Source organism: Lonchura striata, chromosome 13, assembly GCF_046129695.1.
Source record: "Lonchura striata isolate bLonStr1 chromosome 13, bLonStr1.mat, whole genome shotgun sequence".
Taxonomy (NCBI): domain Eukaryota; kingdom Metazoa; phylum Chordata; class Aves; order Passeriformes; family Estrildidae; genus Lonchura; species Lonchura striata.
Window position 1 is genome coordinate 18,985,544 of NC_134615.1, and position 286,351 is coordinate 19,271,894.

The following is a 286,351-nucleotide window of genomic DNA, read 5'->3' on the forward strand; positions in this document are numbered from 1 at the left end:
TGGAGCTTTCACTGAAAACATTTCTGGTTTAATTTTAACTATTTAATTGGGTCCATCCAGGTATTGAAAAATAACAAAAATTATTTTAAATCACCCTTCAAAACAGCTCACAAAATACCATTTTCTTCCAAAAACAAGGGTACATACCAATTTCAAGATTGAGTATCAACAATGATTCTTACAACAAACAACATGTAATTCACTGTAGAATAGGCACCTTCTAGATACTTTGTATATTTGGCTCAACAATATTTATAGTTTTTAAAAAGTATTTTGCTGGTAGGCAGAACAGAGTCATTATTTAAAAGTAAGGCGAATCCAGCACACACAGAGAAGCAACTCCATCAGTGGACAAACCAGTGTATGTTTTGATATCAAATCTTCTGGATTCTTAAGACTTGATCTGGGCTTTCAGCAGTTTGATGGAAAATAAACACCTTTTATAGGCTAACAAGGCAACTTGGTTACACAATACACATTGACTTGCCTGAGAAAGTTACATATTTCTTCAGTGTCAGCTGTGCTTCAACCTCAATAGTCATAATGTGACTTTACTTTTGTACCAGAGAAAATGGAAGAACTTCAGCTTACATTTCTGGCAGCCCTCCTCTTGAAAAATCACTCAGCACACACTGATTGTACTCAACAAAAATCAAGGGGAAGCTTTGTAAATCTCTGGAAATGTTCCATTGTGAATTTCTAAAGCCGCTTGTTTTGGGTATGATGAACAAATTGTCTTACAACAGTCTACACAGTACATATGGTTGGCAGTGAGGATTTGTAATCTTCTCAGCTGAAGACAGTAGCTTCATCCTTTTAGCTCCAATAAAAATACTAGAACTCCAATTATTCCTTGATAGGCAATTTCCAATTTCAAGCCACATCTGTTTAAAATTTCTTTTTCCTAATCCATTTAAGAAGTGTTATAATTACAGTACAAAAAGTGATGGAAAAAGTAATTTAGTGTTCTGCAATGAAAAACAAACCAAAAAAAACCTACAAAACCCATGATATGAAAGAGAAACTTCTAAACACAAGGAAATAAATGTGACTCAGTACAGAGTGGGGAACACAGCTGCCCTGAACACATAGTACCTCACACACACCAATTCCTCATTACTTAACAATCATAAAAATGCCAGAACAGACTTGCCACCATAGTTTTCTTTTAGAGGTCAAAAATTAAGTTAGGTTGTGAGCAATGTATGGTATTTATTTTTTCACATTGTTTGCCTTGTTGGGAATGAATACATATTAGATGCATTTATTTTGTCACCATTTCACAAACCACAGGTTGGGCACTGGTGATGAAACACAAGTATTCTGTCAGCTTGCAAGTGAGTATCCCTGTGGAGCTGCAGCTGTCCAGCCACAGCACAGCTCACTTCTCTGAGGCTTTGTGAGCATTTATTATCCTCTGTCGTTTCTCCCGGTTTCTGCGCCTGTTTTCTTCAAACTGCAAGATAGATAAGGAAATTAATAGGTCAGCTGTTACCATTAAACAGATATGTCAAATTTAAAACTGTAGAAGCATTTTTACCCAGAAGCAGAAACAACATGTTTGACTGACACATTAGAAATACAGCTCTTGTTAATACCTAGATATAGGTTCATTTTTACTTTGAAATTAACATTTCAACTTTGAAATTAACATTTATTCCATTAAAATACAGGTCTTTAAGTCTGAGGTTATTAAGCTAAAGATTATTAGAACATTCTAATAAAGAATATTCAGTTAATCTTAAGGAGGAACTTAATTAGACAGTGATCTAACGTACGACAGCTACACTTCACACATGAACTAGGAAAAAAAGTTGCACTGGTGCTATTCTAGAGCACAGGTCAGGCTCTTTTCCTTTTGCAAGACACTGATTAATGTGCATCTGCCTTCTGAAACATGAATTTGTCATCACAGGCTTGGTCTATTTTTGATCTTGGACATTAATTATACGCACAGATAAAGCAGGATACCAAGATGAAAGGAACAAAGGCAAATCTGGATTGAATGAGGGTAAGGCATGTAAGGATTTTTACTGGTTTAAACAAGAACCACAACAGAGGCAGGACTCCAGTGTAAAATGGAATCAAGAAAACCTTCACAGGTAAGATACATGTACAAGACCACCACGCTTTCTAGTACGCCCCTGCACTAGCAGAAGCTTGAAGAGCCTTTCATTGCAAACAAAAAGGAAACATTTTAATGGCTCAAACAAATGGAAAATTAAAAATCAATGCATCATTTTATATGTATTTCATGAGAATAAAATCATTTTTGTCCTTAGGTTAGAGCATATATTTGTTCAATATTTCAATAATTGGTATCAAGAATAAAACCCAAGTAAGCCACAAATATTCAATTCTCCATATAATGTAATAAACTGCTAAAGAAATTGATTTTGAAAAGGATTTGAAGTTTTTCACCCATTATACTGATTGGTCTGTAACTGAAATAATGTCCCAAAACATTATTTAAGATTTACAGAAAGCTTAACTGTTTCCCTTGCCAATATTTAATTTTTCAATAACCCATCCATGTTTTTTTTTAGAATGAGAACAATGTATCTTTAAAAGCTACATCTATACCTACTCAATATTTGTGAACAACTTTCAGGGGCTTCTTAGTAATGGCATATCAATATAAGCACATTTTAAGAAAGCAGACAAATGTAATCATCAATAACTCCTTTAATGTAAAGGCTTCAGTGGAAGGAAAATAAAAATAATGAGATTATGTGGAAGGAAACTTTAGTATGGTGAAATTTATGTAAAAATTAGAAAATACAGTTTAAAGTTAAAAGGTATGCAAAATGTTCATTTATATGTTCTGTCATGCAGGCAAAACCACCATAAATGTAAAGAAAACTCTTCTGAAAATGTGCCTATTAAAACAGTTAATCCATTTAAACTCTGTCTTCATTCCTTCATATCTGCAGGTATTTTCATTTAGGGCCTAACTCAGCAACTCATTAAGTCATTTCAGTGTAACTGACTTCAGCTTTAAGTGTTATTTTTACAGAGATGACCATTACTGCTTTATATTAAATTCTGTGCAAATACCACTACTAAAAAAAATTAAGAAAAAAGTCAGAAGCAATCTGTGAAGTGTCAGTTCCTATCTGCAATATTTGTTTCATTAAAATGTGTTTGCCTATTTTTGTATATCAAAAAATACACCATGCCATTTGTTAATGCCAGATTTTACTTGACTAATTTATTTTTTAAAGTTTGGATTTGGTCTCAAGTGCCCACAGCAGAACATGCTTACATGTATTGATTCATACTACTTAGTAAAAAGCAACTCTAGTTCTCTCCCATTTTTTATTAAGTATTTAACTCAAAATATATATAATTTATTGCTTACCTCTTTTTTTAAGCATTTCCTCATCTCACGATCAATATCATTGCAATGGCCAAAAAACTTCAAAACATTGTGCTGATGAGTTAAGGAGAGAAAAAAATTACAATTCAAAGGTTTCTTCCTCTGAAGCTCTAAATTTATTTAAATTCATTTGCATTTTTCAACATATCCTGATCTTTTCCTTTCCCTTTCTTGTGAAAAGTGGTGTTTGGTAACTTTTTTCCCCAAGCAGGCAGAAGTTCAAGCTATTTCTGAAGATCACTTGAGCCACCCCTGCCTGGCTGGAAGTTGAAGGTACTCACCATGCATAACCAGACTAAAGGAGGACACCTAAGCTGAAGCTGTTGTTTAAATGCAGAACATACATTCTATTGATCTGGAAGTCAGTCTCACAATTCTTACACTAGGTTAAATAAAATACAAAAAATAAATATTCTGAACTCTAGGTTGTGCTACAGCAGCAATGTCCTCCCTGCATTAGTTTTCATTATTTCTTTGTGACCTAGAGAGGCAAAGGATTCACTGCTCCATTATCTCAGCTACATGAAGAAAGTGCTGTTGATCCAGAAGATGCAGGCACTAGGCTTAATTAACTGGCACATTAAAACCAGTATAAAAAAATCTCTGGATCTTGAGGTTAATAAATAAGATGCATTTACCATCTTTATGGCACTGCTCACCTGTGGGCCTTAGACACATTTAGGTGTTCCTTAGTTTCTAAAAAACTGCAGGCCTTGTCCTCATGAAGGCTCTCCACAGCTAACAGGATGGTATTCACCAGAAAAATCTGTCCTCTTAGCCAGGATTTCTTACAGCAATTCCGTAATAACAGACATTGAACCACTCTCAGAATGCATGGTTGCAGAGGGATTGCCTTTTCAGGGGGATGCCTGTGCCATGTTACAGAATCTCAGGGCAGAAGCTGGCAGCAGAGCATCCAAGCGATTTAGAAGAGCTGAAGGAGGAGGCTTTTAGTAAATATTTGCAGCTATACAATGAATGGAGACAACTCAGCCAATCTTACAGACAACTAAGGAATTTAAACAAAAAAGGCCAAGAAGAACAAAATAGATGCAAATTAAGTCCCTTCCACATTTCAGAGGGAAACCTATGTGTATTTCCACAGCTGACCAGCAGCTGGGTGGATTCATACAAGTGATAAATGAACACTGTTAAGGATTCAAACAATGAACAAGATCTCATCCAATAGAACACAACTGAAGTAGGAGTGGGTTAATAAAGTTTATGACAAACACTTTACTATAGCAGTGCTATAATTAGCTTGTTTATACCTCTGTGATTTATAAAGGGTATCAGATGACTGAAACAGTTGCACAGAACAAGCTGTCACTTTACCACACACTGATCTTGCTTTTACAACATTTTCATTCCAGCTAATACAGATTTAATTTTGTATTCTAGTTGCATACCTGCATGTTAAATTTCAAGGTGAACACTCACATTTTAAGCTAACTCCACTCTGAGTAGTGCATACAGTGGGTTTATTCTATGTTTATTTAGACAGATTCCTAAAATGCCAACTTCTTGGCAGAGATTATAAAGGAAACAAATAATCAGTTTCTCAAAAACAGCTATTACACCTATTACAATGATACAACTGCAAGACAATACACAAATCTTTGAGCTGCTACCTATAAAAATTTGTCTATTTATAGCACATACTTGGCACCAGAGTAGAGTTATTAAAAAAAGAAGTGACATCACATAGGAATCCCATTAACCTCTCCTCACTTGATACAAAACTTGATATACAGGGCAGGTTCTAGATTAGGGATAAAGTAAATCAAACTGACAGTTATGAAAATGGACACCAAATTAAAAAATACTGCTTTTCATCCCTCAGGAATGGCAATTTAAATTCCAGATTAAGGTTCTTAGGACATCTTGGCATTTTAAGAAAATAGCAAGTAGTCACGAATAACTCATTAATATCACTGATTTCAGATTCCAGTGAGTTCAATTTAAAAAGAATATTTCAGTATATTACCATGGAATTTCAAATGAAAAAGTATTGCTCCCTTTGAACTGAGTGGGAAAGTCATCCTCACCCCTTCTGTTCTGAAACTGCCACCACAAACATCGTCTCCCAGCTGAGCACAAGACTGACAAAAGTAATTCCTCTTCATGCAAAGATGAACTTCAAATAAAACCAAGAGAATATATTTCTGTGCATTTTTTTTCTGTGACTATTATTGCTGCTCCCAGTGCCTTCATAAGTCAGATTGACAATAGATTCCTTTAATGCCAAAGAGTTCAAGTGCAGTCTTTAGTTCCAGTTCTCAAGGCAGTCTAGTAAGCTACATCATACAAGTCCATGATACTTCTATCTTCACATTCATTAAAAAAAAAAAAAAAAATCACAAACAAAAAGCCAGTCAACCATTCATTACTTGCAAGCAGTAAATCAATACTGCTGCATTCCTACTCAAAGCACAGAAAGCCCCTCTATGTATTCAGGATAATTCTGAATGTATTTTCTTTCCTAATTGGATTTGCTTTCACAATTATGAAAAAATAATTACAACAATTTAACTTTATATTGCTTACATGCTGCCTGTTCTCCTAACTGATGGTCATTTGGCAATCCTCTTGATACTAGAGTCATTAATGCATGTGTAGTCTTCTCACTAAATTCTAGCTACAGAACATTTATCTACATTATAACATTAAAGTTGTTGCAAAAAAATCAACTAAAAATGAAAGGAAAAAAGCTTCTACAATCTCTCAAACTACCTAAAGGATTTTTAAGCAAATTAAAATTTCTGAACTTGGAAGAAAAGTGTTAACTCCTACATTTAATTCAACTTTTAGTTTTAAATCTTGGAGATGTTCTGTAGAGGAGCAGTGGAATGGGAAGTACCAACTATGAGATGCTATCAACAGACTGCAGGGTGCTTATGTTTCAAGATACTGAACTCAAAGTGCCAACAAAACAAATCACATGTTGCTGAAGAAAACCAGTACAATATACTCCCTGCAAATGAATTTTAGTATTAAAACTCTGCTCCCTTAATTGCTGTAATTTAAAAATCAAAGCATAGTGTGGTGCTGAAAATGTTTTTTAATATGTTACTTTAGCTATGTTAAAATCTTGCAAAAATGTTGTTACCCATCTTTCAGATAAAACGTCTTCTCTCACATTTTGTGAATTATCAGCCTTGTTTCTCATCCTGCAATGGCTTTTGAAAATAAATATGTACAATTCTGTTCAAAACAGTAAAGATAGTATTTGTATTGTCTCAGAATCCATCCGCATTAGAAAAAAGGATCAACATCACAACCATGGAAGTGAAAATATTGTAGATTGCATGTAGTGGTGTAAATGAAGAGTTTTTCACATTCATAGTGAATATTTAATATTCAGTAAAAACAATTAAATTTAACTTTTTTATGCATGAATACCACAAGATTATCTCTGCAGAACATCTGTTTAGAATATACTGGGAAAATAATTAACATTGCAATGATGCTGCAGAAAGTTTTCAATGCAGGGGCCAAATCTTCTACATTCAGAGATGCAGAAGATGTAGACAAAGCAAATTTTTAAAAAGGCTTTTAAACAAGTGTGATGACAATTCCATAATCTTGAAGCAATGAAGAGCATGGAGAAGCCTGAAGACAACTTAGCATTTCACATCCTTGAGTAGGTGTCTAGTAAGAAGATGGAAGTCAAGTAGGTATTCCCAATTAGCTCTCCAAGCACTGAACATCAGGCATGTGGCTGATCAACACATCTGCTTCTAACCACACTGAAGCATCTGCCCCAGGGACAGCTGGAATATGGAAATGCTGTGAGCATACAAAAAGAGGACATTTGAAGCTTATTTTATTATTGTTTTTTAAGGGGTACACAGTGCTAAGAGATGTAGAAGTTATTTCGGTTCTTAAAATAGGTCCCTAAGTGTTAAGCTGCAGCACAGAAAATTTTAAGGTATGCTGTATTTCCTAAATAAATCACTGGTATGATTTTACATACAGTCTTCAGACAGCTCTTCAGTGAAAACACACCAGCTATATTTCGTGGCTGCTCTGCCTAGAGGAGGGTTTTCTCTTCATGATCATATAATATCACCACTAATTTATCTGACACTCATTTCCCCAACCCACCCACTCTTTTCTCTGCTCAACATTTCTTACCTCCTTGTGACACTTCTTGAGCAGACTGATAATTAGGTTACACTCTTCAGTGTGCAGATGAGGAGACAGGTCTGGATGCATCTTTAGTTAGGGATGATTTTAGTAGCACAAGGACAAGAATCTGAGAAAATTTCCACCTGCCAACATTAAAATAGTATCACTAGCAAGTCTGATTTAACATGTAAGATATTATCACTGAGTTATTTTAACAATATTTGAGATCAAAACGCAGTTTAATGCATATAATTTATATTACACAGTTACAATCATTAAACACAGCACATGTCAGATTTTCTACACAACCCAATTGTTAACAATCAACTACAAGTTTATAATCTTTGCTATCATGGACATTAACACACAGCTGAGATTTTAATTTTCAGGGACTTTCTAGCAGCATTAATCTTTCTTTAACTCCAGATTATCTTTTCACCTTCTTACTTCAATTTTCTGCTTTCTTTCTTTAAAAAGTTAAGTGTATATGATTTTCTTTCTACCTTTTGCAAAGATTACAACAGGAAGCACAATGCTATTATTACAGCACTCTGAGAACTGGCATCTTTTTTAGCTTTCTACACACTTTAAAAAATCCTAATCCAGACACTGGCGATGCTTTAAAAACCAGTACTTAATCACTTCATCAAAACTGATATTTTTTTTTAATCAGTAAGAATTGAAATGTCCCTTCTTGCAACTCCTTATTGTTGCCTCTTGCTCTTTCACTGTGCTTCTTTGAAAAGCAATGGGATTGGGCTCCTACATGAATCCCCCTCTCCATCACATAGTGGAAGGAAGCACTTATGTTTCCCTCATGTTTTGTCTCCTGAAACACTAAAGGGGGACACCCCTTCCTGCAGGGTTCTGTGGGGAGGGAGCAAGTTCTTTAGTTGATATGGACTGAAAGCATCATATGACAATGGCTGAAGGAAGATGACATCTTTGTTCAGGAAGTGAACCAGGAAGGGGAGGAGAAAAGTCCAGTTCATACCGGACAAATGGGCTCATCTTGGTAAAATTTTATTTTTATGGCCAATACTGCCACTGAATTAGAGAGATGCCTGTTTGTTTGCTTAGTATTTTGTCATTTCCCCTTCTCCCAAAGGGATCACCTTCCTAGTTGCAATACACCAGCCAAACACCACAACTTGTAGTAAGCAGCCATCACTGTCTTAACATTCCTACTATACAGACTGGACAAAAACAAGTAGCCAATGGTCAGATTTTACTATTGAAAAATCCCAAAATTCATCTGCAGGGCTGACAGTTATAATCTCCACTGCTATTCCTGGAATGCTCAAGGAATATATTCAGCCTAAAGAGCCACATACACTCATATATCCAGTACTTCCCATTATGTGTTCATCTTAACAAGAGTTAGATTCCCACAAGCAAACTTAATTTTAAAAATCCAAACATTTAAAAGGCACTTGAGAACCATGAGAATATGTTCCACATAGTATTGATTTCTTCCAAAAACCTTCTCCCATACTATCTGAAAGTCTAATATTACATGACACTTAATTTTAGCACAGAAGTTGTTGGAAACAGTACAAGTTGCTTAAGCATTCTTTCCAACAAATTAACAAATGAACCTTTAGAAATATGACAGCAGGAGCATGACTGTAACAGCAAAGTGATTAAGAACCCCGCTGTGTTATTGCCACCAGCTTTTGATTGCACACCACACAAAGTCAATATGTTTTAAATTTATCAGTAGAGCTTTTTTGATAGCTCTGGTGTTAGCATTCCCCTGAGAGGGTGACCAGCTCAGTAGCTGTGTGTTACTTTAACATGTGTGAACCCAGATGATTATTAAACCTCTTCATCATTCAGCCTCTGCCTGTGCCTCTTAAAACTGTCATCTGAGCTGGCAGTCTCAGGAGAAAGCCGGAGCAGTGTCCTAATGAAACAGGGAATGCACATCAGCACAGGCCAGCAAGTCAAATGGAGCATCTCAAGGAAAGAGTCATTATTTCTAAACTAAGAACAGTAATCACTGCCATTGCTTGCAAAAGTATTCTCAGACCATGGATGAAAGCCACCAATGCCACAACCAGAGGTGATGATGCACTTTTTTAGGTGAGATTTTCTTGTAGAATAGATGCTACAAATCAAAGTCACACCAGTTCATAGATCAGTACTCCTGACATTTTCAAATAGCATTCAAGATTAGAATGTTTCAAGTTTTAGCACTCAGTTCCTGTAGGATGGGATGGACTAAGTAACAAAATATTTTTTCTGAGCCTCCCTGGAGGCTTTAAGCACTTCTGAAATTAGGACAGAGCAGTGTTCCCAGTGCTCAATATTAAACTGATGTTTAGAATGTCAGATTAGACAGTGGTCTATAAATGAGCAGGGAAGGCTGAAATCTTTTTTGCTGGAGAGGAATGACTGACAAAAGATGTTCAAGAGAAACAACAATTTGTGTGAAGGACACTGCTTTCCTTATTTTCTTTTTAACAACATTCTAATGAAAAATAAGAATTGTAAGTTGCTATCTTACTAGATTCTAACTCCAAAAGGACAGAATTTTACATAGGTGGTAGCTCAAAGGGAATTGATACATAAAAGAATACTGGGAAAACAAAACAAAAAAAATCACAGGAAAAAACTGTGAATAAGCAATATAAATTGCTCTGAGGAAACTACTAACAGAAATATGGGGTAATGAATGCCAAGGTAAACACACAATTTCTGTGCAAGAAATACTGGAAGTGAAGTAAGCGAACAATATTTAGAAAATAGAGGAATTGCTTTAGAATTGCAAAATGCTAAGCAAATGTTAATATCTGAAGTGAGTATTGGAGAGAAGTAAAGAAATTATCTCTTGACATAATGGCACTGACATATTTCGCTGGTTTGCACAGAAATGTTCTGCCCTTTAATGTGTTTGATATGAGATTCAGTGCGACTTTTTCTTTCTTGATAAAAAGTAGATTACATAGGTATCTCAATAATTTGGTTAAAATACCTTAAAAACAAACATTTCTATAAACTATTAGTCTCTGAATATAGAAGACATGGATAAAGATAATTAATCTTCCAATTTCCTAAACCAGTTTCTAGATCTATGTTATTCTTCTGGGAAAAAATAATTAAGAAATTGTCTCATTCCAGTATCATATCCTACCTGGTTTCTCCTTAAGAAAGGAAATTATAGGATATTCTAGCAGTATGGTTTCCAACATATGGTTTCAAAAGCCTAAAGCTAAAAATTCTCTGATGATACTGAACTTCTGATACTAATATTTCTGTTTAGAAAAATAATGGGGTAATTCCTTGTGTAAGCAACCCTGGGAGACTAAGCATCTCAAATTTTCTAAAAGTAATCAACATATAAATTATTGAGATGTGATACTCATCCCTAATCTGAAAATTGATCTATACATGTGTCAATACAGTAAATATTTCCTATTAATTGCAAAAGGAACCTACATGTAGTACAGAATTCAAATAAAACTGCAGACACCCAGCAAGTAGGCAGAAACCAAAAGCTGACCCAAAAAAGCAGGGAAGAACACTGTGGGCATTTCATGTTTGACACCAAAATTAAGGATAAAATGCTCATTTCTCTCCACCTGCCAATTTCTCCTCCTGACTTGCTCACACTTCCTGTGTGGAGAAACAAAGGGTTCAGCACCTTCTCATTTCTTCCCAAAATCAACTATGAGGTCAGCACGTCAGGAATCCAGGGAAGTTCATTTGTTTTCTCAGAAACTGCCATAAATACAAACTAACCAGTTGCCTGATGCAGAAGGAAAACTGAATTAGGTTCCTTTAGTTTTGCTGGTTGGCCCAATGCTTAATCTTTCCATCTTTCCTTCCAATGAAGGGAAGGTTCAGATCTAGGTAATTGTTTCCATAAGATGCTTTCTCCATATTTAATTAAAACATGTTAGAAGACTATTTTTAAAACTGTGTTTTACTATTCTTCCATTTGAAAAGAACAATTTTTTTTTAATCTAAGGTCAATGGTAAAAAAAAAAAACAAAAAAAACACTAATTCACACACCTGATGATGAAAAATTACACCTGAGCACCTACATTGCTAAGGATGAAGCTCTTTATCAAGAACACCCAGTGCCACAGAACACAAACATTTGCTGCAAACACTCAAAACAACGCCCACAAGGCGGCAGCAGGACCGTGCAAAGCACAGCAGGGATTCACAGCAGGGAGGGGAACAAACCCGCGACTCCTCCGAAGCCTCTCTACTCCCCACGTTTAACATTTCTTTTTGCAGCTCATGTCACTGCCTAACTTGACTAATACAAAGCATTTGGAGTTTCACATTCTCAGTTACGCAGTAGTGTTGTTTGGAAAAAATATTTACAAATTTCAACAAGTTTCTGCTCACTCAAATCCTGCTTTCTCTAAGATTGTACAAATTTTTAGCATACAAAATTCAGCTCCATACCTAACATGTGAGTGTTTACCTAAAGGTAACATTCGTGGCACTTCAGCAGAAATCCTGCATTCCTAGTGTTCTTTCCTACACAAAGAATTTTGACAATAGCTTTGAATACTCAGTGATCAGTGAAATGAGAAATCATAGTTGATGCACACTATTTCAAAACCCAAGGGAATTCAAAACTCAGGACTTTGTTTCTACCTTTCAATAATATCATTAGCATCTTCCAGACCAGAATATTCAAGTGTCACTCTATGCTGCTGTCCTTAAGGCACATTGACAATGACCCCACACTTTCCAGCAACTTCACAAAATTTAAAAATCCACTTTAATAAACCAAGTTTAGCTAAATCTTACAAAATTTACTCACGACCTTTTGAATTTTAGTCTCTAAACCTATGCATTGGGTTTTCAACATTACTTACTAGAATGGGAGAAAATAATTTAGAAACATATCTATGAAGACTAGAAAGGAAACAAAAAGAAATCTGAGATCTTTTTAATTATGTAGGATGCATTTACTTTTCCCAAACCTAAAGATTAATTTTTTTTCATGTTGATAAATAAGATTCATATTGATTTTCTTTTTACATGACTGTTTTTTTGCCAACAATTCAACCTCCCTCACAGCAGCAGAATGAACTCATCTGCTTTTAGTACCTGATGAAACTACACCATACCTGATTTCATACTTAGCAATAGAAATTAAGAAGATGTTAATCCTAAGGAACAGAGCAGGTGGAACACCAACTTGAATACTAATTTCTACAATTTATTTAAGGTTGAAATAGGTGATTGAGTAAGCCACTAGAAGATATTTTCACTTCCTGGCAATTATTTAAAGTTATATCCATACAAGAAACATCAGCAGAGTTTTGGCAGGATTAGTGGGATATTTTTATTATAACATAGAGCCAGTACCATTGCAAACGACAAAACTGTATCACAGCTTACTAAAGCTGTCTCTTCCTATTCCTGTTATGCCTTTGCAGAATATACAGTTAGGAATATAATGTATTATATTCCAGACAAGCATAAAACTAAAGCACTGTCCAGTGGATGGTGTCCCAGCCTATGGCAGGGGATTGGAACAGGATCATCTTTGAGGTCCCTTCCAACCCAACTCACTCTACAATTATGTAAGGACAAGATGCTGTCGCCAAATTCTTGTTTTGCCAGCTGCTCTTGTACTTCACCTGCATCCACCAGACCAGGCTTCATTCCAACTCATCTCCATTTTATTAATTTCCCAAAGAAGAATTCTATGAACCTCTCAGAATCTTCTTGCCTACTGTAAAACAGCTTTTCCCCTTCAGAGGGAAAGGAAGCAAGAGCATACGTTTCCGTGTCGGAAAAGACAGGCTCTGGCCCCTGTAGCAAACCGATCCCGTGACGGCAGGCAGGTAACACTCGGCAGAAAGTGAACATTGCTCTGCAGCACGGTTCTGCCATGGGGTGCGAGGGGCTGGGCAGCCGCTGTTACCAGGGTAAGGCAGGGGGGTCCCACTGAAGCAGCTCCGCAGCTCCCGGGAGGCCTTAAAGAAGCGACGGGACACAGAGACACAGCAAAAGCAGCTTACACAACGGAGAGACCCGTGTTCCCACTCGGACCTGCCCTTCCAAAGCCCTCCGAGAGCTCTGGAGGACGTTGCGCAGTGAGCGGAGGGTCCCAGAAGGTGGACGCGAGCTCGGCAGCGCCGCCCCCCTCCCAGCCCCCCCAGAGCCAGGCAGTTGGAACGGAAGACGGCAGGAGAGGGGAAGGCTCCCTTTACACGCTCTTTTCCCTAAATTTTCCCGCTGGCTCTGCCCGAGGCCGCCCCGCACTCACCCCGGTGGGGGCGGACGCGGAGACTCGGCGGGCCCCGGCCGGAAGCCGCCTCAGAGCGAGGCGCGCGCACGGCGCCGGCGCCGGAGCGGGGCGGGGCTGCAGGCGGGAAGCGCTGTGATTGGATGGACGGGGCACGGCGCGGGGTCTGATTGGTCGGTTCGAAAGGTGGGCGCGAGAGCGGCGTGAGGCGCCCGGGGTGGGCCAGGCCAGGTCCGGCTCGGTGGGGTGGGCTGGGGTCGGTCCGTCAATCAGTCAGTCAATCAATCAGTCATCAGTCAGTCAATCAATCAGTCAGTCAATCAGTCAGTCAGTCAGTCACGGAGTTCTGCGCGCCGAGGGACCTGGACACTCATCGGACCGGACAGACAGCAAGAGCCCTGGGCGGCACCCAGCGCCCCGTCCCTCTGCTCGCACCAGGCCTCGGTCAGTAAGGGAGACTTCGGAGGGCGCGACGAGACTTGGTCTGTTCAGCATGAAGAACAGGAGACTGAGGGGGGAACTCGTCGCAGTGCACAACTTTCTCCTGAGGGGAAGTGGAGGGGCAGGCAGTGATCTCTGACGATCAGGATCCCAGGGAAAGACATGAAGCTGTCTCAGAGGAGGTTTAGAGACTCCCCAGCACAGTGGTTACAGCACCAAGCCTGACAGAGCTCAAGAAGTGTTTGGACAACACGTTCGGGCACCTGGTGGAATTCCTGGGGTGTGCTGCACAGGGCTGGGAGTTGGACTCTGATCCTTTTGGATCCTTTCCAATTAATAATATTCTATGATTCAGTGTCTGTGTAAGTGACTGCATGTATTTTAACTTACCACTGTCTCAATCTGTAGTAGTGCTGCACTTAGGGCTGGCATCAATGTCAGCCAGTTGTGCCGAGGTGCAGCTCTGTACACCTTTGGTGTACATCCTTTGGAGGGAGCAAGTCCCCTGAGACTGGCTGTGGCTTGGTCTTACTTTCTTTAACCTTTCAGCTTTCCAGGTGTTTCCATCATGGATGAAACTGTGGCTGAATACATCCGAAGAACTGTGCTAAAAATCCCAAGGGATGAAATCAAGATGATGCTGCAGAAATGGGGCTTTCTCTCTGAGGCACAGCTGCAGACTCTAAATTTCCATCAGATAAAGGACAACATTTCCCAAGAAGTTGTTCAGCTCTGTGAGGTAAATCCTCTCCTTCAAAAAATGTCAGTGACATATAGGATGCATGAGAAGCATCATGAAAAAACACTGAAACATTAATCTTTGGCCACAACACGGCCTCACATTGCACTTTGTAGTCTGGCAAATGTAAAGCTGAGCTGGTAACACCATTGATTTTGTCTGATCTGTAGGAGTGTAGAACAGCCCTATACTAAGTCTGCAAATACATGTGTTGAGCTCTAAGTTACATATGGTAGATAAAACTCAGTATGTTAAACCTTTAAAAATGGGTGTATTTCTAAATTGTAAAATAAAGGCATTGATTGAGATGTATACTCATTACAAAGTCCTGATTTAAAGCTATTTAATATGGGTTATGATAGTACCAGTTTATATCTTTTAGACTTCTAATTTTTTTTTTAACTTTCCTGGGCCAGAATTACTTCCATTCAGCATACTGTAAGGAAAAAAAATATGATCAAGCTCTGATTTTAGTGTACCAGGACTCTTTATATGTACCAGAAGTCTCTAATCATAACCCAGATGGCTGCAATTATTACTGATCTTGAATTCTATAGCTTTTGTTATGATTCTCTTTTAATTTCATACTCAAAAATTGCTTACCTGGAGTGTAGATCAAACTACAGGAAAGAATCTCTTAAGTTTTTCTCATAAGATGGCAAATGCTATTTTAAAATAGCATTTTTTCTGAAATACTTGTATCTGTAACAAATTGTGTCATACAGTTTCTTTAAAATCTTTTCATGCTGTAGAGCATAAATAAGCAATAACCAGTATGTTAAAACTCCTGACAGTGAAATACCAGTCACTGTCGCATTGTCACAAACACCCATTAACTTTGTTTCTAATTGCTTGTACATGACACTTGTAAGGATTATGTTCCTCTTGCTGCCTCTGCAGAGGAACATTTAAACCTTGCTGAAATAGTTTTCAATATTGATTTCTCAAAACCTGGGACCAGGTATGGTGCCTTTCAAGAGAGTGTACGTGCTGTGGCCTTCAGTGCAATGTCATTTAAATTACCAGTACTGAGGTTATTTTTCACTTGATAAACAGGGTGATTGGGCCTTCTGGACCTGTAGTTCACCATGCACTTTTGTTCTTTCTAGGAAAATTGTGCAGACATAAAGCAAGCAGCAGCTCTAGACATAATATGTAAGTAAAAAGTGAATTAAAATGACATTTATTTTTTCTGAGTAAGTTGATAATGCCCTTAATTACATAGTGATGATCCTTGTGTGTTGCAGATGCATTTGAGCCAAGCACATCATATTTTAGATGAAACTTATTGGATGTAGCCTCTGTTACAAAAAGCTCAAGATCAACAAAAGTATCTAACTCCTAACCAATATCAATTCACATCTTATTTAGACAATAGTTTAAATCTCAAGGTTTTTTTCTAGCAGTCTACATATTGGGCAGTTTATGTAAAACCCTTCCGTAAACATTGAACCCTTTATTAGCTGCTCACCAAATTAGAAAAAGAATTTCACATTTCTTTTAATAAAAAAACTATTTTGCTTTTATGATTGCTATGAGTGATAGGTCAAGAATGTTAATACGTTATATTGCATTATCAGAAGTCATATGTTTTAAAGTAACTTTTCTATAAAAGTATTGTAAAATTAATTGTTCCTTTAATTCCTGTTTGGTAATACATTATATTATTAAGCAATTCCTATTTTTCCTAGACAACCACATCTACCAAAACAAAAGAATGTGGAGTGTTTACCAGATGAAAAAATCAGGTAAAATGTCTTTCCTTGCTGTAATCCCACAATTCTCAGCAACTTAATGCTGTGCTGCCTCATCTCCTACATTTTAACCACATTTTAATTTAGTCTCATCTGGATTTTTTTTGTAGAGAGATTTTTAACATTTTACCGCAACCTAGTATGGATTTTTCAATGGAGATTATCCTTAATGTTCCATTAAATTCTCAACCAATTATTACATATCAGTAATTACTAATTAAATATTAATCTTTTCTCTGTATAGCAATATTATGAGTCAGAATTAAATAAGGTTATGCAACTTTAATTTTTTCTGCTTAATTTTGTTTCAGCAAAACTAAAACATCTCTAGATTATTTTTTTTTGTTTCATGTAACAGGAGAAGAAGCGGAGTATTTTGACATAACAGATTTCAAAAAAAGGTTTAAAAGAAGACTTCGGTCAACCTTGAAAAATGTAAGAATTAATCCATTCTAAATTTGCTTCATGGCTCTGGTGTCAGTATGTTGTTTTCATAACTATTCTTCACAGTTTGAGTCAAGAATTAAATGGAATTATTCATTTGGGAATGATAGGAACTGCATGTGAAATAGGAAAAATGTATTGCATATCTGGTTTAGCGACTTCACAATTATGCTGGAAGGAAATAAAATGTAAGTTTGTCTTAAAATGTGACTGGCTTCAAGAAAGGCAGCATGTTGGGTTTTTTTATCAAATCTTTGCCCAGTTTGCAGGAGCCCTTAGTTGCTTTAGCTCACCAGCTTCATTTTGCAAGGGAATAGAAAATGCCTGTGGCTGATCCCGTGTCACTCCATGACACCGACTGGGTTCCCACCCACAACAGGAGAGGGCAACAGATCCAAATCACACTCACAGCCAGCCAGCTGCAGTTCACATCACTCTCTTACAATAAAGTTTTGCAGTATTTTGGGGGTTTTGTTTGGTTTGTTGTTTTCTTTTTAAAGTTTTTACTTGAGTCAAGGTAAACAGAAGTAAACAAGGAGCAAATCTACAAGAATAGAAAAGGGAACATTTAGACCTTTGATTGTGTATTCTTGAGCAATGATAAATATTATATTCAGGTCTGAAATTACAAGCTGATCAAAAGGTTAGTTTCTCCAAAATTTGACATATTGGAATTCTTGCCACTAGCCATCCTTCTAAACAGACATTTTTATGTTGTTTTCCCAAAAGAGAGGTCAGTGCTCTTGTAATAAGCTATTTTCTATTTTCAACCTTCAGAAAAAAATGTATATTGACAGGAAGAAAAGTAATATTAGAGTTTGAAAGGTAATTCTTCTTTTTATCCCAGTTTGTGAGGTTATTGTTTTCTGTGTAAATTTTATTTAAATACAATCCTTACACCACTTAGTTTCTTTCTTAGTTTCTTAGTCTTTTCTTAGTTTCTTTTTTTATGCTTGGATCTTGCGAACAGAGATGTTAAGAGATAAGTAAATGTTTATGGATACCTAAATGTGTTGGTAAATCAAAACTCATCTTTTCTTATCAGGTCACCATCACCTTTAAGGAATATGAGGATAATGCAATCTGGATTAGAGTTGCCTGGGGCACACCATATAAAAAACCAAACCAGTACAAACCCAGCTATGTTGTGTACCATTCACAGACTCCCTATGTCTTCATTTCTGCCTCAGTGCTGAAGAGCAACTTGCCTCTGCTGTGTCAGGTACAGATCAACATTTCTCAGACCCTGACTTCCCCACAGTCACTTAGAGCTATAATTGGGGTAGCTTTTAAGAGGATTGGTAAAGACACCTAACATAATTTGCTAAACTCTGTAATTTTTTTTCTCCTTAGGTCATGATAAAAATGGGGCAAAACCCAAACCTTTGGATTGGTGCATTGTGAATAAATTTAGTTTATTGGGATTTTTACTGCTCCTGAATTGAATTTCTTAGCCAGGTCCTGGGCAGTATTCCTTTAAATTGTCTCACAGAGGTGGAAGAATATTAGATCAACACTGTTAACTTCAAGAACTAAGCATATGAGCTCATCAGGGAATGCTGTTCATTTCTGTTAACTTGTGATGATCAGCTTTGGTGGTATTTTTTCCTCTATTTAGAAATTTCCTCACATTTCTGTAGTAGCAATTCAAATATTTTATGATTCTACTTGTTTATTTTTCATCTGATAAGACTATGGGACTTAGCTTGTTAATACTGTAAATACTTTTAAATATTAACATGAGCTGTATAACAATCTCTGCAACATTTTTTCAGATATGAAAATCCTAGTTAAAGGGCAGTTGCTTACCTTGGAACAAAAACATCACAATGTCTAGAGATGCTATTTTTTTTACATACTACAAGCACAGTGATGATTAAGACTGATGTTAAAACAGTTTCAATTTTTATTTGAAGGCCCTGATTGGTGCTACCAATTACCATGACATCCGTGAAATGGAGCTTCGAAGTCATTGTTTAAACTCCCTTAAAGATATTGTGTTTAAAAGATATAGCCAGGTGAGCAACTTCACAAGTAAATCCTAAGATAAGTCTTGCTTTTTGTTTCAGGCCTAGTTGTCACCCCCTAGCATGGGGGAAAATTCACCTTTTCCAAGAGACCATCAAGTTAAAATAATATTGAACTACTGAGGTCGACAGCCTTTCATGAAGGTAACATTGCAATGGGGATGAAATTATTTGGTATCCCATATACTCTATTATTGTAATTCCTGATGGCTAAACTCAGACTAAAAATTATATGAACAATTCAGTCCTAAGCTTTTTTTGCATCCTTTCATTAGGCTTCCTAGAACCATGAGTTGAAGGCTGTTGGAATGGGTGCTCAGTCTGCTCATCCATGCAAAACTTGTAAATAGGAAAATGTTCACAAATATCCTAAGACAGGTATTTTTTTTCAAAATTAGGATGGCTTCCAGACTTCTAGTCATGGTCAAAATTTGGAAGATCACTCTTCCAGAATGAGAAATAAAAGGAAATATATTAAAGTTCTTTCCAGCTAGAGGTTCTAAAAGTAGAACTGAAGTAAAATAATTTTTTCATCTCTCTCTCCATTTAGAACTTCCAAACTCATACTCCAAAACCTCTGCAAGGAGATAATGTAGAACCAGAAAATGGTATGTATGTTTGAAATGTAAAGGCACTTTAAATGTCATTTCTATTGGCTTGTGAAATGAGATTGATAAAAGGAAATGTACATATGCTCCATTCCCATTATGTTTATCCATCCCTGGTGCCTTAATACCAGCTGGCACTGGGAGAGGTCAGTATTTCCCATGAGTGGTACTGGACGTAGAAACCAAATCCACTCAATGCCCAGCATCTCCCATTAGCTTGTGTATTTCTCTTGGTATGGAACTGAAAATATAAATAAATTATAGAGACAAGTACCTTATCCAAAAAAATAGTGTAATGAATTAATTAAAACTATTGTTTACAAATTTTCATTGGAATAATCAGATCAGAAAAACAGGATTGCAGGAGCTGACAACGTTGTCTTTCTGTTTTCTTTTTCCTGCTCTTTTCCCCTGCAGCAGATAAAAGGATAGTTCAAGAAAACAGAAGTGAGAAAGAAAGGATCCACAGATTGAATCAGGAAGTTTTTGGTAGTGGTCCCCAACCAAAACTTGAATTTGCACAATACAAGGTAGGAAAAGCAACCAATTTGATTTGGGGTTTTCTAATTTAAATGTAGTGGTAGTTAGATTAAATTTCATATGTAAGAAATACTATAGGGTTTTTTAAACTTTAGGGAGGACATTTTAAAATAAATGCGTTAAAAGTCTCTGTAAGAAACAGATTGAAATTTGGTCAGAGTTTTAGATCTGGTTTCAGTCTTTTAGCCTTGTGAACTCAGCATTTCAGCCAGTTTTTGTAATAAAGGTAGACTTAGACTAGTACTGTATTGGAGAATGAGAAATAAGGGGTTTTTTAAGTACATACAAAGCTTATGCTATGTATGACACTATAACTGACTTCTAAATGATGCACAGGTTTTTTTGCATGAAAAGATAAATTGAAAATTCTAAGAAATACTTGATGTTTTACAGTATTGCTGAACAAGTTGCCTCTTGCTTTCAGCAGAAAACTCTGCCACATGGTGGCACTCTCAGATTTTACTACAACATTCTTCCAGCTGGAATCATGTTATCATTACAAATTGGAAACAGTCTTATTAAATGTTTAAATGTAATATGCAATAACATATGAATAAAATATATTCATTGCTTATATTCACTGGTTAAATTTTCTGTTAACAGCTTGAGACAAGTTTTAAAAGTGATCCTAAAATGGATGTTTTGCATAAAAAAGAACCATTCAGATGTTTGGTCAAGTTTTCTAGTCCACATCTTTTAGAATCACTGAAATCCTTGGCACCAGCAGGTAAGTGTTCCAACTCTGTAAAATGAATGGAAATTCCAGAGTTTTAAATATTTTTATCATCTTACATTCTGCTCATATCTTGCATAAGGGAGCAACTTCATAGTTGGTTTAGAAAAATAAATACAGTAGAATAAAAATGTTGCCACTTTAAAAACTTATGTCTAAATATATAACAATTTATTCTCAGAATTACTGGTTTGTACATGGATACTCAAGCTGTGGTTTTAGTGGTTTCATTTTGTGTTTCAGTTTTATTAACAGTTATTAAAGGTAGTAGTAGTTGAGTACAGCTGCAATTATCTGTCTCTCTCTCCCCCCAGGTATGGCTGATGCACCACTTTCACCACTCCTTACATGCATACCACATAAAGCAAGGAATTATTTTAAAATTAAAGAGAAAAAAGGTTTATATCCAGAAAGTTTTGTAAGCCCTTAATTTAAAACTGATTCATAGAGAAATACACAATGCATTTATTACTGGTATTAATCTAAATCATCATAAGGATTTTAAAAATAAGTTATTCTCTCTTAAATTCCTTAAAGTTTTTTCCAAATTATGGCTCTGCTTGAATTATTTTTCCACAGTTGTCTTTAATAAAGTTAGCCTTAAGTAATAAAAATAGCTAATTGCAAAATTAAAGCAGAGATGATAGGCATCTTAAATTTAAATGTGATGACTTCTGTTAACTGTATTTTAATAGTATTTGTGAAGTTAATAAAGACACAATTATAGCTGTAGCTATTTAGTTTGCTATTATAGCTGTAGATTGGTTGCAATATTCCAGGTGGTTTTTCATGTTTTGGACAGAACACCTGCCCAGTTTGGAACATGGGAACAATCCCTTTCAAATGGGTGGGGCTCCAGGTCTGCAGGTCAGGCATATTTTTATCTAAGTAGATAAACTGTATTCTAAGACTATTTTAGGGCATGGGGGACAATGGACTTTTGGAATTCATATGTCTGTACAAAGCTTCCATTTAGTTTTAAGAGGTATTAATAAATTCAGCTTCCAAAGTATTTCTCACCAAGTGCAACAGCCAGTAAGAAATACTTGAAAATCTGCCTGTTGCTATTAATGTCTTACAAAATTTTGTCTTGGAAGAATACAATGGAAGAGGCAATATTTTCTTTTGAGGAAGTTACATGTTTTAGAATATCTCAATATTCAATACTTCTGAAATCCCTGCCTGTTGCCACTGGATTTTTGCTTGGGAGCAAAGAATATGGAATCAAGATGGCAACAGTTACTAATGCACACAGCTTTGCAATGAAATTCTTCAGAGCTTGTAAACATTGGCTATTGTATAGGTATTCCCTGCTTTGTTTTTAGAGATTTATTTGATCTGAAGAATCATTTAAAATGTACAAGTTTTTACTTTCTGTTATCTGGATTGTTTTGTGTGTACTTGGTGTATGTAGAATTCCAATATACTTGCAATATCTCAGTGTGCAGAAGCAACCATATTTCCAGAGGTTGTATGGGCATGTTTTTGTTTTCAGACTGTAAATAAATGTGTAAATTAAGTCTTCTTGTAAAAGTTTGTTTGGCCTGACTTGAAAACATTACTTATCATATACAGATTTTTGGTATGTTTTTCAGCATCTCTATAATTCACACATGAAAACAGGTTTAGGACTATCTGGTAGTGGTATGGATTTTAGGAATTCCACCTGTGTGATTTAAATGTTGATTTGACAAAGTACTTAACATAATGTGGCAGAATTCCAGGTTTGGTGTGATAGACATTAAGAGCTGGCTCTTTACACATTTCAGCACACTTCCAGGATTCAGATCCATTAAGATTCCAGCATATATTTCATTCAATGCAACTTGTTCTTCATAATGTGCTCTCCAAAATAACCTAAATGCCTGAGAGGGCAGTGATTTACCACAAAGGTAAAGTTCCCAAGTGCTCTAGAACACTCTGAGTACCTGGCCTACTGCCTCTTGTTTCTGGGAAAGGCTGCCTCCATCCCCTTTTCAACATCCTCTTTTTAGTATCTCTGATTTTCAGAGGTGTTTTTATCTCTGACTTCCTGTAAGCAGGGATACTCCAGGAATGATGCAGCATTTCCAGGCAAGGAGGTGTGTATTTATTAATTTGTCAGGAAACAGCTGCAGCTCTGGAGTTCCTTCTTGCTGAGCAGGTTGTCCCCATGGAGGACGTAAGGAGGAGGAATATGAAGACCAATCTTGTCTTCCCAATTCCAGCTGCTCTCTTCCAGCAATTTGGAAGCTTGGGGTTAGACTAGATTATGTTTAAAGGTCTCTTTCAACCTCAACTATTCTGTGCTAACCCCAAGCAGCAGGATGCCTACAGCTGAGGGCACAGGGCCTGCAGGAACACACATCCTGGGGCTACACCTATGGCATTGCTCTTACCCAAAAACTGGTGTTCATCTTTTCCCTTAACTTGGCCAGCTATACGGGGAAAACCTCTGTATGTTGTGTTGGTGATTCCAATGTCAGGAAATCCTAGAATATTCTGAGTCGGAAAGGGACTCACAAGGCTTGTCAAGTCCAGCTCCTGGCCCTGCACAGGCCACCCCAACAATCCCACCCTGTGACTTAAAAGCGTTTTCCAGATGCTCCTGGAGCTCTGTCAGGCTGCTGCTGTGCCCGCTTCCCTGAGGGGGTCTGGATGAAGAGCCTTTTCCTGATACCCAGCCTCACCCTCCCGCCAGAGCCCAGCCCATTCCCTCGTGTCCTGTCACTGCGCGGCAGAGAAATCGGTGCCTGCCTCTCCGCTTCCCGGTGAACACAATAACCGCAGCCCCTGGGCCGTGCAGCGGAGCCGCTCGGGCGGTGTGCGCCGGAACGGGTGCCGTGGCCAGGCCGCCCCTCGCCGTTCCCCCGCCTGTCCCGGTGTTCCCGGTGTTCCCGGTGTTCCCGGTGTTCCCGGTGTTCCCGGTGTTCCCGGTGTTCCCGGTGTTCCCGGTGCGCCGTGCCCGCGCATTGTGCCGCGAGAGCGCGCACGGGCCCGCGCCCGGCCGCACCGCTCGCAGCCGCCGCCGCGGGGCGCTGGCGGGCGGGGGCGGAGCCGCGCCACGTGCTCATGAATATTCAGCAGAACCGCCACCGATTGGCCACCGTCCCCGGAAGCGGAGCGGGGGCCGAGCAGCTGACAGCAACATGGCGGCGGCGGCCGGGCGGCGTGGCGGGGGCTTGGGGCGGCCCCCCGCGCCCGTGAGGGACGTGCCGCCCGCCGGGGAGCTGGTGCGGCCCTCGGTGACAGAGCTGTCCCAAGTGCGGACCAACATCCTGTGCACCGTGCCCGGCTGCGGGAAGGTGCTGCCCAACAGCCCGGCCCTCAACATGCACCTCAGCAAGGCGCACCCGCTCCAGGTACCGCCGTGAGGCCGGGCCGGCCCCGCCGCCCCCTCCCGCTCGGCCCCTCACCGTGGCGCCGTGGCTCTGCCGTGGCGCAGCGCCGTGTTCCGCCCCGGGGCCTGCGGCCGGCTCGGGTCCGGGGGGCGGCTGCGGTGTTGGCTGTGCTGGGCTTTGGTTCGTAGTGAGACCGAGGGGCGGTGTGGTTCCCCACCCTGAGAAGAATCGGGATTCTTCCGAGAGATTCTGAGACAGTTGGGTTTGTTCAGCCTGGAAAGGAGGATGGTTTGGGGTGACCTAATTGAGGCCTTCTGGTACCTGAAGGGAGCTGACAGGAAGGATGGGGACAAAAGTCGGGAGTGACAGGACAAGGGGGAACTGGTTCAAGTGCAAAGAGAGTAGGTTTAGTTTAGATATTAGGAGGAAGTTCTTCAGTGTGAGGATGGGAAGGCCTTGGCACAGGTTGCCCCATCCCTGGAATTGTCCAAGGCCAGGTTGGACAGGGCTTGGAGCAATCTGGGATTGTGGAAGGTTTCCCTGCCCACAGTACGGGGATGGAACGAGATTATCCCCTTCAAGGATCCTCTTTAAGGTCCCCTTCCAACCCAAACCATTCTGCCATTCCAGATGGGAATACAAAGTGTTTCTTGTTGGCTCTTGTTTGAATTTCCCCTCGTAAAAGGCTCCTGCAGGTCCCTGTATAAATACACAAGTGTGTATGTAAATGGGCTGACCAGTTGTGTTGAGGTTTCCTCTAAAATTACTTACAGAAAATAACCGTTTTTGCACATTTTTGTAAACATACCACAAGCAGTTAGGAGTTCTTTGGGATTCAGCTTCTGTTGTTTTACTTGCTTATCACTAATCTTTCTGCAGTAAGACTTTAAAGCCCCACTTGTGAGGTGCTGTGCAAACATGCAGCATTTCCTAACCTCATCAGCTGGCAAACCATCTCCATCCCAATGCCGATGGCTGCTGGGGTTTTGTTTGGTTTTTTTTTAAATGTCTGAGCTAAAAAAAACCAGCAAAACAGATGGATGCCATTTTGGAAACAAGCCCTCATTTCCATAATACTCCTGAACTAAGCATGTGCTGGGGGGGAGGAGAACCACAGTTCAGCAGGCACACATTGAGAGTGAGCCTTTCGGAAAGATATCTTTGCTTTTCCCAAAATTATAATGCCAAGTGTGCAAGGACAAATTGTATTCCTGGAAAATTTCAAGTGCAGCATTCATAGCTGAAAGTGCAGCCTCAGTGGGAGAACAATAAACATCCCTGTTCTGTGAAATGGCTACAGAGTCAAGTGTGGGTCACACGTGCTCGTTGGCGAGGAACAAAAGGAAATAGTGTCAAGTGTACTTGCTGTCTTGTGTCTCTGGGATGTTTTAATTTCATTTCCTATGCATGCTAACAGCTTTATTGTGTGTTATGTGTTAGATCTCACATTCCATGTGGCGGGAGGTACAGCAGAAGTTCCAAGTGTTCTTTCAGGTCAGCAGAGTCATTTTGGTTGTGAGCTGATGCTCTGAGCGTGCAGTGCAGCTGGTGGGTTACATAACTCAGGGTATGATGGGTGAGGAGATGCTGCTTTCTCACCCAGCTTGCTGTTAGCCACCAGTGCCTTGTAGAATTAGAACATACTCCATACACCTAATTACTGAATCTGGTGATAGCTTGGAATAAATACTGAAATGTGGATGGATGCAGACTTTCAGAAACTTCTTGACTTGTTTCAAAGGCATTGTAATTAAGACTAAAATGTTATTGAGGTTTAAGGGACACTAAATATTTTAATATTGGCATTCCCTCTTAAGAGGTAGTTGATTTCCCAGGTAAAAATAATTCAGTAGATTGCATTTATTAGTGAAATTAGTGAAGAGGCAACTTGGCAAATCAGATGGTAAGAAGCTATTGGAGAAAAAGAGAACACAATACTCATGAGGAGAAGGGAGGATGACTTGGTTAATTTTCATTAATAAAAGTAGCACCAGTAGGATGTTTTTATACCAAAGCCCATAAGGGATTGCAGTGGCAAAGGAAAGACATTTACATAGAGATTATCCTATAAAAACAGAGTCAAGTGTATCAGTACCAGGTTTTAGTCTTGTGAAGTGATAACAAACTGTTTGATCAGCTCTGGTTTGTAACCAGAAATAACCTGAGATGGGAAACACAAAATAATTTGGTCATACATGAATGTGCATTTAGGGTAAAGCTGCTGTGAGAAGGGCAATCCTAAAATATGGCAGAGGGATATTCTATGTCAGTACTGTAGGGTAAGAATCTGATTCAAAGAAGTTAAAATGAACCCTGTAAGATTTGTAGAAAATAACTGCTAAGGGTGATGAATGGCAAGTGTTTCTGACATAGGGAAATTAGAAAAATCTGGCTTATTTTGCCTAACAAAGAAGATACTGAGTATTGATACATAATTTTCTTAGCTCCTTGACAGCGGATAAGCCAATTAAAAAATGAGAGCAGTGGATATAAACTTGAATTTTTTTATTTTAATTATTTGGTCTTTTGGCTATATTATGGGAAGAAGGGAAACTACATGTGTGTAGTTTAAAATGAAGCTAGAAGAGTTAATGTAAAGAAGATAATTATGTGGATTATTGTGATAACTGGGGAGTTTTAGTAAGTGTGAACTGGAAAGGGTAGCACACCCTTGGGGTAGGTTACTCAAATACTGTACTATCACAATGGTTGTTATCATAAGAATAAATGCACTTCTCTCCTTGTCCTGTTTAGTGAAGCAATGGCTGAGCATCTGCTGCAAAACCCCCATGTTTTAAATAGTTGACTACAGTCTACTGCAACATCATTTAAAACTAATCCTTTGGAGTAAGCCTTTCTGGGGCAGGAAAGCAAGACGTCACTAAGTTCACCTTGACTAAGTCTGTAGCAAGGACTGTTAATTCCTGCTTTCTGAAGTGGTGTCACAAGCCATGTCAGTATTCCTTGCAGTGCAAGTGTCTGCACTGGGAGAAGTTCATTGGACCAAATATATACCAGTAATTTTCGTGGCTGGATGTTGTAGAAACATGGGACATAAAATCAGATAGGTAAGGAAGGAAGCTGTGGGAATGTCTTAAACAGGACTGGCCAGGTGGGCTTTGAGAAGATGCAAGATTAACCATTTAGAGCCACGAGGATTTGGGATAGGTCAAAGCAAGATTGCTGTCCTTATACAATATCTTATATGTGTAAAGTATGTCTCAGCTTGTCACAAGTAATGTGTGGTGGTCGCTGCCACTGAAGCTGTTAAAAAGGCATCTTACTGGCTTAAAGCTTTTAAAAAACACTTGCTGTTATTCTATACCTTAGTATTTCAGTAATTTTAAATAATCTGACTGAGGTTAACCTGTTGAGTGGCTGAACATGTTTCCCATATTGCCCTGTCAATTGTTGGGTTGTGATGTTAAATATAACACACTTAATAACTTTTTATTTAGGAATAAGTAACTCTAACTGCCAGTTACTCAGCATATTGGTATCATCTGCAGTGGGAGAGGCCAAGCATAGCTTTGACTTAAAGGCAGATCTTATTTTCTCCTGAGGATTTTGACATGTGATGAAAGTGTTCTGTGTAAAGTCAGGGTTAAAAAGTGGAGCTGGGGCTGGAACAACTGGATTTCTTTGTGTCATGTTCGTTTAGGGCAGTGGCTCTAGGAGATACAACAATAGTCACAGTGATGATTCAGCAGAGATAGAACAGGCCTGTTTGTGAATGGGCTGTCCACAGGGAAAACTGCTGTATAAGGTGCTTAGAAGGTAAAAATGTTACATGAAAACTCCCTTTTTAGAGACTTATTCTAGGTTTTCTTGATATGGCAGGTGACCATTTTGGTCAAGAGGCTCTAAATGTTGCTTGTTTGAGTCTGGTATGCCATTAATATAAATGAACTTGTGCCAATGTCCGCAAGTAGCAGTGTTGAGTGTGTAGAAATATAACTGAAATGTTGCTTGAAGGGATTACATTTTACAGATTATTTTAGTTTAAGAGGTGATTTGAGGGAAAACAAAATCATTGAAATATCCCCCTCCCCAGCTTCCTGAGGTTTAAATGAGAGGACTTCAAAAGCAAGGCATGAGTGGCTGAGGACAGCATTGTTGGGTTGTGAGTAACTGCAGGTGGGTAAGAAGAGGGGGTGTGAGCAGTGAAGCCCTTTGGGCCCTGGCAGCTGAGGTACATATTTTATTTGCTTCACATTGGGAGGACTGTTTTGCTTTGTGCATTCTCTGTGTTTGGTGTAACCTGTGTAAACATGACCAGCTGGAGATCTGCCCAAAGAGGTAGTTAGGGAGTGACTGGTGTGAAGTCAACCTTCCATTACTGACTGTGCTCACTATCCTCATGCTAAGGAAAATCAGGTGCAGAGTTCAAACAGAGCATGGTCCCTTTCCTCCCTGAAAAATCATCTTGGTGATGCCATCTTGGGCTGCAGTAACTGGCTCTGGGGACTATGTTTGGCCTCCGATTCAGTCTCAGGATGGAAGGAGACTCTCAGCTACTCTGAGCATCAGATTTTAAATAGTTTTAATTTTTTGCTGAGATGTAGATTCCTGATACTTCCACTGAGACCCTTTCAGTTAGGGTATGTCTAGAGATACATGTCTTGTCTGGTTTCCATGCCAGTGTCCTCAGAAGGAAGGGATTCTGTGTGGTTGAACAATCTGGACAGTCTCACTGGTATGTCCTTCTTATATGTACATTTGAGGTCCTCTTTGAGCAAGTTGTGTTGCTTGCTTCTATGTACATGTGATGGTCAGTAAGACAGCTCACATGGAAAGCCTGGACAGATTGGTCACTTAGTGTTTGGAGGGTCAGAATTAGCATACCAGTTGTTTCATAGACTTAAGTGAGATTTGGTTTATGATCTAAATTAAGTGGCAGAGCATACTTGGCATTTTTCATTTTTATTACAACTCTAAACAGTGCTAACAGAATTCCAGCATCAAGGAAGTGTTGTGTTTCAGTGACTAATCTTAATGGAGCTTCACGTACTGTGCTACTAACAAGTAAAACCATTTTGAATCAGCAGTCTAGGGTAGTATCTGTATGGAATTTTTTTTGGCTCAAATAACAGGAAACAGGACAGGGAGTGTCATGGTAAAAGTAAATCATAGAGTACCACTACTCCATAGAGGTTGTAGTAACTGCACCTGGTAATTTTGGTGGGATATTTGCAAAGTGGTATCCACACAAGGTAAAAACTCCATTTAAACTTTGAAATCGCATAGGAAAGTGCCTCCAACTCATTAAGATGTGTAAACTCAGCCATAGTTGATGTGTATTTTGAATATTGTCTTGAATATGCAAACATGTAGAATTGTCAACTTCTCAACTGGTTCTTTTTCAGGATGGAAAACTTAATGCACCAATAAGGAAGGGTTTGAAAACTTCACAGAAATTCTACTGCTGTCCTATTGAAGGCTGCCCTAGAGGACCAAACAGACCATTTTCCCAATTTTCTCTTGTAAAACAGGTATTCCTGTTTCCTGAAGTATTTTCACACTGATTTAGTCCTGTCTCTACTCCAAAGAGTGTGTGCTTTTGCTTACAGATACAAGTATAACCTCTCAGCACACAGGCAGAAGTTGGAGAACTGTATGCAGCAACTCCAAGTGCACATGTGATTCATGAGTTTGCATGTTTTATTAGAGGACTTGAACTTTGATCAGACAGTTGCCAGTATGTTTTTCTAAACTAGATCAGAGCCCCTCTCCATAAATTAAGTGAATGGAGACAGATTAAAGAAGAGGGGAGGAAAAAAGTCACGGTAGCAACTGATGAAGGTTTAAACGGTGGCTGATGCTTTTAACTGCTTTTTCAAGTGGTCAAGGATTAAAAGCTTTTCTCTGCTTTAATATCAAAATGCATTTGTTTAGTAGTTAACCTTTTTAAGAAAACATATAAAACTTGTTTCTGCATTACTGAGCAGAAAGAGCACTGCTGCAGTTGGTTACCCATGCTGATCTGGGGACCCTGTAGGAGGTGAGTGGCTGGCACTTGGTGCCATAAATGAAAAGGAAAAAGTCTGGTGTTCGCTCTAGTGTTGACCTGTATGATTTGAGATTATTTGCTCAGTTGTAGATCCTCAGGAGTGTGCATATGTTGCAGCATAGACTTAATGTGCTCTTTTGGCAAGGTTGATCTATAGATTTATTGATGTCCACAGGAAACCTTTGATGGCATTAGAAAATGTGTAGATGTTTATCTGTATTTTTAAGATGCGTGTAGCATCAGCAGATTTGCAAACTTCATATTCTCCCTATTGATTTCTTTAAACTTATTTGTAATAATGCTTTAAAAAAAATAATTAATGCTACACTTCAGCGCTACTTAGCAACTAAAAATTGCAGATATTTTCTCCTCTAACCGTGATTTTCTTTTTTTAATCTTCACTGAAAGCTAATGTTTACTTTCCCTTGTGTATTCTAGCACTTTATGAAAATGCATGCCGAAAAGAAGCACAAATGTGATAAATGTAGTAACTCCTATGGCACAGAATGGTATTTGAAACGGCATATAGAGGTCTGTGGCAAGACTTTCCAGTGTACTTGTGGGTGCCCTTATGCCAGCAGAACAGCATTACTGTCCCACATTTACAGAACTGGCCATGAAATTCCTGCAGAACACAGGTAAAAGTGAAGCAGTGAAGTAATATGTTCATCACCAAGTCCCTTGTGTCTCATGTGCTGCCTTTTTGTCTCCTTTCTGTTGATTAAATAGGAAATAGGATCATGTTGCTTTAGCTGCAAAACAGTTAGCAGTTTCTTTGTTGCTTTTAGGAGTTTCTGTTTTGTTGAAGGCAGTGGTGATCATCTAATCAGTAAGATCTGGTTTCCCTACATAGAAAACAAAAAGCACTGATGACACTGCAGTGCTTGGTATAAATGGTGGTCATTCTTGTTGTATCTACTTCTACAGTTCTGTGAGAGTAGACATTTGGAGATAATTATAGCTGGTAACTGAGATGTGGAATGCGGTTCAGGTTATTTTCTTGTACAGTCTAGTCATTGTTGCAATTGTTGGTGGATGTATTTTTTACCATCTATGTTTAGATTTATAGTTTCAATATGTTCATCTATTTGAAAAAGGGTAATCTACTTTCTGAGGCCTAGCTTGTCTTTGAGGTTCAGCTGCTGCAAAATTTAAGTTTTGTGTGAAAAATTGCTAATTTTATCTTCCATTTGCATGAGAGACCATTACCCATACACATATTTTAAGAGCTCCGTCCCTTCAATGCTCAGAGTTATTTTATTGTTATTTCTGTCTGTTATTTTGACACTTCAAAATAACACGTTAAAAGTCTTCAAATCAGTGTGCTTAATGTAAGAAGGGAAGACACCATCTAAACCTGCACATCCATTTGGAAATAGGTTTCCATAACGGGTAGTGTTTATTCTTTTTTAAAATGAGAGAGCAAAGAATGACATTTAGCAAAACTGAACTTCATGGAGTCTTTTTATATTTTAATCTGGATTAATTGTTTTCTCATATCCAACCTCATCCGTGACTTCAGTTGGTATTTTCAGTGCAGTGACTGAAAAGAATGGAAGGCAGATGTTCTGTGTTGGAAAGAAGTATAAATTATTGATCTCATGTTCACAGGGATCCTCCTAGTAAGAAAAGGAAAATGGAGTCCTCCATGCATAATCAGCAGTTGGCAGAGAAAGCAAATGAAGCATTCAGCAATACCCACAGTACTGCTCCTGGCACTCAGGAATTGGAGTCCTCTGAAGTCAAAGTAGCAGCCTCTCTTGAAGGCTCCTGCAGTTCTAACTTCACAAACCAAATGCAGCCAAAATGTGCACCAAAGATGCTTTTACCCAAGCCCAAGGTGGCTTTGGTTAAACTTCCAGTGATGCAGGTTGCTCACTTGCCTGTGTATGTATCTGCAACAGACTCTTCTGTCAAACCTGCTGTAGTGGCTGTTGATAATCAAGGTTCACTTGTAAGAACTGTTCATTTATTGCCTCAGTCTATAGGAATCCTGATTCCAGCCCTGGAGGCAGAAACACTTGTATTTAAAGACAGTATGCCTGTTTCAAAAGTGATGACTTCTGGTGATTGTGAGCCAGTAAGTACTGGTGTACAAGTTGAATTGGACAAGGTTACATCAAATAACACAGGGCAAGATCTGGGGAATGTTTGTCACAAGAACAAAATTTCTTCAATAAATATACAGACTGACTTATCTTATATCTCACAGAGCTTTGTACCAGCTCCAGCCTGGACTCCCAATTCTTCTGTGTCCTCTTGTTCTCAGACAGATCTGTCATTCAGTTCCCAGGTTTCATTACCCATCAGTGTACAGACACAGACACTGCTGCCTGCTTCCAAGCTGACTTCATCCATAGCTGCTCAGACTGATGCTTTCAGTCAGGGCTGTTTTCCAACGTGTGGCATTTCCAGAGAGACTCAAACCAGCAGGACACAGGACTGTATTGATGGAAGAGTACAGATGGACCAGGCTGTAATGTGCAGTGACATTTTTGACAATGTTCCTTCATCATATAATGTTTCTACTCACATTGAACTTCCAGAAAACAATTTAATGCCTGCAAGTATAGATCAAACCTTGCTACAAAGAAGTAGCTGCAAGAGCCTGAATGAGGATACGGTTAAGTCTGAATCCCTTATCAGCTTCAATACACAGACTAATATACTTCCATCTCAAAATACAACAGATAATCAAACCCAGACAATGGATCTGCTAAGTGATCTGGAAAACATCTTTTCAGGAAACATGTCTGGCCAGACACTGGATAATCGTGGCCTTTTGTCCGAGACAAGTTCTAATGCTGACACACATCTTCCATCTGGTCCGTCACAGAGCACAGGGATAGACTTCGACATTGAAGAGTTCTTTTCAGCATCCAACATCCAAACTCAGACTGAAGAGAGTGAGCTTGGTACCCTGAACTCTGAGCCAGTTTTGGAGTCACTGGACATTGAAACTCAGACTGATTTCTTATTTTCAGATAGTGCCACTCAATCATATAACTGTCGAGGCAATTCTAACTTCTTAGGTTTGGAGATGTTTGATACACAGACACAGACAGACTTGAATTTCTTTTTGGACAGTACTACCCATCTGCCTTTAGGAAGTATTCTGAAACAGTCCAGTTTCTCGATGAGCACTGACTCATCTGATACAGAAACCCAGACAGAAGTATATATGGCTACTAAAAATACACCTGCTCAGAATATTGAAAGCAAAGTCCAGCTCAGTAGTGCTGAGACTCAGACTATGGATAGCTGCTTTGAGAATCTGGGGAGTTTATTCCTTACCAGCAATGAAACACAGACAGCAATGGATGACTTCCTTTTGGCTGACTTAGCCTGGAATACAATGGAGTCCCAGTTCAGTTCAGTAGAAACACAGACCTGTGAAGAGCTGTGCTCCTTGTTCCAGAGCTCTGACAAGCCCAGCCACTGAGTGCTGCATAATATAACTGTTTCTTGTGGTTTGAATTTAACTTATTGGGGTGGGAGAGATGGCTTTACCAAGTGATCCACTTTGCATTATTGAATGTACTTTTCACGAGCAGTTGACCTAAGAGACTTTTCATGCTGAAGGTACTCTATTGAATATGTAACTTAACATAAACTATATGTGTATAAATAGAGGGGAAGGGGGGGGCTGTAAGTGTTAATGTACATTTAAACCTTAAAAATTATGTGGTGCCTATGTTTTTTCCTCAGACTTCTTTACGAAGCTGTTCCTGCTTTCATCTAAGTGGAAGAACTTTCAAAGTTGTTCTCAATATCTCTCTCTCTATTCCTGGCTTACATGCAGGGTTCCAATGTGCTGGACCAAAACCCTGACCTGTTCAATTGAGATGCTTCCCTGAACTTATGGGGAGGATTCTATTAGTGTAAGCTACTTCTGTTTACTTTTTTTAGTAGCTTGTATTTTAAATCCGGCATGAACGTAATCAGCCGTATTGTCTTCTTTTACTTTATGCCTTCACAGCTCTTTCTCCTGCATAAGCTGACATTTTCCAAATACCTATCCAACACACTAGACACATAGAGATTCTTGAATTGTTGAAAATATTTATTATTAAAAAGGTGTGTAAAGCAGTATTTTTTTTTCCCTGAGTGGCACTGATGCTCTTTGAAGGGTAGGAAGAGAACTTGGAATTTGTAATTGTAGGGAAAATTAGTATGTCATCCTTCTAGCTAGTATAATAAATGGGACTAACATTTTTAGAGTCTTTAGAAGGGATTTGCTTAAATTATTTTTGTCTTGAACATGCAAATGTTACAATGTGTGTGCCTCAGAGACTGGAATAATTTGGTTTTGCTGAAATTCTCCTAGCTTTATTGAGATATGAGTTGAGAAATATTACAGTGGTTTACTACATTAAGAGAAATCTTTAAAAATGGATAATTAAATTCCTTAAAACTCACCTTGACTTCTGGTTTTGGACTTCTGCTTCCAAAATCAATTGGAAATCCATACAGCAGAGCTGGGAGATCAGCTCACAGAAGCCCTGCCAGAACAGCTCTATCTTGCTTTTGCACTTTGATCTGCAGCCCTCAGTTCCTGCAACTTTCACAGTTTCCCAGAGTATAGTCAAATTCACACAAACTGATTTTTCAGAGAAGAAGCATCTGACCTCTTGGCACCTTTTTTTTAATGTTTAGGTTGCCCCTCGTGCCGCTGTTTGCAGTATTTTTCATTTACATTAAGCCAGTTGTGAATGTATGGTGGAATCTGGCCTTAAGTAATTTTTATCTCTTACTATCTGTGAAATGTAGGTCTCTGGTTTTCTACTGGACAGGTTTTTGTTTCTGTAACCTTAAAAGAAAACTCTCTGTGTCAAATTCCTGGGCCTGTAACAGACTTTACTCCTCCATTGTTAGAGGAGAGGTATTGGCTGTGTATTTACTGTACAGCCCAGCAGCAAATGTATGTCCAAGCCTTAGGTTTTCAAGACTCCCTATGCTTTGTGCTGTATATTCTCAGTTCAAGGATGTGGGAGTTAAGTTACTCATCCATTGCAGCCAGCTTGTTTTTGTTGCAGATGAGCAATACCTTTCTTTTTCCCCTTTTTTTTTTATTTGTCTTTTCCTAATAGTATTTATATTGCTGTGTTGAGCCTTTACTGAAATAATCTCTTCAGATTAATCCTGAAACTCACATTTTCCTCCTGAAACCCCATCTGTATTGCCTGTTTGATTTTTCAACATTTCTAGGTATGACTTCAGACACTTCCAGTCTGGCTGAAGAAACTGTAGAACGGAATCTTGCAGTTCTTCAGGAGAAAGTAACTCTGCTATGAGGAATGCCCACAGGTTTCACAATATCTGTAGAGTTCTCATCTGAAGGGTGGGATGTATTTACAGAAGGAAGGCCTCACTTGTAATTTTGTTTCTTGTGAAGATATGACTGAGTCATATTTACCTGCCTACTTTGAAATTGAGAGATAAGATAAAGAACAAAATTAGGTTAATTTATTCTACTGCAATATCTTTGTAGTAATGTTGCAACTTCACATGTTAAAGTGTTTTTCCTTCTCCTTTCTTCTCCTGCCTGGAATACCAGAGAATGCTTCTTCATACACTGATTTCTGTGTTTCCTATGTGCAAGTTGTCTGTACTGACATGTGAAAGAGAGGCAGTTACTAGAAACCTGGTTTGGAAAAAGGGTATTTTCCAAAGCTGTAGAAGCTATTCATTACCTCTGAATTTAGAAAGTGAGTCTTTACTCTGCAAGAGAAGGAATCTGGGTGCTGAGGAGCAGAATTACTGAAACGGTTGAATTGTAGCCATCTGAGAGACCATCGAGGTTCAAAGTACTTTGAAACTAATTTACAAATTGGGGTGATAATTGCCATGTTATTGTAAGACAAAGCTTACAATAAGCTTTGTAAGCCAAAGCTCTTAGCATCAGGAACTGCTAGAAAAAGACCCAAAAGTTTGTGTGGATGAAATCCTAAAGTGTAATCATTACCCAGTTATTGTACTTCTTAATTAAAAGTCCTTCTGAGGTTTGTGTGTTTTATTAGAACATGCAAATCATAATTCTTTTACTGATTCTATTTGTTTAAAACAGTTTGGAATTTAATTAGGTGAACACAGTACTACAACATGGAGTCATATATTGAAAGTGCAGTATTAAGAAAACATTAAATGTCTGCACTGTCTTGGGAAAGACAAAATTACCTTCTGACCAAAATTAACTTCTTTCTTCACTATTTTGGTTCTCCATAAATTATTCATAACAGTGAAAAACAGATTTGGATCATGTATTTCTGGCATACGTTACTCACTTTGGATTTATTAAGTACTTTTGTGAAAATGTGAAGACTGCAGCCAGACTTCATAGTTTCATGAATCCCACAGAAAACTTCACAAAACCTGATCTGAAACACTTTGCTGAATATTCCAAATTCTTCACATTTAAACAAATTCTTAGAAAAAGTTGATTTTCCATTTTTTACTTTGTTATAAAATAAACTTCAGACACAACTATTATGGGTAGAACTAAAATGTTACTTATCTCCCTTTTTCTGCAGTTTGTCTCTGATTTGATTTTCAAGGCACTGTATTGTAAGTATTGGTCAGCAGTGACTTACTGTCTTCACTCTTTTTTGTATTCTCTATTGCCATTAGAGCTGCTATACAGAAAGTAACATCAGATTCTCTGTAGCCTCTTGGCACAATTTTTTTATCTGGAAGTGATACTAATATTATGTGTACTTATCCTTTATGTGTTTCCTGCTTAATTCTGTTAAGCTGTGATGGCTGGATCTTGATCTGGATGCCTGTGTAACACTATTATAAAATTGAATTAGTACTTCTGTAGTTTCATTTGTGCTTTTCTTTAATATATATATAAAGAGTTGAACAAAGGAAACAGCAGATTTGGGACTTACATTCTGTGAGAACATAAGCACAAATAAGCTGAAAAATTAAAAGTCTGTCTTGTTGCCTTCCATATTTGTTTGTCAGAATGCTAAAAGTTTGTCTGACAGTAAATGTTTCTTCTTCTTGTGGCTTTATTTGTATCTATTTCTGCTAATACACCTGTAAATACTTTCTGCTGTGGGTAGGGAGGGCATCCTCCCCAAAACTTTTTGTGTTGGTCTAGAAAAATTGGTAGTTTTAAGTCTGAGTTTGCTAATGCTACATATTCTTAGTTATGCGAAGCTGCTTGTGTTTAGAAAATTCTCAGTTCCAAAGGATATGAAATAATTAAAAAATGTATATATACTTGCAGCTGTAAATTAAACAGCTGCAAAAGAAACCTTGTGAAACCTCATTTAGTTTTGAACAACTTGATTCAGTGTCTGTAACTTAATGTATGTAACTAACTCCTTAGAAATTTTTATTTCAAGGCACAATACACAGTTCTTTTCTGTTGGAAACAAGAGGCTGAATTTCCCTGTTAGTCATATGGACCCCAGTCGTGTAAGGGCAACAGAACAAAGAACAATGGCTACCTTCCAGTATTCTAAATCCTTATGCTGCTAAGATGTGAATTGATTTTTTTGGTGAGGCTGGGTAGAAATGTAAGAGTTGGCAGAACTGGGGGCTAGAGGGGGTTTAAAAGCCTTTTAAATGTAATAGAACTGATACTGAATCAACATAGAGTGCTCAGCTTGCAAAAGAACATGTTCCTGAAATGGCAACTCTGAGGTGAATCAAATGTGCTTGCCTTTATCATTAAGGTTGTACAGCTTCCTTTGCTTTAATATATTTCTGACATGTGCTGATTTTTTAAACATGATTTTAATGTTGCATTCACACCAAACTGTTGGTAATGTTCTGGGCCTTGCAAGCTTTTTCATTCCTGTTTGGTTTAAGGTGCTGCTATGCTTGTGTCCTGGTAGGATGGGCCTCCAGTAACCAGGCTGCCATTGATAACAGGAACACTGTGAGGATACAGCTGTTTAATGGTAGCAAACCAGTGTGTGGTGCAATCATGCATCTCCTGTTTCTTTTGTTGTTGTTTTTTAAGAGTTGATGTGAGTTTAAATATGTGCAAGAAGGACTTGCTGCTTAGGACGTGACTGAATTCTCTTGTTTCAAGTGCCATTGCTATGCAATGAACAGAACTCAGCACTCAGCCCCAAAGTCAGGGTGAGGGAATGTTTGTGTTTGTGCGTGTGACTCTTCACTGAAAACGTAACCAGTCTGAAATGGTGGAAACGCCTCAAGGAACTGCTGAGTTAAATAACAGAAGTCCCTTTATTTGTGACCATTTTTCATATGCTGGCTTTACAATACCTGCAACAACTAGCAGTGGAATATAATAGATGACTTGTGGTGATGTCAGCTCTACACAACATCCAGTGCTTTACATGCTTCAAGCACCTGCATGCAGAGCTAGATTGACAGTACCTCTATCTACAGACCTTTGCAAGTGCATCTGTGATAAAGCTAGGTATGAAAGATGGCCATATCTTTACAGCTTAAAGACTTCAACACCTGATTACAATCTCATTTAAGTTTGTAATTATTTGGAATGAATGAGTAATAAATCTCATGGGTGAGTCTTTCCCAAAGCGTGTGTGAGTTCATCTCAGCAAGGCTGAGAAATATCCTTAAAATATTTTTGTTTTCATTACTGTGGGATTTTTTTATTTAGTGGACAAATCTAGATTTCAAAGGATCTTCATGTTTAATTCTTGCTATTTAAGCCAGTAAATTTGCAGTGACCAGACAAAATCAAGCATTCATTTCTTAGACCTATTTTACAAGTGACGATCCCAAAGAAGGAATGTTGTCCTAGTAACTGTGAAACTTGTAATTACATTATTGCATGCAGAGAAAACTTTGTGCCAAAATACTGTTTCATTTTTTCCTCTGTTGGAAACGGAAGTGTTACACAAAGCTACTAGTAAGTTATTCACAAGTATTGAAATGTTTTGTTCACAAATGAAGCACTTATTCAGTCCTGTAAATTATACATATTTTGGAATAAAGTTAACTTCAATCATTTTTTGCCTTCTGTTTTAATGACCATGACGTCTGCCTGCAGAGGCCTGGGTGGGGGATCCAGTGCCTATTGGCATGTGCCACCCATTGCTCCTGAACATCTTAGTTTTAGTTTACAGAATCTCTACCAACTGGAAAGCTTTCAAAACGTATCTTACAATGTCTGTTCGTGATCTCTGGAGGTGCAAAAAGGTTCTCTGTCTCAAACCTTTCATCAGCTCAAAATGTAATCTTTACCTTGTACATGCAGTGCATGAACCTCTGCAGTTTCAGCTCTGTGGCAGATGTCTCACCTCTACAACACTCTCAGGACAGGGCTCCTTTGCCTTCTTCCTTAACTTACCATCCACCCCTCCTGTAGGGTGGTTTAAGATCCCAAGTGTTGTAACATCCAGTAGAAATTCACCTGCAGTATCATGATTCTATTCTAATGCCTTATTATTTTGTTGTGTATTTTATTTAACTGAGAAAATATTTTTGTTACTGTAAATATTGAAAAAAAACCCAAAGCCTAGAGAAGCTTGGTTTGGGTATGTCTCATACTCTATCCTTTTTCTTCCTGTGCAGCTCCCATGCTTAGTGACGATCCCACCATTTTCTGTTAGTTGGAGGATATAAAATGCTGATTTTTCTTGTTACCTGTAAGTCTTGCTTGTGTGATTCAGAGGAGGTGAATGAGCAGAAGCCGCGTGACTGAAAGTTCTTGTGCACTGTTCCCTCAGCTGTAATCATGAATGAAGCATTCTCTGATGGACAGCAGGAGGCTGCTGTGTTCAGCCCCATCACAGTGTGAGGTAAGCATTTGCAAGCAGCAGCATTCAGGTGTTTCCAGAGGGGAAAGAGGTATTTACAGAGGGGAAGATGTCAAATATCTAGAAACTAAATTCCTGTTCAGAGTGTTTAAAATCATGCAACATTCAGATGTATAAGATCCCAGGAATAACAGCCTTATTCCCATCATAGGGATATTTCTGCTTTAGATTAGGCTGTTGAGGCTTTTCATCATTCAGAATGGATTTGACTTATAGGCAGAAGTCAGATATTTTGACAGACTGCACATCTGAAAACTTTCACAAATGGAAGACAGTCCAAAAGGCAGGAAAAACTAACTCTTGATTGAGAACAGACTAAGAAAGTGTCTGTTCAGAGATAGGGGAGCCCCATGTATTTTTAAACTACTTCCTTGCCTGCTGTTGCTCAGAATTTTGCTGGCAGTGAAATTGTTCCTGACTGGTATGAGTTTAGTTTCTGAATTTCCTTCACTTGAAGAAATTCCATGCTGGCAAGCTGATTGTTTTCCATCAGAACAATGCAGTTAGAGGCTGATTTTCTTTCTTGCTCCAGGATTTGACAGTGAAATCAGTCCTTTGGATGTTTGGACCTAAAACAATAGGAGAAAAATGTTGATTTAACTTTCAGGTGTTCCATCATTGCATTTTCACATTGTTGTCAACAATTCACTTGTTTTGTTTTGGCACCTTGAATAGAGGAAGCACTTCTGGCTGATCCAGCCTGTAACTTTATTTCCTTTCCTTGAACAGGAATGGTGTTGTTCTTAACACAAAAACAAGAAGCTGCTGTTTCCTCTGCTGGAAGAACCCACTGTGTTCAAAGGCACATAACTTGATAAAGTTTATGATGGCTGAAGTGTTGTGTATTTGTTTCTTTAATGTCCAGGTCTTTAATCAACAGCTTTTGTGGCCTTCTGCTGCAGGTCTTGTAGAATAATCCGTGAGTGTAGTCTGTGTTCTTGTATCAGGCTGTAGTAAAACCTTTGTCTAATCTGATTTGACAGTTTCAAAAAACACAGCAAAACTCTTACCTGGTATAAAACACTGGAAAATGTGGAAATAATGTTTGTTTTTCCTGCAACTTTTTTTTTTTTTTTAATATAATCCTAAAAAACTGATTGTCTGCAACTTAAACTGAATGGCTGCAACTTAAAATTAGTATAACATATTTGGCTTTACTTTTAATTGATAATGCATTCATTTTTCAGCTTTCTCACTGAACCAGCATTATTTTCAGTTGTCTGAATGGAAGAAATTATCTCCTTCTGGACTTTGAAAAATGTTTCTAGTTTCACAGCTAGATATAGGTGTGCATATATATAAGTATTGCATTTTCTATTCAATGGAAAATGCAACTGAAACAAGTATATATTAATTTCTTTATCTTGGGGCTATTTGTGAAATATGCTTGTTTTGTAGAGTTTGTATTTTGTATCTAAATATGGAAAACAGATTGGAAAATATTTTACTATACAAATACTACTTTCCAGCAAAAAGGTGTACAAAGAAGGGAAGAAAATGGTCTATTTTCTTCTAACTGTGAAAAAAAATGAAGTATGCCACAAGCTTATTTTTGGTTCTATAAAGTCATGAACTAGTGCTACAGAGACCATTTGCAGTTGATAGAAAGCCCTGTGGTTATTTTACACCATGATATGAAGACTGAGTCACAATGACTCTTACTAGAAAATGGGATTTGGGAACATCCCTAAATGCATTTTTTCAGATACTGACATGAAGAGTTGTGTTAAAAGTTCTAGGACTGAAAGAGTCCCAAACCTGCTTGCTGTGACTTAATCCTTGTTAAGAAAATTCAGTCCTTCTAAAAAGTGTATAATTATTTATATAAGAAAAATAAATGCTCTTTATAATTTTCTCCAGAAATGTGATGTTCATGTTAGGGTATTTTTTCTTTTTTACTGTCTTAACTGGGCGCTTTTTTTCTCTCCAAAAGTCTTTAGCCACTCGAAAGTCAGCAGACAGTTAATGCTTAATTAATAAAATTGTGTGTGAGCATCATCATACTCTAAGGCAGATTCACAAGGTCAGGAACATAGGTAAACTCTTAAAATTCTATTTTCTTATTAATGCCATGTCTTCATTTGGGTCCAAATACTTTTAAAAAAAAAAAAAGGCAACAACAAAACAAAACCAAAACCCTAAAAACCAATACCCAAGCACAAAACACTCTTTCCAAGTGTCACGTTTGTTTAGCAGAACTTTCAGCCTGCTGGAATTTACTCACTGATTTGACATCAAAAATTCTTGATATAACTCTATGAATCAAAGAATTTTCACCTTAATAGATAAAGACTGTATAACCTGGTTGGTAAAGATAGTATTTGACACAGAAATCAATACCATTGTTCTTTTATATACCTCAAGCACACTATCTGATTCTAATCTGGCAATTCTTGAGATGTGACTAAGATGTTTTCTTGGGGAAATAAATAAAGTCTGAGTTAATCATCAGTGTGGGAAGGTATTTTTAAAGTAGAAGCATGCAGAACAACTGTATCACGCCAGGCTTACAGACTGCCAGTGTAAATACCATTGTCACATTCATGTAGTCACATAAGATTATTAAATTTGGGGGTGATATTCTCATGTAACACCTACATAGTTCATCAGCTTCAGAGGAGCTGCACGAATGAGAGTAGAAGTTGACCTTTACAGTTCATGTACTGAGTCACAGCTTCATCTCCAAAGCTGCTGTAACCGTAATGCACTTCGCCTTTACATCCATTTTATCTGCCTGCTAAATATAAACCTGTTCTGGAAAGTTAAAGTGGACATGTGACAGGGGCCACTTTGGATAAGCCCCAGCACTCAGACACTCTGCCCTATTAATGGTTCCATCGAGGTTCTGCCTAATGCTCCCCAGCGCCGGTGTTTGCTTTCTCCTCGATTACCTGGACTCCACACAATCAATAAATGCAGCAGAAGAAAGCTCCCCGTTCACTTTCTGCTGCAGTTCTGTCTCTTTCTTTGGAAATCTTTTAACAAAACGGGACCAAACATCTCTGTTCATTTAGCTGGAAATTCTCAGGCATCAGATGGATTTTAAATGCACTTTGGCATGGCAGAAATGTCAGGGGCACTCAGCTCACACAGCAAACAAGAGGCTGTCTTTAAAAATTTTGACATCATCTGGAAGATGCAGAGACAGGTCAACAAAATGTTATTAGGACAATGTTAATTAGGACAAACCTTTATCCTGTGACAATGCTATTTAAATCTGCAGAGGGAGAGGAATCTGGAGGAATGAAAATAATGCCTGAGCACCATTTCCTAAGGCTGTCAACATTAATTGCAATGTAAGACTTTCTGTTCTTGCCCTATAATAGAGCAAACCTGCAGAGCTCTAGAATTTACAGGATGCTGTCTCCATTAGTGCTGGCACCTTCAAAATTATCTTGTCACAATAATACTACTTTCCAGCAAAAAGATAATAGATATTTTTCTTTAAAGGGGGTAGCTAGGGCAGTACTAATGATTTCTGTATCAGCTTGGTTTTGACAGTATTATTTAGAAAAGAGTTTTGAAAAACGTCCTTACCATAGTGCTATAAAAGCAGAGATAGATTAGGCTTTGAAACTTCAGTTTTCAAAATTTTGTGGACTAAATTAAGATCTAGAGGAGGTGGTGGATGGCTGCCTACTACTGCATGCATTAAACCACAGTTTCTGTGTGTGGTAGTGCTTACGTGCACTAAGGATTTCAGCATTTGCTGTGTACAAATATTTATAGTAGGCAAACCCAAAATTTCTTTTTAAATTTCCTTTTACAAACAGTGCCTGATGCTTCCCATCTTTAACTCAAACCACAGTTTCCACATCACAGAAGGATGCAAAGAGCTTCAGGCTATTTGAGGGAATGTCTGCGTGTGTATTTGTTAAATTTCAGTGCTCAAGATTTCATTTACTGCATCTGTCTTAAAATTCATCAGAGGGGGCAGACCAGCCTGGTAGTAGGGACACCCTCAGAAGTGAAAGGCGTGGGTGAGAGTCCCCACAGCACACTTGGCAAGTGAGCAAGAGTAAAAAGAAAGCAGCAGCATCCTCAGATTCAGTGAGGCTTGCTGGGAATGTTTGGACTGGGAGAAGAAAGTGAGAAATACCATAGTGAGAATTCTGGTGGTGTTTACACAGTGACAGTACTTGAGACAAGGCTGAAGTGCCCCTGCATCTCGTGCTGCCTTGACCTGGCTAGTTCAAAGTTTATTGTGTTGTCTCGGGGTTTTTTCCCTTTATTTTCACTGTGATTTCTCAGGTTTTATGCTTTTTTTGCTTACTACTTTGGAGGAATCTGTATTTTCAACTCAGTTACATGAACTACCTCACCTGCAGTCACCGGAGAAGGGAGTTGGGGTTTTTGGTTTCATGAAATACCATGGTTGTGGGAGGAAAGAGGAAACTTGAGAAAGCCAAAAAGCAATAGTATTACACAAGTTTATGATAAGAAGTTGGGCAACTAACATTACCAGAAGCGGGGAAGTGCAACTTTACAGAGGCACCCTAGTTGTGTAAAGTACAGCAGAAGCTAAATTACTCCAAAGTTGTGTTCCCAGGCATACCACAAAAACATCCAGACCTGACTGAATGGGTAATTTGGTTTAAACCCATTTAGCTTATTAGTGTTGTTAGTTTCGCAGTAGTTTAAAAATATAAAGACTTTGCATATTGATGTAAAAAATAAAGTTCTCTACTTGATTTTAAGTGAAATGAACGTCAGTAAAACCAAGTGTTAGTTCATTAGAAAATGTTCATTCTGAGAGAGAGAAATTATGGAAAAATTCATTCAAAAGGATGTAGCCTTAAAACCTGTTTGAAGAATTATTTGAGTCTGTCCTTGTCCACATTTTAACATGAGTAGACAAAAACTAGACAGGAGTTCATGTTCTTTTACTGAAATACTCATTTCTGTGAGGGAGACAGGAAAGAGACCTCAAAAAAAAAAAAATCCTTCCCATGATATGCGTTAATGGACAAGTGAGACAATATAAAGATTCTGGGCTAATGAATTCAGATGTACTTATTTATGTTGTTACTATTTGATTTTTCAAGACCTGTAATCAGGCTGCAAATGTGAGAGAGTTGCACAATGAAATATAATGGTGTCAAATTTAATAGCGATGGGCATAACTTTCTCTACTTATGAATCATCTGTCATTAAAAAGATTTGGAAGCCAGCAGTAATAATCTAGGAATTATTTTCATACTTATTAGTAAAGGAACTAAAGCTGATTGTTCTAATATGAGACAGTGGGTAACTTTTCCTGTGTTCTGGTGGCTTTTTTTTTTTTTTTTTTTTCCTCTTAGTCCTTATCAGGTTTACTTGTCCTATTCTTAATCTTATCAGCCGCATTTCCACTGTCAAAGGAACACCAAGTGCTGCAGATAAAATGCTAGAGGTGTAAAAAGCTCCTGCTCAGAAGCTAAATCAGAATCACATGTCAACACAGTTCAGGCTCAGGCTCTGGCAGGATGGTAGGATCATTGTTTTTAATGCCATTTACTAATTAAAAATGAGTCCCAGATTACGGAAAGTCTGGAATGAAGCGGCTTACTAAAGTGGTGGTTTAGCTCCTTGGACCAGCTACATCAGAGAACTGTCATTATAATGTAATTTATTTGAATATTGCTCAGCAATTTCCAGATGCTCTTCTGACAAGAGGCGGCGGTTTATGTTTCACAAAGTCATCCCCCCCTGTTTCGGCCGGAGCTCCTTTTACACCGACGAAGACGCGCGGCAGGTGTATTTTATTCGGCAGATGTACTGTAAACGCATTACAGCAGATCAACTGGATTTCTTCCTTTAAATGTACACTGTAAGATCCAACTTGCGAGCCAGCTGTTTCTTATCGGCCCGTGTAATCTTCCCAAGCCCGGCTTTGCCTCTTCCTCTCGCAGCTATTTCTGTAACGGGATCGGACGAGCCGAGAGCACCGCTATGAATTTTAATGCTTCCACTAGGGAATCCCTGCCGCCTCCTCTTTTTGGATGAGATCCTCGAGGAAAGACCCAGAACAGAGCGAGGAGAGGAGGAGGAGGAGGAGGAGGAGAGAGGGACGGCGTAGCCGCGGTACCGAGGAGAGCGGGAAGGGGGAGCCGCGGGTGTAGCTGGGCACCGCGGCGAGGCCGACACCGAGGCGGGCGCTGGGGCGGGTGGGAGCCATGGGGAAGGAAGGATGGCTCGGGGCGTGTGTCGCTGCCTGACCGCGGCGCGTCACCAGCGGCGGCAGCCAGAGCGCCGCGGTCCCGCCGCCGCCCCCGCACACATGAACCCACCGGCATCCCCCGGGGCCGGCCGCGACCTGGACAGCGCCGACGGCATCCCGCTGGGTCCGGGCGAGAGACACAGCCCGCGGGCCGGGCGCTAAAGCCGCCTTGCCATCAAGAGGAGGGGCCCCGGGTGCCGCGCCAGCCGCCGGCACCGCCGCCGCTCCCGCCGGCACCCCATGGATAAGGCGGGTTCGCTGCACAGCTCGGTGCCCGGGCCGCCACCCCGGCTCTACCTGCCGCGTAACTTCAGCTGCAGCGCCTGCCTCTATGGCAGCCTGGCCGAGCAATGCAGGGCGGGCTGCAGCCCCGACGGCGACGCCGCGCCCACGCCCGTGGTGCGGGAAGCGGCGGGCGAGAAGCCGCCGCCGAGCCGCGGCCGGGAGCCCACGCTGCCCGCGGTACCCCCCAGCCCCACGCAGCGCCGCCGCGCCAAGTCGCTGCCCACGCCCGGCGACCGCAGCCTGCGCCCCGCGCTGCAGCAGAGCCCGTCTCGCCGCAAGACCGTGCGGTTCGCCGACTCCCTGGGGCTGGAGCTCACCTCCGTGCACCTCTTCTGCGAGGCCGACCTGCCGCGGGTGCCGCTGCCCGCGCCGCCGACGCCGCGTCCCGCCGACCTCCTCAAGACCAGGAAGCCGCCGGCGCTGGGCGACCTGGAGCCGGTGCTGTTCGGGCCGCCGCCGCCGCTGCTGGAGCCGCTGTTCCCGCCGCAGCCCGGCGCCAGCCCCGGCTTCGCGGAGCGGGTGCGGCAGCACAAGGTGAGGCTGGAGTGGGTGCGGGCAGAGCCGGCGGGGCTGCGCGGGGCCGTGCGCGTCCTCAACCTCGCCTACGAGAAGGTCGTGTCGGTGCGCTACACGCTCAATGGCTGGGCCAGCTGCGCCGAGGCTGCCGCCACGTACCAGCCGCCCGCGCCGGCCGACGGCATCACCGACCGCTTCGCCTTCATGCTGCCCCTGGGCGCCGCCGCCGAGACCACACTGGAGTTCGCCGTCCGCTACCGCGTGGCCGGCGCCGAGTACTGGGACAACAACGAGGGCAAGAACTACCGGCTGCGGGGCCGGCAGCGCGTCCCGCCCGTCGCAGGGCCCCCGCAGGACCCCGACAGCTCTGCCTGGATCCACTTCATCTGACACGGGGGAGCGCGGAGCCCGCGCAGGGCCGGGGGACCCCTCCCGCGGGGCTCGGCGCGCTCCCCTCGGCGCCTGCCCCGCCAGCCGCCCGGAGGAGTTTTCCCGAGTTCTGTTTACAGAGGGGTAAATCTGTGCTTTCCGTGTCACCACCGGCGCCGGGGGGAACCCTGGCTCGCCTCCCGGGCGCTCACGGGGTGTGGGCAGGGAGGCCGGGCGCGGGTTCCCCCTCAGTGTCCCGGGCACTGTGGCTTCCACCAAAGCAGCGAGCGGCTGCCGGCCGGGCTCCGCTGACAGGGGCCGGGAATGTGCGGGATTTGCTGGTCAGGACCGGGATCCGCAGGTGAGTGCACATCCTCCCGGCCCCGGAGGTCAGGCTGAGCTGCTGTCACCTCAGCAGGTTCCACGGAAGGCACTGCCGCAGGGCATCCCTCCCTCCTATTTGCCTAATCGTGCTCAAACCGAGCCCGGCTCCGGCTCGGGCTGGACCGGCCCTCAGCGCCTCGCTGACCGCCCGTGTTCATTGTCCCGCGGGGTCAGGGGCCTGACGGTGCAGGCTGAGGCACAGATTCGTTTTGAACCCCAAAAGACAAAAGTATGGATGCCCCAAGGCGTAGCTGTGTTTCATTATGCAGTGAAAGTATCAGATTTAAAACAAAAATTTATTTCTTTTTTTCTTTCTTTTTTTTTTTTTTTTTTTTTACTTTTGAACCCTGTTTCAGGTTTTTAATCATAGTTAGAAAGCAGAAAGATAGCATCACATCCTATTTGAAACACAACTCACTGAGAGATTTTAAAAAGAAAGTGTTTTGGTTTAGAATTCGTGTGGTACGTTGATGGAAAAGTTTGTTAGGATCTGGTGTTCGTTTCAGTAGGATTGGTCCCACAGAGCTGCTTGTGTTCAGGTCAGCAGGCAAGTCGTGGAATTGCACCAAAAAAACGAGAGACGACACGAGCTGAATCCGTAATTCCAGTCTGCATCATGAGCAACACCTTCATTTTTATTCCTTTTGACAGTTTAATTAAACAGTATCAGTGCAGGAGCCTACTTTCTGAATTTCCTGCTCCAAATTCTTCATAATAATTTCAGTAAGTGGGGGATTTTACAAAACTGGTGGGGTTTAATCAGAGAAATCAAAGAAAGTTCTACCTTGCCATATAAAATTATATCAATCAAAATTACACAGCATCCTGATTGCTGCCTTCAAATAGATGTTTTAAATTATATTGGCACTAAACAAAGCCTTTTCCTTTTAAAACGTGCTTTTTCAGGAGTTCAGCTGAATACAGGTTGTGCTGGTGCCAAATCTGGGTGCTGATTTGCCAGCATTGAGGCATGCATGTATTGCCTGGAGTGGGGCCTCTGCAAATATAACTAATGACAGTGGTAAAACCATGTCAGTGGGATTTTCTGGTTGTGAAGGGCTGTAAGATCAGGCCTTTAGGTTTTGAATTTTCTGTAGGTTGTTTTGGGATTAAATGCAATTTTTTAAACTGCATTTTTGTGTTTCTTGGAAGGGTTAAGTGTCCCAGGCAGCTTGAGTGATGTCTGGAGTAATGAGTTCTTGAAGAACCTTTTGACTCTGGTGAGAATTGAGAGCAGTTTTGTCTCCTGAGGGTCTGATTTAGTCATAATAATTAAACTTATAAATTCTGGGGGGAAAAGAGTTTTGGAAACTCAATGGGAAAAGAAGATTTAATTTTATTTCTCTAGATTACTGGTTCTGATTTAATGGAAGTAACAGCAAGGCTACTTTCTGTAGTATTGGTAGCTTGGTTTTAATTTCCCAGTCAGTGTCCTAATCCCTGTGCTTTTAATGAAACTAAACTTAACAGAAATACACTGTCACTATCTATTGAGTATTTCACATTTTAGTATATTAAGGTCCCCATCTTGTAATACAGTAATCTTGTAACTTACTAGAACACATTTATAAAGCTAGAATTGCACAGCTAGGGTCTTAAAATGTTCATGATTAAAACATATTAAGTGGTGTATTTGATAAAGCAAGCCCAAGTGTCTTTTAGTTGAACTTTACTTTTTATAAGAGCCTTAATACTGGAGAGAAGGAAAAGGACTTGTCTCCATTTGAAAGCACTTTGAAATCTGATAGAAATATAGTAAACCATCATTTATTTATGTGTTGTAGCTTTCCAAATTTTGGCCTTTTTAACTGACAGAGTGAACCAACAGCAGCTATGTGGACTAATGAAAATGCTTGGAGAAAAAAGTAGTTTCTATGTATTTTAGATCAACCAATGCTGCAACTTTGCTTATGAAGTTTTAACAGGATTTTCTCTTTATTGTTTCAATGGCTTTAAAAAACACAGAGAGTGCTAAAAACCATTCTTAACACTGAGCAATTCTAGAACTCCAAAATTATTTTCCAGTGATTGGTAGTTTTCATTGTTGTTTGATTTATGTAGTTTTCATTGTAATTTGATTTATGCAGCATATGCAGGTCTGCAAAAATCTCTAAAAGTCTCTAAAAAAGTTTTAAAATCTTCTTCTAGCACCTGTGGCTTAAACACTTTTGATTTGGATTACCTAAGTGGATGTACCTGCCTCAAGTGCACAAGGAGGTTGTTGTATTTCACTTTATTTTTGATCATGATTTAGGTGAACTTATTGTTGGTTTTGGTTGGAATTTTGCAGGCAGAATTGGGCTACAGCTTTATAACACTGTTCAGATATTATTGTTCTTTTATTTATGGCCACCTTTGCCAAACACAAATCTAAATATTCAACCTTTTGAAGCATACCAGGAGAGGGTTTTGCAAAACAGTCTCTTGAGCTTTCAAGCAGTTAACCTAAATTTTGTGAGTAAGTTTCTGGGCTTGATCAGAGATTATTGGTGAGACACGTGCAAGTCCAGGAGAAGACTTGGTCTTGTAGAAGGTTTAGAGGCAGTTCCAATGTAATGCCTGGAAAGGGAAGGCTGCACTCAGCCAGCTTGGACCACAGAATGCCATTGGTGAAGTCTGTGGAAGGACACTGAGGTGTTTTCATAGAAATTATCAGTAACATATGCCAAAACCACACTACTTCAATTACACATTTGCACATCTGTCGCATGAATTTATTTCTGAGAAAGGTTTATTCACATTTCCAAATATGTGTTCAGTTCAGTGGCTGGGAGTATTTTTCCACTGGCAGCATTCTTGTAGTTTTCAATCCATTAGATTTCAATCTGAGCCCATCTAGTCCATCAAATAATTGCTAGAAGCACTGTGATAAGTGGAGATGAAACAGAAATGTCAAATTATATTTATTTAATACATAAACAATGACTTTGAGGAGAAAAACCTGTATTGAAGGGGGTAATTTTCAAGTTGGCACGACACCAATTTTTTTATTGGCAGTTTGAGCAAAGTATCATTTCAAAACTGTATTTCTAAAGAATACCGTTCAAGAAAAAATGTTCACAAAGTTAAATATTTGAAAATTCTCAAGCCAATCTGTTTCTTGAAAAAATTATTTTATATGCATGAATGGGGTCCATGCCCCCTCCCTTTCCAAGTAATACCAGGATGGTTTAAGCAAGGCAATAATCCTTAGGTTGTGCACTTCACTTCTAAGTGAATTATTCATTGCTTACGTCTCTGCAGGTGTAAAATTGTGTCTGTCATTTATGGTGCAAAGTTGTAGCTTTATGAAATGTGCCATGTTGTTTTGTGGGCATATAATGCTCATTTATCCATATAATGCTCATTTATCCATATAATGCTCATTTATCCAGCAAGTCGAGTTGTACTGTATGTCTGATAGACATGGATGTTTGCTGCTTCACACTGGAACTGGTAGGGTTTTTGCATGTGACTCTATGCCTTCTGTGGCAATTATTTTGGAGATTTACCTTAATTATTAGAAATCCCAAAACCAATGAGAACTATTAAAGTGACCCAGCTAGCTAAACATATTATTTATTAACATAAATTCAGTAACTGAAGGTGGTGTACTTACTTTAACTAAACGTACATAATTTCAGGTAAATTAATTTTTTCTCCTTTTACCACTTGCAAGTAACTTTTTGATGTGAATGTGTGTGCCTCAGTATCTCAGTAAACAACAGAGTAAGTGCACACTCAGTTGTTTCAGCAGATGTGAGGGGCAAATATATCACTTGAATGAACAAATGTCTGTTCATGCTTGAGCATCATCTCTTTACAGATATGTGAAATGTTTTACCATAATGCCAACAGGCAAGCAGCTGCTAATTTTAATGTAAAGTAACCTGCAGAATACTCAGAATCTGATTTTTTGAACATATCATATATTCAAATTTTTATGTGCCTTTCAGCATTTCCTAGAAATAAAGCTCATGTGTTCCTTAGCTCTCCCACCACAAATCCAATAATGAACTTGTCATTAAAATGAAATTTTTACAAAAACACAATAATTCTTATTCCTGACACATTTTTAGCTGTGCCAGAAATTGTGTATCTATAGCAGCCAGAAGGATTTGATAATATTTTCCCATATTACAGTGAAAGAAATGTCGGTCAGAAATATGTCTTCCTGGTACACCTCTACATTTATGTAAAAAAGAAACCAATTGTTACTACAGTTAATATAACAGAGTATGTTGGTTGTATATATTCTCTTCTTGCACAAATATTCTAAATATATATTCTATCTGAAGCCAGAAGTTCTAGTTTTCTATGAAATCTGTCCATGGAGGCCTGGCCTTTTCAACTTTTACTTATTGGATGCTGTTTAATGCATATTGTTAATTTTTTGTGATGGGTTTAATCTGTCTGCAGGGTTTATATCATTAAACAAAAGTGCTCAGGAATGCCTGAAGTAAATTACTTTTACCTTCCAGCTATTCTGCATGGCTTTTTGGCAAATCCTCAGTAATTCTGCTTCCTGTACGTACTCCACATGCACATGCTTGGAGTAAATGGAAGGATTACTAATGGAATGGAAATATTTTTGAGCACTGAAATTAAGGATTTTTCAACACAAATAGTTCAAGGCAAGAAGTAAATATAGTCAATATTGCTGGAAAACAAAGACCACTGGCCTCATGTAGAGCTGATCAGTGTTTTGTTTAAAATGGAAGACAGTGGTGTATTTCAAAATTAAACATGTTCAGGGAAACACACCTGTTTCAGTGAAGGTTTTCTCAGGTTCAGCTGATAGGAGAAAATTACCCTAAAGTAAAGAAGTGATAAAGGTATTTCTTTACGTCTGTGTATGGGCTTGAATGTAGGTCTTCCATGAGCAAAGTGGATACTGAGCTATAAAACCAATGGCTATTCCTTGGAGGTTTCCTTTATCCAAGTTACAAATACTGTTTTAATACCCTCACAGAAAGGATTTTTGACCCTGGGTTTCCCCATCTTGTATGAATATCCTCTTCATTAATCACTCTGGCTTTTGCTTGATGTCTCTGTTGTTGAAGAAAGATTTGATTTTATTTTTATGCTACATAGGAAGATAATTTTTAATTTAGATTTTTGGAGGGGGAGGCAGGGAATTTTTTTCCTTGCAATTTTCATTTTTTAGATATTAAACACTAGCATGAAGTATAAAAATTGCTTGAAATTACATATGCACTAGTGATTCCAAAGACTATAGCAAAGAATAATGTCAAGTGTGAGATGTGCTTTTTAAAAAACATATGTGCTTTGATCTAGAAAGGTAGGGAGAAAGTCCTAGTCTCCAGTGCAAGCTATTAATGCCAGGGATTTCTTTCTATGCAATTCTATGGTGCACCTGTTTTTATAGGGATTAACTTGTATCAGTCCATGTATCAGTGTGTTATGTATAGAATACTCTGTTTAAAGTGTCATTAAGGAAATTGTGTGTCTTAAATGGTGTTACAACTTTAGGCTCTTTTTTGTCTAACCTGACTTCACTAAATCATGAGAAACTCCTCTGAGTAACAATAACAAGACAATATTTCATAACATTGCATAATCAACTCTCACACGTTACACTTACCACCTTCTAGGACAAAAGCTGTGTTACTGTTGTGAGTTTCAAAATTTTTGTATTTCTGTATCTTAAAGTGCAGCCAAACTGTGCTACACTTTTAAACACAAAGAGCTAAGAAGTGTGTTTGCAAAGCTGATCAAAAGTAGTCCAACTAAAATTGGCTGGGATTACTTGTGTGTCAAGTCTCTGAACTGTGGTATAAAAGATGTTTGTGTACCTCCTGTGCCTCCTTCATGGAGGGGCACCCTGGGTGCAAAACCTGCCAACATCCAGACACGAATCCAGGTTGCACTGCAGGAAAATTGCTGTGACAGAATTGCTGTTCTTGGAGAGGTTTGAACAAACCCAACTCCTCCCTTGTAGCGTTACACAAACAGAGGTTCTGTCTGGTGAAGAGACTGTTCTTCAACATGCCGGTTTTTATTACTGTTTCTTTGATTTACTGTGACTTCATTCTGAAAAAAAAGATTGTTACTAAACTCTGTACTGGACTAGTAAATTACTTTCAGTTGTAGCATCTTCTGCAATGTTTCTATTTCACCAAATAATGTTTGTTTCTAATGTTTGTAAAAGTTAATGTAATATCACCAAAAGTCAAAATCAACATTTTCTAATAATGCCTTGTAATTTACCTAGCCTTACAGTATTTCAGAAAATTTTCCACCAAAACTGCATCTAGTCACTGCTTGTCACAATTATGAAAAAGAGATATTTATAAACCTGTAGCTTCTAGCTGCCATTAAAGATTAATGAGACAAATCATGAGCATGTGGTGACTATAAACTCTTTTTTTTATTTAACCCACAAACCATGATGACTTCTTTTGTTGAGGATCTGAAGCAACGATGTTCCAAAGCCTCTACTGTGCATTTTGGGATGTACCTGCAAATCTGAGACAAATACCTGATATTTGGGACACATTTCCCAGCCTGTCCTGAGCATGTGTCCATTGAGTGCTCTCCGTGGAGGCTGCAGGAGCAGTTCTGGTGGAGGATGGGATGGGAGTGGATGTAAATGCATATGGCAGTTTTTATTGTCTTGTTTCAGTAGCACCATTTCGGTCCCATTTCAGCATTCTGTAGTTGAGGAAGGGCTGCCTGAACTGCAGAGCTGAGGCTGTCCCTCTATCAGCTCAATGATCCCAAGCATTCTTCCAAATATTCTTTCTTTGTTCATTGCCTACTTTAAAATATTTGTTTCTGGAATTGTTATGATGTGCGGCTATTTGCTATTCAATCTTTTAGTGTATTCAGCATCTTCTCTTGCAATGCCAAGAACATTTTTCAGCTTTTCTTTAACACTTTTTAAGAATTTTTAATAATACAGATAAAAGCCATATAGCCACAAGGAGGAAAAATGTTCTGTGTTTGTTCTCATGCAATTGGTACAACTTATTTTTCTATCCTCTTTCAGAAACATCTGCCTAGCTGTCTCATTAATAATAATTTTTTTGTACATGTGTTTATTTGGAAAGGTGCAGTAATTAATATTAGCCCTAGATTTATTTCCTTCTTTTTTTTTTTTTTTTTTTCCCCAGAGGGAATTTTTCATGCTTTAACATCCATCTAATCTTTCTCTTCAAGTAAAAATGAATTCTTAGCCCACATAAATTACAGAATCCAGAACTATTTTCTTAACATACCATTACATAAATATTAGACTGCATTAGTTAGAATCACAGAATGTAATTTAGATTTCTTTTGGTAAGGAATATGCTTTGAATTTAAAACTGCTGTTATACTTGAATAGTCCTGAAGTAATGAGATTACAGTTCTGAGTGAAGATTATAATGAAGTTTAATGTAGTTTTATATTGTTCTTGGATTAATTTTTCTTTTAGTTCACTATTCCATGGGACAGTATATGACTATGGTAATTCATCTGATTATTAATCAGAATTACTTGTTGTAGATAGTCTTATTAATAACAGGAATTAAAATAATTATTCTGACAGTCCTACTACTAATGATAATAATAATAATAATCATCATTGTGGATGAAGGTGATACACTGCAGGAAAAAGGAGCTGTACAAGGGTGATATTACACCACTTTTATCACTGGCTTTGCCTTACCAGTTGTGGCACAAGTGAGGACTTCTCAGAACAGCCAGGAGTTGCCAAGAACACTTATTTCTGTCATTTTCTCTTGATCCAGACCCACACAGTAAAGAAGGGAGGCAGGTGATGGCAGAAAGCAGAAGTTGGTGTCCTGAGAAGTGCAGACTCATCCTCCTGTCCTGTGGATTGACTTTCATGGGCAGAGAAAGGTACAAGTGCTGTACCTGCATTTAAATGCTTCTCTACACAAAATACATTCAACTGCATAAATAATTAAACACTATAAACAATTAACAAATAAAACAGCCTAATAGCAAAGGATGTAGGATACTTGTACTGCATTAAAATAGATCAGGTTTGAAGTGAGTGAATTGTGCTTTGTCAGGAAGAGAGAGACATCAATATCGTGGGGCAAACTCTAAGCAATCCAGATACCACAGTCAATTCTCCTGCCAAGGACTGTTCTTGGACTGTCTCACGGTGTGGAGAGTGTGGAGAAAATTACATCAAGGACACTCGTAAGCTGGTCTCAAAATTTGTCTGTGCCATCTGCAGCATATCTTGATGGTAATTTGCAAAGGTTGGACGTTGCTCGAGGGTGTTTTAATGTTGCCTTTCAGTCATGAGGTCCTGTTCCCTGGAAATAGAATCCCCAGGGCTGCTGTTTTCCATCAGTTCAGTCACATGACGGTGGGTACAACGAAACGAGGTTTAAGTTAATATCTTTGTTACATGCAGTGCTGTGAGAAATGTGTTTGTGTGTTTCACACATTTTCAGTGGTTTCCTCATCTTTTCTGCTGCTCCTGCTGTTGCCCTGGGCCAGTGCGGAGCCCGGGGCTGCGCTGAGCCTGCGGCCCCGGGAGCTCCCGCCCCGGCTCCGAGGTTCCAAGTGCCACCGCGTGGCGAATTTCTGCGATAATTCCTATTTTTAACCGGAGTCATTTCAGTCAGAGCACCGTTTGCGACTTGAAGCATTTTTTCCACTGATGACCTGTGTTTATTAAATAATTCTGTGATATTCTTAGGCTTTCTTTCTCTTCTCCAGGATATCTAGTGCAGGTGGTGCAGTTCCCTTTGCCTCTTTGCTGTGCCCACACCACAGCAGAAAAGCCTCGTGTGCTCAGGGGTTGACTGATTGCTGCAGTTCAGTTTATTCACTCGGCTGGTCTGAAGATGGATGTCGTGTCCTTTCTGTGTCAGTTTGGCAGATTAAAACTCAGTGATGGGAACCATTTCTACAGGGAGATTTTAGATTCCCAACTAATCAGTGTGAAGGAAAAGGAAAGAGGATGCTTAGCCACAGGACATCACTGGTCTGCAGACACCAGTTCAGGCAAGCACTGGATACTGAGATCTGCTGCACTTCTATACAGAGCTGCTTAACAGATTGTCTCGATTTAATGAGAGTGAAGATGACATTGCCCTTCTTTTATGCTCATCAAAACACTTGGCAGTGTTTTGATGTATTTTAGTTCTTTTAGTTTTAAACATTGAATTTTTTTCTCTCTCCCTAGTAAGAACTAACAAAGACACTTTTATTTATATACATTACAAGCCCAAGAGTCACAGAGAGATGCAGCACCCCCCTGGCTGAAAAACAGAAGAAATGTAAGGTATTCAAGCTTTAGGGGACAGGCATTGATAAAAATATTTGAAAATAAAATATAGATTGAAAAACTTAGTTCCAAGTTTAGCTTCTATTAGTCAGATAGATAATTGGGGAGATAAAGGGGTTGGTACTTGTAGAACAGTGAGGAAGTGTTGGCCAAAGAAAGATCGTGGTATAATTAACCCCCAGGAGATACAGAGATGTAACTTTTGGTTGTGGGATTATAACTTGCTGTAAAGCAAATCTCTCAATATTGCACCTATAATGTATATAAATTACTCTGTAATTGTTAAGTTCTTAAGCTCAGGATCAAGACTTAAGAGGTCACAGATAAAGTGATTATTTTTGTAAGAAATCACCCTTTTTATTAATTTTCTGTAGGAGCGAGCACATGCTGATGAACAAGTTTGATGTTTCCCCCAACAATTCATACAAAAGCATTTAAAATTGTGTCATAGATCAAAGGTAATGCCCATTCACTCCATCCTTTTATGGTGATAAACACATTTGTTGTGGATTCATGTCAGCAAGTGCTGCATTCATGCTCTTGCAGCCTGCCTGAGGCTTCCTGCTGCTGCTGAACTTAGTGAAGTCGTGAGATGTTTGGAGCTCTGCTTGGGTAGCAAACATCCAACAAGGAAGAACACATTCTTTTAGCAGCATAATCCAGGTAGTTGAGTGAATTATAAAAAGGTATAAAAATATTTGGTCCAATAGACATAATTTGCCTTAAACTGCAGAACAACACAGCTCTTGGCATAAACCACATGAAACAAGGAAAAAAATGGGAACAATAGTATTTAGGTGCTATTGTTACCATTTTAAGAGGAATAAGTCACTTTAAAGTTGTATAAAATTGTAAAACAATTAGGGATAGAGATGTTCTTGATCCTCTTCTTTAAGCAACAGAACATCACTTTTCCACCTATACACCATGAAAGAGAGGTTGAATTCTGTTTCAGGAACTTTTCCCAGATAGTTGTCATTTCCCCACACTGATGTATGTAAACTGCTAATACAGTCTGAATTGGCAAAGTTTGAGAACAGGTTTGCCAGCTTTTATTGTTCCCCAGGTTCCCTAGGTCATTGCTGAAATTACTATTTTATTAATAAAAATAAAATAATACAAACATTTAAAGGGGAAATGGTATAAAAATGTGTTACATTTTTATAATCTCTACAGGGGAGATCAACAAGGGTAACGTTACACGGCAAAGAATGAAGGGCCTGTTACTCTCTAGCCAAGTGGGAAAAAGGATGGTGAAAGAAACAGTATCAAATAGAAACATTTTCCTGCATTCCTACCTCCATTTGCCTACACTTCATGTATTTGAAACAAACATTCCCTTTCCCTTTCAAAGTGCACAGGGCAGGGAGTTTCTAAGAGGCCAGGACCAAGCTCCCAGCTCTCTGAGCCCTGAATGTTGTCACAATAAATACTGCATGGAACTGTGAATAATAGATAAGTACTGAGAGTTTTTAAAACATTTACACTAGGTTTACAAGAGCCTTCTGTTTATCAGCCACTGCCAAGTTAGAACTCCTTTGAACAGTCAAACTCCCTCATTCCTCTTACTCATTTTGCAGTTTAACTCCTGTGGAGAAGATGAAACCATCTTAAATACAGAGTGGATTCTCTCTTGGCAGGGCTTTGATGTGTGACTTGTGCAGCAAAGGTTTCCTCCTAGGATTTAAACCCAAAAACCACCAAAGCAATTACTTTGACATCCCTTTGGATCATAAAAGAAATCCTTTTTATACATTAGAAAGGTTTCTATATTACCAGCAGTCTATTTATGCACTTTAGAAGGTCAGTGATTCACATCCCTTTAGAAAGAAGGAACTTTCAAAGCAATATGAATTTTGCTTTAGTCATCTTTCATGAATTAAGCATTCCCCTGCTTCCTCTTAGATCAACCCAAATCATTGGGGCTTGTTCCAATTTAGTGCTTAGCTGCTAATAACCATTTTAAAATTGTGGGGAAAAGCTTTAGACCAAAATTCTGCTGTACTATTGTGCTTTCCTAAACTTCAGATGTGTACAAGTCCACCTTCCCAGCTGTCACATTAACTTTGAGTTCACATTTGTGGATTATTAAATATTAAGTCTAATGGAATCAGTTGCTTTAGCTCACTGGTTTGCAAAGGGTAAGTTTTGGGTTCAGTTCTGTGATGTCATTAGAGCAGTTGGCTACTTGATCTTAAATACAGACACACACGAATACATGATATGTCAAACTGTTTCCACAAGTACCTGCTCTGCTGAAATCACCACAATTGCCAGGCAAAAGATGTAAAATTAACACCTTAATTACTTGTGACTTAGGTAGTGTTCACTAGACAAAAATACAGCCTAAATAACCCACTGTAGAACCTTGATGAACAACCACTGCAGGAGCTTTGCACACTAAGAAAGGCAGGGCCCTCATCCCTCCTGCCTCACAGGCAGGACTACTGGAATACACAGTAAAAAAAAAAATTAAAAATAAGGAAAGCAAAGGATTAATAAGTTCTGTAAAGAAATAAAAGTCATGCAGAGAGGTAGTTGACATGGCTTCTCCTTTTTTGGTAACATCTTTGTAACCCTAAGAAAGAATAACATGAGTAGGTTAGGAAGACACTGCTTTTCAGTGGTTTTGGAGCAATAGAAAAATATTTCAGAGAAAATTATAGCCCAGGTAATGAGAAGAGTCATGTGCCTATGACAAAATTAACATGTTAATGCTGTTGTTACTAAATTTGATGTCAAATTAATCTATGGAACTATATATTTCAGCAAGTGAATTTTTTTTCCCAAAATATTATAGACAACATCTGCAGTTACATGAATCAGACAACACAATAAAAAAATCCTCACAGGTACACAGATGTGAAACACATTTATCACTGTCATTATTTATAGTCTTGTATATGTGATCTTAAGTGGTATTTCTCAAGTTGCCAAAACTGGATATTCAATATTTCCTTAATTGATGACAAACTACACTGAGATATTTTATATGAATTTATTTCAATATTCCAGCTCAGTCCTCAATGGATTTTATGTATTTCTCATAGGCATCTTCAGTCATCAGTTCATCAAGTTCAGCAGGGTTTGCCACAGTCATCTTGATAAGCCAACCTGTAGTTAGGAAATTAAAAAGAATTGCTAATATCCTACAAGAACAATTAAATCATGATACTGCCTTAGGAAAGCAATCCCAGCAGGAACAACCAGCCTTGGATCACTGAAGAATCAGCCAGGCTTTTGTGCAGGCAGAACAACATTTCAGTATTTTAAAAAAATTAATAACCAACCAACTCATCATAAGAAATGACTTTTTGAGTCAGAGCAGTTGTGCAATTTAGTGACAGTGGCATAGGGAGATGCTGTCTTGAAAGAATAAAGGAGCCTGACCTCTCAGTGTCATGAACTCTTACAAGAGCCAAAATTCAGAAATGCAGTCAAGGCAAATAGATTTAAATTCAGCCACAATGTATATCTGAAAATAAGATGTAAAACGGCTGTGATAATGCTTTTATGTTAAATTTTACTGGGCTTGAACTATATTCAGTATATTCCATTTAAATCTCTACACCATTAAACTGGAAGAACAGAAATTGTAGAGACATTTGTAGTAGCAAGAATCCACACCATATTCATTATTCAAAGATAAAAGTGGCATCTTACCATCTTTATAACAGGATTTATTGACAAGCCCTGGATTATCTGCAAGAGCAGCATTAATCTCAGTCACTTCTCCTGAGAGAGGGGAGTAGAGTTCACTAGCAGCTTTCACACTTTCCAAAGCCCCAAACTCATCTGAAACAGAGAATATGATTGCATATTTCTAAGGGAAAAACTCAAAGCATTTCCATTTGTTCAGTCAAGACATCCTGGTGATGACCCAAGCAGTGAAGAAATGTTTTGATCTTGTGCAAGAAAACAGATTGAAGTCACCCACTTTATGACAAGGATCAGCATTATTAAATTTGATGTTTCTGCTCTTGAATTCTGGGGAATTTGTGCTAGCTGGCTACTACAGAAGGGACAGGAATTCCTTACATTTCATTAATCTTTTGCCTGAAGCCCACAGGAAGGAACAACACCCAACTCTTGGTGCAAGAGACTGAAATATGTCTTTTATCTATAATTTAAGCATTTTTATTTGTTATTTGGTTACAAAATCAACAAAAGTACAATTTCAGCAATCCCATTTTTCCTTCAGAAGCATTATCAAGTGTTATAATTGCACTCACTGGAAAACACACATTAGTATTCAGAAGCACCACACTGGAAGCACCCAGCAGCTCTTCCCTTTTTCCTGTTTTGTAGGGAGTTATGGAAATGGGGCCTGGAGCAAAGTTAATCCAGAGCAGCTCTCAGCCACAAGCAAACAGGACAGAGGCTGAAGGAACAGGGAGCTGTCACAAGAGTAGATAGGCACCAGGACAAGGGATCTGAGAACAACTTGTTCTGGGAAAGCCTGGAATTAGGCTGAGGCCAGAATGGGTAGAAAAGAGAACTTAAATGGAAATGAAATTCCTTCAAATAAAGCAAAACTACAAGTTGGTTAATTAAAATCCTACACAGAGAGACCTTTTGTCTAACAGTTAGTATTCAGTGTAATAGATTTGGACAAAACAGTTTGATGGGGATCTATTCCACAAGAAGGATGGCAGAAGAAAGGCCTTCTACTTTACCTCATAAACCCCCATTTCTTTTTAAAAGATTGTCTCAAAATAATAACAATTTTTTCTTCTTATACTACTGAGACAGCTCTCCACCATAATACAGGAAAAGATTTTTTTATTTCTACCTGTTAATGTTCACTTTCTTTAACAGGAAAAGTTACATAATTGAATGATGAAGAATTTAACAACTTGTACACCACCAACAAGGAAAGACTGTAATCATTTTTGATACCTCAAAATTACTGAGTCTCAATATTAATAGAAAAATTAGAGTGTGATATCAATTAGAAGGTTCACATCATGCAACTCACAAAGTGCATAACTGGAGAATTACAAATAAACACTTGAAAGTTCAGATCATATTTTAGAAACAGAATATAGATAAAATTATCACAAAAAATATTTTAATACTTTATTTTTGAATCAATATCGTCACAGTTTAAAAAGCATGTATTTTCTGCTGTTAAGCACAGTCTGACAGTGAGAATTGAAAAGTAAAGCTGCCTCTTGTAGAAATACCTGAATTTATTTTGCATCCAGGAGCTTTACAATGGTATTAGTAACCATAAATATTATTACAGAAAATTTGTCTTTGCAAGGGAAGAGTGGGATGAGTAGAATAATCACTTCAGGAGCAACTAGAACTGAAACTTACCATGTTTACTCAATTTTGTCCCAACTTCTGGAAGACTACAGTAAACAACATCTCCTAATGCTTCCTTAAAAGAAAAACAAAAGCATTAGAGCATACATTAACAAAACTACATATAGAACTGTTACAGTGACTCTAGAATCTGCTTCTAAATATTGTTCTCATTCTTTACAGATTGCATATTTTTCACTTTTTCTTAGCAAATACTTAATGTGAACAAAGTGTTGTGTTATCATGCCCCAAAAAACAAAATATTGTTTCTCTGTTGCAGTGCTAACAAGTCTCAGGCTCAGTCTATATGCAGATTTCTTCTGGCAGAATGAGGAATAACATCTGCTGATCTTCTTAGCATCAGCCACAGAGAGCTGTTAGCACACAGTTTGTCCTCACTGACTGAATTGGGACCCTTATCACCATAAAAATTGTCTCAACTCTTCCCTGACACATACACCCTTTCTCACAAAAGACCAGAGAGTATTAGAGTTATTGACACACACTAAAAGAAACGCTGCTTGTCCTGAGAAACATTAATTCCATTTATTGATACCTTGTCCCATTCTTTAAGTTTTATATACGGCCCAGAATTTGCCTGTGACTATTCCAAATCAGGTACCTGCATGAGAACAAAAAATCCAAAGGAATTCCTATCCTAGAGTAAAAACTACATGCCATGCTGTACATCTGTTCACAACTGTTCTTTAGCCAGAGGGATTTCACCATCTTTGTGTTCAAAGGAAATCTGTCTTAAGAACGTACATAATGTCCTCTTCACACAGCCATGAATGCTCAGGCTTAGATCTGAACACTGAAGTCTCTCACCAAGTCCAGCTCTTCACAGGCTCAATCTGAAGCCATTAAGACCTTATCAGAATGCTGAAGTGGCACAAATATCACAAACAATGCTCACTGTGTTGCATATGCAATTAAAACAATAAAAAAAACCCCGTAAATGTCCAAAGAACAAGGACAGAGCAGATAGGCATAAATAAATATTGCAGACCTGGGCGAGGGCAGAGGGATCAATACCTGTGCAAAATTGCTGATTCCTACTGTTCCAATGCCATTTTCCACAGATATCCACTCGTGCTTGTCTGTGAATTTGCGGGCTGAAAGGAAACAAAGCTGACATTTCAGACAGAAGTGACATCTTGCTCACTGAAATACAGTAACACATTTGCAGCCTTAAACCATGGGGCTTTTCATTGAGTTTGCTAATTTTTCTTGGAAAATATTTTAACCAGCACATGCAATTTACAGAAGCTCAGAACATGCTCAGTGACAGGGCAGAGGCTCACTGGGTGTCCTGCTCAGAGCATTATCGGTTCCTGCGCAACCATCTGGAGACTGATAAAGTACAGAAGCAAAAAGAGCAGCTCTACTTCAAACAGCAGTGCAAATCTAAAGTTTTGATGTGTGTTTTATTCATAGTTATACATTTCTATGATAGCACAGTGGCTTTTCAAACATATTTGGTGTTTATTTCGGATAACTATTTATTATGGCTGGGAAGGCCAGTGTTGCTGACTCTAGAAACATGGTGAGCATTACAGCATCTCATTCCAAATGCAAAGCTGGCACAGTTCTATGCATTATTAAGGCAAATTAACACAGGACAAATTAATTAGGCAACTCAGACAACTGCTACTTAATAGAATTGCTCTCTGTTAACATTGTCACTGTGAGAAGAACACAGTAGTTATTCTGTATCACTTTGAAATAGGTCTGTTAAAACCTTGTTAAGTCCTTTCACAGCAAGTTTACAATTCTCCTTACATTTCAGATCTGGAAGATTCAAAACAGCTTTATCAGAGGCAATTGTTTTTATAAAGACATATGGAAAAACTTTTCTTGCTAACGTTTTTCCTGGAACTTTTCTTACTCTGAGAATTTTCAGCCTGCCATGTCTGTTTCCTCATTTCTACATAATATCCCTGTAGATACCTTCATACTTTCAAAAAAAATGTAATTAATTTATTTTCCACTTTCAGCACCCATCCAGTCAGGCAAGGGATGTTGCAGAAACTGGAAAAGGTAACTTCTGAAACAGCTCCCTGAGTGATTAGCACCACAATAGTACAGCTGCACCTTCCTTTTGAGTGCAACTCTCCTCTCAAACTCATCCTGTGGCCTGAACTCTTTAAGGCAAACACCAGAGAAACTACACTTCTGCACCTGTATACTGGAATACTCCTTGTGTAATTTCTAAAATTGTACATGAAGGAAAACAGAAGCTCTCACTGTAGATCTGCTAAAATCTTTCCACACAGTCAATACTTTAAGCTTCTTCAGTTGCAGTGATCCTCTTGTGTCTGAAAAGTTCAAGAGTAGCAAATGGTTTGTCTTAGAATAGGGCCCAAATATTATAGAGCTCAGCAGAACAATATGTGGGTTTGCAAGTATAATACACAAACAAATATGAGTCAACAGTAAACATTAAGTATTTTCCCATTAATTATCAGTCAAAAATCCAAAGAATTTCATCTAGCACTACTTATAACTACAAAAAAATCTCATTACACACTCTAATGAACAGAGTCTTAAATGTCTCAAATAATTTTGGGTCCAGATGTTAAACTCATGGGGGTTCTATTGGAAATGAGTAATGAACCGTAAGAATGGAGAATGACAATTGACAAATCTCAAACTCAAGCTGAACATTAATGATGTTACGCATAGCACAAGAAAAAAAAACAAACAAAACAAAAAAAAAAAGTGAAAAATTAAAATTCTGAGCATGCAACAAAAACACTGCAAATGAAGTAAAGGTCAAGTTAAAAACAGTTAATAAGTAATCTGAAAATTTGAACTTTGAGATTATGTGGTCAGCCCATTAAATAAATCAACCTAAAGGAATATGAAATGTCAATGCATACCAAATCTCTCTTTGTATTCTTTTGCAGAAGAGCAGCTGAATTTACTCTAGCTTCATTCATTTCAACAGGACTTTGGTTTCTGTTTAACTAGCACACTCTGAACTCAGCCCTTCATTTAGTGTAACTTACCTCTATTAACTATATTCATATATACCTGAAAAGTGAACTCCCACCTCCACAAAGAGGCATACAAAACTTTTCCTCTCTGCCTCAAACAGAAGCACTGTTTGCTATTCCTTCAAGTGATGTGTATAGGAAAACAATGGGTACATTGGGCAGAATAGTGAAAAACAGCTTAGATCTTGACTCAGTTTGCAAGTAATGAACAATAAATAATATATCTTTCACTTGCAGAAGAAGACAATTAAACAGGTAGGTTTAAGATTGTCTGGAAATAAATGGATGAGCTCTTCTTAGTGGTAGTCATTACTTCTACAACCTATTTGCCTCCTCTTCTTGCCCACTTTTTAAACATTTCTGTTTGTTAGAGTACCACAGGTTCTGTTTTTCAGACTTTCCTGGGCAACTTCCAATCCAAGAGAGCTTTGACAGCAGTAGATACTTTCAGAACTCACTACAGCAAATGCAGAATCGCGGCAAGCACTGATGCACGAGTCCATGCCCTGCCGTGCCGCGGTGGCTGCACAGGAGCCAGGGCCAATTTGCAGCCCAGAGCGGCTCAGGGCCCTGCGAGCCTGGCTGGGTCTGTGTGGCTGCCCGCGCCGGTCCCTGCGGCGGCTCTGGCCTCGCCAGACACCCGCCCCTGCCCCTCTCTCGGGCTGCTGATGCTCCTCGGAGCCAGCATCAGCCTGCTTGTGAGCGGCACTCCCGGCTGGAGCCAGCCGCCCTTTCGGGCAAGCCGGGGCGCTCCCGCTCGGCCCACTCTGCCTCTTTCCCCTTCCCCAGAAGGGACGGAGCCGCTTTGCTCCGAGGCTGAAAGTTTCTGGGCAACTAACGGGGGTGAAGCCGCTCCTGTGGGAGCCCAGCAGCGCCCGGGGCAGGCGAGGGGCGCTGGGGGGCTCAGACATCTTGCGGGGCTCGCCGGACACCGGGGGCTCCGGGCGGCTGCAGCATCCGAGGGGCCGCGGCACGGCGGGAGGGACACGGGGACAGAGGGCGGCTGCCGCCAGCGGGACCCGCACTCCGGCAGCTCCGCGCACCCAGCCCCGCCTGGCGGGGGCTTCCCCCGCGGGCTGGGCCGGGGCGAGCCCCCGCAGCCCACCCTGCCGGGCGCAGCTACCGCCGGCTCCCCGCAGCACCGGGCCGCTGTCCCGCCCGCCCGCCGCGCACCTCCCTCCCCCGGGCCGCCACTCACCGGCCAGCAGCAGCGAGCCGGTGCCCAGCCGGCGGGCCGCGGGCTCCCGCGGCGGCAGCGGGAGGCGCGGGAGGCGCGGGCAGCGCGGCGCCAGCACCGGCCCGACCCGCCGCAGCGCTCGCCACGCCATCTTTGCCGGGGCGGGCGGGGGCGGCGCCGGCGGGAGGCGGCGATGGCGGTGGGGCGGGGCCGGCGGCGGCTGAGGGGACCCGCGGGCCCTGCGGAGCGGCCCGGCTCGGCTCGGCTCGGCTCGGCTCGGCTCCTCGCCCCCGGCTCCTCGCCCCGCCGGCAGCGGGCACGGGGCCCTGAGGGAGCGGAGCCGCCATGTTCCGTGCGCCGCCGCGGCGGAGACGGAGAGGATGGAGCCAGGCAGTGCAGGAGCCGCTCGGCGTTTATTAAATAAATACAAGACTACAGCAAGTGCACGTGGGACGTTTCGCCTTAGAGTTACCGCTATTTCTTAGCTGTTACTCCACAATAGCGTGCCGGCAGCACTTCAGGGGTGAACACCGCGTGGTATTCCCAGAATCGTGGGAAGGGACCCACGAGAATCGAAGTCCAACTCCTGGCCCTGCAGAGACACCCCAACAATCCCACACGTGCCTGGGAGCATTGTCCAAATGCCCTCTTGGGCTTGGGGCCGGGCCCATTCCTGGGGAGCCTGTTCAGTGCCCGAACACCCTCTGGGTGAAGAACCTTTTTCTAATACCCAACACAAACCTCCCCTGATACAGCTCCAGCTATTCCCTTGGGTAAACCCATTTTAATCAGAAGCTGTAATAACCTAAGCCTATAGCCTAACCTAACTCTAATCACTGCAGCTGATAGCAAACAAGTAAATGCTTTGCCCACAAGCAAAGTGACTTTTCTAGGTGGCCTTCATTCACTCGCTGGCAGATTGTTCCAACTGTTCACCAGCAACCGGCTTCTCTTCCTTCTTGCATTTTATCCCAAAGAAACTGAAGACTTTCATTAGCATTAGATCAACAATCTCCTCTTCTTCTGAAGCCTGAAATAATAACAAATAAGTTACTCAAGAGGTGGACACCCAGAGTGGATTCAGTCTCTGCTAAAGCCAGGGCAGGTTGCAAGACAAAATCCCTACTTGAGGTGAAATAAGCCAACTTTCAACAGAGCATTGAGTGACTGCCAAACAAAACATTGTGCCAATATTTTTATCTAGACAGAAGCCCCAGATGAGTATGGACACTACAGAAATTTTGGCTGATAATCTCTCTACAGGAGCCTGGAATGCACTTACCAGCTCCCATACAGTTCATGGTATACACAATGAGACACCCACCATTTCAAGCTGAAGTAAATGAGAAAAACTAAATATATATAGTATTCTATCAACCATATCCTTTGTTTTCATCTTCCTTGACTTTCCATAAAACATAGAGGAATTCTGGGCAGTACTGGAGTGTTAAGATGGATTTCACACCACACTATCAATAGCTTGAATGGGTTAGGCACACACAGTGAGAGTTTTACAAGAAGCTGTAAAGCCTCATGCACTTCAGTAGCAGTTTTGGCACTGATTTCAATATAGCCCAGCACAAGCCCAAGAGTTTTTTGATGGATGTAGTATGTGAACAGAAGGCTACAAATCAGATCTGAACAGGGACTCATCTGAACACGAATGGACAGTGTAAATCTGGAAAATCTGAAGTGTACTTTCTGAGCAAATGTTGCCCTCTTAAGAGTTGGACTGAATTTACATGGCTTTCATCCATGGCTGAATACCTGAGTAAGCACTGAACAAAAAATGTTAAAAGCAAGAGAGCTTAGATGAACAAACCTGGTAATGCTTCTGCTCCTCACTAAAAGCAACCAGAATCACCGAAATGAACAGATTCAGTACCACAAATGTCATAAAAATGATGCAGGATCCAATCAAGAAGGAGCCTAAAACTGGATTGTAGTCCAAGACCTGTATCATGCATAAGGTAAGATATCAAAAAAACAAACAAAAAAGCATAAATACCTATCTACATATATACATACAAGCAGTTATGACCCAATAAGAAGTCTATCACCTTGAAAATCCCGTGTCTAATCAATTATGACATATGTATTATACATATATATAAATTTTCTACTCTACTATTATCCTTTGTTGATATGATATAGTACAAAGACAGCAGAATCTTTTATATATATGCATGTGAATATGGGCAGTCTTTGGAGGTTTTTAAGTATTTGCATTTAATTGTAATGGCATGACAGTTTAGCATTAAAATTCACAAACCCAGAGATCTGTTTATCCACAGAACAGTTGAAGTTTTCTAATGTATCAATTTTCAAAATAGGTGAAATCCCTGTATGCATTTCATTTATTTTACTGTATACTTTACAAAGAAGCACAGTCAGACTGTCAGCGACACTTATAAACCAAGGGTTATGAAAAATCAAACCACTGATTTTTATATAAGCTACAACATAGAAATATATTTTCATTATTAACATGAGCGGGATGTAGAGGTGAAAATGTGCCAAATGTGCCAAATGGCTGATCTTCAGAGCCACCCAAATCCTATTGGATCCAATCTACCAAGGAGGATATTTTTCACAGTCAGAGATGTCCAAGAATTAAACCACAAAGAAATGTTCGAAGGATATTGAAATATTTGAAAGATCTTACTGAAAAAGTGGTATACAAAGAATAACAACAAAAAAAATTAACATAAAGTTCCCTTGTGGAAGGCCTTGCCTTTCTTGGGAAGAGAGAAGGGGTGTTCAGAACAAACACAGGGCTTTGTTCACAACTCTATCTGTAGCTTTCTAAGGAAATTGTTCAAAACATTTTGTAATAAATTAATAACATCTCTAGTTGAAATTTGAGCAGGATTCTTAATTAAAGGTTCATTATGAGCCTCCTCATGGTCAAAACAGAACATGAAAGATGTTTCACTTGATGTCCTTTTCTTGCTTAGGAAGGGTGATGGCTTTAGGGAGCTGTGGAGCTTGTAAAATTAGACTAATGTTTAACACTAATTGAAAGTCCTTCTATTTGTTGGGTCAAATCATATTTGATAGCTGAGATACCAATTGTATGGCTGTAAACTCCTCAAAATTAGATGTGGTACCTCCTCATAGTTGAAGATTCCCAGCTGAAGACTGACCATGGTCTCTGCCGAATCAAGGAGAGTTTTGTAAGAGCAGAGCTTCCAGCCAAATATCAGGTTTGCCTGCAGAGGACAGAAATCACGTCTTGTGTCATGATCAGAGTTCTTGCTGCAAAATGTGTTTAACTTGAAGACCTTTTATCATGGATATGAGAATGTCTTATATCCTCTACGCCTGCCACTAAATATGCAAATATTTCCCACTCATACCTAGCCAAAGAGAAAATGGCACTTCCTGAGTGCTCCACAATTTAAGCTTTATCCAGAAAGTCTTTTTTCCTGTACTTTGTTCTTTGTCACATCTATTACACATAAAGAGTCCTTATTTTTCAGCTCAGTGTTTGATTTTTCACTAAATTTCAGTTTGCAAAGAACAGATAACTGGATGTTTTAACTTCTCTTTCACTCATCTGGAAAACTTGGGTGCCAAGCTGCTAAACTGAGATTTAGACAGGCAGCTTTATTCCATTTTACATGGCAAAGATATGTTGCTTTTAGCATTCAAAAATAGTTGATTTAACTTGACAGTACCTGGCAGCAGACTGCAGACAAGAGAAAGCACTGTGGTACTCACAGCAATGGAATAGGCGAGAAACATGATTGCAATAACAGTGATGAATCCAGAGATATCACCCCATGCCCTCCTTAGTGTTGAAGTGATCATGTTCAGTTTAGGGTTGAGCCTCAACAGATGCCACAGTTTCACTGTGGAGAGAAGCACCAGGAATGCAATCAGGTAGCCAAGAACTGCATCAGCTCTCGCTGTTTCACTGAAGCTTATGGAGCTGTTAGGAAAAAAAAGAAAATACATAATATACCATGCACACAGAATCTTTTGAAGTGCATAAATGGATATGCTGGAAAAGCCAGTCACCCTGTGCTGGGGTTTCAGTGGAGACCTAATGTGCTCCTGCTTGAGTGTTTCCACCTGCACTACTATTGTGTGCACATAAAAAGCTCAATTGTGCATGGCAAACAATTTTAAGGAGAGTCAGTCTAGGCTATGGCCCAAATTCTGCTCATTATCCTGTGATTTTATCACCTCTTTCGTGTGTTACAATTTTTTAAAAGATATTATAATCTTCCATTCTGTACTAAATATTCTATTATTGTCCTCTAACCAATGCCTTTTTACAACAAAGAACAAGGTAGTTTATGTGCTTTCTGGGTGGATGTCCTGTAGCAGAAAGGCTTGTTGGTTCACAAGAGGGTGATGCAGACAGAAAAGTAGGAGCTAAAAAAGGGCACTTGGTGCTCAAGTCTGCTGGATTTTATTAGAGCAGTATCAGAAGAAAATCTTATTGCTGACACAAATCTAAGCCCTGACACACTTATAGGCTTCATGAATATAAAGCCATCTAGGATAGCAATATTTAGCACAGAAAAGGTGCTATCTGGGAAGAGGAAAAATAGATTTATTTCTGCATAAGTAGCAACAACAAAGAATGCACAAAATAGCATTAGTACTTACTCCTCCTTATGTTCCTGGTAGTAGCTGATGTCACGCGTCCCAAGGACTGTCCGTTTCACAAACACTGACAGAGCACTCCAGCTAATCAATATAATGGCTATCTCCAGGAGATTCCACTTGCTATGGAAGTATCTCCATCTCAGACTCTTCAGCAGCTTTCCCTGTGAGGAGTTTTACTGTTTCAGTCTCATGACTCCATATCACACAGTGCATCTCTGAAGATTAGGACAGTTCCCTCCACAACTAAGCAGACTGCTCTGCATTAATAAAACTACATCTTGCACTAGTTTCTCATTATCTTTCTCAAAAACAGCATCCAAGCTAAATAAAGTGTTGGTTTCCTATTATTTGATACTCACGCTGTACCTGATTCCATCTTCCACTGGTGTAGCAGCATCAGTGCTACTGAAATCAAGTACAGTCCTAAAGGTTTTGGAAGTGAAATGAACAACAGACACAAGGTACTGCTCTTAGCAAAACTTTCCAGTGGGCCTCACCTGTACTATCATGTAGTACACAATGAAGAGGAAATAAATGACTTCTGCTGCAACCACAAAGATGTGGAGGCTGTTGGTGTAGGGGTAGAGCCGGACACTTTGCAGCTCTGCACTTGTGAAGAAGGCTCCTAAAAAGCAAACAGGGGTCACCTCAGGGCTCTTTCTGCTTTCATTCAAACAACTCAGTTCACCAGTGAGACTTCTGTACTTGCTTTCACATCAGCGTGAAGCTGAATCCAACCACTGAACTAAGATTTAGACGTGGCTATGTGAGTAACCTTATAAGGGTTTGAAATTTTCCTTAAAACAGGAATTTCAGAGTCGAGGCTTTTAGAGTGGTAGTGTTTGTCTGCTTGAGTCTTGTGTGATAGCACAATAGTAATCCAGTAGGACTGAGTTTCGATTGGACTGCAAAAAAAAAAGCAGGAGGACTTGGAATTTTTAAAAAAAGCTGAATCTCATTCTAAACCCATAATGAGCTCAGTTTGGGCATTTTCTAATACTTAGACACACCCTAAGGAGACTGCTGCTCAGGCCAAATGTTTCCGTATAGCCCCTAAACCAGAATCTGCTTTCACTATTCTCTTTGTTGCATCCAGATTATATATTACATGATTACATAGCTATACATTAGAAGTCATCTAGAACAAAAAAGACAGACTGTTATTTGCATTTTTGTCCTAATATTTTATTGATTAGCTGAAATGATTAGGAAACAGGATTTTTCTTGTTCCTGTTGTGTAAATTCTCAAGATCAAGTTTCAGTGTCATGTTTTCGTCATCAGCAGATGACCACAGCATAAGCAAATATAAGATATTCCATTGTGGTCTATATTACTGTGATGCTGCATTTTTCCTAAAAGGTTTAGAAAATTTGCATTGATTCTCTCATGATTAGATTTATTAATACACTTGTCTTTCCTGAAGAAAGAACTAGGAAAATACTGATAACGTGTAAGTCTTCTTTCTGTAGGTGCATTTCTTGCTGTAATGTGTAACTTAGGAAAGGCTCTTACCTAAAGCATTGCTTTCAAACATCAGGCTTATAATGCAGAACAGGTTCACGTTGGCATTGTAGACTGTAAATTCAACAAACACTGCTCTTGTGAAGGTGTCAAGCCAGACATTGTTGAAAAGGTACTGGAGAATTCTGCCAAAAGAATGTGTAGCCAGTGATCTAATTCATACAGGAATGAGACAGTATCACATGGAGGATGCACTGATAATTTACAATACAAGTGGTACCTGGAGGCATTTTTAGGGTCAGTTCCCAGGTGAATCACATATCCCCCTCCGCTGTAGATGGCAAGTTTACCCCAGCTGGGGTGTCCTCTCAATTTGGACTGACTCTGATACTGCCATGCTGAGCTCAAGTCAGAGGAGTTATCAAGGGCTGAGGCATTCCAGTGCTCCCCATAAGCTGAGGTATCTTCTGTTTGTAGGGAGTATGGAGCGTGGCACTCCTCAACTATGTGCTGGAGTCTGGGAGAAATAGGGCAGGTGTCTCCTTTCACTCTCACTTGGCGAATTCGAGCACTTCCCACCAGCTTGGAATTGCCATCGGTAATGAATCCTAAACAGGAGATGGAAAAGAGCAGCACTGGCAATATGACAAAATTAATAATAATATTTCTTCGTTTCATTTATGATTCACTGATGCATTAATAGTTTGCCATATATTCTTTTCTCGGAAACACTGTAAGCAAAATAGTAATGAAAATGAAACCCTGATATTGATTTGAAATGAGTTCTTAAATAACATTCACAATTACAGAGTTCTGTCACCCCCGTCTGTATTTCATACAGAAGGAAAGTGAGGCCTGGAGGAGAAAAGTGACTCACCTCAAGACCCATAGAGGAGTAGCTTTATGCAGTGCTCATGTGGCCTGTCATGTCCAAAGAACAACTCTGCTAATATATTTCAAAATTTACCCTTAAATGTGAGCTGGAAAATGGGCCATATTTTACTGGATATGGCTGGATAGAAACATGCTGAGATTGCATAATTTGCCTTCACATTGACCCAAGTCATGATGCAAACAACTCTCCTGAGGAAAAGCTGTATGGTGCCACCTGTCTGCCGTTCTTTTTTTGTTTTGTTTTTAATTATGGAAAGAAAGTTGTGTAAAACTTTCTGATGTATCTGAATACCTGGAGTAATATAAGATGTGAAAAATTTAGCATTACAATGCAGAACTTTTGGGTCATATTAAATATAAGGAAAGTATCAGGGGATGTTTAACTTAGAGTCAAGATGTGGGGTTTTGTTATCCACTAGTATTCATATTATAAGATTCCTTGCTAGCCTCATAAACTCACAGTCCCTTTCTCCACTCAGTGGTTAGAGTATTAAAGTATTAAAAATAAAGTTTCAGAATCTGGAAAGCTGGAGGGAAACAATGCAACTCTTCACCTTTATAAGATCCATAAAGATTTTTGAGTAAAGTAGTGTTCGCCCATGTGAAAAAATCCTGGTAACTGTAGACATCATGGAATCCATCTGTAAAGCTGTCCTCAATGTGCTTGTTTAAATAGTAGGAATTGGGATCTCTTTGCCCATAGGCAACCAGTAACAGCATCCATAAAAACCCCAGATAGGCTGGAAAAAAACCAGAAAGAGACAGCACATGTGAGCTCTGGCTTAACAGTGCTGTTCAAAATAGATTGCATGAATGATTACTGCCACCAGCAGCCATTAGGCCAAGGAGGTGCTTTGTAGACTCTGAGTGACCAGTGCTAATTAATGCACCCAAGCTGCTTCAGTTTAAGTGTTTCACATTTGGAATATGAGTAGCTGTCAAGAAAATAAATGGGAAGGCTGAATAGAAGTAGTCAGGGTAGCTCCAAATAAAATGACTAGTCTAACTTTGTTCCAAGTGAAGTTGAGGTAATTTTTTTTTAGAGGAAAAAAAACAGGGGCATAAATCATTATCTATAGATAGTATCCACTTTTAGAAAGATGGCCTCCATCTGCTCTTTGGTTTTAGCTTCATTTAACTCTTCACATCCTCCTTTTAGCCTTTCTGCTTTTCTTTAATCTCTCACATTTGCAATGTGTTTCTTTACCATAAAATGAAGCCTTAGCCACACTTTTATCTCCAGCTAACATTCCCACCTCCCTGCAGCTCTAGCTGCCAGGGAACAGCCTGTCTCTACATCATAATGGCTGGCAGAAAGCTGAAGATATGCCAAAACTTTGTCACCCAAGAGAACAATATTTTCACTGATGTAAAATTACTGATGAGTATTACTGAATAAAACAAGATAATCTACTGATGGGTAATACCCAGGATTTCTCTGATGAGGGCAAATGCTTTCTGCTCCTTCATGTAGCTGATTTTCATTTTCTCCACATCAGCAGCAGGAGGTGGCCGGTAAATATTGCTTCTACTGTCCCTTCGGACCCCGAAGAGAGGGTGTGAATCACCTGTGAGGAAGAACAGTGAACCCTGGAATTAGTCAATTGATCATCCATGTCCTACTTTTTGTTTGTTTGGACTTTCTAAGGAAACATTTCTATCTAATGCTTTCCCTCAGGAATACAGAGGATGTGATTTAAACAATTACTATAGCAATTGTAAGGCAAACAGTGGGGAGGAAAGGAGCTCACAAAAACTGTATGTGGGGTTTAGGACCAGGTGTGTCCAGGTGTTTCTCTCTAGGCTGAGCGTCTCAGAAGGTGGTGTATTCAAAGCCTGAGGCTGAGCAGGGAGGAAGCTGTAGATCAGATAACTTTGCTATGCCCTAGGATTCCTGTCTGCTAGTGAAGGCTTTATTTAGATATGATTATGACTGCAGAAGCCACTGCTAAGTTTAGGGGAATAATACAGATAATTGTGGCTGTGGAAAAGTGTGTAACCTGAGATCGTCCATATAGGGCTTAAAGGATGTGGGAAGTATTTTGTGAGAGGTTTTAGTTATGCTTGTCAGATAAAGACCTACCAGTCTACATGAAGGGTGCATTCTTTACTGTTCACTTATTTGTTTTCACTAAGTTGTGAAATAGTTAGAGGTTTTATTGCAAGCCAGTTGAGCTTAGTCACATATTTATTCATAAAGGCCTCCAAAAGCTTGGAAAATTCTGCACTTACTTTAATAATTTTTAACTTTGCAGGTAGTTACCTGGTGCAGATAAAGGCCCATCAATAGCTGTGTTTTCTTCATCCTCATGTTCCACCTTCTTCAGAACCAGAGCAAAAAAAGCAGCAAATCCCAGCACCTGGAAAGAATCAGCCATAAACTCACCATATTCCCATTTCATATAAAGAAGCTCAGGCTTTGACTGGATCCCTTTGGATCCAGGCACTGCAGGAAAACAACTGTGCTTTGGGTTTGTTGAACCCATGCAGCTGAAGCCCATAAACAAGAGAACAGTGCTGGAGTTTGTCCAGCTAAACTGATTCTGTGACACATCCTCACTAGCCAGAAACATCATTAAACCCTGACAAAGCAAGGGAGATGAAACTAATGGAGTTAATGTCAACAAAACCCAACAGAACTCTGTAACCACCTCCTGCTCTTGTTTTAAGGGCAAAGACTTCTCATTTTATATCCTAAATCCTACAGCTCTTTAGAACATATTACATTGTCTTCCTGCAATGGCTGCAGCTGAGTTTATCTTGACCAGTGATTGTATTTCTGAGGCTCTCACCTTTAAGGGCTGTGTGATGAAAAGACTTTCCAAGAAGGAGATGACCATGGAGATGAGCCACTTGATGGAGTTCTCCTTGCCATAATGGAGTCCATAGAGCATGGTGAAGAACCCTGACACACTGCTGGTGGCTGCCACAAGGAACCAAGCAATGAACACAAACCACCAGGGCAGCCCTCTGGGAGAAGAACTTTTCTTGTCATCATTGGACAAATTCAGAGTATGAGACCACCTTGAGAGTGAACCAGAAGAGAAAATTCATTCTGTGATGGAACAGGAACCAAAATTGCAGTCATCAGGTTCACTGGGAATAGTCAACATCTTATGATATAAAATCAAAATATTATTTTAATTAATAGGATATATGGACATAGGATATATAGGATATGTGGATACTGAAAAGTACAGTGAGAAAAAATAATGAAGAAGTGTGCAGGAATCAGCTAAAATCAAAATAAATGTGATGGGCTTCTTTACTCTTCAGTTCATGCATAATTGAATCTCCAGTAGAAGTATTGACAAAGCTATGAGTGTATTAAATCTGCTAAATGAATCTCTTGTGATCACCATAATGGCCAAGTGACGTGATTAGTGCAATTGTTTTCAATACTTACAACTTAATTATCGTATTTCACAGAACTATTTTTGTCTGCTTATTAATTTTTCTTTATCCATACATTTTAAGAGACTTCTGTGACTTTGGAGCTGGGTGATTATCCCAACCCTTTACTATCATATGGCATTTATTGTAACTTTCCACTTTGGAGGCAAAAATGACAAACAGCAATGATCTGTCATTATTGCCTTTGTGTGCAGTTCACAGTGCATAGAAATTTCTTTGTAGCTCCTGCAGTGTTATAATAGTAAGACTTATTTTTACATATTTAATAATAGTCATCTACCCTATGTTAAGCAATAATTATTTGGGCTCTATCATCCTGCCCAATTTTGAATGCATGACCTGAATTTACTTTTACTTAGAGTGAGAACTGGGTTACCCCTCACTGATGGATGCTGATGAGCAGATTTGGTTCTCCAGGAGGTTCTTCATATGCTGAACCTGACAAACAGCTTGTGTGTAACTCTGAGGCATCTGAAATTTATGGGGGCCCAGTAATTCCAGCTCCATCTCTATGTGCTGGAGTTGCATGTACAAGCAGCGATGGTAATCATTGCATTTCAGCTGGTCACAAATTCTCTTCTCTGGAGTTAAGTTTCTTGTTTTTTCTGCAGAAAAATAATGAATTCTTTATTTATTGAAAAAATAAATAAATAAAACCACTGTTCAATACAAAGGGTGGTTTCTCTGGAGCTAAAGATTATTAATGTGATGAAGTGAAGACTAACATATAAGAGGACATGTAAAAACAGCTTTTGTACTAGAGCTTAAAGCTCTTCTGCTGGAATGGCCTGGAACTTTTCCCAGAAGGCAACTGAGCTAAACAGCAGTCCTAAAATCTTAATAGACAGTCAGATCAGATCAACTGTTAATTTGTTCATGGTTTACCTGCGTAATTAGTAGCTTGGAAGACTCCCTGGAAAAGTCAAATGTGAGTCTTAATGAAATCAGTGAGATTGTTTACTCATATATTCTTGTTTAACTGAAAGTCAGACTGAAAGGAGCAACAGCACAAGGCCAAGAAGAAAAATAAAAGACAGGTCAAAGAGTTTGTGAAACAAGTGGCATTTGTTAGTCTTTTCACTTGTAGATGCTGATCCAGCTCCCAGCCAGACTGGTAGCAAACATTTGATTCTACAGAGCAAGAAACAGAGATTTCTCAGTTGTCTTTACTTAGTTGGATGCTCAGTGGTGCAGTGAAAGAACAGGAGGCAATGGGCACATCTTAAAACATGGGGCATTTCTGAACATAAGAAAAAACATAGATGTTGGACACTGGAGTAGGTTGCTCCAGTTGAGAATTTGTGGAGTCTTCATCCTTGGGGACATTCAGCATCTGACTGATTTGATCTTAGGCAATCCTGCTCCCACTGACCCTGCTCTGAGCAGCGTGGTGGGATCCAGAGATCCGTCCTAACCTCAGCTATTCTGTGATTCTGTAGTTGCCTTAGAGTCAGAATGTAAGAAGTGCTTGGGTCATTACATCCAGTGCTATCATAATTTTCATTGCAAGGGTTTCAGCAGGTTATTTCACAGTGTGTTTTTTACCTTGGATATCCATAGCACCCAGTGTGACAATTATGGGGCCATCCTTCTTGATCTCATCATAAAACCCTTGCCCAGCTCTGTTCTGCTGACAGATGACATCCTCCACCAGTGACAGGAGTGTGTTGATATTAGCTGATTTTTCAAGGTCCAGTGCTGAGGTGAGAGATGGAGTCTTCAAGGCTTTAAAGAGTGAGTTGGCAATTCTTCTTATGTCCTAGGAAAGACAGCAGTAACACAGCAGTGACTCTGACTGCAGTGGCTTAAGCTGATGTGATCTGACAGTACCACTGGGAGCTGCAGCAACTGCTGAAATCTCCAGAATGGATAAGAATAGCACATCCTACAGTGCTGGATGCGACAGGCAGATTTCAGGGAGTTCAGCAAGGCAGCTTTTGGGGTTCAAAAGGGCAGCATGCCTGCCTGAGGACCTAAGCTGAGAAAGATGTGGTCCATGATACCTTTTAAATTCACTGTCTTGCTTAGTGTCTGCTCTAACTCCTGAACACAGTGATTTGGTCACACAATAATTGTGCAAGGGCTGGGATGTACAAAGGCAGACCTTAATGAAGGATTGCATTTAATGAAGGATTGCATTTAGGCGGGGACTTTGCACCAGGGGAAATTGGCTTTTCTCTTCAGACAGGCTGAAGAGCATCGGAACAGGGAAATTTGCGGAGCTGGGGAAGGCGGTAGTGTGTGGCAGCAGAGGGCAGTGCAGGACTCACTGGGACTTGCCTTTGTCACAGCCTCTGGAGTGAGAGAGGCAGCCTGGGTGGCCGCTGGGGTCGGAGGCAGGCTTGGAGACACTCGGCCATTCTTTCCCGGCTTCTTCTCTCTGCCCTGCTGGGCTGGCCGGGGTCGAACGTTCCTGAAGATCTGCACAATGAGCAGGTTGATGGGGAACATGAGGAGGGAGCTCTCAAAGCCAATCATCACTTCCTGCCATGTGAACTCAATCTTACCTGTCAAGGTCAAACAGAGCAGAGAAGGAAAAAATAACCCCAGGCAAAATAAACCATCAAGTCTCTCAAAATCTGCTTCCAGATTTTGCTGTCTCTCTATTTGCCTGCCCAAGCAATGGTGAGGATTGTTACCCAAATCCATTTTCTGCTCAGCAGGATCCTTTGGCACACCCCAGAACATGATGCTGGTCAGCATGGTGCAGAGGAGCAGTGAGAAGCAACAGGACACGCGCTGGGCTCGCGTGAAGGAGCTTCGTGGGGAGCGGCTGAAAACCGAGTACCAGATGTGCCCATCCTGGAAACCCTTGGAGGTCTCCATAAAAAACAGATTGCTGGGAAGGAGAAGAGGGCAATCAAATGGATGTGTATAAAGGAAAGGGAAGAACAAAGCCCTAGTGCAAGGTCCCAACCTGTTTATGCTTCTAGGCACTATCAGCAGAAGTAATAACTAGGAGAAATTATCAAGTATCATGGCTTGATTTGCATGGAATGCTCATGGCTACTTATGGCCTTTTCTTCTGGACATAGCATAGGGGGAAAGCAAATAGTTCCTATTTAAATTGTTAAGACAATTACACTTAAGAGAAGATGTTTGGGTTTCTGTAGGTTTGTCAGGCTATCCTTCTTTAGTACCAGTATTTTCAGTATGGTACTACTGTTAGGGTAATGATTTATGTAGCCGTTATCCCTCTCTCCCTTATTCAGAGCCCTTTAGGGACAGTGGAAAGACCTTCCTTGTTTTCATTTTTTTTTAGGACTTTGGTCTGTTTTTTTTCATGCCTGTTGTTCCAGACTGATTGCTAGCAAGAGTAAAAAAATCTATGAAATAGGAGGTACCTGAACTGCTTCATGTCCTTTTCTGTTGCTACTGGGAACACTTTATCTAGGACACATTCTCCAATATCAATGGCTAGCCAAGAGTTACAGAGGAAGTACCATTTCTGATCCCATGCCAGGTCATGGACTAATACTCGATTCACATACCTGTTGGAAAAACACACAGGGCACAGTCACATACCACTGAGTGTGTGAAATCCAGAGTTCAACAAGACTGGGGAGGACCAACTCTGGCCTCCAGCTACTTGGGGTGACTAAACTGTAACACACAAGAGATATCCCATCCTGTACTGGACATGGGATACAGGAAGCACTCCTGGTCCTGCCCTTTAGGCTATGATTTGTCTATTCAGCTGAAAAAACTAGAATCTAACACTTCTTTTCTTTCTAGAACTGAAGAAAGGATGATTTTCAAGTGCTAGAAAGGGAAAGCTGTTGTCATTATAAAAATTTATTTGTGGATTTTTACTTCCCAGCATCTCTAGACTTCCACTTACCAGGATGGACTGTCCCCTGAATTATCATGCCACAATCTAATACTCTGCAGCTCCCCAAGAGGGAAGAAGGTACAGAGGAGGAAAACATCCACTCCTCCACGTTCAAAGACTGGTGTATCAGGATCATTTAGATGGTGAGGCTCACTCTCTCCATCCAGTCCATAGAGGGTGAGAGTCACCTGGAAAATAAAAAGGCAAAATGAAGATTTGCACATCTCAATCCCAAGTGTGATTACTTCTCCTTTCATCAAACCTAAGGGCTTTCTGGCTCAGACAGTGCATTTGAGCTGTCCTGTTTAATAGCCTCGGGTGCTCTATTATTCACCCAGTTCTCTAAGCAAATAAACTCTCCTCCCACAAAGTGCCACTCATACCTTGGAGGTTGTGGCTGCGCCACGGCGGTGTCCTGTGAAAACAGTCACAAGGTAACGGTACTGAGCAAAGGGGTCATTGTCTTCCAGGACTGTGATTTTCACCTGCAGAGCCACACAACATAGGCAGTGTGTTAGCTGTCCTGTAAGTACAGATTCCTGAAAGCTGTGTGCAGGAATTTGTGATCTTGTGAACAGTGTTTACTTACCAGTAAACAGAGAGTTACAGGAAAAGAAGTAGGATTGGTTAAAGACTTCCTATTAAAACAGGCTAGGCATGGTGGGAGTTGGCCTGAATACATTGACTTTATTAGCTGGAGACTTACTTTAGCATCATCCTGGATGTCTTTCCTTCGAGCCCAAATAACCACAAGCATGTATATCAGAAAAATGCATCCTACAGTTGTCACCACCACAGGATTGTCCACGAATGTACCAAACAGCTGTGCTGTTTTGCTGACATCTATGGCATTGGGTATGACAAAGAACGAGCTCCCAAAGAAGGTCAGATGGTTGCAGAGGCACTGTGTGCTGCTAGGGTTTGTTTTTGGTCCTACCTGAAACCCAGAAAAGATTTCTGATAAAACATCTGCCTTCAAAGTATTAGATGATTTACCAAGCAAATGAAAACAGTGCTGAGATTGGTAAGTCAGTGTAGAGAGCTGCTGCACACCAAATTGTTCAAGTTCCAGTAAAGAATATTAATTCTAACACTTAACCAGTAATGGGCATTACAATATATTATGGCCTTGTCAGAATGATTCTATTTCTTCTTATACAGAAATACATCCCAAGAAATAGGAATGGTGTTTAAAGGTTAGTTCAATACGACTAAACTTCCTGAGTTTATTAAAACATCACAGAATGATCTTATTTCATGGTGTCAGTTACTAGAGATGGTGGTTATGAGGGCTGGCTTTGAAGTGTGTAACAGACACATTGTTTTGTTTTGCTCTACTTACATGGCATCCGTAGCTGTTCCAGCCTCCCTGCTGCTCATCCCAAAATACACAGCGGGATGCAAAACAAGTGGCATTTATGGTTAGCCCCTCATAGACTGTTGAATCCATTCCCATATCTTGTAACACCATGAAATAGTAGGTTCCCTCTCCAAAAATGAGTTCTTCTGGCCTGAGAACCCAGCTGTTCATCTCACCTTGAACATAAATATTTTCATTTCAGTGTAACTATAGAAAGACTAATTCAGAAGCATGCATGTAATAAATGAACTAAAGAACCAGGCATTAAATCATTCTTAGAAACTCATTGATCAAATCACCCCAATCTTTGCTCCTGTTAATGAACATTTTATTCAAGAGATTGGAACTTTGAAGCATGAGGTTTCTTTCCAGCTAGACACCTGAACTCATGGTCAAGGCTTATTCTGCAAGCTTATGCAGAATATTTATCTTACCTCCAGAAGTTTTCTTATAGAACAGATGATTTTTCATGTCATAGTTGGTTTCATTTGGGTGATAACCATACCCCAAGTAAAGTATTAGTGGAATGTTGTGTTCGGATTCCAGGTGGATCACTAGAGATGTGTTTTCTGAGGTAACATTGACTTGAAAAGTACTATAATTGCCCAGATTCAACAGAATCTTATCTTCCTGAATTGCTGAAAGCCTTGGTAACATGATCTGTTTTTAAACAAAAAGGCATAGGTTTAAATACCAAAAAGCGTTTTTCTTCTTAGCATGCAGCCACATGCTAGATTATTTTTTCCCCACAACATCAGGAAAGCATGGCCGGCAAAAATACCACTTTCAAAGTAATTTTCTTTTTAATGTCAACTAACCTGTAAAAAATTAATGTGAAATCTGTGTCGACTCATCACAAAGCCTAGGGTTAGGGTTAGTGTTAGGGTTAGTGCATTTCTGAACTGAGATCTGTGATTATGACTGAGACATTGGCTGCATAAAGTGCATGTATGAATGATTTCAATGTATACACGGGCTAGGGAGCCAAAGAGTAACACAATAAATACAGTAGTTGGTTGATGACATCAGATTTCACATTCTGCTTGGGGATGACTGTAATCTGGAATCTATTTTCACAACCATTAGCATTCTTACATTCATTTAAAGGAAGAATAAAATGCCTCCTTTTCAAGAAAAGACAAAAATACTTGGTTTTTTTTTCACCACATCACACAAATCCCTCCATCACAACTGCAGACTGCATCAGCCCATTATCTAATGTAATGAACACTACCAGAATTTGTGTTCACCTCACAAATAACACAAATGACAGTTTGTTAATGGAGGGAGGAAAAATATGGGAAAAGAGGGCGAGAGTTAGGAAATAGTGGATTTACCTCAATGTTCTCTTTGAGGTTGCTGACTGGTATGATCAAACCATCCACACCAGTTAGACTTAGACCTCCCACTGTTCCACTGATGTCAAAACTGCTGTCACTGGAGAAAAAGGGATTCATGGCAAAACTCACCATCTGTTAGAAGACATTAACAATCAGACAACTGAGCTATTGTCATTACCAGCTATTCAATATTGTCAATACTTCATTTTATTCACACCCTGAACTGCTGAATAGTGAAAGAATGAGCTCAGACCCAAATAGAAGTAAACTTCGAAGAAGTCTGTGTCCAGTTTTAATAAGACTCTACCTTATGTCTTAGGTGGATCTATAAACCTTGAAAGTGATTTTCATTCTGAAATGTGTACAGCAATCTTTATTGTTTTCATAAAGTGTGACACCTTTTTGGCAGAGCTGGCAAAGGTGCAATGAAAAAAAAAAAGTTTGCAGGTATTTTAGGGGTCTCCTGAGAGGGTCAAACCAACCAGAGAGATCTTCAGAAAATTAATTATGAAAATATGACAATTTAATGCAATCTATTGTTCTGAGAGAAAAGCACCACATCCTAATTCAGATGGGGGCCGTGCTACCATCAGCACATTTGTGTCCTGCAGGATCCGAATGCCCCACACTCAGGTATTTCTTGCTGGGATGAAAGAAGACTGCTGTAGGTTAGTCTGAATGTGATATGGACTCTGAGCTGTTGCATCCTCCTCAGAGCATAAGATGTAAACAAACAGCAAATAGATGTGTAGGTATTGATTTATTCCAGTGCCTGCTCCTGCCATGTATGTGTGAATCAAAGCATAAATAAGGGGCTGATGGGATGGGGAATTTAAAAATTCAGTTGTCCTTAAGTTGCCTAACCAACCTCATGCAATTATGATAAATTAAGGCTTCTTTGACCAGAATTTCAAATTATGTTCTTGGCATGACAGGAGGAATGATGTGTGCTCGTGTGTTCATTGTGAAAGGAGAAATGATGCTAAAACCATTTGATCAGTAATGTAAGCTGGATATCAAATAGAGTTAAATAAAAGCTGTTTACTTGCCCTTATATCCACTGTTTCACCATCAACTCCTGAAACATTGAGAGAGGAAGCAGGTGGGAGAGTAAAGCTGGCAGAGCTGGAATTGGAGATGTTAATGGATGTGCTATCCATGTTTTCTGTTTGTAATCTGTCCAGTTAGGGTTGGGCAAGAGCAGAGCAGAATAAAAGAGAAAAAAAATAAAAGGAAAAAAACACCAGAAAAAACCCCAAACATCAATAGCATGGACTTCATATCTACAGAAAAATCTTTCTCTCTTCAAGAATATAATTTAGTTGCAAAACTATTTCTAAGTCTGCCAGTAAATGCTTCATACATGGATCTGTCCCTGATGCAGTATTCCATGTAAACCTACCACAGAATCGCCAAAAAAGGGGTGGAATTGGCATATCTGGAGAGGAAATTTTACCAAGGTGTACTTATTTGAAAGAGTTGGTTTCTGTGTGAACATGCTTTTGATTTGAATGCACAGTTTGATGTGGATGAAATCCAGGCTCTTGTGGAACAATTTAGGAATGACTATAAGGAATGGAAAATGCTCATCAAGCTCCTCAGGATTGTATTTGCTTCTGCCAAGCTTCTTACAGTTCCATATAATGTCATTATTGACAACTTGGAAAATAAAAGAAACCTTAGCTGGTATGACATAATTTCAAAAGTAAGTGATTACTGCCTCATTCAGGAAATTGTAGCAAATCCTCTGCTGGTTAAAGCACACACAGCATGGGAATTTCTAAGGTGATGCTCCTGAAGTCCAAACTGGTCTTACTATCTTACTAACAACAGACTTGTTACGCTATTGAAATTGTCATTATGCTACAATATTTAGTTCCAAACATTCTATTTAAGCACAATGGAATTAACATTTGTAGCTCTCAGAAACTTCAGTGGGGGATGCTGCAGTTTTTACCTGTGCATGTACATTGTTGCAGAGGGAGAGGTGAGGACTGTTGGCTCATCACCTGGTGCCTTCCCAAACAGAAGGGCACTCTGGAGATTTTCAACTGTACTCAGGAGCTGGTGTGACACTGAACTCTGGAAAAGAATTGGAGGAGGAAACTTACAGCAAAGGTACTCAGGATTATCAAGCTGCACATTATTTGTCATTGCTTCCATTTAATTTTGGTGTCTTACTAAACTGACTAACTTGGTGATAAGCTTCCTAATCTCAGAAAAAGCTATTCTATTGCAATTCAGTTTCTGTAATTCTCACTGAAACATTGCAGATGGCAAATAAATGCCTCACATATTTTGCTTCTATATTGTTATATTCTATACATTGAAATATATTGAATTGAAGCATGACATCTATCAATATATTAATGTACTTTTGTGTATTAATGCCCTTAGCTGCACATGTTAGTGTTTTGTTACTTGGAAAAGCAAGACCTAATTACATATCAATTGTGTATTATTAGTGGGTTATTGTTGGAAAACTTGTCCAGTTGATAATCTTTTTTCTCAAAATTAATTTAATCCCTACTCCCTTGCAGTGATGAAATTAAAGTATGTTCAGCCCAGGAAACTCATAGAGTTAGCTGTGACAATTCACATATAGCTTGGAAAGGGTAGGACAAAATAGATATGTTGTGTCTTTCTCAACAGATAATCAGAGCTTTCTGCAAAAGTGTCAGCAGCAACCAGAGCTCTTTGAAGCTGTGAAGTAGTGGTGACAATCATGAATATTTAATACCTGTGGCTTCCTTGAATTATGGGGCAAAATGAGAGGATAGAAGCAAATTGAAAAAAAATTTGCAACGTTCTTGTCATCGATTAGAGGTCAGAGCTGATGCTGTGTTCTCTGTCCTGTTCAGCTTTCAATGTAACAAATCTTAAGAGGCCTCTATCTTCATTAACAGATATTCAATCTAACATGTCTATCTGGGGAGAAAACTTCTCCCCAGAAGTTTTCTCTGATGTTCAAGTCCATCATGGTTACACAATGAACTTTTCCCAGTGGCAATTTAAAAATACAAGACACAGCAGAGATTTAAAAACCTCCCAAAGCAAACAAATATTCACACACAGTACAATACAAACTGGACCAAATCTAAATTACCTGTTTTGCCTCCGGCACTGAAGTGTTCCCAGCTCTGATTTCTACAGAAGCTTTAAGAACACTGCTCACTGCATTAAACAGATAGTTGGCTGCTTCCTTTAACTCCTGACCATCTCTGCTGTGCTCTGTGCTTACAGCAAGCAAAGAGGCACTGACATGTTTCAGAGTGCTGCTGGCTTCCACCTGCAGGAAAGAAGCACAGGGAGCAGTTTATATGTGCTGGCACTACAAATGACAGAAGTGACACTTGTGTCTTTTACTGAAAATTGCAACAGCAGCAATCTTTGGGACTATTAGTGAGTAATGCCATTTTTACTATAATTATTTGTGCCAAGCTAATACTTCAAATGCTAATAAAGATGAATAATAATATTAGATGGTACACCAAAATGGAATACAGGCATGAAAAATGCAGCCTGCTTCTACAGATGTAATCCATAAAAAGATTAATAACATCTGAAAGAAGCTTGTCTGTCAAACCCTGGGCAAGGATAGCTTTTAGATTTACAGTAAAGTAGTAAATTGGGTTATAAGTTTCTATCTTATTGCCAAAGTGCTAAGTGCCAAAGGAGAATGAGTTTTACAATTTTTATTTTGTGCCTGGATGCAGCTTTGGGACTGGGAAAGCATCAGCCAGATTTTAGCCCAGCATAGTGAAGGAGCCAAGCAAATTCAGTGCAGGCTTGGACACATCCATCCCTACAGCCTGTGAACACTGAGCAGCCTTTCTGTAGGGTAAGAGCTGGATCTGAGCTTTGTTCTTGTCTTGCCTAAGTTAACCACTTCCTGCTGAAATGCTCCCAAGCCATTGTCTGGCTCCAACTCTATAATACATCAGAAATCAGGACAGCTCTTTTTATTGCCTGCATATCTGGGAAACTTCCCCCAGTAACAGTTTGTTCTGTTCTGCCATATGCTCACCCTGTAACCATAAATAGCATCACTTACTAATAATGCCTTGTTCCCAGACAAGACTCAAGAGATACTTTTGTGAGACCAACCTGCACATTTGTGCCCAGCTCCTCTGGGTGCTGACATCGTCCTTGACCATTGCCTATGTGCATTTTGTGCCAGGATTAGGGCATGAATGAATATGGGCAATTCTAGAAAAACCCTCTTGGGGCAGTACTTCTTCAAGGTTCTAAAAGTGCTTTACAAGAGAAAACATGCATCCTGATATGTTTCTGACTAAAAGTTAAGGATTCTTAATAACAAAAATGTATGATAAATGTAATGGTCATAGCCTGGATTGTAGAGATTGCTGAGATGTTATCTGAGACTTGAATTTAATACTGCTGGTCAAAATACACATACTGGTACAGTTGAAAAAATGGGTAAGAACAGATAATTATAAGGCACTGAAACTCCTCCAAGGTCAGTGGGATAATTAGAGTCTCAACTATTAGTGTGAGGAGATATAAGATGAATTGCTTCTTACCTGTGCTGAGACAGACAGCTCTTCACTCCTGTAAGTAATTTCTTTCAATACCTCTGACATCTTCAGAGCAGTCTGCATTGATGTTATGTTAACAACAGAGAGAGTTGTCAGCATCAGCCCTCGGAGCTGGGGATGAAAAGGGATAATTAGGCAAAGGAACAAGATGCTAATTAGGACTGTGAAAGTAGTGCTGTGTATTGACAGCCAGGCTTGCTGTAAGTTATGCAGTAGAGTAAGGCTCCACTACAAGGATCATTTGAACTGATATTAGCTCTACTGACAAGATGCTACTTGCCCTAGTAATTATATAATCACGAGTTTTATGTTACCTCCCAGCACAGAGAATTCATACGCTTAACATCCATTAAGAGCAAGGAGAGTTACTTGTGAGAATTTGTACTAATGTATGTGAATTACTGTGTAAATGCCACCTTCAGAGAAAGCAGAGCCATGTGTGATTGATGTTATTATAATGAATCTTAATTGAAGGATACATTCTCTAGATCTCTTCATCTGAGGCACTCAAAGCACTGTACAAATATCAGCTTATGGCTGAAACATCAGCTGGTGGCTAGAGTGGACTAAAGAAAATTACCTGCTATCTAGTGCTTTTGGGGACAATTTGATAAGATCATTATCCCACTGGAGATGCCATTTTATTGATATTTAAATTGCTTTGGAAAATCAGGTTTATATTATCTAGTTTAAATCAATGAAATAACAATTGAGAATTAAATGTTTTAGTGATGAGTGATAAAACAAATAATTTATGTAGACAAATAGTGAAAACTAGCTGAAACCTGTGCCAAACATTGTGACAGATACTTGCTAGAAACTTGAAACCTTCATTGATTTCAAGTGGTGATATGTGAGCTTTTTATTACTTAAGAGTTGTCAAAAATATGAAGAGTCCATTATATGACATTTTACTGCAAGAAAGCAAGTGTTTTGCTGACCTCTTTTCGTGTGTTTGTCGGTAAAGACATGTTAAAACTTTCCTCTTGGATCTGCTGATTAAGGACAGATGTCACTGACTTGTAGAGCTGGAAGAGACTCATGCTGTTGTTCCCATCTTTTAGGATGGTGTTTGCCTTCTCAGATACCACAGCCTGCAGGGTCAGGTTCCCATCCATCATATCTGCAGGTCCAACCTGGTGAAGGAATCAGATATGCTCTCAACATTGCCAAGGCTGTTACAATTTTCTTTCAACAGCTTCCATGATCATCTTAATAACAGCCTACATAGAGTGGGACATAAAACTTCATTGTTCTTAATTTTAAATGTTTTATTTTTAATGGCCTGATAAGAATCTCCTTACTGTGGCACTGGGGAAGAAGCAGGAGGCTTTTGGGGCCTACACGGGGTAATTCCAGACTCAGTAAATAGGTTTACACTGCTCAATCAATGTCCAAACAATTCTTTTAGACTTTTGTTCTAGAAAAAAAAGGGCAGTGGAAGATCTTTTGACCTTGAGCATTCAGAAAATAATCTCTGGATGTGCTTAAAAAAAGACTGGGCATGGTACTTGGTGCTGTAGTGTAGTTGAGGTGTTAGGGTATAAGTTGGACTTGATGATCTTAAAGGTCTCTTCCAACCTCATTATTCTGTGATTATTCTGTGAAAAATGGTGATTATGGTGCATTCAGAAGGATATCTAAAACAGGAATAAGCTCCAAAAGTCAGTTTTGGGTTAGTTATCCACTTGAGAGTTCTTGAAACTAATTACTTCTCCTGTGTACCTTCACTGAAGTATTTGTTTGAACTGTATCACCGACGTTGTTGCTAACAATAATTGTCAAATGTAAAATGAAATTATCTTCCTCTTCTCCAAGTGGAAGATAAACTGGGAAGAGTTCAGGATCCGGGCTGCAATCCAGGAGAGAATCTGGAACGGGAAAGAAGGGCTCAGGGAGCAGACACCACAGAGCCACCTCCTGCTCTCTGAGAGCAGGGGACTCAGGGCACGTTCACTCGTGAGCAGCCTCCCTGCAGAGCAGGGCAGCTTGTGCCTTTGCTCTGGTCAGGAGAAGCCAAACAGCTGCCTGGGGACTGACCTGGTGCCACATAGAAGCAGTATGTGAGCTGCCCGCTAGGACTGGCCCGGCCCGGCCCTTCCGAGCCGGGAGCGCCGCAGGAGACTCTGAAGGCGGTGAGCACGGAGCCGCGCCCGGGACTGGCGGCGCAGCCGGGGGCTTCGGGCGGGGGCACGGCGCTCACCAGGAACCGGCGCTCCCCGTAGCGCCGCCGAGTCGCGGCTGGGACGGAGGGAGCAGAGCATCAGGCAGGCCGTGCCCCGGCAGCGCCCCGCATCGCGCCCACCCTCCGGCACACCCACGGCACGCTGGGCTAACGAGCAGCGACTCCTGCTACTGCATAAACCGCAACGGGAGAAGAACTATTTCAAACATTATCAAGCAAAGCGCTATTGTTTCATCAAGCATTTAGCACAACTTTGTTTCAGGTGAGCCTTAACAAAGTTATGAACAGTTTGGAGTAAGAGAACTGAATTTCTCCTGCTGTGTGACACCCCAGAACAAATTTATCTCCTCGTTATTTTAAAGAACTAGCATATGAAGTAACACCATATTTGTCAGCGAGGCTATGCATTTGTGACATCAGTATGATGTCATGTCAGCAGAAATTATCCCAAAGGAGTCTGTAAACCCTAAAAATCCTGTTAGCCCTTACCTGTTACTTTAATCTGAAAAGCATCTCCCTGTGTCTGCAAGAAGGAGCTGCTCATTCTCAGCACGGATGAGTTGCTTTGAAGCAAATTCAAAGAGTTCTGCTGGAAATCAGTCAGGCCACAGGCTGGAGGGAGGGTTGCAGACTGGAAAATCAGACAGAAAAGAACGCATGGCAGTAGAGGCTCTTTGCTGTTCTTTCTGTTGTGATTTATCAGGAACAGGATAGCAGTTTGGTGCCCTCCATTATAACCCTTCCCAATCCAGCCACCCCCTTGTCTCGGTCTTCACTAGTATTTTCTAAGCATCCATTTGACAAAATATCCCTCTGAGGCCATATGGCTTTGTGGATATTTGCTTTTGTGTGTGCAGTATTTCTGACCAATCTGGTGCTCTCACCTTGTTTTGGAATGTGTTATCTAAATACCAGTTATAATATATGGCTTGGGAGTCCTCCTGTTCAGAGACACTCAAAACAACTTCATCACTAACATTCACTGGCTTGCAGTTTGCCTCACACCTGTAAGAAAGTAAGATGGGAGTTACACATGGTATGAGATATCTAGGAAAAACTTCACACATATGGCATTTATTCCTATTGTGTCAATGAGGTTGACACATTAAAATCTCCAACACTGCAGTGGGGTCAAAAACCATAAGTGGTTTTCAGAAGGATGTGTTTCAGTTTGTAAAAGGATTGTGTTCAGAAACATGGACTGAAAAATGCAGCAAGACTTATTTGGTCAGTAATTTTTATAATAATAAGGTGCAAATGGATTTAGAACAATCAGTTTTCTTTACTGTGAGCATGTTGAGGCCCTGGCACAGGTTGCCCAGAGAAGCTGTGGATGCCCCATCCCTGGAAGTGTTCAAGGCCAGGCTGAATGGGGCTCTAAATAACTTGACCTAGCGGAAGGTGTTCTGCCCATGACTGAGAGGTAGAACAAGATGATCTTTAAAGTTCCTTCCAACCCAAACCATTCTGTGATTCTAGGATTCTGTGATTCTAAAAGTACCATACTACTTTATTATCATTATTCTTGGAAACTGTGGTTTTGAACTATGCTTGTGCAGTAATAATATTAACCTGTGAATACCGGGGTTTAAAACCAGACCTGATTTCCAGTTGCAGTTCTTGTTTTGCAGTCACATAGAGACATTGCTCATCCTGCCTCTCTTCATTGCCATGGTTTTGGATGGTAATCCTGACAGTCACTGCTGATTTTGGAGGAGGAAGGCAGGAAGGTGGGATTTGCACCTCACTTTGGTTGATTAGGATTATCTGTTGCTTCACACATTCATTCCAGGCAGGCCAGCAAGCTCCTGCAGAAACATTTCCTTTAGAGTTAGAATAGCATCTTATAAAGGATTTTCCTGCCATAAATTTCAAAGAGCTTTATAGAAAAGTTTCTTGAACACAATTTAAAGAGTTGGTAATCTGGATTCAGAGTACAGGATTTTTCAATGTCATGTATGAGGTCAGGGATAATTATGGGGATAGAAGACAGATGGCCTGAATCCCAGTCCTGTTTTCAGCCAGAAATGTGTTTGCATCATGTTTAATGTTAATTATTGCTGTTTTATTGAGACACGTGTAGTTTGCAAATGCCTGTGTAAGTCCTTGGCTATGAGAGTGAAGCTTAGAACAGGTAGATCTTGAAAAACTAAAAAACTGAAACCTTTGGGAGAAGACAAAATGGAGTTCTATGCCATGTTATATACCATAATTAGTTTGGTCCCAAAACTAGGGTTGGGTAGAAGGACCTTTTTCACGTACATTTAAAGTGGCAAACTTTAAAGTAGTAAACTTCAAAGACAGAAAATGAAGCATCCTTAAGTCAGATTTTCAACACTGGATCTGACACAACAGTGAGTTTGTTATTCATCAAGTACAAGTTGGTGAAAAAAGTTTGGGAAATGCACAAACCACAGGTCCAGAGGAAACTGGAATTATTGTTGTTGTCTGGCCAGCCAAGTGTAACAGTTGTGAAAGGATCCACATGGCGACTTGGTTTAATATACATTTTGTGATCCTAAATAAGAAGTAAATGTATCAGTTAGAACACAAACGTATAAACACATACATATGTTGCTTCTTTATAATGAAAAAGGTCTGAAAGTTTAGACCCCAAATCCCTGGATACAGATCTGTAGTTTATATGATCTTTCCCTTAGCAGAGGTAGTATGGAATTAGAAGCTATGGGAATAGAAGAGGATGGCACAGAAAAGTTTTGTGGCAAAATTATCCCAAATGCAGAATGGGTTTAGAAGTGCAGCTCCCATTTTCAAAGCTAGGTACTTAGGAAATTAATTCCTATAAAACCTTCACATCTGGACCAAAACTTCTAACCCTTGAACAACCATTTGTCTTCTGGTGCATCCTTTTTTTTTTTTTTTTTCTGAATTGGATACATTGCAGCTATAAACAAAGAGAAGAAGGGGTAGCTGAGTTTGTCTTTCTGTGTACAAAACTGTGATAAACTTGGGTTTGGATTAGATTTATATTCCTCTGATGCAATATATTTTTACAAGGCTTCTTGTGAAGCAGTATATCTCCCATAGCAGATGTCTGTCTGCTAGTGTTACAGTTAAAAACTAGACTTTTAAGATTATAGAGTATTCTATCTGGCATTTTTATTATTTAAATTTGGACAGCTGCTAGCAATTGGTGTATCATTAACTTCTCAGTTTGCCAAAAACTGGAAGATTTTTCATTGCAAAATAATTTAAACACTCCAATACAGAAGTAGAAAACACTTGGGAACCATATAAAATATATTAACTCTACTTGAAGGATCACTTTCCAGAGAGAGGTTTGCATTAGTCAAGTAGATGAATTAAAAATTAATCTAAACACATTTTAACTTCCTAAACCGAATTGTTGTAAAAAGTTCATTTTCTTTAATCTTTTTTATGAATTGTAGATGGAATGCCTGTAAACACATTTGTCTCCAAGACTTGTGGTATAGATTTTGTGTTAAGCCATATGGGGAACAGAACATCTAGTCCATATTTTATTATGCTACAGATACTTATTTTTCCTGCCTTATACAGCACTTTCACTGGTAAGAAAAATTTCTAAGCAATTTTAAAGAAAGATCCTTAAATAATACTTACATTTTTCTTTCGGGTATTTGCTTTGTAGCTGCCTTCTTCCTTATCAGAATCTGTTTAATGCAAAAAAGAACACAATATTTTAGTGCTACCTGTAAAGCTTTCAGACATCTTCAGTGAATGTGACTTAAATCAACAGGATTTGACTTCTGACAGTGTGAAAGATGGGTCTGTAAGAATCAGACTCCAGAACTGTGACAAACAGCACAGTCAAATATGTAAAATGGTAACAAGAAGCTCATCAAAGACTACAAAGGAGATGATCCTGATTCTTCAAACATAATGGTATAAATCAAAATATATTCACAGAAGGCGATGAGTTTACTGATGTACAAAGGAAAATGGATGGAAAGCACTGGAAAACTTTCAACACAATTAGTGCTAAGGTTATTTTATTTCTGATATAATCTGCTCTTGCAAATATAAGGATGAGCCATCTAGAAGCCATTAGTGACAGCAATTTATGAGGCTGCTGGGATGCAAATATTTTCTGGTTTCAAAACTATGTCCCAAGCCATAAACTTCACTCATTATTTCTAGGACAAACAGCAAATGTGCAATGTGTTACATATATAGAGTGATGCTAATTTATGACTACATCAAAGTCAGGGAATCTGCCTTCATCAGGAAGAAGCCTCCACAAAAGTTTTCAGCACTGTTGCTGGAAGGAAAGCAATTACTACATGCAAACCATAAACACTCCATGAAATGCTCTGATTGCAAAAAGACATTTAGGTTGTCAAAACCAGCACTGTCAGATGAATGCAATTACCTTTTATATGGGAGCTGTTTGCCAACACAGTGATGAATCCAAGATCCAGACTCATGTTTGAGAAGTCATTCATGGCCACTACTTTCACTAGAAAAGTACCTAGAGAAGGCAAAGGACCAGTTAAGAGTAGCAATGGGCCCAGTCCAACAGGTTTGAGGTATAATATCCAATTTGTAAAGAAAACTTCCTTCTTTTCTGTTAACAGGTTTCAGGGGGGTTTCTGCTGAAAGGCTTTTCCTGGAATGTTCTTCCCCTTTATTTCAACTTCTGAGTAACTCAGCTGCCCTTTTCCTAGCCCTTGTCATGCCATTTTTTCTCAGCTGACTATGATATCACACAGGAAACTAGAGATGTACAAACACTGGAGGCCAAATGAGTTTAGGCATCTTAAGACAGCAGTTGTCTTGTTCAAAAATTTCTGCCTATGGGGAAGGAATGTTCAAATGGGTACAGGGAGAACAAATAAAACTTTAATATTGAATAATTTAAAAATATGAAATGAAATCATAGTTAGCTTCTTCTATTCCCACTTTGGCATGGGGTTGGAATAGCTCATTAGAGGTGGAAACTTTTTTATCTTCTGCCACTGTTAATTAACTCTAAAGCACAATCTGCCTAATTCCACATTTTAAAGGCTTTGACTATGTAATAATGGAAGAATAATATGACTAAAATGTTTATTCATAACAACTCCAACAAAAGTTATGTGTTGGAAATGGACATGCAGAAAAACACCCCTTTTCTTTATCATCTCTACTGAGAGCTCCTCAGAGTATGAGTAACTTTAGTGTAAAATGCATAGCAGTCTAAACTTGAAAGAAAATGAACAAACAGGAGGAAAACACTTTGCTATTCCAGAAAATGTCCTCATTTGTACTTCAGTCAGATGGTGCCATGAAAAAACAAACCCTATGTCTCTTTACTTTGTCTCTTCCATTGCAAGAACCAGATGAAGCCTTGCTCTGACTCTGCAGAGCAGAGCCATTTGTCAGCTCCATTTTCTAGCTCACTTACATAGGACTGTGCTGTTCATCCTGCTCTGCAGACTAAGTTTGAGCAGTCAGAAAAGCTGCCAAATTCAGCTGTGCATTACTGTCCCCTAGCCCACTTATCTGTGATGTCCTGGGGGCACAGGAGGTGTCAGGGTGCTGTACCTTCCCGGGGCAGGGGAACGCCGTACGTCCGCGGCTCCCCACGAGGGCCGTCTGCTTTGTGCCACTGGGTTTGGTTGGATCCAGTCACCTCAAACATCAGCTTCTCTGGGGCACCATGGGTCACAGAGACATTCACCTCCAAATCCTCCCCCAGCTGCAGAGTGTGGGAAGCTACTGCAGCCTGAATTCCAGATACTGGCTCAATTAAATGAACAGCAATAGTCCCAGAGATCTCCGATGCCATTGTGGTCCTGGATGCTCGGATTTCCAGCTGATGCATCCCTGGGCCTATCAGCTCTTGAGAGGCACTGCTGAGTGTCAGGTTATGGGAGACAAGACCTTCCTTTGCACTGGATTCACTCAGTGTCATGTTACCTGCTAACATACTGTAGGTTACTTCATTGCCTGCAAAAACACAGATGAAAATTTCTCACAGCTTGTGCAACAGGCCAACGGGTTCCAGCTGCTTTGTGCAGCATTCCAGTGGTTATACAGGACTCACAAGAACTGCAGCAAAGCAGTAATTTTTAATAAAGTCACTTAAGGTGTCTTAATGAAAATCTATTGTATGTTTTCTGCTGAGAATGTTTTGAGAAGAGAATTCAAATATATACTACTGAATTTTAATTTTTTCAGCACATATGTGGCTTGGCTTCCAGGAACTTGAAGTGAGAAAGAAATGTACACCAGCAAATGTGTCCAGCTCAGAGTGGAATCCTCTTACTCTAATCAGAGGAGCATTTCCATAAATTTCTAACTTCAAATACAGAAATATTCTGACTGGCATCATATAAATTTTTGTGACTAAAGGTATGCTTGTGCTGTCAGCTTTGTCAATAAGAAAAAAGAATTTATACTTATGCTTTAAGTGGTGAAATATCTCTGAGAAAGAAACCCTCCAAGGGAACTGAGAGAATTAAATTGCAGGAATACAACAATTAGAGGGAAAGCGTTGACTAGAAAGAATTCTTAATTTGCATACTGACAATCCTGCTTCTATCCTAAGGATGGTTGTAAGATTTATCCTTCCCTTTAAACCATGCAGAGAAATTCTCCTCACCTCCACTGAGCTGAACTTGGATCCACAACACCTCCCCATAGAGCGTACGGCAGCGGGAGCTATTCCCAGTTTCATAGTGGCTGTAGCACCCAGTAATGCTGAGCTGATCCACCTGATCTTGAACTGTCACCTGCCTCTGTGCCAGCACGTGCCACTCGCTGGTGGTGCACTCCACAAAAACAGTAAACTCCCCAGGAGAGGAGTACCTGTATGTGAGGTTGCTGACCAGTCTAGAATAGAAAAAGAATAGCTTGTTGCTGAAGACCATCCTGGGAAGTTCTTCACCTTACATAGTAACACATCCCCAAATTTCATTCATTCAAATGTCATTCCTGCCACTAAGACAAAATCTGATTTTTAAATCCAGCAGAAAAATGTTTGATCTATTAAAGACAGGATTTCTATGCAATTAAAAGAAAAACTACAGAATGTCCTTGTTATATTTTGTTATCAAAAAAACACTCTTTAAACTTAAGGAAATAATATTTGCTTGTAGTTTGGCAATTACTGACATGTTTTCAGTAATTTTGAGTCTTAAGATCTGAAATAAATAGTCTTGGAAATAGGAAACACTTGTTATAATAGGAGAAAGATTTTGCTTGGCAGCTTAATATAAGATTCTGTATTGATTTCAAAATAGGTTTTTGCAGAATCCAAATCCCTTGTAGGTATGTCCTATTATTGAGCTATCTAGCTTTTAACATCTCATTTATGAGATTTGACACATTCAATAAAGTGCAAGCAATGAAATGTACTGTTTGTCTGAAGAGAAATGAAGGCTGTATCTTACGTTGGAGGGTAGTAAGGATCAATGGTGTGACCATCTCCTGTGCTAATGGTACAGGAAAGGTTCCCAGAGTATGGTGAGAGCAGCCAGGTCAAAGTGACCGTGATGTTTTCAAAGACAAAACATGTGTCTGTCATAACCAGTTGCAGACCTGAAAAGCAGAATGACAATTCAGTGCCAGTGTTTGTCTACTTTTCTTTCAAAATTCAATTGATTTTCAGGCATTTGGAGCCAGCCTGCTCCAAACCACAGCTGGTACTGCTGCTAATTTGTGTGCATGAGTGGTGTGACAGCTGATTCTTTTCCACGACCAGTAATCAAAATTCTTGTTGGAACATAATTTCATCTAAATATGTTTTATGTGTCTGAATTTCTGGGCTTTGTATTCTACTCAGAACCGTCAGTTATGACAGGGAATCTACATTTTTGTGCCTATTTGCAGTGCTCACCACTATTCCAGTTTTTTTCCTGAGGATGGAACAGTGATTTTTAAGATAAATATCAGTCATCTCAGTGTTACAGCAAAGAACAGGACAGGCTTCTAGTGTGGACAGCCTTCCCTCTTACCTTCCTTGCAGTGGTATTGAATAGACAAATAGCTTCCCAAAGCTGGACAAGGATCTCCAAAGAAAGTGCCATCTGCTGCCACCTGGCAGGCCTGCAGCCCGTGACACTGGCCTGGAAAAGGAGCATTTCAGATCAGCATTTCAGATTTGCCTTCACTGCCACAGCAGCTCAGATGAAGATTGAGAAACAAAAAGGGCAGGAGGAATAGTATCATGTCTCTGATTTCTAGACAAATTTCCACATCACTTTGACTTTAGTGTGTTGCTTATTATGTGACATTTCTTGCTTATTATGTGACATTTCTTAGCAACACTTCATTTTATGGGAACAAAGTTAAATTTGAAAAGCTACAAAAAAAAAAAAAAAAAAAAAAAAAAAAAAAAAAAGCAGAGCTTTTGTGTTTTGTTTAATTTTGGCTGGAAGCCCTAAGAATCTCCCTGGGACAGGCCACAGTCACTGTTTAGTATCCAATCCCCTGGCTCCAGCAGGATGGGTGCTTGACATGTGGCAGGCGTGTCCCCGTGGGTGACAGCCTTTTCACCCCTCCTGCTTTGGAGTTAGGTTTGTTTGGATGTGTTGCCTTCCATCTCTCAAACCTTGTGTATCCCACTGAATTTGTCAAGGAATCGGTGCGCTCACATATTTTCCTCCTACACTAAGAGGAGCCAGCCACACCCCTGCCCTTCATTTGCTCCTCCTCTCCTCTGAATCTTTGCTCCTCTCCTGGCAAAACCCCTCCTTTTGCTCCTCCTCCCCTTCTCGGAATCAAACCCCTCCTTTCTATCCAGACTCCTGTAGCAGCCTCCTCCCTGTCAGAAGTTCTCTGTGATTCCCTTAATTTTAGGAATAATCCACTTTCCCATTTGCTAACTCTGCTGGAAAAAACAGAGAAAGTATTCGAGGCACAAGGACCTTCGGTACACGCTCTGTGCTTCTGACAAGCAATGCTGTAAGATACCACCTGCTACTTCATCCTTGACACTGCTCCAGCTGCAGCCCTCATCTCTTTCAAACTGCAGAGGAGTTTCTGACACACAGTAGTGAGGAGTCTTCCGCCCATAGAAGCTCTCTTCAATTTGAATCACCTCTCCTGATCCACACTGTACAGTGGCATTGTAATTATCACAAGCGATGCTCTGGCCAGATTCTAATAGGAGAAAAAACCCGAATATTACCTTTTTAGAATTTCTGAAAAATCCTGCTACAATTCTATTCCATATTCATTTTGTGTGTTTGTCTTTCTTCCCTTTTCTCCCTTTTAAGCTAAACAATTAAGAAAATTTAAGAAATTTTAAAAGAATGAAATATTTTTTATTTTTAAAAATTCAAAATGAATAGATGTATGTTTTTACTGCCTTAAAACATTAAGGGCATTTTCAATAAGCAAAAATATTATAATTATAAAAATAGATAGTATCTTGGGAAAAACTCTTAGCATTTGTTTGACCTGAAATACTGGAAGGTTTAAAGTTGCTCCTTACTTCCGAAAGAGATGTATGGATTGCATAATATTCAGGTAATTGCTTTGGAGAATAGTTTGCATATTAAGTATGGGAGGTGATCCCATTTCTGCTACAGAGACTCCTTTGTTCCTCTGTGATATTTGACTGACTTCATTCAGCAGGACTGCTCGGATGGGTAAGGTCATAGCTCTAAATACATACACCTCATTCTTTGATTAATCTGGGACAGTTAATTATCTTTCAGAATTCTTAGTATCATGTAGTAATCAGGATACTTAATACCCTGAAGAGGAGGATGTGAATAACTGCTCTCATATGGGAGTGTTGCAAAAGGATGTTTTTGTTTCAGCTGTTCCAGGTTTAAATACATTATTCTCTGTTGTTGTTTAGATCATTCCCCTCAAGTCCCTTGACTAACAGTGCCAGTGTGTGCACACACCAATAATTGTGTGCTATCGTTATTTAAAGGCTAAAGCTAAGCCTGGCTGTAACTATAGCAACATGATCAGTTTGCAGATTAGAGCCTTCTAAATAAGCTTGTAAAATAACTTGCTGGTAAATTCTAGTATGGACCATTATCTCATGCCTTTTTCTTTTGTTCTCTACATGCAGATTTCTCACAGTATTTGCTGTGTCAGAAACTTTTAAGTGGAAAGATGTACAAAACTTGATCTGTGTTTCTAGGTAGAAACCCAGCTTTGATACATATATATTTACTATAAGAAACTGCTAACCTACAGAGCACTAAATGGTAGAATTGTCTTGATCTGGTCTTGGTTTCCTGGGTAGTGGAATGATGAATGTAGTATAGGATATTGTTGCTCTTTCAATTTCATGGGCTCTCAGTCAGATCCTATGGTAACAGATGAGAGTTTCCTTACAAACAGACAGTTGTCTACTGTGGTTATAATGGATAAATAATTTTAGTCTGTTTTTGCAAGAAAAATGAGCCTAAGGGATTGTGCTGTCTGCCAGTTTCCTCTCCCCTAGTCGTTTTTAATGTTAGTCATCTTCAGCTAAATTTGATGTGTATATAAACCTCCAACACCCTAAGATTTCATTAAATGCAATATCTAGGGAGAAGAGAAAGAGCTACATCAATGCCAGGGACTTGGAATTCAAGTGGCCAGCACATACAGCTGGAGCTCTGGATCAGCTGCAGGGGAAGGAGCCGAGGAGTGAAAAGTATTTGCAGAGGTGGGACATGCTGGGGATATGGGAGTGAACTGGGAGTGCTGAGGAGAGTAGGGTGGGCATGTGGAGCAGAAAATCAGGATAGGAAACAAAACTTTATTAGCTTTGCTTATTGCAGAACAACTTGTTATTTATGTTAGTAGTAGTACTGCTGGACAGGGCAGTAGCAGTTCTAGGGCTTGTGGAAACCTGTACTTGCATACTTGATTGGAAGCCTTTTTATAATAGTCAGACAGTCAGACTGTCCTTTCGGTGCTTGTGACCACAGTTCTAGCTGCAGTTTAAAGTACTCTGGTGAAAAGTGGGAGGAACACAAATTCCCCTCATATCTATAAGTTGAAAGGGATGATATTGCCAATATTCCTGTCCAGAACTGTTTGCTCCAAGTCATAATTTGAGTGACACAATGTCTGTGGATTTTCTATCTGAGCACAGGAAGTACAGGTTCCTGTCTGCTTCCTTAACCTGGGAAAACCTTGAACTTCACATGGTGGAGGGGTCTCAGAAGAAACAAGAAAAACTTGCTCTCACTTTTACTCCTCCAAGCTGCAAGGAGTGGTGCCTCTGGAAGCCTGCCTGTATTTTTGCTTCAGTTACAAATGGAAATTATTCTGGCACACATTAATGAGTGTTTTTATGGTTCAGCCACATGGGTCCTACCTAGCCCGGGTATTATGGCATTGTGGGAGTTTATTCTTGCAGCCATGCTTTAACATAGCCAGCTCATGTCCACAGAAGATGTGGACAGCTACACCTTAGAGTCACTCTCAGATCTGTTTCTATTTTATCAACCCTCTGCTGGAACCCTGGGCTTTAATGTCTGGTTGCTGAGCACCTACACCTTCCAGTGATTTGTGGGTTCTTTCTTCTTCAGATCAGCACGCTGGAAAAAGAGCACCTACTGGGGTTATATGACTTTTTGCTTGTTCATATTTAGTAAGATTCATGAAGTTATTTCCCAGCTACTTTGAAAGCAACAAGGCAATTCATGCCCCATTGTGATAACAGCACACTCACTTCACTCTTCCAGCTGTTGTGTATCTTACCAAACTCACAAATGAAGTCAAATTCCTCGCTGCAATTTTCAGTCACACCCCACTGATACTTGGCATTCTTCAGGATGTACCCACATGTGGATGAGAAGGGAGATGGCTGATCCTTGTACCAGTTAGTGTAGATTATATTTGAAGTGTCCAGCCAAGTTATTGACCCTGTGAACAGAGAAATTGTGTCCTGAAGGTTGATTTTCCACGGTAATACTATTAAGAGTCAGAGCCTGCAGAACAGGACTGTAGCCCTGCTCCTACTGAAGCAGAGATGGTCTAGTCTGGGTAAGGAGCTTCAATAACATTTTATATTGAAACTGATACAATCGTGGAAAGAGACACTGCCATTTCCACCTGTGCTCCCAGCCTCAAGATCTCACCATTTCCCTTGCATCAGACCTTGCAGCACTTCCTAGTGGGTTGAATTGGCTTCCACTGGGGACCCAACCCAGCACATTTGTTTCACTGGGTCAGCAAGCTGGTCTCATTCACCATGTGTTCACACAAGCACAAGATCCAATGGAAAGGGTGATAACATGCAACAAGGAAGTAAAGCAGGCAATTAAACATCTTAATATAAATCTGAAGATACAACAGCAAAAGTGGCTTTTCAGCAGATATCTACAAAGGGACTTCGTGCATTTTCTACCATGTTAAGAAAGCATCATAAGCTGATACAATTTTAAAGATGTCATTTTAAAACCACTTACCATCAGTAGTTTCATTCAGCAAGGAGTTTGAGATCAGTCCTATCCACCATTCCTGATCCTCAGCAATATGTTTTTGCAAGAACTCTTGAGTTTCCTCACTGTGAATAAAGACAAGATGCCCTCCTCCTCTCTCACACCAGCTCTGAGCACCTGTGAAGGTTTGCTGGAGTCTAACAAACTCATAGCATGAATGGTTGAAAGCTTGCTGGTACTTTGAACAAGGTATTCCTCCATCAGTTGTTTCCTCCACAGCCAAACTCACAGCAAGAGAGATCAGAACTGCGAGCCCCAGCCACATTCTCAGCTCAGTGCCATGCATCCCACTGGTCTTGCTTACCAGGACAACACTCTTTTTGCTGCCTTCTTCAAAAGCTTCAGATATCATCCTTGTAATGTCACCAGCATTCTCCTTCCTCTTTGCTCCTTGCCACAACAGTGGCAATAGAGCATGGAACAGAACAGAACTTCTAATATATAATTATGATTGTGTCTATAGCCCCTGCACTGACTATTGTAAGCTCTATTGTACAAATGTCACATCCCATGTGAGATCAGTTTGAGGAGAAGACATTAAATCATTGCTTTCCTCGTGAGCACAGAAGATAAAGTTGATATATGCTCCTGTTGGACATGTGGAAAAGTGAGATAAAGCTTCTACATCAAAGGCTTCATTGTGTGAACATTGATGCTGGGAGGTCCTTACAACAGCAAAGAGATAAAATAGTGAGAATTAAAAAAATGAGAAACACAAGGAGTTATGAGATGGGAAAACACACTGCTTCTCTAGATACATTTGATTGGTCTGGTCTTTATTTTTAACAATTATTGAGGTGCTTCTTTTAGATGCTAATGCAATGTCTATAATTACTGTATCAGATCCATCCTGCCCTCCTGTTTATGCATGTGCAGTTTCATCTCATCTGTTCCAAGTAAACTTCATTTTGAACTGTTATATCTGCTTAGATGCCACACCCCAAGTGAAATGCTCCCATCATCCCTTAAAAGATAAGTTGCTCAGCTCTTTGGACCTACAGTATTTATAAATGCTGGGAGGCAGAAGAGAAGGTCATGATTTAAACCAATGGTTTAGGAAAGATGAAAATATTGCCTTAATCATCAGAACTACTTGAGAGCCCTATTAGCACATTCCAAAGGCTGATGATGGACTTTGGGAAGCAAGCCCAGCAACATTTAGGAGCTGAAATCTCTAAATGCATCTCAACTTCCTTATAAAAGATATTCCTCAGGTTTACAAAGCCACCAGCTTAGTAGAAGCACAGTACAAGTAAGGATTTTTAGCTATGGTGATCCTCCTGTCCTTGCCATTAACTCCATTGAGTTTGATGCCATTATTATTAATTTATACCACCATAACCCAAAACTGAAAGAACATGCACTTATATTTAGACATGGGTCAGTGAGAGTTACCAGAGCACAGAGGATTCAGCAGTGTTTGATGGATTCCTGCACTGCAGAAATTCCTGCACTACTGGGCTGAAGGCAGTGCCCATCTGTTCCAGTCCAGCTCCAAAGCTTTCTGCCAGAGTCAAGTGCATGCACTGCATCCAGTCAACTTCTGAGAGTGAACTTCAATCCCAAGACTTTTCTGGACCTCCCGTTTATGACTGTCTTGCTCAGCTGGAAAAAGCAGGACTGTTATCAGGGTTTTCAAGATAAAGTTAATTGGAAAGTGTTTAATGGGTAGGAAACTAATAGGGGATGAGAGGAATGGAGAAGAAAATACACTTTTCTGCGTGTCTTCCTTCCCACCATGCCTGTAAATCAAGAGTTTAGCTATGGAGCCCTTGGAGCAGATCCCACATGAATTTCTGACTGATTAATAGGGAGAGCTTATGGAGCAGCTAAGATGTGAATACTGGGACTGGATTTCCCAGCTCTGGAGAAGGCTAATCCATATTCTAATTAGCTAATTGGCCCAGACACCCATCCCCTTCCTGGATGAAACTGTGTAGCTACTATTATCAGCTGCTTCTCTTGTGGGTGTCTGCAAATTAGGAGTCCCTTTCAAGCCCCATAGAAATCTTCACAGGCTTCAGTTTGGGAGCATCCAATCCAAGTGTTTTATATTCAAGCTGTTGCAGCAGTCAGAGCTGAGGGCAGCTGCATTTAAGTTAGTTGGCTACTGTATGTTTGCATGATGCTTTCTCCAGACTCCCTGCTTCTTCCTGGGCCCTGCAGACTTGCCAGGCTTCACAGGAGCTGGCATCCAGCCCTCCCACTTTATCCTTCTAGATAAGAAAGGCACAGCCTGTTTCTGAAAGCACAGGCATGATGAAGGAGACTGTACTTAAATGTACTGGCTTGGTGATACAGACATTTCCAGTAGGAGCTCACTTTTGTGATGAATGTGTTCTGTAGCATTGTTCAGTTCTTTCTCTGCTGCTGGAAATCTGACTACATGAACATACTAAAAATGCCAGGGTTGTGCATGCCACAGGCTCTCCCCTGTGAATCTGCTCCAAAGGCATTGAAATTAATGGAAGTCTTGTCTCTGGCTTTGATGGATTTTGAAATAGGCCCTGAAAAAGAACAAATAATGTTTGGAAATGTCTACAAATAAAGCCAAGCTCTCCGAGTGAGTCTACTGTTGGCAATTTCTATAGCAATGTGCATTTTTTTCCTAATCTACGGTTGCTATAAGTTACTCTTCAGCTGTCTGCAGCAGATGGAGAGTGGAAGAAAGACAATTTCCCTCTTTGGCAGTTTGCTGACTTTTTATACTTTAGTGCCAGGAAAGCATTCTGTCAGTTTATTGTTTACCACAAGAATGAGAAAAGCATTTACATGAAAAGAAAATACTGCTTTTAAAGCATCAAAATTAGCAGCTAGAGTCTCCAGGAAGAGAGAAACTTCTGAAAACCCTTGTCACTTATAAGTGAGACTCAGTTATGTCAGGTAAACAGTGCTCCTTCAGCTTACCTTCTTGTGGGAAACATGTCTTTTGCATTCTCCTCAACAGATTATTTTTTTTTTTTAATAGCTTTCTTATGCTAAAAGTCATTGAGTTTGGAGTGGTCCTGATCTGTACCCAGATCACAGATCACAGCTGCATCATGACAGCCTGAGAATGTCCTGTGATTCAAACTGCTGCACTGCAGAATAGCTTGACAATCTATAATAGAGACCAGAAAGTGCTAGATTTGAAGAATTAAGGAAATGAAGAGCTGCCAAAGAGGAGGAATAAATCATACCCCTGTTCATTTTGGCTGTTGTTCATTTGCCTTGAGGAAGAGCAGGTAAATTTACTATCTATAGGAGGATATTACCATCTCCACATTCCTGAATATTACTATATAGATTTTTATCAGGAATGTAAACACCTCTGTGTTCTATTAATTGAATAAACATAAAAATGGAAAAGTTCTTTCTATTGCTTTGACTTTGAGGTAGAAAAAAGATTATTTCAGGTATCATGGACTTGAGACAAAATTATGAGTAGTTCATTTTACTGTGTCATGTAAACTTCTGCAGTGTGAAGAACGTTGTTACCCTGATAGGTAGGAAGTACTGAGTCCTGAGGAGACCCTACACCTACACCTATACCTACACCTTTCATCTCTTCAGTTGGCTTTAAAAATACTCATTTGCCAATGGGTTTGAGAAGGTGGATCACAACCCCACTTCCTTCCTTGCTCTCCTGCTGCTTATCCTGATGGTGGGACCCTGTTATTGCTGACTGAAATGGGTTTGGTCTTGTTGTTCCTTCTACTGTCTAATTTTCCATGAAGCAACTCACTGAACTTACCAGTGATCCCTGCCAAGTTGCAATTTTGATGTTATCTTGTTTATAAAAACAGGGAAAACAATTCTTATCTGTACAGGGTGCAATAATTAAATTAGACGTTCATACCTGCCATGATGGGGTCAGGATAAAGATAAGTAGGATTATATTGAGGAGCTGTTGGTTTGAACATAATTTCTGTTTATAAGATGTGTATAGTTACTTGGATATGTCATCACCTGGATAAGTCCCTGAGGGTCTTCTCATAGGAACTGTCCCCTGGGAAGTGCCTGGCATTGCCTTTAGGCTCACAGCTGGCCTCTCCTCATTGCCACAATTGATGCCTCAGTCCCTGCCTCTTTCTCAGCTCTTTCCCCTGTGTTATTGCTGGCAGAGCAGAACTTTGACTGCTAGGAAGAAGGGGATAAGTGGGCACCGTAAGAGTATTTATTGAGCTGGGTTTATTGAAGGCTAAATTGAGCCCCAAGCTCACTCAGAAAGGAGCAGAACTATCTCAAGAACCTGATGACACCTCATGTGTCCTTGTGATCATGTTTGACTAAGTGGCACAATTTAGATCTTCCATTGCCTTAATATCTTAATTAGAGAACTGTTCAATGTGTTAAAGGTGCCCTCTTTGGATAAAACATTAACTGGTAGACACAAATGGACTGAACTTTGCCCAGCACACACAGAGGTAAAATAAATTGCTTGGATCTGAATTTACAGCCATCATTTACAGCCACTGTCTCTGCAGTCTCTCCAGACTTCCATAAGTGTAATGCTGGCCATAATGAGAGGACTGTGGCCCAGCAGCCTCTCTGTTCAGGAACACTGTTTTGTGCTAAGCCCTCTACACTCAGTTGCCATTTACAGTTGCCATTGAAAGCAGAAAGCAGTCCTTTTGAGTTTTTCTTTATGTTCCCCCAAATATGTACAGTAGGCTACTAGGTAGGATAGAGCAGCAACATTAATTTCTGTCATTGTACTCATTTGTGACGCCATTTTTACACCTTCAGTCATGGAAGTGAGTGCCAGCCATCACATTGTCATTCTGCCCACTTGAAAACACATGACTGAACTGTATAATTTACATATTAAAACATGTAAATAGGGATGTTGAAAGATGCAAATAAGATTATAGAAGTCTTACAGCAAGGAAATTTATGTGGACACTGTGGTTGTTTATTTGTTTTAACGTCTAGTGTTTAAATATTTGGGTTTTATGATCACTGGACAGACTCAGTCTGATGGATACCAGTATGGGTAGGCCAGCAGTTCCATGCCTCAGCACTTTAAGAGTTTTGATATTAAGTTACTTTATGTATTTATTTTAATGAACAATTTGGTATTTCTCATGGTAGATATTAAAACTATAACTGTAAAAAAAAAAAGCAATACTTCTGTTTATCAAAGAAATTGTGTAATCCCACAAAAAACTCCCTCAAAGTCAAAATCTTATAAAGGAAACTAAAATCTTAGAAAACTTGTAGTAAGCAAATATACTTACTACAAAAACTAGTTATTTTTGTCCAAATAATGAGAAAAACAGTGTATGATAAAACAGTTTTGACCCAAATAATACCTGGTCAGAATAATATAGGGAAACTATTGTTATTTAAATTTGAACAAACTACATTAGTAATTTATATTTGCAATTATATCTGGACAGTGCAAGAGACCTGTTTCTAAATAGTCTGGTGGCAATTTTGTGAAATGACATCATGCCAATAAAAGAGCATTTAACAAAGATAAGAACTTGTGTTTCTAGAAAGTGAGATAGCAATAAGTTGATTTCAGCAAAAACAACTTCTAAGTTCATATCAGTTTTGCTATTGGAGTTTTATTTGTTAGTAATAGATAACTGTTGATAGCTGAAAGTTCTTAGCACAGCTTAAAGTCATATATGTCAAGTCAATTTGATCTTTGTTAATGGGCTTTAATTAGAACTCAATTTCTATAAGCAAAAGACTGAGATTAAAATAAATTAAGTACAATGAAGATAAGGAATTTTATTGGTTTCTCTGTGATTTATTAGACAATAACTTGCTCCTTGCTAAGTCAACCAGAAGTACAAAGGTAGGCACACGTCAGTGACATTATTATTGTCCTAGAAATGCAGTTAACAAGCTCTGCTGCCTTGGAAAGCTGTGTTTAGATTAACCACAGAGATCACACCCAAAATGCAGCCTCCAGCCTCCAAAAATGTCTTCATGGCCATTTTAAAGGCTGGGAGAGAAGCTCAGGGCATGCAGAGACTGGAGGGAAGTGAAAATGAGAAAGGGCCCAAGAGGAAACAGCTTGTGACCTTCACTGCAGTTGTTTGGAGCAGAGAGAAATGTAGTGAAGCAAATCTGCATGTGGTGGGGAGCTGGTGACTGCACAAATGTTGTCATGAGGGGTGAACACAGGAAACTCTGCAGAGAAATGTGAGAATTTTTTGGGAGAAAATTTATATTTGAAGGGTTTTGCAACAAGAAGAAACATTGTGAAATGATAAAATTAGAAAAATCACCTAATCCACATCCTCTACTGCTTATAATTAAACACTATAATTGTAAATCAATGCTTTGATATTTTGCCATTTCAATGTAAAAAGAGGGGAAATCACACGGTTGGCAAGAAAATTAATCTCCACACTATACTGAACTGCTTATTTGTCATAAGTGCGATGAAAACAACAAAAAAATATTTTACCGGTAAATGAAGTATTTTTTTACTGACAAGCAGGAAAAACTAACTTCATAAAGCTTCTTTATTTAAATTGTACAACATATAAGACAAAAATTTCAGTCACAGACACCTAAAATTAGCTACCAAACACATTTAGGTTGATTTCAGAAGCTGCTGGATATCTGCAGCTCCTTGTTCTTCCATTCAGACAACTTTTAACAAGATTTCCAATTATCTCATCATGGCTGAACCTTAACCTACATGAACACTTGGTCTAGAGGAGGCAAAAGAGGTTTGAATTAATCTTTTTATTGCTTGTTTGCTCCATGGAAATCTTAATAACACTACAGATTAGACATCTCACAGGTCAGATAATTAAAACTGCAGCATTAAGAGTGCAGACATAAATGGATGAGGATGCACTGAAACAAATATATTAAAGCAAAACAACATTGTGGAGAGAGAAAAAGTCCCCATGGCTTAGTGAGAGTAGACTTGAGAGCAGCTTTGGTTTATTGCCAGATCCTTTTCAGTCCCTAACATTGCTGAAAAATCCCTTACTTGGCTTTGTGTAAAAAGTGAATCAACATCTCAATGCACACACACATGCAAATACCCACGGGCATATGTATGGTGGACATGCAGGTCTCTGTGTTTGTATCTCCATATATTTGTGGATTTTGATCCTCTTCCTCTCCTGCAGCCTTCTGGCTCAATCCTGCTGTTCATTAGCATTACTAATTCAAACAAAGACCTTATATTTTCTCTTCTAATCTGGCTTTTTATTTTGTTATCATCTGCTTCTGTCAGTGCTTTCTAAAAAGAGCCCAAGGCACACTGTTGTGATGATCTCTCGGAGTGAAGATCAGCCATCAAACAGACAGGAGGTTTGGAGAAGAGGAATGATGTATAATAAATGTGTCAGAAGAGTCTGTAGAACATATTGTATTTTGAATAAAGTAACTGTTTTAGTTCTAAGAAATCAGTCAGTCTTAAGAAGTGATGTTAAACATTTCGGGAACAATGGTGATTCAGCTGAAAAAAATCGGATTTTAGGGTAACCCCATATGAAATTGCATAATATATAATTGTGCAAATACTTTCTTTATCCTTCATGGTCAATGGAGCCTAAGATTTACTCTGCAATCACATGCTTTATATTGAAATAATTCTCTTTCCAGAGGATTTTTAAATTAACAACATTGAACTTAGTTAAGTACCTTATCTAGAAACAAAAGCATGAAGTTAAAACTCTGCCTTAGTTTTATGGAATCCTGCCATACTTTCATAGGTGGATTTGGGTCACATATGGGAGAATATGGTAGAGTGAGAAGATATTTAATTCAAAGATGTGCCACTCAGTTGACTCTGGAACAGCTTGTACATAAAGAAATAGACCACATGACTGTTCCATGGTGATAATTTGCTAATTTACAGAACAGCTCCGTTTAAAATCAAAGAATGAAAAGGATGATCCCTTGCTCTGAAGTGTTTGCCATTCCCAAAGTGCCAAATCCAGAGCAGTGAGCAGAGATTTCTTTTCTTTTCCTCTTTCTTTTCCTCTTCCTACCAGACAATGGGACAAGCATCCTTAGCAATGTCTAACATTTACCTGGAAAGCTGCAGGTGATGTCTCAGCCACCCCAGCTGGGTGTGCCTGCCTCCCTCTGCCAGACTCCTAAGGAGCAAATAGAGTTAACGTGTTTCTTACATCCCCTTCGAGCTACAGGAAGAGTTAATTTTAATACGAATGTGCAAGAATTAGAGCGTATGTTCTGGGGATTAAAGATCAGCTATTATAAATAGTCAATCTATAAGCCAGCAGCTCGGGCTGCACTTTGACCTTTTCTTTATATGTAACAGGAAAGAGCCGCCCTTAGCCCAGGCTGGGGGACAGCGGCGCCGGCAGGAGCGGCCGGGCGGAGCGCGGGCACGGGGGATTCCCTCCGAGATGGACACGCTCTATGGCAGGAATAAGGAAGAGCACCCAGAGCCCATAAAAGCTGAGGTGCAGGGTAAGTGAAGGAAAATCTGTTGTAAAACCAGCCTCTCTTTTGGTGTTTTCCGATCCGTAAAAACTGCGACTCTTCTTCACCCGCGAGGGAAACTGAAAGAGGCGTAAGGGAATTTTGTTTAAAGGACTGATCTCAGATAATATTTGTGACGCTACTGGGGGATTTTTCTCGCTCCGTGAGCATCTCTGTGTACTTTTCGAAAGTCTCTTTAACAGGGCTCGTTGAAGCTGGTGATGAGGGATTCCAGCTCGGACGCCCCTCCGCCAAGGCTCTGCTCCCACTTTCGCTTTCTCCCCGCAGCCCTCCCCTGCCCTCGGCTCTCCGGAGCTCCGGGGGACGGCTCTAAAATCGGGGCTCTAAAATCGGGGCTCTAAAATCGGGGCTCTTCTCCGGTGGCACTCCTAAGTGGCAAAGCAGCAGCACAGGATGCCACAGGCTAGCGTTAAAAAGAGGAGAAACTGCGGAGGTATCCTTCGGCGACGCAGTTTAAAATGGCTCTCTAGGCTAGGGATGACACTCGACCTGTCGCAGGGATATTCTTCTTTCTTTCAGGATTTTTTCATAGAGGAGCACAGAGGAAAGAATGAGAAAACATTTTCTATTTCTGCTCGTTTTACGCATGTGGAATGTGTTTGGAGAATTTTTTTACCTGGGGTCATTGCTTGGTTGGAGTCTGGTGAGGATTGTTTGAGCCTGATGGCAAATCAGATCCACCTGTGTCTTGACTCTCACGAGAGTGTCACGAGTTGTGAGTTAGATATAGTAGTTAGAAAAAAGTAGCTATGTAGTTTTAGTATCTTTTTAAAATAATATATTAATGTATTATAGCATAGTTATATTAAAGAAATCATTCAGCCTTCTGAACTGGAGTCAGACATCATAATTTTTTCCTACTGGGTTTGCCTGCATTTTACAATACTCGACCAACACTTTATATTTCTTGATTTCTTTTACTTTACAGAAGACTTTTTCATACAGCTACAGGAGAGGTTTGTTGCTGTAAATCTTAGTAAATCTTGGCTGTGTTGCTTGTGATATGTAGTCCAAGAAATGCTAGGAATCTGCCATTCCCAAGTACAAAACTTAACATTTGCAGGGCTCTGTTGCTGTTCATTGTCATGACTGAATTGAAAAAGACTTTGTGCCAAATCAGACAAAGTGCTTTGTTTTAATGCCTTTTATTTATTTTATGCTTTTATGGATTTATTTTTTTCCTCAAGATAACAACTTATTATCAAAACATTTGAAGTTATTTGCAAATAAGCAACTTATCAAACCTGATCTCTATTATGCAATAGTTTATTTGAACAAAGACTGCGTACCTTCTGAAGAAGGTCAAGTTATACATGCAATACATTCCTTCTTTGCTAAAGGAAATAAAAGAGAACCACGACCTCTTCAAATATTTTGGTAGTCCTGAGCTCTGCTAGTATTTTGTCTCCTTGTTACTCAAGCTGTGCACTGTAAATATCTATCACACTTCTGACATCAGCTGCAATTTAACCCATTCTCTCCTACAGCCATATGATTTTCTGAGATTCTATTGTTACCATAGTTAATAAATGTTCAAATATTTGGGGATTTCACTGTGTCACTAATGTGTCATCATCCATTACAGAAAAGAATAAAGTCCACATTTTTAAAGCTGCATAAGCAGTTTTGGATGTTGATTTGGTACCCAGTGTGATTTACAGGAATGCTTAATTCCATCTAAGATGAATTATTTGAAAACCTCACTAGTTGACCTTTTGCTCCTTGTTTTTCACACTGAAATTATGTGGAATTGCACCAGAAATTTCAGAAGTTAAATTAAGTCCACAGTGCTTTAAAAAGATAATTTTCCCTTTCTTTTCTTTCCCAGCAAAACTATCATAAAAAAAAATATACTATAGTTATTGCCTTGGAGTTTCTTATGTTAAAAAGGGAAGTAAGGATAAGTTTTCCAGGCTCTTCTAGAAAATAACAGCAACAATAATGATGATGATGAAAGTTCTTCCATTGTGTCAATTTTTTATGTACCTCATGTAATCCAGAACTGTAACCCTAATAGAGTTATGCCCTAAAGATGCTGCCCCATCTCTGGAATTGCTCAGGGCCAGGCTGGATGGGATTTTGAGCAACCTGGTCTACCAGACCTGCCCAAAGCAGGGTTTAGAATGAGTTAATTTTTAAGGTGCCTAGGAGGACATTTCTAATTGTTGTAAAGGGGTTTTAACAAGAAAGTGTGTCAATATAATCAGTGTGGAATCCCAAACTAAATGATAAGGAGAATATAAGTTCTGAAGAGCTTTTTATGCAAAGGCAATACCTAGTGCAGGAATTGTGTGGAGAGCTACTAAATGTTCCCTCAAGAGTCATATGCATGAAGAAGCAAGTCAAGCTTTTTATTTAATATATGATATGCCTTTTTTAATCTCTTTAAATCTATTGACATTCTTTAATTGTTATTATTCTGTGATTCAAGTAATAGGTGATGCATTTCTCACAGGGATTTGATGAGGAACATTTATGATGCAAGTCTCAACAGCACTTATACATTTTCAGTACAATATTCCTATATTTTGTGTACAAAACACTACATTATAACTAGTGTCACAAAAGCACTTCCCAAATGACACTATATTATGCTGTGTAATCTAATTAATGAAATTTTAGTGAAATTAATTTAGCCTGAAGTCTAAACTGATGTGCTGAAAGCCAGTGCAAATCATATAACCTATACAATATGTTTATTTCTGATAAGCTTGAGCTTTTTCTGGCACAAGTAGAAGGGTTTAATTGTATCAGTGTAAAATATGAATGCAGGAAGGAAAGATCCAATTTTATTTACTTCCTGATAATTAACAAATTAAATTCCAGCAATCTCATTTTGTTATAGTAATCTCTGATAGCAATTCTGACATGCAGAATGTCATTAGTGCCACATTTTTGAGTAGGGGAAATTTTAGTTAACCCAAACTTCAATATAATTATATGGTATTACAAATCTCAACACACCTGCAGTCTGTCTGACTACCTGAAGCCTCTGCCTTTAGGAAAACTATCCTGGAACATTCTCCTTGCTTAAATGAATGGGTAATGCCCTTTTTGTTTATAGGGCAGCTGCCCACATGGTTGCAAGGGATGCTGCTCCGAAATGGCCCAGGGATGCACACTATAGGGGACAGCAAGTACAACCACTGGTTTGATGGCCTGGCTCTGCTGCACAGCTTTACATTTAAAAATGGTAAGTTGTTGCACACTGGATTGAAAGGAACCCAACAACCCACACTTTGGTGCCTTACACTGCTAATTCTGTTCTGAGTTGGGCTGGGGTGTTGTGGGTTTTGTCTGCAGAGTGCTGTGTGAGGGGGGAAATGATGTGGGGGCAGTCTCTCCACACACTCCCTGACACCTCACCCTCCACAGCAGCAGCTGGAGTGTCTGCAGGGCTGTTTGCAGGGAGATGTTACTTGTCCTTCCTTCTGCAGTGCTGAAGTTGAGAGCTGTTGTCACCCCAGCACAGCACACCCAGCTCTGAGCAGGTCACTGCAGGGCAGCTTCACCTTCCACCCGGGCCAAGAAAACCTGTGTTTTTTCCTGTGGATCAGCCACAGGGACTGTGGTGCCCAGAGGCTCTTCTGCTGTGGATGAACAGCTCAGTTTCAGGGAGGACCAGCACTCCCCTTTTGGGATTCGGTTGCAGCTCTAACAGCTGCCAGGAGAGAAACTGGGCCACTGTGTCACTGCACATGTCAAACCTCAGTATATTTGACACCCTGCAGTCTCTCCTCCTACCTGTCATCCTTACGGAGATAAAACAGGCAGCTATCTACCCTGAACAATTCAATTTCCTTTTTTTCAGTTCAAACATTTTTCACCTATTCAGCTGTCACACAGCATGAGACAGGATGGTTTACATCTGGATTCTTGTGGCAAAAAAATATGTATCTATTTTAAAAAATGGGATTTACTCCTGTTATCCTCTAATCCTAGTATTTACTTTTTAGTTCCCATTTCTGTGATTGGAAGCATTTAATGCCATTGCAGGATCTCTATCCTATCCAGCTTTACATCCTTAACAAAATAACCTATAAAGAAATAATCAGTGTTTTTTAAATTGCCACTATATCTTACTTACCTAAAGCAAACAGGGCTCAGTTAGTTCAAGTATTCATTAAACTGTTGATTCCTTCAAGCAATCCATTACTCCCATGACTAAAGTTTGCCAATACAGGAGATTTTTCACCACCCGTAAATGGATTGTATAATTAATTATTTTTGCACATATTGTTTTATTTTCTGGAACAGTTTATCCAAATTCCTCCTTTCCCCTCAAAAGTATTAGTAGTGGGAGTCAGGAAATCTTGACAAACTGTTACCAGTCTCAGCAGCCATAAAGCCTTTAAAACAGGCAGTTGGGGATATTGTTGGTTTCATTCCAAACTATTGTTGGCTGCTTGAGCAACTCTGGCTCTACCTGTGCTAATTTTTTGAAGAACTAAATATAAAATGTGATTGAGACTTGTTTGTTCTTCCTCAGGTGAAGTTTACTACAGAAGTAAATTTCTCCGAAGTGACACATACAACTGTAACATAGAAGCAAACAGAATCGTGGTGTCTGAATTTGGGACTATGGCTTATCCAGATCCATGCAAAAACATATTTGCTAAGTAAGCAATGCTTTTCCCAAGAAGATTCTTCTATCTACTTCTCTCTTCAGCACAGATGTCTTTCTGTTTACCTTTGACACATATGTACAAATACAATGTTGATTTGTAAATTTACAATTGCTAAATATTGAAAAGGCCAAGAGATATGAACTGCCCATAGGTTAGTCTAAGGCAAGTATCTTAAATTCATTTTATCACCAATATTTGCTGCTTTATTCAGTAACACAAGTAGATTATATAGAAAACAAACATTTTCTCCACTTAGTGAAACATTTTGATGCTGTGTAAGGGGAGAAGCAGCAAGAAAGGAAAACATTTAGAGATGGCAAAGGTATTAATACAAAGCCTATTCAACAAAAAAATACAGAAGCATCAATAGCTACAAAAAATTAGAAAAACATTTTGATTAAAGATGGTTTAACAGAAAGGTGAGGTGCAGGCCATCATGTTATCCTTGGTCTTGTAAAATTGGCTGTAAGGATTCACTAATAATTGCAAATAGGTCGCCCTTCTCTCTTTCTTGCCACTAAACTTCCTCTGGTGACCTTGAACCTGGTATTTGATAAGAACACATACACAGACAGTTATTGCAAAATAGCTGGTATGTTGTAAGTTGTTCCCTTGATGTGAGATTTTCTTCCCTCTTCCAATAGCAATAGAGTAACTCTAGCATTTTAAGTTCAAAAGGGTTATAGCAACTTTGTCTTGGCTTCTAGTGACTGTGATGAAATCATACACTGATAAAGAAAACTGTCAAGCCTATGTGATGTTTCATCTTCTTTGAAGTCATAATTATGATATGGAATAACACTGGTAATAAAAATATTCAATTGGGGAGTATATGAATCCATCTATTTGATGAAGCTAAAAAAACCTCTCAGCTTTTAAGTAGGAACTGGTAGGCCAAATTTTCCCAAGACAGGCAGAGGAGAGGGTGTAATTAACCCATCTTGATAAACAGGTGCATGTCTAGAGCTGGCAGGGGGAATGGACCTGGATGCCCATTTGTGTGTCAAAACCAGTTACTTGCATGTCCTTAACCCTCACCCAGGCCATGGGCATTGGAGAAGTCCATCTCCTCTGCTTTCCCACCCTTTCCAGGGAGCTGCCAGGAGTGGGCACAGCAGGGAGAGGCAGCCCCAGGTTGGTGGCACTGCAGGGTCACTTGTGCCCCACGTGGGGGAAAGGCAGCTCTGGCTTCTGTGGCTCTAATGAAATTTCCCTCTGGACAGGGCATTCTCCTATTTGTCTCACACCATTCCTGAGTTCACAGACAACTGTCTGATCAACATTATGAAAGCTGGGGATGATTTTTATGCTACTGGTGAGACTAACTTCATCAGGAAAATTAATCCACAGACTCTGGAGACATTGGAGAAGGTACAAACCACCATCTGCCATTCTGGTTCTTTGTCTGCTGATAAATAAATTTCAGGCTGACTCATAAGGATGCTTTAACATGTTCAGGACACAAAATACTCTTCTTCTACTGTTTCCTTACTTTTGAAACTGTGGTTAAGTGAAATTGTGAAGATACCAAAAGATAAAGGATATCTTTTAAGAAAGAACTCCTGAGTTAAAATGTAAATCTTTAGTTTGGGAAAAGCTGGGCTTTAAGCAATTTCACATGTACATAATCTAGGAAGGTGGCAAGAATAATAGCACAGTTACATGATTATTTTGGGTGATTGCCATTATTATGTATCTGTAGTTATAAAATTATTTACGTAATTAAAAAATCAGTAGGCCAGTTATGTGACTACTTTTCAAGGACCTTATGTAAGATTTTATTTAATTGTTAAAATGAGAACTTGAGATATTGAAATTAATTTTTACAATTAATTTTTTTTCTAGCCCACACTTTGATCAGATTTCCAAACAGATAAAATAGAAATCTTTTAGCTCCAGCAGATTGCCAGACAGCTCTGTTAAATAAAGTGCTTTCAGGGTGAAATGGGCATTTGCAGAATAACTTGCTTAGCTAATCCTCCCTGATGTTATGTGGCTTCAAGGGAGAGGTGGCTCTAATTCAGATTCTGTAACTTGATTTAGCCTTGAATAAGGAGATCATTTGACTACCTAAACAAGTATTTTGGTTCCATTATTTAAATTTCAAAGCCATTTGTAAATGGAGTGCCAATATAGGGCTGCCAGGGCTAAAAATCTGCTGTTTTTGTGGGTTAGCTGAGATCAATTTTCATTCTCTTACGCATCTCTCAGATCTCTTGTTGTATCATTTTCTAGGTTGACTACAGCAAATATGTATCTGTAAATCTGGCAACTTCTCACCCACACTATGACAGTGCTGGAAATGTTCTCAACATGGGCACTTCAATAGTTGATAAAGGGAAGACAAAATACCTTCTATTTAAGATTCCTTCCTCTGTACCAGGTAAGATATATCTGTTATTAGTATTTTCTAGAAACTTGTTTGCAATTTCTTTTCTTAAAGGGCAAGGGTGGTGATATGGCTGTTCTAGCAACCAATGGTGTTCATTTTCTTAATTTCAGCTTATTGTGAACTTTATATTAACTGCTTAGCTTGTCTGGGCATGTGCTGTTACAAAGTACTGTGTAAACAGGGTGTTTCAGTAGGAAGAACTTTACTTTTAGATGGAGATTCTAAAACAACTTTCTCTATAGGGCAGTGCACATAATTTGAAGTTGTACATTTTTATTTCTTTGTAAATGAAAATTCTCTTCAAATGCTGATACTATGATAATAGTGGAAGCATGATACCAAATAAAACCTAATATGGAGTTAATTCCTGTCTAACCTGGCCAATACTGGCCCTTGCTGAAATGCTGTCTGTTGTTCACAGAGCAAATCCCTTGCTCTTTTTCCTTCAAGATCTTTCTTCGGTGTGTGTTGTTGAAAATCAGCTGCTATTGTGTTGCCTGTCCCTTCTTGAACAATCAAGAGGCCTTCCACAGATGAAAAGGCAGTTTGCAATTTCTAGCTGGGCCTCAAATTTGGGAACATCTCCTTAGAAGTTAAAAAACACAGGGACATTTGAACCCCTTTTTAAAGCTGCTGATTTAATTAAACATATTTCTCCTCCATGCTGGAGTTTCTGAAGACAGTAGTCAGTAGAATCAAATCCCAGGACAAGGGGGCTGTGCAGGAATGGATCCAGCAGTGTGACTTCACTGCATTGCTTCCTGCATGCAAAGTTAATTTTACAGGAGTAAACAAACACTTTCTTAACAGGAAAATGCAAATACAACTGAGAGGAACCAGTTCTTCCCTGCCTGGGAGAAATCCTAGCACAAGTTTAGAATAGAATTAAGTAGAGATAGAATTTTAATTTTTATCATTAATCTTCAGAACAAGGAAAGAAGAAATCTTGTTTCAAGCAGCTGGAAGTGGTTTGCTCCATCCCTTCTCACTCTCTGCTCCACCCCAGCTACTACCACAGCTTTGGAATCACAGAGAACTACATTGTCTTCATAGAGCAGCCCTTCAAACTGGATATTCTCAAAATGGCAACTGCTTACATGCGAGGTGTCACCTGGGCTTCCTGCCTGGCCTTTAATAAGGATGATAAGGTACTTTTCCTACTGCTGAGCAATGGAATCAGGCAGGCCAGTGACCTCTTCCATCTGGTTTATTCATTTTACTAGTCACTACTTTTTTTTTTTTTTCCTCAAACCTTGACTTTCATGTTGCACATTTTTTTTTTTTTTGGAGGCTGCATGGTCTGGAATATTGTCTCCCATATCCAGAAATAATATGTGATACTGAAGCTCTTGAGTGAAAGGCTAATTGGCACTCCTAGAAATATTGTGTGCTAGCAGAGAAATTCCAATTTGTGCTAACATCTGAGACAGATCCAGTTGCTCCTGGTCCTGGTCTGGGGTGGGTGAGATCTGCTCCATGTGCATTGGATGTGCTGGAGAGCCCCACTGGTGGAAAAGCCTGCACTGAACAAGAGTATTTCACTGGAAACTGAGGGGAAATATGTTTTCTGAGTATCTTATTTCTACATGCTCTTGGCATCAACACATGGGACTTGCTGAGGTACAGGGCACCACCACCACCACAAGAACTCTCAACCAAGGCAGATTAATTTAACTTAAAAAGAGAGCAGGGGACTTTCCAGGTTTTTCTGGAAAACTTCAATCCTCAGCCTAGCCCAAATAGTAATTTGCCACAGTAAAATGAGCTTAAAGCTGTTCCACACTCATTTTACTGCTGTGTTCCCTTCAGGTTGGAACCCCTTGTCCACTAGCAGCAATCCCTGATATCTTAATATTCTTCAGTACTCATACACAGTGATTAGAATGTTGGTGGTTACCATTTGAAAACAGTTTTCTAAATAACTATTTGCTGATTCTGAATGGCTTTAAACAATTTTTTCTCTCTTTCAGACTTGGTTTCACTTTATAGACAGGAGGACTAAAAAAGAAGTGCCCACCAAGTTTTACACTGATGCTCTGGTGTTTTTTCATCATGTAAATGCTTATGAAGAGGATGGCCACATTGTTTTTGATATTATTGCCTACACAGACAATAGCTTATATGACATGTTTTATTTAAAAAACCTGAATAGAGACTTTGAAAAGAATGCCAAACTTACCTCCATACCAACCTGCAGAAGATTTGTGGTTCCTCTTCAGTATGACAAGGTAGAAAGAAATTTACTTTTTAATCTGTTTTCTGATTGATAATTTAAAATACATCAGTGTGAATAATGGGTGTATTATTAGTTGCCAGCCCTTATGTGTAAATTTCTGATTCTGTGATCCCCAAAGAGTGCAGGAGGTTTGGGTTTTATATGTCCTGTGGGAAATGGCATTGGGCAGCTGGCCATGGTTGTGTGGATTGGATCCTGGTTCTGACACCATCCACTCTGGAGAACAAGGCTGTGAAGAACTTGTTGTTTTCTTCCAAATGAGATTATTAGTTAAATGCCATCAAACAGAAGCAGATAGACCCACTTGGCTGTTAACTGCAATGGCATGCATGAGGTTTTGCACAATCTGTTTCTTACACTTCACTGGAAGCCCACATACAATTAATGCATGCTCCCAAATGGTGCAATGGTTCAATTAAAACTCGAAGATTTCATTTAAGTGTGATATATAGAGGAAGAGAAAAGATTTTATCTTTTAGTTTAATTTAAAGCATCATTTTACATCATTGTTTGCAGGGAAGATTTTATACTGCCCAGCAACTCGGGCAAGTTTCTGCCTGATACCTTTGGAATGGATATTACTTTTTCTGTCTACATCCTAGAACATTGCTGCTCTGTTCTTTTCTCAGAAACAGCTCTGCAGCAGTGACAAAGGATGTTTTGGGTCACACCAGCTGTTCAGCTGTTCTGCAATCTTAAGAATTAAGTAGTAGAACATTTAGAGTATATCACACCTATTTTTGCACTTGATTTTTAGCAGGTGCAAAAATCTAACCTTGGTGACTCTCAGTGAAAATTTGACACCTTATTCCTTGAAACTCATCTTCATTCGTTTAATTCTCAAATTTATGGTACTTCTGGACCATAGCCATGTGTATCTAAACATTTATAAGGACTCAGTTTGATTCAAAATAACTATATTATGTTACATTAAAATACTCTGAGTGCAACAAGATTTCTAATGAAAACCTCAGAATCTAAAATGCCATAAGAAGGATCTTCTTGAAGCTTATTTGTTTAATCTGCAAATTGTTAATATCAATATGAAACCTGATGAAAAATCAAACTTAGAAGCACATTTTTAGAGATCCATGACATTTCCAGCATTTTTCTTTCAGGATGCTCTAGTGGACTCTAATTTAGTCACACTTCCCTCTACTGCAACTGCTGTAAAGGAGAAAGATGGAAGCATCTATTGCCAACCTGAAATACTATGTGAAGGTCAGATAGATCCTTTAAATATCTGATGCTACACCAGTTTTGTATTAGTACAGGATTCCAAGTCTGATATTACTATGGCTTGCAAATCTACTTGCTAAAAGTGTAATTTGAATTAAATAAGTCTGTTATGAGTAGTACTTCAAGTTTAGCTGCATTTTATAAAGATTGCCTTTGAAAGAGTATTTTTAACCTTTGATCAGGGCATAATAACAGGAATATGCAAATACAAAATTACCTGAGGTAAAAGTAATTTCTTAGAATAGTAGCCTCCAATTCTATCCCAGTTATTCACATCATGTATTTATAAAGAAAGAAAAAAACCCAAACCAGAAAAACCCTCATAAATTCCAGTGTAATGAATCCCTAAGAATAAAAAATTGTTGCCTTTTAAACTAACAGCCTGGCTTACTTGTGTTAGTAACCATCTTCAGATTCTTACAAATTCAGACATTCCAAGTCTATACAACACTTTTATTAAGTAATTCCAAGTTTTTTTACAGGCAAAATGTCCTGAAGATTGGTGTGTCCATATAGATGTTAATTTGGGGTTTTCTCTTGTCTTGTTCCTAAGTCTTGAATTTTATTTTACACAGGGATAGAACTGCCTCGCATCAACTATGACTACAATGGCAAAAAATACAAGTATATCTTTGCAACACAAGTCCAGTGGAGTCCAGTTCCTACAGAGGTATGCTTAACATTTATAAAGTCAGTGTTTTCCCATTGCTGGGCCATTCACATGCAAAGGAACATGAAATGCCTAATTTATCATAAGAATAAGTTCATGTTGTACCATTTTCCTCATAAAGTTTTCATAAACTCAGGCTTCTTACTCCAGCTTTATGTTCCATGAAAGTCTCTTGAATAGCTACGAAGACCCTTACTTTTCTGCTAAATTGGGCTGAACCTTCTGTGATGTGCCAGGAACTACAAAGGAGAGAGTAGGAAAAATAAGTATTATTTACATGTATATATTTAGTATTTTTTCCCTTTAGGAAGCCTAGCAGAAAAATAAGATATTGTAATACTACCTAATAAATTTTAACTATTAAAGCAATATCTATTTTGGGGAAACTTTATATTTTGTTGGCTAGTTCTCTCTTAGAGGTAGTAAATGCTTTGTTTACATGTGCATGATGCCAGAAGACAGCCTGAAATACAAACAGATTAACAGGGAAAGTATTTAATTAAGATTTAAATATTAAATAAAATTAAGGTAATTTAAAGATTTAAATGTATGAGTATTATATGAGCAAGCTCATGCTCTACAATTCTTGTTCTGTGACTACAAGGCAGCACAAATTGCAGTCACTGTTGGTTCTTGCATATAATTACCACAACTGATTACAAAATAGAGCTGGATTTCTGCATGATGCAAGAAAATTTATTGCAGCACATCTGACAAAAACAAATCTGCAAGCTCATTTGCAGTGTAGATAATCTCTGCTTGACTCAAATATAATAAAAAATAATGGTAGGAGGATCTTTTTTCACATCAGTTGCAGTTTAATGAATGCAAGCCCAACAACCTAATCCTTAGGTAAAGTCTGTCAGTGAAAGTGCTGTCATCTTGGCTAGAGGAAAGAATTCTTTCTAATTCTTCCTCCAATCATTTGAATAGTTTCACTTTTGTGTAAACGTATTTTTTGGCTAAAGATCAAAATGGAAAAGAATAGAACTGCATCTCTATGGGTAGAGAAAAGGCCTTAATGGAATTGAACTGCAAATGCCAGGCATCCCCTCTGGCCATTGGTTTGGCCACTCAGTGGGATGAAAATCCACACTCTGTTCCTTCAGTGAACACCAGTGTCTGCCTCACTGCTTTGATATTTACACCTCACTAGGAACAGCCTTTCTTCTGCCATATGTACCCTACTGCACAATAGAAGGCCTTGAGGAATATGGAAGTAGCAATAAAAAGAGAATAATTCACAGGATTAGAAAATGGCAAGTTTAAATCCTGTTTCCTGCTCTACTACATAATCTCAGTGATTTGGAACAAGTCACTTAAATACTCAGTGTCTTGGACTCTCTGCAATGAGGGCCATTACTTATAGTGAAGGGTCTTTTGTGGCCTGTTAGCATTTATGAACTATTAAACACCTGTAAATGAAAGGTGCAATTGTAATCTAATGAAATGAAATTAAAAGAACATTGTGTGATTATGCAGCCATAAAATGTGACTCCAAAATTTAACATTTTCATTGTGTTTTTTCTTGTGATGATACCTGCCTTAACTCTTAGCATTGGTCCTCCCTGTCAGCAGTCTGTTCTTGTTGTACCTTTGGGAAAAGCCACTGTCAGGGTCACTGACATTTTTTGTTTCTTGTTACAACCATGTAGATTGCAAAATTTAATACCCAGACAAAGGAAATGGTCCAGTGGAGAGAGGATGACTGCTGGCCATCCGAGCCTGTTTTTGTTCCCAACCCCGATGGAAAAGAAGAGGACGATGGTAAAATAATGACAACCAACATTCTGAAAGCTGGGGTTACATGAGTTTTGTATTAAATCTTACAAGTTTCAAGATTCTTAGTCAAGAAGATTGGGTTGATGCTTCCTCTTTGATATGAGGTTATCTTTTCTGCTTAGTGAAATTTTTCTATGTTTCTAATTATTCATTTGTATGTCACAGGTGTTGTTCTGACCTGTGTTGTGAAGTCTGATCCAAAGGATCCACCCTTCCTACTTATCTTGGATGCTAAAACTTTCTCAGAGCTGGGTCGAGCCATAGTAAATGTGGACATGCATATGGACCTGCATGGAATATTTATACCACAGCAAGACATGAAAACTGAGACTGAGTAAAATCTATTTGTTGCATTGCACTTCTGAATGTGGGATAATGTCCTTCAGGAACAGCCTTCTCTTATGATAAGAAATTACTAATTATAACCTCCTCAATATCTACATATGGTCTCTTAAAAGAGACAAAAATTACTTTATTACAAATCATTGTGTGCACAACTGGTATATCACTATTCCAAAAGAAGAATTATCAATATGAAGTGCTAATGTTGAATACAGCTTGTGGAGCAAGGGCAATAAATGTTTTATTTGAGTAGAACAAAGCTTTCTGAGCAAAAGAAGTACTGTATTCATAGGGTGACACAGGGCATGAGTTACACATGTCTGCAGGTCATGTAACTTCCATGGGCTGTTGAAAGACTGCAGCTGACAATGAAAGTTGTCTCCTGCCAGAAAACCTCATGTTAAACTGGTAAAACCTTGGTATCATGGTGACCATGATACCAATAATTCATGGCAATATATTCTCTTGGTGCTTGATTTCTTAAACTCTGCCATAACCAAAGTATTATGCTGAGGTGCTATATTTTTCTTATCCAGAACCTAACCCTTCCCCCAGCTTTTCTAATAGTTTCATGGTGTATTTTTCACTTTTACGTTGACAAAACCAAGTAACTTTATTGAAAAAGAGTACATGGTTATATGCAGCATTCAATCATACTTTAGTGACATTCAACCTTAAGCAGTTTGTATTTAAATCAGTTTTCCTTGGGCAGAATATCTGCCATTGCATTTCATGTAATTAGATTATTATACTGTGTAAAAGAGAAGAATTGTAGTATTTGCTACTGCCACTAGTCTCTGTTAATAGCAGTATGTATGTGAATGTGAGCAGTGTATTTCTAGCAGAACTCAGACACACATGCACAACAAACAGTTTAGGAAAGAGTGAAAGATCTAATTTAGGCCTCATCTGAACCCCACAGTAGCAGAAACTAGAAGCTGTTATTGCCATTACTAAGCATTTGCTTTATGTCTGCTTAGGAGTATCCATGTTCTCACATGTGTTGATTCTTGCCTGTACCAGATGCTTCCTAATAAAATTGCACAACTTTCACTTACAGCTACAATTAAAATGAACATTTCAACATAAAGTTCAAGTGCCAAGCACAGTGTGATGGGTTCTGTTACAGAAATGGCATTTTTTACCCCCTGATTATATTCCTGATACTGACTTTTCTTTAAGTGCGAGCTTTTTTTGCTTTGAATTTTGTTTTCTCATTGTAGATATCTTTGCTGTTGGAGCATCTTTACTGATGGAGAAAACCAGGTGTATATCCATCCATTTTGGGTGTCCATCTGGTCTGTCTGTATCACCACACAGCTCAGGTACCTCTTTGGCACACATATACCCTCAGTGCCTCAGCTGCTCACAGTATTTCATAGGAAGGAAACAGAATGAAATTATTTTCATTTACTACCTCCCTACCACATGAGAATCTGTGCTTGGTGACCTGTTTGGGATTACCTAAGGTGTTTGTAGCAGAGCAGGAACTGAACCAACATCATCCACAGTTCCTGACTACTCTGTAACAACCAGATCTCTGTTGCTCTGCTTAAGTCTTTGCACTTTGTTAGGATAAAGATATGCAGACTATTTTTAATGCCAAAAAAAAAATCTAACACTGTGGTCAGATCTAGTTAAAATATGCAGGTTTGAGTGTTCAAATGCTTACACATTCCTTAAAATGGAAATAAATATTTCAATAAGGTGTGTCTGCAGAAATAGTCATTTTTAGTGTTTTCAAAGGCTATTACCATTAGTATTTAATAGAAATTTATCTTCTAAAGAAGAAATTTAATTCAATTTTTGTAAATAATATGGAACAAGTACTGGAAGAGAAGATTGACTCATGATATTGGCAAAAGACATCAGCTCTGGCATTGTTTCTTTTCATATGAAAAAGTTTGGATTTAACAAAGGTCACAAATACATTTCTAGAATTACAAGGTGGCAATGCATCAAAAGTCTAACCATTGTTACAGATTTTCTTCTAAGAGTTTGTCTCTAGAATTTCTTCTGTAGTACTCACAGGGTTGTTTTGGGATAATCATAGGTTTGGATAGGAGTTAGTTCACTTATGAGGGGATAATTTTTACTGGTAGAGATGACAGGATAGGAGATATACTCATCATAAAAACAACCTGTAGTCTCAAAAAGCAAATGTGTTATTTACAATCATGTAGAAATAATGCAGAAAATAAATTATAAGAACTTATCTTGGATGTGATTTTTAAATGAGATGTACCCTATTCCCTTGGTCAGTACTTCACAAGATTTGATTAAGTTTGTAGTTAATCTGAGGAGAAAAACAGATGCAAATCTGCATTTGCTAATCCCAGTATCCTCCTGCAGCAGAGACAATAGGAATAAAACCCTACAGCTAATCACAAATTTGTTCAAGGATGTTTTTAGTGGTTGCAATACCAATCTGATGAAACATTTACCCTGAATATGGTAACACACTATCATTTCCAGGCTGACAGAAGCAAGGGGAAATGCTGATATGCTTTACCAAGTGGCTGCAAGGCTCATAGGGGTTTTTTTTGATGTGGTAGCATGGCACGTGGTAATGAGTGTCATTTGGTTTGCTTCTGACACCCTTCACTGTGAATGAATCTAAAGGGTCAGAAAGGTCTGATGCTTCTTTTGCACTAATTTAAGTCATAAATTAGCCCAACAAAATTCATAGAATTTTTATAATAATGGCATAACACAAATCTAGATGAAGTGACTGCAAATAAAAAATAATAAAGACAAGTGTCTCCATTAAAAGAAAAATACATAGTTGAGTGAGAGAATCAGACCACGGGTATGCATATATATAATTAATTACCTCAGAGATGCTACAGATGGACCTTGATAGAGTGGTTTGGTTTGTTGTTGTTTTGGTTTGGTGAGTTTTTTTTGTTGTTAATTCATTCATTAAATGGAACAAATAACAAGGTATAACAATGAATTTGTCCTCTGTAACTGTATATTATCTGTTACACCATGTCCCATTGCCCCATATGGGCAGCAGGAGGAAGCAGAAACAGTGTTTACCAGGACGCGTTAAAAACCAGAAATGCAACAATGTTTTCCTCTGTACCAATCTGTGCAGGTGGCAGGAGAACACACCGGTGTCTTTCTTTTCAAATAACCAGGCCACTCAATGACAGCTTTCGCAATAATTTAAACCACTGCTCCCTTGGGTCTGCAATTACCTGAGTATTAATGACAAGCAAAATACATCTTTCCCCTGCAGCTAAGGAGCAGTGTGCTCTCTGCCTTCATTACCCTCAAAGAGAGCTGAGAATGTGTCCTCTGGATCCTCAGCCTACACCTGACATCCTGGATAATTACACCCAAGCAACAAAAAAGTGGCCTTCTAATATTTGTGAGTATGTATGACAGCAAGTGTTGCAGAGCTGCTGGTGTTTTATGCACATTGCTGTGGGCTTAGGCTTTCTGTCCTACATCCTCTGCTCCTAAAACTCTTGTTCAGAGCTGCACAACAAAGCTGCAGCACGGTGGTCCCCCTGTGACCCCTCTCCAGTCAGGGAGCACTTCAGCAAGGGTTCAGCTCTGAAGCCTGGCTCCAACAGGGCTGAGCACACTCTTCATCAAGGCCCTGGGTGCAGGGTTTGGACTGCTGGGTGATGTGTGAGGATGTCCCGGCTGCAGTCTCCATCTGCACAACAAAGCAGCATTGTGTCCAGCTTGGAAAGAACAAGGCATTCATTTCCTATGGGGTCGTTTCCAGGTACCCAGCTTCATTTTCCGAGTGGTAAAATTTGGAGACACCATCAAACTGAATGAATGATAGAATTTTGTTACATTTCACTGAAATGCAAGTAATAAAAGTAATGTGACCCACCACAGCGTTACTAGATCAGACCCTCTGAAAGTGTTATTTTCCCAGTGAAGGAATGGGCAGCATGACATCCATCTGAATGTTCCAGAGGCTGGGAGATCCCAGTGCTGCTGTGCCTGTCAGCACAGGGAGCACAGGGAGCTGCTGTGCTGGTCCCTCCCAGCAGCACCAGCTGGATGTCTGTTTTAGAGCAGATCACAGTTTGTGAAACACTTTCACTCAGTGCAAATAGTTTCACCACTTTAATGTTGGATGTTGTTAAGAAAGCAGATGGAATCAAGTAGTCTCTTAACGTGCAATTAAGCATGATAATAAATGGCCTAAAATTTACCATGTGAACTGTCCTAAAGATCTTTTTTGCTGGAAAAGGCCACATTTCCAGTGGGAAGTTGTGGAAAGGGACACTGCCACAATGAATCTTGCTGTATTTAATTCTCATTCTCTTACTTTTCCTTGTGTCTACACCTGTAACATTCACCCCAGCTCATATAAGGAAACAAACGAATAAATAAAAGGCCAGTTTTACAGGATCAAAGAATCAATTAGACTGGAAAAGACCTCTGGGATGATCGAGTCCAACCTATGACCAAACACCACCGTGTCACCCAGACCGGGGAGTGCCACTTCCAGTATTTCCTTAGACATCTCCACGGACAGTGGTTTTATCACATCCCTGGGCAGTCCGCTCCGATGTCTGATCACCTTTTCTGGGAAGAAATTTCTCCTAATGTCCAAAATAATCCTCCCCTGGTGCAGCTTAGGGCTATTTCCTCTTGTCCTGCCGCTCGTTGCTGGACGAGAGCCTGACCCCCCCGCGGCTCCAGGATGAGAGCGAGCAGGTCCCCCGGAGCCTTCTCCAGGCTGACCCCCCGGGCTCCCTCCAGCCCCTTCCCCAGCTCCGCTCCCTCCTCCGGACCTCCTTCAGCGCCACTGCAGAGCCGTGCGGAGAGCAAGCCGAGATTTCCGGGCCGCCCCCGCGGGGCGGCGCGGGGAGATGATGCCGGGAGATGATGTCAGCGGCGGGCGGGCGCCCAGCCATGGTGTGAGGGCAGGGACTGAGCCGGCCCGGCCCGGCCCGGCTCGGCGGCGGCGGCAGCACCATGTCGGGCCCGAGCGCCGTGTCGGACCCGCAGCACCCGGCGCGGCTGCTGCGGGCGCTCAGCTCGTTCCGGGAGGAGACGCGGTTCTGCGACGCGCACCTGGTGCTGGAGGGCGAGGAGATCCCGGTGCAGAAGAACATCCTGGCGGCCGCCAGCCCCTACATCAGGTACGGCCGGGCCCGCGGGCCCCGGGCGGCCGCTCGGCGGGGCCGGGCTTATGTAAGGAGCGAGATCGCCGCGTGTGGGCACGGACGGAGCAGCCGGGGCAGGCCGGCGGGGGCCGCGGACCCCGAGCGCAGGGAGGGCGCGGAGTTCCCTCTGCGGGTGTTCAAACCCCGGACACGCGTTCCTGTCACCTGCTCCAGGTGGGAGCTCCTGCCCTGTGCCTGCCTTGGCAGAGGAGCTGCACTGGGGGATCTGAGCTCCCTTCCGACACCAGCTATCCTGCGCTTCTGTGGGAGCAGCTGCTGGGCCCCCTCCTTCCCTCCTTCCCTCCTTCCCTGCCTCCCTCCTTCCCTCCTTCCCTCCTTCCCTCCTTCCCTGCCTCCCTCCTTCCCTCCTTCCCTCCTTCCCTCCTTCCCTCCTTCCCTCCTTCCCTCCTTCTCTCCTTCCCTCCTTCTCTCCTTCCCTCCTTCCCTGCCTCCCTCCTTCCCTCCTTCTCTCCTTCCCTCCTTCCTTCCCTCCTTCCCTCCTTCCTTCCCTCCTTCCCTCCTTCCCTCCTTCCCTGCCTCCCTCCTTCCCTCCTTCCCTCCTTCCCTCCTTCCCTGCCTCCGGCCGGTGCCGCCGGGCCCCTCCGCAGGACCCGTCGTGTTCTCGGCATCACAGCGCTGCTTTTCCAGCTCTGAGAGGCTGTGTCATCCACCAGGGAAAAAAAAATCCCCCCAACAACTTCATTGCTGCCGGGAGCCCGCTGTGAACAAGTGACCCCTGCAGAGTGAACTGTGAGGATGGCGAGGGTGGTGTCCGGCCGAGGGGCAGCATCCCGGGGGCATTGTGAGGTGCTGGGCTCTGTGTGTCCCTCGGCCGCACCGAGTCAGCACTTCAGCATCATTTTTTTCCTCCTTAATGCCTTTTAGCAAGACAGGGCTCCAGGTGGTGATCATGAGGTCTGAAGTACGTTGGCTTCTAAATTGAAAAATAAAAATACAGGTTTGTCTCCCCATCGCGTGTGCCCCCGCAACATCTAAGAACATCGCTTGGAAATTGCCAGAGTGACAAAGCCTGGCCGTGCCAGGATCGCTGGCAGCTCTTGGCAGGGGTGTCACCAGCATGTGCAGTCAGAACTGTGCCACTGACAGCGAGTGCTGGGGAGGACGAGCTGCATTAGCACAGTCATGGTTTCTGAGGTGCCTGGCAAGCAGCTGTGCAGGGAAACCCAGGTCATGGAAAGTCCTGCTGACACCAGTCTGAACCCCATCACACTCAGTGCTGTCAAGTCCAGTGACAGCAGGTGAAAAGAACATACCTCCACGAGATCTCATGGTACATGTCTGCATGTCAGAGCAGGTAAACAAAACATACAAGTGCATAATTTCAAGGTGTTTTTAAGTCCACTCATTTGCAGGTAATAAGGCATTTCTTTTGTCCTCATATGTAAAGTAGAAGCAGACCTTCTGTACCATTTAAAATCGGGATTATCATCAATTGATTGCAGACTTCTTGTACTGTTTGGACACTTCTTCCAGCTGCTGCTTCCTGTGAAGTTGACATAAAGTTTGCATTTTTTTGCTAGGTGAGGATGGGAATTCTTTATGCTACAATCTGAAAAAATGCAACCTTGTGCAGTGTCATAGCGTCTGCTTTTAAACAAGACATTATTTTGGGTGACCATTGTAGTACAACTTTAACATTCTCAAGTACAAAATTAAACTAATAATAAATACAATATGAGGCTGGTGAATAACTTTTAAATAGCAATGGTCATGCACAGACTTAAGTAAACAGTTCTCTGCACCAAGCTAGCAGAACAGATATAAAATGCACATAGAAGGATCATCAAGAATTTGCAAAAAGGACATGGTGGAGCCTATGTACTACTAATAATTTTTTGTCACTGCTTGTCTTGAGAAGCAGGTTTGGAAGACTGTGGTGAAAGAAATCAAAGATGTGAAATAGAAATGAGCCATTGATTCATACTCTTCAAAATGCCTGAAAGCTTCTTAGGTCATTGGGCATCATATTTTAGATGACCATATGCCTGACATTAGGTTTCAGAAGAGTTGCTGCAGGTGGTAAGAGGTCATGTCCTTGGAAAAACTGCTGTTCTACTGCTACAGCAGGATGTGTTTACAGAAAATGTCAATTTTTTTACTGTGAAAAAAAAAATGCTTAACTAAAAGATACTGTAGATTGCCCTATGGAGCCTTTTCACAGAATTTCATCTCTAAGTTTTGCATTTTGTTAATCTTTGAAAAATGTACTGGGGAAACATGGGTTAATTGTCTGTGAGGAATAAGAGCTCCAGACACAACTACACTAGCAACAAAACCTGTAGTCATTAGAGCTGTGGTTTTTTTAAGCTCAGAATTGTTCAGGTTCAAATCTCATGAAGGAACTCATTAACTATGTGTGAAAGTAGGTTACATGCATTAATATATAAATATGATTAAATGTGAGGTTTGTTTTTTTTTTAAGCTTACTCATGTCTTCTCCTCAAGTTTTCAAGATGTAAAGAACTAAAAATACATGTACCTAGTTCTTGTATGGCACATTAGGAAACACATTTGTATTGCCTACCTTTGCAGAGCCTAATTTTTACTTGCTGCCTGTCTCTCTTCTTTTTATCACTCCAGGATCTCTCTCTTAGTCCAGCTGGTCTTCACATTGGGTAGAATTGGTCAGGTAGGTTGCCAATGTTGAAGCATTGTGTTTCCAGCCAAAGAACACAGTGGCTTTTTTTGAAGTTGAAATTAATCTCCACCTTGTACCTAGTCTGTGCAAATCAGTTGAGGCCTCTGTATAAACAGTTATTGTAGGAGACACAAGAATTTCCTGTCACTGTATTTTAAGGGTAGCTGATTCCAAAGCTCTGGTACCACAGGCTGTTACAGTCTCCAAATGCCAATTGATTCAGATTGCTCTCATTTGAAAAATTCCAATATAAAGCTCAGAAAAATCCATTAAGTAATTTCAGAAGTAAAACTTGGAATAAAAATAAGCATGTACGTGAAACTTGAAGTGAAGCAGTGGAAGTATGAGTTGATGTGGTGTTTTCAGTGTCTGGCTGTCTCATTATGTGCTGTGGCTGTGGGCAAGTTGGTGGGCGAGTTCAGAAACTGTAGGGTTTGCATGAATGCCTAGTTTAGGGTGTGAGTAGGAAAATAAGTAGGCATGGACTTTGTGAGGGGGTGGTTGGGTGTGAGCAGTCTGTGTGTGCTGAAGGATTTGTGCAGCCACAGAGAGAGGAGCGTTACCTGTTTTTTAGTTTTGCATGGGAGCTGTTTGGCTGACTGGTTATGAGTAGGACACTTGTAAATTATAGTGATGTGTTTTCCCACTAGTTATTTGGCAACTGGATTATCCATGCAGCTCAAATATAGCAGCTTCAGTGGAGAGAGAAAAAAAGGCATGAAGGGGCACAGAAACATATTGGAAGTCTTATTGGGGTCGTTGTTATATGTCCACCTGTCTGTCTGATCCATAGGGTGGCTTCTGAAAGTACAGAAAAATAAAAAAAGCCTGGTTTATTTTCAAATTTTCAGTCTGTGGGACCAGTAAGAATTTTAATTTTTGTGGTAGTTTGATTCTTGAGGTTTTGCCTCAACTGCTTAATGCCAAGTGGTCTGTAGCTCTCTCAGGCCAGTGAGGTCTGGAGTGGTTGTGTGAATTCCTACAGAATTCTTTTATATGTACAGGTTTATCTAATCCCTCTGTGTGCCCTTGGAGCAAATCCTGCCATTTACAAAGCACAGAAGTCTCCCTGCATATCTCTAACATCTTGTGGTATGTTCCTGAGCCTGAGAAAAGGAGGGCTCCTCAGGAAGAAACCACCACAGGACAAAGTGTGGTTTGGCTCGAGGTGATGCTGCTGTGCATCCCAGAGCAGTTATATTCAAGCCAGGTGAGCTCTTGATTTTCTCTTCTGTAACAAATCAGCCAGAAACCTGCCCTTTTTTTGGTAGCACTCTTTGTCCTTAGTGTAGATCCATTGCCCTGGTTTAATTTATTTAGTTTGAGAGCTTGATGTAAATTACATTGGTGTGAGAGGGCTTTTCCCTGAACAAACCATGCTTGCACTAGTAAGTTTGGCCTGAGTTGTGGCATAGATCCACCAACCTTTTATAGGATAGACTTGGTCCAAGCATTCCTGGTATCCTGAGCAGTAGCAGCAGATGTTCCCATCTGAACAGATCTGTCACTGGCTGGCATGAGTCGTTCCTGGCCAGCTGAAACTTGCACCTCTTTATATTTTGCTCATTTACTGTCTGCTTGCCTGGATCACAGGGAGCACGTGGGAACTACCTCAGCAAAGAGGCTATTTAAGCCCATATTCTTAGACAAATTTAATGTTGTTACACGCAGGGATTGTGCTGCTGCATTACAAATTGAATTAAGACATTTTTGTTATCTCAGCAAGTTTTGTCTTTGATTTTCACGCATCTGCATGAGCAGATTACAGATGGCCGTGTGTGTTCTATACTGTTCCCCAAGGCTTTTCAAACTCAGTAATGGACCAGTAATCATATTTAAATCTTTTTTCAGAGGAGCATAATATAACTAAACAAGAATGTAAATGTGAGGTTAAGTTCACATTATTTTTACGTACTTATAAATAGCTGTACTGCTTGTAAATGGGCTTTGGTCAGAAATAACTTGACAGCCTTTGCATCTTCTCACTTGTCCTGTTCAACCTTCTGACATCTCTAAAACACTGCAGACCTTGTAAGACCCTGCACAGCCACAGCCAATGCTGAAATAGATTTCCATGGAGATGTGGGGGACGTGCCCCCCATGACTGACCTCCTGCCCTTTCCTCTGTGTGCCTGCACTTGGAGCGTTTGCAGTTGTCACGAGGGGAGCCTGCTGAGACTCCATCCCTGTGTGAGCATGTCTGGGAGCATCCATGAGTGCTGGTGTGGGAGCTGGGACAGGATGTCCCCCCTGCACCCTGGAGGTGCCACTGGGTGATTCTTGTTACACCTGTTGGACAATGAATATTGTAGAACAAGGTCAAGTAGGAGCCAACACATGCCAGGAGCTTCTGCTGCTTATTTCCTGGTACCTGTTTGGTCTTCACTGACATTTATAGAGATCTTTTATAGTGTTTTAAAACTTTTCTTCAATTTGGGATAAATATTGAAGTCAGGAACACAAATGGCAGCTGGAGCTGGGAGCTGTTTGGTTGTCAGAACGCCCTGCTCCCAAGTTCTGCTTTAGCCAAATCATGCTGTAATTGTGCCAGGGCTTGTTCCCTCTTCACTGGGTGTGCAGGGCGGTGTTGTGGTAACTGCAGTGTCAAGGAGGGCTCTAAAGCCATTGTTGTCTTCAAGGTTTCTTTTGAGAAGTTTGTTTCTGGCAGTCTCCTGGGAGCTTTGGAGGCTGCCCTGGCAGTAGGAAGTCAGGAACAGATCAGGCCAGAATTTGCTTCCAGACTTTGTTTTTTAAATTTGGCATAGTTTTGTTTTGGTTTTGATTGAAAAAAAAAAATGAACTTGAAATGCTACCTATTATGTTTTAGTGGTAGCTGAGTTGTAAAGTCTCTGTAGCTTTGAGAGGCAATAAATCAAAATAGTTGCCTTGGCCAGAAACTCTGTGCCTGGCACAATTCAGAAGTGCCTACATGCATGTTATGTTTGGATAAGCAGTTGAGGGGCAACTGTGATAAAGGAATGTTAAAAGTTTATGGTTTGAAATGGGATTTAGAAGTCACTATACCAGGCTTGAATGGGGAATTGTTAATTATATTCCTGCTCCAACAAGCCCCTAGAGATCGCCTGAAGGAAAGAAGCCATAAGGCTCTTACCCAGCCCAAAATAGTAAAAAAATACATTTGTGCTGCTGCTACATGTCAGGCAGAGGGAGAACTGGGAATCAGAGCATCTTGTTTACCCAGGAGAACTAGAGATGAAATTTCTTGTCCTTTCTTTGTATCTGGAGACGCGCAGCTCATCTGCGTGCCTGACGTAAGAGGCGAGCTGGGATGGAAGGTGTGGCAGGATGGGGCTGCTTGGGATGTCTGGGTAATTTATACTCTGTAGGTTGCCTTTACACTTGCCTTAATTGCCTTGTTTGGCAAAACTTTTATGATTAAAAGAGCCTTTTTTATTTTTTTTTTTCCCCTTGATTTGTGACTGGAACAGGGCTGATGTGTCTGGAGCTGATGAGTCAGAAATGCTTCACTCGTGTTTTGGTTTTTTTGGTGATGTTCTTTTTTAATTCTTTGAACCTGTTTTGTTTCTGTTGATCTGCAGTTACTAAAGGACCTTTTTCCTGGTGTGGACTGGCAAATATGAGCAATAATTAATGGTTTGAAAAGATTTGTTTCCTCACTCTCTTCAGACTCTTATTCTGAATATTGTACAGAAATTTCTTTCTGTGCTGGTACTGAGTACCAATATAGTGCTACCCTTTGCCTCTTCATATTTCCCATGGCTTAATATGTCCAAAAAACCAAAATAAATCACTGCTTATGCACAGCTCTGAAAGTCCTTGGCCCTATCAAGGAAGTATGTCCTTAATCCCATGAGGTTGGTGGCTGGTTTATGTCTTCAGGCATGTTGGTTTACATCCCCTGGATGATGTGGGCTGCCTGCTGCAGCTCTTGTTTATGGACATGGGGAGTGCTCTGTGTTGGAGGCTTCTGTGCTGATGAAATCCATGTTCCTGCTTTCTTCTTCCTCTTGGCTGTGGCACTGCTTTCTGTGAAAATCTTGCAGATCTGTGTTTTCCAGCTCCGGGCATATCCAGAATTCTGCTGCTTATCTCAGTTGGATTCCAAACTTCTTTCAGCTGTTCCACAACACTAATCATGCACTTAAAATTTTGTCCATTTGACTTCATACTTACCATCAATTATGAAAATCTTTCTCCAGCTCTGTTGCTTATTCCTCCCACGTGCTGTAAGGATAAATGAGGTATAAAAACCTGTTTAATCCAAGTTTTCCCAGCAGATCTATTGGTGTTCGTTATATAATAATATTTACAGGAATATAATTGAATAAAATTAAATAAAATAATATAATTATAATACAGGAATATTTGGGTTATTAGACACATGCTACAGAGCATTATGTTTCTTAAATATATTTAACAGAAAATTTAGCAGCATGGGTACTGTATAACACTGTACTTGTTTCTTCTAAAAATGCATTTTTAACAAGTTTAAAAGTAGAGTTAATCTGAAAGAAGACATATTTCAAGTAAGACAGTTTTCATTTCTTGGCTTAAAACTCTCTTTCAAAAATATCTTTCCTTGGTTTTTTTTGGAACTAGGAAGTCCTGGTTCCAAACTGCTACCTAAAAAGTGTGACACTGCTGGGAATCATCAGTTCAGTGAGTGGACTCGAGTGTCAAGTGGAGCAGAAGAAAACCAAACCCAAACCACCTTTCTAAACCCAGCAGGTGTTTCTGTCACAGATGAACAGCAACTGCTGAACCAGCTGAGCCTGAGCTGTGCTTTGTGCCATGCACAGGGTGCAGAACCACAGGTGCCCAGCAGCAGACCTGCACTGCTTGTGTTTGACTTGTTTTCAAGCTCAGCTGTTGCTGTTGCCTGTTTGATTTCTGTGTTGGCTAAAGAAACCCAAAGTGAAATGAAACATCAGGTCCTTGGTGCTGCTGAGAACTGCCAGGGTCTGTCCTTGGGCACGGTTTGTTGAGTGTGTGTTCTGTCTGCTTAGGGCTAACTCACATGTTTAGGCAAGACACTCTGGTTGAGGGTAGATTTCCAATTTAGATTGCAATCTAGCTCTGGATGAGCTCAGTGTAATCAGGGTAATTTCAGATTTTCATGGTAAACAAGCTCTTCATTGAGCAAAGCCCATGAACCCTATATATGTCCCCTGTGCTGCTGTTGAAGGAATTGCCTTGTTCCTTTTCTTATGGAAAGGGAGAAAACTACATTTTTGTCTGACTTAAACTTTTCAATAGTTGAAAAAATTAAGTTATATGTCATAGTTTTTGTTTCTCTTAAAGCACACAAAGCACCTTGTGCAAGTTTTTGTGCTGAGCTGTTAAATGGACTCCTTTGCCTTGAGATCTGGAGTTAGAGATAATCTTAAGGAGAGAGACATAGGAGAGGCATAGCCAAAATGCTCTGAGAGCTGGCACCCTTTGCAGGGTGTGGTGAAGACTGACTTTTATGTGTGGTGCTAAAGGCCAGGGTGCGACCTCAAAGGAAACCTTCTGATTTGGTTGTAAAATATCTTTTTGGAGGATGGCAGTGGGTGGAGTGAACTGCTGCATCATGTTTTTATGTTTGACCTGTTTAATAATGTGATTATTAAGGAGTTTTTTTGCACGTAGAAAGGCCAGCCTTTATGGGAGAAAATGTTGCAGGGATGAAGGCAGACAAATGAAAAACTTCACCATTAAAATGGTCAGTCCTAACTAGGACTTAATTAGATTCACCATGGAAAGCTTCTACTTGAAAGACTAAAACCTACATAAGGAAGCCCAGACCAGGAGATTAAATTGACCTTATGTTTGCGTTAAAAGCAGATTTTTTGTTTTCTCCTTAGTGATACAAAATCTCCAAGTACTTACTTGTCATTTTTGAGACTGAGTCATCCTTGTGAGCATGTTTTAGGTTGGTGCATGTCTTTGCTGGAACCATTTGTTGGAGGTCCAACTTCATTTTAAAATGCTGATGCTCTCTGGAGAAGGCCAAAACACTGGTGCAGGTAAAGGATAAATCATCAAACCCAATTTTATTGCCCTTTGGTTTTGAAGGACAGCTTTGCTACTTGAACATTAAAGTTTGCTAGTGTGGCAATACTGGCAAAGCATGTATAGACCAGCCCTTAATGGCTAATCTGGAGCAAAATCATTAATTTGGGAAGACAGCTCCTTTCCAAAAGACAAGTGTCTCCCTCTTGTCTGGTTCCTGACACCCTGCAGTGTAAATAGGTCAGTGAACTGCATTTGCACTGTGGTGATGTGAGAGCAGGTAAAAGTTTTGTGATGCAAGCATCAAACCCAAGCGTCTCTCTCTTGTTTCCCAGATTTTTTGATGGCTGTTCACTGTAAATATCAACAACCTGCTTGTGGTGAGTGTGGTCTGGAGCATTCTGGTAGGCACAGTCTTTGCAGACAGGTGTTTTCTTTATTTGTTTAGGTTCCAATATACCGGCACTCTAAGGATTAAAGCTTTCCAAGAGTTGTGCTCTTGTTCTCTGTATAACTTACGTGACCATTGTAAAAACACTTCAGTTGTCTTTTCTTAATAGTTTACAGATAAGGCAGAGATTTCAAAGATGAAAATATTCCCACAAAATTATGTCTGACTCAGGAAAGCAAGTGGTGGTGGTGGTGGCCAAGTTCTTAACTTGAATTTTCATTTTGTTTTGTCTAGTTGAGTATTTAAAAGTGATTATTCCCCTCCTATAAACTTTCAACTATAAAGTGTAAGAAAACCAAGTTTTCAGACGCATGGATTCTTTTTTTCAACCTGCTTCTTATAAATCTTAACTGTCCCACAACAGTGCTTTCACAGGGATTGACTGTAAGGTCAGAAGTATTGGTTGTGCTTTGATTTGTTCTGCTCTTTTAAAGTAACAATAAGTTGGAAGTTCCATCCTAATTTTAACAAGAACTGTGGACAGTCTTAATTTACCTGTTGGTTTGCTTTTTGCTTGCGTGTTTTTTTTTTTTTTTGTTTTTTTTTTTGTTTTTTTTTTGTTTTTTTTTTTGTTATTATTATTATTATTTGAATCTGTTTTATGTCATTAGAGGTAAATTGTTGTCCCTAGCAGTATCAACATCAGTTCCTGAGCCTGTGTTTTCATTTTGAGGATTCACCTTGCTTATACTGCTTACATATACAGAAGGGGCACTGGAATTTTTATCCTCATTCTGCCTCATGTAGAGCATTTCAGATGACTCATTAGATTGTATTCCTTAAGTGATGTGGAACAGCAGATTCTAAATTTGTCACACAGACAACATCAAAACACATCAACCCATTTGTTCTTATGCTACTGGCCCAAGGTGTTGTGTGCCAGCAGTTTTCCTGATGAGGCACAAGATGTTGGGATGGATGTTGAGCATTTATAGAATAGTTTTAGGTTACTGGAAGCAATTTCAACTTACAATCATCGTCTTAATTTAAAAATGGAAATTATTGTTTTAAAATGTGTATGGAGTCAAGTTGCTCAAAATTAAATTACTTGAGAAAACAGGATGAAGAAGTTGCCTTGTTCCATTTCCTCCTCCAGGTCTGTCTTGCCTGTGCTCTGCTGCCAACTCATGGGGGGGTTTGGTTGGCTGGGAGGGTTATTTCCTTCTAGATCTCGATGTTCTGGTCTTCCATGTGAATTAAGGACGACTGAGGCAGCCTTTTCAGCTGTGGTTTGGCAGCTTGGAGTGCTTTTAAAGTAATTAGAAATGTTGTCTGCAGTAGGAAGCTGTCACATCCCTGTGTTAGAAGCAGCTGTGCTGCAGCTGGCCCATCTCTGCACCTTGGGCTGCTGATTGCCCCTTCCAGCTCTCAGCCACGCAAATCACAGGCTGAATAAATCACCCTGAGGAGGAGCATGGCAGAAAGAAGGCATCCTCCTTCTGGAATGCTGACAGATTGGAGAGCCTCTGCTTAAACTTAGCTGGTAACTTACTTTCTAAAATGAAATTTGATAGTGGGCAAGGGTTAAATATTTCTACATGTGCTGTCCATTGTCTTTCTGAACTGGGAACAAATATGTTTGGAAACTTTCTGCTTCTGTCTCTGGTGTTATGACAGGGATGCCCAGGTCTCAGTTTGCAGGCGAGGTGTGGGTGCAGGTCACAGCTGATGCTGGGTGATGCAAGAGGAGATGTGGCTCCTTGCCCTCTGCTTGCACACCTCCTACTTTTCTCTCCTCCTTCAGCTTTCTTTCCATTTGGACCCATGATTTTTTTTTTCTTAAACTTTTTCAGCCCCAAACCTGGTTATAATATGTCCTTGCTTCATATTTTTCCTCCCCTCTTCCCAACAGCCACTAGCTGTCCTGCAGTTTTGACGTGAGTGACAAGGTGTACATCCAGCTGCTTTTGGGAGTTGCTCTCTTGGCATAGCTCAGAAGTACTTGTACTGAAATAAAAAACCTTGTATTTTATTAACCAACAAATTAAAATCATGTGACAGATGCATCACTATTGCTTCCCATGACATATGATAGGAACAAAATTTAATCTGAACTGGGAAGCGTTTGCATAAGGTGAATGTTTGCCTAGATACGAGTGTCTGTAACTTTGAAGTAATTTGATTTGTTCTCAAGGTTATTTCTCTGCTTTGCCTTCATGTTTTGGCCTTGCATTAGGGCCTAGGTCATTTCTTTACAGCTCACGAACTGTTGATGTCTGAAAAAGTACACAGTAATTAGAACATCTACCCTGATAAGACCCAAAAACTCTGAACAACACTTTCTTGTTACCAGGAGGTGTCAGCGTAAAGTCCATGCAATAAGGTGATTTAGCTTGGGTGTGTACAGGTGATGCTAAGATGAAAGTTAGTGATAAATAGCACGAGTCCTTTCCCTAATCTCCCCATTAGTGCTGGCATCAACATGCTTATTATATGCCTTGGATTTTAAGCCCCTCGATGTGTTGGACACCCCAGGTTCTCTGTAGATGCTGCTGTGTATTTGATCATAACAGCTACTTACTGACTCATGTGAGATCCAGGCATCACCCAACTATCTTTTCTGCTGAAGGAAGCCAGACACTGGGAGCCTTGAAACATTTTATGTTAAGTTAAAAGAAAACACAGTTTTTTCCTAGGAATCCAAAAAACAAAGAATCCAGAAGAAAACAAAAAACCAAGAATCCCAGAACCCAAGTGTAAATGGAAGTAGTTTGGATGGATTTGAAAATGTGTGTAAAGAAGCACGTTGCCCTGTGTGTATGTGCTCTGTGACCCATTTGGAGCTTGTAGACATGGAAAATGCACATTTCACATGGGCAAGGATGGCTCGGGCTGAGGAACATGTTGTACATTCTGCTGGAAATGTACATTTGGGGCAGGAGTTTTCAGCTGACAAGCTGTAAATCATTGCCTGCTATTGCAGCATGTGCTTTAATGGGAGTCACATAATTTTCCTAATCTCCTTGCAGGTGTTAGGAAATAAACAATTTCCTAACCCACGCCACGTTGTTGTTATTTGTATTGTAACTTGTGCCAGGTGCTGTACAGACAGCATGAAGCAGCTCCAGCCCTGGTGCATGGGCACTGCTATCTCTGGGTGTTCTGCAGAGTAGAAAAGGGATGTGAAGACAGGACCACAAATATGATGAACTAAAAGGCTAAAATTACTGCCCTTCTTCACACTTAAAAATAGCTCCTTACAGACGAAGGTTTTATTTGATGTGAGTTACAGCTTATTTTGTGAGAAACTTAATTTATTCCTATATGAGTAAGTGAGTCAGAATCTGCCCTTAGCTAAGACTTATTTATGTATTTGCTTAGCATGAGTGTGGATAGCAGGAGGCTGGACACTTTCAGCTTAGCAAAGCCACAGCTTTTCACATTAAGAATCTGATTCTATCTAAGAATATATTCAAATGAATGTTAAAAAGTTTTAAAAGCTTTTATTTTGTGTGCTGTGGTATAGATGTAGGTTACTATATATACACAGAAGTAGGGAAACAAACTTTCTTGTATTTGTATACTGTATTCTTCGTTGACCAAATTGTGGAAAAATATGTTTAAAACTGATCTTTTATTAGCTCTTGTGGCTGTTGGCACCAAACTGGTGGATGCTGCTCCCTTTTGAACACTTAAAGTTGTCTCTCCTGGAAGAAGTGTTTGCACTGACAGCTGGTGGAAGGCAAAGTGTCTGCTGTGCTATTATTACTTCCTCACCTTTTCCCCTAGCCTCCACCATTCTATTCACAGGCACATCACAGGGCTCCTGGTATGTTTAAAGAAATGGCTTGTAAGTGAAGTGTCCACTGATGTAGATGAATATTTATAGTTCTGCTGAGCAGCACATGGGCTGTTTCCTGCAACTGTGAGTGCATGGCTTGGTTACAGCCAAGCACAGCATTAGGTTGATAACATCATAAACTACACAAAATGGTAATGCAATCCAAATGTTTGTGCTGCCAGTGAATAGTCTGATCACATCTGCTAACTCTAATTATTTCTTCCTTGGTAAAAAAAGCTTTGGTTTTGTTCTGGTTTGAGTTTTTTCCTACCTTTATCAAAGCAAATTCTTGTGTTTCATCTGTCAGCAGAGCTGCTGTTCTGTTGGAAGGTCTGAGTGAAGTTTTTGAATGCTTGTGATGAATGAGCTGGGATAAAACATACTTTGGCTCTTTGATGGCCTGGGTAGTTTGCAAGGCTGGCAGATTTGTTCAGTTTGCAAATGTGATGAGCAGTATCAGAGGCCATACCTACGTGCTAATTCAAAGGATAATTTTTCCATCACATGGAAAGGTTTTAACATCTGTGTGTGGCTCAAGACATCCATATTCTGAGATCTCAGATTCCTCAGAAACTGACAGCAAGCAATGCCCAGATTTTGAACTTTGCTCTTTTCCTTTTCTCTTCTCTTAGAACAAAATTGAATTACAATCCTCCAAAGGATGATGGCTCAACATACAAGATTGAACTCGAAGGGATATCTGTTGATATCATGAAAGAGATATTAGACTACATCTTCAGTGGGCAGGTATGGTATTAAAAAAACCCTAAAACTCACCTGGACTATTTGGCAAAATAACTTGAATTTTTAACACTGCTATCCTGAGAGGTGCTTAAAATTTTGTGATAAAGCTTCTGCAGAGTGGGACTGTGCATATGAAGTAGAGGCAGTAGGCTCTGCAGTTCTCTCCTCTTCTTGTGCAGCAGGGGAGGACTTTAAAATTTAGAGTCAATGTCAAATGCTTGTATTGAAATTGGTGGCTACCTTCAGTAACCTGTTTTAAAACAGGTAGTGTTTGTCAGCTGTGACAGAGGACTGCTTTGGTAGTTACAGAGATGGAGACCCCATCAGTAAGGATTACACCTCAGTGTAATCCAGGAGTACACCAGGCACCCTCCCTCCCTGCCCCTCGTGCCCACCTCTCTGGCCTCTTGTCAGATCTGCCTGCCAGGAGCCTTAGCAGGAATTAAAGTTGGTGTGTCTAGTTTATTTGGAACCAGACTGAGATTGATGAATGAGTTTAGCTTTCAGCAGAAAAAGAAAAGGTAGATTTGGCTTAAAATTCATTCCTGCATGTGTGTTTTAAAAAATTATATATTTATTACAACAAAACACATTTTAGGTTCCTGGATGAGATGAACAATTTTATGGTTGGTTACTTCAGGAACTTATCAAAATTTCTGCTCCACACCTTCTGTCAAGCAAATGCCTTTCCAACCCTGTGTTAATTAATTAATGGTTAGCAGTCATATCAGTTTCTCCTGATTCTTACATTGGCATTAATACTCCATTTTTCAGCCACTGAGAATGAGTGTAATGAATGCAGGCATGTCATGGAACGAATGAGTGATAGTAGCTATAACTTCTAAATTAATTCTTGCAGATCAGGCTAAATGAAGAAACTATCCAAGATGTGGTACAGGCAGCTGATCTCCTGCTGCTTACAGACTTAAAAACTCTCTGCTGTGAGTTTTTAGAAGGTTGCATAGCTGCTGAGAACTGTATTGGTATTCGGGACTTTGCACTGCACTATTGTTTGCATCATGTTCACTACCTTGCCTCAGAGTATCTGGAAACTCACTTTCGAGATGTCAGCAGCACAGAGGAATTCTTGGAACTGACTCCTCAAAAACTGAAAGAAGTGCTGTCGATGGAAAAGCTCAATGTTGGAAACGAAAGATACGTCTTTGAAGCGGTGATTAGGTGGATTTCTCATGATTCAGAATCCAGAAAGGTCAGGACATCCAAATGTTTGTATTTTGAACATGGCGCAAATCGGAGTGTTCATTCTAATCAGTGGGAGCTTGAAATAGATCTGTTTCTTTCAGCACTAATCTTACAGAATTTATTGAATTTTGCCTGAAATGCAGACCATGGCATTGCAGTAAGAAGATGAAAGCTGTGTGGATGGTATATTATCTGCTGCCTTCATTATTTAATAGGCATTAAGAAAAAAAAGCACCATTTTGACATTTGATGATATAATCGTGTTTAGATGATGGGAAAGCAAGTAGCATGTTTACAAAGAAACTTTAAGGACTTGGTGCATTTTCTTACTAACACTGTCTTGTATAATTTATTACTTGCCGGTATCAAAAACCCTCAAGTATTTGCTAAGCACAGAAGCATCTGCAGTCCGTGTGCCTCCGTGCTGGGAGTGATTTTGTGTCTGTGCTGCCTCCGCAGGTCCACATGAAGGATGTGATGTCGGCAGTGTGGGTGTCGGGGCTGGACGCGGCGTATCTGCGCGAGCAGATGATGAGCGAGCCGCTGGTCCGCGAGATCGTCAAGGAGTGCAACAACATCCCCCTGACACCCCCGCAGCAGGGAGAGGCCATGCTGGCCTCCTTCAAGCCCCGGGGCTACTCCGAGTGCATCGTGACTGTTGGGGGGGAAGAGAGAGTGTAAGTGTGCAGTGCCATGATAGCCGGTCCCAGGGCCAGCACTCGTGGCTCTCTGAAAACACAGAGTGCAGAGAATGTGTGCACCTATTACTTGATACTCTATCATTTGAGTTTGTTTTACGTTGGTCAGACACACCTAAAATACCTTTGGGGGTGATTCAGCAATAAATAGTTATTTTGTTTCTGACATTCCACATGTTGTAAACTTAGAGTAGGATTGTTTGTTCAGTAAGTGTTGGCTAGTTTTTATTTTTTAAACTGAATAGACTTAAACACAGAATCATTTCTGATGATCTGAAAAGCATCTATAACAAAACTTAGAAGTAATGAACATGTGCTTTAAACAGTTTTATTTATAATAGATAGATGTGGTTTCAAAAAAAAAAAGTCATTATTGGTGCATCTGAGATAAGCTGAAACTTCCTGTTCCACACAAGGATCCCTTTTGTTTCTTAAGTACTCCCTGCAACAGAAGGGAGGATTCAGTCCTGTTTAAATAAATTTAGCATTTAGATGTTAGCTCTTTATAGAAGCGTTGTAAACCACTCAGATAACATTTTGCATGTCAGTTTGTGAATCACTTTACTCAGACATTACTAATACTCTATATCGGTTCTTCTTAGCTCGTTCAAAGTTCATAAAAAAGGTTACAGGCAGATACAGTAGGAATGAAGTCAGTCAGCTTTTTATGTCTCCAAGTGTGTACAAACTCAATTTACATGTTTGGTTTGGGGGTCTTCTCCTTACCAGGGAAATGCCACGTGATGAATATACACGAAAACAAGAACAAGCCAGCTTTGGACACGAGGTGTTAACAGTGAACTCGTAAAACTCTTGTCTTTGTCTGTTTCTGTTTGTTCCCTCCCCACCCTGTGTTCAGATCACGGAAACCAACCTCAGTGATGCGGTGTATGTGTCCTCTTTATGATCCCAATAGACAGCTCTGGATTGAACTTGCTCCTATGAGTATTCCAAGGATCAATCATGGAGTATTGTCAGCAGGTAAAGGGGAACTTCATCTTTGTGAAGTCAATGTTACGAAAACTTACCAGTGCCTCAAAATCTGAGATACAGCTTATAATAATATATTTTCTTCAAGACTGACTGCACTGGGGTTATTTCATGCTTCCCCTTTGTCTGCCCAAGACTGTACTTGACTTTGTGAAAATCCCTGTCATCTGAGTGTCTTAAAATCACTATTCCTGCAATGTTTTGTGGGAATCTGCTACATCTGTCTCTCCAGGAGTATTTCATGTTTTAAGTAAATTCTAGTTACTGCATCACTGAATATGTTGAAGGGTATCTGCAGGGGCAGACTTGAGTCAGATGTAAGTATGTGCTTTACCTTCTCCAGTCCAAAGTCTGACCTGTGACTGGTCTGGATCTCTTGGTGAATTCCAGAATACAGCTCACCAGTCATGTTGTTTTGCTCAGTGTGCAAGTGTGGGTCCTCTTCTTGAGAGTCCTGTTCTTAAGATTATGTTACATTTTGTTTTACAGAAGGATTTTTATTTGTACTTGGTGGTCAGGATGAAAACAAGGGAACGCTAAGCTCTGGAGAGAAATATGATCCAGACACCAATTCATGGAGTTCCTTACCACCAATGCATGAGGCAAGATCTCTATCTAACTGTTGGGATTTAAGTTTTTACTTTGGCAAAATGTTCCTTTTCTTCTGCAAAATTTTGTTCTGAATCTCCAGTTGCTTGCATCTTACACATTCAAAATCATGCTACAGACTGACTTCTGCTTATATCCTGTTGTTCTTGTGGTCTGATGCTGACTGCTGGATCTGGAAAAACTAAACAATTGGTGAAGAGCTAACTGTAAGATGAACTACAAAATTTCAGGAATTTCATAATGAATCAGTCCTATAGTATACTTAATGTTCTGCGTGTACTGGCCTTCTAAAACAAGAGACCTCTGAGATGGACAAAGGGATCGGACTGTGCAGAAAAGATGGACAGAGGACTGGCCAACATACAGAACTTGGCTTGCACAGACATATTTAGGTTTGGTTTGAGTTAATGCTTCCTTCTTCATAATTGCATTCCATCAAAAAGTAACAGTTTGTTATTTGTAAACATATATCCTTAATACACCCGTGTTTTTATCTTTGTAAATCAGCACAGGGTGTTTATTAAGAAGTTGTTTACCACAGGATTTTCCTCTTTGCAATCTCTGGTTGACAAAGGCATGTACATTTTAGTTATGATGCATTAAATTTCCTGCTTGTGATACGTTTGCTGTGAGACTGAGGGGTAGCTGGGCTCATACATACCAAATAGAAGAGCTGCCTTTGCACAGAGAATGGGTCCAGGCTTTGCTGCTAGAGAGACCTGAAAGCAACAGCTTCATTGTGGAGACCACCACTATGGAAACTGAACTATGGCCAAGCTCTGTTCTTAGATTTCTGTGTGGTCTCTTTGGCTTCTGCTGCTCTGCTTTTTTTTTTTTTTTTCCTTTTCTTTTGATACCCTTTGTTTTGTTTAGTTGATTAAATTAATAGTCTTATGCTGGTGTTTAGGACTTCACCATGTTAAAAAAACCCAAAAACCAAAAAACAGAACAAAAGCCAGGCATAATACTAATAGCACTGTGCAGACACTCTGAAAAATAAGATTGTGTTCATTTGTGTTCATTTATTCACAATGGCAGTTATGTTTTTCAATGTTGACTTTATTGATGTTCCTTAGGCACGGCATAATTTTGGTGTGGTAGAGATTGATGGGATTCTGTATATTCTGGGAGGTGAGGATGGTGAAAGGGAGCTGATCTCTATGGAGAGCTATGATATTTATAGCCGGACCTGGACCAAGCAGCCAGACTTGACCATGGTTAGAAAGGTAAAAACTACATCTTATATTATTGTGTTGCTTCTTGTTAAATAGTCAATGCACATATATGTATGTGTGTGTATATATATATATGTATAAAAAGATGTATTTTAATCTTTTGCTTCAAGTAGAAGCTGTAGCAAATAGTCTCAAAATGCAATGAGAGTGAGCAGCTTGCTCTGTCTTTATACACCAAAACAAAACTCTGTCTGAGTATTTTTGTGCCTCGCACGTTTGACATGGGGTATAGGCAACCCAAATGTCTGCGTGTGTGTGTATAGACAGCTTTGAGCTCTCAATACTGTGCATTTGTATGTCATTTCAGATATATTTTTCTTTTTTTTCCATAAGATTGGCTGCTATGCAGCTATGAAGAAGAAAATCTATGCAATGGGTGGAGGCTCCTATGGAAAACTGTTTGAATCTGTGGAGTGTTACGACCCCAGGACTCAGCAGTGGACAGCAATCTGTCCTCTCAAAGAGAGGAGGTGAGGGAAAATGGAAGTGAGGAACTAGATTGCTTTTCCAGCCCTCTGATGGGAGGAAAGTGTCCTTTTTCTGATGAATCTGTGAAGATGGCCTCACCAGGTCTTTGTGAGTCATGGTGCCTGTAGTTAACATGTGGTTGAGTAAAGACAAGCATCCAGGCAATAAATACAAATGTTGTAGAAACATAGCCCTGGTGTTACAAGCACTAATTCTCTGATGCAAAGTGAAAACAGGAAATTATAGTTCAATTGGAACTTTAGAATATTTTTAGACAGAAATATTTTTACTGTTTTTGGGGTTTTTTTGTGATCTGAATTAGGCACTTACAATTAATATCCATGACTCATCTTGCTGGATATTTAAGGCATCTGTGTGTATAAATAAATAAAAGAGTAAAAGATGGATAAAGTTCAGAAGGGTATGAAAAAGGGTTTTGGTACACCGCATTAATATTTTTTCCTTGTTTGAATTTTCAGATTTGGGGCAGTGGCCTGTGGAGTTGCCTCTGAGCTTTATGTATTTGGTGGGGTCAGGAGTCGTGACGACAGCCAAGCCAGCGAGATGGTGACATGCAAATCAGAATTTTATCATGATGAGTTTAAAAGGTAACTGACTGCAGCTCTAAACATAGAAAATAACTTGCTATCCAGCCACCTGCCTGCTCCCTCATCCCTTGTTCCTGCACTCTGAATCACAAGAAGTCTGTGCCATGTGTCTGTTGCTCATTTCACTTTTTGTCACCTGGTTTGGCTTTTACTGAAGGCCCATCCACTCCACTTTTCCCTCTAACATGCCAAGCCTAAAGCCCTGGAGCCACCATGTGGCTCTTGAGTGGCCCTGGACAGGAGAAGCACCTTGGTCACACAGGGAGTTTGTTGTTCTTCCCCTGCACTCTGCAATTTCCCCAAGTGCTGCCCCCACCCCTACTTGTGCCCACAGCTCCCTGTTGAGTGCTCACTACAGGTCTTTTCCAACCTAAATGATTCCATGGTTCTATGGAGGAATGTATGAATGTACAGGAATATTTCTTCATGATCCATTCCTACCTCCAAAGATTTGCAGCTTAGGGAATTCCTAGAGATAAGAAATTTCATGCATTTCTGCCCCAGGCATTTATAGCTGATAGCACCCATGTAGGCTTTTGCCATAGGAAAGACACTATGGATGCTATACATCCCACATCTCACCACACTGTATGGCTCATCTCCTTCTGTTTGTTTTGAGTTTGCTTCCAATTACTTCATTTCTTATCTTTTGGCTCTGGTAGTGGAATCCACCTTACTATATGTGGTAACCATTCAAAATGTTACCTTACATTGAAATTTTTGTTTAGGCACCCTTTTCTCCAGTCATAACTGACAAACTTGGTTCCTCTAGTGACTTTTTTCTTGCATATACCTGTAAATTGGGTTATTCTTCTTTCATAAATTAAATTTTAGAAAGACTTTGTGGTCAGATGTTTCAAGGCTTGTTGACAAGTGAAGGAAATTAGCATGTTTTATTAGAAGATCAAGACTGATTTATGACAGTGACCTGTATAAAAGGACACAAAAATAGTACAGTAGATGTAAATTCATTATATAATTTTCTTGCAAGATGTGTTTGTAAAGAGACTTTAATTTCTGTATGAAGAGGTCTTCTCTGTTGTTCAAAGTGATGTCTAAACTAGCTATAATCAAATTAAGCTGAAGAAAAACATCCTTTAAATTGGTTAAAAGAAGCAGACAGATCAGAGGGGCTGCTGCTGCTGAATCTCCCTTAGTGTTTGCTAGCCTTCTGGAGGCTGCAGAAATGGTAGAAGCTTATTAATGTTTTGCGAGAGGCCTTTGAAAGGGAAATAAGTGCTCCCCTCTATCCTACTTGCTATTTTCAGTGGATTTACTTGAAATACTTCCAGCCTGATTCTGTTCTTCAGAAGGTCATGATTCCTCAGCAGTGGCTGCAAACCTGTTTCACTGGTTGATGCAGGTTGGGCTCCCGTGCAGTGGATTTTGGGGAGCTGGGAGGGCCCAGCCTGGGCGCTGCAGGTGAGGCCGTGGTGCCACCTGCTGACTGCCACACTGGGATGGGTTTGTGGCTTTGCTCGGCGGCATGCCCCAGGCCTTGCAGGATCCCAGTGATAAAACTGCAGCTGCCCCAGCTGCTCTGAGTGCTGCCTGTGTGGTGTGAGGGCTGGCACGGGGCAGGGGAGGCAGCAGATATGACTGATGGAGCTGATGGAGGAGGCACATGGGGAGGGCGGCTGAGATACCAGACTTCGCCTTTCTGCTCTGCCACTGCCCAGTCTGAGCTTAGAAATTTAATTCAGCATGAACCTGCTGGCAGGGCACAGCTTTTGGGCATTTCTGTGGAAACTGGGGAACCAGGGAAGGCTGGGATGGTGGCAGCTGCTGCCTGGGGATGGTGCTCCCAGGGTTTGGAAGGCCCCAGCTCAGCCCAGGGGTGCTGTAGCCAGAAGAGGGTGCAGTGTCTCTGTGTTATGTTCCAGCACTCAGCTCCAGGGTCTGTCAATTATCCCAGGTTTTGGTACCCTCAGAGATCTGTGTAGCAGATCAATTCTAGCAGTCTAAACCAAAATTCACAGTGACTTTTTAAAAAGTTACTTGCCAATGTTGCATATTTTGTAATGAGCTGTGGGCTTTTCCAGCTGTTTTTAAGTGGAGAACTCCATTATGTTCCCTTTCTCTGTGGATGCAGAGAGCTCTCTGGACTGTGAGTTCAGCTGTGGGACGGTGTTGGTGCTGAGGTACGTGCAGCAGTGCACACCTGTGTCATTGCACAAATTTCCATGTGTGCCTCAGGCCTCATTGCCAGAGCACAGGGTCAAGCATCATGCCAGGCACCCAGAGCCTGAGTGTCTGAATTACAGGTTTTACTCCAGTGTCAATGTCTAAGGATGTACTCACATCAGTATATAAACATATTAATTCATGTAAGCTGCCATAATTCTGGCTTGAATTGGATTAAAGGACTGGACTTGTTTAATATTGTTTACTTTGACAGTAAATTACTCCAAAATAACTCACAGTGCAGAGTCTTTAAAAATTGTTATTCTTAGCCATGACGCAGACTTTTCAAAGACTGGGGATATGCTGAGATCTTCACACTAGCAAAAAAATAAACATTGAGACTCCTGTTAAGCTGTGCTGTATAAACAAGTAATAGAATAAATGAAGTGAGACAAAATAGTAGCATCCACATGAAATGTGAACAGGGTAATGTAGGAAATAATTCTCATACTTGAAGTGCTGCTGTATTAATAAATGTTTTGTCAGGCTGTCTTCAGAGTCATATGCATGAGTGGATTTAAGTGAACCCAAAGATAGAAAAAGCTGTATGTCAGACTGCAGGGTTTTTGCAGGATGTAGATTTTTTTTTCAAAGGCTATAGATGGAGCTTTGTGTGCATTGTATCCTGTTTTTTTTAATTATCGATCAAGCTAAAAACAGGTTTAATGAATGTGAAAATGGAAGATGGAAATGTGAAGGTATCCTTCACCCAGTGATCCAGTGTTCATCTACTCCATAAAAAGCAGGAAGTCTTAAATACATACTCAAGACATTGATGGGGCAGACTTTCTATCAGAGTTCATAATTTATAATGCACTTTTTGCACCATGTAGGTGAGTGGAGAATTGGATGATGTCTGTGCACACTTGAGTTTTTTTCTTTTCAATGTGGATGGCTGGAAATATTTAAGACAGCCCAAATTGACTTCAGGATTCTTTGCAAGATCTGCTGGTGGATGGCCATTGCTGCCTTTCCCTGGTAGTCTGTAAGTGGGGTAGGATTTCTTCCTTCTTCTCATGATTCAAAAAGGAATTATGAAAATTTGCAGGTACTAAGGGGCATAAAAGTGAGAGAGAATTTTCAGCAGCAGTACTTTGGTAAAAGATCCTTCTTTTTGCTACTGGAACATCATGGAAATAAGAAAGAACTTTCAGCAGCATATAACTAGTGAACTAAATAGTCTTGTAACATAGTATGTGTAATTAGCAACATTCTTCCAGTCAGTGTGCAGGGATTTCATTAAAAGCAAGTGCTTATGCAAATGTAATGAGAACACTGATTGATAGCACTGTCAGATGAGAGGAACCTGTATTTTCATTCATTTCCAAGCTTCGTCTCTTAGCTGGGTGATCTTGAGGTGACGTGTCTGGAATATTGGCTCTGTATCACATCTTTATTTACTTCCCACTTGGAAATAAAGCAGTTACCCCCATCCCACTCATCAGCTGCAGCAGTGTGGATGGATTTTTTGTTTGTCTCACTTTAAGACTAAAAGAAATCAAGATTCTTTCCTTTCTTTTTTTAAATTGGGTGGAAGCCTGTTCCAGTTTCAGAGCCATCACTTCTGCCCATGGTTGCAGCAGGACTTGCCTTCCCCCTGCTCCTCTTGGACTCAGTTTGAGTGGAGCCATCCCAGGGAAGTACGCAAGAGTTCTGTTCCAAGGACTGTTTTCAGATTCCTGAAGATTGTGAATTTTTGGTCATGGTGTTTTTTCCATACTGTTCAAACAGCAGGCACAACCCACATTAAGCTGGAGCTTAGTCAAATTCTGATGAAACGTGACCCCTTGCCCTTCCTGTCTTTGTTCCTTCCTAGTTTTAACTGCTAAAGCTGCTGTGAGTGTTCCTGAAAAGTGGTGCCTGTTTTTTAAAGCATACATGTTGAGAAAGCCTGAGGATGAATTTTCACAAGCAGCTACAGAAACTTTAATAATGTCCTTTGGTGGTACATAGTAGGAAAATGCTTGGGTCTCACCCTGTGGGTTTAGGTTTTTTAATTTAAACTCCAAAACCCAGAGTATCTGGTGCAGATAAACTCCTGATTTGAGTTTTTTCCCCTTCTTTAACCTGGTCCTATAGTTAGAATTAAAGAAAAAATCCAGTCTTCCTTCTGCATTTCTCTGCCACTTACTCAGTTTTCAGAATTCTAGGTCACTTGCTGCTAAAAAGCAGTGAAAATACTGTGCCCTTCTCCTTCCCTGGTAAGGGAAGGAAGCTAATGAAATATGGTGCAAGTTGTTTTGATCTGTGAGAGTTTCTGAAACAGTGTAGAGAACTCCTTTTCTCTCCTTAGTTCATCTGTCCTCCTCTGTGGCAGCTACAAACCATTTCCTTACTTTGTGCAGAACATTAATCCTTCAGTGTACAGCACAGACAAAATAATGGACAGCAAATCCTTTCATTTGCCCTTTAAAAATTGATTTCTATCTCCAAGATAATTGATATGGAGCAGTATCTCCTTCAGTGCCAGAGCAGCGGTTTACTTCTGAATTAGGAGTTCAGATGATGCAGAGTTTTCAAAGATCAGCAGTATCTGGGAGGGCATTTTCTAACGTTTTCCTTCAAATTAACCTGGTATGACCATGAAAATATATGGGATGATGTTCAAAGGTTTCTCAGACCTTCATGTTCTCTGTAAATTATTTAATGAAAAGTGTAGGAGCAGTCCCCTAAAATGGCCTTGATTTGTACATGTCAGGGTCTGTGTGTGGTAACTGTGACAGCATCTGCAAAGGTGCAGTGGCATTTTGTAGGAATTTGTTTCAGAACCACAGAGAGGATGCTGATAGCTCTTGGGACCTCTTTATAAACCAGCATCCCACGTGGGTGAGGAGTACATCCCCACCTGTTTCCCAAAGGCTTCAACAAGGAAAACTGCTCTTCACTTGGTGGAAAGATCAGGCTGATGTAGTGTTGAAATGAGCCTGTGCTTACAGTGAACACAGGGGAATTGTAAGATTACTGTAGGAGCTAGAAAGGGATTGAAAAGAGCCTGATATGAGATTGGAAAGGTCTGTGGCAATTCCAGATAGAGGACATTTCTTTTCCAAATTCCATTACCACTTTGATTTCCAGTCTTCTATCCCTTGTTTGAAGTTAAGCATTGCCAAGTGCTGCATTCTTCGTAGTAGGCAAGGATTTGTTGTTCCTGATAAAGCACTAATAAAGAAGTTGAAGAATTATATGGGGGAGACACTGCTTAATAACAAGGTTCTGCTATAGCAAGTTGTTTTTTCCCTTACTGTGGATCATTAAAACTTATATGTGTTTATTTTAAAGACAATTTAAAGACTATTTTTAAAACTGCCTAAAATTTTCTCTGTAGGGAAGATTGACGGGCATAGTTGGCTCTCTAACTTGCCTGCTCTCTTCCAGAAGGTCATATTGTGTGGCTGCAAGAATAATTTATTTTAGGTAGATTACACAGATGAGTGGAGCAATTCTGAAATTAAGTAACTTCAGGATACAGCAGTACTAGCTGCTTTTCCTGGCAGGGAGAAACCAGGACTATCCCAAACTATGCAATATTCCCTTTACATAACAAATTAATATGTACACTCTGCTTTTGAGTCAAAGATTACAGCTGCAAAAAGACTCTGGATTATTTTTTTAAATGTGCTCACTAAAAATCAAATCCTGTTTTTTAATTGTTATTTTTACAGGTGGATTTATCTAAATGACCAGAATCTATGTATCCCAACTAGCTCTTCTTTCGTGTATGGAGCTGTGCCCATCGGAGCCAGCATATACGTGATTGGAGATCTCGATACAGGTCAGAGCCAGGACTAAAAACCTCTTTATGCTCATTTCCTTCCAATATTTTGATTACCTGGCACTGGTGAGACTGAACATTTTAAGAATAAGAGGCTGGGACACTGTTCTGTCACTGTGGGTCAGGGGGATTATGGGATTATGCTGGACATACACATAGGCTGGCTTTTGGACTTCTTCAGTAACAAGTTCAGTGCTATGAGCCTTGGCTTGATTTGGTTGATTAGTTTGAAGACCACAAGTGATCAGGACTAAGAGTGTGTTACTGCTTTTATCTAAGTACAAGAAGACCTGTTAGTGCCTGAGGTTGTAGCACCTGTTTTTGCAGTGGGAAACACAATTCTGCATTCTAGGGGCATTGTCCAGTGGTTCATATGGATGTGAGAGTGACTCTTGGCTCTCAATCCCAATCAAATAGATGTGTGCTATCAAACATGCTCAGTTTGCAGCTGCCAGCGTCTGGCCATGCTCTGAAAAGAGATTTGGAAGACTTGTGGACATGTGTACGTATATGAGCGTGGAGTAGGGATTTTTCCAAAATATAAGCAAACAAAATTCCAAATTTGGTGGGTTTAAGTAGATCAGAAATGTCATAGTAGTTCCTTTTTGATGATAATTTCAACCACCCATCCAGACACTGACTTGTGTTCCTGTGCATGCTCTCTTTCACGTATTTGCCTTACTAGAGGTTAGATGTGGTGGCAGCTGCAGTGAGTTTTAAGCATTTCATCTCTTTTTTTCGTTAATTCAGGTACAAACTATGACTATGTTAGGGAATTTAAGAGAAGCACGGGCACCTGGCAGCGCACGAAGCCGCTGTTCCCCTCGGACCTGCGCCGGACGGGCTGCGCAGCGCTGCGCATCGCCAACTGCAAACTCTTCCGGCTGCAGCTGCAGCAGGGATTGTTCCGCATCCGCGTCCCTTCGCCGTGATCCGTGTGCTGCCAGGGGAGGAGACTGGAAGAGTTCTGTGCAGTCCACCATAATCTAGCTCTATTTAAAGGAAAAGCTGAGAAATTACAGCTGAAAATTACACTGTATGCTGTGCTTTGGTATGGTAACTGTTTTTGTTTTAAATGCTTACAAAGCTTGAGTCTCAGTACTTGTTTCGGGAACAAATAACTTAAGTACACATTAAAGAGGAGAGAAGGGGGAAAATAAAAGGGGAGATCAAGGAAACACCTTCAGTCGTAACCATTTGGAGTTTAAACCCTGTTATTGAAGGAGGATTTTTGTGTGTGAAACTGGTGGGAATCGGTTTCCTTTGGCAAAGCTTATTGAAAAGCAAAAAAAAAAAAAAAAAAAAAAAAAGAGGCTTTCAGGTGCATTTCCCCTGCTGGGAACTGATACAAATCCATTTGCTATCTGGAACTGGATAGCTTAATACACAGAAGCTACATGATAACCAACCTCCCTGCTGTGCTGCTGTTGGAGCCTGAGGCCACAGGAGGTGTTGGTCGTTGCACCTTTTATTTCTAGTCCTTTCTCAAAAGATAAGGTCTGTGCCTAAAAAATGGTGGAGGTGTGTACATACGGTTTTTCATTCATTTGCGACGGTTTCATTCTGACAAATATTTTTAATATATATAAAATGGACTAATCTGAAAAGGATACACTCCAGGAAATGGATACAATACACCACAAAGATGTAAACAGTTTTTTCCTACGCTGTCATTCGAGTAGCCTGATGAACTGGTCTGCAGGTGGGTGGCATGCACTTCTAGGTGGGCTTTGGTGGCTGTTTTCCTCGAAGTGAAAAGGGAAGACATGTTTGGAACAGTTAGTGATGATTGCTGCTTTTGGTAAGAGCAAAAGGACAAACTAAATAGATTGTGTTCCTTTTTACTTCACTTGCAAGCTAAGAATGGTTTTTAAGACTGAGGATTGTAAAAAGGTGTATTTTATGTCTCTTACAACAAAGGCGAAATATGACAAGGATATATTTATTTTGCAGAAAACATGGGGTTTGAACTAAGAGTTAAGGAAAATTTGTACAGTGACTTTAAATTGGGATCAAAACTTGGTTTACTAATGATTTCTGTGCTACAGTACAGTCTTGTTTACTGCTGTCTGACTTTGGAAGCTGGGTTTTATGATGTGGTTATAGTGAAGAACTTAGTATCTTGCATTTTATTTCTTACTAAGCCTTTTTCACATCAGTAGTGATATTTAATTGACTTTTGTTTGTAGTCAAGATTAGCTGATAGAACAGTTTTACCTCAATTTTTGATTTCATTGTTGTTGTGATGGGTGGGACATAACCTGTATTTATTTAAAAGGAATAAACTGGGAGAGATGAAAAATAGAAATAATACCTCCTGCCCTTCAGAAAAAGAGACTTTGTACAACCAGTATTATAACTACATACAAGACTATCCACTCTGAAACTTTGTGGACCTCAGACAAGCCAAACTCTGCCCTCAGTTAGTGTAAATCTTCGTCATCTTTATTGAAATAATTTTACATATGTTGAAATATGATCCCAAACTAGGTCAAAATATTGGTATTTCACTAAATAGTCTTTGAAGAACCATTCTGAAACTTACTTCTGCTCACTCCTTCCATAGCACTGATGTGGGGTTGGAATTACTCTTGATTCCTGAGCAGAGGAGTGTGAGAGGGTGAGGAAAAGGGCAGCAGCCAACCCATTGACTTTATTTTTATTTTTTACAATGCTGAAGTGCTGCAAAACTTGAACTATATACATCGATTTTCTGACCTATATTAGTTGGCATATTAAAAAGTTTATATATTTATGCATTGCAGTAAACTTGGTGTGTATATATATATATATGTCTTTAGGTTTTAAATTTATATATAATGCTTTACCACAGAAATGTGAACCACTATTTCCATCCTTGGCCGGCTTGTGAAATAAATCAAGTGCTGTTAGTTATGTAAAACTTCCCCTTTTTCAAAAATCTTACATGGGTCAATTTTTTTTTCCTCAGACAAAGTGCCAAGATCCCATATTCAAAAGTGATGAATGTTCCTAAGTATCAGTTTTACTTTGAGCTCAGTTTTCTAAGTAGTTTGGAAAATTTCAGAAAATGTTATTCAGAATATTACCAGCTGCTATCTCCTGAGTCCCTGTAGCTTCCCAGTACACTTGAGGGCATTCAGCATCCAGAAATGTAAGTGATAAATGCACATGATAAATCCAAGTAAATACTCTAGCAGTGTTTTGCAGTTCAAGTTACTGAACCAAATGTTTACACTTAGAGTAGGATTAACACTAGGTGTTCTTAGTTCATTTTTTTAAAGAAAAATAAAACAAATCTGGTGATTGGAGCATGTTGCAAATGCAGTCAGTGAGATTTGACCAAGAAGTTTAAGCCTCTGTACCTGAACCAGTCACAAACTGAATTTCTGAGCACATTGTACTCGTGTCACGTTCCTTGTGGCTGGGGACCAAGTGTCCAAGGATGTTCTCCAGGGGTTTTGAGTGCATGCTCAAGATTTAGGCACTCCTGAGATGTCAAAACTGGTTTCTTTGGCATTGCCTAAGGGGATGGGACCATTCCCCATCTGCATTGTCTGTGGGATTTATCCAGAAGCTGTTCTAGCCTCTGTGTGTGCAGGAGGGAAGGGATGTGTCTTCTGTCTGTCCAGCTCTGATCTGGGAGTGCATCCCTTGGATTGTGCAATAACCAGGTTTGATTTCCCTCTGAATTTGGAGCAAGGCTTTGAAGCCAAGGCTCCCCTTTCTGCAGGGATTGTACCAGTGATGGTGTAGGAGTGAAGAGGCAGAGCTCACCTCTGACTTCTCTTTCTCTTTACTGAGGGGTGGTTGATTTCAGAAGGGGAGGGAGGCTGTGATGGTACCAGAGGTGCTGAGAGGAGGGAGGTCATCATTTTGCTGAGTGTTGAATGTGCAAACAGCTGTAGATTGAACTGGGTTCACTGGTAAATGCCACCACTCAGCTGTCCCTGCTCTCCTGGCACTGTGTGCTGCTGCACATGATGGCTGAACCACACGAGAAACAACTCGGGAGTTTTTCCAAGTTGCAGCCTGGGGGTTTTAGGTGGTTTGGCAGCTTAGAAACTTGTTTAAGTTGTCCTTGCTTAGCACAGCGGCCTTAATTCCTCCCAGCTCATGATTGACACTGACATTCAGCCAGGTCCTCCACAGGTGACTGTTTGAATGTGTGTCCTGGCCAGCTGTCTGTGCAGGATGAGGACTGGCTGGGCCACCTTGAGCTTGAGGCACTTGGGCTGGGCCACTGCATCCGTTTTCCTTTCCCTAGTGAGGAATTGGACCCACCCCAGCTACTGAAATCAGAAAATCACCAAATACGGGGTAGGAATTGTGGAAGATGGAATGAGTGGTGGCTTTTTTCTCTCCTTACTCCATCTCTTCCTGCAATTCCCCCAAGAAAAGTTTCTTCTTCCTTTTTTTCCTGTGCCACAGATAATTTTGGAAAATTTTTGGAATTGTCAATTTTAGGGGAAAAGTGGGGGAAAAAGTATATATTACTGTAAGCACACAGCAGTGTCCTTTGTGCTTGTTTTACACTTGTAGCCTTGTGGTGGCTGTGCACAGCAGAGAGAGATTACAGAAGCAAAGGTGTAAAGTGCTGTTACTCTCATAAAATAAATCCCTTGAGTTTCTGAGGGAGGCACATGCCTGGCCTGGCTCCGTTCCTTACCTGGCCTTGACAGATGCTCATATTCCTAAAGAGTCAGGGTTGGATTTCAGATCCTCTCCCTTGCTGGTTTTATACTTGAAGAAGAGGCATCCTGAAGAGTTTTCGGTTTTGCTATACCATAGCAAGGTCTGGTTGTCCTTAAATATTTTGTCAGCTAATCCTTAAATTTTAGTTATTGTGAAAATGTTGTGTCAGCCCAGCTGCTTCTGGTCAAGTGGAATTTCTGTAGCTTTGAAGGTACTTCATCTTTAGATTGAAGGAAAATTAATACAAAATTACACAAAAGGACAGAGGTGAATCTGAAAGCAGAAAAAGCTCAAAATCAGCTCACTGATAGCTGTGGCAGGCTGTGTCCCTGGTGTTTGACTGCACAGCACGTGCCTAGCACACAGCCTGCCTTCAGGAGCAGAGATCTTGATGAAAATAAGAGGTTTTTATCAAAGCTACTGAACCGCCTGGCTTAGGAACTCCCCCTCCAGAGCACACTAGGCAGCTTGACTGTTTTGCAATATTTCTGGTGCCTGCATGACTCAGTAAATGCACAAGAACAGGACTGAGGGGTCTGGGGAGGTTTTCCCCTGTTTTAACTGCAGTTTCTCTGTTTGTTCCATAAATGCTGTGCACAGGCTCTGCTACCATGCATGTGCCATGCAGAGTGGAGGATGCAATAACCAATCCAAGTTGTTACAAGTGCCAAACTTTTGAGTTCTTCTGTGTATAACAATAATTCAACTGTTCTACTAAAATACAGATATGCTTAAAATTCATTGTGTTCCAAAAAAGAGCAGTGGTTCTTTTTTTTTTTAAATGAATGCTATTGAAAGCAGTGTAAATCTACTTTTTTTATACTGTTCTGCAGGTTTATGTTACTCTTCACAGCTGCCTTGCCATCACACTCCATGTGATGCATATGGACACTTTGCTCTTTATTAGAGCACTGGTGCCATGCAAGATATAATAAAAGGCAGCTGACAACAGGCTTTAGTATTTAAAATTGTAACTGTTTAGATTAAGTGCTATTTGTTTGCATTTATCGACCTGCAGAATGAAACTGTGCCTTGGGAAATGTGGCTGTGCCCAGGGACACAGGCAGACTGAGCATTGTAACTAAGGTGTGGTTTGGTGCCACTCACAGCAATGCTTTCCAAGGAATTATATTTAATTTAGTGTTAAATAGATCCTTTCTGTCTCTAATTTAGCACGGAGGATTTGAGGGTTGTGCTCTCTTTAGCTCTTTGGAGTACTTAAACGGCTACTTCAGGTGGGTGGGAGGGGTGTTAATTGCATCCGTGTTTGTAGAAGCTGCTATTTCCATCTTCCCAAAGGAGTATTTCCTTTTCCTGTTCAGGACTGAGTACAGGCTTGTGTTTCAGTCGTCACTGCTGCAGCCTTTTGACATTTGCCATTTCTGATGCTCTTCCTTGTATTTTCTTGGAGCTGTGTTTCCAGGGCACATGGTCTGCGAGAGAAAAGCACAGGGCATGGGAAGGTGAGCCAGTAAAAGCTAAAGGCAGTGGGGTTTGGGGGAAACTCTGCTCATTTTAGTGGGGGTCTCCACTGTGTGCTCTGAAGTTTATTAATAAGTTTGGCACCTGCTCTCCATCATCCCTATGGTTTTTGGTGTGGGGTATTTTTTTCTTTTTTTCCCTGGGAAATTTCCTTGCTGTAGGAAGGATTGCAGCCAGGGTTTAAGGTGACACCTCTGACCAGCCATGCCCAGTATGACTCTGCAGTCTGACTGCTGCTCTTCTCCAGCAATCAACTCTCTCAAATGTTTGATTAATAGGTTACCTAAAAACATAGACTAAAGCCATTCATCTAGATAAACACCTGCTCAAAAGCATTAAGGGTAACAAAAGAGTTAAACTATGAGCTACTACCAACAGGTGATTATGTTGAATATTTATTGATGATACAAAATCTGAATAATATTTTTAAAAATTACTTATTTTAGGTATCTGCTTTTTAGTTAAAAAAGTATTTGCAATACACAAAGTACTTATATAGAATAGTATTTGGAGGTTATTTGAAATAATCTATTGAAGTATCTTGAAAAGTGAGCTGGAAGATTGGAGCTTTTCAATGGAAAAAGGCTAAATCTTGATGCCCAGCAGTTTTGCAGGGTTTCTGTGAGCAGAGTACACCTGCCAGAGCACTTCAGGACATGAAGCTGCTCAATGCCACTGCCTACCTGTGCCCTTGAATTTGTATAATGAAATGAGGCTGTTCTGAGCCCTGGTAAAAGCTGACGGGTCTGATTACAATAATAGAAAGAAACATACCCTATGTAATTAGTGTTACTTTATTGATAAAATTGATTGAAATTGATTGATGAAATTAATTTTTTTTTTAATAATGAGTGTTTTTGAATGACCACCTTAGGCGCTTATTTAATTTTTTAAAAAATTTGTTTGACTTTCCTCCATTTCTTTTGAGTTTATGCTGAGACAACCTCAGTTTTTGTCAAGGGCAAATTTCCTTTATCTATAGTTCTAAACCCTGTCAGACCCTGACCGACCTCCTGCCACCAGCTGTGCACTTGTTTCACAAGTGTCATTTCTGTGCATTCTGTTATTGGGCTGCCACCTCTGCCAATTTCAGAACAGAAAAAAAAAGCCCTGTGGAACAAATTCATACCTGATGAAAGCAAAAGCCAATTTGGAAAGTTTAAATTTCCATCTGCAATAGGCAGCACGCTACAAAAACTTGATCCTTGGCTGGGCTTGAGGTTCTCTCCTCAATGACCTCACATGCAAAAGCTGCAGGTTTTATTAATCTGCTTTATTAATTTACAAATGGTAGCAGGAAAGCATAATCATCCCTGTCACTGGTTTCACTGTTTTTATGTCTTAAAAAGCAAAGCCTGCTTATTTGAGTGAATAAAGCAGTACACAGGGATATTTGCTGAGGTGATCAAGTTAAACACAGCTGATATTCTGTAAAGCTCTTGCTATAGTTTCTTTCTGAAGGGAAACCAGGGAGTGCCCTCCTAAGAAATACTTTCAAACCCTTTCAGAGCTGGTCTTAAACTAGTCCAAAGGACTCCTTTGGGTTGCTTAGAGAACATGAAGTCTGTTCTAGCTTTTGTTTGCTTGGGGAAACACCTGCTAAGTCAATTTTAAGCTTTTTTTTTTTTTTAATCCTTAATTTCCAAAACTTGAGTGGTTTGCTTCTTGCAATTGAAACATGTTTGTATTTAAGGGTCTGAGAGTGCATTTTGCAATGCATGGGGAGTGTTCTGTCCTATCTTGGTTACATGATGTAAACAGCAAGCTGTGTTCTGGGAGGCTCCTGGAAGCTCCTTTACAGTGCTGAGGGGTGGAGAAGGTTCAGTACCAGATTCTCCTTACACTGCACCAGTCTTGCTGTGAGTGTCAGATGGGGCAAGAGGCTGGGTTTGGTACAGAACTCATGGAATTGCCACCACTGATTGCCCTCAGTGTTTGGACCCCAAAGCCCATCAGGGGCAGGTCCTGGTTGTTCCATGCACGATGTTTCCTCTGGCCTCGGGTGTTTTCTCTTTTGCTGTTATTAACAGGATTTTGCTTTCACTCTCCCTCTGAACACATGGCCTGTGCCCACGGGCCAGGGAGCACAGCTGCTGTGGGTCAGAGGGTGGCCACACCAACTTGCTCTCTGTGGCTTTTGCACATCTCTGCACATCAGTGTGTGTGGGGACAGTGCTTAGCACACAATGAAATGACTTTTCATGGAGCTTGTAGAACTGATGCCGGCAGGTCAGACATCACCTGAACACCTGTAAGCAAACCTGCAGGTAGAGCAGGTGTAGCCCAGTCCCTCATGTGTGTCACTGTGCCTGGAAGTCTGGCACTTTGTCCTGGGGGGAAAAGCCCCTATTCCCAGCTACCTCATTTTTTCTTTCTTTGCACTTTGTCAAATATTTTTTGTTTTGTTTTAAATCACATTTTGTCCTTCAATTAAAACCTAAAAGCAGACAAGAAGCAGGACAGAATGGTACCATTGTCCAAGGACAGTTTAATTTCATTTTAAATTAATGTTTCTGTACAAAAAGACCAAGGTTGACCTGCAGCTGCTGTAAAAAGTAAATAAAAATTTCTATAACTTGATAATAACTATTATACTTGGAAATGAGAGTAGCAATTGAAAGGCTGTCCTGATGATTTTTAAATAGGAAGACATCTGTTCAAAAAAATAGAAGTCTCTGCTCTTTTAAGGACAGATCAGATAGTTTTCTCTCTGCCTCTACTCTGCTCTCACTATTTTGCCTGTGGACTTGATACAATAGAGAGATTCACTGATTTTTCTGTAATGTCTAATTAGATATTTTTCTGTGGAGTTTCCCATTTAATCACCTGCAGAGGAAAAACTGTTCAAATCAATACCCACCTTCCATACCTGAACTGTCATTGACCATTTTTTATGATCTTCAGGTATGTGGGATTTTGCGTAGATTGAAAAAGTTTTTTTTAAGTGTCTTTTCTTCTGCTCCTAAAGGTGCTATTTCGACATAGTTTTGAATTCCTTACACTGTGCTTGACTTCTAAAAGTACCAATATAAGCTGGTAATCAGCTTGTGTTTATTCTGTGGAGTTTTTCTTTGAGTATTCAATCTCTATTTTGAAAAGCATCCCTTTTCATAAAGATGGCTTCCAAACTGTCAAAAGGCCTTAATAATGCAAAATATAATGGGAAAATGCTCCCTTTTCCCTTCTTTGTAAAGGCAAAACCAAGAAATGCTTCACAGAGAATATTTTCCTCTAAAATTTTGAGGAGACGCTGATACTAACTTTGAATTCAATGTAGCAAACATTTTAGTGGCCATGCACAAATAGCAGGGGTGAAACAAGGAGCTATTCATTAACTCTGCAGACTGTACCAATTAGCTGCTAATTCCAGAGCCTTCCATTAGCATCATGGTGGCTATTCCATAAATATTAATCTTCCCAGGCTTGGTCCCAGGACATGGCTGTGTGTCTGGGACACGGTGACCCATGAGGCTGGCAGGTCACTGGGGTGTTGTGCCCAGTGTAGGGTTTGTCTCAGACCCCTCCTGCTCAGCCCCCCAGGGTTTAGTGCTCAGGAGGAGGGAGGAGGGAAGCTCCAAGTGCTGCCATTGCAGTGACATCAGCTTGGGCACTATGAGAAGAGGCTCTTGTAGGCACAAGCTCTGGAGGAGAGAGCTGAATTTTAGTCCTGCATAGGAACTTTGTTGTTGTCTTTTTTGTGCTGCCTTTATTTCTGTTTGATCCGTATCATCAGTTTGTTTTAGGCATTTGGTAACACTGCTACAGGAAGGTTTTTCTTTCTCTAAAGCACATGAAGTCCTACTCCTGCCCTGTCTGAAGCAGCAGGATCAAGGGTTGATGTTTGAATTTGTCCCATCTCCATACATCAGGTAATTTATTGTCTTCTTATAGGCTCTGCATTCCCAGTGCTGTAGCATTTTTCACTCATGTTAATCTCAGAGCTCTTTAGCCTTTTGAAAAGAGTCCAGAGACTGCCTTGTCCTTTTCCTCCTTCACACATTGGGTGCTGCCCTCTGGACCATCCAGACTCATCCAGGCTGTCACTGCAGAGGAGCCACCAGTTGGTGGCCTCACAGGAATATCTGTGTTACCTGCAGTGCTTCTGAAAAACAGCTGAAAAATGTTGAAAACAGCTGAAAATGGACAAACTACTGAGCTTGCAATTTCCTGATCCTCTCATTCTAGGGAAGGCTGAGGAGCAACATTGTTCCTTGCCTTGCAGCTGCTCCCTGCTGCACAGGTAAGGATGAGTCCACACTGTCCCTTATGATGTAAAGATTGATGGGCTGTTATAGGAGACTTGCTATTTTGCATTTGTTGTATTTAAATCTGAACTTCTGGAGCTATGGAACTGTGGGTTCTGGAACTATGTCTGCAGTGTAGAACCACAGGTACTGGCCTAAAGAGCCGGGGAGCTTCTGGCCACCTGTTTTTACACTGCACTTTCTTCTTTTCTTGAGAAACCAGAGATGTGAAACTGCATCCCAGTTTGTATGCCCACTGCTCTGTAATCCAGAGTAGGACCCTGATAACCTGGAATTGTTTTACCTTCAGAAGGAAAAACTGAAATTTCTTCACATTAGATGCTCTATCTTTCAGAGTTTTCTCTCGGTAAACCATATTTATTTGGTTCCATGAATCTTGTGGGATTGGGTTAAAGAAATGAATATGTATTATAAGAATGATAACTAGTATACTTAGTCTGACTTTGTACAGTACAAATACTCTCTTATATCTTAAGAGAATGAAAAAACTATTGAATAATCCAATTATGATATCTGTATTCCATGAACCAAGTAATAGGAGGGTGTTGGAATGTGATGTTACGTTGCTGCCACTCACGTAAAGGTTCAGTGTTCTGTCAAATCTAAGATCTTGATAATTACCAGGATATTATCAGAATATATTGCCACCTTTTCTACAAAAGGCACATTGGTGTGGTGAGGTAAAAGTACTCACCTCTTCTTTACCATCTGTGGCATGCAGCTGGACAGCAAGGGTCATCCCCATCATGCAGCTGTGGTGCTCTGACTCCTGTGTTACAGATGTGGTTACTGTTACAGCCTTTCTATGTGTGTACATGTTCTGTGGGTCCTGCTTTGTGTGGGAATGGAGTTTTAGCTTTTATGTGTCCACCTCAAAATCTTTAGAAATTAATTGATTAATCACTTGGGGGCAGGGTTTGGAATACTCTGATCAGAGTATGTTGAGTTACTTCTGTATAAAACAGGGAAAAATAAGACATAAATGCTCTTTGACCTCAATCAAACTATGCAATACAGCACACCAGAGAGCTGAATTCCTTGTGATACAGAAGTGCATCTCCTGTGTCCTTCCAAACCCAGTCCTTGGTCCAAGGTTAGGAGAGCTTGTACTCAATGGCTGCCCAAGAATCTCGTATCCAGATCAACTCTAGTTCACTGCTTTTGCTCCTGCCCCCTTGCCTGACCCAGCAGTTCAGCCAGGTCAGGTTGTTGGGTGTTTTGGCTCAGAATGATGTGATCTCCGTGTGTGTCCCTCCTGTTGTCCCATGGTGTTGTCAACTGGAGCTTGTCCTATAACCCCACCAGTGTGGCTTTACCCTCTGGGGCCACTTCAGCACGTTTGCACCTCCCTGCCCTAGAGCATGTCAGGTGTTTGGGGTTTGCTGTGCCCCCTGGGTTGGTGTTGTCTTGCTTTCCCTGTGTCAGTCACTTGTGGATCTGGTGCTTACAGTAAAGAATGCCTGTGATGTCTCCAATCAGTCCAAGTACGTTTTCATTTCTGCCACTTCTGTGCGAGTTTGGTCTTTTTGCTTCTGTGGCAATTCAGCGATAAATGCCCATGTGTCAGGACTGCTGGTAAAGGTTCTTTGTTCTCCCACTGCTTCATTTTTCTAATGAAATTTATTCCTTGTGTTCTTCTTCTTCCCCCTGTTAAAAAACGGGTACAGTTTTTCCTGGTTCTGCCTCCCGTGAGGAGCTCTCCTCTCCCAGGTGATCATGAATTCTTCATTTCCTTAAGCCTGGACCTCATACAGTTTCTGCCTCCTAATTCCCTTTACTATTTTGTCTCTCTTTAATTGAGATTGACCTCGATTTCTTTCTCTGATTCCAAACAGGGATTTTGGTGCATAGCCTGGGAGACAAGCAGGAAAGCTCTCTCTGTGTACATCCATTTCCTCCCCAGCACATGCAGTGTAAGGGGCTCAGCCTGTTCCATTCCCTCCCCCAGGTTTTTCCTAGTGCTAAGCAGACCACAGGCTGAAGCCATTTCTTATTTCTTTTGGTAACTGAAAATTTTAGGAGATTTTCTTCTTCAGAAATAGCCACTGCAGATGAGCAGCTGGCATGAGTGAGGGTTGTTATGCTTCCATATTCAGTATTTTTAATTGAGGAACAAATAATTTATTTTGGGGAAAAATGTAAATTTTTTTGTATTTGTATGTCAAAGTGGCCTTTATAGGAAAAGCACATAAAATAGTTAGATTAAAATTGCTTAGTTGTGTAATTTCAGTGGGGATTTTTGTATTGACAGGGTTTCTATGCATTTTTCAAAATATACTTGCTGGTTTGTGTTAGAATTATTGGAAATCTTTTAAAAAACATGTATTACCACATTTTCCATGGTTGATCCCTTTACTATCATTCCTTTTGAATACTAAAAAGATTTTAATTAACCCTGTAAATTAATTTTCCCCACAAATATTTGCATTAAGTCAATATAATGAGTTATAGCATGGGTATGTAGCTTTAACGAAATAAGCCTAGTAGTGCAGCTTAATTCTGGAGAGATATGTTTGCAGAAGGGTGGTACAGCAGCGTTTCAATTGCACTTAAAACACTAAATTAGGAAATTAAGTTTTTGCTGTACCTCACTAGGGTTTTATTAAACTATGTCCATCCTGTATTGTTTACACTTTAGCATTATTTAACTATGTATTGTTTGTGCAGTTTGCAGTTCTCTGTTCTGTCAGGATTATGTGAACATTAAAAGATAGGAAAAGTTTTGGAGTGTGTGGTGTCCTCGTGGGTTTGACGTGAGTTTGGGGAGGGAGGAGAGAGGAAAGTCAGATCCATTAGTGCATTTTTCCATTAAATGATGTACACGTTTTCACATTAGATGAGACTGAATAACAGAAGTTACAATTGAACTGTGGGTAAAATCAGTGGTTTGGGGGTGGGGGGAATTAAGGGGTTGCAGAACTTAAGGCAAAAACCCTTCAGTTGCACTGTGGTACAACTGCCCTGACTGCCTGTGCAAAGCATAGCCCGAGGGGACACATCAGACCTATCCATTTTTCTGGTTTTACTTTCTCTTCCCCAGGTGTTGCTGCAAGGTTTGCTAGGTAGGACCTTCCCAAGAATGTTTATCAACTGAGACTTGAGTTTTATAATTTTATGTTTGTAGTTTTAATTTTTGTTCTTGTTTGTGTTTCATAGAACATCCCTCATGTTCACAGGTTAGTGTAAGTGCAGGCTTTCAGGTGTAGCACCAAATGAGCGTTTCATGCAACCATGCATTCTGTAATTGACAAAAAATGTGCAATTCTAATGGTATTTTGACCCATTGCTGAAACACTGGGTTTTGCAATTGAACAAACTCAAAAATTGAAAACACTCTGTGTCTTCATTAGATGTCTTGAAGGTGAAGCAAAAGGCAGTTACTCCAGTTGTACCCATGATAATTTGGTAATTTTTTAATAGTTTTATGGTCTGTTTTTAGAAAAAAACACTAATTTCTTGGTTTACTTTAGTTGCCATAAATTGCCCAGTGCAGAGTCTGGTCCACCTCCATTTGTTTATTTTCATGGAGTAGTTGCACAAAAACTGGTAACAGCAAAGTAGGAAAGCTCTTTGGTTACTCACCAGTAGCTTCCCTTGCAGAATTGCTTTGTGGCTCACACATGGTATGAAAAGGGACACGGGAATTTTCCTGGATTCAGTAGCACTCGCTTTGTTTACGTGTTCAGTAGAACATTGGGTGACTAAAGGGAGGCTCCCTTTTTAAAGTATTTGACTTGTGCTTTGAGGACTTAGTTGCCACTGTGCAAATTGTGCTGTAACATTGTACCAAGGATCAGTGAAAGTGTTTTATCTTTTTTAATGTCGTTTGTATTTGACCGGGTTTTATAAATGTAAGAAAACAGAGTGTTGTATTTTGATCTGAAATTTGCGTATGGTAAAAGTAACTTTGCTTTATGTATCGGAGGTTTGTTCAGAACTTGAATCATTTTATAGAAGGGTACAGACCAAAATTAATTGTCTTAAAGGTGTTTAATAAATTAACCAAATAAAACATTGATTGTTTGAAAACTTGTTAACTGCACCTTCTGTTTTTTGGGTGGTTTTTTTTTTTAATTTTAAAAATGGTTCAAGATTTTCTCTCAAGGTCTTATAAAAAGTGAAAAAAAAAAAAGTAGATTTTATAAATATCATCTCCCATGAGTTATCTGTTTTATTATTAAACATTCCAACATGCCAGAAGTTTAATCAAAGGGGAAAACCCAAAGGAAATAAATGGAGAAGGAAAGGCAATGAGGAAATGACGGGAGGCAGGATCAGTCCCTCCCTGGCTCTGCCCAGGCAGTAAATGCTTGTTGTTGCTGGGCCGTGGATGTGGCCACCCTAGGAAAAATCTGAGTGGGGAGCAGCTTCTGCTCACCTGGAAAAGCTCTTGTGGTTGTTTCAAGGTGTCCATTCTCCCCAGCAGTCACCTTCACTCATCCCCTTCACAAATACTGCTCTTCCATGTGACCTTTCAAAGCAGAGGAGAAAAATATGTGAAGCATAACTGCTCCCAAGGGCAGGTACAAACAGCTCCTTCCAGGGCTGCCTGATATTCTGACCCTTGGCTGTGTCACAGCGTGCAGACGCAACCCCTGCAAGTTCAGAGACCTGCACATTTTTAAGATGCCAAGCAGCTGCAACTCCAGTTGAGCAATATTCTGCCTCCATGCTGTGCTGCTGCCTGCACTGGGATACCGGCACTGGGGTACCTTGCCTCTGCTGGGGCTGCCTCCCCTGGGTTTGATCTTCAGGAAAATACCCAGAGCTCTTTCTACCTTTTCCTAAACAAAAGGACTGAGGCAAGGCCAAGTGTGAGGTCAGAGTCAAGGAAAAGCTGGGGTTTGGGGCAGCTTGAGCAAGGGGAGTGAAGGGGGAAGGCAGCAATACAGCTTCAAAGCAGAGTGCAGAAACCAGATGCTGTAAATAAATGTTCTAAAAGAGGTGGTGGGAACTAAGACAGAAAAATTAATATTTGTTCCATAAATCCCTTTCCTTACTTAGTTCCACAGCCATACCAAGGTCCAGGACTGCCAGCCAGGTTGGTGCAGGGAGCCAGAGGCCTCCAGTGTAAACACAGACTGATGATAGGGAATCTCGTGTTGATTTACCCTTGTTGCTGGTGTTCCTATGGTTATGGCTGTGTAGATGGGCTCTGCCATATCTCCGCTGTCTTACTGAGTCTTGGAAACAAAGACAGGAGGGTGAACTTGGATTTATCTTTATTCCACAGCCTGGAATCCTAACAGAAAAGGAAGAGGGCTGCTGCCTGGTTTCCTTTACCTCTTATGCACAGAGGTGATGTAACTTTTGAAGTTCCCATTTCTGCCTCTTTTTAACCCCTCAAATTCTTTTTCCTTAGATCTCACAGGAGAAATCCAGAACTGGTTCCTCAAACAGGATTTTCAGCTGAAGCTCTTGATGCCTGGGAGCAAGGTCTCTCTGTGCCTCCTTAACTGCAAGATACTTGCCAAGAAGGCAAAGTATTAAGTTTACACAACCGGACTTGTGACTCTGGTGATTTCTGTTTCACAGGCAGTCACAGTTGTTCACCAGCTTCTACCTCAGCCTGAGAGAGGAGTGTCCCATCAGCTTTCTCCTGGCAAGAATATTCTAGGAGAGGCATGCAGTTGGCAAAGGATCCCTGCAGGTTGGAGCTGCTGTAGAGGCATCTGGGTGTGTGAGCAGCCCCAGCTTTGCTGTGCCAGGCTCTTCCCAGGGCTGGTGTCTCCCTGGTAAGAGATGGCATTTGTATCCTTTACATAGCCCAAGTTTTGGAGCCATCTTTCAACAGGCTGAATTTTTCAGGTGAAGAACAGGCTTCTGGCCTTCAGAATCTCAAATCAAGCAGCCAGACCCTGCTGTTCACTAAGCTCCATTTTACTGAGTTGTCCATTTGCACAAGGATCACTGGAAACAGTAAAATTAACAGAATTAATTGCTGTTCAGAATTCAATACAACCCATAACTTTTTGTCTGGAAGCAGCTGTAAAGTCAGAAATTGATGCAGGGTCTATGGGGTCTTCATACAAGTCATTTGAACTGAGTGTTTTTGCCACTCCAGAGATTTCTCTGCTCCAGGTGAAGCCACTGGCAGCAGGATCGGAGCTGTTACTTTTCCTTTTTCCAAGAGTGCGTTTGGGTGTGCACATGCCAAGCTCTGTCACATGTGGCCTCTAAGGAATCATGAACCCCAACACTGTGGGCTGGGCTGAAGGAGTTGGCTAATGGAGAATTTACGGTAAGAGCAAAATGTATTTTTAACCACCAGGATATGCTTATCGTCAGGAAAGGGCAAGCAGCACTCCTATCTCTCCAGGGAAGGGGAAGTGTTGAGCGTGACTTTATTTTTTTCCAACTCCTTTTCAAACTCTGAAAGGGTTTTTTTCTTGCAGAGACATGTCATTGGATTAAATCAGGGAGTTACACAGACATCAATCCTGGGTCACAGGTGAAAAATATTAAATGCTAGGCATGCAGTGTTTTTCCATTGCATGTGATGTACGTTCAGGAAAGACCTTTGGCAAGAGTGCTTTGAAATCAGTCCGTTTTGCATTTTAAAATATACCAAGAGCCCGTCCATAAGCTTTTAATTTTGTAGGAGAGCTTTGATGTTTTCTGTGTTGAAGAGGAAAGCAGATTCCCCTCCATGTACCCCACCCTGTGCCTCTGGAACAAGCAGCACATCAGGTGCCTGCGGTCGTGGGCTGCTTTTGGGCTTGGGGTGCTTTGCTCAGAAGGGGGATGGACGCGTCCCCTTGTTTGTCACTGTGCCTGCTCGGACTCTGCCACCGAGGAGAGACCCAGGGGAGCCTGTCCCCTTGTTTGTCACTGTGAAAATCTCCACTCTGCCACCCAGGAGAGCATCCGGGGGAGCCTGTCCCCTTGTTTGTCACTGTGCAAATCTCCATTCTGCCACCCAGGAGAGCATCCGGGGAGCCTGTCCCCTTGTTTGTCACTGTGAAAATCTCCATTCTGCCACCCAGGAGAGCATCCAGGGGAGCGTGTCCCCTTGTTTGTCACCGTGCCTGTCTGCACTCAGCCACCCAAGAGAACACCCAGGGCCGCCTCCCGAAGCGAGTTCAGCAGCAGGGCCCTTTTGCCATTTCCCATTTCCCATTTTGCACAGCTGCTGTCCCTTTCCATAATCCCGCCCCGGCACCAGGAAAGCCTTTGAACGAGACACCGCGATTTGCTTGCAGGACACAGCAGCGACGCCTTTCAGAGCACCTTAGGCAGGAGGGGCTTGGCTGATCGTGTAAATACCTGCTTGCCTGTTTTAGTCAGCGGTTGGAGTCACAAAGGAAAGAGACGCTTTGAAATGCTAAAAGCTGCCTGACCAAAGGCTGAGGGTGTTCCCACCCTGCCTCCCTCCATTCCCACGTGCTGCCCACCGCCTCCGAACCAGTCCCGCCTGTCCTCCCGCTGTGTCCTCAGCGCTGCCCGCCTCCCTCTGCCCCTTCTCCCGGCTCCTCCTGCCCTTCCCGGGGAAGCTGTTGGGAGTCCCTACAGCCCCGGTTTAAACCCACGTACAGAAACAATGGCTGGAGCGAGGCGGCCGGGCCGTGGCTCAGCAGGGCCCATCGCGCCCTCCTCCCACCTCGCCTCGTTTTCCCCTCAGCGCTGGCGGCGCTGGCCCGGCAGGACGGCGAGGGGAGGCTGGGCTGGGCTGGGTGATCTCCCCGCGGAGGGACCGGGGGGCTCTGTCCTGCATTTGCTCCCTCGCCGTGGCTGAGTGTGAGGGTGAAGGCGGCGGCGGGAGGCGCTCCGCGGGGACGGCGCCCTCAGAGCCCGGGGAAGGGTCGCTCACAGCCCGCCATCTGCCCCTGGAGCTGAGGGCAATCATCGGGCTTGCGCTTCACCTGGGCCGATTCCTTGCCTCTTGCTATCTGTGCTTCGGCAGGTTTCGCTGATTTGCAATTAAATCTCCTTTCATGTTGGTTTTAACTGCCTTCTCACTTCCCCATGCTACAGAGTAATGCTGAAGAATCCATTTTCAGCCTTTCAGTTAATCTCCTCCTCATTTCAGCTGCGTCTGTGCTTTTCTCCCTGCTGGAGTAGTGTGAAATATTCAGGGAGAAATGTGAGATTCCCTCATCTGAAAGTCGTGTACCACATCTTACAGCTTGGCATGAGGCACGGGAATGTTCCTGGCTCTACCTGCTTTGAAGAGCAAACAAAGGAAAACTGTAAGCACCACGGTGTCTGGTCTTGGCAGATGCTTTGGAGACCAGCTCATTTTCATGGAAATTAGGTTGTTGCTATTAGTTTTGGTTGGGGTGGGTTTTTTTTTGTGTTTTTTGTTTGTTTGTTTGTTTGTTTGTTTTCCTGACCTGAGCGATTCCTCGATCACTTTTCCATTTTCATGAAGCAGTTTGTGAATCACAGTTAGCAAATGCTGCTTCCCTTCGATGTGTGGTAATCCTGCCTTCTCTGTTCTTAACTGCTCTCTGGAATTTTCCATCTTAATATGAATATTTCAATGAAAGGTAACAAAGAAAGCCCCTCACTACCTTGTACTTGTTTAAAGACAACAGGAAAGTCGTGAAAGCTAAAATAAAAACAAAACTGGCTTGCAATTGTGTAACCCCCCATGTTAAGAAATGAGAGAGCAAAGGGCTGAGGAAAAACATTGAGAGACAAACCCTTCAGGTGTGGGCAGTGGTGCAAGTTAAACAGTCCCTGCTCAGGGGAGTGCTGGACTCACTCCTTGGTACAGGTGTGCCATTGTAGCATTCTCCTCTGTTGGCAAACTGGTTTTAAATACAGACATGTTGCATTTGTCTCCATTTGGAGATGTAGCATCAGGATCAAGTGCACCACAACTCAGTTCAATGTTTACAACTTTCCCCAACTTTTTTCTTTATGCTGAATGGTGTTTTATATCCTTGAGATATTAGTCTGGTGGTTGGCATAACCCAAAATCTAACAATTTACCTACCATCAACTGCTCCAGCTTTCTGGGCTTTTTTTTTTTTTTTTTTTTTTTTCCTTTAATCCAATCTGTTCCTTGGAGCTGATGTAATTAAAATGGCACCACCCTCAGACCCTGCTATGAGATGACAGATGCTCCTTGGATTTGTTTTTCTTTATACAAACATAATGTTATAAAGGTCCTAAAGATTAAATTTTCTTGCCTAAATAGATGCTGAGAATAACTTAGGGGTAGCATAGCTGTTGCCTACTTTATCCTTGAGTTTGGAAAGAAAGGTAAACTATTATTCCAAATTTTTTCATATCTGTAGAAGTGAATTTGAATGAGAAGTCTTCTCTGTTTTCACTTTTTCAGTTTCATTGGTGGTGTGGTGAGAGAACATCTTCCTACAAGATTTCCCTGGTACATTCAGTTCTCTGGGTGTGCTTTGAATTTGTGGTTAAATGGAGAGATGTCTTCTCTTTCTCTATGACTGCATTTAACCATTGGGAAAAGACAGTTACTGAGTTGGAGAACACTAGAATGATGCTGTTTAGTAGAGGAAACAACCATTGTAACAGCCACAGGCATCTCTATCCCTTTGTTGGTTTCAGAGAAATTGGGAAGAAATGAATATTCCACAAAATTTCTTGGGCTGAATCAACACCGTGTTTCCAGCATGCCTTTTCAGTGTCATTCTTGAGGCAGACCCTGGATTATGAGCAGCACTGAGATCTCAGTGTAAGGTCCCAGTCCAACATGTAGAGCTCTCCTTAGGCTTTTATTTGCAAAGTCTTTGATCTGACATTGTGAGGCACCTGTGAATGTAGCAGACTGCTAGACAGGGAAGTGTTGCTTGGACCTAGAATGGCGCGTGGTTAAAAGCAGAACAGATTGGGAAATCTGAAAATTCAGAGGACCAAGGGAGTGTGTTCTCAGCAGAGCTTCTCACAGAATCTTCCACCACTCCCCCACGGTACCAGTTTATTAAAGAGACCTGAAAAAAAAAACAAATCCCTAGTTCTTGCCAGCCTGGGTGACTCCTATCAGAGCTATGACAAGTTTATTCCATTTGCAAGTCAGAACAAGCTTCTCCTCTCTTTTGAAGGTACGTAATTATCAAGATCATCCTTATTGCTACACCCGTTACCATTGCCTATAATCTTTGGGTATTTGCACTTTTCCTGGCACAGCCCTGATTGGCAAAACAAAGCTTGCATGTGTGATAAGTTTAGTGTAAGAGACTCTTCTCATTAGTGCTGATGTCATGAATCAGAGTGATTAAGTGATTTGTCCAAAGCACAAAGCAGATTTAGTGCTTCTGCACTGCAGTTCTATTAAATCATGAATGTTATCAAATTCACAATATTACCTAAAAATACTAAATCCTAATCTCATAAATGTGATCTGTTTCTGTTTATGTTGGAGGCCTCAAACCTTAACCATTTGTTTCTTTCTTAAAAAAAAAAAAAAGAGGTCCTAGTAACTTGAAATTATGGTAGTTCAAATTTTCTTCATGCCAAAAACCTGTTGTTTAGTATCAGAAAAGTGCCTAAAATTTTATCTGTTTCCCTGAGTTAGTCATCCTTGCTTTGGTTAGCTGAGGTAACATACCTGCTGTCAGTGAGTGAGCTGCAGGTGAGAGTGCTGGAGAGCTATTGTAAGAAACTCAGCAGAAGTGAAGACAAATGGTCCAGCAAGAGGATGGAGAATTGGTCCCTGGTGGCTCCAGTTCCTGTCCTTGCCCTTTACACATCTGTGTGACTGGCAGGTCAGAGAGGCAGATCTTTGAACATGCCAGAAAGTTGTTCAGGATGATGCTCTGAACTCTTGGCTTCAAAGCAAGAGCTGTTCCTGTCAGGGCAGCACAGAACTGACTGGCTCTCAGTGCTGAGCTTTGATGACTGAGGCTCTCACCCCTCATGAACAAGGCTGTTAGAGCTCCTGCAGTAACTCCAGAGGTGTTTTGGGGAGCAGCACTACCTCGATGGTGTGTAGACATGGGGGAGGGAGAAAAGCCTGCTCAGGGAGGTGGCTGACACCATCATGATTGGAAGGACTTTGCTTGGAGCTTCTGTTGTCAGCTGACTGTGAGATAAGTGTAATTTTTTGCACCACTCCTGCTCTGAAACTCCCCCACAGCTGCAGGGACAGACGGGCATCTCCTTTGCCACAGGGCCCAGTATGATGCAAAGAGATCTCACCTGTAATGCCTCAGTGCACAGCAGTGCTGCTGGAAGAAGGAAGTATGAACAAAATTAATCTACTCCCACACCTTTAGGTCTCCCTGCTAATTTTCTTTGTTTTTCTAGTCATCTTAATCCTCTTCAGAAACTATATTCTCCAGGAAACTGAACCTCCTGTGAATTCCCCTGCACTTCTGATGGCAAGAGGAATGAGTTCCTTCCCTTTCTAGGAAAGCCTCTTCAGTAGATTGACGTTTCAATTTGCCTTCTTGAAGCTGCTTGGTGACAAGTGGCACCATAACCTTCTCTGAGGCTTCCCACCCAAAGTTTTATGCAAATTGTATGTAAACTTACTCTCAACATGAGTGATAACCATGAAATAGGTCATGCTTGAATGCCATTTTGCTCATGGCTGTCCTGGGGCTCACCAGTGCAGGGGTCTCCTAAGGCATGCTCCTAAGGATGCTCCAAACCTGGAGCATCCCCAAGGGGTAGGGGATTTAGAAGCAATGGTGACTCATTAAACTTCCTGGGTTCCAGCTTACACACTCCAAGTCCTCCTGCTGCAGCATGCAGCCCTCCCATGGGGCAATGGAGTTGTTCTGCCACATCAGCATCATCGTGACTCTGTCCAGAGAGGCACTGCCTGCACCCACAGTAACGAACCCACAGTAGCCACTCAGTGCAAAAAACTCTGTATGTGGCTGCTGTTACAGGCAGAAGTGGCCTGGCTCCCAAAATGGTATGGTGGGCTGCCTGAATGAGCAGTGCAGGAGAATCCCACGTGCCTCTCTGGTGCTGAGAGGTGGTGCTGGCCAAGACCAGCCTGCACCCAGAGCTAACACAGCCAGGGCCACAGCTTCCCAGAGGTGCCAAGGTGTTGAAAACACACATGGGCTTGGTCATGCACTATGGACTGAGCACACCCTGCTCCCCACTGCTTGCACACGGTGCCAAATCCCACTTCCTCCGGTGCTCTTTCAGTATTAGCAAGTCAGGTCGTGTGTCTGACCAGGGCCTTTGGTTCTGTGTACATCTGGTGGGGTCTGCTCCCTTTCTGTGGCTCTTCCTGGGCCCTATTCCTGTCTTTTCTTCCTTTCTTTCTTATTTTCCCCTGTTAAAAGGGAGTTGTACCTCCAAACAGTAAGCATCCCTGGGACTGCCTCTGTCTTTGCTTTCCCCAGCATCACATGCTGGAGAAGCAGACTGGGGTGTCATCCAGACACATGGCTTTTGGGAATGAAGAATGGTTGGTAGTGATTTATAGCCTGAGCCCTAAATTATAGGACTGAATCCATGCTTCATTTGTGCCTGGTGGCTTACACTGAGAGGTCTGTGCAGGCAATAACTTCTGCAATGAGGGAGGGAACAGGCAATTCTCCAGTCACTGTGCAAATCTAGGGTGTCAGGCCACAGGCAGAAGAAAGAAGCAGCTGTGTCAGCTCCCCAGGTTTTTGGAGACTTCTGCTCTTGTGCCACCAAAAAAATCACAGGCATTTCTAGTGCATTAACCCGAGGAAACCTGGACTGTTTGCACCACCTTTTTCTGGAATGAGTTTACATGCCATGCATTCAAACTTTAGTTTGCTTTGTCTCAACTTCCCTGTGCAGGCAATCCCTGAGTAACCACTGTTGCCCAAAATTACTTGCCCACTTGAATTTGGGTAAGTACATGCTTTCCCAGCTGGCTCATTGTTCTGCTGCTAAATGTTGCTCAGATATCCTAGCCATGCCAAGCCTGATTTTTATCTGTGGATTCTGCAAGGCAAGCGGTGCAATGCAAATTATTCCAGTATATTTGCAGGTCTGTACTGAGGAGGAGATCTCTGGAGTTTGATCCTTCTGTTCCCAGTGAGTCATTATTGTTATGTAGGTTCTATTGCCACACCACTTTGAGATATGTAATGCTGGGGTTTTGCAGGTCACTTGTCTTTTGTAAAAGAACACAGGGTCACAAAATCTCTGTGTGTGTCTAGCAGGAAACCAGCATTCCAGCAGTGATCACATTGCTACTTGTATGCAAACCATTCTTCCAAAATCTCACCCAAAATCTATCTCTAAGCAAAGGCAGTGTCCCCTCAAGGCTTCAAGTGCTCAAGTGCTTAAGGAAGGAACTCTGACTGCAGACAGTGACTTAAGCATAGCAAAGTCTAAGGACAGGCAGCAGCTTTCTGCAGGCCCTTTTGTCTCAGGGAGCAGTTAAATCTTTGCTTTAACTTAATAATCCCAACAACCAAGAAAAGGTGGGGGAATCTGTTGATAATTATATGTTCATTTGATAGTACGCACATAAATGACTGCTTGAATTTTTTTTTTATTAACTCTTGAAGTTACATTCCAGTTGTTCTGGTTAGGTGTCCTTTCTAGATAGAGGCAGCAACTTTATCAGCTGCCTCTATGTGAGAGAGTTTGTGGCTTCCTAACACGGAACAAGGCAAGAATAGGTTAAAAAATCTTCCCCCACATAGTACTCAGCTATCTCTCTGCAGTCAGGCTGGGTGGATTAGCTGCTGTGCCAGGAAAGAATGATGATCCTCCTGCACCCACTCGCCTGTGGGGAGGGCTGACCCAGAAGGGAGCTGTGAGAGGGTGGGGAGTGCTCAGTGAGAGGAGGAACTTCTGCCTTGGGAGCAAATTAGAGCATGTTTGATCACCCGATGGATCTAGGACATCCCCACAAAGCTCAGTTCTGCATGAGAGGTCTTATGGATTAAATGAATGTCTGGATCCAAGGATCTGAATGCTTATGGCTGCCTCTTGCTTGCTTTGAGTTTACTCTGAGCTAATACACACTGCCACAGTGATGTCCAGGCCTGTTCTATCACAGGCTTGGGTTTTTGCAAGGAAAGCCTGAGTTTCCTCTGTTTGCCCCTGCCTCATGCAACCTGCCCCATGCACAGCTGCTGCAGTGGGGAATGATGTGGACACTTGTCCCTGGTGAGGCACAGAAGGATGTATGTGGTGCCACAACAGCAGTGACCTGACAGGACAATGGACACAAATTTAGAGTTTGTCACGGATGATCCTTTGCATTGAGTGAGGGGTTTTCAGAATGTTCTGGAGAGCCAAGCCAGGCCCTTTAAGTTATTCCAGCAAAATGCAGGCCAAGATTTGACTTTAAGTACTTTCCTGGTATTTAAAACTAATTTAAAAAACGTGCTGGCAGTAAACAGCAAAATGTTGCTCACTTTAGCAAATGCAAGAATACAGACTCTTCTATTTTCTCTATTTCTGTGCTTTATTTGACAGTGGTTTTTGACTGACTTCCAGCAAGGCAATAGTCAACCTGACTAGTATTTGTCGCCTTCTATGAGCTAAATATAATTTGGATTTTATTTACCTCATAGTATTTCTTTAACAAGATGCGTAACTCATTCTCTGATGTGAGTTTTTCCTGGAAAAAAGAACACCCCACATTGCTGCCCTTACACAAAATAAATAAAATCTTTCTGTCTTCTTGCCACATTTAGATCTATATATATCCCTGGTACACAGAGGAGCTATCAGCTTGGGAATTGGCACACTGAGGGAAAATAAATGAATTTACAGTAAAGCCTGGTTATTGTTTTTAAAGACCTATTGAAAGGAGAAGACTGTTCTTAATTTTCTCTCATAATCTCATTTCAAGATGTTTAGCTCATAAAGTTCTGTCAGAACATGGGGCCTGGGCTTTTATCTTTGCTCTCCAGTTGAAAGCCTGGAGGATACTCTGGTTTTTCACTCCTGGTTGTGGTCACGAGGAGAAGCCATAGCCAATATGGGACAGAATCCTGTGGGCCACCAATTCCTTGTCCAGAAGTGAAAAGAGCTGTTAATCCTGCCTTGTTTGCTTTGCACACCACACCCCTGCTTATTGCCTACAATCTAAATTACAGAGGCGGCCAAACTTGCTTCCTGTTCCAAACAATAGCCCTGGCTGACACATCCCCTTGTCATGCACGGAGCAAAGTGCTGGAATGGCCTGGGTTTGATGGGCTGGGGCTGTGGGCACAGTTGGACCCTGCAGAAGGGTCACCACCTGCACCCCAGACAGGATGGAGAAAAACTTAGGGGCTGGAGAAAAAATTTAGAGGCTGCTGTAGTGTGCTATGGAAATAAATTACTTTATGGAAGATAAAGAAGAAAGATGTCTGGAAGTATGGGGAAAACTTCCTGAAAAGAACAAGTATGAACAAGGTTGTCAAAGGCCTATGAATTTATTAGGAATTCCTATTATGAATTTAGTAGGAATTTATTTTGCAAGTGTCCAAGTGTCTCAAGGTCTGAGTCATGCTTTTCTCTGTAAGAAAGATATTATTTTGTTGCAAATAATATTTTCATTTGGTAGTTTTCATTTGAAGGATCATACATGGGAATGTAAGTTCTAATTTCCTCAGTTTGTTTTACCTCTTCTAGGAAATGTATGCAACAATCAGAGCTGATGTTACTTGTGTTTAACAGCACTCTAGGGAAGAGTTGTGCTGTGTGGGAATCCCTCTGCAAACAAAAGATATATAGAAATCTTCCCAGGTATTTCTCAGGAACTGGACTGGATCGCAGCCAGATGTCATGGAGGATGTAGGTAACAAACCCAGTATTTTCATGTACAAAAATGTTGTGTTCAAAGTGTCTGCCTGACAAAGGTCACTCCAAGGTGACCACATTCCTCAGAATACCTGGCTGCCAATGCTAAAGACTTCTGACTCTGGTATATCATGATGCTATCTGTGGTCTTGGGGTGTGTAACAGCTTCCAAAACAGGAATTACCTTCCTCTTGTTTGAAACAGAGAATGTCACGGTACATGGACAGGGCCACTGCTGCTTCCCTGTGTTTCCCCTGATGAGTGCTGCTGGTTCAGTTGTTTACACTGCAGCTGAACTGGGAGAATAGTGAATAGTGCAGAGAAGGGGTGGTGAGTCAGGCCCATTATTAAGTGCAGGAAAACAAGCTGTGTGTGCAAAGTGATCTGGGCATCGGAGCTGGAAAATCCATCCGACCCCTTGTGCTGCTGGTTTGAGGAGACTCGTGTTATGAAAGTGTTCCTGGGCCATTATTCAGACTTATTTTTCAGGGGATGCTGGCAGGTTTGGAAACTTTGCATTTACTTCCGTTTTAATGTTCTTTTGTTCTGCATTCTGCCTCAGAATAATACTTTTCCCTGTGAGCTGGAATTACAGCTGGAACCAGAGTACGAAGTCACCAAATACTTAATCTGCTATCTTAGAAATCTGCCTCACTGAGAGCAGTTAGAAATAATTTTCCCTATCTCTACCCACAGTTTCTTAGGGAATCCTGGGCATGTCTTGTGAAGGTTCTCTCTCCCTTCTTTTATCCTTGCTTTGGGATCAGATGATGTCTGGCTCCATTGCTTTCTGAGCCTTTGGATAATTTAGTCTTTCAATTTCTCTTCCAGCATGATCTATATGATCCTCCCCTGAGACATTTTAATGTCTGGAACGAACTCCCCCATCTCCTCTGGAGAAGACTGAGGCAGATGATTAACTGTAGCCAAATCTACCTCTGTTTCTCTCTAAATTATCCCTTACTGTCTCCTCCTTCCTTCCCTTGATTTTAACTAAAAACCTCACAAAACATCTGACTTCTTGTTTTTCTAGGGAAAAATTTTAAACAAAACCACATTCAGACACACAGACATACACACACAAGGCAGACAATGAATGCTCAGAGCCAACCAGCAGCATGCTCACAGAGGCAGGCTTATATACAGATACAATGACGTAAATCAACACCCAGAAGCATTTATTAAATTACCCAGATATATACACAGAGGGACAGGCAGATGGGTTAAGGCTGCATTTTTATTGGTGGATAAATGAAAACATCACTTTAATGCCCACAGGAGAGTATTTTGGAAAAGCAGTGGCAGCAGCAGCAGATTTTAAAGGTGATAATATCTCTTTATTCACTCTTGCAGACTAATTGGCTTGTCCTAAGAAAGGTCAACTACTGCTGCATAGCAAGTGTGAACCCATACACATTTCATAATCAAAAATCAGTGTGAAAGCAGCATAGCAGTCAATCCCAAAATCATCCCCTGTTCCCAGGCAAGGAATGGTTCCTGGAACTTGCATCCCTAAACTCCCACTTTTGATTGTTCTGGACAGCCATGACTTCCTTTTCTCTTGCTCAAAGATAGGATAGCAAACTGAATCCCTGTGTACAGTCATGGGAAGAATTATTCCCAGAACCCAGCTTTACAGCTCTTAATGTATTAAATGCGCTTTTCCTTCAATGCCCATCATCCTCCAAGCATGAAGCATTAGCTCCCACACCCAATTAAGGAGGCATTTTAGCCATAGATCTAAGTTAACTGAAACAGCTGCATGAATTAAAGTGGACAAATATCTGTCTTTTCAGGTCCACATGCAGGATTTCTCATTAAAAGCTACTGCTAAGCTAACTGTAATTTCCTGAGATGACCTTGAACCATGGGACTCACCTGTATCTTCATTACGGTTGCAGTGAGGTGTAAGTTACATACTATGAGGCTTTAAACATGACAACTCAGCCCCATCATCCCTGCTTACACCTTCCTACCCACTGTCCCAGTCCTGCTAACTTCACCCTACATTTTCTTTGGTTCTTGTTTCACTGTTTAATTCAGATACTGTTTAGGACTGTTGTTATCTTTGCTCTTGACTGCAGGACAAACCCCAGCTGCCTGCACTCACAAACAAGGCCTGGAACACACAGAATGCCTTTATTCTCCTGCTGTTGATAATGATAACCCAACCCTGCTCCATGCTGCCCACATTGCATCCACTCCCTTTGCTCCCATCACCTGTGTGGCTGTGGTAAACAGATGGAAATTGATATCTGCCTTGGTGCAATTTGCTGGTGGAGTTAACTAATCCACAAGATGTTTTGCAGCAACAGCTGTACCATCCCTAATGCTCTCAAGGTCTTAGTAGAGGCTCAAGAGCTGGTGCTGGATAGTTGGTGTTTTCTGGCAATGTCTCATTCTGCATTTTTATCTTAAAGCTTTCTATAACATTAGTGAAAAGCTTAATCCAAATGTACTCTTTTCAGTTTATCTTTTTCATGTTCTGAAAAAATAACTTTATATACTGGAAGAAATTTATATATCATAGAAAACACCTCCCTTATGTAATGTTGTAGTAGCTCAAAAACTAATTTTAATGGTCAGCTGCAGCCTTGGGCACTATTAAAGTTACAGGCATAAATTGTTTCTTTTTTTAAATGACCTTTTTTTTTGCTTATGATGTGTGATGCATTTCTTCTATGTATATGGTACAAATGGTGTTACTGACCACCTGTTCTTTTCAGAGAATTCTCTGGATTTGTCATCTTCTTGCTCTGTTGCATTTCACCTGGGGACTGTCCTAAGCAAATGGCTGTTATTTTTCTATTTTCTGTTGCCTTTTGGATTGTAAGGCCTTCAAGGATATTATAGTTCCAAGAAATAATCTATGCTCTGCTGATGGGCAGATAAAAATGACAAGGTATGTAATGACCAAAGTGTTCCTTTAGCTGTACCCATGAATCTATAACCGTGAAAGATAACCACATTAAATTGATGCACCTCCCTGTCCTTTGTATCTATTTGCTTAGACTTCTTAGGCCAGGGTCTATGTTAGATGTATTTACAATCTTTGTTGTTCTTAGCACAACAAAGTCTCCAGCACTGGATGATGTGCATTATCATCAGATGGGAGTTTACACTTTACTTTATAGCCCAGCTCATATTAAGGTAAGGAAAGGACTGTGGAAAAGTAGGAGAGTTTCAGCTGCCTTTTGTGTAACATTGTTTTGAGGGGATTGTAACACAGGAATTTCATTATAAAAGCATTAATTAAGGATGTTTTATCTTATCTTTCTATGGCACCTCTTCACTGGAGAACCTGTGATACTAATCCTGCTAATACTTGATGGTTTTTCCCTATTCTGCTTGTTTTTCCTCCCCTTGGTCTTTAAAAAAATAATCCAAGCCTTTCAGCAGTTCATCCACTTCTAATTTCACTTCCCCATTTGTTGTCAGTGTGAGAAGATACACTTCCCTAATCTGGGGACTACTTTTTTCTTTGTTAGCTGTTCTTCCTCTGTTTTGGGGAAACTTCACCTTATTGTCACAAGCTCAGAGCTCTGCATCATACCCCATACTTCCCTTTGACTTTTTATGCTTGGTTGCCTTATAGTGATGTTTTATATGTGTCAAGAGCTAATAGAGCATTTCAAACTGATTAGCACTTGCAGCTTGGAATGACTAGGAGGATGTAATCTATTGATGAAATAGGCGATCTTAGCTGGAGGTGGGAACAATAATGCAGTGTAATGGAAATGGTGACATTTCACTGTGTCCTGCCAAATGATAACTTTTACATACATCCTGATGGCAGTAAGCATGAAAGTAAATGGAGATGGCAGCCTGATGAGAGCTCACCTTTTCCAGGGTCTTTTCCATGCCTGGGCATGTGGGTAGCCCTGGAAGACCATAAAGAAGAAGTTTAGAACTGTTGTAAGTTGGAAGGGTGAGGTGAGGGATACCTTTTCTGTATTATCTGGTTGAGAGAAGCAAAGCAAGAAAAGAAATTTCAGGCGCTTTCCTCTCTGTATCTTCTCCTTTTCTCTTTCCTACTGACTAATTGGTTTTATTTGCCTCTTTATTTCTATTTGTCCAATTCAGATTTAGATCTGATATTGTAAGAGTTGGGACTTCCTCTTTCCATTTAAATTAATCCCTTCACCACAGAAACTCTGTTAATTTTGCTTCATTTCAGATACATTTAACCTACTTTGTATAGTGTTTCATCCCACTAAATCAGATCTGGGAAAAGTCAGACTGGAGTGCTGCTCAGATCAGCAGATGGCAGGCTCCTTCTAGCAATTGGTACCACCAGCTTCATCCTACATCCCCCTACATCAGAGCATCTGATGATGACAGGCAGAAAAAAAAAGTATTTTTGCATCATGCACTCAAGAGTGTGCATTATGTCAGTGAGGAATCAAAGATATATTTGTCCCCAGGGTCTGCACTGCTCGCAGTCAGCCCTGTGCTGTAATGTGCATCCACTGGGAAAGCAAGAACCCAGAGACTGAGTGATTTGGAGAAGAGTAGAAATCTGAATGCCAGAGATGTCAGAGAATTGCAAGCTCAAAGCAGAGTCTGATTTCCCACTTACTACTCCTCTGTGAGGTGTCTCTCAGAATTACTGTTAGTCTCAGGAGTGGGTAAGGAGAAATTTGGGAAAAAGAAAGAGCTCCTTGCAAATCCAATCTTTATTTTATGCACCCCTGATCAATGGTGCCCTAATCAAGGCCTTCCTTTCCTCAGGGGCATCTACTTCTTGCAGGATGGCTTCCTTTAATCTTTATCTATTTAGGTTTAAATTTCAGTCACCCCTTTTGGGAAGCAATTCAGTTGCCCAAAGTTTTATGACTTACTGAATCCTCTTAACACCATCACACTGATTAATTTAAACACCCTTCAAATGCAGGATTTCTAGTATTACTGAGACTGCATCTCTTTGATGTTTTAGGTGTTTGCTTGAATGTGTTGTATCCCCCAGTTTCTCTAAAGAGTGGCTTAAAAGTATTTTTTAACAATACAGCATTGTTATGAAAATGAGCTGACTAGTGAGTCCAATAGCAGGAATTTGCTCTGAGTCAACAGTGGCAATTTGCAAGCATTGACTAATGAATTCCATAATCCAGGCAGCACCTCTGTGAATAAGGGAAGAAAGCTCCATTATCTCTAATATGCATCGAGGATCCAAACATGAGAAGAGCAGCTGCTGTGTAAGAGTCTAAACAGATATTGAATACAATTTGGGAATTCCAGGTCCTTGTTGCTCTGCTTGGAAAAGCCCTGATCTCACATTTCTGAACAGAAAACTCCCAAGGATGTGCTAAGCAGACAAGAGAAGTGGTTTTTTTTGTTTGTTTGTTTGTTACAGAAAGCATGACTGTTGTAGGCTCTTACACCCTGTGACAGAAAATTTCAGTGAGAGATAGGGAAAAGAGATTCATTCATCTTTTCTTCCCTCTTTGACTGGGAAAAGAGTTTGCCAAGTGATGTGTTAATGTTGTAACAATGGAAAATGAACCAGGGGTAATTTATAGTGTAGTAAGTGATTATTATTCCTTTTTCTGTTTTCTCTTTTAGAGCCTACAACAAATCTGCAAAGCTCCTGTGAGGACAGTGGTCAGCACATCCCCTATTGAGGCATCTAATTGTCTGTGTCTGGCCCTTGCCACAACTGCTCTGTTCCCTCATAGCTTGGCAGGTATCCACTGTATGGGTTTACACTCAGAAAAGGTGACTTTAGTCAATATCTTTTTCCTGCATAGGTTTTGGCATCTCAAGTGTTTTCTCATGGGTGTTCCAAGCCCCTCACCACTATGAAACCTATGCTAGTGGCACTGAGCACTTGACACAAATTGCTGCTTTCTTTCCCTTCAAAATATCACATTTCTTTTGTTTCTAAGACATGGTTGTAGGTGGGTGTTACTAAGCTTAAGAAGGTATGTCAGCAGGCTGCTTCTGTGTTAGCAACCAGAAATGACCTCTGCAGAACACCTGATGGAACTGAGTGTAGATGTCCAAGAGACCAAATGCTGGAAATGCATAAAAAGTAGCAGCTTTTTACTTAAGATTAGAATCCAAGGTATTTGCTAGTGATTGTGTTAATGCTCTTTCCTTATTTTACAAACATGCAACTGAGCAGATGAATATTCTGAATAATATATATCACAACTGAGTTGGTTTTGGAAAAGGGGGAAATAAGTCTGTTGCTGACCCAGAAGTCATATCTACTTTAAACTGGTAGGTTTAGCTCCAGTGGGTGTATCCATGGTGGGTATATCCCAGGTTTCCAGGCTACAGTGTCTTTCAGGAAGCAATGATTCTGTTTACAAAGCCTATTATGAAATGGCAGTGAATAATAAAAAGAGGGCAAGATACAAAGAAGTGCAAATGAAAGGGCAGAGTCCAGGAGTGGGCAGAGTCCAGGAGTACAGAACTGGCAGGTGGGTCTGAATTGCCCTTCTGTCAATGTCCTCTCTTCTGGAGAAAACATCTTTACCTCTGCTCACTTCCTTGCCAGCCCCACTTTTTCGTTTTTGTCCAATTGCCCTGATATTTCTGCAGAGTACAACAAATCTCTCTCTATCTCCTTCCCTATTCAAATTTGATCTGTACCTAGAGGCCCTGACTTAAAGTAGCTCTTTAAAGTAGTATTAACAATAGTGAATAAACTATTAAATTTTCACTTTCAGAGGTTGTGTTTCTCTTGTAGCACAGAAATGTAGTATTTCTCACAAGTTCTTGAATTATTCAAAACTGATATCATGCCCAGAAGCACCTTGTGAATAGCTAGAGGTATATTTTCACTGATGTGCTTTTTATTTGCTCAGTGTTAAGATTGTCTCATATTCACAATAAATTTCTGGTTGGATTTGTTCATTTGGGGGGAAAAAAGAAAACATGCAACAATTCCTCAAACACCACCTTGAAATACTGCCAAGCAAGTATACCTGAGATGTCTGTTGTGCTGCATGGAGCCAGAAGAGGAAGTCTGGAAGAACAAAAAAGCCAGGATTGCAAATGATCCAACTTCTGTTTGCTATAATTGATAGGAGATATGAGGAAGGGTGTTAATTTTAATGTGTTCAGCCCTGGGTCACACACCGGCTATTTATTGTGGGTTGGATGGCTAATGTGCATTTTGGTGAGCTGGGCAGCCAGCAGCCTGTTTCAATTTCACCTGTCTAGACAGGGTTTTGGGTTGCCCTGTTCTGGCAGGCAATGTGAGATTTCATGCCTTGATCTTATCATGCTGTGCTGAGTTTACTTCAGAGAGAAGAACACCTGCAGCCTGAGAGTGGGGATTCAGGGGGAGCTGCAAATGCACAGCATTTGGATCTTTGTCCTTGACAGGTGTTGCTAGGAGTGGCTTTTGCAGTGTCTCAGTGGGTTTCAACACTTTGGAATGGTGAATTTCCAGACTCAGATCCTTTCAGGTAACTCATAGGTTGATCACTATAGACCAGCCTTTATTTTTCACTGCCTTCTATGGAACACAAATGGAAAACAACTGCTCTAATTTGCCAGGAAATTAATGTAAGGACACCAGACTCTTACATAACGTCCTCCCTTTGTCGAGCAGCTCTCAGAGAGGACAACTATGGTAGATTTAAAGCAGTGGTTTGAGCGGGTGGCTCATTTGCACAGACATTCACTGGAATAGTCCCACTGGTTTTATTTCCGAGTGAAGTGTTGGTGCAGGTGAGTGTATGTGGATAGTCCTACTATCGACACAATTAGCATTTGTACCAGAACAGTGCCTGGGGTCAAACAAGAACAGGCCTCCCTTGTACCAGGCAGCCTATGAACTCCTGGAAACAAACAGTTCCTGCAGTGAAAACTTGCATCTAAACAAAGCTGTCCTTTCCTACTTTGGTTTGCAAGTAATTTTTATTATGATTTTTATTGCAGTTCCATTCATATTTATAGGTATGAGTAGATCTGGGTTTGTTTCAGGGTAAAAGCCTGTGTCATTCACCCCTTGCAGTATATGGTGTACAAAGCTCTGTGGGAACTGCTTGTAATGTTTATTGAACAATGACCAGTCACTTTGCTTAAGTTCAGGAGGTAAGTGGTTACCAGGACTATGAGATACTGAAAATTTGAACCTCTATAAAATAGATTTTTGTCTTCCTGTTGGTTGTATTATTTATGTCATTAAATGAGTTGCTTTCTTCTAACCTTTGCCAAGTTGCATAATTTTGTGTAGTTTTATCAACTGGTACTTGGGAGTACTCTGGAGACTTCCTTGCTTTTTATAAATAATTTTGATGCTGACATGCAACAAAAGTATCTCTCAATTGCTAGTAATTGATAGGTTAAAAACCCTTCCTTTCTGAAAGTGTTTAGACAGCAATTCTCCTGTCAAATGCAAGCCTATTTCAACAGAACAGCTCTGTAACAACACACGTGATGGACATGCTCGCTGTAATTGTGGTCCAGCCGGTCATGTATTGTCTTTGACAGCAGCCACTACAAAAGGTTTTATAGCAAAGTGTAAGCCAAGCCCTTCCAGTAGCAGCTCGCCTCTCCAACAGATAATCTGTGTGTGACTCGTGCTGCGAATAGATCAGATGAAAGAGCTTTCTCTGGGGTGGGCTGGTGATACTGCCCACAATTGCTGGCACCTCTCTTGGCATGGTGACCTGAGAACTATTGCACGGGGAGATGCCACCAGAAACCAAGTCAGGGCACACACTCTGGAAAAATTGTCTCACCACAAAGCAGACCCTTTCTCAATCTCTGTCAGTCAGAGGTGAGCTTAAATTTGTAAGTATTTAAAGTATAAAGATGTATACTTTCTCTGAATATGTTGCAAGCACAATCTAAAGCAGCCCTGTAAATTCCTTCTAAATTCTAGACCTTGGTAATACTCATTGTGAGAGGTCCTGCAGTTCAATGGCATGTGCATGCATTACATAAAATGTATTTTCTTTAATTGGTCCTAACCTGGTTGTGCAAATGAGGATATTGCAAACAAGATCTGAGTTCTACCACTAAGAAAAAAAAGCAATGTTGATGGTATCATTTCTCTGGGCATGGCATCCTTGTTGTACACAGCATCCCTCAGCTGTTAAGAGGTTTAGAAGGCTCAGGAAGGAGTTGGTTTTTTCAATGCCTTTTTTTTTTTTTTTTTTTTTTTTTAAATAAAGGATTGTGCTGCTTTGCCGGCGATCAGAAGACACTCCACACCCTGCTCAGCACAGTGTGATCAGGTGCTGCTCTCGCCGGGCTTCCAAGGGCTGGTGCATTGGGGAGCGCAGCCATTCCCAGTTTCCCCATGAAGCCAGAGGAAAGGGAATATCACTGCTGAAGTGCCAGCAGCGTGGCACGGGCTTCCTTGGCCATTCTCTGCGGGGGTGGTACAAGAGCTTAACGCTGGGGTGAGGATGCCCAAAACTCAACCTGCGACGACTTGTCACGGCCAAGGAGCGGTGGTCACAAGCCCTGCGCCCTGGCCGGGCTCCGGCCAGCGGGAGGGGACACGGACCGCACTGGGTCTCCCCGCAGCTCCCGCCTGCGGGTTCCCCGCATGGTGGAGGGGCCTGGCGGCACCTCCAGCCCTGATGAGCCGCGCTAGGCGAGCTTTAGGTTGGACGTCAGGAGGGATTTCTTCACAAAAACGGTGATCAGGCATCGGAACGGGCTGCCCAAGGAGGTGCTGGAATCACCGTCCCTGGAGGTGTTTAAGGAAAAGCCAGGACACGGCACTCGGTGCCAAGGGCTGGTTGACCAGGCGGCGCTCGGTCACAGGTCGGACCCGACGATCTCGGAGGTCTTTTCCAAGCCCGAACGATCCCGCGGCTCCGTGAGGGGCGCGGCGCTTCCCGCGCACCTCCCGCGGCCGCCGCTGCCCGGAGCGGCTCCGCGGCCATTGACGTCAGGCAGGGCGGCACGTGACGGCGGCGGGGCCAATCGCGGCGCGCGGAGCCGCTCCGGCAGAGGGGCTGTGTCGGCAGCGCCCGCCGCTCCCGCCGCCTCCTCCTCCTGCCGCGGCGGCGGCGGCGCGCGTGGGGACCCGCGCGCGCAGACACGCACACACAGCGGCAGGCGCGCTCACACACACACACACACACACACACACACCCGCACCCACATACATACATACATACAGACATACAGACATACATACATGCACGCGCGCCGCCGCACGCTCCCGCGCACACGCCCCGGGGGGAAGGAAGGAGCCGCTGCCGGACGCCCCGCAGCCACCGCCGCCGCCGCCGTCAGGAGCTCCCCACGCCGCCACCGCCGGCTTTTGTCCGCCGCCCCCGCGGGAGCCGACCCTCCGCTCGGCCGGCGCCCGCCCGGCAGCATGGACGCGGCGCTGTGACCCGCCGGGGGCGGATTGGGAAGTTTGAATAAGGATTTTATCGCTTCCCTTTTCCCCTTCTCCCCTCGGTGCGGCTCAGTCCCTACCCCCATCTTCCCCGACAGCTTTTGTTGTTTTGTTTTTATTGTTTTTTCTACAGCGTGCAATTTTTTTTTTTTAATCTGCCGCGTGGGGTTGGATTTTTTTTTTTTTTGTTGTTGTTACAGTTTTTATTTTGAATTTTATTTTCTTTGGTCGTACCCGTCTCTACCCGCCGTAGAGACCGGTCCCCCGGCGCGCCACCCCCGAGCCGGCCCGCGGGGCTGCCATGGATCGCACCGGCGGCTCCGGCGGGGGCAGCGACCGCAGGCAGCCCGAGGAGAGCAAGCCGCTGCTGGGCGAGATGTCCGCTCCCGAGGGGAATAAAATGGGTGCCGCGCCGTGCCGGAGAGCCCTGCTCCACTGCAACGGCATGAGGTACAAGCTGCTGCAGGAGGGGGACATCCAGGTGTGTGTCATCCGGCACCCCCGGACGTTTCTCAGCAAGATCCTCACCTCCAAGTTCCTGCGGCGGTGGGAGCCGCACCACTTGACTCTGGCGGACAACAGCGTCGCCTCGGCCACGGTAAGAGCCCGCCGGGTCCAGCGGCCCCGGTGCATCCGCGGGGCCGGGATGCCCGCGAGCGGCCGGACCTGGCTGGAGCCCCCGGGGCCGCCCGTGGGCGAGGGGGGGATCGGCTCGACTGCGTTCCGGAATGTCGGCGAAAATCCTGAAAGGATTTTTTTTTTTTTTCCCTCGTTCGTAATCCTATGGATGTTTATTTTTGCAGTTTCGGTGGTTTTTTTTTTGGTTATTATTTTCCGAGCAAGGCTACTATTACTGTTGTTATTGTTGTTGAATTATTTTTCCTTTATTTAAAAAAAAAAAAAATTCCTTCCCTCTTAACATGACCCCGACATACATTCACCATACCGAGCCCTTTGTATCCGAAACCAAAGTCGGCAGATACCTGCTGGCACCTTGGCCAAGTAGGAGGCGAGGGAGGTGGAGGATGCTTTTAGTCCGAGAGCGAAGGCTCGGGTTGTGCGCGGACTTTGCTGTGGTTCAGGCCTGCTCTGGGGGCTCTGGTTTGGCGGTCACATAACCTGCCCGGATACAGGCAACGTGATTGGAAAATATGGAGATTCCTTCAGGGTTTTTCTTCCTGCTGGAAAATGATGCAAGAGAAAAAAATGCGAGGTGGTGATATCAGCGTTACGGAAGATGTACTATAGACGGATGCAGTCTTAAAAAATATGATTTACATTTTTTCATATCCAACTTAAAATTTAATGGCCAATATTATTTGAATATTTGTGGAGTATATAGAGCGATTACACAGATTTTATCTAATAAGCGATTAACAAAACATGTTTTACACTGATCCTTAATCAGTCGGTACTGGGATCCTGTCTTTTTTTCATTTATATGTAAATGTCTCATTTTTTCTCAATGGCTTCATTCTGGCCTTCCTATAGGACACCGATACGAGAGAGTGGATTGGCTTTTGTGTAGATTTCTGTTAATGGTGTATTTCAGTGGATTTCTTCCAGCCTGTGCTGTGCTCGGAGGTTGGGTTTTTTCACACCTTGGTGCACAGACATAGTGTGTAAATGCCTCTCCTGCATCATGCTCTGCTCTGAAGTATTCAGAGCAGGTTTTCAGTGGGAGCTACTTTAACCTTCAGGTAGGCCAGCTGCCTGTTCTCACAGAGCTCATTTTTGTGCCACAATGACATCTCTGCTTGCCGTTTCCACTGGGCTCTCGAGGATGTTTCAAAGGGAATATTTTCATTCTTTGATAGAACTACTGCTTAAAGGGAGAAGGAAGATTCAGACCAGCACTGTTGGAGAAAGCTCCTGAAAGACACAACCACGAGGAGTTTTTGGAGTTCTTCATTTTGTTAAGATACCATCATTGTAGAGGGGGAGTTGAATATTAGTGGAGATGAGGCATTTTCCTGGCAGTATCCATAGCTGATTTCCAAGCCGAGGAGGAGGATACGGGTAGAGAGAGGCACGATCACGCTTCAGATGTTGTTCTCTGCAATGTGGCAATACCAGGCATGAAGTTGTATTTTTACAGGACACGTCAAATTCTGCTCGCTGGGAAAGCTGTCACCAGAGAAACCATCTCTGAAAAGATTTCTGAAGTCCTATGGGACTGTGCTTTAATTAATGTTAAGGTGTTCTCATTCCTAATTATTTTATGTGTATAAATAGCAAGAAGATACTAAAGCATTGTGCGTAGCATTGCAGGCTCCATTTTGTTGAGCAGTGCTCCTCATGCTTGGTCTTGTGCCTTATAATTTTTTTCCCAGTGCTAACTCACCCTACAAATACAGTTGGTCACAGAAATATCTGTGCTTTATTGTTTCAAGTAGTGCTTTTGGTTTCCAGGGGGTAATTAGGGCACAAGGGTAATATCTGCATTCACTTGTTGCCTGACTCTGTGGGTAGGTTTAGCAGGTATCTTTCAGATGTTGGTTCTGTGATACCTACATTTTGGTAGTTTTTATTTGGAGCTGGAAAGATGAGATTTAAGCAAAATTCGTGGTAGTTTAACCCCCACCCCTACAGAAATGGCATACAGACACAATGCCAAAACCTCCTCTAACTGGAGGTAGATATTTGAATGCAACTAATTTGATTTTCAAGAGCCACAGAAAAATATCCATTTTGTCCATTGAAAGTGACCATTGAGAGCACTCAACAGCTTTGATAACAAGGTCATTTTTACACATGGGGCTTTCGACAGGCAGGATGCTTTATGAGCAGCCAGTAATTAACCTTCACATCATCCCTTTGCAAATCCTATGGCATGACGAGTTTTACTGCATTCTATATAACATGAACAAAATTGAACGGGAAAATAACATCACTTTGTTTTGCATTTAAAAGCAAAAGTTGTAATGACAGCTAAATCCAGATCTGGCAAATCATGTCCCTAAGTACAGAGGATAAGTTGTTTGTTGATTCTAGGCACTTTATATCCTTTTTATTGTCACTTGAGACATAGATTAGAATTAAATTCTTCTCCCCACAAACTCTTACTTGTCAGTCCCTGGGCTGCAATATAGAAGTTAACATTAATTTTGTATGAATTATTCATCTATAGTTTATTCCATGAATAGACATGGTATGTGTCCACATATATAAGTCTGAATAATGAGACTCAATCTACTTTTTTTTTGAGAGATAACTAATTTTGTTGTTTATTTAGGCAGCTACAATTTTTGTGCTGACAAGATAGTTTTTGGTAGCAGAAATGCTATGCAAGAACACAATGGAACAACTGTTAGGCCATCTTATTTTAGCAAAATTTAGGGAGAAAACTCAATAATGTTCTCTATGAAGTGCATTTTTTTGGATATGATGACAAGTGACTTTCAATTAAAGTAAGTCCATGTTACTCAAATAATAATAAAATAAGTGTATTCTGAATTGGTATATGCACCCAGTTAACAAATGCAGAAAGGGTATTCATTTGTGGACAGTCCCATAACTGTAGATGTTAGGACTTCTGGTTTATCTGACTTATGTGTGTTTCCATTGTTTATGTCATGTTCTTATTTCTCAAAGAATTGCTTAAATATAGCACAGTGTCACGATTACAGTTTCACTCACATCATGTCCAGGTTTTCATTCTGGTTTTTTGGAGAAAGTGAATAGAGATCTGTAGCTTTTTTTCTGTTTTGTTTTGTTACTGTAAATGCTAAAGTCCCAGTAGGAAATTTTGACACTTAGAAACTTTGTTTGTCAGACAGCAGCTTGCCTGGGGATGAATTTGACTTTCTCCCCCATGGGAGGAATAATGTTTATTTTATAAACACCTACCAAAATCAAATGTAGCACCCTTACTAATTTTTTTTTCACCAGTGAGATCTGTTCTTGCACAGCTTGAGGGGAGGAGATAGTAAAAACAAATGCAGAAACAAAGTGAAATGTAATATTTCTTTTTTTTTTTTTTTTTTGGGAGGGGCAGGGTGGGGTTAGGAGTAACCCTTTCTTCAAGAGAAATGTAAAATTTGATTTTCACTAGTTTAAACATAGGTGTCTGACTGTTCTGTGTCTTTCATATCCTTCTGCATTGTATCTTTCATGTCTCTTTCTTTTCTCTTTCATTCTTTCTCTTGCACCAATGGGGAGTAGATGTTGAGGGCAATGAGTTTTAAAATCCTGGGTCGCAGGGAAGACTTGTGATGCATATGTATGTACAGCAGACAAGGAAAGAATAAATAAGTGATTCATTGTCTCTGGCTAGGGATGGCCTCTCTAATTCCCATCTGGGAAGATAAGGCTTTATTGAAACCATGAAGTTACTCATTAATGTCCCTCAAGGAGGTGGAAACTTTGGCTTTTCATGCCCATTTCATGTTTCTCGGTTTTGTCTTGGCAGGTGGGTTTGGTGTAATGTAAATGTTGTGTTCAAAGCTGGTGGCAACCCTGGAAAGACTTGAGTTTCTTTTAAACATGTTACTGTGCAGACGTGATGTGTGAGGACAATAGTTTATTGACAGGCTGGCTAATTGTAAATGCCTTTGAAACAAGAATGTAAGTGGATTAGGGAACTGCATTTGTTTTTTCTTCCAGAGTCTAGAACATACCCAGTTAATATTAAATGAGGCAGGGCAGGATGATCTGTTTCAAACAGGAGAAGTGGAGTAGAAAATTGTCTTCTAATTGTTTTTTAAAATTCAACAGTTCTGCTACTGCATGTGTTTCAGCATGCTATTGCATGTCTTTCCTTCCTTATTTTGGTAAAGATAGAGCGAAAAACCTTACCAAGGTGGACTCACTGTTTACTTTAGCACAGATACACATTAGTTAGAAAAACACACTTTTAAAAATTAAATTTTCCTTTAAAAACAATTAGCTGAAGTGGGAACTGTTATGCAGAACTCAAAAGTTTCAAAACAATCTTAGAAGAATTTTTAAAGCTTTCCTGAAAAAAGGAATATTGTAGTATTATCCAGATTGCAAGTAGAATTAATATTAATTTATAATAATAATAATAATAAACAGTCAGTTGAGTAAACCAAGTGCTATCTTTAAGGCCTGTTGGTGTGGCTCTGCAAATGTGGATTTAAACTAGATTGGTGTGTCTGCCATCATTACATGTATAAGTAAGTATGAACACATAAATAACAAAGCAATTTTAGATAATTTTTGATTTGTTATAATAATGGAAGGATAAATTACTATTTATGTTTAATATTTCTCGTGGTTTACTGTTGCAGTTGATGGCTTTCATTTGATGAGAAGTGGTACCTATAGGTTTTGGGTGTAGATATATTTACCTGTTCTGGGTTGCTGCTCTCAGGTATTGGGCTCAGGTGCATCAGAAAGAGCTCTGAGTGTTATGATTTGCATAAAAGCCATGACAATTTAGAATTCTCTGCAAATTGAGAACAAATTGCTCCATGTTATCTGTACTGATTAAATTGAGATTCTCTTTTACAAGTGAAGGCAGGCATGTGCCTACATTAACAAACCCCAAATTTTTCTGAAGACCTGGTGGTTTAATGGAATATTGCTTTGCTGTGACAAACCTATTTTATTGCTATATTAGTTAGTAGTTCAACATAAGAAAACCTAAAACGATAAGTCTTTAAAGTTGTTTAATGCCTATCAAACATACCTTTGCATATATAGTTCCTGCAGTGGTTAAAAAGCATATTTATAAGTCAGTAGTGTTAAGGTATGTGTTTATATGTCACAGAGCGTATATAAAATATGAAAACAGAAGCTATATTCATTGACAGAGGGAGAGCTCTCAAGGCTATTAGTGTTAGCACCCAGCCAGTAAATTTTACATGTTCAGGAACATAAATAAAAAGGATACTCAGAAATACTTGTGCCTCATTTTTCGTTTTGGCTGAGGAGTAAAAGATGTGGTGCTAGTAACTACGTGGTGGTAATATTCCCCATGGGAGAGACTGTAAATTGCCTCTGGTTCCTCAGTGGGACCTGATCCTGCATCAAAGCAGGGCCTGGAAGAGCTCAGCATCCCTCACAGGGCTGGGCCTTTGTGGAGCTCTGAATAATACTTTTTTTTTTTTTTTTTTTTTTTTTTTTTTAGTGGAACATTATAACTGTGATTGTAGTAGTGATAGGAAAGAGTCTGATGGATCCTCCATGGTGGGGTGAAGTCCTTCTTGGAAAGGATGTGCTGCCCAGAGAGGAGCTGTGGCTGCCCAGTCCCTGGAAGTGCCCAAGGCCAGGTTGGACAGGGCTTGGAGCCACCTGGGCTATGGAAGGTGTCCCTGCCCATGGCAGGGCGTGGAACAAGGTGATCCTTAAAGGTCCCTTCCAACCCAAACCACTTCACTATTCTGTGAAACTCAACAAGATGTTTGGTTTCTCAGAGGTGAGAGGCTACGCTGAGAGTCCCATCTGCGTCAGTGTTCCAGTGCGAAGGGTTGGGTTTGCTTTGTTAGCAGCTGTGGGAGAGCAGAGGCTGAAGCCTTGGTCTCCCCAAAATCATTCACAGACCTGTGTGCACTGAGGGGCCTTTTTGGAGGAAAAAGCTGCTAGGTTTAGTACATAGAAAAGAGTGATTTTTTTTGGTACTGTTCAATTTATTGCATATAATTTGTTGGTACTTTTGAGTACCATATGAGTTTAACATGATACAATTTGCTTCTATGTTAATAAGTATGGCTAACCTAATAGGGCTTTACTCATCTCCTCAATATAGGATTTATGAGAAAAGAGACCTACCTCAAATAGTTCAAGCCTTTTGGAATCTTTAGAAGTAATTAGATTGTGGGTTGCATGGGTAGATTGTGGCTTGTTTATTGGTGTTTTGAGCAATGCTAGTTGCATCAGTTTTGTTCTGTGTGTTCATAGATAACATAGTGCTTGATTCCACAAACAGCCAGGTGTTGGAAGATGATTGATTCTTCAGCAGTATAATCCATTCAGAGAGCTCGTGCATGTATGTGCACTCAATAAAATCACTTTTTTTTGCACCGTCTGCCTATGCAGCATCATTGGCAGCAGTGCTGGCTGAGTCAGCCCTGGCCTGTGCATTTCTGCATCTGTGCCATACCCTGTCAATCCATCTTCTGTAAGTGCTTAACAGTTTGCAGGGTCAGGTTGAGAAAAATCTTTGTGAGCTGGCTGAGGAGCATTCTCTGAACCTTTTGCAGATTTGTTGTCTGTCTTTTCAGTGGATCAGGGAGGTGATGTGTTTCAGTGCATAGTCCGCCAGACTGCTGAGGAAGAAGAGAGCGGGAAACATGGCAGGCTGGAATTTGTGCCAAAAAAAATGTATTATTTAATCATTGCGTAAAATTTTCCTGTTTTGCACAATATTTAAGAATGCAGGGACAACACCAGGAAAGGGAAAAGACAATTGAAAAGCATACATTATAACTGATCACGTCAGTGGTGAATGAAGTTTTAGCTCTTGTGGTTGTGGAGGAAAACATGAAGAAGTCAGAACCAGATGCTAAGTTAAAAGGCCTTTACTTTATAGGCTTAAAAATCAGGAGCATTTACCAATGCTCTCTAGGTTTTGGAAGAGGGGATTCATGGTACAGGGTTTGTGGACATTTGTTGTTACCAGTGGTGCCACTTCCAGTACTTAAAGTGGTTTGTTGGCTTTGTCACTTGGATTGTCCCATGACTGATGGGACAGGGCCAGTAGAGTGCGAAATACAAGCAGGTGACCTGCCAGGCAGACTGTGGTGTCCAGGGCATGAGGGCATGGTGAAGGCTATGTTCTTCTACTTTAATCTGAGTTTTTAGTAAGCTTTTCAATAATATTAAGTATGTTATTTTGAGAAACTTAATAGAAAGGCATATTTTTTCTGGATTTGAGCATTTCTGCGAGATGTGTGCCATTACTAACTGAGCTTAAGAAACTTGTCAAGTTGCAATTACTTAAATCTGAACTGGAAGTACACTCAGTCACGTACATTCTTGGTCTCGCTCTGTTGAAACCAGGAGGGTAATTTGAGGAGAGGGATTACCATTCATTGCCTGTAACGTGAATGGCAGGATGTGCTGTTCGGAAAGCCAGGAAGGTTCAGCAAGGGATCACAGTGCAGCTCGCTCTTGGCTCTGGCTGGGGGGCATGGCTGACTCTCCTCTTTGCCTTTTCCAGCTCCCAGAGCCCCATTTTCTCCCTCTGCTTGGCAGATCTCAAGGTGTTGAGTGACCTGCAGTGGCTGGAATGGCTCTTCCATGAGCAAAAGGGTTGCTGGAAAATTCCCTGTTAGGCAGAACTGGTGTAGAAGCTGTTGCTCTGTCACCCATTTTATGCCAGCTCTGTCCTAGTGGAAAGTGAGTTGGTGACATTCATCTATGGGAAAAACCACACTCAGAATGCTCCAACCATCACTGCTGCTCTGTGAGACATGTGCCAGCTCTGTCCTGTCTCCCTTCCTCAGACAATAGAGTTTTAATAAGAAAAAAATGCTGCTTGCTGCAAGTATCTCTCTTTTCCCCCATTTGGACTCAAAATTTGCTGAAATGCTGCTGTGGTATGTGGTTGTGGCTGGAGTTTGCAGGAGGGTGGATCCTCTACAGGGACAGCTGCTCCCAATTCCTTGAAGGCGTAGGAAGATGGTGCTGCTGCTTCTGCTCTTACCTTGCTTGATATTTGCACCTGTGGCCACTTTCACGTCTGAGGCCGTGGCAAAGTGAGAGGTTTAAAATGGGTGAGGCTCTTCTGGGCCCTTGGAGCATCTCTCCCATGTCTGCTCAGAATATCAACTTATTTCAGGGGTAAGAGTTCTTGCATTGTTCAAAGTATGCTGCAGCTTCCCTCAAGTTCTTATTCCTGTGACTGAGGGATTGCATGATTTTCTCATTGGGTGAAAAATTTAAGAGGAATAATTGCTTTCATTGATTAAAAGAGTAATTACCAGGACTTCAGAAAATATGACTAAAAAATGGTTATCTAATGCTTCTTAAACTCCAGATCACGAATTTCTTGATATTAATAATGGGACTGTTGAATGCTTGGCATTGTCACTGAAGAACTTTCCTTTCTTGGATTTCTAGTGCTTAAAGAAAAGCTAAATAAAATGAAATATTTTTCTCTTTTTGAAAAATTTAAAACTCAAACCTTATTAGCACACAGAAATGGATTTAGGTTTTGTAAGATTTTGTTTTCAAAGATGCCACATGTGGTACAGTAAGTGTTGCCTGAAGAAAGCTGAGATTAAGCTAAATCAGAGGGTTTTGTTGAGAATGCATAATTGTATTCCCAAATACAATTCTTTTACATTTATATTTTGCATAATGTTTTTCTTAGACCTAAAGAGAAACTGTATTAGCAGATGAGAATCAGAAATAGTATTTTTTTTCTTAGAAATAAGTTCCACATACTTTGAAGTGTGTGAATATCCATGCATATTTTATGGATGAGATTTCTGATTATGTAAATCCAAAGGTAAAGCAAGAATTTTGAAAACAAAAAAGGGGTTTCATTTTTTATTTATGTATGGAGAATTAACATCAACTGAGCAATGTTAGGTAATTGCAATTGCAGTGGGACAGTTCCAACAATTTTTAAAAGAACACCTATTTTCCCCCTAAATCTCCTAAGGATACCCCATGGTGTGTTCCCTGCAGTACATTTCAAATAGTAGTGAGCAGGTGTTTCTCAATGGTGAAGCTGTGATATTGCTTTTTTTGTTTCTTCCCAGTGTTTTGGCTGTTTGTTTTGGCTATTTGAGTATAAATGTTTGGGATTGGCAGGTGCCTCTTACCATGGCTGGTTCCTGCTGTAGTGGGATTCTGTTGTACCACAAGAGTTTCTTGTTTGCTACTGTAATAAAACTAGTGAGTATTGTGAGCAAGTTGTTTTTGCTGTTTATAATAAAACTGAATGACTTTGTTATCCATTTCCAGGGATGAGCATTATTAACAGTGAAGTAAAGATTGCTTTAAAAAAAATAGATTTTGAAACTTGCTAAGTAGACTCCCAACTTTTTAATCAAAATACTAAGGGTGTGGAGGTTTTTTCCATAAATACAAATGTCTGTTTGACCTGTGAACAAAAAAGAAGAGGGATTATTTTTGGCCTTTTAAACAGTGAAAAAATGATTTTTGGATGACAGTATATCTTCATTCTAGTAATCCTTGGCTTTCAAATTCACTATGCTTCAACCATCTCCAAGTGCTTTCTGGTCAGTATTTTCATATGTGGGGAAAACAATAAGATAAATGTAGATCTGACATGTTTGCCACTGTTGGTTCATGCTTAGTTTGCAGTTCCTTCTGACTTGATGTGTGCATCTGTGGTTCACTCTGGAGGGCCTAAGGTTGGACACCAAGGACCAGTAGTGCCTTGCCCTAATGCTCCTGATAAATCACTGGTGGGAGCTGGAGCAGAAATGATTTTCCTTTGCTTTGTCTGCTAGGCTGCATCTTCCCTCCTGATTTTGATGGCTATTAATTTTCTTAATGGTTGTAAATGTCATTAAAAATCAGTGGAAGCGTGGGAGAGTGACTGACAGCAGAACGTGGCCCAGAGTGTCGTGCTCTTCTTACTACCCTTCAATCTTCCTGCAAAGAAAATGCCTGCTGGGGAGCCAGGTGCCAATCAGTTCAAGTCTGCAGCATGTGTGCTTTGTGTATTCTCCTAATAGTCACTTCTGACAACCTACCACTTTGCTCTTGCTTCAGAGGCTGTTAAGACTGAATTCAGAAATAAAGAGTAAGTCAGGGAAACCTTGACTGCACTGAAATTTTCAGGATGAGAATGAGCTTGCAAAATTGTTAAAGAAGCAGGGTGTTGTGATTCCTTTTTGTGAAAAGATTGGCAGTTCTCTCTCCCTTCTCAAACCTTGGATTTACTATACAGACTTCTTGATGTTGAGCACATAAATTTAGGAATCCCTTGAGAAGAATATTATTGCAGAGGCATCTTAAAACACCATGTTTCTCTCTGGTACAATGCAAGCTGTAAGAAGGTAGGAAACTGAAAAGAGAACTCCGTGTGGACTCTTGAATAGAGGATCTGTGGAAGATAATGCAGTTCTGGAGATCTTTTTTTCCTGGTGGCCAGGCAGTTGTTGTGGCTGGGGATGCGAGTGTTGCGTTGAAGGGGTGGTTGCACAAGGAGAGGTTTCTGTGCCGCGGCTGGTGACGCCAGGCTGGATGTCAGCGCTGCGAGCCTGCCTCCAACGCTCTGGTGATGATTGCTCTGGTGTTCTGTCATCTGAACGCTTTGCTCGGCAGCCTGGCTCTGAGAAAGAAGGTGGGAGGAGGGGAAAGAAACTGTAAAAGGCCCAGTGGTTCTTGAAGAACGGCATTTACTTTCGCGGCAGAGATTTCCATCTCCTTCCGTGGACTGTGCTGAATGAGATCTGTGTTCTTGTCTTGCTGCTCAGCGGTGAAATGCCTGTAGTTTGAGTACCTGTTGATTCCTTGTGGAAGATAATCATGTTCAATGAAGCAGTCATGTTCCTTATCCACAGGAACGTAGAACAGAGAGGTTTATTTGGGTGTCTGGAGGAAGAGAAAACAACGTCATGTCACAGATGTTGTTCAGTCATTGTTTAAACCAGAATAAAATCTATGCAATTGCTGTAAACTTCTGCCTTTAGTAAATAGGTTATATGGCACAGTTATTGAATTTGCAAAGGAGCTTCAGCTTATTCTTTCAGTGCAGGAACACTGGTAATTCTTCAGATATTCCATACTAAAGGAATAGCCACTCCAGCTGTGTAATAAGGGCTTGAAGTAGAATTCCCTATCATGTTTGGTATGAAATGCAGCCCCTATATGGAAGGGAAGAGTGCTGATGAAAGATATTATGCAGCATTACTTTAGTTTTTCTTTCTATTCTTTGTGTTTCTTTCAGATCCTCCAAGTTTTTTCTTTCTTTTTTGTTTTGGTGTTCTTTTTTTTTTTTTTTCTTTGCCAATGCCGTTATAGTGACTTTTGAGGAAAGATTTTTAATTTTTAACTAAAAATTAGCCTGACATCCAGAGCCATGGAACAGGCTCATCCTCTCCCAGAGAAGCAAATGTTTTGAGTGGAGTCTTGGCACTGAAAATCCCATCTGCTTTGCAGTCAAATAATGTGGACATTGAAGCAAGCATAAAACTTGTGTTGGCACAGAACTTTGTTACTGAAGGTGGAAGTAGAGACACGGTCAACATATCTTGTCTGACTGAAAACACATTTCCTAAGGTTGGGTAATTAATCTTTTGTGATTGCTGTGAATGAAACAGGAAATAAGGCTGGAAAAGCTTGAAATTAAATGAATTGTGCAGGACCGGACATGCACTTTGGTATTAAATATTGACCTACCCCTTCCAGGTAACCACTTTGCCTTTGCAGCCCAGCATTTGCCCTGAAGACTGCAACGTCTTCTTTCTGTGGTGTTTATAGTGAAAAATTTGTTGACACTGGGAGATGTTTCTAGTGGCTTCTTGACTAACACTAGTGTATGCTTCTTTTGGTGCTGTGTCACTGCCTCCCTTGATACTAATCTCCTGATTTATTGTAAATGATTTCAAATGTCCCTGGTGACTTGGGTTGACTAATGTACTTTAAATATGGTGAAATCTTATAATCTGTTGTGGGAGTTGACCGTGGATCAGGCTGCTCCCTCGTGCAGGTAGACAGCATAGGAAAGTGCCAAGCCCTTGGTGGTCCTTACCCAAATAAACACAGGAGCAGGTCCTCTGCTGCCCTGTGCCTGTGGATTGGAGTGTAGGTTGGTCAGTTTTAAACCTGGGATGAGTCGGGATTGAGGTAGCACAAATTACCTGCATTATCTATGTATTGTGTGTTCATGGTACTGCAGCACAGCCTGAGTGGGCTTGAAGGAGGAAGCGAAAGGAAGGAGGTGATGGGAGGAAAGAATTAAAGCAGCTTCAGGGTAGGGGTTGGATGGGTCTGTGTGCTCCAGCTGCAAAGGGAAATCTCCGAGTTGGTGGCTGCAGTGTGCTTGTGACTGGAACGTTTTGACTCATCTCGAAGGGATGTTGTCCACAGGGACAACACGAGGCAGTGATAGCCAACAACGTGTGAGGCCTGTGCCATTGTACCTTCCCTTTTGGACACAGTTAAAAAATGGAGGGAATGTTTATGTTTGGTGGCTTATGTGTTTCCTAGTGCCTCTTCATTTATCATACCCGCTTTAATTGAGATAAAGATGTAGTGCTGTGTAACGTTATCTAGGTTTAACGTCAGCGGTTCGGGAGGTTGTGTCTCTACTTGTCAGATTTTCTTAGCAGAAATAAGAGAACAAACCCTGTGCATCTTCTTGCCTGTACAGTCTGTACCTGGAGATCTTCTGAGTGCTTCTGTCTTGAGACCTTTGTGTCTGATCTAAGGGTCTTGCTGTGCTCAGATTTCATGTTACCCGTTTTATATTTTGGAATTGTAAGAAAAACGTGTACAAACAATGCTCTGCTGTTTCCAAACACTCTGAAGTTTCCCCCCTTTGCTTCCTGTTTTTGTAGCGTGTTTGTGAAAAGACCTTGTCTGCTTTGCACTGGAGTTAGGCTTAATGTAAATGCATTCTGCATCAGCTACTGTGTGTTCCAGCATGCAGGGACCTGAGCTGCTCTTCAGCAAGCGTCATTATTCTTTATTTATGGTAAGACTAGATTATAAAAGACTGGTGCATGTAAAAGTGAAAGCAGAGGCAGTGTTAAATTGTGCAGTCATGAGCTTGTTATTTCCCTTCCCCCCAGTATGCAAGCCAGTTAGTAACCTAGTGATCTATACATGAGGCTTTAATTGGATATATGCCCAGAGTGCTGATTAATATGGAAAAGCTATAAAGGCATGGGTTCACAAACTTTATTTGACCACATGAGGACTGTCGGTGTGATCCCATGTGGAATGTGTGAGGGATTCTCAAAACAAAGAAATACCTCGGTGTATTTGGGCAGATCTGTGTGTAAACCACGGGATACAGAGGTGATGTCTCTGCTTTAAAGTCAATAGACTGTCCATTAAATGGGACTTCTGCAGCCTTATGTGGGGCTTAGGTGCATCTGTGGCCTCTGAGTTACTTGACTTCTTAAATTTTAGTTTGATAATTGCTGGCAGTTTCTCTTTACAATTGGATATAATCTTGGCTGCCTCTGGAGATAAGGGGGGAGTGTGAATCTCTCTGTAGTGAAATAAAAACAAGCAGATGTCTGACTGCAGCTGGCTAGAGATAAATCATTTCATATAAACTTGCCTGGAGAACATGATTTTACTCTTCTATAAACCTATACTCCAGAGGGAAGGGAGAACCCCCATTAGTTAATGACACCCTCCTGGCCTAAAATTACAGTGTTTCTAGTTTGCAAATCACATGAAACACTGACTACTAGCTGTATTCAGCAAAGGCTTTCTCAATTTTGAAAACACTTGTAACGCAGATTTTGTGTCTCTTCTGGGAATTTTTTATTTTTAATTAAAATTGCAGTATTCCTAAATGTGTAAAACCAGCCACAATCATGTCCCTGTATTCTCCAAGCTAGTTTAATTTTGGTAAAACCTCTTTTAAATTGGCATGGTATTGCGATGGAGAGTTTGGTGACGTGGGAGAGCCCTGCTGCAGAAGCTGATCTTCCTGACCCATCATATCATGGGGAGCAGTAAGGCATTCCACCTATATCAGAACTCTGTTTTTCCTCGTTACTCTCCTCTGCATGGTTGTTTGGCACATTATTCAGTTGCTCACTGAAGGTGGTGGGTTGGAAATTTTACCTCCTGTAGCATAAGCCCTAATCAACATCAAAAGTGGGGAGCTGATGGTAAATATACTCCCATAGTTTCAGAAAATAAGGTAGCCTTAATTAAAGTTCTGTGTCAGTGTGTTTGAGTCCAGCAATTTGCCTGACGAAGGCAGGGAATAGTCCTGATCTCTCTGCCTGCAGCAAGGATGTGAGAATTGAAGTGACTCATTCCCAGGGACACAGCAATGGGAATAAGGCACTGCTGCGGCTGCAGATAATTCCCTGGAAGTCTCCGTTGTGCAGAATGCATTAATTGAAGAGATTCATGAGCTGCTTAATGTCACATCACTTCATTTCCTCATCAGGGAGCTGAAAGTCTCATCTGTATAGGAAAAAAACAGGATCTCTCTGGTTGCAAGTAAATCTTGACCTTTGTAGAAAGAAAAATATGTTGTTCATAGTATTTGCCCTGTGTTAAACCCATTGCTGTGTAGCTAGAATTTTCACTTGCCCTATTACCTATCAGCTGTGGGGGCAAGGTGAACTGTGTAAAGATGTGCATTTCTGAGTGCCCAGAAATATGAGCAGTGGAGACGAGGAGGGAGCTGTTTGCTGCCGGGTTCTTCAGTGCAGTGCAGCAGAAGGATGGGTGGTTCCTGTTTGTAGCAGATCACCATCTGCAGCCATTGCACTGGCCACAGCAGTAGAAGCATATCTTTATATTTAATAGAGAGAGGATGTGGCATAGTATACATTCCTGCAGAGACCTGGAAATACAACAATACTGTGTGGTCTGTTCTGGAATGGATGGGTGCTCTTCTTCTGCAGACAGTAATGTGTTCCTAGTGGGTAGATCTGATGCCATGTGTAGGCAGCAGAACATAAACACTGCAGCCCACCATTTGCAGATTTAAACTGGAGAAGAGAATGTGCTACACTTATGGAAATCAGTCTTTCTGTGTGTGATATCACACAGAATCAGCTGTACTATGATTCTGGTTTTGCCCAAGTGCCTGTTTTTCTGACTCTGTTGCCTACTGCAGGCTTAGGTGAGAGCTACTACAGAGTGGGTCCCGTGGCATTTGCACAGATTATCATGTGATCTCTTAGGCTGTGCTTCAGACTGAGATTTTATTAGTTTTTATGGCATAGCAAACATTGCACAGAAAAATACAGTTTACCACTTACATAGCTACTTGTTAAAAAGAAATTATGCACTTTTCTTTTGACTAGAAATTAGCCAAAATCAAGAGTCCTGCATCTTGATTGAGTTTTTGAATGGAAGCGCATCTTACATCTTTGTATTTGATTGTTGGCCAAGCAGAGCTTTTCAGTGAAAGGAAATGCCCATTTCTGTAGCTTTATGCTACTGCTGTGTAGAGTTTTGGTAGTATCAGTGAGACCTTAGGGCTGGATTTAGTTTCTGTCTCTCTACCATCTAATTCCACCAGGAGGTCACAGTGGTTTCAGTTGCATGACACCTACCATGGAGAGCCATAGCGTGATAGCTGTGTTCTTCATCTGTGACAGGTACCTTTCATATCCACTAATAACTGAGTTTTCCTTCATCTATGTTTTTGGGAACATTTCAGTACTTTGCCTGGCAGTGTATCTCTACTCTGAATTGTGTGTGGAAAAATGTCTGAAGCAAATTACACAAGATGACTTGTGCGTAAATGATCAAGTTAAAACACTGTAGAGATGAAAATCACTGAGTTGATGAGTACAGTCTATCTGTGACTGGGAAACTTTTAATGATGCCAGGAGAAAGGATTGACCATAGTAGATAAAGTTGCACTTGAGGCTTCTGTGACCCAAAAAAAGAAAAATCAGTCTCTTAATTCCTGTGCTCACATGGCTCTAGGTGTTGCAAACAGGTGGGGTCTTAGCAGAAGCCACAAAAAGTTGCCTATATCAACAAAATCCAGCCTGAGACTGAATCTTAGAAAATTAAGGTGGAGCAAAGGAGAGAGAAAAAAAAAATTATTATTTTGGCATTATATTTGTGGCTTGGCATGTCTAGATCCTGGGAGTCCATCCCATTGTTTTTACTCATAGCATCTTTCTCTCTATTTGGGAATCACTAAGAGTGATTTGGCGTCTGTGCCATACTAGTAAAAACAATCCTAACTACTTACAATTAATGAATTGTGCAAGCTGCCAGTGAGTGATTAGAGGGGATGCAATAACAACCACAAGGACAATATGAATTCTGCATTGACTGGCAGTGTATGTCTGAGAAAGTTCTGCTTTAATTTTCTCACACTGAGCTGCTTTAGTGTGTGGACTTCTAAATAAGTAGTGCTTTAAGAAAGTGCTTTAAGTAGGCTTCAGCTCAAGCTGTCTATGTCTAGGATGTCTTAGTGTTAAAGCAAAAATTGAGGTCCAGGAAGGGAAAGGAGCATCTTTTCAAATGGTGAAGCTTTTTCTTCTAGGAGAGAAAATGGTGCTTCTAATTTTTCTTATCAGGAGTTAACCCAAAGCAAGATATTTAAACAAAACAAGCTACTTGGACTCATTATTAAAGAGATGATTTTTTAGGGGGAAACATCTTTACAGGTTTTTAGGTCCCTCTTTGAACTGTATCTTTAGGATGTATATGTATGTCTAGCTCAGTTGAGAACTGATAGGACAGTACTTCCTTTGCTTTGATTCTTTTATTCTTTGAGCATTCCTCCTCACATGCAAGTCTTACAAAATGCTTCTGTTTCCCTATGGAGAGAGGCCCAGTTTAGGGGAGGGCTGATGTTCTGGGCAGTATGTCCAAGATAGCTATAGGTGCTAGGGGAAGCAGCCTCAGGAACAATAGGATTTTAAAAAGGTGTTTAATTTGTGCCAAGCTGATGGTGTTTTGGGTTTTTTTTTTTTTTTTTTTTTTTGTTTTTTTTTTTTTTTTTGTTTTTTTTTTTGGTGGGGTTTGGTTTTTGTTTTTTTTTTTTTTTTTTTGGTTGTCATAGAAATGTGCCAGTCCGTGTCTCTCACAGATGAGCTCACTAAATGAATGGCTGTGCAAATGGCTGTGCAGGATGAGTCTGGTTTCAATGAAGATGTTTATACTTGAAGAACACAGATGGACTTAAACCACAGCCCAGAATCTAAACACCCCTGAGCTCCTGGGGGAGGGGAGCGATAGGAAATGAAATCTGGATTTTATAGCTCAGGCCTGCATCTGTCCTCCTTGATTTGGCTTTATGAGTTATTATGGGGAAGTAGGAGAAGAATATTATCTGCAGTAAAAAGGATTTGTTTGTTGTTGGATGATGGGGGAAGATGATTTTGTATTTGGCCCAGCTCCATTGGGTTGGAAAGACTTTTCTGCCTTGGTGTCGTTGCATGACCATCAGAGCTGAGGTTAATTGGTAGCAGAGATGTTACTCTAAAGTACTGTCTGAAGCAGGTATTTTTTTTGCTATTGTTTCTGTATTCCTGTTCTTTATATGCTCCTGTAGTCTTTGTCGTCTGAAATAAAATATTTTGAATGAGAGCTGACAATTTTGTCTCCTGTTCTGAATGTGAAATGCTGTGATACGGGTTTGGTAGAAGTTTAGAAATTGCTGCAATTGACTTCAAATGATAGAAGCAACACCAGATCCACGAAATACCAAAGAATTTGCAGATGACACAACTAATAATCTTCAGTGAGGTGTGTCATTGAGCACTGAACAAATGGAGTGCAGTCAACAAACAGAGTGTGCAGTGTTGAATGGGGCAGTGTTCAGTGCGGGCAAAAATGTCCTTTGCAGGATTTAGCCTCTGGATTGTTTGCTTTGCTTACGAGCATAATTCTGTGAATTCTTTTTGCTTCCAAGAAGCCCATTAATTCTTTACTTTCATCTACATTTGGCACTGTCAGAATGCCTCAGAGGAGCTTAGGTGTAAATGACAATAGCTACAGTATCTCTAGGGTTTTCAGGTATCCGAGTTATTTGTTTATCTGTCTGTCTTGCTTTCCTTGATTTTCTATTCCTGGAGCTAGGCTGCCGGAAATGATGCACGTTGCTGAATGCAGAATAGTCCTTGCTGTGCCAAGGCTTATACTTGGAAGAATGGGATTCTATGTCCTATTAATTGGTTTAAATAATCAAGAGTATGGAATAAATGAAGTGCTGGCTTTTATTTTTTAAAGTATATCCCTGACAGGTGGTAGGTACAATGTTTTTAGATGAAATCCACCCTTACCAGAAGTTTTCACTATTGGAGAGTAATTTAAGAACCTGTCACTCAAAACTGCTTGAGTAATATTTGAGCCTCAGCTTTGGTCACAGTCTTGAATTCAGCTGTGCACACTCTTCTCTTGGTACTCTGGTTTTGCTTGTTATTTGCTCATAACTGTCTTGCTTGAACTCGTATTGGAAGACAGGTTAAACTAGAATCGCCTTGCCTTTTAAGGAAAATTATTTTTTTAAGCTAAAATGGATTCTTCACATGCTACAAGCTTTGGGAAATGCTGTTTCTGTGCAGAGAAATTCCTTCTAGCCTGACCTGTGTTTTGTGAGATCTTAAAAGGTCTCAGTACTGTTAAAGACCTTGGTCTGTCAAGTCACCCTCAGAGAGGAGAGAGGGGAAAAAAGGGATGCTCTGCTGTGAGTGGAGGTACAGTCATGTGCTGTGGACCCCAGCACTTCACTGTCATCTGCTGTCACGCAGCTCCACTTGGGAAAGCTGCAGGTGGGAAAAGTGTTGAGTAGAGCAAAAAGGTTGATTCACCTGGGGCCAGGGCTGCAGTGTCCTTCCCCATGGCGATGGTCAGCCCAGTGGGGCCAGGGGCTCCTGTGCTCCTACAGCTCTGCCCCTGACTCACAGCCCACCTGGCCAAGGGCTGGGGAGCCTGTCTGCTCCCACTCAGAGATTTATTTCAAGGCTTAATCAGTTAGGCAGCATCAGTTGGAAGTTTTGAGACAAATACATTTATAAAACCACTTGGCTTTCTGATAGAGCTCTGTGAATGATTTGTGCTGTATTTCTCCTACTACCAAACATTGACAATAGCTGTTTCTTTTCCCAAATGCATCTCCTTCCATTCATTTTTTGTAAGGGCCTTTCTGGAAAGGGAGTGCACAACTGATTACATTGCATTTAAGGAACTATGAAGTGATCAGCATGACTGCCGCCAAATGTGTGGAATTAAGATGGAAACAATTAAATGACCATTTAAAAATATTTTTTCCACTTACATCCTAGAACCCAGACCACAATAAGATTTTTGGGTAATGCCACTGTTTTCAGTGTGCCTTGGATAGGCTAAAACAGTGTCAAAGCAGAAATATTAAATAGTCAGAGAGGCTGTGTTTTCATAGGACAGATTTGCTGTCCTACTTGCGTGAGAAGTTTGCAGTGATGCAATAATATTGAAAATTATCACTTTCACTGTAGGAGCATTGATGCACTGCTATTGGGAATTACTGCTTTCACTGTAGGAGTGTTCATTTTTCTTCTGAGGTCATTAAAATAATCTTGTTTTTACTTTTGTAATTGGCTTAGGTTGTTCTTCTTGGGGGAGGGGAGGCTTTGGTTTTTTGTTTTTTTTTTTTTTTTTTCCTTTTTAATTTGAAGCACAGTTTTAACATTTGGATTGTTTGAAACAAAAACAAGAGTAGTCCCAACATGAGCAGCGAATATTTTTAAAGGACTTTATGGCTCTAAGTTTCTAACACAGTCCAGATGTCTCCTATCTCTGCTCTTTCCGTAGCATTTTCTGGCACAGTGTCACTGGGTTTTGAACTTGGTCCAAGCTGTGTGCCAAGTCCTGAAATAAAGTAAATCAGTGAGTTGTTCTTGGACGTTTCTCCTTAATCCAAACCAACCCAAATCAAACTTCAGCTCTGACCTCAGGACTGCACATTCAAATATTTTCCTTTGCCTCCTCAGTTTCAAAGTAGCAAAAGCAGGAGATTACCACTTTGCAGTATTTAAACAGAGGCTTGTGTGACATCCGTGCAGCTGAAGCAACTGCTTTCCTTGGGACCTGGTGCCTGTTGAAACACCAGTGATGTTCTCCAGCACTGGGATTCTTCACTGGGATTCCTTTTGTTGGATCAGGATGCACAACCACGCTGGAGCAGGACTTATTTGGAGGCATACGTTGTGTCAACAATTAGGTGGCAACCAAAGAAAATCTTCCATGGTGCTCTTCTGCAAATAGTTCTGCCTAGATGTCAGGTAATTATTGATAAGACAAACCTGGTAGCCCTGAAAATAGCATCAAGATTAAGTTTTGGGATAAAGGACTGTGTTTTGTCTTTCCTTATGCAAGCACTGGTGTCCTTTGTCTTGAAGCACTGTGTTGAAGCTGGACCCCTGTGCAAACAGACTGTGACTGGGTGGGCAACCCACCTCTTGTCATTGAAGGTTCTGATGGCACTAGAGCTTAGGTGGGGAAAAAAGTATTATCAAGGTGGTGTTATTTTCAACAACAGTTTATTTGCTGGACCAAAGGAGACTCAGTGGTATGTGACAGAAATTCTTTGCAGAATATCAGTGGGTTTGAGGCCTGCTGGTTGAATTTTTTTCTGGCTGGCCAAGTTCAGATAAATTTAATTAAACTGTATCTGTTGTCCAACCCTTCTTTAGACCCGGCTTCCACTGAAATTGATATGAAGCTTTCCTTTGGCTTATCAGGCTTTGCACTGGGCCCTTGAAATGTGTGTGATCTGGGTGTTTTGATGTAGTTGATCATCCTTGGTACAGACAGTGATCTAAGCAGGTAGGATGCATGAGTCTGTAGGCATTTCAGGAAGTACTGGCTTACAGAGGAGAATGAGTGTTTCCAGCTCTGTGTTGGCCTTGGTTCACATTTTTGGGTTCCCCACTGCAATTGTATATACATATTTGGCCACTCAGGGAGTACTTTTCTGTAGAGTAAAAGAAAGTTCCTTTTTAAACTAGGGAGTAGGATGTTGCCTGTTATCAAGGCTGGTAGGATTACTTTATTTTCATTAATCAGTTTTGTTTCCCTCTGCTCTTCTAGCTAATGTGTGTCTTTCTGTCTGGATGCTACATAAACATGAAATGGGTAACTAGTGTATCCTGCCATGGGACCAGACTATTCAGAAATAGCCAAAACAGCCATATGCATAAAAATAACTTCAGTTTTCATATTGAATTCTCTCACTTGAGCTACTTGATTACCAGCTCATTCATATGCTGTGGTAGCAGTGGGACGTGCGATTACCAAGTTGTTATGCAGCAGTGAATACCAGGGACATGGAATAAATGAGTTCCTTTGCACAGAAATGCCATTAAATAAAGATTTCAGCCCTTGTCTTGTAACTCTCTCATTGCTGAGCAGAGCTTTGGTGTGCAGGTGACTGATGCTTCCTGTGATAAGCTGTGTTTGGTGCTCTCCTCTGGATGTTCAGGGCTGTTTTGCTCTCTGTGTGGAACATCAGGCAAGGGCTGAGCAGTCATCCTAAGCTTCCCTTGCTTGTGCACTGGGCAGGGCTGTTTTCCCCAAATGTGGACCTTGTCTGAACTCCATGGTAGAGTCTCCCAGCTCTGTCTGTTGGTTCCTTGCACAAGGGCTGGACCTGGTTGTTTTATAGAGTGACCTCCCCATCAGGGCTGACCTGCTGAGCTTGCTGCAATGGGATCAGGAAACCAATTTCTGACTCACTCTGGTCTGCTGCTGAATTGCTGTAACATCCTCACCCTTAAACATCAAAATCTCCACCCTATACCCCACATCAGAAATCACCTGATGTAATAAACTAGGTTCCCTTCTTTGTTGTGTCAGGAAGGACTTAGTTATTCTCTTCCCTAGAGGAACTGGGAGTGAATTTGCCAGAGCAGGAGGTATGTGTTAGGCTGTGGGAGGTTTTCTTTCTATCAGTGCTACTCAGAGCTTGTCACTGGAAACGGTTCAGCCAAGATGCTGGGAGAAAGGCTGCAGTGGGCACAGCCTTCATATGTGTGTTTGCAGATAGATAAAAACTGCTCAGGAGGTCTTAAGGCTTTCACAAAGGGATGATTTGAGATAAAGCTCTGTCAGGGAACTACGATAAAATAACTGAAGCTGAAAATGAAAGAGCTGTTGGGTGATAAGAGGAAACTCCTGTGTTTTGAAAGCTGGACTTCAGCTAGATAAAAATCTTAAAAGCCCTATGCAGATCAGCAGAGCATTGGTCTTGCCTGGGTTTTGCTTAATTTTCTGTCTGCCACCCAGCCTGGAGGAAGCAGTTTTCATGCTTCCCTGGCAGCAAGATTTTTTGAATGTGGGAAACCTGATAGTGTGTCTGCTTAACTACCAGACTTTGGCCTGGTGCCCTTTCTGGTTTCCTTATGGAGTAAGTGCAGTGATGGGAAGAATGTGCTTCTTACACGTGTAGTCATCTGGGTGATAGTAAACTGTGACACTGATACCCTGTTAGCCTCCCCTGCCTGCAGAGCCACTGCCACGGGCTGGGGGTCACCAGCAGCGTAGCAACTCCTCTGCTGTAGGCTTGGAGTGCAAAAGAAAAACTGGAAGTGGAATTTCTTTTCTTTTTTTTTTTTTTTGTCTGATTTGGTTTTTGAGAAACTTGTAGATGTTTGTTCTCAACTGTCAAATGAATGCACGTTAATCTAATTTGTTCCGTTGAGACTTTAGCAGTGACTGCTAATGTGCAAACAGAAAGTCTCTACTATGTGCTAGCAGCAGTTTTCTCAAATTAGTTCATTTTAGCTGTACTTAATATAGCCAGTTAGCCTGTAAAATATTTGCTCGGATGTTTAAAAAGCTCTGCTGCAACCATTTTAATGTCTTAGAGTAGATATAAAAAGACCCCCATGATTTTTGGATGGTTCTCCTTGCAATTTTACATTTGTAAAATGGCTTTAGTATCATTTTGTGTGATGTTCGGGTCAATGGAAGGGAATTTAAGTAATGCAAGTAAGAACAGCCACCCACTAGGAAGCCCCAGCCTGGATGTGACTGATGGCTTACTCAACTGGATGTGTAAAGGTTGCTGAACAAAAGCAACATGTTTTGAATTATAAAAATGTAAACTTAAAATATTAAAGAGATTAATTTGTCCTGCAGACAAAAGGCTCCTAAGATTATGAGAATATAGTTTTATTGGTTTACTTGAATTCTAATGTTTGCATTTTGTTTGTTTTTATTTGGGGTATGTGTTTAGAAAATAAGCTTGCTGAGGATGTTGTTCATTTCAGACTTTGCTTTCAGGCAGTCCCAGGTGGAAATGAAACTGTAGGTGCCATGCACATTAAAAATGAATTTAAGATCCTGGGGAATCAACAGCCAGGACTTGTAGATCTTGATACTGCAAAATATTGCATATCCTGAGGTCCTGCTGGGAATGGAGTGCTCTGCAGTGGGCAGGGTGGGAGCCAAAAAGCAATCAGGGCAGGTGGACGTGCACTAGGAAGTGATTTGGCAAACCCTCATTTCACCATGACAGAGCTGTCTGTGGTGGTGAATGCTTACAGGATCTTTATGGGCTGGTCCTGAGTGCAGCCATGCACGACTGCAGTGTAGGAGCTGGATGCAAACCTAATTAAAGTGGGGGATGTTTGGGTTGGCTACAGTGGCCTTTGGATTAAATCGTAAGACTTTAGGACTTGTACTTTGTGTGTAAGTAATATGTACACTGAGGAGAATGACTTCTAGCAGTTGCTATTATTGGAGAGTGCTTTGTTTTTCTGCTGGGAAGTGTAATTTACAAGAAAGAATATTTCTGAAGTATTTTAGAAGTTTTGTGTATATTACCTGTCAAAATGGCAAATTGTTTATTGGTGTGGGGTCACTCAAAGGGGCATTTTCTAGCATTCATTATGACTATCTGGTACAGTTCTACACTTCTTGAGTTACTGTTGTGGACTATTATCCCAGTGAAGCTAAATCAGGACATGGTTTCTCATGATACACTTCTTAAATTGGTCAGTATTATCTGTGTATCTTTGGTGGGGAACTGGAGCCATGTATTGTTATTCAAAACCAAATCCAAAGTCTTTGTCAGAGGAAGAAGAACTTTAGAAGTTCAGGTTAAACAAAGGAACAGAATGAATATTGAATATTAAAAAAAAAAAGATTGTTTTGAATACAGACACTTCTACCCCTGATACAACCTTTTCTTAAAATAGCAAGTCAGTTGTTATTACAGACACTTTTGGTGATTTAAAGATTTTCAACTCAAATTGTGTTCAAATCATACAAAGATTTTAAAAGAAAAGGAACTGACTAGCTGTTCTTAAAGGCATATTCGCTCCTGGAAGTGCTTAAGAAATTGGACACCCCCTACATCATTAAGGTTTTTTGAGAAATAATGTTTCTAATACTTGGTGACAGGTTTATATCTTCAGATCCTTGTACAAACATGGAATGAAGCATTTAACTATGTGCTACTGGAAAATAAGGTTTAATGTTCAACTGTAGTGCCTCATTCAGCCTTTTCTCTTTTCAGTTTCATTCACCAAGAAATTTCTAATGAAAGGATGTTTCTTAAGTCATGGGTGAAGGTGTTTTCTGGTCCTCTGTCTGTGTCTTACGTGTCATTATTAATCTGGTTTCCCAGTCACATGTAAATGGATAATAAAGGCCAGGAAAATAGGTCAGCATCAGTGAGCATCTCTATCTCCAGTGCTGCTGAAACACCTCACTTGTCAGACCTGTGTTTTACTACTTTCTTGTTGCTGCTTGTTTGTAGTCTATCTTTGAAGGTCAGAGAATTTCAGAAAGCAGGTTTTCAGCTTGTCTGATGAATATGTTGTTATTAATTTCCATATGGTACCACACAAGCGTCTCTTCCATTTCATTAACATTATTGTTGGCAGTTTTCTTATTGGTAGTCTCCATTTCTGCAGGGGAATGGCTTGGAAACCCCCTAGTTACAGGAATGGAGAAATTAATAGTGCATCTTCCAATGTCAGAGGGTGGCTAAGAAAGCAAGATTTACCTGAAATTACCTGGTTAGGAAGGACCTCCACTAAGAATGAAAACAGAGTAATTCTGGTTGGAAAAGTTCCTTTAACTCCCAGGATGAATGTGATGTCAGGCATGATGTTTTCTTCATTTCACTGAGCCAGACTTTTGTTCTCTTTATCTGGGTTTTTACAAACAGCAGCAGAGGAGTAAGAACACTGGGACTGGAACCTTCTGAAAACGAAGGCATTTTTTCCTCACAAAGATTTCTACTGCACATGAGGAACTGGCTCTGACCAGAATTGCAGACATTCATTGGCACTGTATTATTTAAAGAATTGAGGGCATTCATTCTCTTTCATCTTGAACAGGCTTTTGCTGTACTTGTGGTCATCCTGACCAAATCCTTGTGTCTTTGTGTGGGTTTTTTACTGTATTAGGCCAGTAGCATTCAATAAACAATGTTAACTTTATGTAGCTGTTAAGTACACTGACCTTTAGTATTGGTTTGCACAAGCCATACACAATGAGAGCCCAACTGAAATACCACGGCTGATTTAAGCAAATTGCTGTCCTGCAATCAAAATATGACATTTCTATTACTGAACAAATGCTTCATCAGCAAGAGTGCTGCTATTTCCCACAGCTAGTTCTCTCTTTCTGCTTTTTGATGCTCTTTCAGTCTTGGTTTCCTCACCTGAAAAACAGAAATAAAAATTGTGTCCTCGGGAATAACCAGGTTAATATTTGCTGAGCGTGTTGGAGCTGCATGGTCCCATGATACGCTGTACGGGGTCAACGTGACTATTGCTAAATCGCACTCCAGTCAGAATTACAGTCATTAATAGCTCTGAGTCTGGGGAAAGAGTCACTGCAAATACTGTTACAGCTACTTTAACTGTTTCTTTTTAAGCAAACAAAACCCCTTGACGTTTCTGCTGAGCAAGTCGCAGTGGCTTAACTTATTAAAATGCTGCAGAGTGTCTTGTTCCTCACTGGCCACAGTAGCCTTTTTTCTTTTCACTGAACCAGCTGATTAGGGCAATTCCACCAAAAATGATGGCAGTTCTTCAGCTCAGTGGATTTAGAGAATGATTTTCTTGCTGTTACTCAGGTTTGTGTCCTGAGAACGTGCAAGCTGCAGCAATTCAGCAACAAGAGAAAAGGGGAACCCAGAATCACTGACGCACGCACGTTCTGTAATTCTACTTCCCATTCTCAGTGTTTTGGCTTTGGGTTTTCAGCACATGAATCAGCTTTGTGGAGGGGAATACCTTGTTTTAACGAAAATTTAACTCTCTATTTCCCAGTGGGTTCTTCTGCTGTAGCAGATATCCTTTGAGAGACCAGGAGCAGGGAGAAGCTGCTTTCTAGATGTATTCAAGCAGCTATTTTGGGGGCTCAGTTTCACCATGACAAACAGTCTAGAAGAAGTTGGGGGTTTTTGGCTTCCAAACCTCCCTGTGCAATATGCATTGAGATGAAAAGAGTGTCGCTACATGTACATTAATGTTCTGCAAGGTGAGTGAAAAAAATATGAGGGGGAATCTGCAATATTCAAAATGTTCTTGGCTATAAAATTAACATAAAATAACTTTTTTATAGCTTGGATTTGCCATCTGTAAAATGAAAGGAATATCTCCATGCTTAATCACCTAATAGTCATTAAATAGCAGAAAAAGCAACGCTATCACCAGAAAGAAATAGTAGAGCAAATGAAGTTGGAGAAACTATTAAACTTTTTCTCAGGTATGAAATGGTCAGAAATTCTTCTGTCAATTCTTTCCTGTTGTTTCTTTTACAAAACAGAAAGTGTTTCCATAGGGGAAATTAAATAGGGGAGTGAAAATATTGCAAATAAAAATCACTAGGAGAGAGAACTGAAATATTCTAATACAGTTAAGAAATACTGTAATGTAGTTAAAAATCTGTGTGGAAGTGTGGGATTATGTTCTCTGTGGACAGGAAAAGGAGACTGGTTGCCAGCTGAATGTATATTTGGATGAGTGTGTGCTTGAAGTGACAGATATCAGGAGAGGGGAAGTGGGGTTAGTCCCTTCATATAACTCATTTTATGGGTCTTGGCTTTCTGCTTTGTGAACTCTTGTGAGAGATGTGCAAGGTGAAAAGATTCAGGAAGTAGATTCAACCTGAAAGATTACCAGTAGCCTTATTCACAGCCATCTCTTTTTTCCACTGACTTAAAAACAAAACAAAACAAAACAAAAACAAACAAACAAACAAAAAAAGGACGAAAAAGCCCCCATCAATCACACCTCCTATTTAGTCTTCACTAGAATGAACTGCAGTGGGCAGCTCTATTGTGTTTTGCTTTTTCCTCTCAACTGGAGCTCTGATGTTGCTCAGGCCATTAATTAGAAGGGCACCTCTCCAGATTCAAACCGGGACAAAAATGAGCTTGGAACAGAGGGGTGAATCTTATCTCATTAATCTCAGTAGCTGACCATAACCAGGCCCAAATACATTATTTCTAGGATCAGTGCTACCTTCTTTTTTTATCCTTTTTCTATCTTCTTTTGTCCTGTTGTGAGGATTCTGCCTCAATAGGCAAATAAAAACAACCAGAGACATCAAATAGGGAGTTACTGGTACTGAGCTGAGCATTTATGACTAAGGCTGGGTTTTTCTCACATGTTGTCAAGGACTGAGAACCTGGGGATTTCATGGTTTGTTTTAAGCCTGTTACTCTGTACTGTAAACAACAGTGTTAAATCCCCCCAAAATTGCCACTCAGTCCCATCACTCTTCTGTCCCTGCTCAATTTGTGCAGCTGCATATTTTGATTAAGCATGTGATCAACCTGCAGATCTTTTATAAAATAATTTTATTTACTGCATGGTTAATTTTTAGCTTTTGTTTCTCAGTTTAAATTGCAAGATTTATGCTTCTCATATTCCCTTGTGAATGGGTAGGAGTTGAGGGTACTCAGCCTTTAGAGGAAGCCCTTGGCATTTTGCAGGATTAGACTGCAAAGTGCTGTGATGCTCAGCACAGTGTATATATTTAGAATCACCCTGAGATATTTTGGGTGGAAGACTATTTGGGGAAAAACTGGGGGAGTTCCTGCTTTTCTGGTGCAGAAAAAAAATTCAAATAGTCCTCAAAACTCCAGGCTGTGAAGGTTTTGTTTTAGCAGTTGGCCTGTGATGGGCGTATCCTGTGAGGAAAGAAATGGTGTTTATCTAAGATGCGAGGCAGTGAATGACAGGACAAAGGTTAGGTGTGTGTTGAAAAGGCTGGGCATTGATTTCCTAAAGATGTTTTTTCCAAGCTGTAGCTATCAGGGAGCAGAGACCTCTCTCTACACAGGTAGACATATTTTGATCAAAAGTCAGTGAAAAAGATATGCCAGTCTCAGTCTTAATCTCACATGCAGAGATGATAAGGCTGTCATCTCATACTTCACTGGAAAAAGGTTACGTTAAAGTCCGGCTCAGTGACTTTGCATGGACTTCACCCCCTATTTAAGATAATTGCTGCAATACATTTCTGCCTGAGAATAAATTGATTTCTGAATGGCATAATTATTTCTTCACTGCTTATCAAACTAGTTTCTCCAGGCAGTTTGTTTAAAGATCAGATTCTTTATGCTCATGGGGGCACTGCAGGAAGGTTTGTTAATGGATTGGCAAACAAAAAATCCCAAATCAGAAAACACTGGGCTTCATGAAACAGATAATGGTAGCTATTTGACCGTCAGGTTTAATTAAGCTTCACATTCCCTCAATTTTTAAGAATAATGCATGGTCTTAAGTGGTAGCTTCAGAGGGTTAATGTCTCTTTAGAAGTTCTGCAGAGACAGTCCCTACTCGCTGTAGGAAAAGTGATGCTTCATTCTTGCAAAAATCCCCAGTATCCCCTTGCCCAGTCTGTGCATGTTTCCTTTCAGGCTCACTGAGCTACCTCAGAAAAAAACAAAAGCAAGGGAGAAGCAAGAAGTGGATCTGTTGACAGCTATGGCAGAGATCAAATTCCAAACCAGGCCATGGGATTCCTGAGAAGGGGCTACTTAAACAGAGCTCTCCTTTGATTAATTGGAGATAGGGTGACACCTTGGACGTCAGAACTGTATTTGAGCTTGGAATCAGACGCAGAGGGTCACAGAGATGAGATGCTTAAGGGCTGAAATGTGATCCCTGCTGCTTCCCTCCCTCCTTTCTCCCCTTTCTGGCTGTAGGACAAATCTGCAGGTCCTGCTCATGTTGGCTTCGTTTTACGTTCAGCAGTTGCTCTGCTGACCATGAGTTCAGAAACTTGCAGCTGAATTGGTGCCTTTTCTGCACTGACACCCTGGAAATCAAACAACTTAATAACATTGCAGTTCTCTTGGTTTAGGTTTTGGAAACTTCCACCCATTGCTCAACTAGCCTCTGAAAATTTGCTTCTTTTGCCTCAAGCATGTTTCTCAACAAGGCCAATGTTTTTTTAGTGGTTAATCACTTTTCTTTATCTTCTCTGATAGTAGCTCTTCTACTTGTGGGGTTTTGTTTTGGGTTTTTTTGGGTTTTTTTTAACAAGTGCAGATATTAAAAAGACAATAAAGCAAGGTCTTGAAACTCAAGATTTACTGTCTTCAGTGCCTTGTTAGTGGACGCTGTGAAGAAATGCAAGGACATAACCTAGAATATATGTAAAACTAGCTTAGAAATTAAGATTTCCTCCTCAACAGACCAGTAACTTGTCTGATGAATTTTATCCTGGGCAGATTTCAGAAATGTTGATAGGGGCACTGTGAGATGATGACAGTCCTTTGGCAGGTGTTTCTCCCCATGGCTTCTGGGTGGGCTCCTTTTTGAGTGTGATTTTTGTAAGTTCAAATTATATCTAAATATCTAAAACATCCTATAGAATTTCTCATAAGCAAACATTGGAAGGCTGGCTGTTGGGGAGCATAAATATCTACATGGTATGTTTTGGCCATGTTTTTGTTAACAGAGTTATAAATACGGTTCTACCATAAACTTTGTCAAAATGCTGGGAAGTTGTTTAGTGAAGTGAATTAGTGCTGCTCCCTAACAAAGGGCCATTAAATGAGGGGTGCTTGCAGTACATACCAGTGTCCTTGCTTTTAAAGCTTTTTTGCTTATTTGAGGTGATCCTGCATTGAAAACTGTCAAAGAGGAACCACCTCTTTGGAAAAAAGAGGCAAGTGGTGTTTGTGTTATGGCCAGAAGGGCTCTCTGTGGTAGTGCTGTCTTTACCAAATAAATAATTATGTGAAAACACATGCTAAGAATAACATGGTTGAGGCATTTGATTTACTATCTGAGCATAGTGACCAAAGTTTGAACCCAACATGCAACTGAGAGGCCGTTTAAAACAATTATGTAGTTTAAATGGTGAGACATAAAAGGCAGCAGAAGTGTAACTTTGCTTGTAGTTTACCTGTGGCCAAAGACCTTTTCACCTTTCTGTGTGCTGTTAATGAGGGATCTCCCACAGGGTTCTCCCAGCCCTTAGCAGTCTTTGAGAGCCTGTTCCAAACCCCCAGGGTTTTATCTGCCAGCCTTCATTTCAGTGGGGTGTGAAGCTGGACAGCAGAAGGTTCTGGTCCTGCCCCTTGTGTGATGTGAGTCTCCTGCTGCTGCTGTTCTCAGGTGTGTGACAGATGACCAGAACCTTAGCAGGAGGCTCTTCTTGTGTGTGTTGACCATGAGAAGAGATTATTAGCCTCAAAAGCTTGTTTGTTGTTAAGATAACTCTAAAAGCTTGTTTGTTCTTACAGTTTTCACTGGTGATGCCAAACAATTGAAAGTTGTCTGGTTCTGGACTTAGCTGGTTTTCTTTTGCTCTTTTCCACCTTTCTTTTCCTTAATGGTTTTGAGACTGGCCTTAGCATAAGCCTTGAATTGATGCTCTTTTTGTGGCTTTGGGATAATTTTTTGTAAAAAATGAGCAGAACTGCAGAGTTACCATGGAAGCCATGCAAATGGGATTTTTGGAGCACAAGTCAAAATGACTGGGAGACAGGACTTTGTAAAAATAAAACCTCTTTTTAGCTGGTCTTGTTTGTTATAAACACATGTTTTTGTTTACATACATGGTCTTCGTAAATAATCCATTTTTATATGTTCTGTACACTGAACAATGATATTTTACAGACGATTGAAAAATCTTAAGATTCATTGCATGGTTTTTTTTGGACTGTTGGGAAGATCTCAAAACTGGAGTGGTTTCATAATCCCTCAGCCTCCCACAAAATTATTTTGCCAAAACTTTGGCTTTCTCTAATGTGTGGTGTTCAGGTTTGGCAGCAGAGTGGTGCTTTTGTTGTCCAACTCATGCAACAATAGAGTAAAGTGAGGCAGACCTGCATGCTAGAAATAACTAATTCAGTTGTCCCTGGAGCCTTTGAGATTTTCATACACTTCTGAGATAGGGTCACTTGTCTTCAGTGCAGTATAGTAAATGAGAATGTCTCAGCAGTTTCTGCTTGTATTCCCTGTATCACAGTGTGGGCTCCAGTCCTGGGGCTGCTGGCTGCAGGTGCAGAGCACCAAGGTGCCTGTGCCAGGATTTTTGCAGGCAGTGGGGAGAGTGATGGTGTGGTCAGTTCAGGCCAAGGGTTGCAGTGAGGTTTCTTAATCCCTTGTAATGGTCACTTTGATACAATGGCCTCATAGTGTTTCACTATTATTTTAATCCTGCTGCTTCTTCTCACTGCACATTTTGGTACCATTGAGCCCAGCTTTTCTCCAGCTGCTCACACTCCCTTCCAGCCCTAGGCTGGATGCACATCCTTAGTTTCAGGTGTTGTATTTATGGTAAGGCATGAGTAAACTGTGAAGCATGCTAGTGCTGGTGGAATAATATACTGCCCTTTTCTTGCCTTCATCTTGGAACAGCAATAGACCTTGAGTGGGTGTCCTCCCTTACTTAGGTGAGGTGTTGTGGTAATTGCACAATTTAGGTGTATCCCAGATGAAAATATCACATCACCTAATTTAGAACAGGTCGGGAAACAATATGATGCTGACATTGCAGTTTTTCCACTTGAGTTTTGACGTTGGTTGTTTCCTTCTAGAAGAATGTGTCCTTGGATAAGGTTGTTTGTGCCACATAAATAACTGTGTTTCGACTTCTTGGACAATTCTCTGATCAGAATAGAAGATAGTCCAGATTATTCCTATTTTACTGGAAAAGACACACTAATTTAGCATCTCTTTGGATACAGTTATAATTAGTAAACCAGCCTGTGAAATGAAAACATAGTAGGGTTTGTTTTGTTAATGAGAATTGAACACAAACCTGTTCAATCCTTTTCAGACATACTGTATTCCTGTATTATATTGATTACTGACCAGGTTTCACCTGACATCTCAGAATATGATTAATTGCTATTTGTCTGCAAATAAACTTGACAGGAAGTTGAAAAACAAACGGGCAACGTTGCCTGGGCCCCCACCCCATGTACTGTCTCAGATTTGACTCTCTACCACCCAAATCCTGACTTCTTCATGGGTTTGGCACTCACTGAATTGAGTAGTTTCCTCTTAAATTAGCCTTTTGTATGAGCAATGCTCATACAGGGTGGATTTGGATCCCAAAAAGCTCCAACCTGGGTGATTGCTTTTAACTCCAGCTGGTTCTCCTCAGGCACTGAAGGGCCTGTTACAGACACACATCTTCATTGTTTCCTGTTTGATTTAATTTTAGATTAACCAGAATTGGGGTATGATTTCAATAAAAAACAATGCCAGAGGGGTGAAGGAGGGGCTGTTGAGATGCACGAGGAGATATCAAGTCCTCAAGACGTAAGAAGAATTAGTCATGGTTCCTCAAAAATAGGCAGCAACTCTGTTCACCTTTCTAAAGAATCAATATTCAGTTAATCAGTTATTAATTCTTCTTGATCATGAAACCTTTGAGTGGGTGTTTACTGTTGGTCCCTTGCAGTTGATCTCTTAGGACGTAAGTCATGTTTGCATGTCTTATGGTAATAACTGTGTGTGGCTGAGTGATAGGCCAGGAATTTCTGATTTACAGCTGACCCCATGCATAGTTGTCATAATGGTATTTATTTTCCCTTTCCACCTTTGTTTCATCTCCTGTAAAACCGTATTAATCTTTAACTCTTTGCACAGTAGATTATGGAAGTATTACTCATCCAGTGTTGTTGCACTGGGCTTGTCTTCAGTGCAAGAGTCACTAAAAAATGAGCATGTCGTGGAGAGAGGAGTGACTGTGCTGTGAGACATCAGGAGCCATTGAGGGGACTGGCTGAGCAGAGCTGGTTCAGCAGGAAGTGGTTGATGAGTTACTGGTGTTACAGGCTGAAGGTGAAACCTAGTTACAGTTTGAGCTCACAAATATGATAAAGAAAAGTCTTTACAGGTGGAACCTGTGAGCATGACTTATTTTTACTCCACAGAACCTAGCTTGTTCCTGTGTCCAAAAAGAGACCTTACCTAAAATGTAACAATGCAGTCAAGAATTTCAAGGAGGAAAAGCTGATTAAAAACAACAACAGCAAAAAAGCACCGATTAATAATACCTTGTATTAAATCCAGCTTCTCCTGGTCAATATTCACATGAATATTCACATATTCATTTGAAATCTGCTACATCAAATACCAAGCCCCATGCTGGGAGTGGAAATATAACAGCAAAATGGTCTTTTTCCAGGAGCTGTCTAAACTCCTTCAGTAGCTGTAGCCTGTTCTTTGAATTTGTGGTACACAGTTTCCAGGTTTGTCTCTGGACAGAGTTACTGCAGTTCTGGCCTTGAAAATCATTCTGGAACAGAAGGAAGAACAAGGACCTTACAACTGGAGTGTGATAAAAGTCTCTTCAAAGCTGAAAGCTTACTTTCTGTGCCTTGGTTTTTACTGCCTAGTTCTTTTTTGCATTTTATTTTTATTTGAATGTAGTTTATGGGACTTTGGAGTGGAACTAACCTACATGGTATTTCTTTCTGCCCAGAAGAGCTGTGAATTGCTGGAGGCTGGAAGATTATTACAGGGGAAATCACTGTGTTTGTGTTTCTGAGATGCTTTGCTAGAGGTGTGCTGATGGACAGTGCTGGATGTTTGAGCTCACCAGTAGGAGTTTCTTCTATTCCCTCTCTGCCAGAGGGCAGTTCTAGCAGGGGATGCTGGGAAAAATGTCATGTCATCTAAAAAGAAGTATTTAGTTTGGTCAGAGTATTCTTGTGGACTGAGGGAGGCTGAGTCTGGAGTCTGTGCATGAGGACATTTCTATATGGCTAGGTTATTGCAAGGTAAGTAGCAGAGAGAAAGTACAGTTAATAAATTCCTCCTGTATGATCTCATTTGTACACTGTTAAGAACTTTATAAAAGGTAGGAAATGGGACAGAGCAAAGCTTGGACCAGAAGCTCCATGTTTATACTTAAAAAGCCTGGCTTTACAGCTGTGCAGGGCTTGCTTTTGTTTTTCCATCCCTGTCTGGGTGAGGGCAACCTACATTGTGTTCGTTTGCTTTCCTTTTTATCTTGTTTTATTTATATTTATTTGGAACACTAAAGTGTTGCCACAGAATAGTATAAAAATGAAAAGTGGGATGGTTTGCGGTGAAAATAATATTACTTGTGCCTCTGAGTTAAATTTCTTGGTTGAATCAAAATTCTCCTGCAGGATAAGAACAAGAAACAAACAAATCATTGGCTAAGTGTTGTGGTTGTACAGGAAAGAGAAAGGAGAATTACAGGGAGGTACTGGCTCATAACTCAAAATTCAGCTTTAACTTGGAGGTTTTTCTGCTAGTAAAACAGTGGCCAAACTTTTGATCCAGATGGAGTCGTGACAGTAATTACTTGTACGTGTGCTGCAGTCATCACTGCTGCTCTCACAGCTATTCTTGAAAAGATTTGGGTGGTTTTGTGTTAAGATATCCCTTCCTGCTCCCTCTGCTTTCTAGGCATAGCATAACACTGTTTTGTGGGAATATTGATCTCTGCTGGCATTGATACTGCCTGTCTGGTGTATCTCAGAACCCAGTAAAGTTGGGGCTTATTTTTGTGCTTCTTTTGGATTTTTTTAGTTTTAGCCTCCCCTCTAACTATTCAGAAGATGTTAAAAAATCAAGTGAATTAACTGATTCCACAGGAAAAAACCCAGTGTCTTCTCACATCTTTGTAGGTCAGGTTGCATCTGATGCAGGTTCTTCTCTCTGGAAATTCCTCTTCTTCTCACAAGCACCTTTTGGTGAGAGGTGACTGTGTTATGACCAGGTGGCAAAGTCCTGGCCTGATGCTGGGTGGATTTTATGGGGAGCTGTGTGCCTGAAAGTTAAATACTGCACAGTTATATCCTCTATCCCTCTGTGAATGTGTCCCCAAGTATTTGTGCCATCTAAAACTTCAAACAGAACATCAGATAATCACAGTTCCGCAGCAATTATCAGTATTCTTGGAGGACTTAGATCAGAGGCCAAAGAACAAAGTGGTGATGGAGGTTCAAATATCACTTCTGGGATGCAAGATTGAGTCCCGATGGGACTGAGGATGTCAGCTGGATTTTCTGTAGGTGGGGGCTGTCCTGTGGTGAAATTGGGTGGTGACCTCATCATGACGCCTTTCGCCTGCCCTTATCTGTTCAAGTTCACCTTTGAAACAAGCCACCAGTGTAAATTCTGTTGTGACAACCAGAGTGCAAACAGGCTTTGTCAGTCTGTGTTCCACAGGGATGCCAGGTGCCTTGTGTCAAAAGTGATTGTTTAACAGCTTCTCTCTTACTTTGTCAAAATGTGGCACAGGTCGAAGGCAGCAAAGTTAATCAGTAGTTCAGCAGCTGAGGAGACCAGAGGAAGCACCCATGTGACAAGTGTGACAAGTGTTTCAGATGCCCTCCATGCCCAGTGTTACCAGCAGAGCTTGCCCATGGAGAGGGTACTGAGATCTTGCTTTGGACTGCGTGGGTGAACATTTGGGCCAGGAGCTTCCAGTGCTCTGGTACTCTGTCTCAGAGGTGGGGATGTAGCAGTGCAAGCCAGAGAAAACGAAAGAAAAGCAGTAGATAGGAAAAAAAAAAATTCCAGAAACAGAGTTGAGAGCTCTTCCCTTATCTTGCCCTTTCTTGCCCTCAGAGAAGAAATGTGGAGAAGTTTATGCAACCATGGAGCAAAAGAGTTACTTAAAAATGCACTTAAAAAAAAAACCTGTTACTAATTTTAAATGTATTTAATTTACTGCTGTGATGAGTAATGCTGAGAAATTGACCCATTTTCATCAGAACCTCAAAATACTAGAATTATATGTGGATGTATAAAAAACTGGTTGTGTTGTAGATGTTCAAGTGATGCCAAACTGTGGTAGCCTGTCACTTGTGCTTGCTACTGAAATTGATTGCAGAAGTTCCTTTAAATTTCATTGAACATCCTGACACATAAAATTTTATGAGGATATCAGAAATGCCACACTCCATGCAGTTACCCATATTCTGCTTGTTCTCTGTTCTCTGCCTTCCAGCAACCTACCCTTCAGCTTGTGGGCTGCAAGGTCTTTTGCCATCTTGAACTCAAAACACGATATTTGAGTTAATTTTAGAGCTGGGGTTAAAATACACAGAACTCTTCATACATTTCCAGTTTATCTTGATCATCGTAAACAGTAAAATGTGTGCAAATGTGTGCCCTCTGACAACTCTTTTTATATATGTCTGAGCTTTATGGCTGTAAGTGCTGTCACTGAAGTCAGGCACATCCTTTTTAATGACTCTGTTCCTCACTGCTTTGGGTTGATTTGTCCAGCATGACCACTGGAATGTTTTATTCTTTAGTTTCTTTACATTGTAGACTTGCAGTGGATATCAGATTTCTGATATTTGGGTACTGTGGAGGCAGAATTTTCTTCTATTATGACATATTTAGCCTTTTATTGTTGGACATCAAAATGTGAAACTGATAATTGCAGTAGCAATTGATCTTATAGTTCAGATTTAAAATAACAGATCTTAAAAATACTCCTAATCTCTCCCTCGTCCTGTATATGTTTCTTTTGGGAAGATATTTCTAAATATCAGTATCTGATTTATGCTGTGGACAGGTTACTTGTTTTAAATCTGTTCACTGAACTGAGTTTATAGAGTTATGTGCCAGCAGAAATTGAAACTCTGGTTTGCTGCTGCTGTGGTATTTGCAGCTAATTGAATTGTGGATACTAAGAAATGAGTAGCTCAGCTTGACTTCTTGGCATTGCAGAATTTTTACCCTGGTTAGTAATTTTGAAGACTTTCTTTCAAACAATGGTTCAATGGGCGCCTTCACAAAATCGTGTGGGTAGTGATGTCAGAAAAATTTACCAGCTTCATGTTACGCAAAAGCCTAAATCTTCTGCCTCAGAAATGTAAGGAGAATGAGAATGAGAACTGATCTATGGGCTCTGTAAGAATGCCAGTTAGTAGAAACTGAAGGAAATACTCGTTTGACTTCTTGCTAATGATAGAAAATGGAGTGATTTGATGGATTTATAATAGTTCTGTAAATCTTGACCAGTACAGTATATTCTATGAAAGGGACATTTGAAAAGATTTGGCTTGCTGTTATATTCTGTAAATTTGAGTAAGTATACTAGCAGTTAGTTAACACAAATAAAATAGATAATATAAGAGTCTGGTCTAGTAAAACATAGCCAGAAAAAAAAAAAAAAAAGAACTGAAAAGAAGGAAAAATTGCAGGTAAATACATTTAAAGGCACTAGGAGCTATTACCTTCAAACTTCATTTACTGCTTTCTTTTTTCCCCCTATTTAGAAGTATGTTACCTGAAAGGTAGTTTGTTTCATGCTCATCTAACATTAATGGTATTAATTTTTAATTAATCTAACAGTAGCATTGTCCATCTGTCAGTGCAAACCTAATCTGTTAAACAGATAAAATCAACATGTCTACAAGTTCATTGTAGGTTGGCAGGCAATAGTTGCATGTGTGCATTCAGGGTTCTCTATTAAATAATGCAAAGACTTTATACAAATACACAATTGCGGAGACCATTGAAACTAAATGTGCTAACACAAGACAACTGATTAAGTGTCCTAGCTTGTGGTTCTAGTGTAATAAGCTGGTGATCTTCTTGGCCAAAAGCTGAAGTTGTTTTCCCACAAACACCCATTTTTTTTGGTAGAGTGGAGCCCTTGGGAGATGCTGATGAAGAACACTGCAGAATGCTTGATGTTTTTCAAATTCAGCTTCTATTTTGCCATCCTTATTTGGAAACCTCATCTCCTCCATGTGCACCACCCCCAAATTTGGATCACAGAAGGCATTTTGAATGGAAACAATTGCTGGATGTGCTTTGCTTTCACACTCTTTTAAATTTGGCTGGGTGGTTGTGAGCAGAGCAGCATGTATGTGTGTCTGTGGGAACACTGAGCAGCTTATGGAAATGTTACTTGTGCAGTACTAGGGGCTGAGAACTGCTCTCTGTTAAAAGAGACAAGTAAGACAAATGTTTCAAAACTATTCCAGTTTCCTGTTTGGATGCTAAAATGTGCTTTTGAACAACAGTTACATTTAACACTGTGTTTTTGGTTTGGACGGAGATAAGCATCGGGAGTAGGAGGAGAGCAGCTCCCTTGGCTACATTTGAAACAGTCTAAATGGCCTTTATGAAATACAGAAACTGTGTCTGCTTTGTACACAGGTACCTTGCTGGTGGAGCCAGAGCAGTGCTGTCTCTCAAAGTGGGCAGGTGTGGGCTTAGATTCCTCTGGAATTTTTAGTTTTGCAATAAGCTGCTCCAACAGCAGTTTTAAGGAGGCTCTTACATCCACACTGCTCCAGGTTTGACCTGGGTTGACTAACCCAACAATATTTCAATAGAGTTTACTCATCTTTTATCACTTGAGTAACACAGGTCCTGTGTTTTCAGCTGTTGCTGGTTTGGAAAGGACAAAACACTGAAACTGATCACTGCTGCTTGAAATTGTTTCTCAGCCAGGCCTGACCATAGAGGAAAACAACTGCTTTTCCACAGCGTGTATGGAGGTTTATGGTTGGACTCTGTGATTTTAGAGGTCTTTTCCAACCTAAATGGTTCTGTGATTCTGTACTCTGATTTTAGCTTTAGTTTTCTTTTCATCATCTACCTAAGCAAAGCTCTTCACAGCTGTGCGAGGGAGCACGCTGCCAATGCTGAATCAAGTTTTAGGAAAGAAAATGTGTTTTTGAAGGCATTTCTGAGCTGTGGAAAGGGCCATTGCTGCACTGACAAAGGCTGTCAGCTGGAAAGTTGTCTCTGTAAGAGCTGGCTGGAGCTCCCCGAGCCTCCTGTCCGGTCATTCCCACCCCCACACCACGCTTTGCTTGGGTGGTCCAGCTGTTTACAGGCAGCCTGCTGAGAGAGGTCAAGAAATTCATCAGTGCTGGAAAAAATGAGGAGGGGGGATTATTTTTGGCCTGGATCAGTTCCTTAATCACCTTTACCTTCCAGGCCTGCAAATGGTTGAAGTAGCCCAGCTGAGGGGGCAGTGGTAAAGCAGAAATGGGTTAGGTCACAGCTTTGCCCAAGAGAAGCATCCATTTTCACTGACTGTAGGTTAAATAAAGAACTTCAAGGTTGGCTTCTCAGCCAGAGGTTTATTTTATGTTGTGCTGGCTCACATAAGCTATAGAAAGGGACTTTACCACATTCATTTTCCAAGCAGCAAATTCTCTTTAAAAATAAACCTCATTTGATAGCCCAGTGAATCTCAGTGCTAAGCTTTTTGGCAGCGATGGGGGCTTTGGTTACCTCATGTTCATCCAGTTCTGGCTGCATTAGGACAAATTCATCTGTATGAACTTCATTGTAGGTGCATGTTCTTGCCACACTGTTCCTGTAAAGATTATAGATTAACTAAAGTTCTTTGATAACTACAGTTTATTATTGGGAATTTTTAGAACTAAAGCTTTGCTTGAATTCTCTTCTTAAAAACAAAAAAAGGAAAGATGTTTAACCAAGGATGACTGGAAGCTGAAACAGAGGGATTCTGCTCCTTGCTCTGTTGCTTCTCCATTGGTACCCAAATAGCAAGGAAAGATGTGGAACTGCCAAACCACCTACCAGTCTGCTCCAGAAAGACAGGACTCTTCAACTGCATTCTGAAACGCCAGGTACATTAAAATGCTCGTCTCCTCCCAGCTGCTGGGAAAGGTGTGGTGCAATCTGTGTGCATGTGAGAAGGCTTCTTGTTGGTTTTTTGGTTTTTTTTTTTTTTTTTTTTTTTTTCCCTTTCATCAGGTAATATATTAAATTTTGAAGGCAACACTGCAATTAGGGAAGATTAACTTGTTGATGTCAGATCTGCTTTCAGGGTTGCTGTTCTGTCAAGCCTTGAGTTATGAAAGTAAAATGTAAAGGTGGGTCCATGACCTTGTATCCCAGGGAACATCTCCCTGAGCTCATGTCAGGCTAAGGATTTTTCTCTGGGCTGGAGTGGAGAAAAGTGGATTCTGAATTCTGACGGCCTCTGTAGCTGTAAGTCATAATGACAGTTATAGACTCACCCTAAAATACCCTAACAATGCCCAGGACCACCTAGCGTATTGTATTAACCTGTTAGATAAAAAAGTAAAATTTTGCTTTTTAAATCTGATTTTTTCTTAACAAGGTTATTGCCAGACACTGCTAACCAGTTTCTACTTCTTTGCAAAAGAGAAATGTACTTGCAGTTTCTGGAGTGGTGGTAACTGTTACAGAACGAACTTCCTCGGGAGGAGTTGCTTCCCACCATTCTTTGGAAACTAATTGCTAATTGTTGCAAACTCCAGTGAGAGCACCTACACCAAGATCAGCTGAGGTTCACTGATATGTGAATCTGACATAAAAAAATACCATATTTGAGCTCACTGACTTGCTAACATGGATGCTGCACTGCATTTCTAAGCCTGGTGCCATGTGCCACACAAGGGTTTTTACCATAAACAGGTAAAGGATTGGCTAGTAAAAGCACATTGAGAAGGAAGATTTTATTTTTTTTGGTTGCCTTTCCCCAAATGGCAGTTGTGAGCCATTTGTGGAGAATCAGCAGATATTTACAGGGTTTAGGCCCCAAATATTCCTCATTAGCCAATATAAATATCTGCAGTCATGTAGAAAGGGAATGTGTGGTAAATCTCTCCCTGGATGAGTGTCTGTGGTGAGGCAATATTATAAAGTTTATTCCACAGAGAAGTGCTTTTATTTATGTTCTAAAAGTGCTGTACTGAGGTGGAATGGTTTGCCTGGTGGCAGCAGACCTGTGGTGGTAGGAAACCTTGCAGGGGAACATCCAGAGAAAGACAGCTCAATTTATCTGGCTCTCTCACCGTCTTTCACTGAGCTGAGAAATTGGCATCTGTATTATTTGCTTTCAGTGCCAGCACTGGCTGCCAGGAACTGCTGCCTTGCTGGGTAGGGCTCTCTGATGAGTGGAAAACCAAAGGAGCACAGAAGAGCTGTTAATTACTGCAGATAGACAAATTGGCTTCTGAAGTGCCACCCATGGCCTAGGCACACCAGTAAAATGTGCTTGGGCAGCGAGTACTTTACTGTGTCTTTGACCTGATCTAGGTACACTAGCAAACCTTTTGGGATTTTTTGATGCAGGAGTGTACATGTCTCATTGTGCCACCCATCTACAAGAATGGCCTGAAAGGGGATTAAGGGAACTACAAGTCTGTCAGCCTGACCTTGGTGCTGGGGAAGCTCATGGAGCAGCCCATCCCCAGTTCCATCACACAGCAAGCACAGGACAGCAGGTGAATGAAGCTAGATCCACTTGGGGCTGGTCACTGATGGGACTCTCTGATATTTGGGCCAGGTCTCTTTAGCGTTTTTATCCATCATCTGGTTGGGGGAATCAAGTACACCCTCAGTAAGCTGGACAGGTGGTGGTCAATCTCCCAGTTAACAAGCAATAGGATAGGAGGAACTGACCTCAGGTTGTGCCAGGGCAGGTTTGGGTTTGAAATTAGGAAATACTTATTTGACTGGAAGAGTTATCAAGCACTGGAAGAGGCTGCCCAGGGAAATGGTGGAGCCATGGTTCCTGGAGGGATTTAAATGATGTGTTGATGAGGCACCTGACGACATGGCTTAGTGGTGGCATAGGCAGTGCTGGGTTAATGGGTTTACTCAATGATCTTGAAGGTCTTTGCCAACTTAAATGATTCTATGATTCTGTCATCTGGGAACTCTGGGAACCTTTTCCTGGAAACAGGAACAAAAAAAAATTTTTCTGTATTCCAGTGTGTGCTGGACTGTAGATGTATTGATAGTCTTTTCAGCACTGTCTGAAGTTTCAGTTTTTGGGAGTGAGAGCGGTAAAGAGAACGGACTTGATGTGAATGCTGCAATGTGGTGTGGCATTCTGACATGCTCATAAAATGGTTTTTGATAAAAGTCCAGGCTGATGAAGGTCACAACCTGCGTAATAGATCTCCCAGCAAACTCCTATCCTGGGTCTGTTCAACTCCTCAGTCAGCTACACTCAAAATACTGCATCGCTCCCAGTCCAGTCCCCTCCTCCTGCTCTGCTCGCCCCATGTCACACAGCATTAACCACTTCAGAGCAGATGGAGATGAATTTGGCCACTGCACTGTGTGCCCATGTCTAGGGGAGGTTCTTGGATTGGCATAAAGATTGTACACGAGTGAGTTACTGGTACCTCTGTTTCGGTGTGTGGATTATGTTTGACTGCAGCAAATGCTGTCGTGAATAATCTGCAAAGCACCAAACAAGGAGTAGGGAAGATTGAAGGGCATGAATAGAAATGCATGATGTTCTCTACAGTTACCAAAGACGTCATTTGCTTAAGTTTGTCAGGAAATTTGGGGATTGTAACTTCTGTTGGTCATTAAAAGAAAGTGTTAGTGTTTTAGAAGTAGGCATGTTTTCCAATAAATGTAATGGTAAAGTACATTTGCTGTGGGAGAAAACTTACTTCGTGATAGGGGCATACTGAATTGAGTCTTCTGAAGTACAACTAATTGTCATGACATGTCAGTACAAAATTAGAATTATTTAATAGTTTATTTTCACATAACTCTCCAGTGGTGAGTTTTGTTAATAATACTTTGTATGCTTCTGGTTCAAACGAATTCCATATTTCTACCATTTTGACTAACTTTTATCCAGTTCTGAACATTGACTTTGGATGAAGTATAGTAGAAATAAATTTGGGGAAGAATTACTCACTGTTTCATAAACACCTGGGGTGTGTGGCCTTTATTATGACGTTCTTTACCAGTACAGGAGTTGGGTGGAGGCTGTAATCATTTTACTGTTTGGTGTGGAACTTTAACATCTAGTAGTTTCTAACAATATTTGACTAAGAGTAATCTGTGCTTTTATGATTGCCAGGATGCAAATCGTGAAGAAGATAATTTCTTATTTCAGAATCCTTTATGTACATATATTTGTGCATATATATATATGAGTATATATATGTGCATGAGTATTTGGCTTGTGTAAATAGGAGAGAAAATTGCTTGCTGAGGTCTAATCTTATATTCTTGATGTAAATATTCTTGTATGCTCTATTCCCTCATTGTTTTTCTAACAGCTGCCATCCTCTGAAAAGAGAGCACTGGAGCATGAAGGGAAATGGGAGGAGGGGGGAATCTCCCATGCTGCGTGCAAATGTACCATAATTGTTTATGTTCATTTTTGGTTTGGTTGTGAGCACAAATCTTGTAACTCTTCACATCTGTTTTGGGCATTTTCATCCAAGGATGTGACGAAACTTTAATGAATAGCTCCTTTTACAGTTAAGTTTTAATGGCCTGGTTTAATTGAGGGGAAGCTGATACTCTGGAAGATAAGCACTGAAAGCACAGGCTGGTTGAGTGACTCCAGTGCTGGATCACTGGGTTAAGGAGTTGTTTTCAGAGGAGCCACTGTGACGGGGATTTCAGGAGTCTGTGTCCTAGATGGCTGGGTCGTGTTGGCTGAAATGAGCATGAATGTCTAGTCACCAAGAAGTAGTGGGAAGTCCCAAAAACGTTTGACTGCAAGAAACTTGGTCATATCTCAAGTATTTACCAGATCTGAGTGGAACGTGGCTCTGTGCATTAAGTACAGATTAGTCTTTTGCTTTCTTTTTGACTCTTTAGTCTTTGTTTCACAAGACTGAATGTACTCAGTTTAACTGGCTGTTACAGTGAGGTAGCTTCCTTATTCTTCTCTACTTCCCTTTTATCTCCCATTTCTTCTTTTACAGGATGAAAGGTTTTCTGACCAAAGTTGATTTAGGAGTTGTGATGATGTTTTGGTTAATTGCAAGCCTTAGAAATCTGATATCCTGAAATGTCTCATCTGTCACACTTGTTCCTCATTTGATTATTCTTTGTCAACATCTTGCTGTTCCTACTGGGATTTTTGACACATAGATTTTGGACTCGTTTATCTTTTGCACAAAGAAGTTAGTAAACACTTAGCTAGAGGCTGACAGCAAGGACAACAACACTAATCTCCAATCAACAACTTTTACCACAGGTTGGTCAGGGAGCAACACCCAAGTGGTGCATTTACTGCCTGGTCCTCAGAGCAGGCACTTGGCCATTTTCAATCACACAACAATCGATTTTTATTGGAGGCAGCAGCTGTGCAGGAGTGGGAACCCTGAGATGTCTCTACCTCCTGCTCTGTGTCTCTCAGCCTGTGTTTGCTCACTGGCAGTGCTGACCTTCAGATCATTTCTCTCATTTTGGTGCTAACCTCTTGAGACAGCAGCGATTTGTAACACAAGCATCCCAAAAATGTAGGGCTAGATGGAAAAGGCCTGAATTTTTCCTGGGAAAATTGGTCATTTCTTAGAGGATCAGTGGGATTTGAGGGCTCACCTGCCTATTTCTGTTCAAGGCATGCTGCAGTGCCTGTTTTCATCGGTGAAGTGAACGACTCCTTCTTGGTGAGTCTTCTCTTTAGGTTTCTATTTATTTATTTAATTTGTCCTCGCTCTGGTGCTCCTCTCTGCAGGTACCTCGTACTTTTAAAAACAGAAGCAAACATGCTGTGTTAGCTACAGCAGATAAAGCAACTGTGTAAATATACAGTGACCACACTTTGGAGCCCCTTTGTTGGAACAGCCACTTTATGAGTGATTCCACTGTTCCTCAGCAACCAGCCTTGGTGCAGGAGTTCTGCTTTTCAGTTCTGTATATGGGCTCACCTTTTTTCTTTCTGGCTCAGCTGGAGGAGAAGATGTGTCTGCTGTCTGATTTTTTTTTTTCTTCTCCTTTCTCAGATAAAATTATTTCTTTGGGATAGCCTTATTGGTGACAGGTATTTGTAGATCAGAATTGCACAAAAGGGAAGTGCCCATCTTTGTTGTGTTCACCCCTGAACCTGCAAATTCAGATGTGCGTGGAGATGCTCAGCTGGTTCCTCACTGCAGCTGTAGGCTCACATGCTGGTGCTTCCCAGTTTGTAGTTTTGCCTTCCAGACTTGCCTTTTTAGTACAGCAGTAAAGGTCTGGCAGAGACAGGAGTCCTGAGCGTAGGCTCTGCTGTGAGGATTTGCATGAATGCAAGAAGCATTGTACTGATAAATCTTTTTCCTTGAATTAAAATCAGTGTTTAAGACATCAGGTAGCTTTCTTAAATTATGACTCAGGGTGTGACCACAGGATTGCTGCAACCTTCCCTGATATCCCTCCTGATGCTGTGCCTCTGCCCAGGTCATCCAGTTGCTGGCGTAAATGGCAGCAGAACAATGTATCCCTCTCTTTGCCCTGAGTCAAGAGGAAGATGATGAGAGAGAGCCCTGGTTTGGCTGTGTGTGAAGCAGAGCACCACTTTTATTGCCTGCTGGCTCCTGGGACCAAGCCACAGTGGCCTGCACCACAGGCTCCAGCACTCAGGGAAGCTGCTGGGACAGCGGAGACTTCTTGATGTTGGAGCTCCTCGGAGTAGCTGGTCTTGTGTGGTGCTTTTGGCAGCCTGGTGCCCTTTCATCTCCTCCACGAGGAATGTGGAAGTGCACCACAGTTGCACACATGATAATGAGTGGGTTATCCTTGTTTGCAAGAGCTGCAAATTTTTTGTTGTTCTTTCTCATATAAATACTAGCAGATGTAACCAGCGGTCTCAATGAAAGATTGGCATGAGGAAGGGAGCCTCTGCATTTACAACCCATTTGAATATATAAATTCAAATAAACATTTTAACAAGAGGCAGGCCATAAGCAGCCTTGGGAGGGTACACTATCCTTTAAAGACTGAGCTTTTTTATTTTCCCCACTTTATTCTCCGACAGATGCCAAACACACAAAAGGAGGATTTCAGTGATGGCATTTGGAGCTGGTGTATATGACTGCTTTTCAAACAGGTTGTTTTTAATTTTCCCAGTGCCAGCCCTTTTGGGAAAAACCTTGTTCTGTCACTTTCATTTTAGTTTAATGTTCTTTGAAATAGGGAGCAAAAAAGAGTGGTTTGCAGTCTTAGTTGCAAAACCTTTTGTGGAACAGTCATTACAAAGGTAGCTAAGAGAGAGGGACCATTTATAAACGTAGAGATATCTAGGGCATGCACAAGACCTGAGCCTTCTGCAAAGGCCACTTTATCCTGTTGTGTCCCAAATGGCACTGGACATCTGGGCTCTTGGGGACAAAACGTTTTGGGAAGAGCTCTTGCAGCACCTTGGGGACCTGTGGGCAAGCCATGTCTTTAACCTTCTTAATGACATGCTCTGTAAGAAGAGATGATTTTTGTCATGCCTTAGTTTTCCTGAAAAAAGAGTGAGAATGATACCATAACCCATTAGAGTTGCTATCAGGAATGTTTATGTGGATCAGAAGCAAAACAGGCCTTTTCAGTTTCTTCTAGATTTATATATTCTTTCTCCTTCCAGGGAGGGGAAATTAGGTTTGATTTGATTGTTTAAAGTGGTTGGCAGGATTTGCACCTCGTTGCAAATCATAAAATAAATTCCCTTGTGGATATGTTGCTGCTTCTTACTTAAATGTTCTCTGTGGCCATTTAACCAATAAATTCCAGTAACAGCTGACATATTTGAGATAGGAGAGACAAAAAAGCCCCTTAACATTTAGGGCTCCAACAGAGACTTTGCCTTTTCATTTTGAGTTTATCATCTTGATGCAATTGGAGGACATCCAGACTGGCTTTAACCCTTTGGGTAGAAGGAAACATGATGCACTTATGTGTCCTTTTCCTACATTTTCATCACATTGCCAGTCTGTAAAATGTCTCTTATCTATGTTTTCTGTGTATAACAGACATGATAAAAGAGCTCTGACTGGGTGTTGCTTCACAGTTTGATGTGTGTATTCCACCCAGTAAATCCAACCTACTGGAATTAATAATTTCTGAGAGGATTCACTGAGATCTACTTACCTTCTTTGTGTTTTAAATTGTTGTTCAGAAACCTAGCTTGTACTATGCCTCAAGAGCTACGACCAGCTTTACAAAAAGATAGTAACATCAGTTTCTGCTCTACTTGTTGTGTCCTGTCCTTCTGGAATCTGGGGAGCTTGGGGGGAGGAACAGATGGGGAGACCATCTCTTCTGCAGAAGCGTGGGTGAAGGAACATTTGCCTCTGCGAGCGGCCACATTTCTTGGCCACTTCCTGAACAGGAGCTGCCAGTCCCTGTCGTACCTCCAAGGAGCAACCAGAGCCCTGAGTAAACACACCAGCTCCCTGTGTGCAAAGGTATGTAAGAAGGGGAGACCTCAGCCGAGCTGAATCAAACATCAGACCTCCCCAGCTATGCATTGCTTCCCTCATTCCTCTCCCCTCTTCCAGGAAACCAAGGCTGCCTCTGTTTATCCGCACCCTCATCACACAGTCAGAAAGCCCTGGGCTTCAGTTTCCACTTCAAAGGCGGTGTTGGCTGCTGCGTTGGAGATGGAGCCTGATAATTTTGGTTATGAGTGGCTGGTATGTTCCTCCGGCTGGAATTACGGCTGGCGGAGGTGCTCCGCAGGCAGCCTTGCGAGTGAGGTCATCGGCGTGCAGCGAGGCCAGAGGGCTGGAAAGAAAGGAAAAAAAAGGTTTCCTTGCAGTGCTCTGCCCCTGTGGTGAGACCACCTCTAAGAGATCCCGTGCCAGTCATTTCTGGGTTTCTCCACAGATGCCCTTTGAAAAGGTGCCGGCTGCTGCCAACTGCGATGGTGGTTTTTGTGCTGTGTCTACTAGTAATAGAAATCAGGGAAACCTGTGGCATTTGGTTCTTTAAGGAGAGAAAAGAAGAGAATGTGTGTGTTGCATTACACTACATGCCACTGTAAAGCCAATAGATTGTGCATATCTTTCAAGAGAAGGCATTTGGCCTGGTTTAAATACGTGCAACCGTATTTTTAGATGTACAGCAAGGTAGCACAGGAAGAAAGCAACAGCTTGGGATTTAGGTTTTGGGTGCTGTGTGCAGTGGCTTGTGCAATAGTACAGCTACTCAGAGGATCTCTTGAAGTGTAACTGTGCTTGCTCATTCAGTGGTCAGAGTACAGGAAGTTCATGTTGGTGTGTGGTGGTTTTTTCTTTAAAGGTTTTGGTAAAGTAATAGATACATCATAGGAAATGACGTGGCTTCTAGCTAATCCCTGGATTTGTCCTCTGCCTTCTTCTCAAATGTAGCATTTACTTTAAAAAGCTGTTACGCAGCTATATAAACCAAAGTGCAAAGGTACGTCTTACATTTTGGAATCAAACCCACCCTTATTTTGAACCTTTGAGAAAAGTGATGTAGAGTTTTAATTACACTTTCCAGCCATGTAAATTGCAGAGTTAATTGTGTACATCAGCACTGTCTGACCTAGTTCTGCTACTGTGCCTTTCATCTATGGCTCTCCAAGTGCCTTGCAAAGAAAATTCCTTCATATAAGGAGATGGGAAACCTGTGACACAGAGAAACAAAGCAAATACGCAGCCTGACAGTGACTGAACCCCAAGGGGAAGCAAGGGTTTCTGAGTCTCAGTGGGCTAAGTATCCTTACCTTTTGTAGGAGTCTCAGTGGGCTAAGTATCCTTACCTTTCGTAGAAGTGCTCACCGTTGCTGACTTCTTGCCTGCCCTTGCTCTACATGCTGTGTAACTGCAAACCCATCTTTTTCTAGAAGATTTGTCTTGCATTTCTTATCCTAACTGAATGGATGTTGTATTTAATTTCCTTCTAAGCCATTCAGATTTTGTTATAATTTGTAGTTCTGGAGATTGCTATTGCATGTAAGTTAGGTTTGTGTTTTCTGTTGGGTTTTGTATTTCCTTTGATCATCTGTGACACTTCTCATTTTCTCTAGGGCTGGCAGTAGGATAGGGAAACAGAGAGCAGTTATGCTGCGTTTCATTTTTGGCCTTTTTTTCTGAAATTGATTGGTGAAATAGTGGCTTTACTGACATACAGATCTGTGACGTAGGTAAATAATCCCGCATGTGGTTAGCCAAGGCTTTGCTTGTCTAAGTGGAGGGCGGTTTTTACCATTTTGCAATGTGCAAGCTGATCTTTTCTCTGAAATTGAAATCAAAAGGTAGCTTTCTGATAGGGATCAGTGGCAGTTGCACATTGCTCTGAAATATCTGTTTTAGCCCTGATGAAAGATGTTTGCTTATCTGTTTCCAGAATCAGATGTTTCTGTTTATCTACAGAGCTGGAGTATCAACAATACAGACTCCCACTATTACAAATCCCATCCCTTGCTCACTGGGGACAGTCTGTGAGGTCAGAGGTGCCTCAACACTCCTGACCCAATTTTTCCTTCAGCCTTCATTCTGATTTTGCTCGTGTCAGTCCATGCCAAGCATGGTTGTGCTAGACAGTGTTTTTTACCAAGCTTTTTCATACAGAAGCAAATAGAAAGCAAAGTGTTCCAAGATTTTAGAAGAAAGAAATTAAGTGGGATAGGCAACGAGATTTTGAGGCTGAATGACGTTGCCTTCCTTCTGTTCGTTGATAACCAGCTGTCACTTTGCAAAGCCCCAGTGCTGTGTTCATAACGAGCTTCCATATCAAGAGCAGGAGTGTGAATGCTGTCCCCTGGCCTAGGGGACATGTTCCTCCTGAATTGGTCCATTTGATGTAATTCACAGTGATACATCCCACAAACTCTTGCTGTGTGAAGCACCCACAGTCAGTATTGATGGGCATGTTGATGCTTGGGATGTTCATCTTCTGAGATCCCAGGGTGTTGCCTGTGCTTCTCAAAAGCTGGCACCAGTACAGTTTATGGACTGATTGAGCTAAATGAACTATTAGCATTGTTTCAACTTAAAATTAGTCAAAACAAGGGGTTCTACTTGCTAATATAAGTGACCTACAGCAATATTGGCATTAGTGGTGGGCAGGGTGTGTGTGTGAGCTGTTTGCCCTGTGTCCAGGATAGTGGTGGTATCTGCACTTCACTAGCCTGGCTGTGCTGTGACAGCATCCCAGGAGCCTCTGTGATTTATTAGGAAAGGTTCTCTTTGCTGGTAAGGAGACAATGTTATTTGAGAATCTTGAGCTTGGTTGTGCCTGCAAGGATGTGGAAGTCGCAGGCTGAATGGTCGCTTTGTAAAACTGGCACGTAGTGTAAGCCATACCACGTTGTAAATGGTGCTGTCCTTGCTTTTGCCAAGTTAATTTAGGCAGTTTGAGAAAATAAGCTCAGCTGTTGTGTGCTACTTTGTGATAAGGCATCTTATGTGTGAGATTATTTTAGTTTGACAGATTCTTCAAGTTTGGGGCTGTGCCTTTTTCGCTACTCTATAGAAAGTGAAGTGAAGCAGCTAGTTCTCTGTGGCGGCAAATGGGTTTGGGTAATAAATTTTTTTTTTTTTTTTTTTTTTTTTTTTTTTGGCGTTTGACATACTTGGTTTCCTTTGGCCAAAAATAAAAGTTACTCTTTGATGACAGAGGGCAGATTCTGAATATGAGATATTTCAAAATGAGCTAAACAAGAAAATCTTCAGGTAGACAGTGATACATACCAGGCTAAGGCACAGCCTAAAGGAAGGTGCATAAAATCTAGAAACCTTCAAGAGCCTTAAAGGTCAAAGCAGCCTGTTAAAATCATCAGAATAGATTCTGGAAGCCGAGGCAAAGTTGCTAGAAGGGCAGTAACATGCTGGTCAGCTTAGGAGCTGATGAGCTCCTCTCCCTCATCGTGCAATTAAAACGGTTCTGATTTTTCCGTTTTGATTGCTTGGAAGGTCTGCCTCCCTCCCTGGGACAAGCTGAGCTGCAGATGTCAGTGAGATTACAGAAGTGCTGTCATTGCGCTGGCTGGAGTCACCTTGCTGAGCCCTGGTCAGGGAGCACCGCTTGGAGCGCGCGGGGCCAGCCTTCATCTTCCCTGCCTGGCTGGCCAAAAGCAGGCTTTTAACACCAAACCTGCAGCCGAAGGCTTGCTCTCTCCAGGTTTTTCTCTGTTTTCTCAGGGAATAAGGAGCAGAAAGTGCAGTTGCTGACGTCTTTGAGCTTCTGCTGAAGCAATTAGGGAGCGCTCGCGGCAGAGTCCAGCTCTGGAAGGCCGTGTGAGGGAGGAAGCTCTGGGGTTGAAAGCGGTTTCATAATCTTCGGGGGGAAGGCAGAGCACGTCACTGCGGACAAACGGCTTCAAGAGTCGCGCATCACGGCACTGATACAGAGCAGTAAATACAACTCTCCCTCCACTCTTGGCTGCTTTGCCGGCCGAGGAGCTGATACTGCTGGAATGTGGAGAGCTGGTGGGTGTGAGGAAAGTATGGGATTTCTCCCTGGAGTGGCTGAGCGGTGGGCAAAGTCCCTGGCTGTTGTGAGGCTGGGCTATGACAGCTCTCTCCTCTCTGGGATGCTTTCTCTGGTTCCCTGGCACCTGAACTTGCTGAGAAAGTCAAAAGCTGAATGAACACAGCTGCTGTTAACACCCCAAACACAGAGGGTCTCTTGTCCCCAACCAGAGTGTCAACCGTATAGGTGTCATCTGTTGTCCAGGCTTTGTCTGATGTTCAGTGGATAATGATGAAACTCATCTTGCCTGCAGGAGGAGATGGGTTGCAGCCATATATAGAAATTATCTGACTTCTTTTTTTTATCCCCCTCAACATAAGAATTGGGGAAAAGTGGTTCTTTTTGATTATGTATTGGATTATGTTATATGGTCTTGTTTTTGGCTATGTGTTCCTTATCTTAAGCTTTTTTCTTTGTAGTTTGGAGTCCCCAGCATATATATGTGTTGTAAGATCTTACAGTCCAAAAATTAACATTATGCTGCCTGCTGTCATTGCTTTTGACAGCACAAAAAAGCTGAGGAATAACATGAATGAAAGGCAGTGAATAAAAGTGGTAAAGACAAGATACTACTCCTAAGAGTGATTAGTGTCACTTCTAAAAAATAATTTTTCCCTCAGGTTGAAAAGGAGAAATAGATGTCAGAATTCAGAGGAAAAAAAGCTTTTATTTGACAAAAATAAAGCTACTGTTTAAGTGTTAGTTTTAAATGGGAAGCAAAGCATGAAACCACAGGCAATTTGTGTGTGTGCAGTATTGCAAAAGACACAAAAGAGACTGCCAAGCACAGCAAACCTGAATTTGAGGGGCGAGTGTTCAGACAGGGTATCCAGAAATGCACAGCGAAATCTGAAAAGAATGCTGTGCTTTTCTCCTTGTTCTTTTTAAGCATGCAGAGAGTGGATGTTAAACTCCCCTTGTGTGTATTTAAGGTCACTATCTCTAACTCACACCCTTGTGTACAGGCACATTCTGGTTAGAAGTGGAAGCATTTGCTGGAACACATTCAGAGAGCCCAGATCCTGACTGAGTGTTGCTGAAATTTCCATGCTGATTTTTAAATAGTTTCTCATCTGCACAAATCAAGTTCTGTCGTTACTTGTCTTTTGACATTGTAGACATCAAACTTCAAAGGCTTTCTTGACTGCCAGATTAAATATTGGCATCCTTTAATTTTTAATCATCGCTAAAATGAAAGTGTTACAGGTTCTGAGCTGGAAGGAGTAAGTCTTGATCGTGTTGGAATACAACTGGAATGAGAAATCTCATTTGCTCTTTGAGAATAATTTACAAAGAATTTTAGTAGAGCAGGAAGACTCAAGTTTTCCATTTTCAGTATTGAAATAGGAGCCTGATTCTGCAGACACATAATTTGTTATTTAGCATTATAGAAAACACATTGTTTTCACAAAAGGGGATTAAAACACCGAGAAATAAACCATTTTCAATTCTCCTCCTTCTCACCATATGGTGATTTTACTCCTAGGTTTCTGTGAATGAGTTATGTTCAAATTATAAAGGGCAGTGTTGTAGAATGAGAGCACAAAAGACCTACCATTATGTTTGCCAGATCAGTGCTTTCAGTTTTTCAGTGCTCTTGCCCTATTCAGAAATTTAAGGTTTGTATTTGAACAGTGGCTGGTGTAGAAAGTTGTCCTAGATTTCCTTCTTCCCATAGTAGAGATATTGTTGCATGTTGATGAGCTCTTGCCAGCATATGAGAAGATGTAATTTCTGATCATTCTCACTGGGTTTGCAAATTTACTGTTCTGTTTGCTGGAGATTTTGCTAGAAAGAAAAGGAACAACACAGCGATTTTTTTTTTTTTTTTTTTTTTTGACTGGGGGAGTTTGTGCTTTTTTCAGCCTCTGCTTTTACCATTTCTGATGTATGGTGGTAAACTCATCTCTAAATATTGTTTTAGATAAACAGTAGTGAAAGAAGAGACTGTAAAAACGGATAGGTTCCCGTAGTAAGGTTTGGTGTTCTGAGAACTGCGGTGCTTTGGTGAGAGCAGCAGAGTGCCTGTGTCCCCTCAGCTGTGATTGCCAATAGCTGTGGGTCCCTGGTGCATTATAAAACACTAATTAATACTAAAAAGCAAACAAAACAAACCCCAAACCCCCCAAAAAAACAAAACAAAAAAACCCATGCAAAAAACCTTCTAAGAAAAGCCTGTAATATTTCCATAGGGTATTTCTAACAGTTTATAAATACTTTAGCATGGAGTTAGTTTTGTCTCAGGCACTCCTGTGAATCTGGGTTCTAGGGAGAAAGTGGGACTCCTGTTGGCACTGGGAGAGATGACTTCTGCTGCTGCTGTCTGCCAGTTCTGCAATCCCCATTTCTGCTAAAACCCGCTTGATGTCAACACTTTGAGATCCTGCATTCTCAAAGCTTTTTCTGTTAGAATCAAAACATGAGCATAGAGGAACCTGTGCCTGGCTGACACTGAATGTTAGCACGATGTGCATGAGCCTGGCCAGATGAACAAGTTAGATCAAAAGTGCAGTTTTTGCCACATGAATGTCTGTTTTCTGGGCAGTGAACTTGTCTGGGTTTGGCTCTGGTGTCATGCTAAAATGCCAGGACTGGAATACAGTACAAAAACCATGACACCTGATTTGAGTGTGAGCATTTGATTCACTGAGAGCTGGATTTTCCTGGCCTTCATTTGATTGCTTATGAATTGGAGAAGCAAAGAACTCAGATTTATGAAATTCTTTGGTTTCTTTTGGTTTTTAATGATATCCCTAGAGCATTCTGGGGGCATTCAGAAGAAAAAGGAAGAGATGCAGGAGTATGTACTTATTTTCTGTAATGCAGTTGCATTTGGCTGTACTACATTTGCTTTATTATTTACATAACTCAGAGGGACATATTTTTGCCTCTTGAATTATGTCTGTAGTCTGAATTCACACCTTTGATGCTTTCATTTGTGGAGAGCATTAGACTTTGTTATAGGTCAAGACAGAAGTGTCATAGAGCATCACCTGAATCATCCTCAGCCTGGTTCATTCTCAGCCTTCTTAAAAGACATACACATGGTTTAGCTACTGAGTTCTGTCTGCATATAATGTCAATCCATACTAATGAATGTCATTAATTGAGTAAAATGGTTCATGAAATGACTGAGATTTCAAGGAGTCCAAACTTCAAGTATAATGGCAGAGAAGCTGCTGATCATCTGTGTCTGACAGGTCTGGAGTAATTTCTGGGTCTGATAACTTGCATCCAAGCTTCCTGTAGAACTGTCATTTTCGAAAGCATTTTAATTAGATGTTGTGGAGAGCAATTGTGTGATGTGGATTATTAGGGAGACAAGTAAATTCCATAAAGCTTTGGTCACCGTGGGTTTTCTTTTTTTCCCAAAACCTTCAGCACCTGTGAACTGTAGATTATCAGAGCAGATTTGAATGCTGGAAAGAGGACCAATAGGATCAAGGGTTGCATTCATCCTGCTAGTGAAATGGATGAATTTTTGCACCTATGTATATGCCTTAAACATTTTTTTGGCACCAAAAGTGTCATCTTCATCTCTTCTGATCCAACATTTTAATGGTCTCTCATGGCTATTTATGCTTTTGTTAATGTTGATGGATAGTTCTCACAACGTGCCTTGTCAATAGCTCTGTTTATTTGTCGTGGCAGTGTTGCAAGCCTGTGCCACTTCATTCTCAGCAAGGACAATACAGTTGCCATTCTTCTTTGTTCTAGGATGATTTTTTCCTGCTAGGAGAACTGAATAGGTGCAGCATTAGTCAGGGACAGTACTTTTTAACGCCTGAGAAGAAACATTGTGATTGTCTAGTCTGACGTCTTCAAAACCTCATCCAGCAAGTTTGGCATTGATTTGTAATTTGCAGCTCACAAGCTTTTCATTCTGCTCATGAATGTGTGAGGGAACAAATGACAAGTTTAGGGGTTGAGTCTCAGTTCTTTACTCATGTGATAAAGGTTGTTACAGCCACTGGTTGCTTGTCTCGAAATGTGTCTGCAGTACCTGGGCTTCTAAATTGAGTGTACCAACAGTTTTCCTAATGGCTTGCCCAAAGTGCTCGTAGTTACTGAAGGACAGAGTTATGTTTCTTTTTCTTCACGTGAGTAAAACCTAATGCAGCTACTGAAATAACCAATTTTGAGTCTTCACGATGAAGCCTTTGTTCTTGAAAGTACCAGGACTTGTATTCATCCTGAACACGGTTTTCTCTCTGCAGTGTTGTTGACTCTTGTGTGCATCTGCAGCTGTATACTTGGAGCTGGATGTAATATTTCTAGAGACAATAATATACTTAATCTAGTGCTAGATTACTACCAGGGTTAGACATGAGAGCAGTGTTTTTAAAAGTGCTGTTAGAATTCAGCAGCAGCTAGTTTCCAGCTCTGTGTCACAACCTCACAAATGAACATTATACTGGAAAGAAATGGAAACAATTTTATTAAAATATTAATAAAAATAATAGGGAGGCTGACGACTAGGTATATCTTCCTGGTGAGCAGGCATGTAGAGACAGTGAGCTTAGATGAGATAAAGAATATGGGAGACAAGACAAGAATTTCAGAGGTGTGGTTTGTCTGGCACTGGGGTTTGTGGCTGAGTTCATAATGCTCTGATATGCACTAGATACACTCACAGGCAGTTGCACTTTGAAAATAAGATGCTTCTTTTTCATGCCTAATCCTTGCATCACAGGAATGGCTCCAAATATGCAGTAAAACCTTTGATCTGTGCTTCGAGAGTGGTGCTGGCAGAAAATGGTTAGGATTGACTGCAGAGGTGTTAGGATGTGGGTCAAACTGAAACTTTCTATCGGTACTTCAGATCTGAGTATTTTTTTTAAAAAATTTTTTGGGAACTTTTTTTGGTTTGGTTTTTTTTTGTCTTTTTTTTTTTTGTCTTTTTTTGTTTGTTTGTTTGTTTTTAAGGGTTTTTGGTTTTGTTTTTTGTTTTTTGCTTTCCAAAGATCAAGATTTGAGGTTAAGGTTCTGAACTTAAAAACTTAAATCTGAAGCAGAGAGGCATTTTTCCTCAGTTGTTGTCTCAACTTCTAAGTGGAATTTAGGGATCCAAAATCTTGAAAATGTTAGACTATTTGGAAATCATCTGCTATGCTATTTGCAGTGTTGAACTTGGTTTTGGTTTCTGTTTTAATAATTTCCAGTAAGACCTGGTAATTTGTTGCAAGAAAACAAGAACAGAATCTGATTTGATATTCAAAGATCTGTATTTTAAAATTATATATTTTTCAGAAACAGAAAGCAAAAAGGTCTTTTTCACTAGGATGCAGGATAGAGAAAAAGAGAGAAGTTACTTTATTTTGCAAGCTTTGTATTTCCTTTCCAATAATAATACTTCCCTGAAATTACTTGATAACATCTAGCTGAAGCTTGCTGAGCATTTGGGCCTTTTTCAGAGGTTAAACATGGATGCTGTGCCTTATTTTAGGATGCTTTATATTTATTTGACCTGTTTCTTTGTCTCTGGGGAAATTAATAAATAAATCTCTATATAAAGCATTCTTCTGTAAAAGGTATCTGGAAAGATGTAAGGAGGAAAATTATGTTAGTTATTCTTGATTTTCAGCCTTTCATACTTGTTCTGCTCAGGCTGATTTGTGGGTAAGCCACATTTTTCAACATAATACTGCCATGAGAGTCTGTTAGTGCTGTAGGAACATGTAGCCAAGGCAATTCCTAGGTCACTGTTGAGGTTGTGAGCTGTGCAGCAATGGTGTCATACAGTGACATGGTGGCATTTGTGGATTTTAATTACATAGAGGAGGGCAGGAACGCTTACGCCTTTTTTCCATTCCTGCTTTGAGTAAAGCTGATGTAAGCAGTAGTTGGCAAAATGCAGGATGTGTGTTCAGGTGTAGAGTTCAGACATACATCTAGTTTGGAAGCTTTTGTATTCTGTTGAAACCAAACTGTCACCAAGGGGAAGCAACTCATGTTTTCATCAGTGTTTAGAGGCCACATCATAATACTCACTGGTGGCTGTAAGACTGTGAGGGGTTGAATTCAGATTTACCAAGAAATGCTAATGTACTTCAGGAGTGTTGGCTTTCTGTTAGCTGTCTGTTGGAAAATCAGTGGCCAGTTTAATTTTGGGCAAGCAGTTCACTAATGACATTCAGATTTCCTTGGTGGAAATTTCCTAGGCTAATAGTAGTAACTGTTCATTGAGGTCAAAGCTGTGAACAAGTGCACTTTCTTCCCTGACTGGAAAACTCAGTCTTACAAACTTGTGTTTGCAATATTGAAGGTTTTATAGAAATGAGGTATTTCCTTTAGAGATAGTAAACAAATTAATGCAGTAATTCTGATAGAAGACAAAGATGTTGCTGCAGAATTATGCACAGACCTTTGGTTTTCAAGCCCAATGTAATTGAACTTAAAAACCAAAACATAGTTGCCAAAGGTGGGAGTGAAACTTGCAGCCATTGTGCTGACACAGCCTGAAAGTTCAGCTTGTCTTAAAGGCTGGAGTTATTTAAAAACAGATTTTTGATGTGAAACTGGAAAGGGGGAGTGGGGGAAACTCACCCTAATGTAGTATGCAAAGATGCTGTTTTGGGAGGGTGTTTTTTCACTGAATGTGTAACTCAAGTGTATAAGTCATCTCTGTTGATTGGTTGTGTGCTACACAATTTTTCCCAACAGCATTGTGGCTTCTTTATGGTCTGGGAATATAAGTAAGGTCAAGTAGACAGGTGTAAGAAATCCAGAAAGCTGATTTTTCCTGCAGCCTGGGAAACACTTGTATTTCTTTTCACCTTCAGATGTGCATCACTAGCTGCTGGCTGTACAAGTAACTGGGTTTTTCCAAAATAGCATCACCCAGAGATGCATCTACATGGTCTGTTGTGTTGTGGGAGCCCCTGGCTCGTCTCAAGCAGTAGCAAGGAGGGCAGGTACATTTATTTTGTTGCCCACGAGTGTCACAGCATGCAGAGAAAACAAATGAGTGTGTCTTGTTGAGGGCTGAATCATCCTGTTGGAACAGAAAATGCTGCTGGAGGACTAAGGTGGCTTAGTTCTCCAAAACACACTGTGAGACAGAGGAGCAGTGCGTGATGCATGAGCTCCTGATAAACAGGGCTTGGCTGGGAGGCATCTCTTCAAAGCTGTGTGTGCACAGGGATCCCTGGGGGAACTAGTGCAATTCCTTGGAATTCTTCTCCAGCCTTTCAGGAGCCACCCAGATGAAAGGGTTTACCAGTTTCATAGTGCCTAATTGTAGGGCTGTTCTCTGTTCTGCTTTTCAAAGTGTGTCTGTGGAGATGATGATAAGTACGCCTTTCTTGAAAAAGTAGCTTGCTAGACTATTAAATGTTGTATTGAAACAAAAAGTTTGCTAGTTGGGTATGCCAGGTTCGTACCACTTCATTCTCTATGAGCACAAAGCCTTTGTGATTTTAGCTAAATATTTAATTACTTTCTTTCTTAAACCGAAATACCACTTTGCTTTGCATAGTATCCTTTGCATTGTATCTATTTGCGCAGTAAGAGAACTTTAAAAGGTAATTTCAGTTTTAGTTGGTTGGTTCTGTGTCCTCTCCATTATGCATTTCCCAGTCAGCTGACACTTTTCTCCAATATTTACTCTGGTATTTCACTGCAGTTGCCCTCTCTTTCTCCATTCCCTCACTGTCTGCCTTCCTCAGAGGTATTGCACATACTTCAGTCAGCTCTATTTAAATAGCAGCACTCCCTCCCAGTACAAACAGCCAGTCAGATGTTAAACAATGGGGGACACCAGCAGTGGAGGAGGTACCGGGTGGTTCCAGGCTTTGCAGGAGAGTTCCTGCTGGAGGGAAGGAAAGGGCATTTTCCATTCGTGTCATTCTGTAGTGCTGAGAGACACAGAATCAGGGGGAAATCACTGCTGCAGACATGAGAGATGAATCTCACGTAAAATTAAGTAGACCTGTCCAAGTTACTGTAGGAGGTAAGACAGGTCAGACAAAGCACTGTCACTTTAAGCACATTTTGCCACCTCCTCCTGTAGCAGAAGGTGATTCCAAATGGCTCTGACTCATCTCCAGGAGGTGCCTGTTGTTTTTTTCCCTAATAACAGTGTGAGTTTAGTGAGACTGTCATTAGCAGGGTATCTATGGCTTTCTTGAAGTCCCTGCTGCATGTCCTTTCTCTTCTCTCTTACAGCACAGAGCTGTGTTAGTATTTTTTCTGGGAACTCAAGACCTGTTCATATTTTCTCTAAAATCTACAAGATAAGAGCATTCTCTATGGGGAATTCAGAAGCTTAGTTGGGTTACTCCACTCCCTGTTCTGTACTTGTTCATCAAATTGAGATTGGATATGGTTTCCTGGGAACTGCAAGGTTATGGGTGCATTAAAAAGAAAAGGAAAAATTTGGTTTTGGAAATTGTTTGATTATTACAATGTCTAAGGGATCCACTGATCTACAGGTAGAAGGCATGGGCATGATCAGTAATGTTGGAGAATGCTTTGAAAAACAGATCTTAATGTATATTTTATTTATGCTATGTGTAATTTTGCAACAATTTAATTTCTTGTAAATAAAGTGTAGTAAAAAATGAGCTGGTATGAGCATTGAGGAGGTGGTGAGAACTGTCAATATTGCAGAGTCCATGATTCAGATTCTGTATTTCTAATGGGACCTGAGATCCTGGATAGCTCAGCTTCTTACAAATTCAGTAATTTATACTTGGATGGCCTTTCAGGTTTGACTTCATATTCCCAGGTGAAAGAGGTGAATGTGTTGCTTCCCTCACAGCTGCCTTCAGCCTTTTTGGTGTGTAAACCCCTACAATTTTCCATGGGAGGAGCGGATCCTTGCACAGCAGATGTGACCCTACTGATAAAAAATGTGGTTTCCTTCCTCACCTTTTGTTGACCTAACAGAGATAGTGAACAGCAGGCCTTTGGGGATCTGTAAACCAGAAGTAAAAACCACTGCAAGTGCAAGGATGATCTGCATTAAGAACATGCTCTTGCCAGTACCTAAACCAGTTCTGAAAAACCCAGCTGCACAGAGGTCTCCTGTTCACATGACACACCAGCTTCCAATTTTTCAATAGACTGATTATCCAGGTGCCACCTTTGTATTTGAAACCAGCTGATGACCTTTTATTCCCAGCTCTCAGGGCTGCCCCCGGTTAAAGCAGTCACTAAAGGGTGGAATTTTAATCTAGCAGACATTGTGTCTGCTTGGTCTGAAATCCTTACACAGAATCCTCTCTCATTTAGCAGCACTTGATGCATTTCATGGAGTGTGACACAGCTGATTTGTTGAAAGAGAATTGATAATAGAGAGCAGCCTTGAACAAGGATGTGGTTTTGTTTTCTGTTAAATTGTCGTTGCTATAGTGACCTAAGATCTATTTAGCACTCTGTAGGTATATCATATTCTGGGCAAAAGTTAGGGATTTTTCAATATTCCTCTAACAACTGGCTCTTACAGAAGTAGGTGTGTGTGTAGTCTTTCTGCAAGAAGTCCCTGGTTCTCTTGCTGCTGCTCCTGTGAGTACCTGCTGTATTTTGGCTGGTGGTGCCCCTTCTTTGCAGAAGTAATTTCAAGGAAGTTGGATAAATAACACACCCATCTTGTCATGGCTGTGGAGTATTTCTTCCCAAAGGAGAGTTTCATAGACTGCAGTGATAAATGCAAAAATGTGGAGAACATGAACCCTTCTAAGGAGTGGTCATTCTTGTGAATTGGTGACCCAGTTTTGGAGGAGGAGAAGGATGTTTTTGAAGCTGATTCACATAGTTGGAGTCAGGAAGTCTGAGTTCTTCTCCCACATCTCTCAGGCTTCTTATGTTCCCTCAGGTGCGATCAAGAGCATGGTGCAGCTACAGCCTTAACTGAGATTTTCTTCTTCTTGCCTGGAAAGTGGGGGATAGTAATTCTGCTCTGAGTTCTTCACATTTCTTGGGAGGTGTTGAAGTCTTCAGTGCACACTTGGAGAGTTGCTGCTCCAAGCAGAGATGCTCCACCTGGCAGGGCAGTCAGGCCAGTGTCTGTGAAAGTCTCACTGTGTCTGGCACAACTCTTCCCTTTCCACTCCTGATTTCTGGCCTGGGACCAGTTTCTGCCCTCTGGCAGTGATTTGGCACAGTGGTAAGCTGTGGTCACCTGGCAGCATGTCCTCATCCCTATTAGCTGAGGTCTGAAAGCAGGAGACAAAGTTTCTTAGATAGGCTTGACCTTAGAGCTTTTTGGACATCAGCATGGCAACCAGTTTAACTTTCAGTGCTACTGGCAGTCTGGGAAGGAATTCCCTTTGTCATGTTAAGCTGGCCAGAGAGAAAGGGTTGATTTCCTACAGGCTGCTTAGACAAGGTTATATTGATAATGGGCCTCTTTGGGAAATCTTCAAGATATGTCTTATTTTACTCTCAGAAATTCAAATAAGTGACGTGCTCAGAAGTGTTCCTTTACCTGGGTTTGACAATAAAATAGAAGAATGTCCTTGTTAAAAAAAAAAATTATATTAATTTCAGTTAAATAATACATTTCTCCTTCTTATTTGACTCTCCTGTCATGTTACTTATTCCATTACATGACCTTATTTTCCCTTTTTCTTAATAATGAACTTCTGTGCTTTTAACTTGCTTCAGATCTGAATTAATTTGAAGTTCTTCCCACTGCTGGTGTCTGCTGCACAGGTTTTACATATTTTAAGCTCATGTGTCCTAATATTGAGAGCAGTTTTTTCTTGTCAGCTCTTTGATGGACAGTTTTGCCCTGTCCCTTTGCTAAAGCTCCATAGAACTGATATTTCAGCCCTACTGCAGATTGCAGGAAGTTTTTTTTTTTCTGCACAGTGTGGGGTAAGCTGTTTCTTACTGGCAGCTCTTATATTTTTATCAGTTTTGTAAGGTTAATTAATGCAACAGCCTCCAGTCTTGGTTGTTTTAAATATTTAGAGGAAGGAAGAGATTTATGCACATTTTTGCTGCTGAGCTAGATTTGGTTGAACTTCTGTTGGATTTCTGAGTAAAGATTCCCAGCTGGTATAAATCAGTGACGCTCCACTGATTTATTTTGGATGACCAGCTTTGTGGAGGACCTGGTCTTCCTCAATTAAATCTTGTCACTATACCTGAGCTACTTTGCACTGAGCATATGACAGTTGCTGCTGTATTTTTGTGTAGAGAATGTGGGATTTATTCCTGCAATCTTTTATCACTGTGTAGCTATAAAGGCAGGCAGGTGTGTGTGTGCATTCATACGCACACAGACGTGCATGGGTGTTTATACACACAGTCACCCAGACAGAGAATTGTGCTAGAAAACCCCTTCCCTCCTTTTCCCACAGTCAAGACTGAATTTTTACACCCTCGACTTTGACTGACATGGAACCTTACTGAAGATTTGGGTCACAATGTCCCCATTAAAAAAAAAAAAAAAAAAAAAAAATTCAAATCCAACCAATCAAAACCCCGCCAAGCATCAATACCCAATTTGGAGATGCTTAGAGATAGTGCAGCTCCAAGCAGAAATAAATTTAGATTTGCCCCATCCTTAGACTGAGCACCCATTTCACTATTCAGAGCAGGTGGAATCTTTTCTTGTGGTCCAACACATAAAACCACCTACTTACCTGGGGGAGTGGGGAGAGAATGGTTATGATGGGAAGGCTGGGAGACCTGGAAGTCTGATGGATTAGATGAGAATGTTGTTCCAAGAAAGCTCAGAAATACCTTTGTGTAGTTTTGGGGCAGAGTTGGGTGTCTTCTTGCTGTCAGTCCTTTTGTCTGTTTTGTTCTCAGGTTAATTTCCATGAGATTAACATTGACTCTCTCAAGTCATCATGACAAGTGAGCGTGGCAGTAAATTCTTCCATGTCAAGAAAAAGACAAATTGTACTGTACTGCATATTGTGGTATAGTACTGGTAATTGCTGAACTTGATAAATGTCTTCTGATAGGTTCTGTAGTTAATGGGCAAATATGTTAATTGCCCTTATCTGAAATATCTGTTGTTGCAGGGACGTTCTCTGGAGCCATGGATGTCTTCTAACAGAGATTTATTTTAAATCAGCCATTGTTTTCAGTAGTTTCAGAGTCCATTACCCTTCAGTATCAACTGAATAGTCTCCACCCCCATCAAAGTTTTGAGAGCAATCAGCTCTTCCGATGTGTTATTTATCAGGGCTAAATCTTATTTGGGTATGGAAAACTTATATGTGACACAGCATGCTCAGCACCTGGGCTACAGCAGGAGCATGGCTCATTCTTAAGAGCAGCCAAGAGAGAAGTAAGCACCTGACAGCAGAAGAGAGGGTCTGGAATAGCTCCATTTCCCCCGACCATCTGGAGTATTTAATTGGGAAAATCATTCTCCATTGTTGTTGTGTTGGTGGGAGCTGTCAGTCTAAGTATGTTTTAATGCAAATAACCATCTCTATTTGTAGAATTCATCTTTTCTAGGTGCTTTCTTTAGAAAATATGCAGCTGAAGATTTAGTGCATTATATGACTAAGTGCATACAAGCCTCATATTAACAATGGACGTCATGTTTATTCTTTCCCTTTTAGAATTTCCCATGGAAACAAGTGGGCAGATTTTTGCATTATTGAGTAGTTTGCTGCTGCTGACTTTTCCCAGAAACACAAGAGAAAACCAGGCTTATGCAGGAACCTACATGTTCTTCCAGTTTTGGGAGCACTGGATTCCCCTAAGATTTGATTTGTAGTAGGTTTTGGTGTGTGCCTGTTCTGGTGCAAAGTTTCAGAGCTGTATGATTAATAAATCTTTGTGGAACTGAAAAAAGACTAAGTTAAAACATGCCTGATTTCCCAGTGGACAAGTTGCATGTTTTGTTAGGGGGCTAAAGGCTACTGGGAAGAGAAAAATGTTTCCTTATTGGGTTTTTATTTGTTGTAAAAAATGGCATTTTCATTTACGATTCTCTTACATTTTTTCAGAACATATTCAACAGCAAACAGCCAGAAGTTCAACCTGTAACTGTAAATCTATAAGCTGACATATGTAGCTTCTCTGGCCAAACTTTCTTAAGTCAGGATTAATTTTGTAGAGTGAGGTAGAGAAGTTCATTATCTTGCTTCGTTTCACAGATTTCAGACTTTGCCAGGAAATATAAATCTCCTTTCAAAAATGACAACTCTAAAAATAAGAATTACTATTTTCTTAAATAAAGGCATTTTCAACTGAACTTGACATACTGCTGCTCAAGATGCTGTGGCTTTAGACTGTCTGATACCAATAATTAAACTGAAGTATTCAGGTCCTCAGCTCTCCCTTCCAAATGATGTTGTGCCCCTGAGTTATGTTAACATAATATTTTCTGTTTCATGTTAGAAATGGGGCTGAAGGAGTTCAAAAGTAATCTGGCAAAAGCTGGATGGGTTCCCTGATCTGCCTGACGCCACAGCCAGACAAATATTTGTACGGGCAGAGACAAAGTGGGTGGATGGAGGTGGGAATGCTGCTTAAGACTAGTATTCATGCCAAATACTTCGTGGTGACCCACAGAGGAGCTATCTCATTATTGGAATTTTCAAACCTCTGAATCCACATTTCTGGCCTTGAGTGTTACTCTGATTTGACTTACCCATGGAGAGACCTGGGGTGAGGATGCAGCTTCTGGGGGGTGGATGCAAGCAAGACCAGCTGCAACATGAGAATGTGCAGCACTTGCACTGCTTATTTATCAACCACAATGATTCACTGTGATTGACGTTCACATACCTGAATGTCAGAATAACCTATGTTTTAAGAGAAACCAGTGACTCAGACTGTGGTTTTACCTCAGGCCATTTCCTGATAAATGGCTGAACTGTGCTTGGTCTTGAGAAAACACTGCTGAGGAACACACCTCTGTCCTTGTATCTCTGTGTGTGGAGAGATTAGGGAAAGGACACCTTTGTGTGGGACTGACCTTCCCTTGTGGGTGCTCTGTGAGCTCAGGTCTGATGACAGTTCTGTTTTGGTGCTTCTTCAGGGCATTTCTGCCCAGCCCTGATGTGGGAGCATGGTCCTCAATGTTGGACAGCAAAATTTTAAGGGGCTCTATACAGTGATAATTACTGTGCTTTAGATTCTTTCCATTGTGAAACAGAGGTGAAGTTGCCCATAACTTGTGCTTTGAGAACTGAAAATATTTCACTTAAAAGACTGTGTTTTAGTGAAAGCAGAAGAAATGCATAAGATGATGCTTACAGGGATTGAAGTAGATTTAGGCTACTCATTCTTTGAGTAAGATAGCAAACAACTGTATGTGTGTAGTATGGCTAGATAGGTGTGGACATGGGATCATATGAATGCTACATAAAGTACCTCACTGGCTTTGACCATCTGCATAATTCCATATTATGGTTTAGGTAGTCTTCCCATCCTTGGCAAACTGCAGAGCTCTGCTCCTCCATTCTCCTTAAGGAAAAGGACCATCCTGTGAGAAGAGGTGTATGCCTGAGATGAAATCCTTGTGTATAGATGTGCTTCAGCTGGCTCAGCTGTCTTTATTGCTGTTTAAATGGATGATTTAAGGTATAGGAGAAGCTTCTCTTGGAAATAGTTTCTGTGAGAATTCCTCAAATCCTCTTTGAAGTTAATGGAGGGTATTAAGGGCAGTCAACACCTCCTTAAAAGAGAAATTTAAATTGCTTTGATTAATTTCATTTTATATTTGCATTAACTGGTTCTGGATTTCTCTTTTCTCCAGTCTTTCAGAGCATGTTTTTGATAACTTTGTCCCCTGAGTATACTAGATTTTATATTGGCTGTTTTGATATTTTTCCCTGAGTGTTGTAATGCTGATTACCAAAGGATCTTGGGCCTTTGGCTTCCTGTGAGAACGAGATAATTACTCTCCAGTAGGCAACGCATGACGTACAGTATCAGTATTAAGCCACTGGGATTCCAGTCACTAGTGTAGAACAATATTGTGGGTAAATGAATAAGCAGAAGTTTATCATACTTCCTGCATAACAAGGTTTTCGTTAAAGACACAGTGAAAATTGTTTTCACCCAGGGCTGGTGCAAAATGAGCGCTGCTGCAACAACCATTGGGGAGAAAGATATTGAGGTTGAGTTCTGTGGCTGGCTGGGTTTTTCTTGCTGAAAAGACAGCTGAATTCTTGTAGCAGCAAAGGTGGGTGACAGGGCTGTCACTGCATTTTTGGTGGATGACGTTCATGGGCTTAGAAACATGTATGAAGTGTAGAACTCCAAAGTACGGTTTCCAGATGATGCACCACCTACTTAACTTATGGAAGAAAGTTGTACCAATTAGAAGTAGAGACATTCCAAATGCAATTTGCTTATTTCACACTCGCCCCCAGGAATCCTGTGTTGTGATTTTAGGAGTTGGCCTTGTTTGACCCTGAAATAGATGTGGTTTCTCCCTTGCCTTCCTTATTTCAAGACCGTCAGTTAAAAATAACTTGTATTGGGTACAGTGGGAGTGAGTTTGAGAAGTTGAAGTTATATGTAAATCAGTAATAGTGAGAAAATAATTCATAAATGTAATGAGTTCTATTCTCTTGAAAGACATGATCAAGTCTATGGTTTATCCATGAGGTGGGACTAATTATTTTTGTATGAAAATAGTTTCTCTGCCACAGCAGTTCTGATCAGTTCACTTATGCTGTAGCACAGCAAAGTAAATGATGTCTTTGGAGGACCTCTGTTGAATATTCAATTACTTTAAAAATTACTTGCATAAAGTACAGAGTATGTATGCATACTCAATAGATACACAGCTATAGCACTGTGTATTTACTTAAAGACATAATTTCATGTATGCTTGCATAGATATATTTATATTTCAGCTTATCTCAAAGGTAATTGTAGTTCTGTAATGCCTAAGAATTACAGAGATACTAACAAGGAATTTGATGTTTAAGTTTGTTTTCCTGCAACTATCAGTTTGTATTGTACATTTAATTGCAAAATGCAGTTATTTATTTGTGCCTTAATGGTGACTTTAATTTTAAACCAGACGCCAACACTCTTCAGGAAACCAGTACTTACCTGTAGGCCAAGACGAGTATAATGGATGCTTTGCTTTTGCTTGAGTCTGAAACTTGAGGGCTGTATCTTCGTAGCCCCAAGAACCACTGTCAAGTGAAGGGATCTGGATCTTGGTGATGTGGTTGATGAAAATTGCAGCTGGGGAATGTGTAGAATAAAGCAGCTTTGTTATAGGACAGTGCTGATCTGTCTGTGTGGTTGAGGTGCTTCTTCATGTATTGAGACCATGTGCATGGACAGAACCCTTCATAGCTCAGTTCAACCTGGAATTAGGTTCCATTGATTTTTGGGTCCAGGACAGGTTGACATTTGTGTATTTCAGGCATGGACTGGCCTGGTTTTGTTTTCATGTGAGTGATCTTAACACTTGAACGAGTTGAAGGAAGGTGGCTGGATGGGTCTCTCTCTTGAGTGACCTGGGTAGGAAGTTTGCTTTTCAGTTAGATTTTGCAGATATTTTCAACACCAAGAGTAATTTTCACAGTGCCGTTCTTACTTGGAAATTGTGAAACTTAGGATGGCTAAGTAAACATTTTTTTTTCCCTTCTCCTTTGTTTTCTTGCAGCCAACTGGGTACATGGAAAACTCCATTTCCTACAGTGCTATTGAAGATGTTCAACTGCTCTCCTGGGAGAATGCCCCTAAGTACTGTTTACAGCTCACAATCCCGGGGGGTACAGTCCTACTGCAGGTACAGTAAACATAAAAGTACAAATTTCTTTTTCTCTTACTGTGAATCTCCTTCAACTTTCTGCTTCCTGTGCATGAAATTGTAATTAGGCAGACTCAGAAAAGGCAGAGAACTTGGTGCTGTGAAATTATCTAACCACGAGAAAATTTGCTCAGGGTGATAGCTGTGAAGCTCTTTGTGGTGTTCAGCAGTCAGAATGGAAATTTTGGGCCACAGTGATTAAAACTTCTTGCTGAATTTGTGCAGCGGAGTAGTGTTCTGTGTAAAGCACATCGATATGGGCCCGGAATTATTGTATTTTTGCATAGAGTCCTATTTCTGCGTGAAAAAAGTTAAATTTCATCCTTTAATTCATATAAGAAACCCAGAACTTGCACTGGAACTGACAGATACCTATTTTAAAAAAATACTCAATCTTCACTGAAATATTTCAGTATATTTGTATAGATGTCTATATATACTGGTTCTCTGAAGTATTGTTTCTCAATGTTGGTTTGAAGATAGTTTTTCTGTTACCTTTGGGGTTTTACTTTTTCAGTTGATTATACAGCCATAACTATGGTGTATGTGTATTTCATCCAGGCAGGACTATAAGGGGAAGGTAGTTTCAAGTTTATATCACTTTCAACAGATGAAACAGTTACACCTGCCTTTCCAAATTATGTTTCCAAGTCTTTACACTGTAGTTTATGGCAGCTGCGTTTTTGGGTCTATACAAGATAAAACTTGAACCCACAGCTTCTTGCTGAGTGGAAAGGAAATTGGTAGGATAGGCAGGCTGTAATCTGGAGCAGCCTGACATTTGTCTAAGAAAAAACAAACAAAAAACCGCAAAAACAAACAAACAAAAAACCCCCAACAAACCAAACACATTAATAATTATATTTGTGAAACAGCAACGTGTTAGCGTGGATACTTAGGTATTTTCTTCAAAAAGATTGGTGCCTTTATGTAACCTCATAGGAACTCATAGAGAAGTGGGCTGAGCTGGACTTCTGTTTATTGCTGTCTGGCTGAGCACCCTGGATCAGATTACATTATGACTATGGGAATTTCAACATAATTTGAAATACAAACTTTAAAAAATGTTTTTAATATGACTTGGTCCTTGGTAGTATCTTGATTCATCAGATGTGGTCAGATTGGAGGGAGTATAAAATTAGATTTCCCTTATACAGTTGTAATGTGTATTCACAAATCCAAAACAGTTCTCAAAGTTATGTTTAGTCTGCTGAAGAAATCAAGTTGAAAAAGCTGGATTTATGAAGCAGTTGAGTTCAGCAGAAATTTTCTAGTAGATGTAACAAAGAGTAGAGGTATCCAAAAGACACTTCAACTGAGGAGCTGAGAAAGTAGCCCTTGCACAGCTCAGTTATTTCCAGATTTGTGAGAGACTTCAGTACATCTCTGGGAAATTGTGACTTCCAGTTTTTTATGAAATCATTCTGCTCTGCTAATCTGAGCAGCAGCATGCTCTGATGTAATGCCCAGCTCTAGTATCAGGAAGTGTATGATAGTGGAACAAGTCAAACTAGTCCAAAACATGTTCCCTAGTACCGTTTCTTCTGAAGTGCACTTTTGGTGAAATCTGTATTTTTATTTTTTTTTCCCCAAGCCTTAAATAAAGTGTGTGTGTGTATATATATAAAAATGTCTAAATGAACTGTGCTGACTACCCCAAGCTTATTTAATATTTCTGATAATTACCAATTTTATATTTTGATCTATGTTTTTGCACGTGCTGCATTGTAAATTCTTTAATACCATGGGATATTAATGACATAAAATGAAGCAGTTTAGTACTTTGAATCACAGGCTTTCCCAATTTTTCATTTTTAAGAAGAATTTAAGATTCCGATTTCTGCTTCATTGAAAGCAGCATGGATTTATGAAAGGCTGGTCCTGCTTGACCAACCTGCCCTCCTCCTGTGACAAGGTGACCTGCTTAGTGGGTGAGGGAAAGGCTGTGGAGGTTTGGATTGGCTATAAGGAAAAAATTCTTCACCAAAAGTGTTCTCAGGCTGCCCAGGGAAGTGACTGAGTCACCATCTCTGGAGGTATTCAAAAGATGTAGATGAGGCACCTGGGGACATGGCTTAGTGATGAGCTTGGCAGTGCTGGGTTTGATCTTAGAGGTATTTTCTAACCTAAACAATTCTGTGTGAGATGCCACAGGAGAGCCCCTGTCCATGTTCAAGATTTCATCCCCTCTGTCTGCTGTCACCAGGCTCTATTTCTGGCTTATTAGTGCACAGTAATGAGTCAGAGAGGGAAGAGTGCCATTACCTTTCCTTACATCATCCCAAGCCCTCCCATGGCAACACTGACCCATCCCAACCTATTTTAGCACATGAAATCTGACAGGCAGTGCCGGAGGTGATGCAGCTCCTCTTAGGAAATCGGATCACGGTAGCAGGACGTGTCCACCTGGGTTTCAGAGGAAGACCTGTTCTCAGGCAGCAGACAGCTTAATCCAGGCTGAGTTCACATTTAAAAGTCATTTTCACGTGTGGAGGTCTTCCCACTCAGTGTGTTGAATAAGCACAGCTATCTGAGCATTTCACTGCCTGGCATTTGGGAATTCCCACTGTCCCATGTGGGAGTCATGGGTAGTCAGGTTTTTGGGGATCATGTAGTGTCAGTTTTCTAGACATGCTGGGGGCTTGTGTTTTCTTTCCCCCTGCCAAATGATGGGGTCCCTGTTCTTTCCATGAGCAGCAATCAAAATCTCAGATTTTTTTTTTTTTCCTTCCCTCCAGTTGGAAAGAAGGTGTTGCTGAAGCTGGCTCATTAGGCCATGAGTTCTTCAGGCCAGGAAATAGCAGCTAAATTTAGCTTTTGATGAAGTGTGAGCTCTTTAGTATCAGGGATAGCAGGGCCTCCTTGAGCTGGGCTCCTGCTCTTCTGCTTTCCCTTTGTGAAGCACAAGGTGTGATTATTGTGATGTGTGGATAATTATGAGGAGGATGATAGCGAAATAACTGGAAGAACCTTTTGAAAGAAATTGAAAAAATCTTACAGTATTATTTCATGAGCTGCTGAGCACCAAATGTAGGAAGAGTCCCAGGAAAAAGGCTTTGGTATTTTAGTCACAACAGTACTGCTTTGCTTTCCTGTGGAGTCCTTTCTTTTAGCCTTAAAGCCACCACTTCCATCCCTGTTGCTCGTGTTGTTTTATTCATTTCTTGGCAATCGAGTGTAGTCAGAAGGAAAAACAAACAGAGCAGGAAGCCTTGACAAGCACAACAGTCACACGTTCAGCTCGGAGCCTGGCCACGCTGTTTGTGCCAGGGAGTCCCCACGGTAAATGTTTCCACTGGGCTTTTAGTAACACCTCATTTTAGCTCCTTGGAGAACCTGCCTTTTGTTTTAAGTGCCAGTCCAGCCAGTGCTGTCGGTGTGGAGAGGTCATACAAGGACCACAACCCAGCAGAGGTAGGGAATATTTTAAGGAGGAAAAGGGCATTTCTAGCAATTCCCAGCAACTCTGTCCTTACCCCGGGTTAAGCCAGAAGAGTGGCAGGTTTCCCTTGCAGGTCTGCCCAAGTCAGAGGTGCAGCAGTGGGATTTGCATCAGCAATGTGAAGGTTTTGTACAGCTGTATGGGCTTGGCTTCCTGCAGCCCTGGGACACTCCTCTGTGCTCGTGGCTGATAATAAATGGGGGCAGAGAAGCCAGAGTCCCAGTAATGAATATCAGCTAGAAAAAAAAGCACTGCAAAACCCCCTGTCCTGCTGACCAGAAAGCGAGGGATAGAGAGAATCACAGAACAAATTCATGAAGAATCAAAGCCAAAATCTGGGTCATCAAATCCCATTTATTGCCACATCCATTCAGATAGCAGAATCCCCTAGAAGCATACGTGTGAAGGACGCTGTTGCAAGGAAAAACCTGGGAACAGTTTGCTATGTGAACAAGCCTGTTCTTGTATTCTTCTGCATAACACATATGCCAGTAGCAAGGGATGTTGTGGTGGTAATTTACTGCTCAAGGAATGGCAGAAGTCTTCATAATTTTTGGAGTGCTCTGTTTCTTGCAGAGTTTCAGGTGTTCTGTTTCTCAGTAACATGCAGGTTCCTATTTAGTCTCCTCCTTGCCTGGGTACAAATTATTGCAGGGCCTGGAACACTGGCATGAAGCAAGTGTTCAGTTTCCTATTTTTGTGAGCAAAAAGAAAAACTTGCCTTTATATCGTTCACTGCTTTTTTATGATGAACTTGTATTCCTGCTCACTGACTAAGAAATGAAGTAGTTGGGATGCAGAGCAAATACTTCCTTTTTCAGCAGAGGTATAAATTCACTCATGTTGACCAAAGCTTTGCATATGCAGGCATTTAATCTCTTGCAGTGTTTTTCTCCTGTGAGATGTCTTTTTAAAGCAAGAGACTTTAATCCTATGAGTAAAGTTTGTACTACAGCTGATCCCAGGTGGCTTTTCCTCTCTGATTGAACCTTTACACCCCAAAAATAAGAATACAAAATCCTTCAGAACACAGTTCCAGGATCAGTTAATCTTTAAAAAAATACTGCCAACAGTAAGTGTTCTTAAAGTAGATATTCTTCTTCCTCATTGGAATAATAAATAAGTTTTAAGTACTTTAATCTTCTTGCGCCTTTTAAGAGTTTTGCTCCCACATTTTCCTGTTTTCTCAAGTATTTTTCTACTATGTTGTGGTTATACAAAAACAGTGTGAGGTCTTGATTGTGCAGGAAGCTCATTTGGACTGTGTGTCACCCACTACCCTGTTAAAGCCACTGCATTTGAAAACAAAACTATTTGCAGAACTGGGGCCCACATGTACTGAACACACAAGGGGCTAAACTGTTATTTTGCATATGTCTATATGTAAAATTGTATTGAAGTACAGTGAAGAATTATAGAATCTTCATTGTACTTCAGTCCTGACTCATTTACTATTTGTGACAACAGCAGGCAAAACATTTCAAGTTGAATTTTAAGTTGGAAAGGTAGCTGTCAAAAGAGTGGAGTAGAACTGGACTCACTGCAAGGGCAAGGCTGAAAGTAAAAAAAAAACTTTCCTTTTGTGGTCAGAATGCCTAAGGAAAGCCTGGTCTGAAGTATTTTCAGTCTTATTTTCTCCTTTTTATTGTACCCTAGAGCTGAACAAATACAGTGAACTATGCCCTTAGCTGCAGTAAAAAACTGTAGGTGTCAGTTCCCAGGAAGTGATGACTTCAGTGCAGAGAGCCTGGGTTCTGTCCATGCACAGATCAGATAAAGTGTAAATGTCTGTGTGCAGCCCCATAAATGAATTGTGGTTCCCTCCACTGCTTTACACTTTGGTGCTCTTTGCTTAAACTTCAGAAATGTTACTCGCAATAACCCAAATGCTGGAGTTAGTGCCTGCAGAGTTGGCTGGGCAGCTGAGTACCCACAAGAGCCTGGTGGCTTTTTTTTCATCCTGGCATGCTATGAGCTCACAGTTCCTTTGGTAAGAAAGAAATGCTCCCTGAAGTGCCTTCTCAGTGTCAGCCTGAAAATGGGGAGGAGGACCAAGGGATGCTGTGCAAGAGTGAGATCTTTGTTTTCCTTTGCAAAAGATCCAGCGTTTCCTGCAGGGTGCTGTGGTTCTGCTGGGGTTGGGTGGCCGGAAGGGTGCAGGGGAGGATTAGTCCCTGCAAAAGCTCCCTCAGGATAGGGGTGGTTGGGATAAAGCATCAGTCTGTGCTGAATGTGAATTTCACCTAAAGATGCTGGTGAAATGGCCATTGGCCTTCCAAGCTTCTCTTACCACTGAGTCCTGACCGCTAGAACAAGTGTGGGATTCTCTAAAGGTTTGTTTTTCTATTTTCTGTGCACTTTGTCTTCTTTGTCTTGATTTTCCTGGGACGTGGTCTTGAGTAACAGCCTGAGCTCTTGAGTGTTCAGAGGGTTCAGACTCCTAGCCTAGAGCCAGGTGCCAATTTGCTTGATCACTTCTCTACAATAATTAACTCTATGTGTAGACAGTGCTTGGTCCCACACTTGGAACTTAGTGACTTTGCTAATTTTATTTCTAAAACGCTTTTTGCATAATGCTGCCATAGAGTTGTACAAGGCTTTCCTTTGCCAATTTTGGTTTTGTGTCTTGCAACATTCTTCATTTCTTTTCTCACCCTGTATTTGCAGTCCACTTGTGCCTCCTGCTCTGCATGATGCTGTTCTCACTAATAGTTAGGCTCTAGCCACTTCCAGAATCTATCTACACATAATATTCTCCAATTATTTGCAGTGGTCTTACTGTCTTTACTACAGACATCATTAAAGTAGAATAATTAACAGATCTCAATTCAGGGCATCAGCATTTGGTCTTTCTTTCAGACCAGGGACTGAATCAGGTTGCCATTTTGCCTCTTTGAGTGAAGTACTTCCTTTCTCTAGAATAGTTTTGATTATATTGATTTAAATAACAATTATCTTAGTTTGTATAGTTCCTATAAACTCAGTCTTCCTAATTTTTTTAAGGATGTAGTGGATGTGTACCTTGCAGTATTATTGGTACAATTGCGTAGTATACATGAAGCCTACAAAAACCCTTCAATTTTATTTATTCTTTAAAGGGCTTTGATGCTAGAATTTGAAAAGGAGGTTTTTTGTTCTCTTGCATGAACCAGTTGTCTCCTTAAAAAAAAATTTTTTTTTAGTTTGAAATTAAATTTTTCAAGTAAGTCTGTTGAGGTTTTAGAGCATTCTCTCTGGGCAAAGATAAGAAATATCTAAGTATATTTCCTTCATGTCTTTTTAATTATGGTAAAAACATTCTTCTGCTTTTTGGTGGCAAATTGGTTTTGATCTTTTCATTGTACTAAAATGTCATATAATATATATTGAATTGAAATTTAATTGTATAGCATACAGGTAAAAAGTCTGTCTTGTGTTATAATGCTCACATATACATAAAATAAATGTGTAAATAACAAAAATAAATGTGTAAATTACAGAAAATCACTAAATATTGCCTGACTGAATTATCCTGAAGATTTGCACTCTAACTGTATTTTACAATTTTTCATTGCATGCAAAGAGAAGAAAATAGAAGAGGAAGTTTTTTTTTATTACATTTCTAGCAGTTTCATATTCTGATATGTCAGCATTCTTCTTGAAATTGAAGGTTTTTGATAAATTCTATGGTCAGCCAAGATTATTTAGAATATATTTATTCCTGCTTTATTACCTTGACATCTACTGGAGGAGCAATTGATTCTCATTAAGATATAAATAATATGTAATGCATATATAAAAGGATATTACTCCATTTAATTCAGAGTAATCAGTCCAAAGTTATGTCACTGAGCCATCAGTAGCTGACATTGAGATTAAACACATTTTTGGTAACCACACAGCATTTTTACTTCTGGTATTCCTGCAATTATCAGTGAACTGAATGAGTGTTGGGAGATTAAAACACTCTGTAGTGTGGGTTTTGAATACTTACCTGAAAAGATGATGGGGAGTGTAACTTGATAAGTGATGCTTTAATTTTCAAGAAGTATGTGCTTTTTGATTAGCAAAGAACCTCACATTTTTTTAACATGGATTTACAGGCTAACCTGTAGTTTTCAGTGTTTTTGTAAAACATTTTGAAATGTGGGTAAAAATTGTCCATAGGCAGTGTTAAGGGGGAATTGGAAAAGCCAAAGGGCATCTCTGCCCACTCAAATATTTCAGACTTATGTCACCTTGTTAAGGCATGCATATTTACGTCACTGTACATGCCTTTATATTTTTTGATCCCAAGCCTTTTGACCTTTGGGAGTGTTGAACTATTCCTCCATTGGCTATGACCTGGCTTCACACTGGGAATTTCTGACAGCTGTGCTTAATATGGACAAAAATGGGTGATGGCTGGGAGTGATTATTGCAACATTTATGCTGTTGCTGCAAACAGTCTGTGCATGTATCTGCATGTCTGTGTGTGCTGTGCTTTTCACTGTTTTAATATCATTGAAAGAGCTAAGACATTATTTGAATTGCTTTGGGGCCAGCTGAGGAGCAGGACAAGAAAAGAAACCAGAGTATGGAAAAAACCCACCCCTCCTATTAAAATGTCAGCCCAGTTTCCTACTCTGCTTTCAGTGATTAATGGCAGAGGCAAATACCCCATAGGCATTAAAGATCTGACCCATACCTGGATGAATTCACATTTCAGTCTTTGGGCTGGACAGCATTTCACAGGGGGTTCATATTTTGTAAGATTTTGGTTCAGTATTTTATAATGCAGCAAGGTCTTTGTATAACTGCTTTCTGTGAAAATAAACTGGTTATAATATAAAGTACCTGAGTGACCTGAAGGACTGGTAGAAATTAATAATTCTGTCTGTTAACTTTTCTTTATTGCAGGCTGCAAACAGTTACCTGAGGGATCAGTGGTTCCATTCTTTGCAGTGGAAGGTAAGTTCTGTACTTCATCTTCTTCATTCTCTGCATTCAAGAGTACTTTTTAGGGTTCCCTGTTTGTTCATTGCCAAAGCCCTGATTGGATAAGGTATGTTCTTGCAGAAACCCTAAATCAAAATATGACTGCAGTTTTAACCTGTCTGTGTCACGAATGAAGTGGACAAATTAACTTGTTACATATCCCAGCTTTATCAACGTGTGACTGGCTTCAAAAAGCAGATAGGCAGTTAATTCACATTTAAACAGAACAGAGATGGGATGGTTTTAGTTTAGTTAGTTCACAGTTACTGTGAAGTGTAATATGCTATAGTGAGTACACCTCATCATATCCTCTGGACTCTTGGGCTGTTTTGAGGTTTTTTGTTTGTTTGGTTTTGATTTTTCTGAGAAGCTAGGGAGAAAAAGTGTCTTTTAGAGTTGTTTGTTGTATGTGTAACATCAATCAGTAACGCATCAGTCTATGTTTATACTTTAGGATGATTTGGAATTAAAGGCAGTTTCCATTTCAGAGACCTCAAGCCCTTTCTCATTTTCAGTGGGAACAATGGACTGATTGCCCTGAGTAGGGAAAGTGGATCACAGTGACAGCATTGTCTCTCCAAAGCAGCACATTCCTCATCAAAAACCGTAGCTGCTGACCTTTGGATGAAATCTGTATGGATCTTTGATGCAGCTGGAAACAAGTTTTGGCCAGATGCTGAGTATGGTTGTCCTCCCTTGCCTTGCAGTGGGAAACACAAGCAGGAGCTTTTCAGCTCAGGACTTGTCTTCAGCAGGGTTTCAGTGAAGTCAGCCAAGTTGACTGTGCAGCTTATCAAGATTTCAGCCTGCTGACAGCAGCCACATGGAAAAATATACGGAAGTCCCTCCCACCAAACTGGTTTTGTTGTAGGTGTATTTAATAGTTGCAAAATAGTTGTGGGACAAAACTACAGTGTTGGTGTGCTTTGTGTAACCATCAGCATCTGGCAGAATGGTGTTCTGAATAGTTCCAGGTTCTTATCAGCAAAAGCCAAGTGTTGAGATCTCCTTTCCCAGACCACTGGCATATTCCCCAGCCTGTTACCCTGATTGCCCAAATGAGAGTGGGACAGTAGTGCTGATAGCAGAAGGCTGGGTTGTGCTGTAGCACTTTATTTTGGCCTCTTGACAGTATCATTAACACAATACCCAGCCAGCCTTGATTTCTTTGCAACTCCTGAGGATAACAAAGCACTTAAAGCATGCAGAGGCATTATCTTAATGTGGCTGTTATTTTCTCTCCTGCTTTGGCAGGCAGGGATGATCAGAGAAAGCATGGATAGAAATTATGATGGGATTTCTTTTTCTACCTCGCCCCCAGCCAGGATGGTTGTGGTACCAAAGTGCTGGTGGCTCATTCAAACTTTGTTTCTACAGTGAGGGGAGAATTCAGATTGGAGGTGCAGCTCTGGAAAACATCAAGTAAGGTGTGGTAAAGATGCAACGTGGCCCATTCAATCCACCAAATAAATTCTTAAAAAAAAAAAAAAAAAAAAAAAAGGAAAAGAAAGAAAGCAAGACAGGCTAGACAGAGTGACCTGGCTTACTTACATGCCTTTCAGTCATGGAGAAGGAGCTTTGCTCTGTGGGAGTTGTTTTTAAAGGAGCATTTCTTAAATTTTCCAGTGCTTCTGACCCAAGCCTCTCATTTTGGGAAACTCTGAGTAATTTAACTTGATGCAAAGTAGAATTTATTTTTGCTTCCCTGCTTCCCTCCCCACCCCCATTAAATTTGTTTCTGAAAAACAAGTGAAACATTATCTTGATTTAATAGCCCTTCCCTTTACCAAGAATAGCAAAGAGTGTTTTCCCATAAGAGCAGTGACAGGGTTTAGTCACTGCCCAGGTACTTGGCAATAAGAAATTCCTCTTTGCTAAAATGGAGGTAATTTAGTTTTTCTTTTTTGTTGCTTAATAGTTCAGAGGAAGAGCACCTGGTAACTTTCTGCTCTTTGGCAGGCTTTAGTGAGATCCCAATGGGCTGAAGAACCAGGAGAAGCTGTCAGTGTAGAAGGGAAGTGGGGTAGTGCAGTTGTGCCTACCTTAGTGAAATTCATCACTTTACTGGCACTGTAGCCTATGACTTTAAGAGCCAGGTGCCGAGGTTCATCTCACTCCATAATTTGTATGGTTTGATGATTAAGCAGGTAGTGAGGGAACCCACAAAAAACAGGAAACCTTTTCTTCTGGAATGGGGCATTTACACAAAGCACCAGATGGCAGAGAGATCGCCACAGCTGTATTATAATTGGGTGGTTGTGCTGATGAATGATATATTTGTCCAGTGGTCTTACAAATAATAAATCAAAACATTTGTGTGGGATGTAGAACACAGATACAAACTGGTGCAGATAGCTGTAAGAGTTGTTCAGGGGAAAACATTCAATAGAGATGAACTTGCTTTTGTTTGTACTTGTGTGTTGGGAGCATTTAGGAAGCCCAGCCGAAGCCCGGTGTACTTGGCACTAGATTTAAGTTTGATTTTCTCCTGCCCTGCCCAAACAAGGCTGGAGGAATCCACTGTACAGACAGCAAACTGATATTCTGAGAATTTCCAGCAGTGGGGATTGCCCCCTCTTAAATGACAGTTATGGGAGCAGATTCATATTCTGTCAGTGTCCTTTTGACCCTTTTTCCTGTGCTTAAAGCCTTGGGAGTCAGATGCTGCATTGTACCCTGAGCTACATGGGAAATGGGAAGAAACAGTGAATAGCTGTGTCTCAAATATTTGGGGAAGCTCTTTGGATTCAGGCACATACTTTGGTTTTGTAGGAAGGTGCTAAGTTCTGTGAGAGATCTTTGATGTGGTGCAGTTTTAAGGTTTAACGTGCTGTGGGAATTCAATTTGCCAACCAGCACCCTGGAAATTATTTTTGTTCTAGAGACAAACAGGGAAATAAAAATCAAGAATAATTTCTTCCTGTGACCTAGAGAATAATAAAAGAGATGGTGGAGATTAACAGAAATAAAAGAGAACCAAACATGTAATTATCCATGTTTTAGATCCAGCTCCAAGGGGTTTTATGTGTCATCCAGCTAACTAGCTGTCAGGATGCTGACAGAGCTTTTTGGTTGTGTCTTTTTCCTTGAATATTGTGCTCATTGAAGTCAGCAGGATGTAGGGACAACGCAAGTGTTCCTTATGTAGTCATCTTCTCTTTGGGTTTTCCATTTCAATCCCTCCCACTAGGGGTTACTCATAATTCCTCATTTAATCTGGATATCAGTGAGTATCACAACTCCTAAAGGATTATTGGCTACCTCAGCCTGTTTTTAGAAATCCTGATTTCCTTTGGGTTGTAGCTAAGCCAAACTATCTTTGTCCAGGGAATAAACAGAGTGTATTAACAACTGTTCAGCTCCTCAAAGATCAGCGATCTGTTGTGTAAGGAAAGTTCCTCTCAACCGAGGAGGTTGGATTGAAACCATGATACATACATAATCTATGGTATGTGGAAGCGGATAAGTCATAACAGTGTATCAATAAAGATAACAACACTTCTGTGGCTATACAAAAGAGAATAACACATGCAGTTCATTGCCCTGGCTGGATCCAGGGCAGATACAATGGTAACCAACCACTTCTGTAGGGGATAGATACAGCTAAACTTGGCTTTGAGAGATACTGGGGCTAGTAATTCTGGGACACACACAGATAAGCAAATATATTTCCCAGCCAGCATCCATCTACTTAGTTTCTTGTTTATGTGTTGCTCTTGTTGGGCTAAATGCACTTTGTGTGTATTTGTAGTGCTGAACACTGAAAGGTACCATCCTCTGTGGAAAATCTATAGCCCCATTACACCACATGCTGAAAGTATTAATCATTAAAAGGTACACTTGACTAATTTAGTACCATGTTGCAGTTCAGTTAGAAAGACATCAGTGAGGTTTTTTAACCCCAGGAATACAGGTATAGATTTACATTATTTAGTGGGAATTCACCTAAGTTCATAGAGGGTATTTTTTTATGGTGCTTGATAGTAAGCCCTGAACACTGCCCTCATTGTGAGGTGAGTTGCTCATGTTTTCTGGTCAGCTGGGTGATGCAGCAGCCAAACATTTCAGTTGACAGCCTTTGGGGGAATGTCCTGAATTGACACAACACAGAAAAAAGAGCCAGGTCTGCAGGAGAGCATGAAGCATGACTCAAACTAAGCTTTGTGTGCTTCTGGCCTGGATCTTACAGAAAGGCTTGCCTGTACCTTGTCTTTCCACTGATGCTTTTAACCAGTGCCCATGTGTCCACTAATGAGTGCTGCTGCTTGGTTAGGGAGTTTACACATCTCTTAGCAAGGACAGTGCAAATGTGTTAATTGTAGGATTGTTTAGGTTGGAAGGGACCTTTGAACATCATCTGGTCCTCTCTCCACCCACGCCATGCTTGTCCTCACGCAGTGCAAGGTTTCCTCTGAGGTGGTAGGAGGTTGCTGAGAGCCTGTGGAGCCCCAGACCAGGCACATGAACCCAGCAGTGCTGGGCTGAGGGGAGCAGCCCCCTCCCCATCCTGCTGTCTGTGCTCGTGCAGCCCAGCCTATGTGCACACCGCTGACCTGCAGTCAGCAGTCACGTCACCTTTTGTTTTAAAATTCATTTTCAACCCAGACTCCATCTTTTGAATCCCATGAAATAGGAAACTGGAACAATGTTGTCATTTGGGATTTGCAAACGTTTTGCATTGAATACTAAAACAAGCAATGTTGGCCTTGGTTCAAAAACTTTAATTTTGGATTAATACTTCCCTGGTTCTCATAGGGATTGTTCTATCTGTGTCTTCAGGAAACAGATACTTCCATGCACAAGCAGCCCTATTAATTGCAGAGGGATTGACTATCAAATAAAGTCATACTTGACCTGAATGATGATATGCTCTCTGGTCTTTACTGTGACTAGGCTATGAATTTCTTGTTAATTAGTATTTTTTAATGCAATAGCCATGGGTGAGTATCAGTTTTTGTACCAAATGGTGAATGTTCAGAGTGAGTTACTGTTCTTTGAAATTTAAAACTGCAAAAAAATAAGTTAAGAGCAACTGTTCTTGAAAGTGTGGTAAAGCCTTCCTTGTGCAAAGCACCTTTACGGCTTTGTCACCATGGTAATGATTAAAAATAGTGCTGATACAGGAGTGAGGGTTATACAGAATTTAAATGATGACATTAAAGAAATTTACCGTTTTAAGTCTCAGTAAATCTGGCCTTAAAACTGTGAGATCTGAGAAAAAATCACATTGGATATAGTTAAAAGGGCCAGTGTGTTTAGTGACCGAATTTACGATCTGAGAGAGAAAGATTTGGTACCCTGTGACAATTCCATAGCCCCGTGCTCTACTGCATAGTGAAAATTCTATTTGAAGAGCTCAGCAGTTCTTTGGAGTGGTAGTTCTGGACTTCAGGCTTCTCCTTGGTGGTTACCCAGCACACTAAACCATAACTCTCTTGGCTTTTTCTTTGCTTTCTTTAGCTGAAACACTGAGGCATTTCCACAGAACAGAGAAGTTTTCAGTTTCTTTTACTTTGAGGTAAAACAATAAATAATTATGATACAATAAGGGTGATGTGGAATTATGTTTTGCCTTTCAAAGCCTCGGGTCTTTGGGAGCATTGTGGGCTTTGATGACACTCTAGTTTTGGACAAGCAGATTTATTGCTTGGAGAGATAAAAGGCAGCCCACAACTTTTTGGCTGGTAGTTGTACTCTTCCTCTGAAATATTTGGGTACCAGTTATGGGAGACCATGAGCAGTTTTAAGATATCCTGCCTTTCCTCTGCATCATGGTGCTGTTCTAGGCCAGACTTTGTAGGGAACAGATGTGGGGTCCAAGGGGTGTGTAAATGGATCTGTGTTGCCAAGAAGTGAGACTTGTACCAGTTTGAGCTTTCTGGTGAACATAGTGAGAGCATTTTTCATTTTTTGATGGCTTTTCTCATGGTGAAGTTGATGTTTGCTGTCATGGTTTGTTCTTCTTTTCTATGTGAAAGATAAGATGAAATGCAGCTGTGTGTGCTTACTGTTCTTCTGGTGATTGATAAGACCACCCTGTCTGTTATCTGAACAACCTCACTTGAAATTCAGGAGCAGCATGATGGAAATCTTGTCATACTTAACAGCCTTTTATTTCCATAACATTTATTTTTTGTAGTTAAGCTGGGGGGGAAATGTCTTTTTGTCTTTTTTTTTTTTTGCTTTCTTTTTGGCTTGAGATGTCTTCATGAGCACATGAAGTCTGTTGACTCTCTCATTTTCCAGCACAAGTTTGACAGTCTCAGGCCATCTGTTATCAGAAGTCACTTGAAAATTCTTGGCCTTGTTTTCTGTTTCTGAGATCTCATTTTGCTAGAGGTAGCTGTGCTGCCACAGCAGAAAGGCACAGATCTCACTTGGGAGGTGGAAATGAATAGATGAAAAACAGACAAGATGTTGACAGAAAGTTTTTTCTTCTATTCATTTTATGAAATGCCAGTAATGTTTTAAGAACTAGAACAGGTGGAGTGGCTGTGGAGTTTTTTGGGGTTTTTTTTTTTAAGCTTTCACTGCCTTTGCACTGGGAAAATACCTCACTCTTTCTGGGGGGCCACTGCAGCAGGTTCTTCTGAGAAGGTACATCTGCAGCAGTGGCAGCTGAGCACGGGCTGTGCTCTGTGTTGGCTTCACATGAATCACTTCAAATCTGAGAGCTGCATATCCATGTCAGCACAGCACTTTGTCCAACCCAAGGAGGCTCTCAGCAGCACGCTGGGGTGCCAGCCTGGATCTGAGCTGCTGCTCTGAGCTGCCCTGCCCTCATCCAGCCATAGGCACACGTGCTTTGTGCAGCCCGAGCTGCCTCCTGTAGTGCCAAAATGGCCTTTTCTAAGGAGGCAGAACTCAAGCCAATGAATGGCCTAGTGGTGAAATTTGAGTAGAAACTAGATAGTTATTTTCTATCTTGCTTTAGCTAAGTCAGGACCAGCTCTAAATTTTACCCTCTAGACTTGGATGCTATCCTATTCAAACTAATATTAGGTCTGAAGATAGAGGGGTGTCAAAAACAGCTGAATAAACAGATCAGCTTGTTATTGTGTGCTTAGGTCTCAGCTCTGAAGAGGAGCAGATACAATTGCTGGAATATGTTGTTTCTCAGGAATGCTGAGCTGCTGGCCAAGAGAGATCCTCGGGTTTTGTGCCGGTGAATTGCTCCTCCACATTATTCCAGGGCTGACCTTATGACTAATCCTTCGCAATTCAGGATTTTGAGGTCATGGTGACCAAGAATTTCACCAAATTGCAACTTCTCATCTATAGCTGTCATCATATAGAGCTGCACCAAAATTATTCTCTTGTTCAGGTTTCTGGCTGCAGAAAAACCTGGTTTTAGGAGATCTCTTGCGGAGACAGGACAAGACTGGTAGGCTTTCCCAGGAGTGTAATTATCCTCTTGGCATGATGCATTGGGTGTGAAAACCTAACTCTGGGAGATGTCACATGCTAAGTGCCTTGTTAAGCTGCTGCCATGGGGCCCAGTTCTGCATTCTGGATCTCATGAGAACTCTTGGTGTCAGAAGACCTCCAGGAGCCTGAATGAGCAAAGGGGATCTAGGTGTTTTGAATTTCTCTTTCATTTCTTGCACAGTTTTGTCCTTACATTATAGTATACATGATGTATTAGGGGATTATAAAACTGCTGCTAGTACCCAAAGAAAATTGTAAAACAGTATATTGCAAGTGTCTATCATCTGCCCTAGCTCTTGCTGTAAGCCTCATGTTCATCTAGTCTGTCACAGCTCCTTGTCTTTTTTCCCTAGAACATTGATGGTTTTAAAATTAGAAAAAAAAGTATCCAAAAGAAAGTATGTCCTTCATTCCTCTCTCTTCATTCAGAAGCCATGTCATTGCAGCTATTTCCCACTGCCTCGTCTCTGGTGCTCTTTACTGTCTTACTTAAGATGGGAATCCTGGATTGGGCTGTGTGAGCAGAGGGGAGATCAATCAAGGACAGCAGGGATGTTGTGAGTGATTCTGAACATGAGGTGGGCAGTGGTTCTGGGAGCACCCCACTGATCCCTGGTTCTCAGCAAGGATGTGAGTCTTGGGATCAGAAAGCTGAAAGATGTGAGTCTTCATTCAGTCTGGCACATCACACAGCACTTGTACAAAGGAGAAGGAAAACAAAGAAATTGCAGAAATCTTGGGGCATTTTGGTAGGATGAAGAGTTGCAGGAGGTTTGGGGGTTTGTGCTGATGCAGCACAATAAGATGCAATATAAAAACATGGAACAAAGTGATGGGAATGTTTCAAATGCAAATGTTGCTCTGAAATTGGGCATCTCCCTGTGAGAAACTGGAAAATTCAGTGCTCCAAAGCCCATAAAGAAATACCCTGCTTTTCTGAAGTCCCTTTTAAGATGCTTGCAAGCATCACATCAGCATCCAGTCCCTGCTCTCCCTAAGGCTCTGCAGCAGATTTCTGACACAAACATGTTCCTCGAGCCGTGCACATCTCTCTTGCTGACGACATTGATGATGCAGGTGCACAAGAGAGAAGCCAATTTCAAAGCCATTTATGGTGTTGAGGAGCTAGAAAATCAGCAAAATAATACATTTGCCAAGGAGGAAAAAGTGAAACAGGTGGGTAAAGGTCCATTTGGAAGGTTTTGCTGACTGGGGAGAGGGGACGAGAGCAGAAAAGCTGAGGGTATCCACTGCCAGCAGTAGAGAATAATAAGGAAAAGGGATGACGTGGCTTTTTAATCCATTCTGCATATCTGGGAAGAAATAATTGCTTTGTGTGCTACTTGGTGCTACATCAACTTACTGGAATTTCCCAGAAAATGAAGGGGGGATAGATTATCTTTCTGCAGTTATCTTTTGTTAGCAGTTACTACAATGTGTAGCGATAGTAGCTGCTTACTCCCAGTTGGAGGTGGATTTTCAGGTGGCAGTTCTTCCAACCAGGGTTCTCACATGCTTGAAATTACTGGCATGTGTTGTGCAGCCTTGCAGATGAGGCCACCACGTCCTGTTTCCCGTTGGTGACCAGCTCTCTGGTGCCTGAGTGGGATCTGAAGGGTGCAGTGCCAGGGCAGGGGGCTCTGCACAGCAGGTATGCCTGGCTGTGCTCCACGGTGGCCTTGTGCACAGCTCTGTGCTCTGCCAGACCTGGTCAAAGTGCAGTGATGATAAGATTGTGCATGCTCTTTTTTTCCCCTACACAGTATCTTTTCTCTGCAGTGGCCAAGTCATTTATTGCCACCACGGGCTGAGAGCTGGTGGATGCCAAGGCTCCACAGACACAGCCATCATGTGTAGAACATAAAGGGCATGAAGATAAAAGGAATTAGGAACCTGGATCAGTTCAGCTGGGTGTCAGAGGCATTTTATAATGTAGCCAGTAACTGTCGGTCTCTGCATATAAAAGCACACAGCAAAGACCACACCTAGATGGCACTTAATGTCACAGTGCCTTGTGTCACCTGTGCTTTGTTTGCTGCATGTCAAAATCCACAGTCACACCGTGTCTGCTGTGCTTTAGTTATTCAGCACTACTTTTTTGCTTCTGAGCACTCAATGCAGTTAGTCCGCTGAAGGCTTCAGAAAGTGTGTGGTGTGTATGGTACACATATTCCTGCTTTTTTCTAGTTGTCTGCTTTTTTTTTTTTTTTTGGTTAGATTTCTGGTTTTTGGTGGGGTTTTTTTGTTTGTTTGTTTTTGTTTGTTTGTTTGTTTTTAATAGGACATAATTTCTCTGACTCTGGGGTCATGCTGCAAATACAGGAGCAGATCAGACTCACACCTCTCTGGAAACTGTTGGTTTTGCCAGAACTCTGAGATCCTGATGTACAGGCAGTGGCCATGTGGGGCACTTGCTGCTCTGGAGAAAGGGGCCAAACATGCTGCTGCAGGGAGCAGTGAGGTCCTGCAAGAGGAGGAGGCAGTTGTCTGAACATGTTTGAGACCTTCCCTCTGCTAATGAGTCAGAGGTTGTTCAAGTCCTGTAGCTCGAGCAGCATGTCTGGCTCCTGCCCTGTTGTGTGAGGCTAGCAAACTATGAAAATTTTTCTCACTCATTCTGCAGAAAGTATTTAAGTAACTCAGGAGGGTTTAAACTAGAATTTAAACTTCCTCCTCACCAGCTTGCAGTTAGGGTAAACCCTTCTTGTATGTCTGGGACAATTGTGTTGATAAACTGTTCTGAAGTTTGTTCTCCTGCCCAAGATAAGGAGGCAAAAATGTTATGGGACTTCTGTGTAGTAAAAAAAAACCAAACCAAAACACCCAAATGCTCATGGGCAACATATTTTAGAATATTTCTTCATTTGGGGAGATGTCACATGGAATTTTCAACCCAAGATACCAGCTTTGTCTCTAGCAATGCTTTTTGCAAGCAGGGAGTGGCTTGTGCTTCTGCTGGAGTATCTGCAGTCATAGTGAAATTCCGCATAGCCAAAGCAACATTAAAAACAAACCCCAACTTGGCTCTGGTACGAAAAATACGGAACAGCAGTTGCTGTGTGCAGGATGAAAGCTGATGTTTTGCCAACCTGAAGTGTAAAGCTGGTGCTGGAACTGGGGCCTGAAGAATGGGAGCGTTTGCCAAAAGGAAATGGAAGCAGGGATGGAGGGTTTCGGGGAATGCATCAGCGTCAGCCATGCCAAAAAATGTCTCCCCTGTGGACAGGTCTGATTACAAGAGTAACCACATTAGCCCAGGCAAAGTGCAGCTGGAGCCACCGTTGGCTTTTTGCGTTTTCTAGCTGGGTTTGCAGCATCTCAGATGCAGGAATGAGGTAGAGCTGGGTTTGGCTCGACCAGCTGTGCTCTTGCATTTTATAGACTCGAGGGCTGTGCAGGGATTGGAGGGAAGACAAGGCACCAGCAGAAACAATGCCCAGTTTCTTTGCTTGGTAGTGGGGAGGTCTGCCAAGGATGACCTCTTCCCTCCCTGCTTAGGGAGACTAGAAGGAAGCCACAATTTTTGAGTTGCATTCAGTTTTTGGAGACACACACACTGCATTTGCATGCAGGTTTGTCTTCAGTAGAGTTCATGAATGTAATGGTTTTAGTTTTCTTCCTTTCCCTTGGGTAGAATATCCTTCCTGTTCCATCCTCTCACCCCTGTTGTTACTGAAGGATTTCTTTGCAGCAGTGTTGAGCACATCAGAGAGCAGAAGCCCAGAAGGATGGGCAGTCAGTTGACAGCTGTGTGCAAAGGAGGTGGAGCTATATATATATATATATATATATATATATATATATATGTAGATGAGATATATAATATCCTTTGGGAACAAGGTCTTCAGTGCATTAATGTTGCAGCTGCCCAGTGTCATGCTGAGAGGTGACTGAGGAACCTGCCCTGTCACCCCCCACTTTGTCCCATGTCCACTTTGCACTTCTCTTGGTTCAAGCAGGAATGCGTTTTGTCTCTGTTCCATGCTTTCAAAATTGTGTTTATTTCAGCATTCTTTCCCTTTGCAGTGGTACTGTCCCAGTGGTACCTGAGCAAAGGACAAGCACTGTGCCGGGGGGAAGTGTCTGTGTGGTTGTTCCAGCTCGTGCATCACTAACAGCTGAACCCACGTCACCCCTTGCTGAACCCACTGAACTCTGGCAGCTCTGGGACAGAGCCGACCTGAGCCTTGGGGGGTTCTTGCCTGGCTTGGTGAGATCTGGAGCAAGGTGGCAAATACTGCTGGAAAAAACCAGGTGAATCAGGACAAACTGGAAAAGGTGGTGAGATGAGGAAGCACAACAACAGGGTGTCGACATTCAAGTTGCTGCAGGCATGATGCCTGCCAGTGGTGCTTCTCCTTGGGGTACCAGGATCCAGCAATTGCTTTGGAGGCCTGAGGGTCAGAACACTTCAGTTCTGCTCTGTTCTTGGCTTGCCATATGACCTCAAGGAAATCACCTTGGTTTTCTTGGCCTTTTCTCTCCTTGCTTTTAATAATTTAGACTGTGAGCTGCTTGGGGCAGAGAATGTCACTAGGTGTATTTACTCAGGCCATAGACTCACAGGTGCCAGTCTCAGTGTAATAAATAATGGTGATTTTACCAGGATCTTTTTTATATGAGTTGGTGAGAAATGAAGTGTTATTTAAACCTTAACTGAGTGAGAGTCAGAAGAGATTATCCTGTAATATTTCCCTCCATTTGTCTGGCCTGTGGCAAAGAATTTATGGGAAAGTGAGCCTCAACCAAGGCAATTGCATTCAGAGAAGCAACTGAAGCAGAGAACCTGATGCACTTCAGCATTTTGCAGTGGGTAGAATGAAATATGCAAAAATGCTGTGACCTGAAAATATGGTGAAGAGCAAAAGTTTGCTGCTGCTGTTTCGCAGCATATCTCTATTTTAGAGAGCAGCACATTAGTCTTTCTCTACAGAACTTTCAGAAGGTCAGGAAGAGTTTGATTACTGCAGCATGAGCAGTTTGAAGTCCCTGATTTAGAAAAGTTTCCATAATCTCATCCCAGCCCTTTGCCAGGATTGGGACTTCCTATAGACTGAGTCTTTTCAGGTAAGTTTCTTTTTTTTTTTTTTTTTTTTTTTTTTTTTTTTTTTTCATATTGGTAAATGTTGCAGGTAGGAACATAGTTCCAAAAGCTTTCAGTGGATTCAGCTGGTGATTTGAATCCATCTCTAACTAGCAGGGAAAATTCTGTTAGCAGCAAGTTACCCTTAGGTATTTTTCAGAATACCGTGATGTAAGTGATACCTGCTAATGCTAAAAGCAGAATATGGGTGTAGTTGACTTTTGGGATGCCATGCCCTCTTTGTTTTCATGAAGATAATGAGTTAAAGGTCAAAATGCCAGCAGGTAATGCTGCAGAATACATGGTGCACCTGGGCTTTGTAGGACAGGCCAACACGTGTGTTGGACATCGCCAGCAATTCTTCCTGTTCCTTGTTACGCAGCATTTGAACAAAATGTTCTGCAGTGGAGAAAACCTTTCCAGAGTCTGCTCTCTGTGTTGTTTTTATCTCTGTAGATTTGCATCTAGCAAGAGGCACCTCCATTTTACATAAGCGCTGTCAACATCAAGTGTAACACTAGCTCGTGTCATCCGTCCCCGCAGAGAGCTGGGGGGACCTTTGTGCGGGAGCCTGACCTTTTCCCTCTTGCTGGAGCTGCTCTCGTTGCTCAGCAAGAAATAAACAATTGCTGGCACCCACAGCCCTCCAGGGCAGCACCCGTTCCTGCAGGAGCTGCAGCCTGTCCAGTTCCTGCAGGAGCTGCAGCCTGTCCAGTTCCTGCAGGAGCTGCAGCTTCTCCCATTCCTGCAGGAGCTCCAGCCCGTCCCGTTCTTGCAGGACCTGCAACCTGTCCCGTTCCTGCAGGAGCTGCAGCCTGTCCCGTTCCTGCAGGAGCTCCAGCCTGTCCAGAGCTCCAGCCTCTTCTGTTCCTGCAGGAGCTGCAGCCTGTCCCATTCCTGCAGGAGCTGCAGCCTGTCCAGTTCCTGCAGGAGCTGCAGCCCGTCCCGTTCTTGCAGGAGCTGCAACCTGTCCCATTCCTGCAGGAGCTGCAGCCTGTCCCGTTCCTGCAGGAGCTGCAGCCTCTTCCATTCCTGCAGGAGCTGTAGCCTTTCCAGAGCTCCAGCCTGTCCCATTCCTGCAGGAGCTGTAGCCTTTCCAGAGCTCCAGCCTGTCCCATTCCTGCAGGAGCTCCCTGCTAAAGACTCAAGTGATCCTTTGCAGTCTGCATGTGGTAAAAGGGGAAGAGAGCTAGAATTTAGCAAGCTCTTCAGCATTAGGGGTGGCCATTAATTTTCTTTATGTAATGAAATAGTATTTGCTGTTGGGAAGACAGGTTCCTGAGAGTACAGAACGTTCTCTGGCTGGCAGTGGTAAAGCAAGGATGAAATTTTGTCATCAAAAATTTTGTCATAATTTTTCCCTTTTTGGATCAGGTGTGGTGTCTGCTTTAAGATGTTCCTAACATGAAAGGTCTTGCTAGGGCTGAACAAGGCAAATGGTCCATGCTGGCTGATTTGTGCATTAGAGTCCATTTTTCTTAGCTGTTGACTACATCAGTATTATCATTCTTGTCCAAGAAAGTGGTGTATGAGCAAGGGCTACAAGATGAGGCTATTATAGGATAAAAAAATATACTAAGATCTTACTTTAAAAAAGCTGAAAGTTTCCTAGGCTCTTTTGAACTTCATGTTCACAGCAGCGTTCAAAGGCTTTTGAGCACTGATGGTAAAAGCGACTGCTTATAGATTTTTGTCACATTACCTGGCTTAATAACTCTAGAAAAGTAATTTTTCATATGTGGACTTCAGTTCTTTCTTCCTGTAAAAGAGTATTGAGATTTAAATCTTGGAGTTTCTGCAAGATTTAATTAATTAGAGTGATTTGAGAATGAAGGATGCCCTGTCAGTGTCATTTATTCTCCTCATTCTGATTCTTCTGGGTACTTAAAAAATCCAGTGGTTTTCCATTGAAAGTCAGCATTGCAAGATTTTGGAGTGACACTGGCTGTGTAGCTCTGGCTGGTCAGTAACTAGGAGGGTCAAATTCCAAGTTGGCATATCTTATTTTCACTCACATAAATTTTCACAGGAACTGCTGCTTTTAGTGAAAATCCCCCTAGGAACTGGATTCCTACCCTGGTATTTTTCTTATTTAGGCTATTAATGATAAATGTTGTGTGAATTTTTTCAGCAACTTGAAGGCATCTTTTACACCTACATCCAGGGGGAATGAACCCCTGGACTGACATTCTTGTTCTGCATGTGTGTCTTTACCAGGCAGCTTTGTTTTTCACCTTGTGAGTGATTGTTACTCTCTGCTCCTGAGCCAGCACAGGTAGAATGGAGCAGATGGCTCAGTGGTGCCTAAGTGCTTGCTGAGACACAGCAAATTGCTTCTGTAACCCACTGATAGGTTTCAGGCTTTAATTGAGGCTTTCAGCAAGGCGCTCAACAGTGAAAAGCATTCTGCTGAGAAAAACAGCACTGTAACCATGGCCAAAGGTTCAGGACAGCAGAGTTCAACCCTCTTGGGGATGGCTCCTCTATTTATTTCTTTATTTTCTGCTGCTTTCCCACCATCATTCAAGACTCCTGTAATGTCATTCGCAGGCTGCAGCTCAGTCTGTCAGTGCCACTCAATCCTTTGTGCTGGAAATGTGAAGCACGCACTGATAAATTTGGATTCTGTGCTTGCAGCAGGCTCGGTGTGTCTGCAAAGGTGGCTGTCCCCTGATGCTCCCTTTGAGTGCCTGCCTGCCCTGCAGGAGCTTTGGTTGGTCTTCCCTGCTTGGCAGCAGGTAAAGCTCCTGCTGCCTTCCCTCTGATGTACGTCAGCATCATCAGAATTCTGACTTGTAATGGACATCTCTGAAAGGGAAAGAAGAACTCCCTTCCTCCTCCCTCACTGCAGGCAAGACTGGATTTGACAGCAAAAAAAGGATATTTGTGGTGGAGTTGTCTGAGCAGTGTCCTGTTGGGAAAGAGTTTCCTTCAGCAGCTTCCCCTTAGGCTGAAGGAGCTGCTCTGAAAATGAGTGGTAACTCACCCAAAAAGGGGCAGCTCAGAGAGGCAGGGATGCAATAACCCAGTGGTCTAACTCTCATCTTCCCCCTGTCCCCACATTTTGTCAGCTTCTAATTCTGCTTTCAGTTTGACTTCTCCACAGTACAGGGCCAAGGAATAAGTTTCAGCATTGGAAATTGCATCTCTTGAGCCAGCTTGGTTTAGTGTCCTCAATTAGTCAGAATGGCATTGTTTCCAGTTTAACAACTGTCTAATTAGTCAGAAAGGAGTTGTTTCCAGTTTAAAAAATGTCTGGTTGTCTTAGATTTAATGCTGGCATGGTTCTAACAAAAAGACCCTAAATGAAGGCACTACATGAATAGGACAAATTCTATTATTGAATTTTTCTTGAATTTCCAAGAAATCTGTGATGTAGAAGTAGTGCTGGTAGCTTAAAATCACCACTGGATTTGCTCTGTCCCAAGGAGCTCAGAAGAACAAAGATTTTTGTGCAGTTCTGAAATTCTAGACATATTTGATAATGTCTGCAGCATGTTTTTATGCTCCTTTAGCTTTTCAGTGGCTTAAAATGTACTGGAAATGTGAACTAGACTGCCAGTGTGCTTTTGTACTTGGCATGAATTTAATTAAAAAGATAATTGGATTGCTTTATCAGCCTTGACATGTCAGCCTAGTGCCACTCTCCTCTCCCCCCTCTAACAATGCTGACAAACCCAGTGCCTATGAAATCTGTATTTTTCTGCATTGTTCTCTTCTCTTGTGTTTCAGGTGGGGGTTCAGAGGTGACTGTTTGCTGCTGAGCAGTAGTTCTGCTCCAGGGTGGGAAGGAAGTGGCTGATAAGCAGAGAGCCAGCGTGGTCAGATGGTTCCTGCTGGGGCTGCCCTGGGCCAGCACGGGGGGAAATGCCAGGAGCCACAAAGCTCCAAAGCAAAACAAAGCACACAGGCCCTTTGCAGAGCCCCCTGCCTGTGTTACACTCATGTCTAGCCCAAAACATGCAGCTGAAGTCTGCAAAGCTGCACAAAATGGGCAGTGTATGTGATTTTCATGGAAGTGCTGCCGAGGAATGCAAGATCCATTTTTAGTGCAAAACTCTGATGTTTTCATGTAAACATGAGTGCCCAGCCAGTGCTGTTAAATAAACCTGAGCATGTGTCCAGACTTCTCAACATCCCTTTTTGCAGAGGCTCATGCAGAGAGTGGAAGGGCGTGTGAACTAAACACGGGTGGGGTCCTGGCAGTTGCTGTCCCTCAGTGCAGGGCTCCTTCCCTGCCTCTGGCACTGCCTCCACGCTCCTCTGGAGCCCCTCCTGGCTCTCATGTGCCCTTCATGTTGTTTTCAGAAGTGACGTTTGAACACTTATCATCATTTCCTTGAACTTGTGTAGTGCCACCAAGCCACCTTTGGGAATTTGGGTGGTTGGGATTTCTCTAAAGATTGTTTTTTATAATATAAAGCAGCCTCTGTTCCAGTAGTTTATGGTGACATGGCTGCTGAGGAGTAAGGGTCCTCTGCTTATCCAGCTGACTGTGGATGGGGCAGTTGATGAAATAGCTTGGACATGGTCAGGTGCATCAGGGAACTGGGGAAAATGGGGTTAGGCAATCAGGAATGCTGTTCTTGAGAGTGGAAATGCTGTTGTATGGAAGATTTAGAGACTTGACAAGCTGGCTTCTGTTACAGCTGGAGGGTGACATCATGATCTTCCAGGCTCCTTCAAGACAAAAAAAAAAAAAAGCCTCTTGATCTATGAGGGTTTTTTTTGCTTTGGTAAAATTGATTGAAATGGATTCTGAATGTGAATTCACATTCAGAATAAAGGATCTGTAAGAGTGATGTTTTGATGGCCTCTCTCCCTCCTTTCCCCCTTGCTTAATGAGTCTCTTAAAAAGAACTTAAGCTTTAGAAACAGTTCAATAGCAGGTATCTGTTGTTAGCCTGAGAAAGAAGATGTTTGCGAGAGGAGATGATGAAAAGAAACATGCTCTGGAGTTAAAAAAACTCATTTTGAAATGAAAAGAATCATGGTTTCTCATTGCTTCCACAGAAGAAACTGGTTTTGACATAAAAGGTTTTCTGGTCCATTTAAATGTCTCAAGTACAGCTTTTCAGCCACCAGAAAAGTCCAAACTCGACATACAGAGCAGCCCCCTTGGGCAGTAGGAAGCACAGCTGCATTCAGGGGGTTTATGGTGGTGTCAGTGTGGCCCTTTCATGTGTCTTGCAGAAGAAGATTTACAAGTACAAGAAGGTGCTGAGCAACCCCAGCCGCTGGGAGGTGGTGCTGAAGGAGATCCGGACGCTGGTGGA

General features: G+C 40.9%; 9 protein-coding genes across 13 annotated transcripts in view; 6 read left to right on the plus strand and 3 right to left on the minus strand.

Annotated features, from left to right (window-relative positions):
- Positions 1 to 1,192: 1,192 nt before the first annotated feature.
- Positions 1,193 to 13,852, minus strand: CMC2 (C-X9-C motif containing 2). Of its 3 annotated transcripts, none has more exons than XM_021541214.3 (4): positions 13,756 to 13,852; positions 7,517 to 7,653; positions 3,362 to 3,433; positions 1,193 to 1,456 (listed from the first exon to the last, which is right to left on the minus strand). In XM_021541214.3, exons 2-4 carry the CDS (start codon positions 7,595 to 7,597, stop codon positions 1,382 to 1,384), a joined length of 228 nt encoding a protein of 75 aa, XP_021396889.1. In that variant the 5' UTR covers positions 7,598 to 7,653; positions 13,756 to 13,852; the 3' UTR covers positions 1,193 to 1,381. The 3 variants fall into 3 exon arrangements, with proteins under 3 accessions (XP_021396889.1, XP_021396891.1, XP_021396890.1); XM_021541216.3 differs by lacking the exon at positions 13,756 to 13,852 and adding an exon at positions 13,508 to 13,724; XM_021541215.3 differs by lacking the exon at positions 13,756 to 13,852 and adding an exon at positions 13,220 to 13,322.
- A 92-nt stretch (positions 13,853 to 13,944) lies between these two features.
- On the plus strand, positions 13,945 to 21,763 carry CENPN (centromere protein N). The gene is made up of 11 exons (XM_021541073.3): positions 13,945 to 14,178; positions 14,725 to 14,914; positions 16,024 to 16,069; positions 16,606 to 16,662; positions 17,027 to 17,103; positions 18,158 to 18,334; positions 19,029 to 19,130; positions 19,690 to 19,747; positions 20,165 to 20,277; positions 20,891 to 21,014; positions 21,335 to 21,763. Exons 2-11 carry the CDS (start codon positions 14,744 to 14,746, stop codon positions 21,448 to 21,450), a joined length of 1,041 nt encoding a protein of 346 aa, XP_021396748.1. The 5' UTR covers positions 13,945 to 14,178; positions 14,725 to 14,743; the 3' UTR covers positions 21,451 to 21,763.
- Positions 21,764 to 24,124: 2,361 nt separating this feature from the next.
- ATMIN (ATM interactor) lies at positions 24,125 to 39,306 on the plus strand. 2 transcript variants are annotated; one of them, XR_002466395.3, is made up of 5 exons: positions 24,125 to 24,361; positions 29,707 to 29,832; positions 30,789 to 30,988; positions 31,962 to 33,932; positions 34,153 to 39,306. XR_002466395.3 is itself a non-coding variant. In XM_021541218.3 (4 exons), exons 1-4 carry the CDS (start codon positions 24,149 to 24,151, stop codon positions 33,790 to 33,792), a joined length of 2,370 nt encoding a protein of 789 aa, XP_021396893.1. In that variant the 5' UTR covers positions 24,125 to 24,148; the 3' UTR covers positions 33,793 to 39,306. The 2 variants fall into 2 exon arrangements, 1 of the variants encoding a protein (XP_021396893.1); XM_021541218.3 differs by having other exon boundaries at positions 31,962 to 39,306.
- Positions 39,307 to 46,290: 6,984 nt separating this feature from the next.
- Positions 46,291 to 47,598, plus strand: PPP1R3E (protein phosphatase 1 regulatory subunit 3E). Its single transcript, XM_031505846.2, has one exon. The coding sequence runs from the start codon at positions 46,557 to 46,559 to the stop codon at positions 47,505 to 47,507; it is 951 nt and encodes a 316-aa protein (XP_031361706.1). The 5' UTR covers positions 46,291 to 46,556; the 3' UTR covers positions 47,508 to 47,598.
- Positions 47,599 to 47,798: 200 nt separating this feature from the next.
- On the plus strand, positions 47,799 to 125,470 carry BCO1 (beta-carotene oxygenase 1). Its single transcript, XM_021541219.3, has 12 exons — positions 47,799 to 47,847; positions 110,907 to 111,058; positions 114,156 to 114,284; positions 115,581 to 115,710; positions 116,943 to 117,090; positions 117,955 to 118,102; positions 119,039 to 119,259; positions 120,082 to 120,339; positions 121,466 to 121,568; positions 122,162 to 122,256; positions 123,912 to 124,023; positions 124,204 to 125,470. Exons 2-12 carry the CDS (start codon positions 110,995 to 110,997, stop codon positions 124,374 to 124,376), a joined length of 1,581 nt encoding a protein of 526 aa, XP_021396894.2. The 5' UTR covers positions 47,799 to 47,847; positions 110,907 to 110,994; the 3' UTR covers positions 124,377 to 125,470.
- Positions 60,108 to 66,760, minus strand: GCSH (glycine cleavage system protein H). The gene is made up of 5 exons (XM_021541221.1): positions 66,631 to 66,760; positions 63,469 to 63,548; positions 62,446 to 62,509; positions 60,787 to 60,918; positions 60,108 to 60,237 (listed from the first exon to the last, which is right to left on the minus strand). The coding sequence occupies exons 1-5, from the start codon at positions 66,758 to 66,760 to the stop codon at positions 60,140 to 60,142; spliced, it is 504 nt and encodes a 167-aa protein (XP_021396896.1). The 3' UTR covers positions 60,108 to 60,139.
- Positions 67,514 to 103,013, minus strand: PKD1L3 (polycystin 1 like 3, transient receptor potential channel interacting). The gene is made up of 42 exons (XM_077786243.1): positions 102,629 to 103,013; positions 101,919 to 102,083; positions 99,177 to 99,362; positions 98,216 to 98,326; positions 97,652 to 97,799; positions 96,862 to 97,091; positions 95,802 to 96,206; positions 94,648 to 94,746; positions 93,879 to 93,928; positions 92,688 to 92,793; positions 91,876 to 92,083; positions 91,160 to 91,280; positions 90,765 to 90,906; positions 90,131 to 90,331; positions 89,816 to 89,961; positions 89,032 to 89,226; positions 88,076 to 88,201; positions 86,638 to 86,820; positions 85,489 to 85,613; positions 84,581 to 84,707; positions 83,529 to 83,663; positions 82,626 to 82,851; positions 82,174 to 82,367; positions 81,538 to 81,768; positions 81,215 to 81,316; positions 80,841 to 81,019; positions 80,344 to 80,490; positions 79,280 to 79,838; positions 78,545 to 78,758; positions 77,376 to 77,604; positions 76,378 to 76,609; positions 75,849 to 75,945; positions 75,013 to 75,153; positions 74,140 to 74,325; positions 72,972 to 73,299; positions 72,743 to 72,876; positions 71,727 to 71,854; positions 71,230 to 71,390; positions 70,333 to 70,543; positions 69,720 to 69,821; positions 68,432 to 68,563; positions 67,514 to 67,639 (listed from the first exon to the last, which is right to left on the minus strand). The coding sequence occupies exons 1-42, from the start codon at positions 103,011 to 103,013 to the stop codon at positions 67,514 to 67,516; spliced, it is 7,653 nt and encodes a 2,550-aa protein (XP_077642369.1).
- A 3,771-nt stretch (positions 125,471 to 129,241) lies between the features above and the next one.
- On the plus strand, positions 129,242 to 156,095 carry GAN (gigaxonin). Of its 2 annotated transcripts, none has more exons than XM_021541222.3 (11): positions 129,242 to 129,500; positions 143,024 to 143,138; positions 143,995 to 144,345; positions 144,798 to 145,015; positions 145,896 to 146,017; positions 146,516 to 146,628; positions 147,712 to 147,861; positions 148,204 to 148,340; positions 148,818 to 148,946; positions 154,793 to 154,902; positions 155,653 to 156,095. In XM_021541222.3, the coding sequence occupies exons 1-11, from the start codon at positions 129,334 to 129,336 to the stop codon at positions 155,832 to 155,834; spliced, it is 1,794 nt and encodes a 597-aa protein (XP_021396897.1). In that variant the 5' UTR covers positions 129,242 to 129,333; the 3' UTR covers positions 155,835 to 156,095. The 2 variants fall into 2 exon arrangements, with proteins under 2 accessions (XP_021396897.1, XP_077642503.1); XM_077786377.1 differs by lacking the exon at positions 129,242 to 129,500 and adding an exon at positions 132,165 to 132,174.
- Positions 156,096 to 191,229: 35,134 nt separating this feature from the next.
- CMIP (c-Maf inducing protein) overlaps positions 191,230 to 286,351 on the plus strand; it is a 129,437-nt gene continuing 34,315 nt past the window's right edge. Inside the window, exons 1-4 of the mRNA XM_021541224.3 lie at positions 191,230 to 191,905; positions 260,020 to 260,145; positions 268,487 to 268,537; positions 286,269 to 286,351. The exon at positions 286,269 to 286,351 is cut by the window's right edge and continues 79 nt beyond it. Coding sequence (XP_021396899.1) covers positions 191,609 to 191,905; positions 260,020 to 260,145; positions 268,487 to 268,537; positions 286,269 to 286,351 — 557 coding nt within the window. The 5' untranslated portion in view covers positions 191,230 to 191,608. The remainder of the gene's footprint in view (positions 191,906 to 260,019; positions 260,146 to 268,486; positions 268,538 to 286,268) is intronic.

What these genes read in the sequence shown, in the direction of transcription:
- CMC2 (XM_021541214.3), bottom strand. Translation starts at nt 7,597, where the DNA reads ATGCATCCAGACCTGTCTCCTCATCTGCACACTGAAGAGTGTAACCTA. An exon ending in TCAAGAAGTGTCACAAGGAG is followed by an intron (nt 3,434 to 7,516) that starts GTAAGAAATGTT and finishes TTAACTCATCAG; the next exon opens with CACAATGTTTTGAAGTTTTT. An exon ending in GGAAATGCTTAAAAAAAGAG is followed by an intron (nt 1,457 to 3,361) that starts GTAAGCAATAAA and finishes TCTATCTTGCAG; the next exon opens with TTTGAAGAAAACAGGCGCAG.
- CENPN (XM_021541073.3), top strand. Translation starts at nt 14,744, where the DNA reads ATGGATGAAACTGTGGCTGAATACATCCGAAGAACTGTGCTAAAAATC. An exon ending in TAATGTAGAACCAGAAAATG is followed by an intron (nt 19,748 to 20,164) that starts GTATGTATGTTT and finishes TTTCCCCTGCAG; the next exon opens with CAGATAAAAGGATAGTTCAA. An exon ending in GAAATCCTTGGCACCAGCAG is followed by an intron (nt 21,015 to 21,334) that starts GTAAGTGTTCCA and finishes CTCTCCCCCCAG; the next exon opens with GTATGGCTGATGCACCACTT.
- ATMIN (XM_021541218.3), top strand. Translation starts at nt 24,149, where the DNA reads ATGGCGGCGGCGGCCGGGCGGCGTGGCGGGGGCTTGGGGCGGCCCCCC. An exon ending in GCAAGGCGCACCCGCTCCAG is followed by an intron (nt 24,362 to 29,706) that starts GTACCGCCGTGA and finishes GTTCTTTTTCAG; the next exon opens with GATGGAAAACTTAATGCACC. An exon ending in GAAATTCCTGCAGAACACAG is followed by an intron (nt 30,989 to 31,961) that starts GTAAAAGTGAAG and finishes TCATGTTCACAG; the next exon opens with GGATCCTCCTAGTAAGAAAA.
- PPP1R3E (XM_031505846.2), top strand. Translation starts at nt 46,557, where the DNA reads ATGGATAAGGCGGGTTCGCTGCACAGCTCGGTGCCCGGGCCGCCACCC.
- GCSH (XM_021541221.1), bottom strand. Translation starts at nt 66,760, where the DNA reads ATGGCGTGGCGAGCGCTGCGGCGGGTCGGGCCGGTGCTGGCGCCGCGC. An exon ending in GACAAAATTGAGTAAACATG is followed by an intron (nt 60,919 to 62,445) that starts GTAAGTTTCAGT and finishes TCTCTGTTTCAG; the next exon opens with ATGAGTTTGGGGCTTTGGAA. An exon ending in TAAATCCTGTTATAAAGATG is followed by an intron (nt 60,238 to 60,786) that starts GTAAGATGCCAC and finishes TCCTAACTACAG; the next exon opens with GTTGGCTTATCAAGATGACT.
- PKD1L3 (XM_077786243.1), bottom strand. Translation starts at nt 103,013, where the DNA reads ATGATATCTGAAGCTTTTGAAGAAGGCAGCAAAAAGAGTGTTGTCCTG. An exon ending in GTGAAACAGTGGATATAAGG is followed by an intron (nt 83,664 to 84,580) that starts GCAAGTAAACAG and finishes GTCTTCTAACAG; the next exon opens with ATGGTGAGTTTTGCCATGAA. An exon ending in AAGGACATGAAGCAGTTCAG is followed by an intron (nt 79,839 to 80,343) that starts GTACCTCCTATT and finishes TCTCCTTCCCAG; the next exon opens with CAATCTGTTTTTTATGGAGA.
- BCO1 (XM_021541219.3), top strand. Translation starts at nt 110,995, where the DNA reads ATGGACACGCTCTATGGCAGGAATAAGGAAGAGCACCCAGAGCCCATA. An exon ending in TTCCTCTTCAGTATGACAAG is followed by an intron (nt 120,340 to 121,465) that starts GTAGAAAGAAAT and finishes TTTTTCTTTCAG; the next exon opens with GATGCTCTAGTGGACTCTAA. An exon ending in GGAGTCCAGTTCCTACAGAG is followed by an intron (nt 122,257 to 123,911) that starts GTATGCTTAACA and finishes ACAACCATGTAG; the next exon opens with ATTGCAAAATTTAATACCCA.
- GAN (XM_021541222.3), top strand. Translation starts at nt 129,334, where the DNA reads ATGTCGGGCCCGAGCGCCGTGTCGGACCCGCAGCACCCGGCGCGGCTG. An exon ending in TCATGGAGTATTGTCAGCAG is followed by an intron (nt 146,018 to 146,515) that starts GTAAAGGGGAAC and finishes TTTGTTTTACAG; the next exon opens with AAGGATTTTTATTTGTACTT. An exon ending in TATCATGATGAGTTTAAAAG is followed by an intron (nt 148,947 to 154,792) that starts GTAACTGACTGC and finishes TTATTTTTACAG; the next exon opens with GTGGATTTATCTAAATGACC.